The sequence below is a fragment of the Pithys albifrons genome, chromosome 2 (genome assembly GCF_047495875.1).
Source record: "Pithys albifrons albifrons isolate INPA30051 chromosome 2, PitAlb_v1, whole genome shotgun sequence".
Taxonomy (NCBI): Eukaryota; Metazoa; Chordata; class Aves; order Passeriformes; family Thamnophilidae; genus Pithys; species Pithys albifrons.
In genome coordinates, this window is record NC_092459.1 from 85,101,234 (window position 1) to 85,334,776 (window position 233,543).

Consider the following 233,543-nt stretch of genomic DNA (forward strand, 5'->3'; position numbering starts at 1 on the left):
AGAGTGCCAGTAGGTCACCTCTCTATCAGGCCACAGAAGGTCTAAATTCCTTGCTGATTTTCTGTATGTGAGGGCCAGGGCATGCTCCAGCCTGAGCAATGATCTGAGCCTGCCTGAAGCTCTCCTGAGCTCCACACTTGGGAATCTGCTGCCACATGGTGGCATACACTCTCTCTGCCTGGCCCTAGGAATCATTCCTTGGCTTCCAAGAGGTAGTACATGTGGGAAGAGCACTTTCTGAGCTCTGCATTGTAACCAGCCCACCAAATTTCCAGGGATCCATTCTGGAGCTGCTAGAAGCTTTTTCAAGAGTAGTGTTTCCAATTTGTAGTTACTCAAAAGTATCAGGGATGCTGGCAAGAATTCTGAGAGGATCTTAGATGCTTTGGGCTCAGCAGGTAGGATTTGTAAATGAAAGATTGTTACCAACCCTGATGGCACTAGAAGATATTTTCACAAAGCAGGCCAAGGTCTGCATCCATCTCCTTGAAATTCTGCTTTACAGCAGATGCAAGGGCAGCATTAGACAGGAAAAGAAACTGTAGAGATCATTCCTATTCCTGAGAGACTGAAAAGCAGAAGGGTGGTTGTCACAGGAGACAGTGGAGAGCATTGCTCTCTCTGGCTGTATGCAGCACTGCCAGTTTTCCACACTGTGTTTCACTCCTTGAGGGCATAGGTTTCTTTGTGCTGGGTCAGGCAGCTGTGTGCTGCTTAGAGAGGATGCATTTGCAATGCAGCTGCTCAAAACAAGGCTAACTGCTTCCTTCCAGAAGGATGGTGGCACCTGTGGGTGGAAAATACATGGGCAGAGCCCTGGGGCCATCTTTGCTTTAGAGGCTGTGAGGCAGCATACTCAGAGTCTGTTGTTCCTATTGTACAGCTGTGTACAGTGCTGGAGCTGGCAGCTTTAGGCGGCAGGTTTGGCTGGTTGGCTGGGAAATGCAAGGAGCCATCCAGCCAAAGAAGGAGAGTGGCAGGACAACAGACCAGCCCAAAAGTTCACTTAGGTAGGACCAGTTAGTTTGCAAAGGATTACAGGGAACTGGGTCCAAACCAACAATGCCTGGTCTGGAGACAGAAAGGGTGACACCTGATACTGATAGGTGCCCTTCATGTCAAGACAAAGTTGAAGTCTATCTAGCAGCAGCTCTTGGAAAAACATAGATTCTGTGAAGATGGCAAGTTATCATGGACCTTCTTCCTACCCCATCACAGCCCATGCCCAGTAGTAAATGTTGCACCTCTTTCCTCTTCCAGCTCTGCCCTCACTGTGGTCCTCCGATGGTGAGAATAATGCAGGGAGTAACACAAGATGGACATGGTGACATCAATAGCAGTAAAGTGTGAGAAAAAAAGGATGGGAAGGTGTGACCCCTAGGGAGGGAAGCAGAATGGGGAGGGGGAAAGGAATAAGGGTGCTGTGGGCAACATACTAGGAAACTCTGTGTCATGGTGGGATCTCTGCGTTGGCAGGACACTGGTGCCCAGAGGCACTAAGTACTCAGGCTTGCAGAGCAGGATTTGGAGGGACCATCTCTCCAGCAAGCCAAGTAGATGTCTCCAGGACACATCACAGAGCTTCCCCATCTTTTGCCTCTGCTGTTCCTCAGCTGCCCAAGCTGTAGGGGAGAAAGGGGTGGAAAAGAAAGGGGATTTTGTAAATTTTGGACAAAATAAGCAACAAGGCTGCTGCAAGCTCAGCCACTATCATTCCATAGGGTTTGGCGTCCTGTGGCAGTTTGTGCAGATAGGAGGGAGGCTCTGAGATTATGAGTATCCAGCTGTGGTGCACACAGGCCCTCAGGAAGAGCCCTGAATCCATGCCATGGTCTGTGTGGCTGAGATCAAGCCCACCCATTGTTGGTTGTGCCTCTCCTCCTCTCCTTGTGGAGATGGGCTAGTCTTCTGACCCAGATCCTCTCTCCTCATTACTGCTTTCTGTGCTTGCTTGCTGCATCTTGTTTCATGGAAAAGGATTCATCATGTGGGGCAGCAGCCACGTCTGTGCCCTGGGGGATCCTGCTCTGCCTTTGAGACCTCAGATATCAGGGTAACCAGTCTGGGTGATTAACAGCATTGGAAGGTGCTGTAGAACTGCTAGGGTTGATTACCTGTGCCACAGCAGAGGCAGTGGTTGAACACATCAAAGGATGTCTCCCTTTCATCTCACTGCTTTGAGCAGACGGCTCTGAAGCATCTCTTCCAAGGACAATATGGGGAAGAACTCTAATAACCTTACAGTGTGGAGTCTTGCCAGCGCTCCCAGTGGCCGCTCTGGCGGCAGCTAAAGGGGCGCCTTCTCCGCTTCCACCCTAATTGCCCTTAATTGGCTCCTGCCTGCTGGCAGCAGAATGATAAGGGCTCTCCAAGGATCACTGCACCAGAGTGACAACGTTTGGAGAAGGATTGTCGGTCTCTGCCTTGCCCCACCTCCCTCCCACTCTCCTCCACCCAGCAGAGCAATACAATAACTTTTCCAAGAATGAGATTTTTCTGTCCATACATGACTCTTTCTTTCCAGGCCCTGCTCTGGAGGGGGCTTTGCCAGGCAGCCAGGGCAGGGAACCAGGGCAGGGTCAGTGTCCTGAACCTGGAGGGGTGTGGGGGGAAGCCTGAGCTGATGAGGGATATAAGCATTTTCCCTTCAAACAGCACTGCAACCATCATGCCCAAGAGCATGTGAGGGTGCACTGAGCCCTGCTGCATGCCAGGGCTGCCTAGGCAGCAGACCAGAGCTTTGAGATCCCCCGTGAAGAACAAGCGTACCTGGGGATTAAGCCCACAAAATCCTGCTTTCCCCAGGGAGAGGTGCCACTGTCCCAGGGCAGACAGGTAGGAGTGGGGGTCTACCCCAGTGTGATCTACTGGCTATGGGCTACACCGGGGGCCTGTCCTGGAGCAAGAGGAGCAAGGAGGGCTCCTCTCTATCCCTGTTCCATGTCCCAGTGCTGGGTAAGGGCACATGACACAGAGGGCCCCCACTGCCCCCCTTCCCTGGGAAGGGTTCTCCAGGACACGCTGGCCCTCAGCATGTCTGGCTCCAGTTTCCTGTGGCAGACCTCCCTGTGCTTTCCCCTCTCCACCTGACACCCGCACAAGCAATTCTCTTGTGTCAACAGGAGGGTGGGAAGCCACAACACGAAAAGCACCTTGTAGCCCTGACCAGGCATGTCCCTATCAGACTGCTTCCCCGCTTCTGCTCCCAGCCAGGACAAACCCCTGCTGCAGCAGTAAAATATAGCCAACCATCATCCTGGTCCCTCATCGTTACCCACATCCCAGCCTGGGCCAGCCTCTGCAGGCAGCAGGCATCACGTGAGCAACATGCTCCACAGAAAGCTGGCAAGGGCACAGAAGGGCAAACACAAAACAAATACAATTCTGATGGAGGGAGCTGCGATGTCTTTGCCACTGAGGTTGTTTTTAATCTGTTTATCTTGGCAGCAGAGTGGCGGGCTATTTTTGGATGCCTGCTTCACCTCTCAACAGAGATGGGCTGGCATAGGCTTGTCCCTTCTTTTGCCTGGCACCCTCAGACCTCCCATTGTCTCTGAGGTTTGCCCCAGTATGGTCACCACTGTATGCTTCCTCACATTTGGAGGAACTTTTTAAGCAGGGGATGTGAACTCAGGCACAGCCTCATCAGTCCTTATTAGATAAACTCCTCTCATCCTTTCCTTCTATCAGTGGTGACACAGCTGCTTGGGCAAAACACACACTTGTGCTTGCTATTCTCCTTTGGGATGGTGGCATTTGTCCCACCCCAGGCCTGGCACTCTGCATACAAGTTCTGACTCTGTTACTGGCTTTCTGCTTGCTGCTGTCAGGTTCCTTTGCCCACTTAGAAGAGCAAGGCCATATTTTCCTACTCTGTAGAGATGCTGGGACAAGTAATTGGGACAGGGTGACTGAAAACTCAACACAGCCCTCACAGGACCTTTCCTCTGTGGATGTGTGAAGGACATGACAAGTTTCACTGAGGTGCAAAGTTGGCAAAGGTGGTCTGGTAAAGTGGGGCTCTAGGCAAGTGCTGGGAGACAACAGGAGTGCATGGAAGTACAGCAGCTGTGTGTTGGAATCAGTGAAAGCACAGACTGAAATGGCAATGGAAAGCAAGCCATCAGGCTGTCTGAGTCTTGACTATGTAGAAGAAAATCAGTTTGTAAAAGAATATCACTGGCACAGTGTTTGGCTCTGACAGAATTATCCACAGGAACCCGCACAAATGACTGGCCTCATTAGTGACCCACAGCCACAAGCATGGCTTGAGACATGCTGGGCTCACATAAAGAAATCAGCACTATCCACAATGTCCCTGCAGTACCAGAGAAAAGGCCTTGGAGGAGTTTCCCAAGAAGATCAACAAATTCAGGGATTTCCTTTTGTTAACAAAGCACAAACCTTCTGCTGAAGGAAGATTTTCTACATTCAGATATGATTTTGCAGAGCCAAAGGTGTGTGTAGGTCAGGAGATTCTCCTCTACGAATGAGGAAAGAAGAAAAGCAGTGCTGGCATGTGTGAGATTTGGACTCAAAGAGGATGGACATGTCTTTTCTTACAGGAAGCAACTGACTGAAAAGGGGAAACCGCTTACTTGGGCTGGTTAGTAAGGTTCAGCAGAAAATGAGGTGGAGCACATTGTGATATGTGACAACCACCACCCAGTCAGGCCTGTAGCCTCACTGTTCACCATCTACATAGACAAGGTAGTAGAGGGGGCTGGTAATGCTAGAGGATGCCAGATCAAGAGCGAAGAGCTTAAGGAGATCCATGGAGTAAAGAACCAAGGGGCAAACACCAAAAACTTGGGTGAGGGAAAGAAGCACCTCCATGCTGAGAACAGAGAGCTATACCCAGTAGCACCTATAAGTGCTGGTGTGCATGTAAGACCTCTATGGCAGCACAAGGCAGTGTGTCTGAGAAAACACTGTCATTCCAATTTCTAAACAAGTTAAGAATAAAACAGGCAATGTCACTAAGCAGCTCCTGCAGACACGCACCAGGGGAGGTGACAGCAGCCTGTGGCTGGCTATGGGGGCCAGCACTGTAAGTGTGACTTGATGGGGAGGACATGCTCATGGAATGAGTCCTGCTGGTGCACTGAGGCTGCTGGCACAACATGTGTTGCTGGCAAGAGGTCTTGCCAAGGCAAGTCGCCTTTGACATCTATAGACATGTTGGATGTGAGCAGACATTCTTGTAGTGAGTAAAGGTGATACCATGTGATACAGCCAGAAAGGCACATTCACCATGAGAGGGTCCAGGAGGAAAATCATGCTCTTGGCCCTTTCTCTTAGTAACAGGTAGAGAGTCACTATGAACAGAAGAATGATTGGGAAGTCTAGGGCAGTGACCATGAGAGCTTGGAGCCTGCGTGGATGAGGGACGAGTTTGCTGTTCCCAGTCAGAGACACGGAACAGGACAGAGTTTTTGGAAAGGAAACAAATGGAAGACAAGAAGCAAGAAAGAAAGCAATCAAACAGAGAAATAGGGTACCAAATGTGCTGTTGCCACGAGCAGTAGTCACAGGTTAATGAAATCAAAACTCATAGATCTCCCTCAAACCTGGAGTCAGAATCCAACAGCTTGACTTCTGCTCTAGACCACCTACAAAAGAGAGATGGAAAAAAATGCATCAGAGGGCTTTGCACAGCACTAAGGCCAAAAGTCTGGCATAGTATCTTTGACTTTCTTGGGTCATGACAATACAGGAGTAGGTTTCCCTGGTATTAGTGCAAGCAGCTCAGGCTGAAAAAGCTGTGGATTAGAAAGCTGTGGGAAAAGGATTTGGCATAAGGTGGAAAAAAGCCCAGGATTTGAAGGAACAGTGGGGAGGGGGACATCATCTTGGACACCACAGGGAACATTAACAAACATGAATGCAAGCAACTGTTGCACACTGCTGTTGTCTGGAAGGGTCCTGATGTTTTTATCTTAATTCTCCATCTACCCTTTAAGCTGTCCACAGCAGACAACATGTAGGGCTTGCAAGCTTCATCTGACAGTGTTTCTGCTGCAGAGCTCCTCATCACCAGCCATCACTATGCTTACTACCATCTCCTGACAGGCTCACCACCTACACCAAAGGCTGGGCCAGGCCACCCAGCCCAATGTATCACAGCGGGGCCCTGAGATGACACAGGGAAGGAGGGGAAGTAATGATTTAGTCCATGTTGGGAGAGGCCCAGGGGTCCCAACCCCATCCAGCAGCAGAAATCTTCTGCTTTGGGCAGCAGGAAACAGAAAAAAGATACAATCCTAGTCACAGAAGTTGCTGAGTGCGCTGCCTCCCCATGGGGGACATGCTCTCTGCCTGGCACAGAGATGGAGACCATCCATTCCTCCTTTGTGGCACAAAACAAAGAACAGAGGGAGGGAAGGAAGTGACTTCTCTGGAAGCAATTGTGGTGGTGGGATAAGCACCCATCTCCTTCCAGACAGACAGAGCAGTGATGCCCCTGTCCCTTCTCCCCTATTGCCTCCCATTCACTGCGAGTATCCTCTCTTTCTGGGCCCCTGCCTCTCCTTATGCAACAGGGCAAGAGAGAAAAAGAGAAGCAAAAAGAATGAAAGAGCAAGGGAGGGAAGAAGCTGATTGGGGCACTGGCTGGCAGGCAGACAAGGAGTGCGTCAGGGGCGGCAGGGAGCCCGGGACATGCAGCCGCTGCCAGGGCCTTCTGGGCTGCGGGCATGTACGTGCGGCCAGCAACGTGCGAGCTGGTGTGTGCCGGGGCCGGACACACGCACGGCTGTTCCAAACACCCAGGCTGACAGCCACCATACCCCTCAGCTGGGGCTCTGGGGCTCCCTGCACGCAGCCCTCATCAGCTGACAGGCAGCAGGGCAGCTGGTGGGTGATGGGCTGCTTGTCCCTGGCCAGCCCTAGCGGGGGCTGAACCTACCTCAAAGGCAGCACGTGCCACCAGGCATATCCCCAGCCTCTGCCATCCAGGTGATCATGAGTAGGCAGGTGTGCATTTCTATCTCACCAGCTGCTTGCCAATTTCAACCCAAGAGAGAGAAATTGTGACCTCCACTGTCCCAAGGCAACATGCCTCCTCCCACTGGCTCATGTGCGATGCCATGCTGGGGATCACGCTGCTGCTACTCCCTTCTTCTTGGGTCAGCAGTTTCAGACCAGTTCCTAGCCCAGCACTGCATTAGCTAAGTCTTAGTCTTCTCATGTCCTATAAATGAATGAGGTTTCCAGATATTTTGGAGACGGGAGGTGTGCTGAACTCATGAGTCAGCAGCTGTCAGTAACAGTTACACACATGTGGGTGACACTGCTGGGGTAGGAAAGTCCCTGGAATATCACACACCGGACAACAGGCACGTAGTGACTTGGTTACTCAAACCCATCCTTGTCACGACTAAGAATACACCAACACTACAATCAAGGTGCCCTTATGTTCCAGAAAGCACGTAGTACTTCTGCTCTCTGGGAAGGCAGCAGAAGGGTAGCTGTGTAGGGATAGACCTGCAGCAGCTTCTGTGGGTCACAACTCCTCTGTCAATTGTGTCAGCTGTGTTTCTTTGCCATTTACATCTGCATTTGCACACTTTTAGTATAGCCAACCCAAATAAATGCTCCTCAGAGGAAAGAAATTTCAACAATTGAGATCCTATGAGAAAGAGATCATCCTTCAGCACACAAATCAAATGGGAAATGGGAGCATATGGGTTTAGGGATGGGGGATGACTGATGCCTTTTCAGGTTGCTGAGATTGCTCCATGGCAGCAGGTTACTTCCCTTGTTGGGTGTCACTTGCAGACCAGCCCAGTGGGCCATTGCTACAAAGTCTCAGCTCTTTTCATGGGAAGCATGAAAAAGGGCTGCAGGCAGGAAGAGACAAATGTCATGGGGAGGCAGGAACGCCAGCTTCTGAGCTCACATCACTTGTGCTTGTAAATATTTTAGCCATTTCACATTTATTCATTGTAGCAGGCCATTATCCAGCCTCTGGCTAACAGAGTCCAAAAGCATTTAAGAGCATTAAGTGTGTAAGCAGGCCTGACACATAACTGCTGGGTGAAGGCAGCACTTTTCATCTTCATATCCTTACAGCAAGTTGCTAGCCCAGTCCTGAGGCCCTGGATCTGCAAGGTGTGACAAGGTCCCATTGGACTTCATTTCAGACCACTGAGCACAGTGCTGGGGTGAGATGACAACCTTTCTGCCACCAGGGAAGCAAGCAGGTCGCTAGGAGAGAGAAATAAGAGGGGCCAAGAAGTAGCAGAGGCAGGGGGGCGGGGGGGGGGGGGGGGGGGGGTTGCGGAGGAAGCTGGGATGAGTAGAAAGCAGGTATGGAAAGCGAAAGAAGGGATAGGGTCAGTTAAGGGAATGGGTAGAAAGGAAAAGACAAGTTAAGAAATACGTGGAAAGTACTACAGGCAAATGATTACTCAAAGGGTATTGCAGGACTTGTTTAAACTGAGAATTACCTGGGACATAGACTGCTTCCATGGTTGCCCTACCTCTAGGCCTGGATCTCAAATGAGCAACAAATTAACAGATGTGTGAATTTGAAACAGATCTTAGAAGGCTGATGGAAGGGTGGGAATTACCAGCATTCAGAAAACTGAGGAGACATCCAGACCTAGAGGAGCAAAAATACAAAGAAGCTGGGAAATGCAAAAGCAGCCAGGTCTCTGCACTGAAATCCCTAACACATGGGGAAAAAGCAAAGGAAATTATGAAGCCAAGCTGGCACATGGGGAAACAGTCTGGCCCCACCATTTACCACCAGCACTGCTTCAGAGGAGCTTAGCACTGAAGTACACTATTTGGGAAATGTTGCTCTGGAAATAGTCTACTCAGTGTGAGATCATTCATTCTTCTTAGCTGGAAACCTGACCCTGTTGCCAAACTTATTTTCCAGGCTAGAAGCTGATGTTCATGGAAAATTCTGGCCCCAAGGTCCAAACAGAGATCCTGAGCTTGTCAGTGCCAGTGCTCAGCACTCCATCCGGCTGCATAGCTGTCTCAGAAGTGTCTCTGGCCATGCTGCAGCTGGGTCGGTGGCTCAGTTGAGGAAGACAAGCACAGCCAGCATGACGCAATGGTGAGTCACACTTCCACACACTTCACCAGCTACCAGGCAGCTATGGAGTGGGTAGCTTTGGGTTGGCATGGAGTGCTCACTGGATGGTCTTCAAAGAGATTTTACAGGGGCAAAAGCCTGGTAATAAGTGGCAAGGTCTAAGAGGGCTCAAATACATGGTTTTAATATTAGGTCCCCCAGCTGCTATTAGAGGGAGTTAATTCCTCCTGGATCTCTGGCAGCAGGAGAAGACATGCTTTTAGAAGACTTTTCTGGCTCCAAGCATCACATGAATGAGTGTGGATATGTCAAACACTTTCAGTAATGGCTTTTGTCATAATGGCTTTTGTCACAGTCATGACTCTGCCAAATCACCACCCTACGTCTGAGGCTTTGGGCAACTTCCACCACACCATCCAGAGAACTGAGCCATTCCATTGGCAGGGCATCTCCCCTCAACCCAGCTTTGCCCTACCTGCTGTCCATGCTGCTTCAGCAGCTTTTTTATAAGCAGTTGGCCCCAATCCAAAGAAAACAGCAGCAGTGGTGCCAAGTCATTGCAAGTGTCTGTGGGAAAGCCAGGCCTGCCATGGATGAGCAGTCTTCATGGAGCTTGGGGGAAGTCTGGGCACACTTCAGGCCTTGTGCCTAATATTTTCTGTGACACCCAGATAATATTTGTGTGCAGCTGGCAGGTGCTCATTTAATTTTGGCTAGGGAGGACTTTGAATGTGTGATGTAGGTGTGAATTATACCATGTTTCAGGAACTGTGGAGCACTGAGAGATAGCCAAGGGTGCACACATCTATCTTCCCTCCAGCTGAGGTTGCAATCTGCAAAGTCTTCGTCTCCCTCCCTTGACTGCCTTGCTAAAAGCACTGGCCTCGGGGGACAGGACAGCCCCAGGAGCTCCCAGTTACATCCATTTCAGGCAGCCCAGGGAGAATCAAGGCACAATGCTTCTGAGGAGGAGATGAATTTGGAAGGTCAGGGGCACATATTTGGGACACTGGAGTGAACTGAAATGCCAGGTGACCGGATGGAAGGGAGGAGATGGAAGAGTCCCTGCTCTGACTGGCAGTGAATAAACCATTAGCTAGGCTGCCTACAAAGGCTGCTGCCTGTGGGCAGACGTGATTGCAGGCACAGCCTCGGCTCCCATGCTTGTGGGAACCTGGCGGAAACCCTCCCGGTTTCCCCTGGTCCCAGCTCAGCTGCGCTGGGAGATTTGCATTGGCAGCAGGGTGTCGGGGAAGCTCACCCGCCCCTTGCCCGTATGCTGCCAGCGTCCTGCCAGTGCCGACAGCCTTTCGCCTCTGTGAACTTTTTGTCTCCTGTGTGAAAGGGGAGTGTTTTTCAAAGGAATCATTTAAACAATTTAAATGCATCTTAATCAGAAGTGGGCAAATGGCAAAAAGAGCCATATCCTTGGCTCAGAAGCACATCTTTGTCCATACACTCCTCTCTCACCTATAGACACATCTCCCTTCTATCACAGGTCCCTGGGCAGCTCAGCTGGATGAGTCCCTCGATCCATCCTGGCAGCTTGCAGTATGCCCACAGACCACTGCTGCCCTCAACCCAGCTGCAGGTTACGCACCATTGAGTCAGTGTCTCCTCCATCCCGTCTCCCAGCCTCCCACTGCTCTCCCAGCCCCAGGACCCTGCCCCCATTCTGCCCCTTCCCTGGTGCCCCTTGCTCCTGACCCTGGTGTCACCTATAGCTGCAACAGCTATTCAGCATATATCCCTTACTAAATGAAGAATCCTCTGTAAAGTGACAAAAAAAGCCCTGGCTGTACAATGTGCCCAGAGTGAAAAGGGAAGGTTGTTAACACCACTTGGAAAAGGGCTTGCATTTTACAACAAATACAGCCAAGTTTCAAGCTTTTGCTAATTGGTCTATTAGCTGTATGAGCAGAGAAAGCCTCTCACCATCCAGTCTCACTCCACTCCCACACTTCAGCCCCGTCACCTCAGGAATCCCCTGCCCCATCTCCGTGGTCCGGTGCTACGTAGGCATCACACCAGCGGGTGCCTGGCCACTTGCCTGCGCCTGCATGGAAGAGCCAGACAGAGATGGTTCCTCGCCACCAACTTTCTCTAAGGGACAAAAGCTGCTTAAAAAACAGAGCCAAAGCCCCAGGTGCTGCCAGGATGTGGAAGGAGAGGGCACCCTGCAGTAATCCACAGACCTGCACGTCTGCCGGATAGACATCCCTGGCCCAGTGTTGTTGGCAGGAGCCACTGGGAATAGCCCTGTGAAGAGGATCTTGGGGAGGAGCCATCCCCCTGCCAAGGTGCACATCTCCTGGTCATGCTCCAGTGCCAGCAGAGCTGTTAGCCCAGGGAAGATGTCGCTCCCTGGGGTATATTCAAGCATGGAGCAAGCAAAACCATCATTATTCCCCCTGGCACATTGTCCTAGTTCAGCAAGCTGGAACCAGTTTATCACTGTGTGAGAGTGACCAAAGCTGTGTATTCTAAACCCTCTGTGTTATTTCTCATGAACTATTAACAATGGACCATTTGCAGCAGCTGCCCAGGGCATGCCTGACCCCTCAGGATACAAGCTGGGTGTTAAAGAAGCTTATGAGATAGGATCTGTGATAACTTCCCTCCGTGGAGTTGTTAGCACCTTCACACTCAGCCTGAGGGGGCGTGTCTGCTAATGGGGGAGCAACAATTCTAAAAATACCCCATGACTCACAGAGTTAATCACCCATTGTGGAACTCCCTGCCCTGGGGGAGGTACTGGGTGATCCCACCTGAACCCGAGGGTATATAATCTTTGGGTTTGGGGACTTCTGGAACCACTTGTCAAATCCAGAGGAGGACCAGAACCTTGACAGGACTGTGACCACCACTCTCAACCAGACTGCGACCATCATCTGCACCAACAGGTTTTTCTTTTCCTTCTTTTTACTTTGGACTCAAGGGAACCACGTGAGGCTCAGCACAGGGGTCAATGAACACCATTCTGTTTGTGCCCCAGGGTGCTAAGTTATACTTCTGGGTTTTGTGGGTTAAAACCAATTTCTCTTTGTATCATTGCATGTATTGTAATCTTTTTATTAAACTGTAACTCTGACTTATAATCTCTTTTGTGTTAGGTTCACTTCTCCTGCTGGTTTACCTTTAAACCAGCACACACACGAACCCACACACTTCTGCACCCCCAGCCTTTCAGCACTTGTCTGGCAATCCAACCAGGCAGTCCAGAAGAGAGAGGCTACCAGTACTTCAGCAGCAGCTGGGGAGCATCTATCTGTCCATCCATCTGTCCATCCATTCATCCATCTGCCCAGAGAATGGGTTAAACAGTTTGTGCCCCACCCCTTGAGGCCAGCCTGGGCTTCCAGGCATGGAAGGGAGAGGCTTACAGCTGGGGATCATTACCGGGCAGCCATAAGGAGGGTGGAGGCACTTCCTCCCACACTGATCAGAGCAGCTTTGCAACTGTGTGCCCTGGAGCCAAAGGATGAGGTCCAGGGCTTGTTTACCATCTTCTGTGAAACAGGGGGTTCTGTCCACACCAAGGAGAGAATGCCAGTGGATCCCATCATGAAGCAATATGTTACATGTTCCCAAGGGAGAGGGGACCACTTGATGACCACCCAGTCTGCTTTGGCTGACCTCTCCAAATCAGAGGCCCTGATTTGGCTGGCCTGCCTTGGGATTATTTATTAATCTAATAATCTCCCTACTAGGGGGCAAGAGGGGATACTCGGTTCCCTAACCTTGTACTAAGGGTCTCATGCTAACAGACCCTGCTGACAAGTTATGGGAACAGATACACCTCTGCTGTCTGAGAACATGGTGCTGTAGCAGCAAAAGGTCTGATTCATTCCTACCTCACGCAGGACTTGCAGGAATCAAGGAAAAAGAACAGGCAGCCTTTCTGACTTGAACACAGTGCAAAATCTCCAGATGTTGAGCACTCTCTCCTCAGACAGACTGTCCAAAAGACTTGGAGAAATTTAGCAAAATCCTAATGAATGAACTAATAGCAGAGGAACTAAGCAGCAGCCATTTTGTCCTCGGGATGGCATGTTGCCTAGCCATCCACAAACGAATGGTAACTCACATGCCAAGGGATGCCGGAAGCACAGCCTTTTCCCTTGGAAGGATGGGGAGCTCCACATGAAAAATGGATGACTCACTCTCCTGAGCACCACAGTCAGACAGGGATGGGAGGAGGTTGTGGTACGCCTCCAAGCTCAGCTCCCAGAACAAATTTGCCAGATACAAAAATGAGATGTTATGAGACGTTTGGCTGTTTTCCCTGCTTCATGCCCTCAAGTGGCAAAGCTGTGCTGGCTGGTAGAAAACTGTTGTGTAGACACAATCTACTTGTTTTCCAATGAAAGCTGGGAATGTTTGGAGGGCCAGTTGTAGCTTCTGAAGGTTGATTGGATGGTCATGTACCTCCTCATCCAGCAGAACTGAACCAAATGTGAGGGGAAGTTTCGTCTTGGTTGGGCAGAACATCCAGAGAAAGTGTTCCAAGATCTAAGTTGTGTTATCCACTGTGACCCCATTCTCTTCCTTTCCAAACATGGGATATTTTGCAATCTCTGCAGGATGGCCTTATCAAACACTCTTGAGCTGAAATATGAAGTCTTGGAGGAAGCTATTCCCCTCGGTTTCATCCTGCACGTTGCAGAAGGGCGATGCAGCCAAGGAGTTTGGAAGAATTATTTATTAATGGTTCATGAGATCACTGAGGTCACTCATCCAGGAAATCACCAAGAAGCAAAAAACAGATCATTGCCACCAGGTCCTTGAAAATCATATAAACCTGTGGGGAATGTCTCTGCTCCACAACTCATCTTCTCTTGACAGATGTTTATATCCCAGTGGCCTCTCTCATGTCAGTGGTGTAATCCAGACAACGATCAGCCCGTTCATTGCAAATGCCTCCATTAGTGCGTGCAGTGGTTTGGCTTTTCTGTGTCAGCAAGGCTTAGGGTCTAGATTTTCCATGCAAACTTCACACAGGCTCTGTGAACACACATCCCCTCTGGCAAAGGCACCCATTGCTCAAGTCAGCCCTCACAGTGCACTTGAGTTTGAAGAGGCAGTTTGTACGCTTCAGCAACAGGCTCAATCAGCACAACCATGAGAGGATTCCCCATGTAGACAATGGCACTAAGTCTGCATGAAAAGGAAGGTAGCTCAGTTCTGCTCTAGACAGCCTTCTGCAGAGGTCTGGCATGGCTCTGAAGAACTCCTGCGGGTTCACATTCCCACTGACTTCCTGGAGGACCTGCCAGCTTCAATGTGCTCTCCTCCTGAAAAGCTGCTTCAAGGTCTAGTGGAGACTGGGTCCTCTTTCTCCTGCTGTCATGAAAGTTCATTCAAGGACTGATGTTTAGTCCACACTTGCAACTTACCCTCGATTGGTGGTTTCACTTCAGCCACAAAAAAGGGTAGGCTTCCTCTACCTCTTCTCTAAATCTTTACTTGTTATCTAACCAGAGCCAGATGAGGGATCCATTCAAGAAGTCTTCCCAGTTGATTCTTGTAGACGGGAATGATGTAATATGCCTTTCTTGCTGACTCTCAGTTCTGCAAAGTTAGGAGCCTCCACTGTGCAACTAAGCCACTGTATTTCCCATCAGGAAGTGATAGCAGCCTGCTGTCCTCCATCAGGTGAAGGGCATATCTGTTCAAATAAGAGGTTAAGCATCATTTGGGCAACAGACAACTTGCTGGTGTTGTGCCATGTGTCCTGCAAGGCTATCCACTTTTTGAAACAGGCAGTCCAGTGTGGTGTCTAGACAACATGGCAATGTGAGGAGAATCACTGTTCATCGATTTTCAGTGATGCCCTTGTCAACCTGCAAAGATCAGGTTAGCCTTATTGTGTAATGGTGCATGATCTCAAACTGGGTCCTGAGACACTGTCTAGATATATCTCTACCCAGGAGGGATACCACTATCTAACTAGACCTGACAAGGATTTGTTGCATCTTGGTTTTGGAAACTTCTAGAGGAGATTGTGTAGTTGGAGTTGGTGGGTCCAGCCGGAAGATGGTCACTAGTGGTGCCCCCCAAGGTTCAATACTTGGCCCAGTATTGTTTAACTCATTCATCGATGACTTGGATGAAGGGACAGATGCCTTCTCAGCAAGTGCACCAACAACACAAAGCTGGGAGGAGTGGCCGATACTCCAGAGGGCTGTGCAGCCCTTCAGAAGGACCTCAACAGGTTGGAGAGATGGACAAAGAACTGCCTGAAATTCGACAAAGACAAATGCAGGGTCCTGCAGCTGGGAAAGAGTAACCCCCTGCTCCAGTACAGGCTGGGGACTGACCTGCTGGAAAGCAGCTCTGCAGAGAAGGACCTGGGGGATCTGGTGGACAACAAGCCATCCATGAGCCAGCAATATGTCCTTATGGACAAGAAGGCCAATGGTATCCTGAGGTGCATTAGGAAGAGCATTTCAAGAAGGTCAAGGGAGGTGATTCTACCCCTCTACTCAGCCCTAGTGAGGCCACATTGGGAGCGTGTGTCCAGTTGTGGGCTCCTCAGTACAAGAAAGACACAGAGCTCTTGGAGTGGGTCCAGTCAGCGGACTAAAAAGATGATGAGGGGACAGAAGCACCTCTCTTACAAGGACAAGCTGAAGGAGTAGGACCTGTTCAGCCTTGAGATGACTGAAAGGGTACCTCATCAATGTAAGTAAGTATCTGAAGGGAGAGTGCCAAGAGGATGGATCCAGGCTCTTCTTGGTGGTGCTGAGCAATAGGACAAGAGGCAACAGGCAGAAAATGACGCACAGGAAGTTCCACCTGAACATGAGAAAGAACCCCTTTAATGTGTGGGTTGCCCAGAGAGGTTGTGAAGTCTCCTTCCTTGAGATACCAAAGAATTGTCTGGATGCAATCCTTTGCCATGTGCTCTAGGATAATCCTGCTCGAGCAGGGAGGTTGGACCAGATGACCCACTGTAGTCCTTTCAAACCTTACCCATTCTGACTGTGTGATTGTGTGGACCCTGCAAGATACTCTGTCTGAAGAAGGCAGGAACCCTTAAGGGCTTAAGGAGCTGAAAAGTCTTTCTGGATGTCTAATATTATGTCTTCTGGAGATGGAGAACAACCCATTCAGTTTCTTTTTCAGGCACATTTTACAAATCTGAAGGTTGTCATGTTTTCCCTTCTTTCCTCATATAAGCAGACTAAACAGATGAAGCTCTCTCAACCTATACTCATAGGTCACAGTTACAAGTCTGCTGATCATCTTTCAGTGATTCTAATAGTTGCAAGTTTTTCTTGAACTGTATTGCCCAAACTGGATATATGTAGAAAGTATGAGGTTTTCCTAATAACTGCGTAAAGTGGAATGATTGCAGCATGCATGGTGCTTATGGCACTTTTGTTTATATGGCCTAGTAGCAACGTTTGTTTTTCTTCACATCTATGTGGCATTGACTCACTCAGTAATGACATCCATTACCTCAATGACACCAATGCTGTTTTCTGAAGGCCTCGTTGCCCCCTTCTATATACATGCAGCAAATTATCCTGCTATGTGTGGCTTGCATTTGCCCTTATGAATTGCATTCTTCTATATACATTTCACCAGTGTCATACTCTGCCTGAACTCACATCCTGATCTCCAAAGTGCCTGAAACCACCACAGGGCTGATCAATGTCAGCAAAAAAATCCTGACATGAGCTGTCACTGTGCACTCGCAGCCCAGAAAGCCAACCAAATCCTGGCCTGCATCAAATGCAGGGTGGCCAGCAGATCGAAGGAGGTGAGTTACTCTTGTGAGACCCTACCTGCAGTACTGTGTACAGTTCTGGTGCTTCCAACAAAAGGAGGATATGGAATTGTAGGAGCAAGTCCAGAGGAGGACCACAAAGTTGGTAAGAGGACAGGAGGACCTTCCCCATGAATACAGGCTGAGAAAGTTGGGGCTGTTCCATCCAGAGAAGGTTGCCTGAAGACCTCATAGCAACCTTCAAGTATTTGAATGGGGCCAACAAGGAAGGCAAAGAGGGACTCTTCAACAGAAACTGTAATGACAGGACAAAGAATAATGGGTACAAATTGAAAGACTGGAAATTTAGGTTAGATATTAGGAAGAAATTCTTTACTGTGAGGGTGGTGAGACACTGGAACAGGCTACCCAGGGAGATTGTGGATACTCCAACACTGGCAGTGTTCAAAGCCAGGTTGGATAAGGCTTGAGCAACCTGGTCTAGTGGGAGGTATCCCTGCCCATGGCAGGGGAGGTTGGTCCTACATGACCTTTACAGTCCATTCAAAACGCTTAACATTCTGTGATTCTGTGAAATGTAATACACATCTTTTAAACCAACACCCAGGCTGATCATGAAAGTAGATCACAGCATTAGAGCCAGGACACATCTCTTTATCTCCTCCAACCCTGCTGTAGAATGAAACGATGCTGTTGTCAAATCCAATTCTCTTACCCATTACTCCACTGTCTTGGTAGCCTTACAAACAGGGTTTCGGCACCAGGGCACTTGCTGGTGCTGAAGGCAGCCTGATAGTTCTAATGTCCCATGGCTCCATTTCCTTTACTCCTTTAAAAACAGGTACTATCCTTCTGCCTTTTTTCCCTAGTCATCTGGAATCTCACCCCTTCTTCTTAAGATAATTACTACCACATTTAAGACAGTTTCAGCCAGGATTTCTGCAGGGTAAGATAATCTGAAAGGAAGGGAAACACATACCTGAGGTCATTGAGAAAAGGATGAGGGAACTCATGACTCTGCCCCATCAGGGGGGCGTATGACTCCAACCTCTCTGCCTGGCTCAGCGCACCCGCAGGTGCAAGTCCAGCACCTCCTGCAGGATGAGGAACATACGTGAGTCTTCAGACAGCATCTGGCCTGTTCACATAGCAGGGAGCTTTTGTTAACATCAGGAGGTTGGCCAATGAAGGGAAATTTTACAATTACACCACACAGTTCTGTTGACTCAAAAGGAAGAGTTAGCTTCAAAGCAAAGCAGGCTCCATGTAGTCAGGCTCACGTAGTCCAGCCAGCTGCACAATGAGGCATTTCAGTGGAAGGCTGTGAGTCTACTGGATGGATGCAAGACATTCACACGGGGCAGACAGCAGCTCTCACTAGGCAGCTGGCAAACGGGCAGCTCCCAGGAGCCAGAGAGCACCCTGGGAAAGGGGCAGGCAGAGCAGGGAACAAAGGCTGCCAAGTGGGTGTGGGTGCGATGCTGATCAGCATCCTCTCCATCAGGCAGGAGCTGGCAGCTGCTTCTGGTACCCTGGATGAACGGGCCACCGAATTCCCAGGCCCCTTGAGGTATGTGACAGCAGTTTCCCAAAGTGCAGTTTTGCGCATCAGTGAAAGAGCTGCCCCAGTGTTGCCCCCCTTCCCCAACTGCACTATTTTTCATTTCTTTCCCTAGACAGGATCGGCTCGATTCTTTGGGGAACCTTTTTGCCCTGTCCTTACCTTTAGCCATGAATGAATTTATTCTTTGCCCTGCTTTTTGGTCCAGCAGTTTTCCCAGCCGAGCACTGAGCAAGGCAGGCTGAGGGAAACAGTACACCCAGCTCTCACTCATTTCTCCCCTGCCTGCTGAAGAGCCAGGCAGCCCTGCACACGATCAATTACAGGGGACGGAAATGCCCCGTGCCTGATATCCGGTGGGGCTGAGTGATGACAGCCCACTAATCATTTCCAGAATTTGTGATTGGAATTAAAGAGCTGGGTTTTCCTTCAGTGAACGTGGGCAAAGCAGCTGGGGGAAGGGAGCTGCCTGTTTGGGTAGGGAAAAGACAAAGCATTGCAGAACCTTGTTGTGCCACTGTAGCAATTCAAGCACTGACAGCTGAGAGGTGATTTATGAGCTTAGGGGACAGCCATAGATGTCCTGTAGGACATCTCATGGTAGTGAGCGGTTACAGCTTTGCCAGACACCAATCTTCCCTTCCACCCATCACACACAGCACCTCCACTTCCAGCATCTGTGGGGTCCCTCCCCAACTTCTGAAGTGCTTGGGAGAGAGTAAGTCCTGCCTCCACTCTGCCAGCCCTACCAGGCGATCAATGCTGCCTGTTCACCTGCTTTCCCAACAAGCACCTGCATGCTCCTTCCCTTCTCTCCCACTTGTGCCTGGGAGAGGCTTCCCACACACCTCCTCCAAACCTCTTTCTCCACTGTGGTCCTGTAGAGCATAGGGAGACTGGCCACTTGCTTTATCCCAGTTTGAACTTGCCTCACTGAGTTCCTTGGCATTCTCCACATTCTTGGTGTCTGATGCCAGGGTTGTTGCTTGGTTTCCTGCTCTGGGGGATGTTCATCCTTGGAAGGAGCCATCTTTTGTAGCTTTGCATCTCAGCAGAACCCAGAAGCACCCAAGGAATTCTGCTTCCACAAAGAGTACTTGGTCAAAGGTGATTCTACTTGTTCAAAAGTCAGCTCCTGCCCTCCAAACACAAGGTGTGGCCCAGTGGTGCAGGACACCAAAGGCAAAAAAGCCTTTCATCATTACTTATGTCACCATAAGACAAGCACTCCAGAAGAGAAGCAAGGCTGTGCTTGCTGACCTGGCTCATTGACATGAAGCCTCTCTTTCAAAAGCAGCCTCAAGAGGGTCTCTGGGATACTGCCCTTTCTAAGAAGAGACCAGAACTTTTCCCTTTGGAATAAGGCATTGCCTAAATTTTCTCTCATGCTCCTTTTAGGGGCTTCTCACATCTTCGCCTGAAGCTACAGCTCTGGTCTATATAGTAAGGAAAACCCTCATGGTCTTCCCATATATCCCCGTCCTGGGCCCCAGCTATGAAACTCTTCTGAAAGGAGGCTCATGGCAAAGTCCTGTGGAGACAAGCTGGAGAGAGCTATGCAAAGGAAAGCCAGCAAGAGGGTGGGATGCCTGGAGGGCTGCAAAGAAACTTTTAAGTAATTGTGTCAGGGGAAGAAAAGATTGGGCTGTGGAATTGAAATTAATGAGCTGTCTGCAGGGCATGTGCAGGATAGACTGGAAGCCTTGGGAGCCTCCTGGAAGAGGGCGGCCAGCTCCTGCAAGAGCGACATCATATACCCTTGTGTCAGTGCTACACACAGAGCTTTGGTAGCAAGCCCATGTACCAAAGCTCTGTGTGTAGCCTCAATGCCTGACTTCCAGACAAGAATTTTACAGAGATTACTTTCTCTCAATGTCAAAACACTACAGATGTAACATCTTTCCAGAATTCAGGTGGCCACTTTTTCCCAGCTGCCACAGGTAGGACTGGGACATCCTTTAGCAAAGGTCATCAGTAGGGGAAACTCCTTCCCTGTGTAGCCTGACAAAGCCTGGGTTTGACAGCCTTCTGCAGACTCCCTCTGCCTCAGCCGGGTGAGGAGGATATTTGCAGAGAGCCTGGGATGAAATCACAGTCACAGAGGTCTCTTACTCCTCTTTGCAGCCTCAGAGCTGAGCTCAGTGCCCTTCTTGGATCCACTTTATGAGCGTTGCTGTTTGATGTGAAATCTCCATCCAGAGCTCAGGGCTTGAGACAGATACAATTAACAATTTTCATGGAGTAACCAAGATAAAAGAAGGAGTCAGTTGGATGCCAGGCCAAGCCCTGCCCAGGATCATGCCAACACACACATTTGTGAGAACAAACATGTAACAAGAGGAGGAATTAATTAGGCAGGCTCACTTATCACCACTCTCCCTCCCTGCCTCTCAGGGAGGCTCCCTTCCTGTCTCAGTGCCAGGCTGCACGTACAAAAGCAGGGCTCTGACTAAGGCTTGCCTAGAGATCCCAGGCAGCACACTGCCATCTCCACATCCTATCCCTCCACAAGGCTGAGTGCTCCCTCCCAAGCCTGGTGGGCAGAGCAGAAGAAGAGGTCTCAGGTCTTAAGGAGAAAACTAGGACAGTGTTAAAATCTTGGGAAATGAAAAACCAGACTTGGATGTAAAATAATCCAAAGACAGAAAGTTTGTAACCAGCTCAGGGACAGCAGCTCGTGGAAGGACAGGGACTGAGCTCCAAGGGATGTCATGGTGCAAGACCTGCACTGACACAGCAATTTCTGTGTGCAGTGAGCTCTAGGAGCAGCAGCAGGACAGGGTTTCAAACATGAGTAAAGTGGACACTTACTTAAAGGAAGGAAATGGTCCAGATGACAAACCAACCAGGCAGGTAGAGAAAAAAGCCACCACCTCCTCTCCTGAACCACTGCTGTAGCCCTTGCATATCACAGGCTCTTGCAAGAGGAATCAGCAGCATTGCCTATGGGAGGGTTTCACGCCACCTGCCCAGCTCAGAACAACAGAAATCGTGGAGCTCCTTAACATGTTGTCTATTAAAACACAGCAGTCTAAAAGAAACTCAATTTGTGAACAAGTTCTAAAATACCCTGCCCACCATGTGTCTCTTGCCCTCCAGTGACATTTGTGTGTGTACTCAGAAGAGCCAGAGCAGGCAGCCCTGACGGTGTGCAGTACAAAGCATGGAGATCAGGCACAGGGACTGAGACAAGCTGGTGAGCTACCCAGTGAAAAAAATTCCCTGTAAGAACTTACAGCAAATTTCTTGACTCCAGTAGCATCTTCCTCAAATATACGACAGGGTACTGATGGAGAGGAAGGGCTCTTGGGCTCATAGGATGTTTGTCCCAGAGAGCATATGTGCTGTCCTTGCAAATGGCACAGCATGCTGTGAAGGACTCTCTACCAGTCACGAAGGATGTACCCAACCTAGCATTAAATCCAGCTGGCTTGAGTGCCAAGAGCAACAAAGCTCTGGTCCCACAGACTTCAATGAGTCATTTACCCCCAGCATGGAGCCTGGCCCATGTCCTTGTAGTGACTAACTATTGGCACTGAAGCATCTATCTATGTTCTATACCTGCACAGCTGCTATCCTTTCCAACAGAAAAGTCATCCCACACACAAATAGGCTTCAGGCTTTGCCACCAGTGCTGTCCTGCACAGGTCCTACCCTCTGTTCCCTGCCCTTGCCTTGGCTGACGGGCAGCATAACTGGGTTGTGGGTGTCTCAGTTCTCTCTTCCCTGGTGCTGTGGCCAGTCATAGAATCATAGGATTGTAGTCTGTGGGAACAATGACTCTGCCCCAAGACAACGATGGCAGAAGTCCTCACAGTGCAGTATGTACAAGTAGTGATGCTGAATGCCACCCTCAGTTCATGGCCCACAACACCTCTCCTTTCTAGGTCCCTGGCATTTTGCTTTCCTTGTCAGGTTAGACTATGCCAAGTGTTAGGTATTTAAAAAGACTCAGTCAGTACAAGGTTTCCTTGGCCTTCCCTGTCCCACTGGCTGATGCGCATGTCACACAATCAATACACACAGTGTATTTGTATCTGGCCCCAGGTCCTGAGCAGGGTGAGCAAAGGACTCTTCCAGGGTTTGTCTGGTGGTTTCACCCTCATTGGTCCACTGGGAAATAATAATCCACTGGAAAAGTGAAAGAACAAGTAGCCCTGTGTCCCCTCTGTGAGCAAACTAACCCCAAAGACACCAGCCAGACTGGACTGGTGTGATACAGGGAACCCCAGCAGCCCTTCCTGCTGGGACAGCAGCAGCACAAGAGATCTCAGCCATGCCATGGCTCCCAAAAACCTCGATCTTCCTCGCCCCTGCCTCCCAATGCCCTTACCACTGTCCCTGCTCCCTCACTCCCTGCCCCTGCCGGGAGAGCCCAGCTGTGCTCACTGTGGGATTCAGTCACTTCCTGACATTTAGCACTGTGCAGTGTGACTGGGAGCAGATGTACATGAGCAATCAGAGAAGTGTGGAAGATCTAACACTGCATCCTACAGGACACGGAGCGCGCGTAGGGCAAGGGAAGGGGCGGAGGGAAGGGGAGGGGGAAAGAAAAAAAAAGGGGAGGGGGGGGGAGAGAAGGAAAAAAGAGAAAAAAATCCACAAAACCAAACCACAGACGGCTCAATACTTTCCATGTGGTGCCGCTAAGGAGGAAATCGCCTCCATTTGCTACGTGCAGAGCCTGGTGTCTGCATAGCGGCCGGGAAAAGAAGGGAGCCTATTTCCCAGGTGGAGGGAGAGGAGGGGCTACCGAAGGAGCTGCACCCGGTGGAAGGTGCTTCCCACACCCACGCGGGACGGGGTCGGTGGGACGAGGGGGTCCCGCCGGCGGTGGAGGCTGTGCTGCAGGGGCGCCGGATCGGGTGCTGCCTGGGGATCCCCGCTGCGCTGCTCCACATCAGTGCTGTTCCGCCAGGGAAGGCAGCCCTGGGGCAGAGTGCAGGGGCTGCCCGGGGGTCCCTCTCTTTTTCACCCTCTCCCAGAGCCAGGGGCTGCGGGAGACCGGCTCCTTACCCGGCATCCAGTCTTGCCGCTTGATCTGGGGTGCCAGCTATGACCTGAGGTACCATGTGTGCTTTCTCACAGCTCAGAACGGGGCCAGGGGAGGTGAGGACAAATCTCCCAACCCCCTACCTCTCTTTGAACAGTGTGGGTGAGACGAAGGCTGCAATGTTCCCCTCCCTTCCAGTGACTGCCCACTGGCCCCTACGCCCACCAGAGTGCTGCCAGCCTGTAGGGGCAGCTGCCTGGTGCTGTGCTCTGTCCTGTCCCTGGACCTCCTGCCCAGCCCAGCTACCTCTGGGGGCTCTTGCCCCATTCTTTGTCCCAGCTGACAGCCATCTCTGATGGGGCAGGAAAAGGGGAAGGATGCTCCTACCCAAGGTCCCTATCCAAGGCACACCCAGATTGCTGCTTGTGGATAATGGTAGAGAATGCAGCACCTGAGGGAAACTGAAGCCTCCCTGGAATTTCAAATTGCTGAGCACCTTAGAGGATAGGGGTCCCCTCTCTCCCACCACTCCTTCCTCACTTTCAACATCCTATCCAACACACACTTCTTCACTCACAGACTTGTTTCTGGGCCAGTGCTATGAGGTCCCTACCCCACAGCACAGCTAGACATGCTGCAAGAAATCAAAGCCTACCCCTCCTTGCCTGCCCCCAGCACCAGAGTGGGGCCACTCCTTGTGCAAGCCTTCCTAGGGCAGGAACAGCCTTGGGCTAAGGGATGGCACAGTGCTACCTCAAGTGCTTAGATCAGGAGGCAAAGTTCCTGATCAGAGGTCTGCCCCAATCACACCTGGGCTTTGCAAGCCAGGGAAAGTCCATGGGCTCCAAGATGAGCAAGGTCAGGTTGAGGGCAGGATTTAGCCTGAGGACCAGAGCACAAGAGGTCCTTCCTCCACAGCCCTGGGCACCTTAGTGAAAAGCAAGGAGGTCTTTGCTGTGGCCACACTTCTCTCATGTCCAAGCCCCTGTCTGACACAGCCCACAGAGCACAGGGCTTGACATCTTATTGGGAAACTCGCATCCAAATCATTTCTCCAGCTGTGAACAGGAACGACCAGAAAAACTCAGAAAATACCTTCTGCTGCCTGCAGCAAGCACCTCAGCTGTAAAATGTAAAGTCAGCCTGGTTTTGCTCCAGGCTGTTTAAACACCAGCCCAGACCCTTTGAGTGCCTTCCCTGTTGCTGTATCTGCAGACTCACAGCTGCTGAGGAAGTTACAGCGCTCCTGGCCCCTCTCTGGGAAGCCACTGCTCTGTCCTGATTTGACCCGTGTCCCTGGGGCCTTGCCTAATCTCGTTTGCACAGGTGTCCCACAGGTGGGGAACCCTTGGAGTTCACAGATCTGCATCCATGCCAGCTAAAGCACAATCAAGCTTTAGGCCATTGCTGTTCCCTGGAAAAAGACAAGATTAACAGGGCCAAGTGAGAGGGAATCAAAACTGCCCTTTCAGAAACTGTCTGCTAAAGGAAAGTCTCAGGACAGGGCTCAATATTTTGATGGCTATGAGGTCTTTGTCATATCCATCAACCATAAAACACAGAGAAGCAAGACAGTGTGTAGTACAACCCATACCATTTTGGCTGGTCCACCCCTTTTCCCACAGTCCCTCTCGTCCTTAGAAGACTGCATGTGATGGGTGCCATGACCCATTGCAGATTTTTGTAGGGCACACTAGGGTACAGATCATTTGGCAAAGCTTTCTGTGATATGCAGAGGAAAGCTTCAGACCAAGATACCCAAGTCTCCAGCACTCCACCAGAGAGAGGGGGATGCCACTCAAGCTCTCAGAAATATCTCTTGGTTCACCTCCTGACCTACAAGACCCTCTGGCAGTTATGCTGTAGGATGCCACAGGAATCAGGATCTTGGGCCCAATATACCCTGAGGCCCTCCCCAACTTTTTGCAAAGAGCAGAACTTACCTCCAAACACCTCCTGACATGTGGTACTCTCCTCACTGGGATGTCTCATGGTTCCCCTGCAAAGTGTCACAGCTGGAGACTTCTGTGCACCTTCTGCAATGAAGAAGGCTGTCAGGTGAAGCGTTGTGAGGCTGTGTGTCCTATCTCGGCAGCTGCCAGCTAGCTCCCACTGCAGGGGCTGTCCAGCTCTGCATTCACCATCTCTGTGCTCTATGGGCTGTACACTGATGAAAAGCTGATGGTGCTTATTGAGGAAGCTCCAGTCCATCTACCTCTTGCAAGGATGGATGACCCCCTCACCATGTGGAGAGCTTGAAAGCAGCCCCAGCAGAACTGGGTGCAAAGCCATGAGACAGTGGCTTGGTTTTTCTTGGGAATTAACATGGTGCCCAAAGAAGCTATCAGTTCTCCAGCAAAGTTGGGGGACTTCTAACAGAAACCCCAGTCCATCTTCCAGGAAAGTGTGGGGAGGTGACATCTCCTGCTTGCTGGTAGTGAAGGCACAGTGGGGATGATGGCACAATATGCTGCCTGGGGGAAAACACCAGCTTCTACTAGGCATCTCTCCCTCTGTTGCTTTATTAATTTATTTTTCATTTTCCCTCCCTCCTCTTCTTCCTCCTCCTTCCTTCCCCCTAATCTGTGAACAAGACTCCCAAAGTTAGAATAGAGAAGAAAACCAGCACAGCTGCAAATTCAATCAGCGGCGTGCTGGCAGGCAGGCACGCACAGCTGGGAGAGGAGAGCACACTCTCATACACACAAGGCAGCACCAAATTGAGCATGTGGAAGAAGGCCAGCAGAGGCCAGTGACTCACATCCCTGGCCTCCATCAGCTTCAGATCAAGAAACATCAGTAGATGACTGAGGCTGGCAGGAGGTACCACAATGCTGGAGCTATGCTGAGCCCTCGCAGGCTACCTGAGAACAGGATGGGCAAACTGTCCTGACCTCAGAGGCTGCTCAACAAATCCTCATGGCAGATGTAAAGTGACACATTATCTTCTGTGGCTCTGAGTCTAAATATTTATTTCCTCATCCAGGTCCTGAGATGTCCCTCCTTCCTTCTTCCTTTGTCAAAAGTGTCCATATCACCAGTGCCAAGTAGTACTTAAATGGGAGACAGTGTCTGGTGCCACAGACCCAGCAGACCCAGAACAGAAAGTACCATTTGCTATGAGTTGAGCACCAACGAGATGTAAAGAGCCCTTCCCATGGCAGAGGTGGAGAGCAAGGAGTGTGTTGTGAAAATTGCAGCTGAACCATGAGCCCCTGTTCTCGGGGTATTCTCTCCCCTCCCCAAACACCCCAGCAGCACAGTGGGGCCTGGGATGGCTGCCAGATTCTCCTTGTTTAGAGGCTATTTAGTGTCCCAGAGAGGAAAAACAATGCTTGTGGGAAACTGTAAGCAGAGCAAAACCAGCACCTCTGAGGACATGGAGCACCTTTGCAAAGGGCAGTACTGCTTCCCACTCCTGCCTACACCCACAGCAGCACCACCATGGCACGGCCAGCTTCCTTGTCTGTGATGGCAGTGACCCATGTCAGGGCACAGCAGCAGGACAGGAGAGAGAGGATGGAAAAGGGTCTTGCACTGATGGAGCATCCATATCCACCGCCCAGTGCACAGACTTCAAGTTTCTTGCATCCCCTGCAACACCTCCACTGCTGCAGTGCAGCCCTTTGCCATTTGCTATGGCCCAGCTATACATCCCTGTGCTAGTCTTTTTGCAGTACAAGTTCCTCCCAGTCCCTGGCAGCATCAGTTCTGTTTGCAATGCTGACTCCCCAGCTTGACAGAGTACAGACACACCACACAGCACCAGGAGAGAAGCCAGTGAAGCACCATTTCATCACGCTGCAGAAAAATGGGAGAGGATACTGTACAGCCCTGAGCAGTGGTACAGCTTCATCCAGCTCTGCCTGCCCCTGGAGCCCTCCATCTTCTGCCATTTCCCCTTGCACAGCCACACTTCCCAGCACACTGGTCTATGATGCCTGGTTCCCCTCTCCCTTTCCCCTCTTCGCTTTGCTGTGAGGGCCACAAAGCCTCCTGCTGATGCAGGATGTGTTGCAGGATACACCACCATTCAAAACTGTCATGAGGTGTAAGTGTGAGGTAGCTGGAAAGCATTGGTATAAGCTGAGCAACTCTCCTGTACGTAAGCAACCATACCCTGTCCACCTCAAGTTCCACCTCCAAACCAAGGTTGGAGCCTGGATACCATTCACAGGTTGAAGATTGGACACTGCCATTCTGGCTTGGGAGAGAAAGAAAGTAAAGGCAAAAAAGGATGCAAGTTTTGGATTCCTTCACCCTGACCAAACATGATCTCTGCTCCAGCAACTCTATCAAAGCAGAAGCATAAGGCATTGCAGGTAGGTCTGCTCCTGCCCAGCACTGTGAACCTGAGGTCGCTCTTCCCGTGCCAAGTGCTGTTATTCAGCTGGTTTTAACTTGGCCATGCTAAAACTGTTTGGGTTGAACTTCATCTTGCTGGTTAGCTGCCTAATGCTGAACTATCTAAGCAAATACAGTTATAAAATATATCATTTCAGCCAAAATGATTAATCTACTTCCAAGAACATTGTAAGGGGAAATGCTTTGGTTTCTCTTGCTTTTGTTACAGAGAAATCTGATGACCTTTTCTTTGAAGAGCTCTTGAAGCTGTATGTTTTTGGCATGCGAACTTGACGTCTGGCAAACCGAGAAGCAGGGAAGGCCTTTGGTTTAGTCCAGATGCACCCTTTGCAGCTGCCAAACTTAGCCAAGTCTTTGAAATATTCCGTTTCATATGTGCTCCCTTAAGGCAGTCTTATACTGCTTACCACCTAAATTCCCTGAAACTTTTCCCCTTTCAGGATGCACTCCAGCCAGGGACTGAGCAGGACTTCCAGATAAGCAAAGCTGTGGATTGCTGCAATCCAAATCACAAGTCCAGACCATCCCTGAGATTAGGCAGCTCCTGCCCTCTCACACTTCCCATCCTTGCTCAGGCAGAATGAGCAATGTGTGCATAGACAGGTGGGAAAAGGGGCTTACCGGACCAAGAGACATAAACACAGGAACTGCTGGGAGGAGGGAGGATTTGGCATGGGACTTTGACTGAAGGGAAACTGGACTGGATCCAGGAGAGAAAAGGAAGGTGAATCTCCATGAGAACTTTGCATGAAGAAGTGCAACCAGCTGAGATCGTGGCACTGTGATGCCAAGGGACTTGCAAGTCTGCAGCACTGGAGAAAGCCGGGGTATGCCAGAAACTGGAAGAAATGAGGAGTGGGGCAGGAGGAGGGGAGCCACCAGCTGCTGAGTATTACCAGTAGTAAGTGTGGTAAGTGCCTCTGCTAACCAAGAGGCCTTGGGCAGTGTTGCACGCAGAGGTGACAGCCAAAAGGTGCACAAGGAGCATCAAGACCTGACTTCAGGAATGTCAGGACAAGACCACGTCTGCAAAAAGGTTTCTTTAACATGAGGCATGGAGGGGTAGCAGCATGTCATGGAAATATACTGTGTATGCTCATCCTTATAAGGGGTGAATATGTCCTGTACCATGATGCACTGCTAGAGGAAATAAGCAGAGGCCTTCCAAAAGTCTCCTAAAGGTGTGCAGGCTCCACACTTGGGAGACAAAGAAGGGAATTCATTAAAAAATAATGAACTGTAAATCAAGACATTGCTTCCAAATAGGGAGGGGCGTATCCTGCTTGGTGTAGTGCAAATGAAACCCTCCAATGTGTCTGAGGCTCCGAATAGCACCATTTGTTTATTTATTTTCATTGTGATGCTCTGGTTTAGCTTGGAACCAGCTGCACTGAAGTCTTTGCAGCTCTGAGGTCTCCAACCTCAGCTGTAGCCCAAATAAGGGCAGAAGGTTTGGAGACTATCCAGGCAAACATTTGAAGCTTGTGAGCCTTGTTTTGCACTAGCTTTAGGAGCCCCCTTTGCACTCATACTTCATTAGCTCTAAGCACCAGTGCAAACAGTCTCTCTACAGACATTAGCCTTTCATGGGACCACCATTGTCCATGGATGAGCAGTCAACACTACCAAGTCTCTCCTTTTGCTTCGTTTTCCCCTTAAGGAGGAAAATTTTCCTACCACTGTCTTAAAAATAAACAAATGCCAAAACAACACACAGGGAAAAAAGTGCTTACCCTCACAAAGCTGCCAAGCCTTTTCATTTTTCTCCCAGAATCCCACAGGAAGCCCAGGTCAAACCCTGTCACTTTTTCTCAGGAAACACCTCTCCTCTTCCTGGTCTCATACCTAGGCAAAAGCAGAAAGTCTGCATTCAAGCTGTGTCAGCAGCAAGGGGGTGGCTCATCCATCTTCCAGCCAGGGTGCCAGCCAGTCACTCACCTGCCAAGGAAATGAGGGCACATAAAGCCGAAGAATGGAGAAAGCAGTGGTCCATGTTATTCCAAGTGTGTCACTTTACTAGGAGATATCTTCCTCTGCAGATGGGATCATAGATCCTGGCAAGCACGATGGACAGAGCTGGACTTCAAGCTGCGGGGAAAACCGAGATGGAGAGTGTTTGTGCATGCGAAAGCCATCGGGAAAGGGAGCAGCTCTCCACTGAAAGGCTTCCTATAACAGGGTGACTGGGGGGATATCTCTTGTACCTTTCTCTTTGTATTAGAGTATCCTGAGTTGGAAGTGACCTACAAGATCATCGAGTCCAAATTGTAATACTGAAGTATTGACCATTGAATCTTTTATTCTGTAGTAACAGGGATCTTTTTAACACAAACCCGAACTCCTGAAAGCCAGGCAGTCTCACCAAATGCCCTCCCTTCCTAAAGCCTTCACCCCAAAGAACCAGGGCTGCCTGCTGGTCCCCAAGTCCTGCCCTGCCAGGCTCTGCCCTGCCCTGCCCAACTCTCCCCAGCCACGGAAGCTCCCTTTCAGCACCATGGTCACACTACCACATTTTGTTAGCAGGGCATTGTGGCCCAAAGTGGGATTAGTAGTCCAACCAGGGTGCTGGCCCTGCAAAAGGATGAGAGGTTCATGAGCTACCTGGACTGCAGCTCCCAGAACACAGAGCAGCATCAAGAAATTGTGTGTGACTTTTTTTGACAGGAGCTGAGCAGCTGGAGAAAGAGCAATTCCTGATCAGCTTTGCATTTTAACCTCTCTCTCTAGAGGAAGGCCAGGCAGGCATCTGAACTGGAGTAGTCCTCAGAAAATGTACAGCACAAGTGGCTTCACAGAATCCTTTGGCATTGGAAGGAGGACCAGTGAGATCTGGCTGCTGAAGTCCTGCCCTTAACTTCTCCTCCACAGGCTGGTTCCTGCCAGTTGTTCCTCTGTCTCTTTACCATAGCATTTTCAGCTTTGGCCAAGCCTAAAGATGAGCCCTTCCAGCTTCAAAACTGGGAGCCTGCTGAGGGGATCTAGACCTCAGCAGAGATCGTTTGCCTCACAAATTGATCTGAGAGCTCCTCCGAGGGGCAATGGCACCAAAAAAGACAAAAAAAACCACTTTCTCTCCCCCCACATCTGCAGGTGTCTGCAGAGATGTGAGACCTGTAGTGCTCAGCAACCTTGGGCATCTGCTCCACTTTCTGTCGGAGACACAGCCAGGACACTTCCCTGAGCTCAAGCAGCTCCCACGCAGTGGGCCAGCGCTCATTGCCAGGGGATGTGTGTGCAGAGCCAGACGGAGGTAGAATGCAAGCCGACTTTCTCTGAGACAGCCAGGGCCAACTCCAGAGAAAAAGGCAAAGAAAGGCTTTGCTGTCAGAGTCAGGGTTTACAACCAGTCATAAATGGCCTCGGTCCCTAAAGTTCCCATGGTGACAGTCCTGGTGGGAACAGAGATGTCTCCTCTGCTTAGTCCCCACCAGCCCTTCCCAGGTCAGTGTGTGCAGCTGCCTGGAGCAGCCTGGGTGAGCTCCTCCAGCTCCAGTATCCCTGAGATGGGGAACAAAGTGTGGTCCCAACTACAGGGGAGCAGCAGCAGGGCACCTTGCATAGCATCCCTCTGGGGCCAGGCTGCAAATGGGGCTTGATTCTTCTCCTTCAGCCAAGTATAGGGTTTGGTATTCACCTCCCTCCACTCAGACTCCAAAAGGCAAAAGATGGGAGGCAGCAATGGATGGACCAGTTCTCCATGGGACACAGGGACAGAGCACTTTTCACTGATGCCAAAAACAAGCTTTCTGGAGAGAAAGACTGCTTGCAACACACAGGCTTTGCCATAAACTCCTTTTCATTTCACTAGTTAGTTATCTTTGCTGGTGCCTAGCCAACTTGACTTTAAAACTCTTCCCAGCACATGATATTCTCGTTCTTGTTTTATCAACTTGCTTACTTAATGCATTCAGATGGGGGAAGGCCCACTGCAGATGCATCAGTGTGCAGAGCAGATCTAGGTTTGCTTCCTGGGAAGGCTTCCCTTTGACCTGCTATAAGGCTGTGGGCTTGGTTCTTCTGTCCTAGAGACTCCTGTGCATTAAAAAATAATATTGTTTTTTTCCCTTCTCTTGCTGTGCCTTCCATGCTGTTAGAGAAAATTCTTGTGGAAATAGATGTATGGACCACATCCCACCATGGGAGCTACTCTAGACTCCCTCCAAGTGTGACTGGTCCCACCAGACTACCCGCGGTGTGGACACCACTGCCAGAGCTGATTACCCCAGGCTCCTCATATAGCTGATGGGAAGAAAAAGCATCTTTACTTGATCGAACTATCCTGTTTCATTTTCTACTTGAGGATGAAAAATCTGATGCCCCGTAAGTTCTTCTGGCTACTCATGAGACCCAGGACATAGTGGTCACATGAGATGTCTCCACTGAGAGCCTGGGACGTGGTCAGACATGTGCTGGCCATGGCAGCTGCAGTTTGGAGGCACAGATGGTGTGATTCCAGTGAAAGAGTTGACAGTCATCTTTCTGTGCCTAATTCCTGTTAAGGTAGAAGGCCTTGCCCTGACTGGTTATGGCATCACCATGCAACAAACGTGAGTCACTGCTGTAACAGACTGAATTTACAACTCCTTGCTTGCTGAGTTTAAAACAGAGGAAGGCAGCTTAAGCAAACGGAAGGGCCTAAGCATGTGAAAAATGTTCTCTTTTCAAAACTGCCATTACCCAATTGAAAATCTTTGTATTTGGGCTGCAAGTCTATGCCAAGTCTCTGTCTGAGGCTCAGTTCAAACACTCAGGCTATATAATCCCTTCCAGTCTGGACTCATAATGGAAACACCAACAGACCGTTAAGCACAGCGGTATTGCCAGGTTTTACTATAATTAAACACACACAGGAAAAGGTATAAATAACCAGGTTAAATTAAGGCAGGGGGCTGTCATTGAAGGGATCTCCGGGAAAGCCTGCAGCCTGGTTTTGTCTCACTGGTTCATGGGTGGTCGACTTGGGGCTTGGGATTTGTGCCTGGCCCAGGTACGCCCTCTCTAGCAGATGCTATGTATTAAAGAAAAGTCAGCTGGCCATGATCACCTGCACAGCATAATGTTCCAGCCCTCAGGTCTGCGCTCCTCCCTTGAGGCAAACTCCTTTCTGTAAGACAAGCTAACCCTTGAGGGTGAGGGGGAAAATGGGAGTCTTGCTGCCTTGAGCCACACAACTTTTCTGCGTTTATGTGCCCTGTTAGGGGCCCATGTTTGTTGTTTGCTACTTTGTCCTCAATTTCACAACAACCGGATTAAGTGGCTGGAAGAAATGAAGATGCAGAAGACATAGATAGAAAAGGTTAAAAATATAGCAAAGAAAGAGTGGCAGAGAAGGCAGAGACTTATTTCTGGGACATTGGTTCCTGTGGACCACCTGGTCCATAGTCTGGGGGTCCTCCAAAGAAAGCACCTCTCTGCAGCACTCAGGCACTGCAAAGCAGGGACATGGCAGGTCTCACTCTCTCCTCTCTGCAGGTTGTCACCACTTTCACATCCCAGCTGTCTGGCAAGAAACCCTCCTGCATGCAGATGCTGGGGAAAGGAGGGACACCCCCAAAGAGGATACTGCCTTAGGTGTGCTAGCAGACAAATAAAGCTAGAAAATAGGCAGATTCACAAGAGAAACATTCCAAAGCCAGCTTTCTTCCTTGTGGTGATGTGTGCAAGAAGTAACAGCACAGGAATGCTGCAGGACTCTTAGGGAAGGCAGTGCAGCTGCAGGATGCATCAGTGCCACTGCACAGTTCCATCTTTGCTTGGGGCAGTGGTGGCAGCTTCTGAGCTTTTCAGCAGGATTAACTGCACGCACACATCCCTCATGGTTTTCCTCTTGTGACTCTAAGCTCAATTCAACAGAGTTTTCTGGGCCAACTCTTCTAAATTTGTACCAGTATCCAGGGAGCTTTAGTAAATAGCACAGTAAATATTTGTTTTCGATATTTGTCTTTTAAAGACAATGAGGCAGCAGCCACGCACAAGAACACAGCCACGCGTACAACCTCAGGCAATCACGGAGCACACCACACATCCAAAAACCGAGGCTCGTTTTTCTATCTAAAGAAACAACTTCACTAGGTTTAATGTAAAAAAGACCCCCCTCCACTGAAACCAGATCCACACGTGCTCCGGCACATACACATATTTGTGTACACTCATATATTTTTCTGACCAGAGGCATCAAGCAACAAATGTTGCACTTTCCAAAAAAAGAAAAAGCTCATTTCCAGCCTGAAAGACTGACTCTGACCTCAGCCTGTGCTTCCCCAGCTGAGCTAAGAACACTCCCCACCCCCAAAATATGGAGGCAGCTCAGAATGGAAATGTTAAAGAGCCGTAATTCCAGAGGATGTGAATGGCTAATTCTGTACATTCAAATGAAACAGAGGGGAAATATACTGAATGGAGCCCATGTATAAGATCATATGAAATGTAAAAAGACTTGTTGTTCAGCACACACACTGCCTCTTCAATCTAGTTCTGTTTAAATGCCCATTCTTTTCGTTTGGCATCTCCTTGTCCCTCGATGGCTGAATCAAAAGAGGAATGAAATAATGACACAAAGATTTTTAAAAACTCAGCTCCAGCTGCAGCAGGGAGAAGCCTGAAGCGAAACGTGAGAGCGTACAGCTCTTTGTTAAGGTTTCCTTGGCTATAGAATATGGTATATGAAACGCCTGGCGGATCCCATTTGGTCCTATGGAGGGAGAGCTCTTAAGGTGGCTCTCTTGGGTTTGGGGAGGATTGCAGGAAGACTTCCCCACATTTGTAGGCAGCAAACGTCCCACCTGCAGAGACCCCAGGGCCTGGATGGCACTCCCTCCAAACACCCCGGGGGCCCAGGGCACTCTCTCGTCAGACAGTGGGTGGTCCAGCCTTTTTTTGTCTTTTTCTTCATTGTAGCTGCCACTTTACATTGGGAAACCAAACTCGGCATTTCTTGTTGGGAGATGGTTCCAATTTACATAGATTTCTAGCAAATAAATATGTTTTATTCTGTGCTTCTGAGGTATTTTGTCCATGCCCATCAGCAGCTGGCAAAGCAACACACATAAGCAGCTACAAGGTATTGGTGCCAGCAGAGAGCAAACAATGGTCCCTGGCCACAGCCTTTCCTAAACTCTGCATTTGGAATTTGGTGGAAGAATTGATGTCCTGATGACTGCAGGGACCCCAGAGTCGCAATCCCAGCAGAACTGGGGCAGAGCTGGGGCAAGGCTGCCTGTCACCTCCTGATCTCCAGCACCCACAGGAAAGTTTGGCAGGTCTTTGCACCAGATGCCCCCACTGCAGCCTCCTTGCATATGCCTTTTAGGAGAGGGCATCACCCAGAGCATTGACTTCTGGGAAGGAAAACCACCATTGGCTCAGCTCCCTGGCTGAGCAGAAACCAGGGAGAGAAAGTGTGGTGCAGAGGAAGAGGCTCACGAGGATGGGGCCAGCTCTCCCCACCACCACCCAGTCACTTGGTCATTGCCGTGAACAGCAACACCGAAAGATATCCAGTAAGTGCTCCGCTGACTGGCTCACTACAGCTGAGCAACCTTGAGCCATATTGTTTAATCTAAACAAACGTTCGATGAACATCAACACTAATTCATTTTCCGTGGGCTGAACAATTTTCCTCTCCAAGTCTCTTCCAGCAGCTGTGGCTGATTTCTGCTTGTGCCTAGCATGTCTTCCCTAGGACCCCCCACCTTCATGGTAACCACAGTGGTTCTCAGTATATGCACTCACAGATGCCAGCCTTTGGGACATGCTGGGAGTGAGCTCTTTCCAGGGGTTCCCTGTGGGAAAACTCAGTGGTGCTAGCATGCCCTGAGTTAGCACAAGCATTGAAGGCCCCGTACACAACCTGTGCCACCTGGATAGTCATGAAAATTAGTTATTGGCACTGAAGGATTTTCTGTATTGTTTGTTCCTTCGGAAGTGGAGTCCTTGTGTGTTGCGCCTACACCACCTCACAGCTGCTGGGCATCCACTACAGGGCCAGCATAAGTGGAGTGCCAAGCCTAGAAAGGCAGCAGGATACTTTTCTTCTGCAAGAAGAATAGGTCTGCCCCACTCAGCTCTTTGCCTGGCAGGAGATTCCTTGCAAAGCAGCAAGGAGACGTTTCCAAAAGCATCAGGTAATTTCATTGCCCTTGGCTATCTTGGCTAAATCCCAGAGAGGAGGGGTGCCACCACCACCACTCCCTGCTGCCAGGGCTGTGCTCCAGCCACATCAGAAGACATGTCACCTGCCTGTCCTCAGGGCTGGTAAGGAGGAGCACATTCCTCCATGGCCACTGAAGCCACCTCATGACACTTGCACGCATGGCTTCCAGGAGGCTGGCACAGTGCAGGGGAGGACAGCCAGAGTGGCCATGTGATCCCCTCGCTGCTATTCCTGGTGCCTGACAAGGCTGGAGGACTGTCACACGGAGTGAGAATCACCCGGCTGCAGTGTACAAGCCAGGTGAATCCAGCTGTGGTGACAGCAAATTCCTAATTAGTTCATTGCATCAGACGGCCAAACACTCAGTCATTACTCAAGGATGGCCTACGTGCCGGCCAGGACGTACTCCTCTGATCCCTGCTTCCCAAAACGGGACTGGGAGAGCCAGACTAGCTCACCCTGGAAAAGCAACATGGTGTGTGGTGCGCCCAGCAGGACAACCAGCTCCAGGTCCCGCAAACCACATGGGGAAAAACCAGCAAGACAAAGCACCAGGCAGACAGCAAATAGCCAGCGTGTGACTGTCCTACATGGTGATGTCTAATACTGCCCCATGCATGGATGTGGAGTAGGTCTCTCTTACCCACAGGCACCCAGCCACAGGATGGTGGGGTGCATACTGGCTCCCCCATCCTGCTCCCCTGCCCCTGGGGCTGTATGAAGCAGGTATGACCCACTTCTTCCTGACCTGCACTCACTCACTGAGGATGGAGATCTGGGCACATGTTTGGAAACCCTGAACACAGTGGTACCAGGGCAAGCTCCTGTGCACTGGCTGGCAGGTTTGCAGAGAGGTGCTCTCCCCGTGAGCTCAGCTGGACACTGTGAGAGCCAGACAGCAGGTCAGAGAGACCTGCCACACACCCACTCCCGGCAGCACCAGAGGGCAGTGGCACTGCTGTCTCAGAGGTAGTGTAGGCAGGTTTGGCAGGGATTTATGTATCTTGGAGTTGCTTCCCCCGTGGCGGTAGCTGGAACAGATTTTGAATACTTAGCTGGTTTAATATGAAAACAAAAATCCCTGGATTGACAGCATGTCCAAGCAAGGGACTATTCAAGTGCCTGGCAGCCAAGAAGCAAGAGCTAATGCTGGTCACAGATGGAGGTGAAAAACTGCAGGCCCAGTCAAGCAGGTGGACTCTGCTCCATGGTTGCTCTGGAGTTTAGATGTTCTTCTTTGCTCGGGCCAGGCTAATATGGGGAGTGGCAAGGTGCGCCCTAGTCTTTTCCTGGTCTTGAACTCCATCAAGGCCTGTGCTTCCAGTGGCTTGGAGGTGCCTCAAAGTGCAAAATCAGGCAGGGACCTCTTGCCAACCACAAGGTGGAAACACTCATGTCACTGCAGGCTCCTCCTGCATCCCCTTCCAGCCCCAGGGGCACCTCACTCCACTGTCAGGAGAGTCCCTCTCTTGCCTGCCCTCTGGATGAAGGATCCTGCAGGATCCAGGATGCCACTGAATAATGGACTCCTTTAGAGTGGCATGCAGTAACCCCCTCCCTGCACACAGCAATCCTACCTAATTGGTTCAGGCAAGGGGCAATGAAGAGCCATGTCCTGCTGAAAACACTGAGGGGTTTATGTCAGGCAGGTGGGATCATCCAGCCTGGAGTGGGACCAATGGATCTGAACTGGTGCCCAAACAGTTCCAAAGCCACCACCAGATCTGCATGATACCACCCCTGGGGCACAGCCGGCCTCACTGTGGGGGTCAGTGCTGCAGCACTATCCTTGTCCATCCCGTAAGTCATGTGGGCACTGCTGAGAAATGGGGTCCAGCTGCTGCAAGCACCATGCTGAGGCTTTCTGTGGGATCCCTGGTCCACACTGCAGGACAGCTCTGCTCCTGTACAGTGGCATAGGGGTGGCACATGGGTAGGTATCCCCACCAGGAACTGGGTCAGTGTACTATTCAGAAAAGTCGTATTAGACCTTCACTCCTGGAGAAGCACCGCTCTTGGAGGTCTCTTCCAAAGATCCCCCTGAGTAGCTCTGAAGCTCCAACACTCCCCAGAAGGAAACCTCATCAATGCAGGCAGACAAAGCTACCTCTAGGGGAAATTTTATTTCCCATGTGGCAGAATGGGCAGTGGAGATAGGAAAGCAATGATTACCCCAGTCCACTGCCTCCTGGGAACAGCAAGGGCTATTCCACGCTGACATACAGGCGTGACTGGTGGGGGGAAGAGGGAAGGCTTTGGAGCTGAGCACAGTCACTTCTGCTGCTCAGTCATCCGTCCCACAGCTGTGCCAGAGATGCTATTGTCCTGGTTCCTACAGTGGGAAATCCTGGATCCATCTGGAAACAACCAACACATGCAATCCCAGGTGAGCCTCAGAGGCCCCAGCAACAAACAAAACAAAAACCAAAACAACAAAACTAAACAAACACACCTCCCACAAACAAAAAACCTACATACACACACACACCAAAAAAAAAAAAAGTGCTTTTCCTCTCCTTATCTCAAAGCACCAAGCAGACCTCACTCACAGCTTGTCTGCTACAAAATGGCAAGGAGTTAACGAGATTGTTCTGGTTTTCCGCACCGAAGGGCACCTCTGATGCAAAAGGTGGGTCACTTGAGAGCAGGATGGGGGACTGTGAACATCCCCCTAGGGCACAAAGAAGCTGCAGAAGAGGATGCTCCGGCACTGCCCTGAGAGGCCGGGCATAGAAACGGACAGCAGGGAGAAAGGACTTGGTTGACAGCAGGAGGCGGCTGTGCCCGCCAAAGTCCAGCCTGCCCCCAGCACCCCGACCCTGCGGTTGCCGAGAGCACTCCGAAGGGCGCGTAGAGAGCACCGCTGCTGGGGGGGCACTCTGGGCTCCGAAGTCACGGCGGGAGCCTGGCGTAGAACTTATGGGGGGCGGCTCGGGGGTCGGCCCGGGGGGCTGCCGGGGACCCCGGGGCGGGGGTGGCGGCGCCCGGGCCCATCTCGCCGAGGACACCTTAACGGCGGTGCCCGCGGGCGCCTCCCGCCGCCCGCCCCGCTCGGCTCCCGCCGCTCCGCGCGGGGAAGCAGCTGACTCGGGGCGGCTGCCAGCGCTGCTGGCTGCTGGATCCGGCCGCGGCAACGTGCAGCCCGACATGTAAACCCGGGCAGGCCTATGCTAATGGCGGGGGGGACGGAGGTGGAGGCCGGAGCACAGCCAGAAAATTCCGCCCTCCCCGCGCTTCTCCATCACCACCTCCCCGCATCCATCTGCCTCCCCTCCTCCTCCTCTTCCATTCATAAAATCCGGGCGGCACTGCCACCTACTGTAGCGTACGGCGGCCGCCCCGCGGGCAGCCCCCAGCCCGACCCTGCCCGCGGGCCCTCGGCCCAGCAGCGCCCCCAAAGCCCGCATGAGACTTCCCAAGGGGCAGAACGGCAATCCCTTAAAGCCAACCCGGGGTCTCTCGGTCTAGCCCCTCACCCCAGCCTCAGGTGAGCTACAGCTGTATTTGGGGGACTCTGCTCAGCACTGTCGGGGTGAGCAGAGCCGGGAGCTGAGCAGTCAGCCCCGCCGCCACCCACCAAGCTGCTGCAATCAGGAGGTGGCAAAGACAGCAGTCGCCTACCTATGTTGTCAGGCTTCCCACCCTCAGGGAAACCCCCAGCTCGTGTTTTCTAGCACCTCCTTAAAACCGCAAAGCCCTCTCTAGGCACGGGAGAGATAGGGGAGCTAAAAATCCAGCTTCTCCTGTAACAAATCACAGGCATGAGGCTTTAAAAAAGAGTAGCACATACCCGCCAGGAGAAGGGTGACTTAGCTGTCAGCCATAGTCCCTCTCAGGAAGAAACCCTCCCAGGGCGAAGAAATCCCCTTTAGGAGGAGACGCTGAGGGTCAGGCCTTTTCCCTCAGCAATCTCTTTCCAGTTCCCTGCTGGAGAGGGCCCAGACTCCCACCACTCTCTCCTTACAGTGTTCTATTCTCCCTCCTCAGCACACAATGGGGCAATCCCTTATTGGGTCTTATTCCACATCCATTACTAGCACCCACAGGAATAAAGTCTTGTGCCTTGCCACATCGGGGGACTCTCCTCAGTCCCCCATACCTATTCTTTCCTTTCTTTTCCTACCTCCCTTCCTCCCTCCCTAGCACAGGATAGTTATCCCCAGGCAACAAAGCTGGCAACCCCACACCCCAGTGGGAAACAAGCATCCTTGCAGGACAGCAGGGGCTGAACCTCCAGACTCATAGCTGGGTGAGCAGGAGCAGCAGGCTCCCTGGCCCTCTATCCCCGCCTTGCAGCATCTCAGCTCCTACCACTCTCCCTCTTTGTTCACCAGAGTCCCCCCTGCCACGACTAAAGCCCCAGTGGTGTTGCAGAAGGGGACGGGGTGAATTTGGACAGGCCAAAAAGAACAACTTGCAGGTAGGTCAGCATGTGCAACACCTGTGTAGGTGGAAGACCTTGTACTTGAAGCTGAATGGGAAACACTGAGCATCTCTACAGGGAAGAGAAAGAGGGAGGGAGAGAAAGAGGGAGGGAGGGAGAGAGGGAGGGGAAAAAAATCTTGTGAGTGCAGCGTTTGCAAAATGAGCTGCTGGTAAATAGCTGGAGGATAGACAGTGTCTCTGTACGTGAGGCGCAGCACGGAGAGCTGCACCTGAGCGAGGCTGGGCCACTGCTGCTCCAGCATCACACGTCACTTACTGATACATCCTCCCCAGCCTGCTCCCTCTCTGCACCAGCTCCCCCGCCTCCACCACGAAAAAGCAATGGGAAAAATTGGTTCCCCCTCCACACCCGGTGCAGCCACAAAGCAAAGAGCTGGGAGAAGCACAACTGAACTTGATTCAAGGTCCAGCTGGTGCCTGCCCTGGTTCCAAGGTCATTCAGCAGCACGAACCTCCTGATCCTGTTTTCCTGCTAGGGTTGCACACTCCCTTGAGCTCAGGGTTTCCCCATGCCCTGCTCAGACGCTTTCTTCGCCAAGCAATGGCAGCCCTGTTTGCCAGCACTCCCTGCTCACTAGTGCTGCTATTCAAAACCCTTTGTTCCTCTCGCTCGGAAGCCTTCCTTTGCATTTCGCGGCCATCAGCGGAGGCCCAGCACAACTCATGTCACCTGGGGTGCTCCAGGTGGAAGACCACCAGCCCTCCTTCCCCACTGTGAAAGGCAAAATTCACACAGCACCTGGAAGAAGTACCTCCCTCCCTACGTGGGAAAGGAAAAGAAACCATCCTTCCCCTGGAGAGAGGTGCGCTCAGGTGTGTCTATAATAGCGAGCCGTGCCACTTTTTTGCAGTTTTACGAGGCGTGCTTCCCAGGCCCGCCGGGATCGCCGGTCCCCCGGGCGACAGCCGGCGGTCCCGCAGCCCGGCTCCATGGGAAGGCATCCCAGCACCCGCCTGACACCCTGTGGCCACCGCCCGCCTTGCAGGGACACGGAGTGGAGCGGGATGGGGTTGGGGACCGAGACTGGGAGGAGGCGGCGTGGGAGAGGGCACACAGGGTCTGTTAGCAGAGCAAAGCTGACAGCAGTGGGGAGGAACCACAGACTGGGCGCATACCTGACTCCTGCCACCTGAAATCCAGGGACAAAATGCTTTATACTTTAATAAAGCAGCACACACGTGTCCTAGAAGTTTCCATTGGTGCCCATGGATTTAGCCCAGCATGACCATAAGGAAAAGAATTTCAATTTACTGCTAGCTGATGCCACAGGCTCATATGAGTGCACAAGACCTTTCACTCTATGGCAGCATATGATAGTGGGGGGCTGCTATAATAATGCTTCAACCCATGAGAGGCCCCAAAGAACATCCCATACACGATGGGATCCCATATCCCCTAAGAACCCCCATAGTGGTTTCAAGCCCCTCAGAGAGTCCTCCTAATCACACAGCAGGGCCTTTTCCCTGCCTCTCCCTGGCTTTACTTAGCTCCTGCCAGAAGGCTGAATTTGCACTTCCCAAAGCACAAGGGTTGGGGTCTCTATAGGAGCTGGAGTAAAACCTGGTCATCAGCACCCCACCAACCCCACAGAGTGCCCACTTGTCGCACCCACCTGTGAGGTGTGAGGGTCAGAGTGACCACGTATGGCATATGTTCCACACAGGTTAGGATGGGGATGTGCCCATGTAAGAGTTGAAACACCCTGGCAGTTCAAGTGCTCAGAGCTAACCCAGCAGCATGTCTAAGGCACCACCAACTATGACATAGTAGGATCCCACATCAGTGAAGTTCCAGAAACTAGGGGTGGAGTTGGCACTCACCCTTCCCAGGGAAGTAGGAGGAATGGTTCCATGTGGGGCCCCAGGGGAGTTAGAGACCCCTGAAGTCTGCCCTAATCCCTGGGAAAGCTGCCAGAACTCCAGGAGCAGGGGGATGTGAATGTTTTTTGCTTGAGAGCTAAGCCACCTTGGAGCAGGCAGCCCTTGCTCCAGGTAATCACCTAGGTACCTGTAACCTTGGTAGAAAAGCTTGTCTCAATTTAGAAGGAAATCCTTTGGATACTCTTACTGACCTGTCTTGGTTCTTCTCCATTTATGAACCCCAAAGAATGTTCCACCCTTACACCAATCAGGACCTTGGAGGACTCCTCCAAAGCCCTACCAAGCCCTGTGCATGCCCACCAGCTTGTTGGTTTACCTGCAGGTACATCAGACATGCACGGGGAGCTGGTGACCCCCAATCCTATGGTACTGGTCACAGCATTCATTCATGGCCTCCTTTGGGCATCCACAGCTCTGCATACCTCTGCAGGGAGAAAGACTGTGTCTCATTGCCTGGCTTTCTTGGGGCAGAGCTCACCCTCGCTGAGAGCCCATTGGCAGTGGGGCAGTGAGACCATCAGCTGCTTTCTCTGCTCTGACTTTCCCTGGCTGCAGTTCAGTAAGATTTTGATGTGATACTCTGCCCCTGCACGTCCCTCTGGCTGAGTTACGTCTGGACTCAACAGCTTTGCCAGGAAAGTGGGAAGGGGCAGGATGAGTTGTTCACGTCTCAGCAGCCTTACCATGGGGCTAGTGCTCCTGGCAATGCTTATAGTGTCCTGAAAGCCCCGTGCAAACTGGAGGACTCCCTCCCCCCAAACTCTAAGCATTTGCTGTTCTCTGATACCAATCCCTTTCCTGGCAGAGAAGGAAGATTTCTGTGCCCTGCTTATGGATGTTTAGGGCCACAGGAGCCCCACGTTAGCTCTCTGTCTCTGCCAGAAAAGAAAGCTAAAAGCTCAGCAGGGCCCTACACCAGGTGGGTTAGTGTAGCATGGTGGGGAACCACCACAGCCACCACCACCTCCTGGACCTGGAATGACCATGAGGTGTGATGTCCCTCCAGTTGAGCCACAAACGGTGCTGTGTTCTCAGCTCTGGTGGCAGAGTGGATCCATCAGTGCTAAGAAAACCAGAAAATACTTGTGAAGGGGAGTAGGGTTTGAGGAGGAACTTGGCAAGGGGTTTCTTCCTCATATAGAGACTAGGAGGCTTGGAAGAGGGCCAAGCCCAGGTGTCCATCCTAAAAGGCCTCTCTCAGCCTGGCCTTCTGGCTAGAGCCTAGTCCATCCTGGGCAGTTGTGATCCTCCTGCCTTTCTCTGATGATGCTCTGGAAAAAGGCTCCCGGACACCAAGCCACACGATTTTAAATCACCAGGAATGTGTTTCCATTCAAACACCCACCAGGCCTGTTTTCTGCTTCTGGGACAGCCATGAAAAACAATGTCCAGGCCCTGCATGCTGTGCCTGCCTGGAGGAGTCAGAGATGGAGCAGGCTCCAGCCCAGCACAGAGGCAGGTGCCATGACCACAAGCGGCACCACATTCCAGTCCCAAGAAGGATGTGTCCTGCCACCTCCCTGCCTCAGCTGGCAGCAGCCTGGCCATGTCAAACCACAATTACATTTCAGGTAAAGCAGGGAGTATTTCTACCCTGCACTGCCAGTCGCTGAGAAGAGCCGTATTTGCTGATCAACAACAGCAAGACAGAGGAGCATGGCAGAAGGATGGGTGGCACATCATGGAAGTGGGGAAGTTATGCTGCTGGACCCTGGCAATGCCTGGCAAGACAGCAAGGAAAGGGTCGAGAGCGACTACGTGATGCTTTGCAGAGAGAACTGATCTTATTAATAAAAGCTGCTTCTTCCCAAGTCCTTGATAATCTCTCCTGCTGCAGATTATTTACAGCTGTGGAATTTAATACTCCAATGAACAAAGCTCTCTGAAGCAGTGAGGGAGTGAGCAGACTGTTAACCCTTTTGCGTGGCACCAGGGGCTTTCAGCTTGGGTTTGGTGTCTCAATGCAGCTGAGCCACAAGCTGCACAGCCCCACCAGATCTCAGCACTTGTGAGTCCAGCACCCAAGCCAGGCTGAGACCTGGCAGAAAGTCAACTCAAAGCCCATTCAAATGCCTGGATTCTCTTAATTAAGCAGGCAGTCCAGTGAGCAGTGCTCAGAGGCAGAGCCTGGGCAGGGCTGGGGACTGTGTTGTCAGCGAAGTGATGCTGCATTACACCACCAGGTAAGCACTTGACCTAACAGATATTGGGTCAACAAATTCAGCCCCCAGGCTGAGGAGATTGTCAGCTCCAACTAAGTTATCCACCCCTCACATTCAGTGTCAGGTGTGTGTGAAGCTGAGTCAGCTAAGCCCTGGGAGCCTTGCTCCAGGTCTGTGACACAAGGGGGGACACAACTGCAGCACAGCACTCCTGCTGCCCTCCCTGGGACCAGAAAGCCCAAGGCTAAAGTATATGCTTTAATATGCTTTGCAATGTAACCGCTTCCTCAGCTTGTCTTGAAATTTAGTGCATCTCAGGAGGGGGCTATAAGAAATGTCAGACTTGTCTTATTGCTCAAATGATCCCTTAGACATAGGTGATTTAGAGTGGGAGGAAATGGGGTGGGCTTGAGGCATTGCCTGGTGAAAGCAGAGGTGAGAGGGACGCACAGGAAGAATTGGTAAATCATATGGGCTTGTCCTCCCACCAGTGCCCGAACCTAGTTTGAGTGTGTTCATTGCTGAATGGGATGGGCACAAGAAAGCAACTAGGGTAAAGGGTGGGCTTCGGGATGTAGAAAGAGGCAAACACAAGGCCTCACTCATGAGCTGCCCTAGTTACCTCAGCCGGGACCAGTTTATTACTGTGTGGGTGTAACCAAAACTGGGTATTCTACACCCTCTGTGCAATTTCTGATGGACTGTTAATAATGGATCATTTGCAGCAGCTGCCTGGGGCACACTTGTCACCTCAGGCTACAAGCTGGGTGTCAAAGAACCCTGTGAGGCACAGGAATGTTTCTGTCCTCACACCAGTGACTCAGCTGTGATAACTCCCATCTGGGGAGGCATTAACACCTTAACACCCAGCCTGAGGGGTCATGTCTGCTAATGGAGCATTAGAGACTGGCACAATAGGCAGCTGCAATGACCTAGACCATCAAAAATTCCAAAAATATCCTATGACTCACAGAGTTAAATCACCCATTGTGAAACTCCCTGCCTGGGAGAGGTACTGGACATTCCTACCTGAAGCTGAGCATAGATAATCTCTGGGGTTTGGGACTTCTGGTACCACTCGTTGGATCCAGAGGAGGACCAGAACCTCAACAGGACTGTGACTGCCACTCTCAACAAGACTGCAACCATCATCCTCACCAACAGGTTTTCCTTTCCTTTTACTTAGTACTCAGGGGGACCATTTGGCACTCAGCACAGGGGCTAACGAATACCTTCTGTTTGTGCCCCAAGGTGCTGGGCTATATATCAGGTTTTTGTGGGTTAAAACTAAATTTTCTCTGTCTCATTGTATGTATTATAATCTTTTTAAGTAAATTGTAACTCTGACTTGTAGTCTCTCTTGAGTTTGGTTCATTTCTCCCACCAGTTTACCTTTAAACCAGCACATGAGCTAAAATCCACTGACCACCTCATAACAAAGTGGAAGATTTTGGAGCCATAAATGCAGCTTGGTTTTGATTACACCTCTCTTAACATGCCTGTACTTCAGACATTCCCCAAGGACCACACAAATCCTTGGTCCAGTTCTGCATAGTGTGCTTTAAAAGGTCACAGTAACATCCCCACCATAAATGACATAACTACAATCCCCAGACACAATAAACAGCCCTTATCCACCCCACCTAGTCCATGTAGGAAAAAGAAGAGCTATGGCAGAATTCAGGTGGGATCTATTGCCCTTTCAGTCAGTAAAAGGCTGGCTGCTGAAGTGCAGAAAACACAGAGCTCATGCACCAGCTCACAAGTTCTTTGCGGTGGTAGTCCCTTTATTTCTCAGCAACACCTGGCATTTCCACAGCGCCAGAGCAGCCTATACCTGCCCTAAGGCCACAGTGTCTGCCTCCCAGGTTGTGCAGCCCTTTTGCCCTTGACTTGAAACTCTTTCCCTACAGTCCCTCTCTCTCCTGTGTAATGGTATCTGCCAAGGATCATTCAGGGCTCTTCACCATCCTTCAGCCACCCCATACAGGAGGAGCTGAAGGTTGAAGAGTTCAGCCCAGGCTCAGGTGGCCCAAAATTTGCACAGGACAGCCCATTAACTCTGTACTTCCCCATTCTTAAAAGTCTTAAGGTTTGCTCAACTTCCTGCAGAAACAGAAGATACTCCCTGCCAGCCACTGCTCTGCATTGGCAGAGCCTTTTCCATCAAGTTTGCCCACAGGCAATGCAGGCTGGCAAAGAGGAGACACCAGCAGTGAAGGAAGCCTGGGCCCTAGGGTAGGAGGACAGATCCTGCCCTGCAGAGCTCAACAGAGGCTTGTAGACCCTCTCCCACAGGCAGGAGACCAGCCTGAGTTCCCTCTCCCTCCAGCTTCAGTGACTGAGCTATCAAGCCTTCCAGGGGGAACTGCCTCCACAGGTCTGGATCTGATGCTCCAGAGGTCCCTGTGTCCTCAGCTCACCCCACTGCAGGTGAGGCTTCATGGGGACCCATCCCTCCTCCACAAGGCAAGGCTGAGGCAAAGTGTTGGACTCATGAAACCAGTTAAACCAATTATTTACTGCTGTTAACATTTTGACACAGATTGGAAGCTTCCTAGACCTGTCTAGGGCCTCCTGAAGAAGGGTCAAGAGCCAAGCATAAGGCTCAGAAAACAAGGGCAAAGACAACGTCTGCCATCCTACCGGCTCCTCTCCTTACTTTATCTGCCCCTCCAAGCAATGAGTTTGGTGTCTCTAGTGAACTGAAGCCTTTCTCACCCTTCTTCAGACATACACAGTGGATCTTGGGCCTTGGTTTTGAAGAGGAAAGTAAATGTGATTATGTGGCTGGGCAGCATGCAACCATTTTCTTTGCTCCAGTTATGCATGAATGCAAAAGCCCAAAAGCTCATCCTGCAGAAGTAATAGCCCTTCCTGCACTGGAGATGGGTACCACATTCTCAAGCCTTCTGTGCATCCCAAACAGTTTGGACCAGATCATGGGTAAAAATGTGAAAGTCCAGACAAAACAACAGCTTGAAGCATGATGGTAAGAAATGTGCTCTAGCTTGTTCAGATTTGCTATCCCTAGTGAACCAAGAATGAGTGGTCTGCTGTTGTCAATGCCATCAGGGAGCTAGCTTCTACTGGGCCAGCAGCATGGGTTGGGCATCACTCACCCCACTGTACCTCCCCATATCCTGTCCTAGCATAAAGTGCCTGTTTGAGTGAGCAGGACCAGGTCTGGCAGAACCAGGATGTTAGGAAACACCTGAACTCTTCCTACATCCTGAATGCAGGCAGTGGAACATGTTCATCAGTGGTAGATGCTACCACTAATGCTTGCTCTCAATCCACAGAACATTCCTCATTTCAGAGCCAAGAATGGACCACCATGATTTTCAATTGCTGCACCATACTGTCCCAGAAATGTGAGGAGGTTTATTTTTACCTTATCCAGGGTCAGCCTCTGGTCTTACAAGCTAGAACAACAAATTCTTTAATCCTGTAATATGGGAAACTACATTGGGATTCCATGGTCACAAGTGGGGTCCATTAGAGGAAGAGATTTGGTTCAGAGACTGGGCCACATAGCCAGAGTTGTGAGCTATGTGATGGCCCTATTTGGCTGGGGTGGGTGTCACAGGATGACATTACCATACCAGGGAGGTTCCAGCTCTCAAGGGCAGGTCAGTCACCATTCACATTCATACTGGGGAGTTAAAGAAGACCATTGCTGAAGACGAAAATTTCCTTGGGATAGTCCAACCCTGGCTCATTCCTCTTCCTGCCCTGCTCTGGTAGATCCTGGCAGAAAGAGTGGCTTCAGAGAAGGAAGGCCCTGAATGCAGCTTCACATTTCCCCACACTCCACAGGCAGACTGGGCTACAGCTGCTGTAGGTTGCCATTGGAAGTACCTTCGTACCCAGGACAGGATGTCTGCCGAGCCCTTTCCAGAGCTGCAGTACTTCATCAGCTGGGACACTGGCCAAGCTCACCCCACCATGCCTACAGACAAACAGAGGGCTAATCCCACTGTTAAGGAGCTGTGGGACCACCACATTCTGGCCTTGGCCCTGGGGAATACTCACCAGTGCCTGCCCCCTCCACACCCATAACCATAGCTATGAAGAGGAGCTCATTTGAGCTACAGAGCAAGCAGTCTGGAGTAAGGCCTTATACCAAAAGACCTTGGATGTGCTTCACAGCCTCTGCCTTAGTCCATGTTGTACCTTGGGGCTTGCATGTTTATTTTTAAAGAACCACACCACATTCATGGAGTTTATAGCCTTCAGACACTTTCAAATCAAGCTCATATTTCAGAGGCCCAAGTGATAGCCTGCCTTTGGTGTCTGTGCCACAATGACTGGGCACATCACTTCCTAAACTTTTGGGGAGGGTATGTGTACTATTCACACTGAGCACACTCACTCTAGCCAGCATGGAGGTGAGCATCCAGGTTCACTTTGAGCTCTGTTAAGCAGTGAAGCCCTGGAGCAATGAATTCTATGGAGCAACTTGTGCTTTGGGTGAGAGAAAAAATGAAAAAAAAGGCTAATTTTATTTCCTCCAACAGCCTGTTTGATTGAATGTTGCTTCTGCTGCACTCTCAGAGAGGGTGAATGGATGTGGCCTGATGTGCTTTCTCCATATCCTTCTTTTTATCCTTCTGTCATGAGCCCTCATTAATCTTCCTTCTCTCCAGGCTAGACACTCCTGGGCTTTCCAATTCTATTTTCTTGTTAGAGGGTGAATCTGCAACAAGCCTAGGAAAATTTCCATCCTCTGCCCTGGACAGCTTCTGAGATATGCTGACCAGCTTGGCATGCTCACTTGAGGCTCCACCACTGCAACAGCATTAAGACTAGATTCAGTGTCATTCACTGCCCCATTTCTTATGTTGGAGACTGGGAGAGACTAATCAGAAAATGAGTTGACAAGGCTGCTGTCAGTGCTAACTCGTTAGCTCAAGGGAGAGCCCTTTGAGCAGCGACCACACAAGTTTCAAGCCCTGGGCTCTGCCCTGGTAGCAGTGTCAGCCCCAGCCCTGTTTCTTCACTTAGCAGCTCTTTGCTCCCTCTAGGCCCTCTGAGTCTCCCAGTACAATGTCTAGCCCACAGTCTCCCTGATGGACACTCTCCCACTGCCCTTGTCTATCTTTAACAGTAGCTGCAGGATATAAACAAGCAAGACCCCAGGTCCAGCTGTTTCCCTGTCCTCTTTTCTTTCCCTGGTTCACGCTGATCCTAAACAGCACAGCCAAGTCCAGATGAGAAGCAGACAGCTAAAAAGTGACAGGCCTCAGTTGTCTCATCAGAAGGGGTTGGCAGCGTCCTGCTGGTGCCTATGTGAGTGTGAGCGGCTGGGTGGAAAATGTTGCTCAGTCTGCATATCTGAGGCTTGGCATGCCTTTGCCTCAGGGAAGGAGATTTGGCATCTGCCTCTAGGTGAAAGGCCCTGGCAAAGGGTGGCAATGCATTTTGAGGGGTTGCTTTGCATCAGGAGAGTGGCCCAGCTCGGGGCTTCCCAAGATAGCCAAGTTGTGCTGCTCTGCTCCCCATTCCTGCTGCATTTTGCAGACCCCTGTAATTCATCAGCCGGCATCCCACAATGGGGCAAGGCATCATGTCCCTCCTCTGCCCAACATAAGCAGCTACCAGCCCCACAGGAGTCACAGTGCAGCTTGCATGCCCATGTTCCCAGTAATTTTCCTAGCCCAGCTCACACTCTTTCATGAGGTTTTTCATAACAGGGACCCAGATGTGACCCTGATGCCCCTGGTCACTCAACAACCCTTCAGAGACAGGGCTCAACCTCAGTCAGAGCCCCTAGCTCTCACTAGATATTTCCCAGGCGACCAAATCAGGCTCAGCCATCCCAAAGTCTCCATCTTCCTCCTTGCCAGCCACGGCTCCGCTACCCTGCTGTGGGCCAGAGGCTGGGGAACGTGCTGACGAAGGGAGATTTTGTCTCGCCCTGTCAGTCAGGCTTAGGGGCCCGCTGAGCCGCGGGGGCCATGGGGGCAGGCTGCTGGGCACACCATCACGCCCACATTGCCATCTAGCCTCCTGTTCTGGGATGTGCAGCTCACTGCCCTCAGCTCTGCCAACCAAGCGATGCTCACTTTAAACCGAAGTCCTGTCTCTGGCTGCATCACCCCCAGTTTGGCTGAGGTTTCAGCCATCTCCCCCTCCTCCCACCCATCAAAATTACTAGTTGCCTCCCCTAGCTCTGGTGTCCATCCACACCGCTGGCATGGGGCCACGAGATGGGGCCATCTGTCTCCCAGCCTCAGTCTCCAAGCAGATGGAAGACATCAGCTGCTTGCTGCATCCCTCCACAATAATCTGTCTCACCTGCTTCCTTTCAGGGACACCTCTTCTCATGTTCAGTTAATCCCCAGTGCTCACTTGTCTCTTTTCAGACCTGAGCCCTCACACAGAGTGCCTCATCACAATTCTTTTCTGGGCAAGCATCTCCCAAAAGGTCATTTCTCCCCACCCATGCAGGATGCCCTAAAAAAAGACCCCTCTTCCTCAACTCTCATAGAGGAATGTCTGGACACAAAGTCCCCACCATCACCAGATGAATAGGCACCCTCCTGGGAGCTTCAGTGGATACAAACCCAGGAATGGACACTAATTCAGGGATTCAGTCGGAGCTGACCAGGGAGGCACATTTGAAATGGGGCAAAAAGACCCTGGGGCCATTTTGGCTTTGGCTTCCCCTTCCCTCTGCAGTGGCTGCTCCCCCAGATGAGAGAATTCCTTCTGCTCAGATGAGAGAATTCCTTCTAACCATGTCTCATGCTGAGAAATGTTTCCATTTACCATATAAAATTATGTCAGTGGCAGAAGAATAAACATAAACAGGGAGCAGGGGAATGACCTTCTGGTGGCAGCTGAGATAGGCAGCGGTTTGGTTTTTCCTCCCTCTTCTGAGGGAACCATCCCACCTGCCTGCAACCATCCTTTAAGAAAAGGACATGCAGGAAGAACTGCTACACAGAGGAAATCACATCTGCTTTCCCGGTAGGATGGATGCACAAGTATCCAAGGGGAGAGCTCAGCCTCAGGCAGGTCCCAAAGAAGGATGCCACAAGCCAGAGCACAGGACACTCAAGAGCTGCTACCAGGACACCACTGCCTCACTGCTCAGAAGGCTTTGGCACATCTGAAGTAGAGCCTGGAAGTTGAGAACAAACAGGTATCAACCCCTGGGCTAAAACAAAAGAGAGGACCGGGAACTGAGGAGCCTTGAGCAGGGCCTGCTTAAAGGAAGAGAGAGCCCGGAGAACCCACACCAGCCCGAGCTGCTGGCCAGGCCCATCCATCTGCCCCTGCCTGCATGGGCTCTGCAGCCAGAGCAGCCCTAGAGCAGTCAGGGGCTGACCATCCCACAGCCATGGTGAGGCCAAAGTCAGGGGGACAGGAGGGAGCAGGCTAAGGGCTCATCCACAAGACTGACCCTTTCCCCTCAGAGAGATACTGCCACAAGCAGTGCCTGGAATCTGCCAAGCACAGAGCTGTCACCATAGGCCAAGGATTTCTGCTGAGGCTGTGTTCCTCATCAGGGAAGACAGGTAAAAACTGCAGGAGATGCGCTACAGGATATGCTTAGCTTAGCTGTCTGCATGTCTGTTTATTATGCTCTGAGTTAAGGATTTAGTTCCACATATCAGTTTACTTAGAACTAAAGCATCACTTCACATTTTAATCTCAAGTATGCTGCATTGTCTTACCAACTTCCTCTTCTGCCCTCTCCCCATGACCTCTTTCTCAGCAAAATGCTGGAAAGTTATTAGCAAATATTCTGTGAAATGTTTAATATCTAAACAGCAGGATCTGTGCATCCTATGAGAGATTCATAGCCCTTATGATCAGGACAAGAAAAGCAAGGATTGTTTGCAGGCCCCCAGGTCCTACTGGTAGATGCTTGGAGGCTGGAGTTGTTGCCAAGCAAAAATCTCATAGTAAAGCATCCCTTTAGATGAGTTATAAACCAGGCTAGCTCCAGCTGAGGTATTCCAGCTTGGTATGGACCCCACTTGCACTCTGCTCACAGAATTTGCACGGAAACAGAATACCCCATACAAGTGCAATTTGAAACTCTGTTTTCCAGCCCTGTGTTAGTGGAAGTCACCTTCTTATTCTGTTCTCAAAAGCATTTACATTGAGAAAGGCTGAGCTCCTTCTGTCTGCAAGAAGGCCATGACAGACCTGTCAATTTGCTTATGATTTGTTTATTAACAATTACAAAAGTATTTGTTTATGTGTTTATCAGAGTTGGAGGAGTTTCAAAGGCTGCAGGTTTTCTAAAGCAAGAGTGTAGAACTGTTGAGTGGCATAAACACTTCCTCTAAAAATGCATAAAATCATATACCCTTTTGCTACTCAAAATACTTCACCCTGCTACTGGGATGAGCTTTGAAAAAGCCAACAACCAACCTGAAGTGGGCTGTGAAGATTTATCCACTCATGGCAGGGCACAATGCTGCCTGTCCCACCTCTTAGACAAACTCCAAAAGATTCAGCACACTGCAGCCCTGCACAAAACATTTGCTGGTGCCAGTGTTTATCCAAAAAAAAAAAAAAAAAGAGCACCAGGAGCATCCCATGCTGACCCAGGAACAAATTTAACCAGGGCAAAAACGGTGGTGGACAATGTCCAAGACATGAGGCTGTGCCATGCTCCTGTGACACAGAAGCAAACCCCACACAAGGGACGGAGGCCAGTCATGGCTTATCGCTGTGATTGGCATGCAGTTTGTTCACTGTCCCACTTAGAAAAATAGCATAAACATCTCTGAGAATGGACAGTTCTCCTGGAAGCTGACTGCACTCAGATAGAATGGAAACACTGACTTCAGGCAAGCATCTGTTCTGCTGCTATGTCAGTGGGCAGACACCTATGGAGGAGGCAGGCTCAGGGCTTAAAGGCAAAGCTCAGAAGGCTCAGAGGACTTGGAGCAGCTCACAGGGAAATTTTACTAAGTGCCATAACTTAAAAGATTAATACTGAAATTAAACCTATAATATCATCTTTTGTGCATTATCTGGAATAATGGAGTTCAAGTGGATCCAGGACTCACCTTTTCCATGGGCGATGTGGATTTCACAGCGGGAAGCACGTGGCAGATATATCTGCAAGGAATAGCTGGAGTGTGGAATAGGTCAGCACTGCATTCTTTAGAACTTCACACTGGTGCAACACAGTGCAAAGGTAAGCAGCTTTCCCAGCACAACAGGAAGGGGAGGCAGAAGGGCAAGGCACAGCCAGCCACCACAAGCCACCAGACCTGTGAGGAGTCAGCTTGATGGCCTGAAGCTGGCCAGACTCCTGTTGACTGCACCCTCTGCATCCCCTTCCCCAGCAACGCTCTACCTTGGAGTGCTGTGCACCAATGTGCATTTACCAGCAAGAAGCAAGAAGTTTCTCTCCTCAGCTCCATAGAAAGGCAGCTGTTTGGCTCCTGCATCACAGCTGGCCCCGAAAGCAACAGAGTAGCATTTGCCCCACTGTGGTGCCTGAGCTTAGGAAGCTGGACAGCAGCCAGTCCCACCAACTGACATCACAGACAATGTCTGACAACAGTTCCAAAAAGGAGCTTCTTTCTGTAGACCTTTCAATCTGAACCCAGCCCTTCTATTAATCAATGAACACAATTTTTGGAGGTTGGTCAGGCAGAGAACATGAGCTGCATCTCAAACCCACCCCATTCAGCTCCCCTTCCTACCACTGCTACCTGATCTCTGGCATGTCCTGTTTAGCCACACACCACCATGCTCTCCTGATTCTGATTCCTCCTGAATACTTTTCTTAGGAAGAGACACAAAAACTAATCTTATTGAATGTGCTCAAGGCATTAATAGTTCATTATGTATCTTTCCTGCACTATTTCTTGTGAATCCATTTTGTAGACCCCAGTGTCACTGGGCCAGAGACTGAGCTTTGTGTCTTGCTGCTGGGGAACTGGAAGAGGCAGAAATGGAGAAAAGAGAGCATAAGCAGTACAGAACAAGGATTTTCATGTTTTCATTTTAATGATGACAGACCAAATTAACACCATAGGAGCAGTAAGCATGAAGGACCATTTCCCAAACACACTTCAGATGTTCTGTGAAATTAATCAACCTCCTTTTGGAGAAAAAGAAAATATTTCAACATTTAAACTAGTTGCCTGTAGTTCTTAAACAGGAGGAGAGACTCTTGATGAACCTCTACTTTTTCAGGTTTGGCTAGTTTCTAAAAATGGAATCATCTACTGTATGAAAGGATACAATAGTATTGCTGAAGAACTCTCTTAGCTTTTATACAAAGTTGCGGGCAATGGCCAATACTTTGGAGAACTCTCCTTCTCTCTGTCGCAGGATATAGGGTATTGGTGTTTTTATCCTAGTCCCAACTGGATTTCCATTATCTTCTATGAGTACCACATTGTTGGAATCAAATCTAGGTGTCATGGTGGGGCCAGGCATCTTGTGCCCTACAATTAAAGCCTTCTTCTTTTCTCCTTTGATAGCCAGGAGGATCGTATCTCCTACTTTGCCGACTCCAGTCTTGTTATACACATGGATACATTTTGGTGGCCGGTGGTAGGATGTATTCCCCAAGGCACTGTTGTCCACCACTCGCACGCGGGTGAGTTTCTGTATTGCTCGGCACGCTCCAGTGATACTAGCAAAAGACAGGAAAGAATGAGACAGATCTCCTCAATAATCGTTGGGGACCAAGGGCAAACTCGGCACAGAATCTTGTCACAAACCACTCAGAAGGCGCCAGCAACAAATATATACCATATGGGTGACACACTGACTGCATTCAATGTGCTCTTTGAAAGCCGGATGGTACTTTGGGCTTTGCACACTCTTCACTAAATGTCAAACATAAAACGACCGTTCTCCTCTAAAGCACAACTAAAAGATGGCGTGAAGTGTGGCTTGCATTTCATGGGCTTTTTAGCGACTGCAGATTACTCAACTTCAATTTACAAGCAAAACATTGTGCTTGCTTCTGTTACAACCAGCCTGCAGGAAGCTAAGACTCAATTCAGGCTCTTTCAATCTTGTACACATTCCCCAGCAATAAGGACTTTTATCACTAATCTTCTTTTCAGTGAAGTCTATGAGGGTCTCCCTTTTTATTCTGCTCTCAAAAAGACCTCTGAGGTCCTGCTGCAATTGTGCTACACTGTCACCAATTAGAATCTAAGAGATCACCACCTTCCCCATGTGGGAGGAATGCAGAAAGATACAGTTTCTTCTGTATCTGTTTGCTCTATGGGATTATCAGGAGCAAGGAACAACAGAAATAAACTGCACAACACCAAGTTGTCAGATCTCACTGAGAATACGCTTGGGAACAGCAGGAATAAACTCCCTTAGAGAAACCACTATTCTTTTATTCAGTGAGCTCAAACTCAAGTGATTTGCTGTTTCTCTTCAAAGGACACCCAAACACAGACCACTGGAAGAGTGGGAAGATCCTTTCTACTGCAGAACTGCTTTGCATTAAGGTACTAGAAACAGACTTGCCACGCTGCAGCAACGCCAGCCAGCTGTCAGCTGAACTACTCAGTAGACAGCATATGGACTCAACCTAACCATTCACCTTGTTTTTCAGAGCAGAAGCTTGTACGGGAAAGACCAATAGGGAACATCAACCCTTCTGGAAGATGAAGAGCACGTGGGCCTGTATTTGCAAAGCTGCCGAGGAGACAAGCAAGACATCCCCCGCACACCAAACATGGTGTGGATGGACATCAGTTGAAGCAAATATTTTTACATGCAGTGAGGGAAGGCCAGGTGGGTCAGTCTGTGTTAGTCTAACTGCTCCACAGGTCAAGTTCTGCCTTTCAAGATCTACTTTCCGCAGCAGAAACCTACCCCTGCTTTCCTCTCTCTCTCTCAGAAATCACTCACCTCTGTAAGCAGCCACCCTCTCCCATACCAACTCCTGACAGGGACTGTGGTGCACCACACTCTATCTGCTCTGCCCACCATCTGTAGCTGCACAGAGGGGGAGACAGAAAGGAGGCTGGAAATGGAGAAGAGCATTGTCACAGGAAGGAGAAGGGAAAACCTAGGTGGGACTGAGTGTATAACACAGGAGTAGCAAACAGCTACAAAGAAAGTCAGTGCTCTCATACAGCCCATTTACAAAGAAAGCCAGAAAGACTTGGATACCTCCTTGAGATACAGCTCCTAGGACTATCATACAATATTGTCTTAATCCCCTCTCTAGACCACAGTCACGGGAATGACTATTCTCATCCTTTAAACTGAAGCTCTGATCCTTCAAAGAGTTATATGCTAGAGATTCCCCATACCAGCCGAGTGCACTGTGGGATTAGGCTCTAAGCTTTTTACAAGGCACTGTAAAATATGAAGTCCATAAATTTAAGAAGCTTTAAATGCCTTGCCCCTGGAACAAGAAACTAAGGAAAAATAACAAGATAGACACTGTTAAAGTATGAGAAAGTAATTTTTCAGATTTTGTTCTACATAATTGAAATTATATACTCTTGAATAATTTTAAGCATGTAATTGGCTCTGCATCAGCAAGGACTGACTACTGCTTTTTGCACTTGCATAAGAAACAGAGGCACTTTCAACTTCTGCTTGCAGGCCCACGTATCACTCTCAAAAGACCTAAAAGTCTCCCTACACACACATGGAAATGCAGAATTCAGACTGCCAGGAACCTGCAAAAGTAGTGTTTGGGCTCACTTTTCAACCTGTGAAGGAACATTTGAATTACAAATACTGTATGTTATGCTTGACCTACTTAACAGCATCTCTTTTAATCAAGAAATGCTCTGAGGAAAACAAAGGAAAATCTGAAAATTACCTGAACTGTCGCTGGATCACCACACTGCTTAGATGGGTTAAGGATAAACCCAGTTGTCTATTCAAGAGAGCCATTTGGATTCTGGTAACAAACCTGCATAAGAAACAATAGAATTATGAACTCCAGAAAATGGACAGAATTTGGTTTGCTTCCTTTCCTTTCCATGAATCACCCACCAGGGCCTCAGCACTTATTTAGACACTGTAATCCACAACATAGAGAGTGGTAGCAGCACCCCAAAAAGCAGATCTACAACTCCTGCCTGAATTCAGGAGGCAACATAATTCAGACACATACACTACAAAGCTGGATTCAGTATCACTGCATTGCAGTTTCCTACACACAAAGGTAAGGGCATTGTGAATCATGTAACAAGAAGCAGGTTTAGAATTGCAGATGTAAACTGGCTTAGTGGCTGCAGTGTCCAGTAAAAGCCATCACAATTACTGTAAATGCTACCAGAGTTACCTATAAAACCAAGCAAAAATTCCAAGATACTCTTCAGGCTTGGCATCAGAGCTTCAAAAAACAATCTGCCAGACGGGAAGCAAGCCAGAACTCCGCTGGTGGGGACATGGTCCCTCTTAGCATACAAAGGTGTTCAGCAGGCTGTGTTTAGAGACCACAACCTCACTGCTGCCCATCTTGCCCTGTTAATACTGCCAAGAGGAAACAGTTACCTGTAACTTTGCAGTGCTCATTCAACCCAGAGTGAAACACCATCCCGACTGCAGCAGAGTTGGGTTACAAGACTAACCTCTGACTATCACATCCTGACTACACCTGACTACATCTACAGCAGCTCCCTAACCTCATTCTGTCAGACTGAAAGGGACCAGCTTGCAAGCACAGTCACAAAGGCTTATCTGAACTCGGATCACTTTCCCAGACATCATTAGGAAGCGCTGACCCAGACGGTTATGCTGGCAGATCCAAGTGAAGGGAGAAAACACAGACCTAGAGCTAGTCCTCTTTCAGGCCAGCTCAGGTACAGCTAAGACTTTCCACCTGACTGTAACTACTGTCATATGACACTGCTTGCTGTGACCTTGGCAATGTAATCAACACATGCTCTGCTTCTCTCCTTTCTAAACCAAACATTAAAATTCCATTGATCTCATATCTCTCTTTGCCAGTTCTGATGAGTTTGGGGTCAAAATATAGCACTGCATTATAAAGCCCCTTTCCTGACTTTTATTTTAAAAACAAAGCTGACTTCTTTAGGGAGTAAAAATAACCAGAGCCTTCTGACAGACAATGCCACAGCTCTTCTTATGACAACCAAGTAAAGCAGAGTCTAAATCTTCACTCCCTCTTTTACTGTTTTTGACTCCAGTGTGTTTTCTTACTTGGCAGTTGTTCTACAGAGCAAGCATTACCTAAGAGCAAGATGAGAAGCATGGCAGATGTGCACCACAGCAGATCAGAGCAGTGTTCCCTGAGAACAGCATATGACGTGTGGCAAACCATCTCACCTGTCATACAGGCAGGTTTGGAAGAGTACAGCAACAGTCAAAGCTTAGATTTACCAACCAAGGCCACTTTTCTGTGGGGCTAAGATCACCAAATGAGTTCAGAGCTTCCCTGCACCATCCCCTCTCTGAAATGAAGACCATGTTTATGCCACAGCTCCTTGTATAGCTGTGTGATTCTAATGACAGCAAGGCCCTGTGGTATTTACAGCACTGCTGGCAACCAAGGTCCAATACTTGGGCCTTGCTGCTGCTTGGATTTCTCAACTATGTTGACTTGCTCTAAGCCCACAGTCTGCTCGTGCCTTGTTTTGCACTAGGGTGTACTGTCTTCCTGTATGAAATTAAAATCCAGCAGGCAAATCTGCTCCTACTTCGTCCAGAATCACGCTGAGCCTTTGGATCCCCCTACAAAACCCAAACAAGCAGCAGCAAGCTGGGCTCCCTGATGTCCTTGATGGATGCTTCTTGGGGAGTCAGCTGCCACTGTCACCCCATCTCTATTTTCCTGGCAGGCATGGTGGCCTCAGTGGCTGGAGAGGATGAGTCTGCTCATCCTCACCACTATGTAAGATCAATAGGAGAGGTCTGCTGGCAAGGCAGACAGAGGCACATGGTCTGCCTGCTGTCAAAGGGAAGCAACATCAGGACCAGCCTAAAGTGCTGCCTAAACTCTGAACTCACTCCTCACTCCTGGGTGGAGTCACTGTTTTTTCTACCCTATGGCAGCAGTCAAGATTTGAAGTTACAAAAATACCAGCAGAAGCATCATCAGCATTAAGTGTCCAAGAACTGTTTATTTTTCCAGATGACTCAGTACCCCTTCCTTAGCTAAGAATTAATCTTCGGCACATTAGGATGTGTCACAAGCTAAGAAACTTTTCATGATTGATTATTTGGTATGAAGCATCCTGTTAGGAACTGAGTAAACAGGGGGGACGTTTCCAATTACCAGGAAGGTTCAGGATGGAGGGAAGAGAAAAATGCATCTGTAGCATGGAGTACGGCACTCAAGGGTGCAAGTGGGTACACAAAGAATGAGTCACAACTTCAGCTACTGTAACATGTCAGTTTCCTTTTTAGAAACCAACAGCCAATAGTTTACGTCTGTCTCCAGGTGCTCTTCAACCAGACCCAGTACCAGTTTGCTCCCCCTGTGGCTGTGAACTTGGTCTCCCCTGCACTCACAGTTTTCGCCTCTGTGGAGTGACTAATTACTAAACAACTAAACTCCAAAGGGCACAGAAGCCATTCACTTGGTCACACCCGGTGCTGCCACACAAACATTTTGTGTTGGTGCCAAAATTAAAGAGCCTCTATAAATCGATGGCAGCCATTGACCCCAGAGCCCCTGGCACTTTCCTCCTTCCCAGTGCACATGTTGCCTCACACCAGTAGGCCTTAAAAAGTCTCGGAGGCTGCACTTAGCACAGGCACGGGGAATGCATGTGACCCACGATTTCTTCTGAAGGTGGCTCTCCCCAGGCCATCAGGTTTCAGTGCTCAGAGGTGCATGAGAAGAGTAAGCCCATAACCTTCAAGCACTGGAAAATTTGCAGGAATTCCCAGAAGTCTGCTGTCAGTATTGCCCAACTGATATAGGACTGCAGCCCACAATACCATGGACACACAAAACACCACCACGGCTTAGTACTTAGTCCCTAATACACTTCCAGACCAAGGATTTATCTTGGAAGGGACTTTCAGAGGTCATCTAGTCCAATCTCCTGCTCAAGCAGGATTAATTTCCAAGTTCTTCATGCTAGGCAAGAGCAGTATTTAAATGGACACTATCCTAAAATGAGAGGCCTAACTCTAAGACAACTGTTGATAGAACGTTGACCATTCACAGCTGCACCAAAACAGCGATAAAGAACTGTGCAGAGAAATGTCTCTCCCAGTTCCTACCCCGCTGCAGTGGCTCTATCTCATGTCCAGCCTATTCTTAAAACCAGCATCACAGAGACACTTTGCCCCTCTCCATATATCTGTTAAAAGTTAGCACTGACAGACCAGAATTCAGAGTAAGAGTCACAAAAGGGTGAAGAATTTGTTAATCAAATATTGACTAAAATGACCCAATTTCTACTTGACTGAAAAGTCCAAGCACAGAATAACCTGCTGCAGCAAACACTCTCTTCTCAAGGGCTCTTCAGCCCTACCCCATTCAATGCAACTGACATCAAATTCCAACTCCACACAACAAAGAACTCTTTACCAGTTATAAACCTTTTGAAGTTATTTATCCACTGCACCATTTTCAAGTGCTAAAGCTATCACTTTCACTGTTCTTCCTTGATATTGAAGAACTAACTTATATGTACTGCAATCTTGACTGGTTTTTGAGTGGAGAAATTCTGGAAAATTTTATCCCAGCTAATAGAATTGGGCCATGTACAGTATTTTCATCAAATGATGCAAACACATGAGTAGACCACCTCAGGTAACTGATACGAAACAATGACATCTTCCAGATAGGAAGGACAGGATTACATACTCACTTTGAATGAACATCAGGGCACTCAGTACAAAGACAAGAAGCCCTCCTAAAACTCATTTCCAGCATCTCCTTTATTCTGGCTTTAGCACTTAAATAAATCAGCCACTGTTTTCAGCTAGATCAGTTCCCTAATCCAACTCAACCCGTGGCCACATGAATACTCATTCAAGAGAATGTGGCAAAACACAGGACTGGGACTTCTCCTTTCGCTGCCAATCCAAGCTTATGTGGTGACAGTTCCTCCAAAGAAACACCAGGAGATTTGGACGAGAAAAAGTTCTCTTTCATTTTGGCAAAAACACTGATGTGCTTCACAAGAATGTCTGCATGAACCTGCACTACTAACACAGCCATGGGAGCACTGAAAAGGTCTGTGTCTGAGCACTCAAGAGGCCAGTGCAACAACTCTGACCAAGTTCTTATCAGTGGCATATATCCCAGAAATCATTCTTCCCCTGCCTGCATTCCAGAGTGAATGTATTTTAAAGAGTGCTGTTATCTAGCAATCCAGAATTAATTTCCTTTTTAATCACAAGTTTTGGAACCAACACCTGCTCCCTACATTCCCAAAACCTGTAGTTCCATAACCATTCAGCTATTTCTTTTCCTTCTTTCTGCTAGTAACTCATCCACACACAGGCCACATGGAAAAGCAATGGATGTTGCAAAGCAAATGCTGAGACCTACTACCCAAAACCTGCTGTCAAACACACAAAATAAAGGAGGGAAAAATATTCTCCACTTTAATAGTAGTAGCCTGATCTGCTCAGTCAAACAGTGGGGACCAACACCACCTTTATCCTTCTAAAAGACTTAAAACAGACATGCTCCAGGCACCATAAAGATTTGAACTGCATCTGTCATCCATCATTAAAACACAGGAAACAAACCCAAGACAGTACACGCAATGCAAATACCTAAACCCCTACTCTGCCACTGCAGGTTTATTTATAGACTGCCTGCCAGGGGGAACTACAAGAGCCAAGTGTGAATTACAGGACTCAATCCATTCACAGCTCTCCTCATAAAGGAAACAATGTGATTAAGGACTGTGTGTTAAAAATACACAAGATATTCATTACCAAGACAAAATTGGTTTTACATTAATGAGAGACAAGAAGGTGAGGATTCACAGAGGAATTAAGTCTTTTTAACTCTGTTTATGAATAGGATTAGCTACTAAACAGGATATTTATTGATCTAGGTTACCAACAGAAACTCACTACAGGTACACATGTTAACAATTTTGAAGCAAAACATACCAACTTCATTTTCCAGACCACAATCAGTAATGGCGGATAACAAAAATCTTAATACTTTTAAAAGAAAACTTCCTTTTGATGTTTTAAGTATCCGAAGTCCCAACTCTAAAGTACTGATGGCACTTCTTTAATTCAAACACCTAAAACAATTCTATATATTCATATTCACGGCCCTGAACTAAAATAGGGAGGGTTTATTCCCAGTACACCAGCAGAAAATTAAGCTATCAAGAAGACAACAGCCTGTGTGAGGTCAAAGGAAATGAGCAGCAGAGCAGGTTATGGGTTAGCCCCAGAGAGTCTGCTCTGATCTGTGGAGCTTGAAGTGAAGCCCAAAAAGGTCCCTCTCTTTCTCTGCCTTTGGGATTACATGCGAGTTCAGAGAACTGCCCACAGTCCCCATAAGTTAACACTGCTATTGCCTTTCAGATATATCTTTACTGGTTTTAGAAGTACTGAGGTCTCAAGAATAGGACAATGGTGGAAAGCCACAAAGCTCAGATTCTGTTCCCAGTCCCAACGTGGTGACCAGGTCCCAACTAGCACGGTGCCATCACAACCCAGACAGTAGTAACCACACTGGGGGGAGCTGTGGCAAGGAGAATGACACTAACTAGAAGCATGAGGTGAGGAGCTGTGGCTCAATTATAAAAAAAAAAGGTCAGGAACCACTGACCCAGGCTAGTTAATCACAGAACAAAGAGCGATAGTGGCTTTGGGCCTTCCTGGAAAAGCTACACCAGAAAAGCATGCCTAAGGGCAGAATTCAGGCTTAACAGGAACCTGACTTGGAGACAAAGGCCTGCTGGCATCGCAAGGCAGCACAGAGCGACCTGCAGCTTTGCTAGCATAAGCCTCACTTCCAACTCATAAACTTCCCTTAACTCGGTTTCTCTCCTTTCAAACAAGACCCCCCCAGGTAAACCTGGGGAACTCTTGAATCAGACAAGTGAGCACAGCTCAGATGAACATCTGTGTCCTGCTGCTAAAGAGGCTGGCTGCTGGTCTGCTTTAACTACAGAGTAAGTTATTCACACTTTTAAGGAATCTGTCATACTGTCTTGCCCCCAGATTGCCTCCCCTTACTCACACGACCTCCAAAGGAGCTTTCTGGAGAATAATCAGCCAAGCACAGACTAGTGCCCACACTTCCCGAGTCTGCATGACACAACTCGAGTAAATGCCACACTTGTCAGGACACAAGAATTTCAGTCTAACTTTGCTGCATGACTATTCGTACCCACACAAGCCTAACCCCAGCAAAGCAGCCCCAAATGAATTCTGAGCAAAGAAACTCTCTGAAGGACAAAAGTGCAGCAGTTTCAGAATGGTGTTTTTCTCCTCTCCCAGGACATCTTGCTGGGGCATGGACTGCAGCACAAAGGGAGCACACGGTGCTGCTCAGTCACGCCATCTGCATGCAGTGTGCAAGCGACACAGAAGCTCCAGGCTCACATAGCCCCGGCCCCGACTCCTTTCGCACGGTGTCACCACCCAGCGCTGCGCCGCGTGCCACCCAAACCTGCCCCGTGTGCCTTTGGGGTCAGCGTTTTTCAGTATCTTTAGAGCAGCAGCCCACGCCAAGAGTTTACACATCTCACGTGCACAGCGCATCAGGGACACCTGCAAGCGGCTCCCTGCGAGGGCCTGGACCCGGGGGCAGGGAGGCCCGGCCAGCCCCGGCATCGCAGGGCCCACAGGCGAGCACGGCCGCAGCACAGCCCCAGCGTCCGAACCCGGGTCGAGAGGGGCTGTCCTGCCCCGAGTGGCGCGATCATGGGGCGGGTGAGGGCCTGGTGCCAGCGCCGGGGGAAGGCCAGCACGCCGGGAGCAGGCTGGCCGAGTAGCGGGGCAAGGCCGGGCCCTCCTTTCCCCCGAATATGGGGCTGTGCAGTACCGCGCTGCGCTGCGCTCCCACCGTCCCGTCCCGTCCCGGCCCGTCCCGTCCCGGGGTCGGCGCCGCGAATCTCCGACTGCAGCAGCGCGGGCCCTAACGCCAAGCGCAACACCCCGCGCGCATGCGCGACGCTGCAGCCCCGCCCGCCACGGCCCTTCAGGCGCGGCACAGCTGCGGTCCCGCCCCCGCCGGGGCCCCGCCCCTGCCGAGCGCAGCCGAGCCGAGCCGAGCCGAGCCGAGCCGAGCCGAGCCGAGCCGAGCCCAGTCTAACGCAGCCGGGCGGTCGCCGCTCGCTGCCGAGCGCTGCGGAGGGCGGTGTGGTACCGCAGCGCCCGGCCCGGGGGGAGCCCGTCCGCGCCTGACACCAGGTAAGGAGCCGCCGGTAAGCGAGCGGGCATATGCGGGGCGCGGCGGCCGCGGCTCCCGTAGGCCCGGCAGGTTCTTGCCGGCGGGGGACGAGGAGGGGCGGCGTCGGCGCCGAGGGCAGGCCGGGACGGCTGCGCGGCCGATGCGGCGGGGGCGGCGGGGCTGGGGGTGCCGCTGCCATCTTGGGGCGGAGCGGGGCGGGGGGCGCGCCCGGCGCGGTGTCCCTGCAGCGGCCTGGCCTCCCGCGCCCCCGGGGCCGCTTTCCACCTCCCAGGCGCCCGTCCTTTGTCGTCCCTTGGGTTGGCTGCTCTGGGTACCGTGGTTCTTGCGCCCCGGGGTTCGTCGGCCCCGTTCCCGCGGAGCGGTACCAGCCCCGTCTCCGGCGCTCGCCGCTTTTGTGCGGGCTGGGGCTCGGGGAGCTGCCTGTGCCCTCCCGCCCTGCCGCGCCTCCAGCCGCCGCTGCGATGGCGAGCAGCAGGGAGGCAGCAGGGATGTTCCAAGGCTTGGGGTAGCGAGCAGGTTTGTGATACCGCCCTACTTCTCCTACCATGGAATGCTTGGCTGAGGGTTATCGGATAGGGCTCGTGCCCGTGGCCGGGTAGCCCGGCAGTTGCTTTCTGCTTTGCTCTTGCGTCGGTTGCTAGTCTCTCCATATCAGCAAACCGTGTTTTTTCCTCCTGTCCTAGAGTGCAACCTGTATGTAGCTACCTGCGGAGAAGGCATCATTCCAAAAATCTGCAGTGTGGCTGCAGTCAGCCCGGTGTCCGTAGCAGGTTTGGTAGCTCTCAGCTGGACGGAGACTGTTTTGACGTTCTGGGCACCTCCCTCCCTTGCTCTCCCCTCGATAGTAGGAGTTAGAAACAAAAGGCCTATCAGTGTGTGCTCAGGGTGGATAATTTAGTTGTACATAGTCCTCGAGGTGTCCCTTCTCCCCTGGATTTGTTTGTTGCTGTGAAAGTGCCCTGGTTCATCGTGTAATCCTCTGGAGTAAGCATTTGTGGAAAGCCACAGGCTGGGGGGCGGGAGCATCCCATTAGGGGCAGTCCCGTTAGCAAAGCCACTAAAGCATTGTGTGGGAAAGGTATTCCTTGGATGAGCCTGCAGATGCCCCACCTGAGTGTGGGACAGAGCCTCTGCAAGTGCATTGCAGGCACCAGTACCCTTCCTCTCCAAACACTTGTGCTGTACAGTCCCTAATAGCTTTTCATTTTCTTAATGCTTCTGAGAGAGCAGAAAGCTGACCACTCAGCTGGTAACTGACTCCGGGAGGACTCTGTTAGACCAGAAATAGCAAAGCATTAAGGATGGTACTTCAAATTGCTGCAATTAGCTCGTGTCTACCTAGGAAAGGCCTTTTTTTCATCTCGAGCCTTTTAGTAGTAAGAATACGCTATCTTTATGGGGAGAGAAATCCATTCTGCAGTCTTTGCCTGGATACCATAAGAGCAAAATAAACATGAAAGAAGATGCCTTTGAGGGGGTTGGGAAGAGGCTCTAGTTTGGCTCATAAGTATGTTTTGTTGCACTAAGTTTGCTCTATTTTTGTCTGTTCCTGTCTTCAATAACCTTGGAAGGAACTGAAGCTACTGTGTTTTCTGAGGGTGTCGGTTTTCTTGTCAAGAAGGTATTGCCATGAGGCTTTGCAATGCTCCATTTTCTTGCCCTTTGACCAGAGTGCAGTGCAACTATCCTGAATTGTCCTGAAGCCATGAGTTGAGCCAAGAAAAGAAAAATAATAAGTGTGCTTTTCTTCTTGTTTGGGGGTTTAATTTTTTTTCTTTATGAGTTTGTAAAATATCCTTGCTTATATTTTTTTAGCATTCTGCAGTAGTAAAGTGGGCTCGGAACTTGCTTGAAGGGCTTTTTAATTACTGTTTTTGTAAAAAAAAAAAAAGATTCTTCATGAAATTATTTCATTCTTCAAGAAAATCCCAGGTAGTGTGAGGTTTGCAATAAAAGCTTGAGAGCTGGCAGTGCCAAAGCCCTGCTTTTTGTCTGTTGCTAATTACACTTTCTGAGCCTCTGGCCCCAGTGAGCCCTGCAATTTATTGCTCTGACACCCTCCTGTCCACACGGAGGTGCAACACCAGCCTGCATCCTTTCTCTAAGTGCCCCATCTCCATCCTGGCAGCCGGGTGAGGCTGCATGCTGAAGTCCTAAGGACTGCAAAGCAGCACCTCCTGCTCCCAGGAAAGACGGCTGGAACCTGCGTGGTCTGCCATGAAGCGTGTGCAGCTGTGGGGTGCCGAATTCCTGAGGGAGGAGGGCCTGGGTGTAGGGTACTCGCTGTGCACTGCTAATTGCAGGCAGTGCTGGTTATGGATCCTGTGCATGATTTGCATATCAAAGCATCTGAGAGCTCTGCCATGGGTAGGGATGGGCCAGGATGATAAGGATTGCTAGAAGCAGGGGCTGGATCTTCCCCAGGGTTTTTTGTGGTGCACAAATGAAACAAGGTGATGGGAATGTTTGGAAAATGGAGTTTGTCTCCATGTCCTTGAATGACAGCACTGTAAAGGCTTTTTTAGTCTCGTAGCTGCTTTGCAGGGAGTGAGAACCAAGCAATTCTTGGTGGCAGGCTACTACTCCTTTCCTGCTCCTCCTTCCACCAAGAGCTTGCTGGGCAGGCCACAGTGTTGAGCCTGGGAGCCATCCCCCTCACCTGGCGGCTCCTGCAGCAAGCGGCCAGTGTGCCAAGCCTGCTGCCTCTTCTCCATGCTGCCTTTCACACAAGGAGGCAGAGGCCCCACTTGGAGCTTTGAAGCAAAGGAGCAGGTTTGCTACTGGCTGTACTGGCTCTGCAGGGTCCCAGGCCTTGCCTGATGGCTCAGGAGCCACAGAGGAAGGGACAGGGAGCAACAGAGCCCCAAATGGGCCATGACTTCTGAGATGCTGTATGAGTCTGGTCTCAACACAGCAGTTTGCTGTTCCTCCTCGTTCTGGAAATGAACCTGGGGAGCTTGCAGCTTGCTTGCAGGCTGAGCTGGAAACTGAAATGCAGATTTCCAGGAAGGGAGAGAGGTGGGAGGGAGTCCCTGCATCCATCTGCTGCTTTGATCATAGCAAGTGTGTTGCTGGTCCTGATATTCTAGCCCTGAAGAACCACACTGTGGGGCAGTTGGCCTCTCTGAAGGTAGCTCTGAAGGTAGCTCTGTGTTCATTGTTGGAGTGCCTGCTGCCTGGAACTGCAGCCCTCAGCCTCTTTCCCGTGCCCTGTGCTGCTCAGCCTCTTGCTGGGAAAGACTCCTCGCCTCTCTATCCATATGGACAGTTGATTTGTGCAGGAACTACCTTGAGCATGGCCTTCTTGGGAGGCAGCTCTCTACCTGCAGGCTTCATCATGCCAGCAGCCCTCTGGCTTGTTCACGGTTATGACTTAGGGGGCAGGCCTGAAACATTGCCCTGAAAGTTGGTTAAAAGGAGAAAAGCTAAAATCAAGGAATGAAAAAGAAACACACATGTATGTACACACTCTGCAAGAGAGAGAGGGTGAGATTTGTGAAGTCAGTACCAACCTTGTAGAGCAAAGGCTTGCGGTATGAAATCGCTTTTCTCTGATCCTGCAGGCCTGTGGTTGGCACTGCCTTCTTACTTCATGTCCTTCCAGTGTGGAGCTGGGTGTCTGCCCTCTGCTCCAAATACAGATTAGCTGCAGGAATCCCAAGACTCACTTGCTAAGTGTGAGATGCAGAACATTTTCCTCCGTGTTTCTCTACACAGCACCCCTGCAGTTAAATGCCTCCCTGACATCCGATCCCGTCAGATCTCGGAAGCTAAGCAGGGTCAGCCCCGGATTAGTACTTGGATGGGAGACCTCCTGGGAAATGCCGGGTGCTGTAGGTTCTAGTCCTGAGGACTTCACTGGCACTGTCCAAGCTCGCTCGGCCGTGGCAGATGAACCTCAGGACTTAAACGGTTGGGGCCAGTTCTGCGCACGCTGAGCCTCACCTAAAATCCACTGCGCAGGCTGGAAGCCCTGCCCAAATCTTTGTTCGCGAAGCTGAGCCACACACTTGCTGCCCATTACAGAGTTATCTTTGTATGTTCCCTGTATGTTCCCAGCACATAATTCCTAAGCAATGCTGGAAAGGCTTCTGTTCTTCCCGGGCTTTTGCATGTTGATGTTCCCTACATGCCATTCTTCCTCTTCTGTTTTCAAGTCCTTTCCTCCCCTCCTCCATAAACTCATACTGGGGAGTGGAAAACCTTTCCCAGTATCCCAGTGCTCTTCTCAGGCCAAAGTCTTAGAGTGGCTACTCAGCTTATATGGGCATAGCCCACTGCATCTTTTGTGCAAAGCCTCCTGTTCTTGATGTGCTTTTGTCTAATTGTTGATGCCAGCATCCTCTGCCCCTATGGTTATTGTGCTGGGAAGAGAGAGGTCTTGTTTTATGCGTGCTGTTTTTCCCCAGAGAAACAAGCAGTTGGTAGTACGGGTCTGGCTTAAAGCAAGGTTTTGAAGATTCCCATTTGTGTTGCCTATTTGTGCTATTACATTAAAGAAAAGGACTGCATCTCTTTAAAGGGACTCTATTCGAAAGGTGGCACATTGCATCAGCACAGGAGAAGGTCACAGGCAGGATTCATGCTGCCTGCTTTCAGTATGTTCTGCAGTTGCTTTTGTGAACCACCACGTCCATACTACCTGTGAGCAGCAAGCTGAAAAACCTCCCTGTCTTTCTCTGTCTGAAAGAGTGGCTACACCTTTCCTGTGTGTCCATTCCCTCTCATTCCCTAGAAGAACTGTATGCCCCCAGAGCTACTCATATCCCTTTCTTGGATGTGCTCATCCCCTCTGCATCCCTGTAATTCTGTGTGCAGAGCAGTTGCTTGCTTTGACACCCTCTTGGCTTTCCCCTTGGGATATTCTCAGTGGTTTCTGTGCAGGTCTCTGTTCCCAGCCCAGTGCAGAGCATGGCCCTGCAGACACCCCAGCTGCCACCAGTGAGCAATGTATTCACAGACTATTCTGAGTTGGAAGGTACCCACAATGATCATCGAGTCCAACTCTTAAGTCAAGGGCCCACATAGGGGATTGAACCCATGATCTTGGCATTATTACAACCAAGTTTTAAAATGTGACCTCTGGCTCTGCTTTTGCCAGTTAAACAGTGGCTTTTAGAAGGCTCTATTGCAGGTCCCTTCAAAGCTGGGGGATGAAACAACCTTGGCATGATCTTCTGCTTAGAGGAAACTCAGATGGCAGCAGGCCTTGTCTTCTGCTTGAAGTGATTATCAACATTTGATACCTTCTGGTGAAGGGTAGAGAGCACCTGGCAGTGACATGGGTTGGAAACAGTCTCTGCAGATGGCCTTAGGATACTTGGGCTCTCGAGCCAAAAATTTAGTGCCTTTGGGTCCCAAGGAAGATCTTAAAAGGGATTCATCCCTTTGCTCACTGTTCTTATGGTCTGTACTCCCTCTATGTGAAATCCTTGAGCTCTGGAGGCCCTCAGGTGATGCTGATAAAGCTGACATCTTCTCCCAAATGACTGTCTATGCAAGTTGTGATTTTGTTTTGCTGGACTCTAAGTCTTGAGGCATGAACCTGGAGATGAATTATTGTTGTGTGTCTGCTGAACTGCAGTAGGGACTTGCTATTATTCACAATGCAGAAAAGGCAGCTTGAGTTGGCATCAGTCACAAAGTTATAAATCCGGGAGGAAGGAACTGGGCTTGCAGTGAATGTGAAACACAGTGTGAACTCCCAGCTATGGCAGAAGGAGCTGATGCAGCTGTTGGATAGAAGGAAGAATTAGCTCCTGGCTCTGTGGAAAAGAGGAACAAATAAAATGTGACAGTAAGAACTTTGTCTTCACCTTGCAAAGAAGACCAGGAGTGATGAGTTCATTTTAAAAAGTACATTCAAGCAAAAATCAGAACAGGTGACAAGACTATTTTGCTAAATTAGATGTGTTCACATGGGCAAAGCCATAGGAAATTTCCCTGAAAGTACTTGTAGACTAAGGCAACTTTTGCATGGTGGGCAGCCACCTGAGAGAACATCTAGTAAAGGGAGATTCTGAGGTTTGATCCCTTGAAATACAGGGGAAAAGAATGGGAGTATATCCAGCCTGTTTAAGTATTCTGGCATAAACAGTTAAGTAGTTAGTGTTTATTCTGTTAAGGAGATGGGAGAATATACTGATTAAAAATCCATTAGCATCCATTGGAACGTCCTGCATCAAGTCAGCCGACGCCCTTGCCTGGGAGGATGGGCCTCCCTTGTGGCTGAGCGGGTCGAGGGATGTAAATAGATCTTGAATTAAGTCAGACTGTGTCACTGCCCCAGGTGTCAGCCTTGTAAACAAAGGAGGAAGGGGTAGGAGAGGGGAAGCATCCTCTGTGTAGACGTTCAACTACTTGCAAAGCTGTACTCAGAAGGAATCCTATCTGATAAGAAGAACCTGGCTAGGCAGGGCAGGGGAAGATGTTGGTATTGCCACAGTTTGGGAGTAGGATGAGTTAGTGCTGGGGAGCAGAAAAATACGAGGAAAGCCTTGTGCCAGGCCACGTGAGGAGTGACCTCTAAGGTGCAGGATGCAATTAGCGCTCCCCTTGACACCGTGAGGTGTTGCTGAAGGGCCAGGCTCAGATGTAACGCAACTCTTGGGGAGGGATGTGCGCAAACAAGAGAGCATCCAGCAAACCAACAGAAATGATTAAGGTCTTTAGAAATATGGTGGGGGAGGAAGGATGAGGAGAACTAGGGCTGTGTAGCCTGAAAAAGAAAAGGTGAAACAGGGAACTTCATGGTCTTGAAGAATATACAGCAATGTACTTTTCTAGAAAACTGTAGTTTAGATGAAGACAGGGCAGGAAGTCACTTTACCTGTAATGAGGGAGTTCAGACTTCATGGTTTTCTATAGTATCAGTTGGGATAGTGAAGCAGAAATTGAGGCTATCTTAGAAAGCTTTTGGTGGGGTTGGATTGTGTGTGTTAGTTTTGGAACAATTAGTTAAAAGTCTCTAGATATGGATGACTTGCAACTGCTTGTGCCTCAAGCGAAGAATCTTGTCAGATGACTGATTAAGAACCCTTCAAGCTTGGCAGTTGTATGAGGTGTTTCACACCTGGAAAGGCAACAGTGAATGAGACTTTACAGCTGCAGGCCGTTTTGAGGAGTCTGATACTAAAATATGCTGTCTAAAGCCATTGTCAGTGCCCGGAAAAGGCTGCTGAAAAACTGAAAAGAATGCCGAAAAGAGTTACAAGATAATCTGAGGGCTGGAGAGATAGCTTTGTTCTGAGAATCATAAGGAGATCAATCTGTTTCTCTAATCAAGGAAAAGATTAAGGTGAGACTTGGTTATCCTGCATAAGCATAACATATCTTATGAGTATCGTTAGCTTGGAAGGGTAGAAATGACAGACTATGAACAGTGGTAAAAAGCCCCATGTTGAGATGCTAATACTGTAGTCACCTTCAGGGTCCTGCAGCCAGCTCTGCCTTCTCCTCTTGCACTTGTGGAGGTCCCTGTCTTTGCTTGTTACTGTTTTAGTGCACCTCTGTTCTTTGGGTTTCTTGTTCTTTTTGCTTGCTGCTCCTGTCGTGGTATCTGTCTAAGGCCTTTCCTTGTGACCCTTTTACCTTATGAGGAGACAACTCAAGTGAAAGAAAGCCCTCACTTGGGCCCAGCTAATGTAGGGCGATGCCATGACAAATCCACGCCCACTGTTTGTGTGTGTGCCTCTGGAATTGTTCCCTGCCTCTCCTTGCCCGACCTGTCATCTGCCTCCAAGTGATTTATAGCATCCCTTCTCCTGTGGTGCCCAGCTGCTTTGCCAAACAGGTACCCGAGAGCAGCCAGCACCTAACCCCTCTCCAAACCCAGCACCCTGTCTGGTGAAAATGATGAATGAAACCAAACATCACCCTTGCCTCTGGTTCCTGCCAGCCTATAATGCAGTGCTCTGTCAGTTGGGGGTGCTGGTTTATTTAGAGTCATTATGGCTGTTTGCAGTCCATGAGATGACATTTCTTCCCTAGTCCAGTGAACAAACCTCAAGAGGGAGTCTGGGTGAGATGCCGCAGCAGATGGTTCACTAAAATCTTGCTACATCTACAATTTCCCTTTCACCCACTGACGCTGTAATGCTGTTAAAAATAAAAATGATCCAGTGTGCCTGACAGGATGTATCTCTTCTGCTGCTTAGTGCTCCTGGAATCTCACGCTCTCTGTCTTCATGTTTTATTACCGCCTGGGGTAGGAGGGGAATTTCAAAGGTAGTAGATAGCTTCTGACTATGGTTGCAAGTCAGGGGAAAGCAAATGCTTTGATGTGCTTTAAGGAAGGAGGGAAAAAACACCAGCATTTCAACTTCTTTATTTTGTTTTTTTTATTGCTTTGTTCCATTTGGTGAGAGCAGAGCTTTGGTTTTTAGGGAATAACCCCAGAAAGCCTCTGTGTTTTCCTCTGGAGAGTCGAGTGCTACAGGATGGAACAGCTGGAGTTGTTCCAGAAGAGTCTTGTGGAGTAGGAGCCATAGCTCAGCTTTCCTTTGGTAAGTATGAGGTGAGGAGCTCACGTTTGGAAATAAAAGGCATGGAAAACATGGAATGGTGGCAGTATTTGAGCATGGTCTGGGCCGTGTCTCTAGGGTGCTTTAGGTGCCTCCTTCTAAACACCTGCAGGTTCTGTCCTGCTTGATGTGTAGGGCTACCTGTTTTCATTGCTCTGCTGATACATTATTTTATCAAAAAGTGCTCCTGCTTCTGAAGTGTGATTTTATTCCACCACCTCAAAACACTGAGAAGCCGTTCTGCCAGTATAACTGCACCTCCATCAGCAGACCTATGCCTGTGGAGACATGTTGATTGCTTGGGTCTTTGTGTCTGACACAGCTGTGCTTGCAGATGTCTCAGGAGTTGTCTGGGTATGAAAGATCAAATAGGATCTCTAGATGGAGCTTGGAAATCTAGGGAAGAGAAGAGGTGGGGCAATCAAAGCAGGGGAGGTGTGCGGTTTTATTGAGCCTGTTTTCAAAATACATGATGTCTGAGTAGGAAAGTACTGCTGGAAATGTGTGGCTGGTGAACAGAGAACAAAGCAGACTTCACACAGCTTGGAAGACAGGGGGCTTTGCTATTTGAACTTTAGCATGTATACTGTTCTCATGTTGGTTCCACTGTATTTCTTGGAGCAAGAAAAGGGATTTTTGAACCCATTCAGTGAAGGTAGACCCAACCCATCCAAGCAGTGGTGCAGGTGGAGCTGCATGCTGTGGATGAATGGGTGCATGGACTGGGAACTCCCAGCCTAGTCCTGAAAAGCTACTGCAGGGTGGCAAGTCTTTCTGGGCCAGAGCAAAGATGCCTACCAGCTCTTCCCTCTGCTTCCCCTCCCTTGCCCGTGGCTGTTTCCATCCTGTCAGTCATCCTGATCAACCTCTAATTGCTTCCCAGCCCACTCTAACATTTCAGAGCATCCGTTGTCTTGGAACGTATATTTCTGATTGTGTAGCCTGCCCTTCCTACAAGCTCCGCCTTGCTCACCTGGCTCTGGAGGCTCCAAGCAGAGCTCTGGGGCAACACTCTCATACTACCACAGCACTGGGACTTGGCAGCCTTGATATTCCTCCTCTGCCTTCGTATTTAGATGGGTATACATTTTCATACTCTTTTTCCGTGCAGGAGCCGTGTGTCAGGCAGATTTCAGCATCAAGGAGGGTTTGAAACTCAATTATGGTTGGAGAGTGGTTTGAGTTTGGGGTTTTTTTGTTTCTTGGCATGTTATTTTATCTGACTCTATTTCTTAAGGTGTGTGCTTTGGGGATGGTGGGGCAGGAACAGCTGTCCCATCCCTTGGTAAGCGAGAAGGCAAGAACATCCAGGAGGAGGGCCTGCTGGTGCATGAAATCATAGAATGCTTACAAGTTGGAAAGGACACATCGGGATGCTAGAGTCCAACTCCTGGCCCTGTACAGGACACCCCAAGAATCACACTCTGTGTCTTAGAATGTTGTCCAAACACTTCCTGAACTCAGATGGGCTTGGTGCTGTGGGGGAGGAACCTCCTGCTTTTTCCCAGCATTGTGGTACCAAAGCAAATACCAAAGGGAATAGCCAAGATGTGGCTTCTACTCTTCTAATCCGATGGCTGTGGGTGTCAGAGGGAAAGAAGAATGGTCATGGATATGTGCTGTCCCTGTTGGGATCCTCCAAAGGGCTGGGGACTAGTCTGGTGCTAATGTAAACTTGAACCCTACCTCTCCAGGTATGTATATGTATGTATGGCCAAACTTCGCGAACGCAGATTTGGGCAGGGCTCTCCCCACGTGGGTGTGCCCTTCCAGCCTGCACAGTGGATGTTTTAGGTGAGGCACAGCGTGCACAGAACTGGCCCCACCATTTCAGTCCTGAGGTCCATCTGGCACGGCCGAGCGAGCTTGGACAGTGACAGTGAAGTCCTTGGGACTGTCACAGCACCCGATACTAACTGGGGTTGACCCTGCTGAGCATCTGAGATGGGATGGGATGGGATGGGATGGCAGGGAGGCATTGAACTGCCAGGGGACAGTCCCCACTGAGACTCAAACTCAGGTCCTTGCGATTCAGAGTCCGGAGTGCTCACCATTACACCACGGGACTGCCCTACCTCTCCAGGTAGGAAAGAGCTAAAGGAGAAAGTGTGACAGTGGAGACAAGCAGCAGGAAGCAGGAGGAGATGTATAATAGCTGCATAAGGTGTAGAATGAGGAGTCCATGAATGGGGAGCAGCCACTGGGAGCATTGAGCAAAGCACCTGGCAACCCCACTGCTCCTCAGGGGTACCAGAAGGTGGATGCTGCCTGCCGGCAAAAGAGGCCATTCCATGACTGGCAGGGGGTCTTGTGACTCAGACCATGGGTGAATGGGGAATGTTTTATTCTTCTCATTCTTTAAGTCAAGCTTTCTGCTAGGTGCTACTGCCCCCTCCCTGAAGGGCTGGGAGTTTACCTGGTCCTGAAGTGCTGACCTACAATAGAAGATTAAACTAGCAGTGGCAAAACTTTGTAAGGTGCACTGCTGCCTGCCTGGACGTCTCCCTGGCTGCTCAGAGATGACTGAGCTGTCAGAGGCAGCGTGAAGGTTGTGCTCTTGCAGTTACCCTGGCAAGCAGCTGGGAAACCATCCAAAACCATCTTTGGGTATAATCCTGTGGCTACTTACAAGACTTACAAGGTTTCTCATCCAGGAGAGGGGTAAAATCCAAAAGCCCCTGCAGAAGAAGTGGTAGCAGGGCAGTGACAGTCCCCTCCCGCTTCCCTGGGCCTTACCAATGGGAGCATAAGTCCATAGCTCCAAGACATATCCTTAAGTCCTAGTAACTCAACAGGGATTTCAGCTGACTGTAGGTGGGAGTGCAGGCAGCAAGAAATACTTGTGTGCTGCTAGTGTATCTCATCTGAAAAGTGGAATGTCTTTCCAATGCCTGGAAAATAACTACGTGACCTCCCCTGGAAGAGGCTGTATGTGATTCTGATGGACAGAGGCAGGGAGCAGCACGCCTGCAGTCATGCAGCTGCTCGGGATCGGATGCAGAGCACAGACAGGTTCTCCTGCATCATGGATCCACTCTTCTTCACTGCTGTTCTCTAAAGCAGAGTGCTGACACCTCACCCTCGGGGTAGTGGGAATGCCAGAGGCAGGTTGGATTCGTCGTCATGAGCAGTGGGGAGTGAGTCAGTGCTGGGGATGGGTGAATCGGTGCTGGGAGGAGTGAGTGGGTTGGGGCATATGTGGGGATGACCAGGAGCTGCCACATGGATGTGTGGGAAGCTGGGAGAGAGTGGGGGCACAGTAGTGGGTACTGAGGTGCCCCAAGAGGTTGAATAGAGCAAAGGATCATCCTAGGCATGGGTAGTGCTGCCTGGTGCCTTCACCCTGGGCAGAGCATGGAGTGCAGAAGCCTGCATCATCATTGAGCCCATGGCTTGTTGGTGAGAAGGAGCCATGCTAAAGGGATGGCACATGAGGACAAGCTGAGTGGATGGCTTATAGCCAAAGCTTGTTATGCAGTTGACCAGCAGTTCCTGAGCCCTATATGTATGCCCTCCGGGCATGCCTCTTGGCTGAACATGCACCAGAGCTCAGCTGAGGCTTTCTGGTAAAGCCCCTGACACCAATACTCCTTTGTCCATTAGGAAAAGTTAAAAACTCAGAAACTGATCCAGCCCCTTAATGTGCATTTGCATCCTAGTCAGCCCATTTGGGGCTGGTAAGTGCAAAGGCACAGAAGATAGATCCAGGAAATGACAGAGGGGAACAGAGCCAGGAGGTCCATTATAAGGTTGGTAGGGTGGAAGAGGTGTCGGCTATTTGAGGGCAGAAATGCAATAAGTTTCTCAAAGATAGAGAGGAAAATGTGGGTCTCTAAAAATTAGCCTGGAATCAGGAGATGGCTGGATGCAGCTGGGAGGGAAAAATGGAGTATGTGGTGATGGCTCTGGTAGGAGCCAGGGATTGGCACCAATTGTTTCACCTGTATGGGCTTCAGGACTGGTTTGCCACGATAGGGACGTGCTGTTAAATAACATGTGGTATTTGTTCTCAGTCACCCAGGAAGGGGTATGGCTTGGACACTGGAGAGTCTGCAAAATTTAAGAAGCCTTAGGAGACACTCATTTCTTGCTTTCTCTTGCTCAGGAACATACTTTTGGACAGTATCCTGAACTTGAGACAGCGCCTTGGGGAGCTGGGGTTGTAATCCCTCTTCTCCCCCATCACACTTTGAAACCCATAGCAAACTTTGTAGTGCTCATTTCTGCCCGTTGCTGAAGGCTGGCATCACTAATGCCTCACCAGTCAGAGGTCTTTGCTTTATACAGCCCTGCTAATCTTACTCTTTGATGCCGTGAGTGCATTTCTGAAAAATCAGAAACCCTTTCGGCATCACTTTCCAGGGACATGGAGCAGATGGAATGACAGAGTGACCACCCAGGGCAGAGATGGACGAGGGTGGGCAGTGGGGACTGCCACCCCACTCACCTGTCAGAAGACCACTGGCTGGCAGGGTCACAGTTCCCCTGGAGATGGTCACTGCCTGAAGAAGCCCTGTCAAAGCACTTCAGCAATCAGCAGTTCTTTGAGCTGCTGGAAGAGGGTCCCAGGAGCTGTCATGAGGTTTTCAGAGTCTTATTGTTAGATCAGTGCTTCAACACCTGCAGACACTTGGTGTCCAGGGCAAGCTGTAAGGGGATGCTGGCACACTCCTTTGTGCTGGATCTGATCTCATTCTTTCACATAGGAAGATATTCCTAGAGCTTAAAGGTCTAATGTTAAAAAAGGTTAAGTGTGCCCTTGAGTCTCCAGGCGATGGTGAGGGAGCTGCAGGTGATCAGCAACTCTGCAGCACCGAGCCCTTAGTAACCCTCCCACAGTCCTCTCATCTTCCCATGACAGAAGAAAGTTCCCTTGCTCATGCTCCCTTGAGTCATCTCGTCCTCCGCTTCCAAGGAGAGAGTGCTTGGTGTTGGTAAACAGTATGTTATAAATAGGCAACTGATGCTATATTGGAAGGAGTTTTCTGTGCTGGTGAGAACAGGCTTAGTAGGACTGGACCTGGAAGCTCTGAGCTCAGCTCAGGTGTGCAGGGACACTGGTGACCCCTCATCAAGGGTCTGCTGTGGGTATGGCTGAGGGGATGCTTCCTGACCTCCAGCTTTGTTTCCCTGGCCCTGGGGAACCATCCAGTTTTCCACCCCTACCAGACCTACTGGGCCTCTTGCTGCAAGGATGTTGAGGTGTTTGAGCATGTCCAGAGAAGGATGATGGACCTGGTGAAGGGTCAAGAGCACAAATCATGAAGAGTGGCTGAGAGAGCTGGAGGTGCTTACACTGGAGAAAAAGAGGTTCAGGAAGACACTTGAACCTTCCTGAAAGGAGTTTGTAGCCAGGTAGGGGCTAGTCTCTTTTCCCAAGTAACAAGTGATAGGACAAGGGGAATTGTCCTCCAGTTGTACCAAAGGAGTTTTAGGTTAGATATTGGGAAGAATTTCTTCATTGAAAGAGCGGTCAGGCTTTGGAACAAGCTGCCCAGGAATATGGTGGAATCCTCATCCGTGAAGTATTCATAGAACATGTGAATGTGCCACCTGGTTTAATGGTGAACACAGCATTGCTGGATTAATGGTTGGACTGCATGATCTTGGAGGTGTTTTCCAACCTTAATGATTCTATGAATCTGTGACGTGTGGATGGGATGTTGGAGAGAAGTCTGGAAAGCAAGTAGGATTCAGGAGGAAGGAGTGATATGCACATGGCTGTGTCGGGCTACGGTTGTCCTTGAGGGTCTGCAGGTCATGTAGGGATGAACGTACTGCGACTGGCAAGCAGAGGCATAAAACGTGGGGCTTGGTAGATGTCAGCTTCGTCCTGTTGAGATGGTCCCTGACTCAGCAGAAGGTGTATAACCAACATCTGTGTAGATGAGCAGGTAACTGCCCTGGGATGCTTTGCAGTGCTCACTGGGTTGTCAGGTGGAAGGCACCAAACTAGGCATCTCTCTTTGCTGCCAAGTTGCACACACCCATCCGCTATGCCTGTGCCACTTGGGAGAGCAAGTGTTGACCCTAAAACGCTGCTGGGGCTGTGGATTTCTGATGAGCTGCAGGAGATGAGTCATAGGCACCCACACACGCCCTGTGTGTCTGCATGAGGTGGAGCCCGGCAGAGCCGCATGTGGCAGAGCTGATCTCAGAGTTCCTGTCATTGACTGAGAGCACATGTGTCCCTGCCACCAGACCTGGCAGTCAGTCCCCAGCAGCCATGCCTGGTGGCTGGCACCACTGCTTCAATGGGGGCCTGATTTCAGTATGTGGGAATTCTCGGAGTCTTTGACTGGAATGCTGATGGAGTGGTGTAAGCAGAGGGCAGGATGCCAGTTGTGAAATTCCGGCCTCCTCACTCACTTACAGGGCTAGGGCAGGATTGCTGTGGCAAGCCTTGGCCATAAACAGGTGGGCAGGGCAGCAGCAGCGAGGCTGGCTGCCTGAGACAAGAAGCTGGAAAAGGAGGTACTGTTCTCCTGCATTCCTGTACTTTCTCTTTTCAGGCCCTGGAGTGGGCTGTCAGGTTTGCTCTTGGGGCAGCTGGGCAGCTTGTCCTCCGAAGGCTGGCTTGGGAGGTATGTTCAAAGCCCCAGCTGCTTGGGTGGAGATGGGATTTACCCTCTGCAGGAGGCTGTGGTTCAAGGAACAGCTGTGAGTTGGCCTGACTGGGTGATTTTAGGCAGGAGAAAACTGGCTTTGCAGACTTCCCCCCGTTAAAGGGAGGGTGACTGGGGGAAGGAGTAGATGGGCTTGCCTGGGAACTCTCAGGAGGGGGTTGGTGGTGGTGGTGACTTGTAAAGGGCAGACTGAATCTAAAAGCTCCCCAGTTTGAGGAGTGGAGGCTTTGCTTGGTGTGCTGTTCAAGTAAGCAGCATTGTCTGGCCTTATACATTGTCCAGGTTGTGTTTTAAGCCATGTAAACCCATTTCTGCCTAGGGCTTTCCTGTGAATTATTGGGCTAGCTCCTCTGGGCTGATTGGGATATGTTGAAAGAGCCAGGCAAAAGGCATCCCAGAAATACCCTGACTGGTGAGTGAAATGAGGCAGTGTGGCTGCACTTTATCCATTGATAAAAAGCAGAATGCTCTGTAAGAGGCTCCTGTCTCATCTGAAGTGTGTAGCATGTCTTTCCATACCTTGATCTGAAAAAGAAATGTTAGGAAGCCTCTGCTACATAATGCATTAATGGATTTTGCCTCTGCTTTTGGTATCTGTAGCTCACCTGCCACAGTAAAAGTGCATACAACTGGATCATACAACTGCTTGGGGTACCTCTGAGGGAACTTGAGTGCTTTAGGGCAGGAGACCTTTTGAAAATACCCTATAACAAAAATGGAGGTACAAAAACTGTGTTGATTGTATTTGCCAAGAGCCATGCAAGCCCTGATGCTGATGATCAGTTGCAAGTCTGACAACAAGGTTCAAATGTGTTCTACTATGTCAAAACGGGATAACTATCATGTTTTAATATTTGTTGATATGAATGGAAAAGCTGAAGTTAACCATGTAACAGTTGACACTTGTCAAACTACTTGGTTTATTTAAAAAGTAAAAAAAAAGCTTTCTTTCTCCTCTGTGAACAGTTTGGGCACTATGGGAAGCAGCTGTGCCGGAAGGAAATGGGAAACAAGAGGACAAGGTAGGATGACAGTGTATTAGGGTTTAAATATTTGCCCACGATGCAACTGAAAGAGAACCCTTTGGCCTCTCAGGCTAAGAACGCAAAGGAGTTGTGGTGCAGAGCAAGGAGACCACAGTACCATTCTCTCTCTGGCTTTAGCCATATCTGTGCTTCGAATGTTTGGGTACAGTATGGCTAAAAAGATGCTGATCACACAGAGGCATCAGCTGTGGAAACAGAGGCTGTAAAGGAGTGCTTGGAAAAATTACAGGTATACAGAGTTTAGCCTGAGGAGAGTGGAGGCAGGTAAGATGTCTCATGATGGCATGGGATCTTCAATCCCCTTCATGAGAAGGGAGAGCAGTGTTTTTGTAGGAGCAGCAAGAAGCAGAAATAATGAAATCTGGAAGCAGAGTTGGAAGGAATAGCATGGCTTTCCAACCTGCCAAAGCCATGTCCTCTGTAAGGGAAGAAAACTTTTGGTCTAGGATCATTTATTTAAGCAGTTGCTATGATGTGTGTGGCAGGAACCTATTTCTCATCATCAAAGAAAAATTCCGATTAAGCTACTTGGTCTTTGCTGCCCCTACCCTGAGACACTGCCAGGGCTGGGTTGATAATGGGTTACATAGTCAGAGTTCAGAGAACGGTCTTGAAAAGATCCGGTCCTTGAAGCACAGCACAGTGCTCAAGTCTGTCCCTTTTTGGGTAAACACTTTAATTTAGTCATGTACTTAAGTTACAATGAGTTCAGTGAAAGTGTTCCAATAGAAGTATGTACTTTAGAGCTTTCCTGGGCAGGGGTCATTTCTTTTCCATGAAGATCCTTTAAGTAACCTCTTAAAAAGCATTATTCTGTACAGCTGCCAAAGATAGATTTGCATTTGGAGAAATACTAAATGTTAATCTCATCTGGGATATTAATTAGTAATTTATCTCAGAGGGCCGTAATCTACTAATTGCTTTTATGCTTTTGCTCCTGTCATGTGTTTGAGAAGGCCAGGCAAACTTCATGGCTATAAGGAAAATTCTGGAGTAACTGCTTGTTACTGTGTTGTATCAGAGGTCTCAGCCACTGCCTTGGGTGGCTTGTCTTTGTATGCAATACATGTGCTATGTTGTCTTGATCATCAAATGGGGTATGGGGCAGCATGTTCACACATGTGAGCCACCAAAAAACAGTTCTGTTTTTTCAAGGTACCGTAATTGCCTTTGTGGTCTGCTGGGCCCATGTCTAGGTTTGAAGGGGAAAAACCAAAATGTTTTACCCACAAGCAGGGGAGGGGCCTCCTCCACGATAATCACACCACTCTTTATCAAATTTAAGAAAAGGAATTTTAATACAAGAAGGATAACTGCTATATATATATATATATGTAAACAGACTAGTGCAACCCACTTCCCCAACACCACAAGAGAAAGAAAAAAAACAAAACAACAACAAAACCCAGCAGGTTTTCCTCCGGGAGAAAAGGTTATACTTAAGTGTCCATGTCACAGCCCGGCTGGCTGCAGAGTGAGTTTCAGTCCCTCTCCAGCGAGACAAACGAGCAGTGGGCTTTCAGATGGACTCAGTCTCTTCCCCCTGTGTTCCCCGTCCAAGAAGCAGAAAGGTACGAGCAACCAGAAGCAAATCCAAGGCAGGCAGCAGCAGCAGCGTGGCACGAAAAGTAGTCCGGAGTAGGCAGCAACGAGACAGCCAGGAAAAAACCCAGCAGTAACCAGCAGGGCAGCCTGCCTCCTTGGAGCCCCCACTCCCGCGTTCCGCTGAGCCAAGACTGGGAAGAATATCCAAAAAAAAAAAACCAAAAGAGACAAACCTGCCCCCACCCGAGCCATCAACAGTTAACTGCTTCTTTTGTTAACCGCTGGCCTGGGCAGTTAAGTGGCAGGGGAGAGAATTTACATAATAATCCCAAACTACAACAGCCCATTTTTATTTGGATGTCCTGCCCGTCCTGCCCATCTGTGTGATGCTGCACTTCCCATCCACCTATACAGCCAGATGTCCTTTCCATAGAAAATGAACAGCCAGGAATGTGGTTCCTTGGTGGAAATCTCTGGCATGCTTTAGTGCATCCTGCCAATGTTGTGCTGTTTGCTGGTACCTGGGGAAGGTTTAGGGCTGTACAAGGTGACCTTCAAATTTCAAGACTTCACACAAGGTCAGAGATTAGATTCATCTCAGGCTTTGGGACACCCAGACCCACCATGCTGTTTTCTTTGGGCGTTTGAAGTCATCTTGGAAGCACACAGAGGTCTTTAGGAGGGAAAGGTGGTCTCGGGAAACATGGCCAGAATAAGGGTGTGTCTTGGCTTCCACTGACACATAAGGATCAAGGCTGAAGGCTTAACCTGGCAGTGGAGGTGGTGGGATGGGAATAGCACAGCTTTTCTGTGCATGTCCCTCTCAAGACTGCTGCTACAACTCCCATCAGGCTGTTCCCCACTGATTTGCACTCTGTTTAGGGGAGTGCTTTCCGCAGAAAGCAGCCTTCAGTTGTGCAGGCTAACTTAGAATAGCTCCAGGCTGTGATGTTTAGCTGCTCCTGGGTGTTCTCCAGAGTCAAATCCATGGAAAGCCCACTTCTGTTTTCCTTTCAGGGCCAGCAGGTATCCATCTGGTCTTAGTTCTTCTGTGTGATGCTGCTCTGTCTGGGCTGAAGGGCCATTCATGGCTTCACCTTCAGCAGTCTTTGGTGCACAGTTTTTGGTGTGATCCACATTGGTTTTGAGGTGACCTCCCAGCCATCTGCTTCATATTGAGTCAGGATTTTGGTGGTCTTGGTAGACGTGAGCACCCTGGCTTGGGCTGGGACTGTGAGCAAGAGTAACTCAGGTTACCAACTGCAAGTCTTTAGTGGACTCTCAATAGTCTTGGTATTTGCTCTTGTGGAGGTGTGCTCCATGGATAAATAGTGACTCAGAGCAGCTTCATCCAGTTAAAGTACTCTTTTGTTGTTTGTCCTAACGTTGAAATAGAGTCTGGATGACCTGAGGCTTGCACTGCTGTCTTGCCAAAAATTCAGTGCCCTCCTCCAAGCCCAAGCAGCCACTTTATTTTGCACACCTTTATCTGCGGGTCTGTGAGTCGGCCTGCTTGCCTTGAAGTACCACTTCAGTGTTCCTGGTCTCTGCTGGATGCTGATGTCTCTGTGCCCTGCGTCAAACCGGTGCTTTGTTCCCCGTGTTCCCAAGCCAGGCCTAGCTCCTCTTGCCAAGCCCCATGGGATGGAGAGAAACCATTGAAAAGAAGAGCTTGGTCAGCATCTCTCAAGTGCTGGTAGCTGGCTGAGAGCCTAGCATACCCAGTCTGGTGCATGCCAGTGGCTCCTGCCTGCAGACCTGAGCCCCAGCAGTCAAAAGCAGGCAGAGTTGCCCTAAAAACTCAAACAGAGACAGATGTTCAACCCTCGTTTTTCCCGGCACGTAAAGGTTATTGGGCAGCTGTCTCTAGATTAGATCTCTCTGGCAGTATCAGAACAAATATCCTGCAGAAGAACTGGAACATCTCTGGGCCTTGATGTGCCAGTGAGGTCCAGCAGATCTCTCTGCAGCATGGGTGAGGGCTTTGGAACAAGGACGGTCTCAAGGCTCTATTTAATGTCCATCTTGCTCTGGTGTGACCTTTGTTATTTATTCAGGGCCCAGCAGGAGCTCCAAATTGGTCTCCAGCAACATCTGTCTAGCTGCTGGGACAGAGTGCTTAACGGGAACTGTGTGCTGTAGAGCCTCAAGGTTTTTCCAGTGTCACAATGTCCTAGTTTGGACATACTTGTGGTCAAGGTTGCCATGCTGCACTTTGTTGTACTGGGTGCTGTGCCAGCCCTGTGTGTACTGTTCTGGTGCTGTGGCATGGGTTGGGCTGTTCTGCTGTTGCTGGTGCTCTGACCCCTGTTTGTGATTTCCCCAGCAGATGCAGAAAGCAAATTCCTGGATGTTCTCCTACAACTGTCTTAGCTTGCTGACTGCATCCAGACCTCTTGCTGTGAGAGCCCTTTGCTGATGTCTGCTGTTCTTGAGGAACAATTGAAGACTTTCCTCCTCCTACTGTGGCTGCCAAATCGCTTTACAACTCAGTCTGAAGTTGTAAAGGGAGCTCGGTTCTGCTTGCTGCAGGGCTGTGATTGCCTTGACCTTTGGTGCTTGGCTGTGCTGTGGGTCCTTTTTACACCACGGCTGCAATGCAAGCATTACCTTAGGAGTGCTGTAAGAAAGGTGAGAAAAGGTTAGAACATCCCCAGCCTGCAAATTGCAAACACTTGAAGCTCCAATCTGCTAAAGGACCCTGGAAAAGAGTCAACTTTATTTGTTACAGGAAGGCTGCAAGTACCAGGATATGGAGTAGATGTTCCTGTTGTTGTAGGAGCAACACTGAGGCTGCTCCTGCTGGAAGTCATGCAGCACCCTGGCAGCTTGTCTGTCGCTCAGTGGCCACAAGGGAAGGGGTTTCCCTCTAGGCATCCTGGTTTGCATCTTGGGTGTTTGCTGCTGGATGAGCGAGTCACGCTGGTGGGCCCTTCCCTCCTAGTGCCCAGTTTCCTCACCTCATGTGAAGGAGGGATTTTCTATATGCCATGCACGCACTTTGCCACTGGTCTGAATTGATGCAAAGATTGAATTTTTGCATGTCCCTATAGAGCAGTTGCTAAAAGAAGGGACATGAAGCTTTTCTGAAGTACCATCCAAGAGAGGAAATGCCTTAACCCTGTGCATGCTGAGTGTAGAGTTGTTGGTGCTTAGGGCAGAAGGACTGGGCAAGACAGAGGCTTACCCCCAGTAACCACTGAGTGCTCAAGCAACTTACTGCTACAAAGCAGGGATGCTACTGGGGCTGATCCAGTAGCGTGTCCTGCCAGCACCTGTTGAGGAACCAGCTGTGGAGCCCTGAGAGGTGGCCTGGACTACTCTGAGAGGTACTCCTTGCCACTACTTGGTGTCTGCATCACCAAAGGGTTTCCCTGGTGGGAAGTGCTGATCATGCTGCCTAGGTCAGTGATTGTGATCGTGAGCAGCGAACCAAATTCTTCTGTCTTTGAATGCTATGCTGCAAGGAGGTAAAGACTTCTCTCATGCATAAGTGAGGAGAGGAGAACAGTCAATGTGACCTTGAGAGACTAGCTAAAAACCTGGTTTTATGAGAGGCTCACACATGTTTTGCCCAAGAGGAAAACCTGGGTGCAGATGAGAATACCCAGTCTGTGACTGGTCAGAGACAGATACAAGGCCTAAGGGAAAACAAGTATGTTAATACTCCCTTATGCACAAGAGGATTAAGATCAGAGATAAGAAGCTTTAAGATGAGGAGAGGTTACTGATAAACAAAGGAAAAACGAATAAGAGGTGCAGAGCTCCTGCTAAAAATGTTTGCATTTGCAAAAGGGGCAAGATGACATTTGTTCACTTGAGAAATGGGGGAGACATGGAAAAATTCAGAGTAAATAAGAGATTACCAGGGGGACTGATTAATGTTTCAGCCAAGCCAGGAGTCATGCACCTGAACAACTCTCCTAACAGTGCTTGAAAGCTAGAGTGATACTTCTGCAATAAAGATCCGGTATGAATATCACTCTCATTTAAAAAATGAAGTGTGGGAGCGCCAGCCTAGGACAGGCCCAGAGATATTTTGAAAGGAAAGTGCAAACCATGTGCAGGTAGTGTAACTGAGGATAATAGACATGCAGGAAATAAAGAAGGCAACCCCTGAGGAACAGCCTTTGTGCTACTAGAATCCATAAACTAGAAGCTGAACGCCGCTGATGTCAAGAGATTGTCAAGTCTCCATCCTTGAGTTTGCCAGAAATCCACTGGGAGTTGGTGGAGTTGCTACTGCTGGGGTGCTGAGGGATAAGTGAGGAAACCCTGTTTTCTGGGACTTAATCCCGACTATATGACTTGGTTGCCAAATGTCCTGTCCACTGCTCTGCAGAATATACAGTGTGAAGTCCAGCACCTTGTCAGTCTTTACCACTCAAATTATTTATCACATTAGCTGGACCACTGGCAGCATATGCCTACAGGAAACAAGGGAAGCCAAACAGTAAGCACTATTTCTTTATAAAGTACAAGCTGGCAGACAATCTTGATTTCCTTCTGAAAGATTTACAGGCCAGGAGCTTGAAGGGAAGGTAACAGGTAGATATATTTGGAACTAAAGTGTTTGATTTGGTGACTCATAAAATCTAACACTCAAAATTTAATGTGAATCGCAGTGGCTGTGACTGTTGTGCAGACTGAGAGCTGATTGATGTAGAGAACTGTTTGATAGGTTTGGGCTTTTCTCTTGATGACGGAGGAAGAGATGGGTCCTTACCATGGACTAGAATGGAACCCTCCTTATGGGACATCACTGGGAGTGTCTGTGGCATCAGGACTCCATAGTGTTTGTCAGTAGGGAGACAAGATGGAACTGGGCACCTCTTCTTTGTGGTACAGAAGTGCCAGATGCCATGGCTGTGCTGGTTCCTTGTTGGCCAGTGGAGGCAGTCAGGTTGCTTTCTTGGCAGCAGAGCTGCAGCACACTGCTCTGTGCATGCCACTGTTCACCAGACCTCCCTGAAGGGGAAGGGGATGCCATCAACCCTTCCCTGATGGCCAGGCAGGGATAGACACCCTTTGCCCAGGAGCACCCAGTCCAGAGCGATGTGAAAATTGAGGCAGGAGGACAGCTGTATGAACATGAGAGCAAAAGGCAGAGCTGGACACCAAATTGCCCTTAGGCTGAGGACAGATTAGAGCCAGCTGAGATGAGAAGTGCATACTAGGGTGTCAAGCCATGGTTACAGCCCTTCTTGGCATGGTATGTTATGTTCAGGGCACCATGAGACTTGAAAGCACTACCAGCAGATTGGAGGGAGTTCCTGTAAAAAAGGTATAAAAAAGACCCAGCTGTTTGGAGCTAAATCTGTATTGCCTGGGAAGGTAGACAGTTTCCAGTGGGCAAAGGGAGCTTGAAGGGTTTTGCTGGTGTTTAAAGGCAAAGGCAAGGCTTTGTGATTGATTATCATGTGTGATTTTGAAAGAAACAGAGTTGTGAAATGGACGATTCCCTGACCTTCATGAAAGTTAGCAACCAAAATTTCTTTGTATTGAAAATCACGAATGAGAAAATAAACTCCATGGGACAAAAAGTGTTACGTGGCCTGGTCAAAGGATGACTATCAAGGGGAAGATGTGGAAATAAAATGGCTTGGTTTCACCTGAAGTTTGAAGATTTTCTTGATGCTTGGATTCCCTAGCTTGTGGATTGTTTTTTCCCAGGGAAGGGAGTTCTTTGAACATCTCTGTTTCAAGTCTTTGAAACAAAGGAGCATCCCAGTGCCAAGCCCCAGGAAATAAGCAGGGTGTCTCCAAAATATCTATGTCCCTTCAGGATCACGCTCTTATCAGGTTCAGGACAAAATGTCAAGAGGAGGAGAAACTCAAACCTAGGTTTTTCATGAACCCAAATACTCTCTGCTGTTAGAGTCTACTACAATCCACACCAGGGACCATCCCAGCAGAGTAAGTTGTGTGGTCTGCAGTGCTTACATTTGTGCTGGGAGCAGGACCAGAGGGTTCCTGAGCAGCGGGATGTGCACAACCAGCAGTGTGCCACTGCTGCAAAACGGCTCTCCAAGCGGCGTGGGGCTGGCTGTGACAGCGATGGTACCTGCCAACAGCAGGGCTGGGAGCTGATATGCACAAAAGAAAGGAGTAATGCTCTTTGATGGTAGATGCTTGAGGCTTGGTACAAAGCCACGTGGATGGACTTTGTACCCTGAGCAAGGGTGCATTTGGTTTTTGCTTTGAAGAAGCCCAGCCTGCCAGATCAAAGCTTTGGAGTCTTGATGTCTAGTTGGCTAGCTCATACAGACTGTGAAGTGTGCAGGGAGCTCTCTGTGTTGACTGAAGGAGATGGAAAGGAGGCAGAGATGTAAAGCTTTGGCAGGCCCTGCTCCTTCCTGGTGATACAGGACTGATCCCTATTGTATGCTTGTCAGTGTTTTGCCCAGACTGTGTGGAAATGCACCAGCAGCACATTTGCTTCTTCGTGCTTCTTCCCTTGGCCTGCAGATAGTGTTCCTCCTTGCTGTACCCAGCATGTCAGCACTTCTCCAGCCCTCAGCTGCCTGGAAGCCCCGTGCCAAGTCTGAAGCATGGCACAGGGCAGCTTTCCCATCACTCTGCAGGAAGAGTGCTATTTTCCCCTTTTCTTATCTGCTGTACTCTTAGAAAGGCTTTCAGCTAATTTGCAAGCTCCCTTCTCCTGAGGATATTCCCTGCTTGCTTGCCAGGAGTCAGTCTTCTGTGGTCGATTGTGTCTGCAAGCAGTTTGCACAGAGTTCTGTTGGATTGTGCCATTGAGGTGCAGGTAACTGAAGTGGCTGTTTGGGGGATGAAAAGGCTCCATCAGCCTTGGGTACCAGCTGCTGCATGAGGGTCCCCAAGTGCCCAGTGCAGACAGATCTCTGCTCCCCTGGCAGGCAGGGGCTCAGGGTGGCACATCCTCCAGACTCAGGTCGCTGGGATCACAGTATGGGAGACCAAGGGAACCCCAGAGGAGCAGGTCTGCAAGGTACAGGCCATGCTCGCAGCACTCTCTGGGGCTGAGAACCAAAACACAGCTCACCTCCCTTATGCCGTGCCCAGAGATTTAGGTTTGGGTTGCTTTTTTTTTTTGATCTGGAAATCTCTTGTATTGTAACCCCAGACGTGCTTATATCCGGCTGCCTATCTCTGTGTCCCTGGCCTGTTGTGAGACAAATGTGTCTCTACCAGAGCACAGTCTCGCTTTCCTAACTACAGATGAAGTTATTAACATTTACCAGTGAGAAAGTACATGAACGTGGATTTTGTGCTTACGTCATTCTGGCTACAAGCACAGGCATATGCTTCCCCTGTACTCTGCATTGGTGAGGCCACACTTTGAGTACTGTGTTCAGTTCTGGGCCCCTCAGTTCAGAAAGGATATTGAGGTGCTGGAGCGGGTCCAGAGAAGAGCAACAAGGCTGGTGAAGTGACTGGAGCACAAGTCCTATGGGGAGAGGCTGAGGGAGCTGGGGTTGTTTAGCCTGGAGAAGAGGAGGCTCAGAGGTGACCTCATCACTCTCTATAACTACCTGAAGGGAAGTTGTAGCCAGGTGGGGGTTGGTCTCTTCTCCCAGGCACTCAGCAATAGGACAAGGGGGCACGGGCTTAAGCTCTGGGAGGGGAAATTTAAGTTGGATATCAGAAAAAAATTCTTTCCAGAGAGAGTAATCAGGCATTGGAATGGACTGCCCAGATAGGTGGTGGATTCACCATCCCTAGAGATTTTTAAACACAAATTGGACGTGGTGCTGGGTGCCATGATCTAGTAAATGGACTAGAGTTGGACCAAGGGTTGGACTCGATGATCTTGGAGGTCTTTTCCAACCCAATCAATTCTATGATTCTATGATTCTTTATTGATTTGTATTTTTCTGCAAGTGTTTCTGAGGTCACCTCCTCATGTCTGGCTGACATCAGTGGTGTGGTTGGAAGAACATGGATAGACAGACATCTGCCCATGTCAGTGCATCTGTCTGCCAGTGAGCTGGCTCCCCAGCTTATGTGTGTCACCCCCTGCCCAGACTGCAGGATGACTCCATAAGCATCCTGATGTGTGCTCTGCAGGCCAAGTCACAGCAGTGAAGGACCAAGGCATGTAATCCTGGCCTTCCCAGCCTCATTCTGCCTTCTTTCCTCTTTCACTTTGCAGTGACTGGATGGGAGCATGGAGGCTTGCTTGGCTGCTGTGTGGGTGCTCATCCAAGAGGAAAACCCGGTGAGCTGAGCTGACCTGCAGGCCAAGGACAAAGGCACAGAGGAGGAGAGGCCTTGCCCTGCTGAGGCCACCAAGGCCTTGAGAGCAGCAGTTCCTAGGGCTGTGTTTGCACAGGGCTTAGCAGATGGGAGCTGGAGCTGCAGCACCTGGTGGGATGGGCTCCAGGGTCTTTAGCTAGGAAGCAGAATGTCTCTGCTCCTGACATGTGTGGGTAGAAACAAGGGACAGTGTGGGCATGCTAGTCCTGATGGGGATGTAGGGGCTATGGTGTGGGGCAGGGAGTAGGCTTCTCTAGCAACGAGGAGGGGATGAAGTCCTATATTGCTGAATAAGAGCCGAAAATGCCTTTTGGCAAGTCTGTCTTTGCTGTTCATGCTGTTTTGAGGAAGTCAGCATCAAAAATGTGCAGAGTGCAGGAAGAGAAGACTCTGGTGCTCACATGGGACCTAGTTTGATGTCCTGCTCTTGCTGTGTCTTTGGCCCCAATATCTGCTGTGGTGAGAAGCCAAGCCTATGGTCAGGAGAGGACTTGGACACCTGGAGCTGCCTCGCACCAATCCAGCTGCACAGCAGTTTCCCGCTAACGCCCTGCACCTTGGCTCTTGATGCTTGGGAGCTCATGCTGATGTTAGCATCTCAACCCAGTCTGAGCCAAGCTTGCCCTGATCTACAGCCTTTGAGGGGAAGGAGGAACCGGGAAAAGCACCTTTAACCATGTCCCAGGGCAGCACCGTTTGTGTGGCCACAGGGGCTCCCTTATTTGTGGTGGCAGCATAAGGTGTAAGGAAACATACAGTGTCCTTCCCTAGAGGCAGTCAGGGATATCTCAACAGAAAGCTTTGCAAAGCCAACTCTGTGCCTTTGGTAGAGGCAGGGTATCATGTGTGTATTTGGGGAGGGGAGCAGCTCTTGCTAGAGGAATCCCCATCTCCTCTCATAGGGCTGGAGGGGATTTCCTCTCATAATTGGGAAGTATACTGCTGCATCACAAGGCTGCACTTGCCGCCTTTCCTCCCTGCCTGGGCTTTACATAAAACACTGCATCCAACACCAGCTGCCTCCAGGACCAGCCCTGCATCTTGCTGGTTGAGAGTGGGGGCAGAGAGTCTCCTGAAGCGAGCATCTGAGACCAAAGTGCAAACTGAATTCAAGGACAGAGGTATTGCCTGGCTCATGGGTTGCACTGTGCCTGGGAAATCCAGCCAGTCTCCTGCTCAGCTGAGAGACTCTTGAGAAAGGCATTTGGTGAAGGGTACTAGGCAGGCACTGTTGATCAAGACTTCAGAGTTGGTTACCGTAGTATCTTTCTTGGTTGTCTAATTGGTGTTGAAATCACAGAATAACCCTGGTGAGTCTGATATAAAGTGATGTGATGGCAGGTCACCTCTAGCCTGCTGCTGGATGTTCATGCAGCTGAGGAAGCTGGAAGGGCAGAAGTGATTTGAACATTTCCTGTGAGCTTTTCCAGCCTCCATGGGGAGCCCCTTGTGCTTACCAGCCAAGGTGGGAGGTTGCACACCTAAGGATGGTTCTGACTGCTGCTGTGCCACCTGACTGGGCTGCTGAAAAGGCCATGTAAGCCTTGGGCATATGCTAAATCTTTCCCATTATACTAGGTGTTCTGGCTGGGTTAGTGGAGAGGCTAGGAAGGTTTATGTCCAGTCCATCTTCTAGGCTTCAGGGAAAAATATATTTCTGTGACTTGCCTCTGTGAAATGTGGCTTAAATACCCATAGCTTGAAAAATTTGTCTTCAACATGTAATGGTTTATATAAATAATGTTTAAGATAGGGTTGTGGGCAATGTGAGCATATGAGCTTTGTTTCTTTTAAGAAAGAGAGCCAGAAAATGCGACTATAAAACATGCAGGAATGAAGTAAATAGCTTGGTGTCTGCGGAGGAAAGTTGTAGTTCCCCAATCTGTTGCAAGTCTTTCAGTACTGCAGTAAAATAATAAGTAGTATTCGGCAAACTCTAACTTGCTTGGGTATTCAGGAACCCTCTGAAATTTCTTGCAAAAGACTATTCAGAAAACTGTCCACTGGAGGAGAAAATGTAGAGTTCTAGATCAAAAACTGGCTGAGATTCCAAGAAAAAAAGTCAAGGAGTCAATGAGCGATTTCAGTGTGGCAAGAGCAGAGGGATGAGATTCTTCGCTGTTAATGATCCAGAAAAGGTAATGGGCAGCAAGGTACCCAAAGTCTGCCAATACCCTGGAGTCATTCAGATTTGTCAAGATGAAACAACTCTAAAGTGGCACCACGTGAAGCGCAGTGGTGTGAGAAGATGAGAAGCATGCAGCCAGGTGTACTGGAAGGAATGATTTGCTCTGGGACATGGCCTGTTCTAATTTATTGTGACTACTCAGGGTAGCAGGACTGCAGGCCAGTTGCAGAGATGCTTTTTCTCAGTAAGCAGAAATGCCATCAGAGAAGTAAATGATGCATAGCCACACAAGGAGTAACGTAAGGAGAGATGCTGAGAGCATCATGATGCCATTCAGGCAGTCAAGGGCATTTTCCCTACCCAGGATAGTGTATGCTGTTCTGGTCACCTTTCAGTAGGGTCAGAAGAGAGGATATTTTGGGGATATGTGGTGAGAGTGGTTAGAGCTAGAAGACATCTTGTGTCTTGGGAAGGACAGGGCACTTAGAGTGAGCTTTGTTGGTCTAGAAAAAGCAAATGCTTTTCTTCTTTGCTTTTTCTCACTATGCAAGGCTGAAGGCTGTGGTGTTGCATTGGGACAATAGTCTTTTACTCAACATCTGGAACTCATTCCTGCAAGATACTATTTCCAGCCTAAGAGTTTACAAGATTCCTAAGAAGAGGATTGAGAGGTATTCCTCTTTTCAAGAAGTCCATCTAGGCTTTACTTACAGAGGGGTGTAACCATTCATGCTCCAAACTGTGTGAATTTCCTTTGAGTCTTATCCCATCGTTTTTTCCTATCCCTCCACTGAAGCTTCCAAATCTCTCATTCAGACATGGTGAATTATCCTCCCTGGCTTCCCAGTTTGTTCCCAACTTTGATCTCATGCCTTGGGTTTTTTCTCCTGCTTTTCTACTCCCTTGTTCTGCTCTGGGCAGTCCCGCTCCAGCTCTGTACCTGTGAATGATCTGTTAACAGGCTGCTTTGTGATCCTTCCAGTGTGCCTGACCCCCTCTCAGTGCTTGTACCCAGGTGGGGTTTTGCTTCTCAGTCTGCCCTTTGCCATCGGTGCTTCAGCTGGTTTGTAGCTGTGCATCCCAGCTGAGCTGGGAGGGATCACATTGAAGCCAAGATCTCTAGGTCACCGCAGCAAATAGTTTTGTGGTCATTATCCAGCTAGCATTGTGCTGTGATGCTGATAAATCTCTGCAGCAAGGCAAGGGATTGCCAGGATGTACCCGTGAGCCAGAGGCAAGAGTCCTACACCCTCTCTGCTAATGTCACCATCCAATGCAGAGGTTGAAGGGCAGGCCTGGTGGGACAAGAGGCTGAAATCAGCACAGGGGGGTGGTGGTAGCTTTCTCATCCTTTGGGCAAGTGACAGCTCTTTTGCCCAGCCCACCGGGATGGCATTTCTGGGCAGGAAATCCCTGAGCATTGCACAGAAGTGATACTGTGCTATCCAGCCTTTGTGCATGGTTCATAGTAGTAGTGAAGGATTTGGGGTGATTTATGTGTGTGCTAGATAAGAGGAATGCTGGATAAGAGGAATGGCTTAGGGATCAGCAGCCTTGAGTAGATCTTCCTGTTATCTCTGTTCCTTCTGCAGCTAATGGGATTTTCTCTCCCCTGTTCCACAAAGTGGTTGTGTTTCTGCTATCAGCCTGTCCTTTTTTGAGACCATCTCAATGATGCTCAGTTTGCATTTATCCATTGCTAGCATGGTCTTCTTTGTGTTTCCCATGGAGCTGCTCTGCACAGGAGGAGGATCTCCCCATATTCAGGGAGTGATGCTGACCTGCATGCCACTGTGGGTCTTGTAACAGTTTGGAGAGGGCACTGAAATAAATGAAATGTTTGACCAGATAAATAGTAGAGCCTAAGCCTCCTCTCTGCCCTGTGTTGTTGCATCTAAATGCATCCAAGTCAGAGGAAGGAAAGAAGACAAGCAGGGCATGTGACCAGCCCCTGATGGGTACCCTGGGAGCTTGAGGCTGAGGCCCTCAGTAAGTAGAGGGTGATGATTCAGCCTAATAAAGTTAATGGCTTTATGCAACTAGGCAAAGGAAATTGTGGAATCATGATGCAGCAACTGTCCCACAGCAGTTTGTGTTCATTATCCAGACATGACTTTTTGCCCCTACCACCCCACCCTTTCATTCTTTCCTGTACGTAAGTGTTCTCCCTGCTGAGGAGGGGGAACTGAGACACTTTGTTCTCAGGAAGAACAGTAGTCTTTGGGAAAGAGGTGCACCTAAATGGTGTGAGGGTGGGCAAACAAGAAAGGGAGCTCTGGGACTGTGCATGGTGGGACTGCAAATGCTGAAGGACCTGGGTTCTTCTAACACTCCTGAACTCAGTAGGCTTCTCCAGATGACCTTGTCTGTCAACACTGCTCCCAGGAAAGTCCCATAGCACAGAGGAGTCTGAGCTAGTGGGCAAAGTTGACTCCTAATTCCAGCAGGGCTACATTGTCATCCAACTGGCATTGGAAAGTGTGTCTAACCAGCTCTTTCTCTCCTTTCCCCAGGGAAGACGATGAAGCTGTAGAGATGCTTCCCTACGTCATTGCCACCCTGGGCTCAACAGGGGCCACCTGCAAAGCCTCCACATGCAACAACAACAACAGCACCAAGGACTATTGCTACAGTGCACGCATCCGCAGCACTGTCCTGCAGGGACTGCCCTTTGGCGGGGTGCCCACTGTCCTAGCCCTTGACTTTATGTGCTTTCTCGTAAGTCGACCTGCTGTTGCTTCAGTACCTTCTCCTCTTATTAACCAAGAATGGGAGACTGTGATCATAGAATCATAGAATCATAGAATCGATTGGGTTGGAAAAGACCTCCGAGATCAAATCCAACCCTTGGTCCAACTCCCGTCCCTTTACTAGATCATGGCACTCAGTGCCACGTCCAATCTCAGTTTAAAAACCTCCAGGGAAGGTGAATCCACCACCTCTCTGGGCAGCCCATTCCAATGCCTGATTCCTCTCTCTGGAAAGAATTTTTTTCTGATCTCCAGCTTCAATTTCCCCTGGCAGAGCTTGAGCCCCTGCCCCCTTGTCCTATTGCTGAGTGCCTGGGAGAAGAGACCAGCCCCCACCTGGCTAGAACTTCCCTTCAGGAAGTTACAGAGAGTGATAAGGTCACCTCTGAGCCTTCTCTTCTCCAGGCTAAACAACCCCAGCTCCCTCAGCCTCTCCCCATAGGACTTGTGCTCCAGTCCCTTCCCCAGCCTTGTTGCTCTTCTCTGGACCTGCTCCAGCACCTCAATATCTTTCCTGAACTGAGGGGCCCAGAACTGAACACAGTACTCAAGGTGTGGCCTCACCAATGCAGAGTACAGATGGTTAGAGTTGAGGGCCCCAAATGCCATCACTGACTTTGCTTCTGGATGACTTTCTGGCCCTGATTGTGTCCCCTATCCACTGTGGAATTACCCACTATTGACATAACTCAAATACCACACACTGAGACCCATGGAAGGGTGTTGCAGCCCTAAGAATGTGGGTCGGTCGTACGTCCCAAAACTCCCTCTTACGGTGCCAAGTCCCTGCAGCTTTACCCATCCAAAGGCTCTGCTTGTTCCTTCTTAGAAACTATGGGACCACAAATGCTGTAGCTGTAATTTCAACTCCTAGAGACTTCAGGCCTTTTGATCCTTTGGGGGTAGTTACTGTGTGTTGCATCCTGTACCTTTGCCTCCTGCAACCATCTAGATAGTCTGATATGACAGTCCTGAGAAACTTGTGCTGTCCTGTGGTCTCAGTGTGCTGTTAGCTGAGGACTCTGTCCCTTCCCTATTCCTGTGGCTCTGCATACAGTGGCCAAGAACAGATTTGGGCAATGCCTTTTCTCACAGCTTTCTCCTTTGGTCTCTTCAAGGTGCTGTTGTTTGTCTTTTCAATTTTGCGTAAAGTTGCTTGGGACTATGGACGCCTGGCCCTGGTGACCGATGCTGACAGGTATGCATGGGAAAGGGGCAGGAAAATAAGGTATGAGTGGTACCCTTCTTTTCTGCGAGGCAGAAGGGCTAAGTCCCATTGTGTGTGTGCCTGAGCAGCTGGGGAGGAAAAGCAAGTGTGCCAGTTGCATCCCCTGAGCTCTGGAACAGGAAAAGATCCCTGCTTACTGGCTTTTTTCTTACAGCATCCTTCTCCCAATACACAGAGTGGTCTCTGCTGGCTCCATATCGCCTATGTCCCTGCAGTGACAGAGGTGTGCAAGTGGCCCTTACAGAGGAACAGCAAATGGAGGGAGGATAGAGGTCACAGGAAGGATGAGGGCTGTCACAGTGAAGGCTTTGTTAAGCCGCTGAAGGTGTCTTTGTGGCTCTGCTGGATGCAGTTCTTGCTAAGAGCACTAGAAAGTATGCTGCGTTTCCAGGTGCAGTACTGCTGTGCTGACATGAGTTTAGGTCACATCCCAAGTGCTGATGAATGGGTCTGGGTGTGGATCCTTCCTTCACAATGCATTTGTGGGCTCCAGTGTCTGTCAGCAAAAGCCAGGGCCCAGTGTGGCTGGCAGCTCCCCAACAGACTGAGATGCAGTTCTAGGCTTTGCTGTCAGCAGCAGGAAGGACAATGATTATTTTCTTCCAGTCCAGAACCAAGGAACTTCCCCTGATTAAGCTACAGGAGTTATGCAGGTAGTTCACCTCTCTCCGGGGGAGAGATTTGCTGTGCCTCTGGTGCTTTGTCACATCCTGGAGGCAAAGTGTTGCTTCTGAAGGGTGGCTGTGATAGGTTCTTTTTCCCTTTGAACTGCTGCTTGGACTTACTATGCCCAAAGGCTCAGATGGGGCTGAGCTCTAGCCTCTTTGGTTCCTTTGGCAATACAGGTTCAAATCAGCTGCTCTTGAGCAGTCCCTGCACAACACTGGAAAGAGTAAGAGTTTTTTCCTTCTAACACTGAACTGGGAACTCTCCTGGTTTAGATAAGCAGTCCTTACTAGGGTCAGATAAGCAGCTGTGTCCCTGTGGCTCCTCTGTCCTTCCTTTCCTGGCCTGGCTGGGGAAATCAGCCATGCAGAGGCCGTGCAGGGGTAACAAGGAGAAAGGAGTAACCTTATGAAACCTCATGGGGAAGAGGGCAACAGCTTCTCAGGATTAAGCAGTCTGGACCCAGGTGCTGGCTGATAGCTACGGGGGCTGCACTGCTCTGGCCTCCTGTGGGGACAGGGCTGGACTTTGTTGGAGGCAGTGCTTGAGTGCCTTGAGTGTAAGGGAATGGGAGCAGTGGCTTTAGGCAGGAAGACAGAGGGGTACCAGCTGTTTGGAGAGGGAGAGCTGGTAAGCACAAGGAGAGGGATGGCATGACTGTGGTGAGGGCTGTGGATCAACAGGACTGGGATCCCAGGGAGAAGCCACTGCTACTTGGCCCATCCATGGGGTGGGATGAGAATTTTGACACGATGGGATGCAAGTGTGTTGTTTGCCTGAGTGCGAAGGAGAGACATGGAAAGGGAGCTCAGATGGCAGCCAGGCAGTCCCGACAGTGTCTCCTACCTGCACCCCTCCCACTCCTCAGGTGCCCAGGCCACCTTCCCAGTGCAGCCAGCTTCCCTTTAGCTGGCAGCAAAGCACGCTGTGCCTGGGTCAGTGGGCCGTCTGGATCCAGAAGTGTTACTGAGCTCTGGAAAGGAAGATCTTCTCCAGCCTGACCACTGGCAGGTTTCTCTTCCTCAGGGTGAAATGGAATCATGTTGGGTGCATAGCTCCCTACGAAAGAGAAGACCCACCACCTACTCCCATGTTGTAACCTTTCCCTTTCTGTTTCTGTGCCCCCAGGCGCCGACGCTGGGAGACGGAAAGAGAGGAGCGGGAATAGTATGTTGTTTTCTCAGGGTCTCATTTCTTCTCTGTTTCTTGCTCACAACCTTTCTCTTTCTCCTTTTTTCTTGCAGTTTTTTGTCTTGCTTCTGAACTAATCTAAATGGCTGGAAGTTTGGGCATGGATTTGTGCCTCTTGGTGGATTTCTGCTCTTCTCTTTCCCTCCCCTTTGTGTCATCCACTACCACAGCTGAATGCACCCAGGTTTTCCCCTAGTAACCCTTAAATGCTCCCTGAAGGCAGCAGTGCCAAGGAGCTCCTAGTCCTGGCCAGGGCAGAGGGTGCCATATCACACACCCTGCTCTATCTGCTTGTGTCCAGCTATCCTGCCTTATGGTGGAAGAAAACAAACCTGATTGCCTGAGCTCACAGCATGCTCAGGTCACCCAGGTGCAAGGGAGGCTCCTTTGCCTCGTCCCTGTTGTGCCAGAGTGCCACAATGGCTGTTTCATGCCAGCTGCAAGGGTAGGCAGGTACACAGAAAGAATCTGGCAAGCCTTCTCCGTCTTTTTACCCCATGAGGATCCTGGCACCGGGGCAATTGTTGGCCCTTGTCCCTTGCCACCTTCCCCCATGCCCAGCAAGGCAGCAACCTTGATTTTCTTTCTCCCTCTGTAGAAGAAAATTCCTGCCTGAGCGCTGCTGAGAGCATCCTTCAGCAACTCGGCCCACCACTGTGCATTAAGCCCTGCCATGGACTGTCCCTCCCAGCTTTTATCTCTTTCTTGCTGCTTTTTTTGCCTGAGAAAAGAGCATTGCCCACACCTTGCCAACTGGCTGGGTGGTACATGCTGCAGAGGAGATGATCAGCTGGCAGTGCAGAGCCTGCAATGGTTGCTCCAGCCATGCAGATTTGTGTCTGAGGCCAGGGCAGCAAGCAGCCTCACTTCTCACTTGGAAAGCCTCAGCATTTGCAAAGCAGGGGCCTTCTGCTGCCTTCAAGAGGGTACAAGAATGCTCCTGTTTTTGCCGCTGCTTCTTGCCCTCAGGAGCAGAGCAGTTGAAGTTGTAAAAACAGAACTGGTGGTAGCTGTGGTACATGGCACAGAGGGGACATCTCACTCATGCTTGAGTGCCTAACTTGGTGATTGGCCCTGCTTCAGGTGTGTCTGGCAACTTTTCACTGCTAACACCTTATGGGAGGAGTAAGGCAAAACCACCATGCTCTGAGGCTTTTTGGGGGCCGCTTCAGTTATCATCGTGAGTGTTTGTCTCTCTCCAGGGAACTGCTTCTTCCTGCTGCTGTTCTTCATCTGGGCTTGCTGGAACAATCTGCAGACACACACGCTACATACATGAACCCCAAACCTACTGCTTGAGCTGGGATAGTGTTGGTAGCCAGAAGCTTTCAAAAGCCTATGGAGCTCAGTGAGGAAGCCTCATTCTGGCTGTGCTCCTCCAAGACTGATGGCACCTTCCCATCCTAGCTTTTCCGTGCTGGGGTGCAGTGTCAGGTGGTGGATTAGGAACATACGTAAGTCACCTGATGCTCCCAGGCCTTGAATGTACAAAATCGCTCTTCATAGGGAAGGGCATCCTCCTCTGATGTATTCCCTTTTCATGAGAACCAGCAAGTACCCTTGTCCTGTCACTTGCCTAAGCTTGCAGTAGCCTTGAACAGTCTTAATTGGTGACTCAGTCTGCACTTGGAGGTCACAGCAACCCACCTGCGCCTCTGTGTTTGAGGGAAGTGATCACAGAGCCCTGTGGGGCTTGCCACCTATGCAGCCACCTTCAGCCTCACACCACAGCAGGCCCTTTCCATGGCATGCCTGGCTTCACGTCTCAGAGCCTGTGATTCTCTTGGCCTGAGGTTATTCATGCCTCAGACCCTGTCCTTCTCTTTCCCTTGCAGGGCCTGCACCAAACTCAGAACATTGTCCAGGGTCCCATGTTAATCTTGTAATTTAGGGCAGTCTTGCTTCTACCCACTTGCATTGTTTTGCTTTGCTTTAAAAAGTCTCAATCCAAGTGCAGGTGCTGTTGGAGCTCCCTCTTCAGCTTTCCATTTTCAACAAGGTTTTGCATCCTCTGTCTTCTCAGCACTGGAAGTCATCGTGATTGTCTCAGCATCCCCCTGCATGGAGCTGAGTTATCCTGGTTAGCTCATAACATTGCACTCCTCTCAATTGTTCCCTCCAGTACTGCTTCTGCTCTGCCCTGTGCTTTTTGAGTACTGAGAAGCCAAAAGCACACAGTGTCATCTTGCTGGGTTCTCCTTGGAGCTGCACACAGTAGAAATTTGCCTTCACTCCATGTGCCCAGCTGCAAGGCCTCTAAATTTAAAGGGCTGAAGTCTGAAAGCTGGGTTGAAGCTCACTCTGTCCCTCCAGCAGAGCAGGATGTTGGGCTGCACAGCCAGATGGCTGCACACCACTGTGTAATCTGCACTGCTGAAGTCCCCTGACCTTCAGCTAATCTCCTTTTTCCCCTCTCTCTATTACTTCCAGCTAGGGACTGAGCAGGTGCTGCTCTGCTCTGAGGGAGGCCACGAGTCCCATCTATCCTCTTTCCTTCAGCTGGTTTACACGGGTCTCTGCTTGTTCTCTTTCCCATAGTGTTGCCTATCTCATCCCTAGCACTTGTCTCTCAGCAGCTGCTTCTCCATGTTCTTGTCCATCTGATCCTCCTTGAACCTGTACTGATTACAGGGAGACCATATTTTCATTTGATTTTTTTGCTTTCTAGCCTTTCTAGCCTTTGCTTTCTAGCTTTTTCTAGCCTTCACATCAGCCATATCTCTTCTGGCACCTCTGAGGTCCCAGCCTGCTGTTGTCATCCTGCAAATGCTGTTCAATTTAGGTCTCTGGATCATTTTCTTGCCTCCTTTTTTGCCAGCTGCCCTCTGCCTTCATTTGCAATGGGGGCGATTGTCACATTGGATGCTTCTGCTGCTGGTTCTTCATCTAGATCTCTGCCTGTGCCCAGAGTAAAGTGGTCTGGGATATTCACCCCTTTTGCTTTCCTGTTCTTAAGCATGCAGGCATTTGCTTCTAGCTCTCTGCCCTGCTCCTACTCCAGGGATTTCCAGGCAGGAGGCTCAGCTGTGAGGCTGTGGAGCAGGTTGTCCTGGGTTTGGCTCTAGGCAGCTTTATTCTTCCTCCTGCACTGAAGCACTAAAGGGGAGGAGGACTGGTGTAGCAGGATGCAGCCCACCAGACTCCCACCCTTACTTTTCCTGAAGGCAAGTGAGGCCCTCCAGGATAGGATGCTCTGCCAGTGCTTCGCTGGCCATGCCAGAGCCAGAGGGGCTATGGCACCCTCCAGTGCTCACTTCCTCTCCTTTGTATAAACCCTGTGCTAAACAGACCTCCTCTCTCCTCTGTGGCAGCTTTTACCAGCCTCTCCTCGCAAGGGCTGCCAGATAACATGGGTGCCTCTCAGAAGGTGCCGAAAAAGTAGATCCATGTCCAGGCCCATGGGGCTTGCCAGGCTCAGCATGGCATCTGAGGAGGGATCTCTCTTTACTGCCACCTCTGCTCTCTGATCTTGCCTCTTTCCATCTCACTTGGTGCAAACTGATCTGAATTAACCTCTTGTCTCCTGGGTGCTCTTGGTTCCTGGCCAAGCTGCCTCTTCGCATCTTCTAACTTTCTCTCTCATCTCCCACTTATCATTTTAGCGTAGCCTCCGCCCTGCATTCTGACAACCATGACCGCTACGAGCGCCTCACCTCCGTCTCCAGCTCTGTGGAATTTGACCAGAGGGACAATGTGAGTAGCAGCAGGAGTCAAATGCTTTGCCTTTGAGTGGCCATGAGCCCACAGCTTGGCTGAGCAAAGGGCTCTTCAGAAGAAACACTTTTTGCTCATTCCTGGGCATAAGTCCCACACCTTGTAGTGTGTGACTGTGGTGTAGAGCTCAAGGAAACATAACTATGCAGCTTCTAGATGTTTGCTTAAATTAATAGGCTGTACATCCCTGTGGCATCTGTCCAGCCGATAATCTCAGCATTACAAACAATACTTACTTGCCAGCTCCTCCTCACACTGTGGTCTACCTCTACTGCTCTTTTCCTCAGCAAGGGGAGGCACAGTTCAGTAGGATAACAGGGGTGTGATGGATGGGGGGTATAGCTCCTCCGGTTGTCCTTTGAAGAGCACTGCCTTGGCCCAGCCTGCTTTCCCAGTCCCTGCAGAGCTTTTCTTGTCCAAGAGGATGGCTAAAGTACCCATATGGTAAATTTTCTGGGTGTCCCTAGGCAGTGAAGAGCTTCCATGTTAACCAGGAGCCTATGAGTTGCCTGGGAGTTTGAGCTACTGGTTGATAGGGGATAGTCACATGGCATAGTCCAACCTGTGTTGTACTCCATGGAGTAGCACTGTCACCTCCTTCACCTTGGCCCGTCTGTGGCTCTTCACATCTGAGTGCTTATGGTCAACCCCCCCAAGCCAGGTCAGTGGAGGTGCAAGGACACCAGCCTGGTCCCTGGAGCCTTTGAAGGAGGGAGCTGGGATAAGAGAACACAAAGTGATGTGAGACTGTCCTTTCTTCTTCCTGTGCAGGGTTTCTGCTCCTGGCTGACAGCCATCTTCAGGATAAAGTAAGTGCCCCAGGACCTGTGTAAGGGACCCACATGGGGAAGGAAGGGCAGTGTGGGGTTGTTGAGATGCCTAGTGTGGTACTGCTTCTTGAAGTCACTGCCCTTGCTGCAGCCCTCTCTTTGAAGAGCACAAGCAAAGTGTGTCCTCTGGAAAGGACAAGCAAAGATGAGATTAGGTGAGGAGTCCTAAATCTAAAATAAGGTCACAGTGAGAGACAGAAAAGCACCCAGCCCAAGGCTCCCCTGCCTCAGTCCCATCTAGGAAATAGTGTTCACTTCTCTGCAGAGGTGCTACTCTCTGGGACTCCTGTGCTAGGGGCACTGCTGTCTGAAGAACAGTTGTGAGGAGGGAACTAGAGGATGCAGGGAGATGCCCTCAGCATGATGATGCTCAGAAGTAGTCTCCCAGGCACTTCTTGGCTTCAGAGTGCTGTGGGATAGTGTCAGCCATCCTATATCTTAGCAGAGAAGGCAATGTCCACCTGAAGAGTGTAAGGTGAGGTTTGCGTGTGTCCAGCTACCTGTCCTGAGGCACAGAGGACAGGGGCATGGGGAGTGGGGCTGAGTAAGTATCACATAGGCAGGTTTCTGCCCAGGCTAGTTCAGGGCTGGGTGCTGGGCTCGTTACCTTGGAGCCTGGTTAGAGCTCTGTAAGTCAGAACCAGAGGTGCTGTGTGGGCTCAGATGAGAGCAGCAGTCCTTTTACTCAGCACTTGAGGGAATGTAGCAAATTGCTTGACAGCCTTTCTCTTCCTGGCAGGGATGATGAAATACGGGACAAATGTGGGGTTGATGCAGTGCACTACCTGTCCTTCCAGAGGCACATCATCGGGCTGCTGGTGGTCGTGGGTGTGCTCTCCGTGGGCATTGTGTTACCTGTCAACTTCTCAGGGGACCTGCTAGGTGAGAGCAAGGAGCCTTGTCTGGGGTGGGGGACCTGCTTTCAACACCATGTTCCAGACCACTGTGTAGCAGTGGAGGACACAGACAAACCATGATTGCTACCTCACTTTGAGTGTAGTGAGGGTCATTCTGGGCAGTCTGGGTCTTGAGGTGTTCTGCAGGTGAGATACCTGCCATAGCTCACCATAGTGGTGCTCTGTGCCCCTCCATATAACTGAATTTGCTTGTGTCTGCCTCTTTCTCCCTAGAAAACAACGCCTACAGCTTTGGGAGGACAACTATCGCTAACCTAAATTCTAGGTATGTATAGACAGGAGTAGGATGCATAATTGAGGCCCTCAAGGGGTGTTTTGTAAATGTTTGCTTGCTGCAGAGCCTTACCTCATTGAAGGTTGCATTTCTGCCCTTGCCATGAGGCTACTGTTTCTGCCCCAATTTCTAGGCTGAGCTCCTGGAATTTGATTGTAAGGTGTACGTGTGTGTGTGTGTGCTGTGCTGATTAAACTGCTCACGGCCCCAGTGCCTTCAGGGCCTGACCAGGCATACACAGACTTGAAGTGGCAATCTTGCACTGACCTTTGTGGTCTCCCTTGTGACAGGAATCACCTGCTGTGGCTGCACACCATCTTTGCCTTTCTGTACCTGCTGCTGACAGTGATCAGCATGCGCCGACACACCTCCAAGATGCGCTACAAAGAGGATGACTTGGTGAGCAGGATCTGATCACTCTTCCAGGCGGATTTTCCTATGCCCTCTGGTCAAATCAGGTAGCCTTTGAGAGGGTTCTGACACCTCACTTCCCACAGAAATTTGAGGCTGTCAGGTTTTGGCTGTTCTTTTCTTCTGCCTGGCCAAAGGCAAATTTTCTCCAGAGCAGCAGCTCTGACTGCCTTTGGGCAAACAGGAGAGGCCTGCACTGGGTAGATATGTGAAAAGACCCCATTCTTCCTCAGGAGTGTTCCAGCTGCTTTTGCCTTCTTCATTTCATAAGGGTAGCCCTGTTTCTGTTTAGGCAGTTGCAGTGTAAGTCCCTGGCCTGTCAATCTGCTGTGTGCCAGTGGACTAGTAGAAGCTTAGAAGAGGGGGAAGTCCTGGTTGCCAGGAGTGGTGGGGCTGCCCTTTTTCATCACTGACTCAGGTCTTGGGAGGGGGTTTGTTGCAATCTGATCTTTAACACCATCCACACCTACCTGCCTCTTTCTTTCTTTCCTTCCTTTCCTTCCTTCCTTTGTTTTCTTTCTTCCAGGTTAAGCGAACTCTCTTCATTAATGGGATCTCAAAATACGCTGAGCCAGAGAAGATCAAGAAGCATTTTGAGTGAGTCTCACTGTGTCCCTAAAGACTGCTCTGTAAGAGGGAGTAGAATAGAGTTTTACCTGGAATGGCAATAATACATTGAGAGCAGAGAGCTAGGCAAAATCAGAGAATGCCTTTTACTGTGAATGGCCTCTTACTGTAATTTTTCTGTTAACTTTTTATATGAATGTGCAGTGTCCTTGGTTTTGTCCCTTGGGATATGCCCAGCTATCTCTTGCAGAGCCATAGCAGGTCAGTGTGGTAAGCAGTGGATAGGGCATGTCCTGAGATATGGCCATGTTCAACAATGAGGTTCAGGCAGGAGGTGCTCAAACAGTGCCTATGAGATGTTGTGCTGATGACCTAATCACAGTGCTTGAAGAAGGTATATACTTTTAACAAAAAAAATTAAATTCCTCTTCTGTCAGAACCTCAGTGAACACACTGTGAGGGCCATTTTTAGAAGCATCATGGGTAGAAGAGAAATGCCTTTACCCTTTGGGAACCATTCTGCCTCTTTCTGACTCCAAGCCTGTGAAGGCAGAGAGGGAGTGTAGCGTCAGAGAGGCTCTTTGCTGCTACAGGGAAAAGTCCAGAGAGGCTCCTTGTGCCAAAGCCCCAAAGATGTAGCATTTGCCCCATGTGTTGCTTCTGCTATAAGGTACAGAACCTGCAGGCTCCCCTGCAAACTCTGGATATGTGTCATGACACTCAGCCCAGGACACTCTTCTTAGGGCAGGAGAGAAATCCTGGATGTGTGGGGTTTGCTTGAGGGGTACGGTCTTTGGTGCCAAGTGTGATGAACTGGTGCTTCCCATCCACAGGGAGGCCTACACCAACTGCACTGTCCTGGAGGCCCGTCCCTGCTATGATGTGGCCCGGCTGATGTTCCTTGATGCGGAGAGGTAACCCCTAGTTTGGAAAAGACAGAGTGGGCCAGTGTTGCTGGTTCCCTCACAAGTCTGGTGCCACAGGAGCTCTTCTGAGCCTTTCCTCCCTTCCCTCTCTTCTGCTCTCCTGTTTCAGGAAGAAAGCTGAGCGTGGGCGAATCTACTTCACCAACCTGAAGAGCAAGACCAGCCACACAAGCATGATCAACCCCAAGCCCTGTGGCCACCTATGCTGCTGTGTCATCAAGGGCTGTGAGGAGGTAGGGGAGAGCTAGAGATATTGGACAGGTTTAGCCCATGGTGGCTTTGGTTCCCCACATCAACTCTCCTCTGACCTCTGTCCTCTTACTCAGGTGGAGGCCATCGAGTACTATACCAAGCTGGAGGAGAAGCTCAAAGATGATTACAAGCGGGAGAAGGAGAAGGTGAATGAAAAGCCTCTGGGGATGGCCTTTGTCACCTTTCACAACGAGACTATCACAGCCATGTGAGTGCAAAGGGTCTTGCCCTCCCCAAGAAGGTGACCTGTCCCAGCTGTTGCCTTAACGCAGAAGAATGCCAGCACTAAGGCATCGCCTAGACCTGTGCGTGCCAGCTCTTTGCATCAGCGTCTCACTCTTTCTCTTCTCCAGAATCCTCAAAGATTTCAATGCTTGTAAGTGTCAAGGCTGTGCATGTCGTGGGGAGCCCAGGGCCTCCTCCTGCAGTGAGTCCCTTCATGTCTCCAACTGGACCGTCAGCTATGCCCCTGACCCACAGAACATCTACTGGTGAGCAGCTCTGTAGGGCTGACTTGGGAGCGGGAAAGCCTTGGACTGGCACCCCAAGTGCTGTTCCCACAGGCTGGGCTGCAGTGTGCACGTGAAGCCCCAAACCTGCTATTCTACCCTGTGCAGCCATCCTGATGCCCTCCTTCTCCCTCCCAGGGAACACCTCTCTGTCCAGGGCTTTGTATGGTGGATCCGCTGCTTTGTGATCAATGTGATCCTCTTCATCCTTCTCTTCTTCCTTACCACCCCTGCTATCATCATCACCACTATGGACAAATTCAATGTCACCAAGCCCGTGGAGTACCTCAATGTAAGGACTTCGGAGATGGGTTCAGAATGGGTGGCATGGGAACCACATCAATGCACAACATCCCCTGCAAGACTGATAGGGAGAGAGATTGTCAGCATTCCCCGGGTACTGTCAGCCTGACCATGAGGGAGATGCTGAGCCTGGCCAAGGATGCAGTGGCATCCACAGTGCTGGGGACCTGGCATCAGCAAAGGCAACTGTACCTGTGGCTGGCACAAGAGCTTCTGCACCATGTAACACTGATTTCTTCTCTTTTCTTGTTGCAGAATCCAATCATCACCCAGTTCTTCCCCACTTTGCTGCTGTGGTCTTTCTCTGCTCTTCTGCCCACCATTGTATACTACTCTGCCTTCTTCGAAGCACACTGGACCAGGTAAGGACAGCCACCACCTGTTCTGAGTCATACCAGCAAGCTGCCTGGCTGTTAGACACCTCTCACTGATGTAGAGCTCCTGGCTGCATCCTTCTTCAACTTCTCTTCTGTGATTCTGTCTTCTACTTGAAGCATAGTGTTATGTTGCACCTCTTGGACACCTGGGGACTGCTATGGACAGCTATTCTGCCAGTCTTTAGCTGCTGTTGTGCAGCACAATTGTCTGAGCAGAGCTTTACATAGGTCTGCAAGAAGAAAAAGAAAGCTGGGAAGAATTGGGGCTGGTCACTGTGAGAAATGCTAGTAGAGAAGGAAGTCTTGGCTCAGGTGAGCAGGCAGGGGTGCTGTGCCTGTACCCACGTGTAAGTCATAGCTTTTCTAAGGCAAAATTGTTTCAGCTGCTTCAGCTTCTGGCCACAGGGAATATATTTGAAGTGCAGAGCACTAGGGGTGCTGCTTGTGAGGTATATTCCTCACAGGACATGCAATGTAAGCTTTGTTTTCTGCTCTATGTTGCAGAGACTGGTGGGGAGGTTGTCATCAGCTCTGAGGATTGCAGGTCAAGGGAGATGGTTGCAGAGCCTATGAGACAAGGGGGAAGGAAGTGGGACTCTGTAACAGATTTCAAACATACTGGAGGGAAAGGGGACTTATTCATGTACCAGTGGTGGACAGGATGGGATTCAGATTAGAGAGTGGGAAGCGCTCACTGATTAAAAAGCCATGGGAGCACAGCTCATGGGGCTGGCAGGGTGACAGTGAAAGGTTAACAGCCTCCTCTCTGCCCTCAGGTCTGGAGAGAATAGGACAACCATGCACAAGTGTTACACCTTCCTCATCTTCATGGTCTTGCTGCTGCCATCGCTGGGCCTGAGCAGGTAGGGCTGATGGGAAGGGAGGCCAAGTGTACAGATTTGGAGCATGGGGAGGGTTGAGATGCACCCTTTCTTGTTCCCCTGTATCTACTATATATATTTACTACATCCTTTCCTCGCTGCACTGGTGCCCTGGCCACCATCCCCTTGGAAAACTGGTGTTTTGTTCTGGTTGAGGGGCACAGGCCAGACCATACATGACTGGGTCTCTAGGACCTTACTGACTCAATCTGCAGATGCATTGACATGTGCCATGGTGTTACAAATAATGCAGCAAAAGCTGTCATGGTTGGTGGATGCATGTAAAAAGTCTACTCAGCATCTGCTGGCACTACCCATCTCTGTGCTCAGTGTGCACTCTCAATTTTGCACAAAACTAGTGAATTCCCCATTTAAGCCAGAACTTGACTAAGTTGCACTGCTTGGCTGAGTGGAACAGTGTGTGTGCAGCACTGCCCATCTGCCTGGATGTAAGCCCCAAATTTTCCTTCAGAGTTTATAGAATTATATGGGAAACACTGATGTATCACTTGCCGTTGGTGTGGACTTCCAGCACTGAACAGGGGCCAAGCAGGGGAACAGCATGAGGAAGAAAAAACTGGGGAGTGGGACAGGGTACCCTCACTGCAGTAGTTTGTGCCTTACATATTGGAGGTGTAAAGCCCCGGGTCAAGCCACACAATGCCTGGGCCATTTACTTATATTCAGACTCCAAGAGACTTCACTCAACCAAACTCTTGTAGAGGCTTTAGTTCTTTAATACCTTGAATTTGTGTAAAGAAAATGCACTACACACATTTCCCAAGAGACTTTTTTTATTTTAATGAGAAAATAGGCTTTTTGGCAAAAGGCTTATAGGAGTAACATACAACCAAGGAGAAGCATTTCACTAAAGCACCCAGCACATGACAATCACAGCTTAAGTAAAATACAATCCATCGGTTTTAAATTACCCACAAGAGATTGAGGAAAGAGTAAAGAAAGGAAAGAGATTAAGAGAAGAAACAGGAATAAAGAGAGAGGTTAGAATAAGAAAATTGTATAGCTACCACCAAGAGGTCACATCACAATGGCAGGTCCCAAGAGAGAGGCAAGATAGAGCCCCCCCATGCTCCTTTATTTACATGGTCTGTCCAGCAAGCCTACCCTTCTCAGGCAAGACATCCAGTCCACTGACCACTCAGTGCCTTCCCAGCCAGAGTGAGGGGTGTCCAGTCAATCAGAGGTCCCAGGGAGTGTGGTGTAGGTGGGCCTTTAGATTGACAGGCTCTTGCACGTGGCTCCTGATGCCATGTGCATTCCAGGTGGCAATTAGGCCATAGGCCTTGTGGCTCCCAGTATTGTAGGCCTGTCCCTTACACACACACACACGTTGATTAATTTGACCCAGTTAAACAATCCAGGGAGATACAAATCCAGACTCTCACAGTGGGGTGGGGGATCTTTAAGATCCCGTACAACCCACACCATTCTGTGATTCTATGATCTACACCTCACCCAAATTCAGGATTTCGGATACAATCCATCAGTGGTGATGTCAGGCAGCTGCTTAGAATAGGAAAACCCTCTGATAGAGACAGAAAAGTAGTCCTCCATCCCACTGGGTGACTAAAGCAAAATTTCCAGAACAGATTAAAAATGCCTTGTTGCATGTAACCTTACAATTTAGGCAAGTAAATGCTCTTGAAAGATTTAATTTTGACCATTAGACTGCCCTTCCTTCTGATGAGTCGATCAACCTGCTGTTGCCTCTGGAGCTCTCTGTTCCACCAGTGCCAGAGTATGGTTTTATATCAAAAAATCAGAATTGAGGAAAATGAGATTGTTTCTCCTAAGGGATTTTTTTAATCTCTTGTTGGAGGTTACTTTGTACCTAACCACCTTTTGTCAGTCTCCTGTTCCTTGCATGGATGTTGTGCTCAAAACAGAGGAGAAAAGAAAATACTGACAGGACTGGGGCAAAGGGATAAGAATATATGAGTGGGAAGATTTACATACATCCCTTTTTGAGTGCTACACTGTTTTGTTTTGTTTTCCAATGTCTGATTTACATAATTGCTGGTGACACATCCTGAGAGGGAACAAAATAGTCTGTGGTCAGAGCTTTCAGGCCTTCTAGAGCAGGTTCTACATATTTGCCAGGTACATGTCTGTCTATTGCTGATTTTGATGGTCCCTCTTTTCTTTTTGCCCTCCTCCCCCATAGCTTGGATGTGTTTTTCCGCTGGTTGTTTGACAAAAAGTTCCTCGCTGAAGCTGCTGTGCGATTTGAGTAAGTGGAGTTGAGCAGAAAGACTTTCTTTACAATGGGGAATGGTTCTTCTTGGCATCCAAAGGTACTGGGAGCTCCCAGCTGCTCCCCTGCTAGGAGGAAACACCTCCTGCAGCCTGCTCTTGCTGCACCTTCCCAGGTGTGTGTTCCTGCCGGACAATGGGGCTTTCTTTGTCAACTATGTCATCGCTTCTGCCTTCATCGGGAATGCCATGGACCTGCTGCGCATCCCTGGTTTGCTCATGTACATGATACGCCTCTGCCTGGCTCGCTCGGCAGCCGAGCGGAGGAACGTCAAACGAGTATGTAGCAGGGCTGAGGGGATGGGTGGCCCTACTCAGGGATGGGAGTGCTGCAGTGGGACGCTGATGGGGCTCGCCCAATGGTGTGTGTAGAACTGGGTGTGTTGTGCACACCCACTGAGCTCCCAGGGTCCTGCTGATGGGTCTTCATTCCCTCCTGCAGCACCAGGCCTACGAGTTCCAGTTTGGGGCTGCTTACGCCTGGATGATGTGTGTCTTCACTGTGGTCATGACATACAGCATCACCTGCCCCATCATCGTCCCTTTTGGTAAATGATACTCCTCTCCCTCCCTTTGTCAGAGATGGAGAGGAGGCAAGAAGGCTGATGTGGGGGAGATACTCCCTCTCAGTCTAGGACAGAGGCTGATTCTCCACTCTGCTGGCATCCTTTACTTTCTCCCAGGGCTCATGTACATGCTGCTTAAGCACCTGGTGGACCGATACAACTTGTATTATGCTTACCTGCCTGCCAAGCTGGACAAGAAGATCCATTCAGGGGCTGTGAATCAGGTAGTGGCAGCTCCCATCCTCTGCCTCTTCTGGCTTCTTTTCTTCTCCACCATGCGCACAGGTGAGCACTGAACTGGGATTCCAGCCCTTGGCCTCCTACAGAGTTGATTCCCTGGTCAGGCTCTGGTCCTGGCAGCCCTCAGCAACAGAACACGGTCACAGTCCCTCTGACACCACCACTTTGGTTTTCCTTTGTCCCAGGGTTCCTGGCCCCCACTTCCATGTTCACATTTGTGGTTCTCGTGATCACCATTGTGATCTGTCTGTGTCATGTCTGCTTCGGGCACTTCAAATACCTCAGCGCTCACAACTACAAGGTGAGGTGGAATGCTGGGTATGGGAACCTCCTCCTTGGGAGCACAGATCACTAACAAAACAGCAGGGTCTCTGAGTGGGTCCCAGCCTGCTCTTCAGCACAGCCTTTCAACCTTGGCTTCACAGAGGGGACAGTGCCAAGGCTGTCCCTGCTGCCTGTGTGCCGCCCCTGCAGGGGGATAGCAAGCGTGTTGCCCTGGCAGTCTCTCAGTTTCTCCTCTCCTCTCCAGATTGACCACACAGAAGTGGATGCCATGGACAACAGGCAGAACGGGAGACCTGCCACCAATCTGCCAGCTCCTAAATCTGCTGTGAGTTACTGTCCCCATCTCCATGCCCCGACACACTCCTTATCTGGATTTGGAAAGGGGGAGGTAACTCCCTGTCCAAGTACCTCACTCCTCACTTCTCATTTTTCTGAGTCAGCACCTGGATCCAGTGAGGGTGGGAGACAAGTGTTGGGCACTGTGCCCCTCACCTCCTCTGGGTGATGAAGTGTAAACCCCACACACACACTCCTTTCCCGCTGCTCCTCAGATGCTGTGCCTTTACTTTCTACCTCTCTCTCGGCTGTGACAGTGAATCCAGCCGGGTCAGTCTCCCTTCTTGTTCTGCATCTTTGCACGCTTGCACGCCAGCAGACTGTCACCCACCAGGCTGGTCCTAGTGCCAACTCAAAGGCATCTCCTTGGGCGTTGCCTTAAAGGCAGTGGAAGCGCTTTGGAGAATTTTCTCTCCCCTGCCCAACTCTCCAAGATCCCAGAGTCAGATTTCTGAACTTCTCTTTGGCTCACTGGCTCATTCCAACTGCTTCCTTCCACAAGGTTTTTGTAGTTGAGGTCTATACAGAGCTGCAGAGATGGGGTAAAGCAGACCCTCCTGCTTCCTCGGGAGAGCAGGGCTGAGGTATGCACAGGTAATCCAGGCTCCTTCCTAGTCTCCATATATCTAAGGGCAGCAACATCTCACCCAAAGGAGAATCCCCTGTAGGAGGCAGGCAGAGCCTCAGAGGGACACATCTCCTGGCAAAAAAGGGAGTGCAGTCTCCCAGTCTGTATGGGCTCCAAAGAGCCTGAGAAGCCATATTCTTTCCTAGCCCAGGCTCCCTGTCTCAGAATGCTGGGGTTTGGCACATCCAGTGTTGCAGAGCCAAGTCAGCCCCATTCTTAACCCCTTTCTTGATACATCCCATAGAGTCTGAACCCTTTCTCACCCCCTCAGCATATTCCCATGCTCAGCCTCATGCATGATGCTTGGTGTGTTGTGCTCTGCTGCCAGGAGAAGCTCTCCAGACTCACATGTGTGTTTCTGCTCTCTCCCCACTCCCTGCCTGCCCCACGTCTGGCCCTGACAGAAGTACATCGCCCAAGTGCTTCAGGACTCGTCACCGGAGGGCGAAGCAACAGAGTCAGAGGAGCAGGGATCGGAGCAGGGATCTCAGGATGAGGAGCTCATCAATGCTGATGGCATGAACGACACAGATTTCCAGTCGTGTGAGGACAGCCTGATAGAGAATGAGATCCATCAATAGGGATCTCAAAGGGTGGGAGGGGAAGGAGGCGCAGGAACAGGGCAGGCTGTGTGCATGGAGACCTGGGGAGAGGCACACAAGGGTGCTGACTGCTGCCCTTTCCCACCTGCCTGCCCCCCAGGGACACTGCCTTCACTGAGGGCAGGGGCCCTGCTGCAAGCTCTCCGTCTCCCTGCCCCTCCACCCCTGCGCCGGCCCGACTGCTCAGCAGGCATGCTCCTTACTAGCTACCTTCTTCAACACATCCCCAGACGCCCGAATTCCGGGGGCTGAGGAGAAGGGGGACTGTGACCCCCACAGTGCTGCCCTGGACCTGCAGGGAGGAGGAATGCTGGGTGCTTTGTGGGAAAGGGGAAAATTTGGGGTCTTCTCAGCAGGCCACTCTTGTCACTTGTCATCTTGGTGAAAAACACTAATAACTTATTAGATTTGCAGGAAAGTGATAAAAACTTTAATGAGTGTATTGGAAATCCCATCTAGGGAAGTGGGTGGCTTTTGTTGCACCTTGTCTCTGTGCCTGTGTGTGCCCTTTCTTAACCCCTCACAGTATCCACTTGGTGAGGCACGCCAGAAGCTGGTCCAGGCACAGGGGTGATGACAAACTTCCCCCTCACCACAAGGCTGTGACAGCCTGGCTTTGTGGTCAAGGGTGGCATCACCCAGAGAAGGGGCACAGGGTTGGCGTGAGCTAGGCTGCCCTGCCAGAATGAGGGGTGCTGAGGGCATTTCTTGTGGGCAGAAGGAGGCGCAGGCAGCCTCTCCCCCAGGTCCTGCCCCCTCCTCCCCCAGGGGCACAGGCGGGGGATTGCAGCATCACGTTAAGTGGCATTTTTCTTTGCACATTTTACTCCCCTTTCAAAGAAATCAACCTGACCCCCATGTGGTACTGCAGCCCCCCTTTGCTGCCCTGTGTCTGCACAGCAGGGTCAGGCTTGTGGTCGGGGGCTGTGATGGGGGTCTCCTGGGTGCTAGGGAGAGGGGAGAAAGGGTCTCAGGCTGCAGGCCCTTGACACACTGCAAGGTCAGTGCTGCCTGGGTGTGATAGGGCCCCATGGGCTGCCTTCCCTGAGCTGCTGCAGGGTCTTCCCCCAGCTGAGATGGTCAAAGAGGGAGGGAGCCCTCTCTAACCAAGACCACCATCTTCAGGAGCACAAAAGCCTCCATAGGGCTGTGCTTACTTTCTGCACCTGCCCTGACTGGTGTAGGCTCCCCTGCCATAACTCAGCCTGAAAGAGGGGAGCTGTTCCTCTCCTACCTCTGCCCTTGCCTCATCCCTGTTGATAGCTGTGTCCCAGAGGCAGGCAGGGAACAGGATAGATGGAGAGGTGGACTGGAGCCTCAGGCACCTGCAGGGAGAACACTGACCCTGTTTAAAGGCTCTTTGTGAGGTCAGGGTCAGTTGCCCTCAATTGCTTCCCCTTCCCCTTGTGTAAAATGTAAAGGAAAATAATAAATCCCCCTGCTATTTAGCTATATTTATTTCCCTCAACCCTGCCGCCATCCTGTTTGGTGCTCATTGCGGACACTATCACCCTCCCTTTGCCTGTCATCTGTGGGTGCTGCACCGGCTAGCTGGGGTGTGCCCCCCAGGGCTTGATGGGGCTGGGTGAAAGAGGACAGTCATTTACCTTTTCAATCACCTATGCTGGCCCTGGAGCTCCAAGCACTTTAACAGACCTGAACAAGAGAAATGTCATCCCTGCCCACCTCAGCTGCTGGGAAGGGTGGTCACATCCCATGGCTTTCTTCTCTCCTTGCTCCCCACTAAAGGAGGGGAGCCAGACACACAGAGAGCAGGTGGGGCTGCTCCAGGGAGGATGTAGCTGACTTTCCTGTATGCCTCCTCAATAAGAATCCCAGGCCTGGAGGAAAGGGGGGGATGGAGGGGAGGAAATGTGGGTCTTCAGTGCATGGGGAGGGCAGGCCACCCCAGCTCCCAGGGCTGGGCTGCAGCTGCAGCGCACGTGGGTGCAAAGGAGCAGGATGAGAGTCGCCTATCCCCTCCAGCTATTGGCAGGAATGAAATGAGCATGTGAGCTGATTAGTCCTGGTCCACGCTGGGGCAGGGGGTAGATGTTGATCCTGCTTCCCTATTCTTGCACCCACCTACTGCCCTTGCCGCTGGTCCAACGGGTGGGCTGGGATGCTCTGGTCTCTCTAGGTATGGCCATGGCCTGGGGCTGCTTCTGCAGCTGTCAGGGCTCTGCCCATGCTGAGCTGTGTGTTCTGAGTGGCACTGTCTGTGTAGAGATGTGTATAATACCCTGTATATATTTGTGTACAAAAGACAAAAGGAAAAAAAAGGAGCTGTTGTTCTTGCAGTCTTTTCTTTGTGGAACGGGTCGGGGACTGGGACCTGGGAGAAGAGGACCCCAGCTGCAGCAGGGCTGCAGGAGCATGCATGTTGCAAAAGGAGGAGTGGGGGCTCATGTGTGAGCACAAGCCCTGCCCTGCTGTCAGGAATCCAGCCGTGCCTCACAGGCTCTCCTGGTACAAGGGAGCTTTTCCTCTGGCATCAGAGGCTTTGCTGCAAAAACCAGGTGGATGGGGAGCTGCATGCACTGAGAGGCTGGGATGGGGGAAGATGATTCGGGAATGGTGTGTGTGATAGGGGAGTTTTGCTCGTAGCCTTAATAGCAAATGTTAGCCCATCTCTACAGTCCCAATAGCAAGTTAGGTGTCCACTCCTGCCATACTCGTTCAGAAATTTGGACACCTGGTTTGGGTAAACAGCTAAAGCCTTTGGAAAAGGGTGAAGGGCGCTAGACCTCTGGAGTGCAGCTTGGCTGGGAGCACTTACCTGACATGTGATGCTGCTTGTAGGTCAGCCAGCCCCTGAATTCTGGGGCAGGTGGCAAGTAGCCAGCCCCCAGGATGCTCCCTGCTGCTCTCTGTGCAGTCTGTATCTGTGTGCTTCCCAGACGGCTGCTCCACGCTCATTACATTGTGTACTGTGGCTGTTGCTCGGAGAACAGCACAACAGCACGATGGGAAGGAGAGGCCTGGCCCTGGCTGCTGAGAGATGGATGAGTGACCCCACCTCCATTCCCACCTTGCTGTGTTTAAGCTGTGTAGCTTCATGTCCCAGGGCCACAGCATCAGCAGAGGATAAAAAACTTCTTCTGGCAGGCCACATCCAAAGGATAGGGAAGAGGAAAGGCCTGAAAACAAAGAGAACTGAAGACTGAAAGATGAACCATGCCTGCTGCCAAAGTCCCTGCAGCCATTGCTGCAAAGGGAAGGTTGAGGGAAGAAAACAATGAAATTGCACAGGTATTTGTGCAGGTGTTTTACAGAAACTTCCTGAGCATAGGTCGTGGGACAGCCTTTGTGACAGGATTATGTAGGAGCTGTCTCCTGCCCCAGGACAGTCAGCTGTGAAAGGGGGTTTGAGGGCCACTGAGGGTTAATAAGACACGAGATGAACAAGAGAACGGGGTCACAACAAGGACGGGCACTGTCCTGTGTGGATCTGAGCTGGCAGAGCAGTCAGTGGTGGTCAAGGACAGTGAAAAAGCTGGACTCGGGCACAAGTCCAAAGCAGTAACAAGTCCAGGCAGTACAAGCCTCTTGCTCCTCCTCTGAAAACGCAGTGGTGCCTGCAGCTCTGCAGAGTGTGATGGTGACCCCAGCAGGGAATCCCCTATGTCTCCAGCCTGCAGGCACTGCCACAGCTGCCTTTGGCTGAGGAAAAGATGGAGTAGCCCCTGCAACAACCCAGAGCAGGATACCCCAAGGCCTTCTCTACACCAGACTGGGCAGAATAAGCTGCCCTGTGCCAGGCTTTCCTAGGTAAGGATGGACCAGGCCAGCTCTCGTGGGTGCTAGCCAGGGCCGCAGTGGTCCCTTGAGGGTGTGGCAGCAAGACCACATTACAGCTGACTTTAAATGTCCTAGTCGCCGTTCCCTCAGGCAAGGGACACAGCTCCTATACCCACGTGCAACCTGCTCCCTACTTAGCAAGGATTTACCCCCTGGAGCAAGGTGCTTTGAGTTAGGAAGCAGGTCCCTTGTGAAGTCTGGGCTCCTGCGGGCTCAATGCCAGCTGCTGCAGTGAGGCTGTACAGGCACAGCCTCCCCAGCTGCCAGCAGGCACCAGGGAAGGAGAAGGAGCCCCAAGGCTGGTGACAGCTGTGCGGATCATTCTGTTCAGCCCTGGCAACAGAAGGATGGCAGTACAGAGGTTCTTTCCTTGGGCTGGGGATGAGCTGAGCTGGTCATGCCAGGCCAAGCCATGCTGTGCTGAACCACACCAGGCCAAGCTGTGCCAGTCCAAGCTGAGCCATGCTAAGCCATGTTGCACCACACAGGGCTGTGCGGTGCTGTGCCAAGCCCTCCTGTGGTCATGCCCGCTGATAATAGCACCACCCCGCATTGCTGCACCATGAGTCATGGAGGGCAAGCAGGGGCAGCCCCAATGCGGGAAGCCCCAGGACAGTGGGACCTGCCTGGGGGTGGGGAGGAGGGGGCTACTGGCACCCAGCAATAAGGGGCAGTTGGTGGGATGGGTACCAGCCATGACTGCCAGGGCTTGCAGGGAAGCCAGGGCAACTGGCAGCAGGGTTGCCAGAGACGAGTTCCTGAGCTTGCAGGAGCGAGGTGGTATAGACACAGCCTTCCCAGACATGAGGGAAGAAGGCACCCCACAGTGTGTGACAGTCATTGGGACCACCGTACTCAGCCATGGCACCAGAAGGTTAACAACCCCTGGGACAAAGTGCAGGAGACAGCTTCACCCAACTAAGCTGGGTTGCCAGCAGTGTGAGGCAGTCACCCTCAAACCCACTCCTAAAGCAAAGTTGCTTCCTCTTCTTCCAGCCGCGGTTTCTGTGTGTACCGAACCCTTTATCTGAACAAAGAAGCGCGCCCATCCCAGCGGTTCCCCCCTCCATCCCCGGGAGCTGGGAGACGGTAACAACAGACGGAACCGCACCAGCAGCCCCGATAAAACCCTCCCAACGTCTGTGAGCTGTCACTGCTCCTTTAATTCCCCCTCCACCGCCCTCCCGGCTTTGCTCGCACATCCTGCCCACCGAAACTCCACCTTCCGCGGGGCCGCACCGAGCCGGGCTGGGCTGGGCTGGGCTGGGCCGAGCCGAAGCAGCCAGGGCGGTGGCGGCGACGGCTTTCGTAAGTCCATCCCCCCCCATTCCCATCCTCACCCTTAGCCGACCCCCAGCATGGGCTTAAGTACCGGGGGCCTTCCCCACCGCCGAGCGGGCAGGGCTCCTCCGAACGCCCCTTCAGAAATGGAACCCTGCCCGGCGGCGGGCTTCTCCCTCCTCCCCGGGTTGTTTCCTCTGTTCTCTAAGCTTCTCCAGGCCTGCCTATCCCATCCCCTTTCTGTCTGCGGGGAGTTTTGCATTAGATAACGTATCCGCAGAGACACGGAGGCTTCCCAATCAGGGCGCGCAGGAAACTGGGTACCGCAGCCACCCCAGGATGCACTGCCCATCTCGTCAAAGGGATGCGGAAACTTAAAGGGAAGCTTGTGGGAAATGAGGATCCTTGACATCCAGAGGTCTGGAAAGGGCCTGAGAGCTGCTTGAGCCATGTGGGACCCTTTGGGTGGCAGTGGCTCCTTGCCCGGAGCTGAGTATGCGGCAGAATACTGTGTGTCAGTGCTGGCTTCGAGGAAGTGATCTCCCCACTTGATTTGCAAGAACAGCTGACAAAACAGAGATCTGCATAGATTTTTGGCTGGACTTCAGCAATGATTCCACCTAGGGGTTTTGCAGTATGTGCTAAAGTGCATGAGGTATCAGAGACCCTGCGTGTCTTTCTGCTCCCACCTGGGAGGCATCAGGGGTGCCTCCAATACTGGAAAGCATCATATTATAGTTGAATGTCACCTGTTGTGGAAAACTGCCCTGGGGGCTTGGCTTATCTCATCACACCCCTTCCTCCTCCATGGAGGACCTGCAGTGTCCGTCAGCATCATCCTGGGGAGGTGTCAGCAGCCGGTCCCACCGCTTAAGGCCCCACGTGGTTCCTCTCCCATTCTGGGATCTGAAATGCTTTTCCTTGCTCTGCGCTTGCGTGACCTCCGTCTGCCACTGAGTACAGCCTTCTGACTATTTTGAGCCACAGATCTAAGAATATCTCATACGGTGCCCGTGTCTGCACACAGCTCCCTATGTCCGCAGCCATGGCCAGTACTGGTAGGTAGAGTGGGAGAGGGTATGGTAGTCTGGCAGGGCCTGCAGGCAGGGAAAGTTCCCTGGCCCTCGGCAGGCTGTGGTGTGAGTGCCGGGGAGGTGATGAGGTGGGAACTGGAGGTAGTGCGGGTGGCTGCACTTGGGTTTTCTCCTCCTGCAGCCCTCCCTGGTTTTTGGGCAGCAGCTGGGACTGGAGGAGCCATCCCACCAGCTCTGCAGGCAGCGAGTTTCTTGCTGCTGGGAGAGACTGCCGGGGTGTTTGGCTTCAGAGCAGGAGTTGTAGGGAGTAGCAACATAGATTTGGGGTCACTGTAGAGAAGGGGTGGCACTACCTTGGAGGAGGATAGCAGGTTTAGAGCATCCCAGGGCAGGCGGAATAATGGCGAAGACTAGATTTTTCTTCTGAAAATCTTCCAGCTATGGCAGCCCCATGAGTTAGCAGCCAGAGTTATGCCCTATGCATGTGCCAAGTGCTTTTTGCTGTTCCCTACCTTCACTTAGCTATCATAGCATTTCAGGACAAGGAAAGCCACCTCTTCAGAGCCAGGCTGCCCTGCACTCTGCTCCCCTGGGACAGGGTGCTAGGGAGGCAGCAGGCCATTGCTGGCATCCAAGCTGGCTGCTCTGAGTGGGTTGCTGGCTCCTGGGTTATTTACCCAAGGACTGCTCTACTCCCTCACAGGGAGAAACCTCTGAAGTATTCAGCACCAGCCCTGCCAAGCAGGAGCTGAGATGGCTGGGGAGTAGGGCATGGTGAACTGCAGATGCTGGTGGGCTCATGGTGGTGGCACCTGCCCCATGGCCCTGCTGCAGGTGACACTGATTGCATGGGGGCTTGGACCAGATGGCCCCCAGAGGCCCCTTCCATCCTGGGCAGTGCAGTGGGTGGGGACACCAGCAGGTCTCACGGTGCCTGGACAGGGCTGATGACAGCTGGGCACTGGGAGGGGAGTTGGGACTTGCCCACCATAGGGAGCGCAGTGGGTCAGGGCTTGGGGCCAGACATGCCTAGCAGCTGTGTCCTGCTGGTTGGAAGCGCCTGGCCGTGAGCTGCTGGTTAAACCCCCTGGAGGAAGGCATGAACAGGGACTGGTGCGGTGTGGGGGCTCTGCGATGTCTGCCTTGCCCCGGTCTCCTGGTGCCGGAGTGTCCCACTGCACCCCGCATCCCTTCCCAGTGTCTCAGCCGGCTGCTCCACTGGCTGTCGGCGAGCCTTGAATCATCCTGCTTGCGTGTGCCGAGAGGGGCTGTCCCGCCTCTTCCTTCTCTATTCTCCTCTGGCCCCATAGAGAGAGCTGTCTGTGTCCCGTTGGGTTCCTGCCTGCCCGGCCCTATTGACTCAGTGCTCAGGCAGCCGGGGCGGGTTCCCAAGGAGAGGGAGAGGCGCCCGGGGCTGGGTGAAGCTGCGGTCGCCCGCTGACGCCCTTCTGGGTGAGGAGGAGCCAGGACGAGGGAAGGACCCGGAAAGCTGCGCCGGGAGGAGAAGCTGATGGGTGCGGAAAGGGCCTAAAATTCCTCCGGGCTCAGCCTTTTGGGCTCAGCAGCGGGGACGGAACAGAACGGGAAATCCGTGACCTCACTTCTGGTGGGCTGCCTCCTTCGAGCCCTCTACGCTGCTCTGCTTCCTCGGTTCCTGCTAAAGACAGCAGGACTGTGATAGCTGGGCTGGAGGACAGGGCTCCGAACAGGGCTGCTGTGGGGAATGGGGTTAAGGGAGATTCCCCTGGTGCGTGTGCCCACCCTGGGTTGCTCTGTGTGCCACTGGGCTTGCTGACATGGGGCAGTGGTGATGAAGAATATCCCTGCTGTGAGGCTGGTGGGGAACTGGGGATCCAGTCTTTAAGCCTTGCTCTGTGAGATGACTGCCATCCCCAGGGGAGTGCAAGGTACCAGGCGCAAACTCAGGCTGGCCATGCTCGTTGTGTTGCAGGGAGTGGAGCTGAAGTCAGTGCTGCTGGTGCCTGGCCATGATGCCCTTTGGAGGGATGGCTGCCCGTCTACAGAGAGACCGCCTGAGAGCCGAGGGGGTTGGCCAGCACAACAACGCCATCAAGTACCTCAACCAGGACTACGAGGCCCTCAAGCAGCAGTGCATTGAGAGTGGCACCCTCTTCAGAGATCCCCAGTTCCCAGCTGGCCCCACTGCCCTTGGATTCAAGGAGTTGGGGCCACACTCCAGCAAGACGCGAGGGGTGGAATGGAAGCGTCCATCAGTAAGTGCTGGGCTGGCTTCTCAGGCTGGGCTGGGATTGCTTCTCTGCATGTCTGCACTGATGTGATGTGCTGAGCTGCAGCCTAGCCCTGGCTGGCTCCCCTTCATGCTCACAGTGCCTGGAGTGCTGCATAGCTTCCCTTCCCAAAGGCCGGAAGCAATGCCCCATGGGTGTCTGCTCAGAAAAACATTGTGCCTGGCAGGCCCAGCTTCCTCTGGGCAGCAAACTGTGGGCTTCAAAATATGTGAGTTGTGTTGTTTCGTTAGGGGTCATGACATAGATGTGTCGCCCTCAGTGACTGGGGCTTTTGATGGTATATATCCCCTGGTGCCATGAGTGCAAGGAATGTCATTAGTTTATCCCCTGGTGCCATGAGTGCAAGGAATGTCATTAGTTTATCCAGCCTTGTCTTCCCACGGCCAAAGCAGAACATCTTGCCTTGCCTCACCACGATGGCCTTGGGATGGCAGTCAAGGAGCCTTCCCTAGCAGAGGGCATGTGGGGTGCATCTCGCAAGGACCATATACCATTTTTCCTGAGTCAGAGCTACAGTGGGTGCCAGCACTGCTGAAGCCCAGGCCGTGCCAAACTCCAGCACCAGCATCTGATTCTGTCCTTGTGCAGGAATTAGTGGACGACCCTCAATTCATCGTTGGCGGTGCAACCCGGACAGACATCTGCCAGGGGGCTCTGGGTGAGTGTTGGAGCTCTGTCCCTGGACCTTGGTCTGGGAGAGTACTGACTGGGGAGGGTTGGGTGGTTTGCCCTTTCCATTTAATGCAGTGGAAAATGGAAGGTGGGGGACATCAGCTGGATGACAGTAACAAATTGAGGTGAGGATGTGCTGGTAATAATAAAGTGGTTGCAAAACAATGCAGTATGGCAGAAGAGAATCAAGGGGAGAGCTATTGAGTGCAAGTAATTTCTCACAGGGGTGTCTCCCAAGGCAAAGGTACTGAGACAATGTGAGAACTGTTAAGGGGCTGGATAGACTGGCAGAGTGGTCATTGGAAACAGATCTTAGTACCATCAAGAGTGTCTCCCTGATTGGAATCAAATAGGGCACTTCATTGGGAATATCATATACCTTAGCACACATAGCATGTGTTTCAGGGCTGACCACATTTAATGCATCCAGTAATGAGGACAAACTTGAGGTGGTAACTGGAGCACATAACAGCCCAGAGCACTGTGGTGGTGTTCAATTGGTCATTAAAAAATTTGAAATACCATTTTGTCAAACCACAACCTAGTTAGAGGTTATCCAGGCTCAAGGCTAAGGTGTGAAAGGCTTCAAAGGCAAAAGAGAAAGGAGAAGCAAGGCAAAGAATTTAAAGGTCAGTGCTGGCCTGGAGCAGAACTTGTTAAGAGAACTTGGAAGGAAAAAGGCAGTGGCACTGCTTGCAATTGAGAAGCTGAGGCAGCAGCATTAACCCTCTTGCTTGATAAAATGGCTTTTTAAATGTAAAGTGTAATTCCAGTGCAGAACTTGCTGTCTGAGATATGGAGGGCAGTAATATGAATGAGTTCCAGGAGGATCTAAATATATGGCTGCAGAAAGGTGCTGACTGTGTGTGGTGGTCTGGACATAGGCTCCATGTGAGGGAAGATTGTTCCATGTTGCCTTGAGCCAATATTTTTTCTGAGGGCAGGCTAGACAAGCCTGGATCCCTGAGCTCTGTTTGTTGGACCCTCTCTGGTTTTCCCATGTACTTTTTTATCTAGGGAACCCTGAACATTTGTAGGGAGAGCACAACAATGGGCTCCTAAATGTCTGTTGTCTACTCTCCCAGCTAGAGAGGTGATTGGTGCTCACAATGGCTTTCTCTCCTTCCCCAGGTGACTGCTGGCTGCTGGCTGCCATTGGCTCCCTCACGCTCAATGAGGAGCTCTTGCACCGTGTGGTGCCCCATGGACAGAGTTTCCAGGAGGACTATGCTGGCATCTTCCACTTCCAGGTGGGCTGGGGGCTCCTGGGCCTCCACAGCTGGTGGGCTGGAGTGGAAGGGAGGGTGGTGGATTGACAGCATCCCTCTGGGGTAGGGATGAGCAAGCCATGTGATGCTCTGAGCTCATCCAGCTCTCTCCTCACCCCCCAGATCTGGCAGTTCGGTGAGTGGGTGGATGTGGTGGTGGATGACCAGCTGCCCACCAAGGATGGGGAGCTCCTGTTTGTCCACTCAGCGGAGTGCACTGAGTTCTGGAGTGCTCTGCTGGAGAAGGCCTATGCCAAGTGGGTACACCTGTGTGGGCATGTGGGCAGGGGGGGGACAGGGCACCTCACTGTGTGGGGTGGAGGGAAGGGAATCTCTTCTATTGCTGGTCCTGCTTGTGCTGGGTGCCTGCTGAGCAGCAATGTGCTAGGTCCTTGTCTCTTACATGCCCCTCTCACCACCTGGCACTCAGGCTGAATGGCTGCTATGAGTCACTCTCAGGGGGCAGCACCACCGAGGGCTTTGAGGACTTCACGGGCGGTGTGGCAGAGATGTATGACCTGAAGCGACCACCACGCAACATGGGCCACATCATCCGCAAGGCGCTGGAGAGGGGGTCCCTGCTGGGCTGCTCCATCGATGTAAGTGGTGCGCTAGGATGAGCCAGGGCTCTGACACAGCAGTGGCCAAAGTGGGGCCTCACAGCCTAGGGTTGTATCAGCAGTTCCCTCGCTGAGAGGTTACTTTTTCGCCCTCTTAGCAGATGCTGTAGCCCAGTTGCTGTGAATGGGCTCTTTTGGATGAAGCAGGAATGTCCATCTCAAGTGCGGGACAAGGGTCTGCCTATAACTCTGGTTATGTCTTGCCTCAGCACATTACCTGGAGCAGCGTTTTTCATCTGCTCCCTCTCATGAAATCCTTTTCTTGCTTTCTGAACTTTGGGCAATTCCCTGATGGATCTTCAGGATCCTTTGGCAGGGAAACTTTCATTGTCCTCAGCCAGCAGCCTTTGAGCACAGGGAGCTGATACCTGCTACTTCTCTTGGCTGGAACAGTACAAAGCAAGGGGAATTCTCCACACAGTGGAGGAAAGAGGTAGGGATAAGACTGCATTAATGTAATCCTATTGACTTGAGCTTTGCACATTCTCCTCAGATCACAAGCGCCTTTGATATGGAAGCAGTGACCTTCAAGAAGCTGGTGAAGGGCCATGCCTATTCTGTTACAGCCTTCAGAGACGTGAGTTAGCTAGATTAGACTTTAATACCAATAACATAGCCTGGCCAGTGCATGGGCTCAACCTCCCCTGTCTGGTGTCTGGCAGGTGAACTACCGGGGTCAGCAGGAACAGCTCATCCGCATCAGGAACCCCTGGGGTCAGGTGGAGTGGACTGGAGCCTGGAGTGATGGGTAAGCAGGACAGAAGGGACATCAGTCTCCCCACTGGCAGGCCAGTGAGCCCTGTGCATGGAGCAGTTGAGCTCATGGCACTGCTGAGGGGAAGTTCGCAGCATGCAGTACCCTTTGCATTAGAAAGGGGAGAAGCTGGGGGTCAGCTCCAAAATGCTCTAAATTCACCTTGAGGAGTCCTCATCTAATTGCCTCTCTCCTGCTATTGTAGCTCCTCTGAATGGGACAACATTGACCCTGGTGACAGGGAAGAGCTGCAGCTGAAGATGGAGGATGGAGAGTTCTGGTGAGTGCTGGAGCAAAGTGCTGCTCTATTTCAGCAGCCAGCCTGGGAAGAAGCAGAGGAGCTGGGGAAAGATCTCATGGTCATGCTTCACCTGAAGCACATGACCTGCCTTTATGAGCTGGCTTTCCATCACTGGAGAGCTTGCCAGCATTTTCTCATCTGATCTGGTTAATATTTTTCCTCCCTTCAAGGAAATTCAGCCCACCTAAATGCAAAATAAACATCTAGGAAGAGTAAACACCCCTTCTTTCCCAAACCTATCAGAGGGCTTTAAATAAGCTATCACTTAAAAGATCTTACTGTCACTTAATTCTCCCACAATGTTGGCTGGGTCCAGAGCTGCTTGTGCTCTCCTCCCTCCCCACAGCAGTGCCCTGGCCTCAGCCCCTACCTGCCTCCTACAGGATGTCTTTCCGGGACTTCATGAGGGAGTTCTCCAGGCTAGAGATCTGCAACCTGACCCCTGATGCCCTCACCAAGGACGAGCTCAGCAGATGGCACACGCAGGTGTTCGAGGGCACGTGGCGCCGGGGAAGCACTGCTGGGGGCTGCAGGAATCACCCAGGTACCTCTGGCCTCCACATCTCTGCTCTGGCAGCGTGAGGAAGCCAAGTGTCTCATCCACACATCCTCCTCCTCTCAGCCACATTCTGGATCAACCCCCAGTTTAAGATCAAGTTGCTGGAAGAAGATGACGACCCTGGCGATGACGAGGTGGCCTGCAGCTTCCTGGTGGCTCTGATGCAGAAGCATCGGCGGCGGGAGCGCCGGGTGGGAGGAGACATGCACACCATCGGCTTTGCTGTCTATGAGGTAACTCCTGCCCACCCTGATGCCACTCCCTTAGGACAGGCTCAGACCTGCCAGTCCCACCTCGATCCCAGTCCTCAAGAAACCTTTGCTACCTGCCTTGGCCAGTCTGTGGGTGAATGTCCCCTATCCTGTGCTCCCTGCATCTGTAAGGGATTCTGATTTTTCCCCCGTTTCTCTCCTCTTTGCAGGTTCCTGAGGAGGTATGTCCTGAGCTGCTGGAGCCTACTTCCTCTTGGAGGAGAGCCCAAGAGTGGACAGGAATGGGTTGATGCACCCACTGGCATGGGAGCTCCCACAGCACTGGCAGTGTCTAGGTGCTAGTGGGTGCTGGGCACCTCCATGTGGGAGGGAGGAATGGCTCCTACTGGGATGGGCAGGGCAGGGATGTCTTGCCTTTTGGGGGCTGGCATTGCTCCGGTTGCTCCCCGTGAGCGCTCTCCATTGGGAAGCTGAGGTCTGCAAGCACATTCCTTCCCCCAGTACCAGGGCACCCAGAATGTACACTTGAAGAAGGACTTCTTCCTGCGAAACCAGTCACGGGCACGGTCTGAGACCTTCATCAACCTGCGGGAGGTGAGCAACCAGATCCGTCTGCCCCCCGGAGAGTACATCGTTGTGCCCTCCACCTTTGAGCCGCATAAGGAGGCTGACTTCGTCCTGCGGGTCTTCACTGAGAAGCAGTCTGACACGGAGTGAGTCCTTCCCTGGGAGGGCACACCCTGTGTCTGTGAGCAGGGGCATGTTTCCCTACCACAGGCAGGCTGCTGGCTGGGGACCCTGCTCATCACTTTGTTTTTCTCCTTTCTGCTCCAGGGAGCTGGATGAGGAGATCTCAGCAGATCTGGCAGATGAGGTAGGAGCCACCACTTTGGTTCAGCTGGTGCTGAGGCTCCAGGGCTTGGGAGGGGGAGCTGCAGGCAAGAGGTGGCTCTCTGACTTTGGGACATTATTGTGGCTAGAGAGGGGCTGGCATGGTCTGGGCGATGGCCATGGGGTAATTAGCAAAGATGAGAAGAACAAAGAAGAGCTTCCTTTCCAGTTGGGGTTTGCTGAGCCTGGAAGGCAGGGTTTGACCACTAACCTCTTCTTTCTGGCCTGCGTCACTCCAGGAGGAAATAACTGAGGATGACATAGAGGACAGCTTCAAGAATATGTTCCAGCAGCTGGCAGGGGAGGTGGGTATGGCTGTTCCAAGCTCTGGGAGGTCCTGGCCTGGGGAGGGGATGGGATGAGATCCCTAGCCATGGGAGTTCAGCCCAGTCCATGCTTGCTCAGTCCCATCTCTGCCATGGCTCAGCCCAGCTGCCCCCAGGGGGTGGTGTGACATGGGCAGATTTGCGGGAAGAGGCATCCATCTGTGACCCAAACTCTTCTGGGGATGCAAGAACTGTTATGGCACTCTCATGTTTTGTGACTAGAGCAGAGATGTTTAGGCAGGAGAGGGGCAATTACCACAAGTGAGGTGGAGAGCAAGGCAGAGGTGATGCTAACTCTGCTTCTGCTTCAGGACATGGAAATCAGTGTGTTTGAGCTCCGGACTATTCTGAACAGAGTAATCGCTAGACGTAAGCACTGCCTTTCCCGCCCCTTGCTCCCTGCGGCCCAGGTCTGCTCAGCAGGTGGGGTTTTGATTCACGTGCTCAACCTCCTTCTTCCTTCTCAGACAAAGATCTGAAGACAGATGGGTTCAGCATGGACTCCTGCCGCAACATGGTCAACCTGATGGATGTATCCTCTTGGTGCTGTGGGCACAGGCCAGCTTCCCTGGTACTCAGCGTGCTGGCAGCAAATCTTCTCCATGGGAGCTGGGGCTTGGCTCTCCAGCCATGCTGAGGCTGTTCAACTGGGGGAAGAAAGGAAGGGGTCCTTATAGCTTCAGGGCCACTTGCCATCTACCCCCTGCTTTAGCAGCAGGTTTTTTGGAAAGGGTCATCGGTTTCACTGCTTGCTTGGGCCCTCGGTCTGCCACTAGCCCAGCCCAGTCTCACTCCTGCCTTCTACTTTCCCTTCCAGGAGGAATCTCCCTGTGCTTCCCTTCACATGGGCTCCCCAACCTGACATGCTGTCATGCCACCCAGACTTCGAGGCACTCCTGAAAGGAAATGAGGAGTGTTGGGCTTCTTTCCCATAAACTGTTTTGTCTAGCTGTTGAGGATGAGAGCTATAAAGTGACAGGAGACAATGCCTGTGTTCTGCTTGCACAAGGACATGCAGCTGAGGGGTTGGGCGAGGGGGGAGGAGTACCTCTGGGCCGTTATCCATACTGGCCCTACATTTCTTTTTGCTGCAGGCCAGCCCAGTTTTGCTTTACTCTGAGGACAGCACAGTGATGTGCTTCCTATAGCAGCAGCACAGCTGCTCACGAGGCGTGGCATGACAGCTAGTTCAAACATTGCTCTTTCCCTGTTGGGTTGCAGGCTTTGATCTTGCAGGACAGAGAGGGGAATTTGGGGGGAAAATTGGGCAGGTCAAGTGTGGCCAGACTTTTCTCACCTCAAGTGGCTGGAATCTGGTGGCTTTATCTTTGCACTGCTCCCTTTGTCCCTTTGCTAGCTGCTTTCTCCTTGACCCTCTGCCTCGTAGAAAGACGGCAGTGCCCGCCTCGGGCTGGTGGAGTTCCAGATCCTGTGGAACAAGATCCGGAGTTGGCTGGTGAGGACGAGTGGGGGCATGGTGCACTGCACAGGGGTAGCACCCCTCCTGGGACTGCAGGGTGAGGGGCCAGGGGCCAGGCTGGAGGCCACAGGAGAGCCTGACCTTCATGTCCTCTCTGATGTTTTTGCAGACGATCTTCCGCCAGCATGACCTGGATAAGTCTGGCACCATGAGCTCCTATGAGATGCGCATGGCTCTGGAGTCAGCTGGTAGGTCGGGGGAAGCACAGGGATTGGCTGGGGTCTGGGTAGGGCGCTTTTGCTGTCATGATCCTGTCCCAAGTAACCAGAAGAGTGTAACCAGCCTATATTTCATGCTTGGAACCAACCTGTTGTAGTGAGATGTGGCACCAGGCTCTCCCTATCCCAGCTGTGCCAAGTGTTTGAGCCTCAGAGATAGAGACCCTGCCCTCTTCTAACCTGCAGAATCCCATCCTGGCAAAGCATAGGTCTGGGGTGAATCAGTGAGCTAACCAGTCATACCCTCTTCTGGTTGAGGTTGAACATTGTTCCTTTCCTTGGGTGGGTTGGTGGTCCCTTTGTGTGGGTACATGGACTTTGACAGTTACATCCTCCTGTTCTGCCTTGCTGAGGTGCTGACTGCTCTCTGCCTTGCAGGTTTCAAGCTGAACAACAAGCTGCATCAGGTGGTGGTGGCCCGCTATGCGGACGACAACATGGGTGTGGACTTTGACAATTTTGTCTGCTGCCTTGTGAAGCTGGAGGCCATGTTCAGTGAGTGATGGCCCTGGGACAGGGATGGCAGGAACAGAGGATGTGTTGCTCACCTTGCTCTTTTGTCTCTGTAGGGTTCTTCCGCAGCATGGACCCTGATGGCACTGGGACTGCTGTCATGAACCTCGCTGAGGTGAGAGCTCAGCCCAGTGCAAGGTGGGGTGGGAGACAAAGGGACAAATCATTAGGGTGAATGGGGCACCTGGGGTGGGTAGGAAAAAGCCCTCTCGCCTCCTGGGTAGCAAAAGAACACATAAAAGGTGAAGATAAGAAAACAGGATTGCTGCAGGCCCTGTGTTTCTTGGAGAGCTCTTAAAGTTGATACATGAGGGCATGCCAGAAATGCACCAGCCCCTGCTTACCCCTTCTCCCTCTCCTTCCCAGTGGCTGCTGCTGACGATGTGCGGCTAGGAACCACAACAGACGTTCTGCAGCTGGGACACCCCAATGGGCCAGGCCCCCACCGAGTGCCTCCCCTTGCATCCATGGACACAGGATACTCTTCCCTCCTTGCTCCATTCCGTGCTGAGCCACTAACCCTGCCTCCTAGGAAGCCTCACACCACTTTCTCCAGTGGGCCAGGGGTCAAGGCAAGCAGGGAATTCCCTTCTCCTCTTCTGGACTGGGCTTCTTTCTACTCCCCCCTCCTCTCTCCCACCCCAGAACAGGAGGAAGGCAAGTACTATGGCGTACCTGTGAATGCCTGCACAGTGGCAGGCTGGGGACCAGCTGTGGAGCTGGGAGAGGCAGGAGCTGCACAGAGATCAGGGAAAGGACACTCCAATTGCTTGCTCTAGTGCCGTCCCATCCCCTCTAGCACACGTTGCCTACCCCTGCACCTACACATCAGCAGGTACTGCCCTGCTCAGGCAGCAGGTTCCTGGGAGAGCCAGCATGGCCTTCTGGGAGGAGGAATGGCCATACTTGATTTCTTGAAGCCTTGGCACTGTAATTATCACCACTAAGCATGACCAAAGCGTGGAGTCCACTGGCTCTTTCTGTGTGGCCTTCAACACATCCCTCCCACCTCCATGCACCTGCCTATGCCCATCACGGGGTCAAGCCCTACAACTCAATCACTGAATGTTTCAGGGCTCCCGCACCATGTGAACATGTGCCACCCTATAATGCAGCAGCAGAAGCTCCTCTTTTCCATATGGTCACAGCAGCTTGTCCTCCCCTCCCATTCCTGGGAGCTCCTGAGACATCTGCTGCACTTGGTCATGGCCCACAGGGCTGGACGGTACAGTACCTAAGAGGCAATGCCTTCCTCCAGAGAGGAGGGGTGGTATTTTGGGGGGGGATGTTCTTCTGCACACAGCTGGGTTTTCTATCCCAATCCATCATTCTCCCACACTGTTACAATCTCCTCTTCCCCTGGGCTCCTTTGCCCAGTGTGGATGGACTCCAGTGCCAACATATTTGCACTTCTTTGTGCTACTCACTCCCCCTCACCTTCTTCTGGGGCAATGGGGTGGCTCCAGCTTGGTGGTGGGCATGGGCCCATCCTTTGTCCTGTAGAGACAGGCAGGCATTTAGCTTCCCCAGACCCCTGTCGTCACTGGAGGATGTGCCTGCAGCAATAACCACTGCTGCCTGCCCAGCAGCTCTGCTTCCTCACTCCGCTCACTGTGTACTCCAGGAATAAACAGATCTGTTAGACGTGTGGTCCAGGCAGTGACTTGGGGGTCATGTCCTCCCTCTGCTCGCCATGGTCTGGGCTAGGGGGGATGAGATGAGAATCAAGCCCAGGTGATGCTTCTTGCCCAGCCTGGGGCACAGGTGGAGAAGAACCACTAGGTGCGGGTCTCACTGTGGGGATGGGGGAATTCATATCTCCGAGAACTTTATAAAACTCCCCTCTTCCTTTGTATGGGTGTCTTAACCCTGACACATGGGGCAGCACCATGTAAGAGAAATGGAAGGGAGCAAAGCTCTTAAAGTGCCCTGGGGAGGCTGATGAGGGGAAAGAGGATCCACTTCAATAGGATGGAGATAGCCACGGAACTGGGAATGGAAAGCAGCCTGGAACTCTGGACCCTGGAGAAGGACTGAAGGAGGTAATGTGACGCTGGGTAGGGTCTGTGGGAGGTGGATGTTTTCCCCTTCTTCCTTTGAGGCCATGCCACTTCTAGTTGGAAGCAAAAGCCTTCCACAAACAACAGTGGAGGGCCGTGTGACCCAAAGCAGGATATGTTGCCAGTGCATCCTGGCCCTTGCTTACAGCCCAGAAGGACATCACAGCCCAGGTGGCCTCAGGGGTGTTCAGCATTTGAAAGAGGAGTAACCTTGCATACCTTATGCATCCCAGCATCTCAATATCCCTAACATGGGTGCCCTTTGGACCACTCCAGCTCTCTGGGACCAGTGGAGCAGCACTCAGCTCTGGGGCAAGCCAACCTGATTCAGAGTACAGATAGTGTGATGGCAGGAGGAAACAACCCCCCAGCTGCCTCGCAAAGCTGCCTTCTCTTCCAGAGGCTCCCCAGGGCTGATGGAGATGGGTTGCTTGCACTTGTCTCATGACTACCTGTGAGCTTAGCTGCCCCTCCTAGGGTGGGAGTACCTTAGGGCTTGCCAGGCTAGGCTTCCTGCTCCTCCATGCAATTCCAAAGCCCCTGCAAAACAAGGGCCCAGGTGGGGATGGAGCACAGGGGCAGGCATGAAGAGCTGTCACTGCTGTCCCAGCTGCACAACCTTGTCACACACACACAGACCCAATTGTAGGGCATGGTGACACTCTGGCTTTGGGATGACAGGTGCCTCTGGCATAGCCTTACCAGAAGCCCCCTCCATCCCTCTGAGTGCCAGCTGGAAGATCCCTTTCCTCACAGCCCAGCAGCTGGCAGGCCAGTATGGGCAGGGGGGCAGCAGGCAGGGGTGCTTCCCCAGCTGCCAGCAAATGCCATGAAAAGTAGCCTGGCTCATCCTCCTCCTTGCAAAGCGGACAAGGAGGACACCCAACAGAGTCTTTAAATGCTGGTGTGAGGTTGAGGAGCAAGGGGGCCAGATGCGACCAAAACTGCGTTTACCTTTGGGTTTGTCCTGTGATGGCACTAGCCAGTGAGAGCCAGCCCAGCCTGCTCCTGCCTTTCCCACACCTATCCTATAGGTCTGCACTGAGTGGGAGTACATAAGGTGCACTGGCAGCACCCATGGGTGCACAGCACCACTGCTCCTGTTCCCCAACATCGCGGCCTTTTTTGTACCCCATGCTCCTACCTCCCACAGCCCAGAGCTGCCTACCCATCCTAGGGTTTCCCCTTCTCCCACCAGCTGCTCATGTCCATCCCCCAGACATGGAAGTGGGGCCCAGGACAGCAACCCATCCCCACCTGGCCCCACCAGCTGCCTTAGCAGCTGGGCTCTGGCTCAGTCTTCCCCTTGGCTATGCTTTGCTTTGCTCCAGGCCCACGGCTGCAGGAATGTCATTCCTGTGGGCACAAGGGGCCTTTGTGCAAGCGGAGACAGAGTGTGGGGGGCCCAGCCCAGCATCCCAAGTCAGGCCTGGGGAGAACCACAGCTGAAGAAGGCATGTGGGTGGGCAGCAGCTGACACTGGCATGGCCCCACGACTGCCCCCCCAAGCTTGGTGGTGTCCCCACTGCTGCAAGGCCTGCCAGGGAGGGAAGCCCTAACCCCATCCTCCTTGTCCGTCTGACACCATCAGCATCCTGCAGCCCCCACCAGCCCAGGAAGTAGCACCAAAACCAGTACAGAGCTGGCATCACCTTGGCTAGCCTTGCCATCTGTGCCAGAGGATGCAATGGGCTCCACCACCCTACAAGGGGAGCAGGAGGGCTGGGCCAGGGGCCAGGGGTACCAGGCAGCAGCTGCTGGATTCTGCCTTTTTCAACAGCTGCTGTCTGAGTGCCAGTAGCAGGGAGTGTGCATAGGCTGGGGCTTTCCAGGGCCTGTCCACAGTGCATTAAAACAAACTATTTATAGCACTTGCATCCCTCCTCAGCAGGAATGGCCTGCATTCCTCCTGCATGGGGCTGAGTGCTTGGGTGCCACCAGTGTTCCACCACACTCCCAGAAGGGTGAGGTCTCCTCAAAGAAAAGACTCTGGGCCACCTCTCATCTTCCTCCCCCACCATTTCTGTGAGCTCCCAGTGCTATATGCCGAGAGCAAGATTTGCAGCAAATCTCGTACACCTTGTGAAAAGGTACCCGAGGGCCATGCCCTTCTTCTGAGCATCTCTGCTAAATCCTTTGGAGACTTAATCATGCAACAGCCTCTTTAAGCACTGGCAAATGTCAATGGTTGCTCTGTCCCTCTGAGGTGGTAGTAGAGTCTTGCCCTCTTATGAAGCAGGGGTGCTGTTCTGAGTACTGGTAGGTTGCCCATGGGATAAAGGCCAGAGACCTGGTCCACTTCCAAAGCCAATGCCAGCTTTGCCTGTTGTCTGATGGGGCAGAGGATTGCTCAGAAGACAGTTCCTCCACTGACATGAAGCACCGACCAAGAGTTGTACCAGGAAATAGCACAGCTGCGTCCAGCCCAAAGGCTGGCATGTCCCACACCCAGGACCCTCCAGCTGTGCCTCCTATGAGGTGGTGTCCCAATGGGCCATCCACTCCCAGAGGAAACAGAGGCATCAGCAGGCAGGGATCTGCCCAGAGGATGGGCTGTGGGCTGTGAACTCATCCCTGCTCAGCAGCTAGAAGGAAGTGACTGGGCTTTGAGCAAGCCAAATCTCCAGGGCTTTGTGATGGTAGGGAGGAGAAAAAGTATGGCTCTGCACAGTATGGCCACCGCCCCGAGCACAAACCCCTGTGTGGGCTGCTTCCAGGCCTGCTCTCTCATTGCCAGTGCTGCTCCATCCAAAGGCTCCCCAGAAACTTAAACTGCCCTTGCAATGCCCAGAGGCATCTCCTGCTCCTTGTTTGCTGATGTCCAGCTGCTAGCTGATCATCTGAGAGAAGTGCTATGGAGGGGTATACAGTCCCCGTTTGGGCTCAGGAAGTGGATCTCAGCCTTTCCCAGCAATTAATAGGGGCTACTTGGTTGTTCAATTGGTATGATAAAGAAAATTGATTCCTAAAAGGAAGCAGCCTTGACAGGACAAAACAGAAGCCAACCATCAGGTGAGGAATTTTGAGCCTCCAGTGGAGAGGGATGAAGGATAGATAAGAAAGGGTTGAGAGACAGAGCAGTGACTGCAGGATCAAGAAGTCTTCTGTGGATCAGAGAAGTTACAGCACAGCTCTACATGCCTTGGCCCAGGAAACACACAGGCACAGGGCTCTGCTGCTCTAAATCTTGCATTTTCTCTCAATGTTGCATTCTCTTCCCAGCTCCATGCCTGACTTGATAGAGGAGCAGGTTTATATCCCTTCACCTCTCTGGGCTGTACTTTTGCCCAACTGTGAATGGAGGCTAAGGACCCTGACCTTCCAGATGGGAAAAGTGACTTGGCAAGATCTCTACATTTTTAGCAAGAGACAAAAATGTGCCTTTTTATGAGTCCCATGAGCAATCAAGTGCTGTCCCCCCCCTTCTGCCCAGTGCTGGAATGTTGCAAGCATCTGTCTCTGAAAGCAGGGTGAGTCTCATATGCTCCCTCCCTGGGAAGGAACAGGTTTTTGCAGAGGCCACACATAGAAGCCCCTTTGTTCCCAACATTTTCCATCCCCTCCCTTGAGTATCTCTGTGTTACACTCACATGTAACTTAACACTCAGAGGCAATGCCCCCAGGAATGTGCTGCAACACCTCTGCTGCAATATCTCTGCCCCTGACCAGCACCTCCCTTTCCCCATGGGACTGGAAGACAGGATTCCCCCAGCAAGGATGATAGGAAGGTCAGTTCCCCCATCTCAGGTAGGGCTTTACCCCCCAGGGGAATAAGATCTCCACTCTTCTCCATCACTGTGTTTACTAACACTGACCTGGAATGCTGCACTTTTCATCCCAGTGGTCCCCAGACTGCTCAGAAGTACGACACTGCAAGGGCCCACTGCACAGAGAGAGGATACTCCCACTGGGGCTGTACAGCTGGGAAAATTGAGGCACCAAGGAAGGCAGTGACTTACCCAGGATCAGCCACAGCCTAGTGAACCCAAAAGTCCGAAGAGCAGGCCAAGCTGCCTCCACTACCTCCCTGATTAAAGGGGAGAAGCTCCCCCCCAGGGAAACATAAACCCTGACACAGCTGCAGCAAAGCTTTGGCTCCTGCTACCTTCGTCCAAGCTCTTCCCACTCCCTGTCACAGCACTGGTATGGGGCTGGTGGCAGCACAAGGCAGAGCAGTGCGCCTGTGCCAGGGCCCTCTGGCCACGGCAGACTCGGAGCCTAGGAGCCTCTGAGAGGCCAGTCCCAAGGGACTGACGTCAGCCCTGGTCCTTGAAGTTCTGGGGCCATCAGGGAGCTGTTTCTGGTTTCAGCACATGGTGTCCCTGTGCTGAGGCACAGCCAGCCTGCTTTCCTCATCGATAGCTGGCTCCCTGAGAGAAATCTGTAGGGCTGGGAAAGGTCACCCTGGCTGAACCAACCACCCTTGGATGGGACTCACTGGGAAAGGGATAGCTTACAGCAGGCAGGTCAGGAAACAGAGCAGTAGCTTTCAGTCCTTCATGTCTGTTCATTCTCCTAAATTCTTTTTGAGTGAAATCCAGGACTAGGGCCTTGGCAGGGTTTTTGAAGGGAACAACAAGCGGAGGAAATGAAGACAGACAGCCATCGTGAACAAAACAAAGGTTAGGCACAGGAGGGAAGTGGAAGGGCAGACCTTCCTGCCTGCAGCCCTCACCCTGGCTAGCTTGTGCTCCCCTGGCTGCTTGCCTCAAGCTAACTCAGCTTGGGAACACAGCTGGAAAGCGCAGGACACTGCTTACCATCCTGCTCTGGAGCCCCACATGGAGACAGATCACAGCTCTTTCTCAAGAGAATACCCATCTACTCCTCAGCACATTGTGCCTTGGGCCATCCCTTGTCCACTCTACTTGTTGGCCCACCCAGACTGCATCTGTGGCCTGCATTCCTGGCCTTTGTGGGAGCAGGGTGGCAATTGCTGGCACTGGCAGGGAATGACAGGCAAGCATGTTTTGGACTCAACTGCCTGACCAGGAGCTTCAGCAAAGACCTGTAGTTCCATCCTGCCAGCCCTCATTTCTGTAGTGGGCCAATGTTGGTCCTCCCTTGCCCCCCTTCTTTCCTTGTCACTGCCACCCCGACAAATGGGGTCTTGGCTGAGGAGTATCGCTTACAGGGAGCATGTGTCTGGCCTGGGAGGAGGGGGCATTTAAATGGACAGCTGTTTTTTCTTGGTTTTGCCCCTTGCTCTGAAGCTGTTCCTGCCATTTGGGCTGGTGGCAGTTCCATGTTCAGTAGCTGAGCAGTCCAGGCTTCTCTGGGAGAAAAGCCTCTGAGGTGTCCCCGAGCAAGAAGGATCCCAAGGAGGGTAAGAGTGACCAGGACCTCGAGCCTGCCCCAAGCAGCACCCCGCTCTCAGAGAGGGGCGAATCCCAAAGCATCCTGCTCGCCTCAGAATTTCCAAAACGTGAGGAGCTGCCGCGCACTCCCCACTCCGCGAAGTCAGCTCGGGGGTGTGACGGTGTGCTCGCAGTCCCGGGGGGCAGCATGCCCACCCCGCCGCTGGCCGCCCCGCTGCTGCACGCCCTGCTCGCCCGCCTGCTGCCGCTGGCCCGCCGGCGCCTGCTGCCGCCGCTCCGCCGCCTGGGGCGCCGGCTGCGCTCCCGGGAGAGCCGCCAGGCACTGCTCACCTGCCTGCTCTGCCTCCTCAACCTGCGCAGGAAGGCGGACGATTGAAACCGGCCGGGCGCGGGCAGGGACGGGACGGGACGGGACGGGACCGCGCGGGCAGGGCAGCGCAGGGCGCGGCGGCTCCCCCCGCCTCCGCGACCCGCCGCGGGAGGAGGGACCGGGCAGGGGAGGGGACGCGTCCCAGGCGGGGCGGAGGGTCCTCCCCGGGCAGCCGAGGCCGGACGGCCGCCCGTGCCTCACCGCTCCGGCCATGGGAGCTGGGCCGCCCCCCGCCCCGCTGCCCCCCGCCGCGGGGCTGCCCCGCTGCTGAGCGCCGCCACAGCCGCCCGCCCCCGGCAAGAAGCCGGCACCGCCCGGGCGATCACCATCACCCGCTCTCCCAGGCGGCGGGGGCTCCGCACGGCCCCTTCGCTCCACGGTGCCCGAGCCGGAGCCCCCACTGCCCGCAGGCAGCAGCAGGGAGGGCGAGGATGTCGGGCAGCACGGCGAGGAAGGTGCAGCCCTTCACCATCAGCACCAGACTCTCGCTGCCCAAGTGTGCCGCCGACTTCGCCGGGGCCGCCTGCCCCGGCATCGCCCTCGCCTCCGCGCTGGACAGCCACCGCGGGCTCCGTCGCAGCATCAACGAGCGCATCTCCCTCTACTTGGCCCACGCCCGGGCCGGCCCCGCCGCCCCCGCGGAGCAGCCCCGCAGCCTCAGCCCTGGCGAGGACGGGGTCATCGACGAAGACCAGCTGAACCGCAACTCCCTAGCCCGCTCCATTAAGAAGATCACACTGTCCACCTGGTACGGTGAGGCTGGCGCGGGGGACATAGGCGGATGCGGGGACCCTGCCCGGGTGGGCAACGAGAGGAACCACAACAACAACAACAGCAGAACAGGGAAAGCTCAATTCAAGGTAAGCGATCCCAGCACCCTGTGCCCTGCTCTCTCTCCCTTTTCCCTGAAGGTCCCCATTTCTGTCTGCGAAGGGATGTGGTTGCCTTGTCCCCGTGCCGTCAAGGCATCACTCGCAGCCAGCTCCTGGAGTAGTTGTTTTTCCTTCCATGTGTCCCAGACACACTTCTCTGTACCATCAGACTGGAAGACAGGAAGTCTTTGTCTGTGAGCAGAGATGAACTTTGCCCAGGACTAAGATGAGCCAGAAAAGCCCTGACCCAGAGCCTGGCTATGTAGGGTTCAGCGCTTAGGATGCCTGTGATGATTGCCTGTGTTGGGGGGAGCTGGGAACTCGCTCTCCCGTTTACAAGAGGGGAAGTGGAGGCTACGGGAAGGGAAGTGACTCATGAAGGGCCACACAGCCAGGCAAAGCTGGGACAAGGCTAGGAACAGAACCCAGGGCGCCCGGCATCCCGCCCTCCAAGTCTAAGCACTAAGCAGGCACAGAGGTACAAATCCATCAGTGCCAGAGTCCGGGAGACCCCCTGCGTGGCTGGGATGAGGCGGAAGGCAGCTCGGAGACCTCACCGTTGCTGGCAAGAGCAAGTAGTAACTCCTTGGGATTTAACCCTGACCTGCAACAGCTGGTTTCCCGGCAGGATAAAGCTAGGGAGAGCTGCACAGCCCACTGCCAAAATCCTCGTCTTCATTGCCAATAAAGGCCAGGCACAGCCTCACGAGAGCTGCTGCTTCCTCCAGCACACACGCAGCTCCTCGCTGGGCAGCTGGAGTCTGCGCAGCCCAAGTGGCATCGGCATGAAAGCTCCCCTCTTTCATATAAGGCAGAGACACGTGCTAGGCTTGGTCGTGTGGGACTCTCTGCAGGCTGCCAGGATCGGCCCCTCCTCCCTGTCCAGCATGGGTGTGTGGAGCTGGAAGAGGGGGGGCAGGCTGCAAGATGGAGTTCTGGGGGGGAGAGAGGGAGCCGGGGTGCAGAGGAAAATATGTGGGGTGGCAGCCAGAGCAGAGGATGATGTCTCCTACACAGGGCACAGTAGTGCTTTCCAAAGTGTATCCCCTGGCCCACATCTCTGCCCTTTGCTCCTGCCCTGTAGAATTAAGGGTCTTCTCCAGGATGAGCACAGTGCAACCCAGGAGGGTCTGGCCTCGTTCTTCTTGTTTGTGGGAAGTCACTGGCACCTCCTCTTCTATGGCAATGCGGCAGGCATGTGTGCTGTGTTAATTTTATTTTTAGAGAGGAAAAGAAGCATTTACAGAGGAGGCAGCTGAGGCTGCTTGCACTCATTTCACATGTGGCTTTCCTCCTATCATGAAGCCTGAGGTCCTACTGGAGAGCATTTAGCATGGCACTACACAGATGCTGAGACAGGCACAGCTCCTCCTCTGAGCCTTTGGTTGCTGAGAGAGTTTGTTGTTTTGCCGGATGAAGGTCCCAGCTCCAGCCAGAGGGACCAAAGCGGGGGTAGTCCCAGTGGAGCAGTTCTGCGGGAAGGATGAAGTCATCCTTTTGCTGGCAGCTCTGTTTTCCTGCGGCTGATGGCTTGTGAGACAGGGACTTTAAATAAAGCTCCCATGTCACCTGCAGGGTTGTCTCCCACAGCTGAGCCGTGGCAGCCAGCATGGGACACTACTGCCTAGAAGAGGGCCTTCCTAGGGTCTTATGCCCCGCAAACACTTGACATTTAGCTCCCTGTAATTCCTTAGATATGCATCCAAACCTCTCAGCCCCATGACTGGGAATGGGGGTGCCTTCCCCTTCTGGTATCCTTTGCTGAGTTCTCACTGTGCCTGCTGAGCTATGATTCAGCCTCATACCCTGCCTGCTCTTCCTGCTTAGGATGGGATGCTGTGGCATAAAGCAATGAACTGTCCTTTTCAACCACCAGCCAGGTTTTGCAGGCCCCTGGAAAGGTCCAGTGGTGCTGTTCTCCAAGGGGTTGTAGGCTTTGTTAGGATGTTTGTGGTGTTCTGAGCCTTTCTGGTGGCAGCAGCTCTAATGTTGGGGGCTGCCATCCATGCTGGGATCCTTCTGCAGTCCTGCAGAGATGGTCGGAAGCCACATTTTGTGCAAGGAGGGTTCTGATTTGCCTGGGTTTGTTCCCCTTCGGACAGTGTCCCCAGTTTGCAGTGGCCTGAGCAGTGGTAGACTGGCTCTGGCTTTGGCTGATCCAGCATCCTGTTTGCTGCCATCTCAGAGAAGGGGGTGTTGGAGCAGCACACATTGCCCACCACCTGTGTTGCCCTGTGCATGCTTGGACAGCTGTTAAGACACAGACAGAAAGGTGGTCCCAGAGAGGGAGTGGAAGGAGATTCCTAAATTCGCCTGCTATATCCAACAGCCCAAGAAAAGATCCATCTGTAGAGGATGAGACTTAATGCCCTTGGGCATGGTCCAAACAGTCCCACGCACCTCTCCTCCTGGGTCTGGCCTCCATTAAGGATAAGGTAATGCAGAGTTCATCCTAGACCTCCTCTCTCTGCCTGGCTGCAGTTCCTGGACTTCCTTCTGCCTCTCCTGCTTCCACCCTCACCACTGTCCTCTGGGAGCCCTTCCCTGCAAGCCAGCTTTCCCCTTAACTCTTGTCTCACGGCTAGGCTGAGGTCAGGGTTTGGCAGCTGAGAGGATTCAGGTTCATCATGATGATAAAGTCAATGTCCTCCTGTGCCCTCGTGTCTCTGCCCTACTGTCCTGGAGGAGGCCAGGGGAGTCTCGCTCTGAGAATCTTTAGATGACTGTGATAACTGAATGGGTTTCTGCTAGCTTTGGAGTCAATTCAAGGGGGAGAGTGGGAGGTAGAATGGAAAAGGTGCTGGGCAAAGCAAGCTTAGGACATCTTGCCACTTGCTGAACACGTGATGGGAGTTGTGGCTGCTGTTCAGAAGAGCCTGGCCTAGATGCCTTAGGAGGGGGGGGGCAAAAGCCCACACAAGCAGTGTCTGGGTACTGCCAGAAGCCTCCTCTGGCCTCGGGCAGGGGGAGGTGGGTGCATGGTTCTCCATCCCTTTGGCTTCTGGAATGGTTGAGCACTACCAGGCCCACAGCTGTGCCTTCCCATCTCTAGGTCTTCCTCAGGAAGGACGTGGATGCAGAGGATGAGCATCAGAAGCCTCAGAGTCTTCAGGCCAGTGTTTTCTCCTCTCCGATGGACAGATGTTCTCCCTTCTATGCAGTATGTCCCTCTGCCCTCACCATTTAGGGGGGCCTGATGTACAGCTTGGAGCTGAGCCATATGACTGGTTGCTGGTGGTGTGCCCAGGTGTGGATGGAGCCTTGCCTCTTTCAATGAATGAGGGGACAAGCTGGGCATTATGGGGCAAGGGGTCAGTCCCCTGGCCAGCACCCAAAGGTTTTATGGCTTCCAAGGAAGCCAGATTATGGGCTCCTCCAGCTCTGTGCAAGTCAAGAGACTAAAGATCTCAGAATTGCAGGAGGGCCTGAGAATCTGTGTTGCTATTTAAAAAAAAAAAAAAAAAAAAGGACAGAGGATTTCTGTAGTTTTTGTGGTTAGGCAGAACAGGCTTTGAAAAGTGACTTTCATGCTGTCAGCAGGGCAGCACATGCCAGAGTGCTTAGAGAGCCTGAAACAGTTGCTTGAACTCCACTGCTCTGCAGACTCCTGGGAAATTGTGCCCTGGGGGGCTTGGGGGCAGCTGAGACACTATGGGTCTGTGCACATCCAGCCCTCTCGGGGTGGGAGAGCTGTCCCAGACTGACCCCAGGAGCAGTGTCTGCCTGGTGAGAGGAGGCAACAAGCCCTGCACCTTTGGATTCCTCCTGAAGATGTCCGTTTCCTGTTTGCCACCAGTTAATGTGCTGCCAGATCCCTATCCCTGGGCAGAAGGGTGGGAAGTGAGTGCCCGGGTGATGGTGCCATCCCCTGGGCTGTGTGCAGCTGAGCCCAGGGCTGAGCTTGGAGGAGGGCCAGCACTTTCACTGGCTGACTTTCTATGTTACCCCTGGCAGAGCTGAAACCCTGTCAGGGTTTCATCAGCGTCAGCTGCCCACAAGGCCGAGCCCCAAGGGAGATGCTGTGCTTTTTGCCTCCTTTACTCACTGGAGATCTTGGGTACCATCAAAGGAGTGATGGGTCTTATTAGGGACCTGCCCCATGGCCCCTCCATCGCATCCCATGGCAGCATCCCCAGGCGTGACACCAAATGAAGCTGCAGACATGAATGTTCCTGAAAGGGATGTGCGGCCTCAGGCTGGAGGAGCAGCAAGTGCTGCATCCACCTCCAGTGTAGGTGTGGGGACCAGCCCAGATGCTGGATTGACCCAGGACTGAGGGACAGCCCAGCAGGGCCCTGGTGGGGTTGCAAAAGCTACCAGTGTGGCCTTGGTAGAGAGAAACAGTACCTTGGTGTGCTGGGGGAGAACCCCAAATATGTCGGTAAAGAAGTGGGAATCAAGGACAAGGCATGCTTACATACTTTGTTTTCAAAATGCTCCTGGGAGGTGATGGGGAGGGCTTTCTCGGGCAGCACACTGGCATCCCCCTTGCCCCACTGCCTCTGTTTGTCCCAGCTGGCAGGATCCCCAGTGTCGTCACCTCAGAAAGAGAACTCTAAGGGCAAGGAATCCACTGCAGCACCAAGATGCAGTAGGCAAAGCAGAATGAGAGCAGCCCTCTTCCTTGATGCAAGTCCTCTGGTAGCCCAGTTCAACCGGGAGATGCTGCAGGTGAGGCGAGCTGGGGTCCTTGCCAAGAGGCTGCATAGGGAGTGGAATGGGGGACCACCGGTAGCCTTTCATGAGAGCTGTGGGGTGGGGTGCTCAGCAGGGAGGGTTCAACTCCCGCCCCGAGCAAAGCCATGGTTGCGGCATGAGATCATGTTTGGCTGCCTCTCCCTGGCTGTCAGTCCCAGGGAGAGGGGGTCAGCCCACACCAGGGCCCTGCTTCCTCTCCATGAGCACATGCTCCTCCCACCCCCCCATCCTCCTTCTTCTCCTCTCAGCCCTTGTCTCTCTCCAGCAGTGTGGGAATGGAGATGGTGAGGGGGGCTGCTTCCATGCCGTGGTGGGAAGAGTGCATGGAGGTTTGCAGTGGGGAGCAGTGTGCAGGGAGAAGAGATGCATTGTGCAGGGATGTTTCATGCAGAGTAGCCTGCTCAAGAGAGGCCCAACTTCTCCTGCTGAGCTGAAGCAGATGCTGAAAAGAAGTGGGATGCTCGCCTTCAGACCCCCATTGCCCTGGCTGCCAGCCTGAGTGCCTTTGCTGGCCTGTTGGTTCTCAGAGAAAATGGATTGACAGCTGAAAGGGTGCACTCCTGTCCCTGTCACAGCTAGGGAGGGTTTGGGCTTGGGTCCCCAAAGCCATATCGTTGAGGCTCTGGTGGAGGCACCCAGCCGTGTGGCTCTTCCTACACTGCAGGCAGAGGGCTGGGTGCGAGGCAAGCTGCAGGACCTGAGAGATGGCTGTGACCTCCAGGACTGGGAGGAAGTGGCTCAGACCTTGCAGCGGGACATGAAGGATTTTGAGAACACACTGATAAAGCTCAACGAGGTGAGACTAGGCTGTGGCACAGTTCCCATTCCTCACAGCAGCTGTGTCCCTGGGTCTCTGCAGTGGAGAGACCCTGGGAACCCCTGATGCTGAATGGGTTCCTTGGCCCCACAGATGGGCGAGCAGCTGATATGGCAGGCAAGCCCCAGTGCGGAGGCAGTGCAGAGGCAGCTGCTGGCCCTGCAGGACCAGTGGCAGCTCCTGAAGCAGACAGCTGCCAGCCAGAGCAAAGCCCTGGGGGGGCTGCGGAGTCTGCAGGACTTCAATAGGAAAGCTGAGCAGCTGGAGGCATGGATCAAGCACAAGGTGTGAGGGTGGGAAACATGGTCTGAGGAAGGGGACAACCTAGCTGTACCCCTGGCTTATCACACCCTCCCCTGGCCCAGGAAGAAAAGCCCTGTCTGACAGCCCTTCTGCAGGAAAGCCCAGACAAGATCCAGCTCACCCGCCGCATTCTTGACTTGAAGCAGGTGAGAGGCTGCTGGGGTGCTGCCAATATGTCAGGGACCCCAAACCTCATGAGGCTGGAGCATGGCACAGGTCTCTGAGGAGGGATGCTGATGTCTTTCTCTCTGCTCGGGCCAGGACGAGCAGCACTTCCAGAGTCTGCACAAGGAGCTGAACAGCCTGGCCCAGAAGCTGGAGAAACAAGGCAAAAGTGAAAGCAGGAACATCTCAGCCCGGCGCAAGCATCTCAACAAAATGTGAGCAAAGGACGCATGGGCTGAGCAGGACCAAGCCGGGCATGAGGAGCTGGCAGGCTGGGAAGCAGGACCCTCCCAAAACCTGCTCGACCAGCTCTGCACAGCTGTCCAGATAGACATGGACTGCCCTTCACCATTCCTCTTCCATCTATGCAGGTGGATGCGGCTGCAGGGGACCCTGAAGGAACACCATGAGGTTCTGCAGTTGGCCCTGGAGGTGTCTGCCTTCTTCCAGCAAGCGGATCTCCTGCTCAGGGCCATCCATGCAAAGGTACCCCAACAGGAGCCAAGTTCACCCTGGTATGCAGGGCTGTTGCATGGCCTGAAGTAAACTTGGTGGGCAGCACCATGCCCTTGTCCCCTGTGTGAGGGCTGCTGCAGTCCCAGCACTCTCAGCCTCGGTCTTGGAGAGAGAGCTGGGGGATGGAGCCTGGTATAAGAAAGAGAGCCAGAGTAGCAAGTGCAGTTTTGCACAGTTCCTTCCTGCTGGTGCTGAGAGCAGAGAGCGTCCTGTCCTACTCCCACTGCTGACTGCAGCCTCTTCTTACAGCAGAGCAGCATCTGTGGCACAGGAAAGCCAGGGGAGAGTGAGCCATGCCAGGATCGGGATGTCAGGGACATAGCCAGCCAAGTGATGGTAAGCACAAGGCTCTGCCTCATCCTGTGAGGCCTGGGGAGCATCTCAACAGAGGGGGGATGTGTGCCCTCCCAGGTCAGCTCTGCCACCAGCAGAGCTGAGGGGCTCTATGGGCACCCCATAGCTGTGTGGGTGGCTGAGGCTCTATGATGGATGGGGGAGCTTCCACAGGGGCAGCAGAGGACTGGGCTTGGCATTCACTGCCTCTCCTGCCCCCACAGAGCTGGTGGTGGTTCATTCCTTATGAGCCCCACTTCCATCACTCCCCAGCTGCTCTCTCTTCTCCAGATGCTGGATGTGACAGTGTCCCAGCTCCTAAACCTACAGCCCAGCCTAGCAGCCCGTGTCACCTCAAAGCACCGAGATGTCAAGGAGAGCTGGGCACAGCTCCAGCAGGTGCTGAGGTAAGAGCATAGCAGGCAGAAGCCCGATGCCTGCAACCCTGACCCCCCAGCACTGGAGCCAGAGGCTTGGGAAAGACATGGGTTAGCCCCTGTCAGACTGTCTCTGGGGCACCAGCTCCACTCAAGGTCTCTCTTCATCCTCTGCTCCACTGGGCCTCCCTTGCCTCCCTTTCCCAGGTCAGAGAAGGCTCCAGCACTGGCAAGCAGTTCCCTGGGGGACAAAGCTGTGTGTCTGAATGTTGAGCCCCAAGGAGATAATAGCAGCCATGGGGCTATGGGAAAGGAAGCAGGAGCCAAATGGACAAGAGGACTTCGGAGCATGGTAAGCAGTGTCTTCCTCCAGATGTCTCCTGCACCTCCACTTTGAGAAGACAAGGGAGCCTGTGGGAAAGGGGTTCAGGTGTTGGGAAAAGCCCAAGCTGAACATGCTGGATCTGGTACCACCACTTACAGGAGGTGGTAAGTGCCAGGCCCAGGGCAAAGCGGTGCATGCTTTGGGCTGGACAAGAAGGAATGGAAGCCTCTGTGCCACAGGTGCCCAGAGATGTGCTGGGGAAGATTGTGGAGCACAAGAGAGCAGAGGAGAGCAGCCCTGGCTCCTCAGTAGGCCAGCACTCTCATGGAGAAGTCAACAAAAGGTACCAGCTTGTGGAAGTGGCTGTGGGAGTTGCATGGAATCAGAGGGAACAAGGATGGGGGTCCACTGTCAGGGGGGGACTTGCAGTCCTGACTGTACCTCTTCTCTCTCTGCAGAAGGAGGAGAGAGACAGAGACGAAGACTGAGTGGGGAATGCAGCAGCTGGAGGCTCAAGTGCAGGATGTCTGCCAGGTGGTGAACACAGTCATGTCTCCCCAAGAGTTCCCATTGCCCACCCCAGTCAGGGGAGACTGTTGGGGGAGGACTCACTTCCCTGACCCCCTCTTGCTGCTTGTGGGCAGGCATGCTTGTGCACACACACCTGTCCCTGATCTGGGCACTAAACCAGCATGTCTCCCTGCTCCTCAGCAGACTCTGTCCCTATGCAATGAGAGTATGGGTCCTGGAGTCTCCCTGTGTCCAGTGGAGAGCCTGAAAGCAGCCCAAATACAGCAGGAGCCCCTGGATCCCAGCTTCAGTGCCAGAGCTGTGCTGGTGAGCCTCCTCAGGTGTGAGGTGGGGTGGTGACATCAGGTGGGGCTCATCCTAACCGCTCTCCCTACCTCCCAGGAGGGCCCAGCACCCAGGAGGCCCCCAGGGAGCCCACAGGTGGAGGCCATGCTGCAGGAACTGAGCAGATTGTGGGAGGACCTGCAGAGGAAGCACCAGGAGAATGGTGTTGTGCTTCAAGAAATCGATAAAGTACGTGGAGGGAGGGCTGGAGTGGGCATGGGGCATGCTCCAATTGCAGCAACTTGCTGGGGATCAGCAAGTGAGGGTGGTGCGCATGGGGACAGTAGTTGTAGTGCTGGCGCTGACATCTCTGGCTGGCCTTGCAGCCTACACACTGCTTCAGTTCTGTTGCCCAAGCTGCCAGTGCCCCAGGTACCTGCAGTGGGGTGCCTGCATGGCTCCTGCCTCCCCTGGGTGGCTCAGAGCTTGGCTGATGGGCTCCCTACTCTCCCTGAAGGCACTGAGGCTGGTGGGGGAGCTGGACCAGGCTGAGCGGTGGCTGCAAGCTGTGGCTGGGTCCCTCTCGGAACCAGCCACCATGAGAAGCCCAGCGGATCTGCGCCAGGACCTTGAAGAGATGGGCCAGCTGGAGAAGCAGCTCCAGCTTTGTGGCCTCAAGCTGCAGGCACTGCGGGAAGAAGCAGCAGGCGAGTCGCCCACTGAGCAGGAGGGGTCAAGGAAAATGCAGAGGAAAGTGGAGATGGTGGAGGAGAAGTGAGTCATGGGGGAAGGTGCCTCTTCTCTCTTCCCTGGGTTTGGTGGGGAGGAGGATGCTCACCTTGAGGATGTGCAAGGAGACATCTCAGGAGGTGTGGGGAGGAGGATGCTCTTCCTAAGGAGGTGTAGAGGCTGCCAGCACCTCTGATGGGTATCTCTCCCCACAGGCTGGCACATGTGCAGGCAGCTCTGAGGCACCGGGCAGCAGACCTGCGGGACTCCCTGGTGCTGTCTGAATTCCTGCAGGATCTACAAGAGGAGGAGGTGCAAAGCCAACAGAGATCTGCAGCGGTGAGCAGCATGGCCAGACAACCCTTGGAATCACACAGCACTTGGGACTGGACCAAGGGCTAGTCTGTGGCTGGCAAGGGGACCCTATTGTGTGTTCCCCTCAAGCCTAGCTGCCTGGAGTGTTGCTCCCCATCTCTCTTACGCCTGGTGTTTCTGCTTCCTTCAGCCAGGGAGCAGGTGTTGTGGCTCACAGGGGTCTTTTCCCCTGCTCTCAACCCAGGCTGAGCAGCCTTTGAGCAGTGAGGACATGAGCCGCCCCTTGGGAGAGCTGCAGGAGGCTGTGGAGATGCTGAATGATGCAGCGAAGGAGCGGGAACGGGTCATGGAGGTGGCAGCAGAGACAGAGCGCCTGGAGCATCTGGTAGGGAATTGAGGCAGTGGGTCTGGGGATGCAGCCGGGTGGTCGACCTGCAGCTAGACATGCTAGCTTGTTAGGACAGGGCGTACACCTCAGCTGTTCCCAGTGGGACACAAGGGCATTGGGATGCATGGAGACTGCTCTATGCAAGGATGGTATCCCTGTCTCTCCTGAGACTGCCACCTGCCCTTTTGCAGTTGCATGGCAGGGCACCCTCCAGGCTGTGGTGGACTGGGGCTGTGTAGTAACTGGTGACACAGTGGCTCCCAGACTGAGGCTAATCTCCCTCTGTATCCCCTGCTACCCATCCAGGTGGCAGAGGTATCCCCGGGGCTGAAGGCCCTTCGATGCAGAGCCAAGGTGCTGGCTCACGACATTGCCCAAGCAGAGAGTGACTTCATCACAGTGAAGAGTGAGAAGGACCTCCAAGGGCTGCAGGGCTTGGTGAGCCGCCAGCAGGAGATGGAGGTGAGTCAGAGGAGCACTGTGGCAGGGTGGTGTCCCAGCTGACTGGGGCCATCCCAGTGAGGCACGGACCTCTAGGGGCCCAGGTGTCGTAAGCCTTGGCACACTGTGGCGGACTAGGGTGGAATTTTCCAGTGAAGCTGAGCCCTGCCCTGCTCTGCTCCCCTCTGCTAGTGCAGGCCAGGCAAGGGGAGAGAGCTTGCATCAGCTGTCATGTACCAGCACCCAGCTGCCAGCACTTCACTTATCTTTCTGCTGGTGGGGAAACGACTCATGAAAGCAGGACAGGGAAGCCAGACAGTTCTCTCCTCTGCCCATCCTCCCCACGAAGAGTAGCTCTGCCCACTCTCTGCAGCCTGCGTGGCAACGTCCTCCCCTCCGTCCCTTCGTCCTCCCCTCTGTCCCTTCGTCCTCCCCTCTGTCCCTTCGTCCTCCCCTCTGTCCCTTCGTCCTCCCCTCTGTCCCTTCGTCCTCCCCTCTGTCCCTTCGTCCTCCCCTCTGTCCCTGCATCCCAGAATGCAGAGGAGTCCAGCCTGAGTGTAGAGGGGTTGGATGCATCCTGAAACTTTTGTGCATTGTGATCTTTAGCATGCAGTGTCAGAGACCCTGCAGGGGCAGTTGGAGGAGCTGGAGAGGGCAGCTGCCCGCTTGCAAGAGTTGTGCCCTGCTCAGGGGTGCCCTGCCATCCGGGAGGTGCAGGAGACGCTGTGGGCCTGGGCAGGGCTGCAAGAGCTGCTGCAAGAGACCCGGGCCCGAATGCAGCAGGCCAGCCAGCTGCGGCACTTCTTCAAGGATTATTTAGCCATGATGTAAGTGGCAGTGAGCCATCGGGGTTGCTTCTGCAGTGGCTGAGGGGGAGCTGGTGAGAGCATGGCATTGCTGGAGCATGGGCAATGCCGGCAAGTATGTGGGCATGCTGGAGCTGCAGCCAGGCATGACCATGGGGAGCCTAGAATGAAGGTCTGCACCAGGGCTGCCTGCTGTTGAGGTGCCCTGCCCCAACATCCTTGCCACTATCCTACTGAGCTGCTTCCAGTCATTCCTGAGAATGGGAATGGCTTCCCTGGGGTCTGTAGAGCTGAGGAGGGGCTGGGTTGTTCCTCAACTTGTCTTTCACATGCCCACAGCTCCTGGACAGAGGACACACGGGCTCAGATCTTCTCTGAAAGCCCTCGCAGCCCCAGCCTCCCAGAGACTCCATGTGAGGAATTGGAGAGGAGGATTGAAGAGAAGCTCAAGGAGTTTGAGGCACTGGCAGCATTGGGGCAGCAGCTGGTGTCTGAGGAGCACTACCTGAGTGCAACAGTAAGGACAGGGGAAATAGGGTCAGGGGAAACTCTCAGCATACTCTCCAGATCCTCTGGGGACAGTCCCTGAAGGAAAGAGCAAAGTGTGTGGGCACAGAGGCCCAGCAATTGGGATGGGGCCAACTATGTATCCCTGGGGCTGCTGAGGGCAGGAAGGAGTTTCATCCATCAGTGAATGCTGAGACCTGGGAGCTGATGTGACTTTGACTGTATCCCACTTCCAAAGCCCTCCCAAATTGCTCTGTAGTGAGGTATCCTGCTAGGACCAGTGTCTCTAGGCCAAGGGTCCTTGCAGGGTGTCCAGCATCTCTCGTCCTCTCAGATAAAGGAGCGCTTGGAGGAGCTGCAGAGCATGCTGGGCTGGGTGCTGGTGCGCTGGCGAGCACAGAGGCACCAGCAGGACCTGGGGAGCAAGCAGGAGGACAAGCAGGAGGACAGGAGGGACCCAGAGAACCCCTCAAGCACGTCCCTCACCATCCAAGTGAGTACCCAGACATGTGGAGACTGTCAGGAAGCATGACCAACCTCAAGGCTGAGGGTAGCAGAGGCACGGGATGGAATGGGCGGTGCAGAGCTGGGGGAGGGATGTGTGCCAATACCTCCGGGAGTCTCTAGGGTTCAGGCGGGGCAAAGGCTGTCCTGAGAAAGTGCCTGGTTCCAGCAGCCTTCCTTCACATTTCCACTCTTGCCTTGCTCTCCAGGAGCCGCATACCTCATGTGCACTGGCCCATCTGGAAGACATCCACAGCCCAGTGGAGTTCATGCCCTGCTCCCTCCTTAAGCCTGTGCAAAGATCAGAGTCACGTCTGCCAGGGGAAACAGCCATCTCCCCACAAGTATCACCCCTCTCAGATGCTCCATCAGGAGTGGAGCAGAGCTGGAGGGAGCCCAGCAGCAAAATACCTCATGGTGTGGGACCCTCCAAGGAGCCTGTCACCTTGGATCTGGCCGAGACCTCCATGCTGCTGCTTCCACCACGGGGCCCCACTGGTCTCGGGGGAACAGTCAACCTTATCCTCAGCATCGGCAAGAAGGGCGAGAAGAAGAAGGCTCAGCCGCTGGCCAGCAGCAAGCAGCCAGGGGAGGAGGCACTGCGGACGGTATGTGTGGGATGGCAGGTGGCTTTGGCAGAACCATGGGTAAGCACCCAGCACTGCTCCCAGGGCTGGACACTGCCACACAGCCAGGGCAGCTCTCCAGAACTGTGCCCCTGTGCCAGCTGGGAGGCTGTGAGGGCTGTGGGGTAACCCCAGTGCTCCAGGCCATTTCTAAGTGAGCTATTGGGGCTGTGTCAATCTAAGGAGAGGAGCTTTTGACCTGCCAATGCTGAGTGATGCCTGAGGGCTGAGAACCAGCTTGTACCACCCACTTTGCCTGTGCTCTCCTGCTGCAACTCCTTGCCCACACTGCCCTCAACTCTCTCTGTGTCTCTCTCTCCCCTTGCTCAGCTCCCTGCCACTAAACCTTCAGGCTGTAAAACCTTTTGGAAGCGTTGCCAGGGGCTTTTAGGAAACACTTGGGGTAGTTTAAAGCGAAAGAAAAAGCCACCTCATCAGCCGGTGGAAGAGGTAATGTTCCAGGGAAGGCTGCATGCTGGGGAGAGTGGCTGCATGGCATGAACCTGCCTGCTACCAACCCTCCTGGCCATGCTGCGGTGCCCTGTTGGCAGTGGTCTCTCGGGAGAGGCAAAACCCGTACAGTGCTGTGGGCTCCAGAGTTTGGGTGTTAGGGCATGTGAGGAGGGAGCTCAGACAGGGCTGGCTGCAGTTTGGCCCCCTGTGTAAGTGGTTTTGGTGGCCATGGAAGAGCTGGTAGCTGTGGAAGAACCTCCCTGCTCCATTGCTATGGGGCAGCAGCACTTCCTTGTGCAGCCAACTGAAGGGGGTAAGGGTGGATGGGGCTGTGTGATGTGCATGTTTTGCTGGGGGTGGGTTTCACTCCAGGTTGCATGGCTTGTAACACTGGAGCTGGGAGCCTGGTGATTTGTTCAGGCTCACATCTGTTTGTTGCTCCAGAGCCTATGTGAAGGTCTGTGTATAAGCAACTCCAAGGATAGCCAGGCTGGGTAGCCTAGGAGAGAGGGCAGGAGGACAGAGGACAGAGGGCATTGAGGCAATGGACTGCCAGGAGGGATTTGGTAACTGGCTCCTTCTAGTCTAAGGGTATGAGAGGACACTACTCCAGCTCCTGCAGACTCTTACAGCTGTGGAAACACAGGAGAGGGGCTACAGGGAAGGGGAGGGAGGGATCTGCGCTGTTCTCCTGTCCTTGCATTTGCTGCTCTGCTGCCTGGGGCATGCAAGAGTGGCAGGGATGGGCAGCAGTGACAGCTGTCTCAGTAGCCACCCAAAAGCGATTGCTTGGAGGTCAGTAGTGCCAGGGAAAAGCTGTTTGGCACAGTCAGCCCTGGCTGTACCATACCTGGGGGACTCCTTCATGGGCAGAGGTTCCCCTGCCTGCCTCTACCCTGCCTGTGTCAAGGTGGGAGCAGCGCTCAGGGCACTGAGGTGAAGCTGCTCCCAGCTCTGCATGTGCTGCTGGTGAGCATTTTCATCTGCCTGGCCTCCCAGCTCCCTGCTTTCCCAGGTGCAGAATGGGAAGGGAGCAGTTGGCACAAGGTGGCAGAGGCTCCAGCCATGGGGATCACCCCTCTCTCCTCTGTTTCCCCAGGCACAGGTGGAGGCCAGGAAAACCTCCAGCACAAAGAGGCCACCCACTGTTGTCCACCGCCCTCCAGCATCCAGTGGTGGAACACGAGCTGTCTCCCACACCCTGCCTAAGGCTGGGACTGGCTCCCTCTTCAACAGTCTGCAGCGGCGGGAGCAGGCAAGGGTAGAGCAGGCCCAGATGCTGACACTTCAGGGCATCATGGGCGACAACTCCTTGCGGCCCACACCTGAGGAGCGCCATGGCCCCAGCAACACATGGCCTCAGAAGTGTGGTCGGAGGAAGGTGGGGCTGGGGGCAGTTGCTGCTCGACCCCAGCTTGGGGAGCTGCTGCTCTATGTCAGGAACCCACTGGTGCAGGACATTGATGCTGAATGTGAGGCAGCCCCCCAGGATCCCTGCCTCTCTGACCCAAAAACCACATGCGCCCACCTTTCTCTGGGCTCAGTTCTCAGCCTGGAGCTGCCCCGGGACGCAGTGGTCCTGAAGTGCCACAGAGCAGCTGCAGCATGGCAGCAGGAGACAGAGGGGCAGGAGCAGAGGCAGAGTGGGGGAGTGAGGCCATGGGAGCCCACAGGCACACTTGGGGTGGGATGGCAGGAGGAGATAGATACAGATGGGCGCAGTCCCCATGGGACCAGTGAGAGGTTGGAGACATCCCCCAAGAGTGAGCGAGGAACGTGGTTTGAGGAGGTGAGCTTCAACCCCAGCTACAGCCAGCACAGGGCATACCATGCTGGGGAGGAGCACCAGAGCCTGCAGCACTCTGGCAGCACTGGTAAAGACCTCCTGGACTTGAGGCTGAGCCAGCCATCCCATGTCGGCATGCAACATAAGTGGGTCAGTCGCGATGGGGATGAGCTGGCCAGCCAGCTTGGACAGGATGGCAGTCCCAGTGCCACTGATAGGGCCAGGCATCGCAAAGCCACTTGGCTGGAACTTGGATCATCCCCTGCCAGCATCCCAGGCAGGGCAGGAGCCATCCCTGCCACTGCCTATACACAGCAGCCAGCCAGCAACAGCCAGCTCAGAAGGTCCTCAGCTTCCCCCACTGCTCCTACCCACCTTTCTGTCTTCGAGTGGGCACTGGAGTCTCCACAGCCTCACAGCCCTGTGCTGGGCACTGAAGAAGTTTGTCACCCTGCCCACGGGCAATTTGAGGAAGAGGAGGAGGAGCTGCAGGCCATCTGGGATGGGGCAGATGAGCGACGGGCACAGACCCCACCAAGAGGCAGCTGTGCCAGCCACCGGACAGGAAGCAGGGCAGGCAGCTTGCCCAGCCCCAGCACCACTGTTGGTGGGCCCCTCATCCTCTCATCAGCCAGCAACATGCTAGTGGCCAAATTCACCCTTCCCACCACTGCCCAGCTGCTCCACAGTCCGTTGGGAGAGAAGAGCCCCAGAGTGGTGCACAGTGGCAGTGTCAGCCCCAGTGCGCTCATGGTTTTCCCCCACGTGGAGGAGCTGGTGTCGGCAACCCCCTTGGATGGCTCCAGCACCTGGGATCGGCAGAGGCATGGGGAAGAGGAGAAAAAGAGCAGCAAGGTAAGAACCACAGGCTAGGGACTCTCCCTCAGGGTTGGGTAGGGGGTTGGGGAACACCCCAGGCAGCAGCTGGGTTACCCACTCCAGCAAATGTAACATATGTCTGGGGACTCCCTGACTCCAGTGGTCCCTTTGCTCCAGCTGGTGAGGAAGAGCCAGGGGCTGGTTTTGGGGACCCTGCAGCATGCACCCTGCTGCCAACCTTTAGCCTTGGCACGGCGGCACTTCACCCCAAAAGCTGACAAAGAGCCCCACCACTGCCCAGGCTGGGAAATTGTTCCTGTCATCCCACTCTCACCTCAGCATTGCCCACCAAGGACAGATCAGATAGACCTTATGTGCCTGAAGGCTGAGCTGGCACTACCAGCCCCAGCGCAGCTTCACTCACTCTGTCCCCTTGCAGGTCGTTCCCAGTAAAATGGAGTTTCAGATGATGGAGGGGACGCTGGAAAGGAAACACATATTGCAGGCAGGAGGGAGAAAGGTACAAGCATGACTGTGTGGCTCCTTCGGAATAGGGGTGCATGGCAAGGGATGTCCAGGTTTTGGGGCAGGAGTGAAGCCAGTTCCTGGAACTACCATGGTAGTGCTTCTGGCCATGCTGGGAGGGCAGAGCCCCAGAAGGCCTGGGTTGCATTTTGGGTGGCAGGAGGCTACCTGTCTTCTCCCAGACCTGTTGGCATCACAGCTGTCCCCTGCTTGTGTCCCACAGGCCAGCTGCCGAGCCTGGGGCCTCTTCCACGCTGTACTGATGAGACAGACACTGTGTTTCTACCAGGACTGCAGGGACAGCCTCAAGGTGTGGTGAGGGAGATCAGAGCAACATGAGAGGGTGTTGGCAGCAGCATATCGTTACCCCCATGGCCAGGAAAGACAGAGCCTTCTAACCCTGCTGTTGCTCTTGCTTTCCCTCCTGCTGCAGAGCTCCGTGGTGGCCCTTCCCCTGAACCTCTCTGGGGCGATCTGCACCCCAGATGCCGAGTACACCAAGAAGACCAACTGCTTCAGGCTTCAGTGAGTCCCCAACCCAGGGCAGTGGGGTTTTATAGCCCTCCCCAGTATGTCCCTGCTGGGGCAGACACCCCCAGCCAGGGCCAGCTCAGTCTAGTGCTTAGATGAGGATTTCCTTATTTATTTCTTACCTACTTTTCTTTTTTCCCAGTCTGGCGGGGGCTGTGGTATCTGCACCCCATGTCTGTCTCCTTGCTGACTTGTTCTCTCCCTCTCTCTGAAGGCTGCAGGATGGCTCTGAGTACCTCCTGAGGGCCCCCTCCCAGCCCCTCATGAACGAATGGGTCTCAAAGCTGCAGCAAAACTCAGGTGAGCAGCCCTTGCTGGCAGAGCAGAGGCCCACAGACCACAGCTCTGTGTGGTTACCGTGTTTGTACAGCCCCTGCAGGAGAGGTCAGAAGAGAAGCAACACGACATTGTCTGATTTATGCATCCTTCTAACCTGCCTTGGGAACAGCAGCTCTCTGCTAGGCAGGATTTGGAGGCTTTGTTTTCACAGCACATACAGAGTTATAAATCAAGAATAGCTCAACTGACGTCAGTGGTGCCTCAGCAGCAAAAAGTCTGTGTTAGTAAAATTATAATTGTACCTTGGTCTTCCTCCATCTACTCTGTGGGGCCTGGAAATGCCTTGCTTGCCCTTCAGGCAAGGAGACCTAGAATACTGAGGTATTCCTGGTGCTGTACCGATACCTGACGAGGTTCAAGCCCTGCCATGAAATCCTAGGCTGGTTGGCAGGACCAAGAGCAGGCACTACAGCAGGAGGTTGGAGGAGCCAGCCAATGCAGCATGGGCACCTGAAGCAGAGACTGGCTCTATAGGACATTCCTGTGCACTGCCAGCACCCAGCAGGATGTTTGCTGTGCCCTCAGGTTTCCCCGAAGTGGATTACTTCCAGGCAGCGGCACAGCATGTCAAAGCCACTGGCAGTACTGGGAGGTGAGTAGCCAGGAGCTGATTTAGCTGGCTCTCACTGCAACTCCCACATTTGCCAACATGTGCTGCTCCAGCAGTATGTCAGTGGGCCAGACTGGCTTGCTAAATCTCTGCTGCTTTCAGTTCCATTAAGGTCCCCAGCTCTGGGAGCTCCCACCTCCAGGGACATCATCAGGTCACGACCACCAGGAGCCAAGAGATCATGGTGTTACCTCACCCAAACACCCGGCTGCAGAGGTCTTTGGGCAGCCAGGATGGCCCAGCTGATGGGACTGTGGCAGCAGAAGGTGACTTTCCTGTTTAGCTGGGTTCTCACTCTCCCCCAACTCCTCTCCCCAGCCCAGAGAGGTACAAGGGAGCCAGCTGGGGGAGTCTGAAGGCTGTCAGTCAGTCTTGAACTTGGTGGTATCTGGGCTAGGAGTCCCAGGGCATGGGACTTGGGGAAAGAACCAGTTACTTCCTTTCACTTCCTGGGATAATGAGGTAATAAATTTCCCTGTCCTCCATGGGGGCTGACATGGGGGTGTCCTGTGGAGGCCTTGCCTTGTGACATGTCTCCTTTCTGCTCCAGAGAATGCTCAGGGGGCTGGGCAGAAGGAGCAGCAGTGGTCACCCAGAGGTTCACCCGGGCTGTGGGACAACATCTGCCAAGAAGACGACTATGGGCTGGTGGCCAACAAGAGGAGGTCCTACTCCTTCACCTCAGGTATGGCCCTGGTTTTGCTGTCACTGCCAGGAGATGGCACCACTGCCTCTGTCCCCACACACAGACAAGGGCAGATGTGATGCTTCTCCAGCACCCACTTGGTCTTACATACTTGTGCCCTGGGCTGCAGCCCTCCACTTGGAGAGGGCTCTCAGGGGCTGACAGGGCCTGCTGGCACCCTGCCCTCCCTGCTGACTGCTCCTTCTTGCAGCGACCTACCAGAAGATCACCCCTGTGGCCATGCCCAAGGAGGCAATGGAGGCCGGGAGCAACTACTCAGTTACACTGTATATAGGGGAGCAAGTGCCAGCCATGCCCCGGGCACGCTGTCACTCCTTTGTGGCCCGAACAGGAAGCCCCCGGGACACACTAGGGGAGAAGATGATGAGCCCACTTCGCCCCAAGAATAAATCTGTCTTCAAGAAGTTCTTCGGGAAGAAAGAGTGAGCCCCAGCCACAGGGGAAAAGGGCCCTAGCCTGCCTTTTATCTTCCTCTTTGAGTACCATCCTGGCGCACAGTCTCTGCTCCCAGCACCAGTTCACAGCTCGCTGCCTCTCCACAGGGGCGAGGCTGTAGCAAACGGCTCCACTTCAGCCAGCCCAGGGGCTCCACCATGCCCCAGCCACCACAACCCCTGGCTTCAGTCTGGTGCTGAGCACCCCTTCTACCCAGTGCATTCTTGGGGTCCTGCTGGCTCCCCAGGCATCCTGCCAACACACAGCCCAAGCAGAGGGGTGGATGATTGTTTTTATTAAAAAATAAATAGACGCTTAGTCTGAGAGCTTGTTCATCCAGCAGCACCCATCAATGCAGGAAGAAAGGGGCTCTGCACCGTGGTCCTTGCTAAGGAGTGAGGGGAGCTTCAGATGAGAAGGGCCCTGCAGTGGGGTTCAGTCTTGCTTGGGGGGAAGCCTAAGCCATCTGGTGCTTCTCACAAGTATGCTTTGTCCTGTGATTTGTCTGTGCCTGCACCCAGCCCAGCTAATCCCACAGGGCACCTGGGCCCCTTTTCCCTGCCATGGGAGCTCAGCAGGGAAATCACTACCTACAAAGTAAATCCTCCTGCCTGCACAGCCCTGCCAGGCCTTCCTCGCGCAGAATGGCTGCCAGCCCAGGTCACAGCAGGTGTATGCTGTGTGGCATAGAGGTGGCCAGGGAAGTGTGTCTGGACTCCCAGGGCTTCCTGCAGCCCAGATATTTTTGAAGTAACTTCACCAGGCCATGCTGGTTTCAGCTGCCCCAGTTCCTGCCTGTACTGGGAAGGGGAAAGAGCAGCTGGTACAACCCGCCTTGAGCATGTACCAACCCTGAGGGGAGAAGAGGAACTTTCCAGGGATGTGGGTAGCAGGGCCTCTCCCTGGCAGGCTGCAAGGCTCGGCTGTGCACACCACTCGCCTCCTCAAACACATTGTGGGGCTTAAAATAGAAGTTCTGGCTGCAGCCCAGCTCTGCAGTAAGGGCTGCGAGAAGAGAAATGCTCCCGCTTCTCTGTCTCCCTCACACAGTGTTCCTGGGGCTGGGGACAGGCAGTGAGGTGGAAGTGGGCATACCAGTATCATCAGTAGAGGGGCTTTCTCCATGTTCCCAGAGAGGTGTTGCTGTGTGGGCAGGGATGTGCTTTCTGTGCTCCCCCTGTGCATTCCCACCTTCCACTTGGCTCCATCACTCTTGCCTCTGACACCTGTTTTCCTCCAGCACCAAAGCTCAGCTGCCTGCACTTCCTTAATGGGAAGAGACCAGTGGGATGGGAGGGGACCAGGCCTGGCCAGGGCAGAGAAGAGGCCAAGGCTCAGCATTCTGGCTCTGTCCACACATACCAGGAGAGCAGCTGGTGGGCTGGTGCCAGTTCATTCCTGAGCAGCTGAGGGGCCCGGCAGCGGGGGCAGTGGGTGCAGGGTGCTCTACTGAAGGCCCCCATGCTGGCCCCAGGGGGTTGATGCTGACCCATGGTGGGGTGGGATCTCAGCAAGTGTCCTGCCATGATCCAAGTCCAGCACAGCAACATGGACTGACTTGTGTCACCAGAGAGATGACCCCATCCCTGGGATGATGCTGGCACTCACAGCACTGCTCTTGGTGCTCCCCTTGTGGGCTGTGTTGCTCCCCCAGAGTGGCTGTCCACTCACAGCCTCCCCTCTCTCCTTCCCCAAGCTGGCACTTGGCCCCACAGCTGACGAATCCCACTTGTAGTTCCTGTGGCAGAAGCCAATTTCCCCCCCCTGCTAATCTGCCCGTGCATGCAGCCTCCACCTGCTGAGCCAGCAGAAGCCGTGCTCAGCCAGCCCCAGCCAGCCCCAGGGCTCTGAAACCCACTCCAGCTGCAGAGCCTGTGGGGTGGCAAAGCCTCCACAACCTGGTTCTGCTGCTCTGGGAAACTCTGACCCTGCTTGGCTCCAGGCAGTGAGGAGGCTGCAGGTACCAGGAAAGCTGAGCCATCGAGGTAAGGGCAGCATGCAGGTGGGGAGGTGAGCAGAGCAAGAACTGTGCCTTGTTTCCCGGGGGAGCAGGAAGGGGTCTGGCTCTAATCCCCTCCACTGAGCCAAGGTCTTGTGCCCCATTTTGGCTGCTTGCTGCAAGGTCACCCTGCAGCCTGTGCCTCATGAGCTCTGTAGCCATCACACACTACCTCATTCCCCCATCCTGGGACGATGGAGGTTTGGGACTGAAGCTTTCTAGTCCCATAGCTGCAAGGAAGGTTCGGAGCCTGGCGCTGGTGCACGGGAGAGCAAAAGGGGGAGCAGCAGTGGTGGGACTGACGGCCAGCACCCTGCCCTCCTTGCCTGGGCAAATTGGCAGCACGCCGATGCCCCTCTCCCGAGGCAGGGACCCCCGGGGCAGGAGGGCCAGCCGCCTGCTCCAGGAGGAGGGGAAGCACTGGAAAAAGCCGTAGCACCGCGCAACCCTGTGCCGGGGCTGCGGCAGCGGGGCGAACGCCGCAGCATCCTTCTCGCTGGTGCGGACGCTGCAGCTGAGGCAGCGGGACAGAACGGGTTGAAAGGGGTGAGGACTCCAGGCTGCAGTGCCCCGAAGCTGAGGGCTGTCCCAGCCCGCCCGCGAGGTGCCCTTGGAGCGGCGGGCAGCGCTAGGACCCGGTGTGCCGCGGCCAGCAGTGCTGGCACCGGGTGTTGCGGGACGGGACCGGCGCCGCGGGAAGGAGCCGGCAGCGCCTGGGGAAACATGTAAGCGACGTGGCGGTGCCCTGGCTGCCACGGGAGGGGTGAGTGTTAGGGCGGACCGGGGCCCCCGGCAGCAGCGGCGGCACCTCGCGGGGAAGCCCTGGCACCCGTCCCGCTGCCGTGCGGGACAGCCGGGGCTGCAGGGGTGGCAGGCTGACCGAGCGCAGCTCCGCCCCCGGCACGCTCGGCCCGGCTCCTGCCGGTGCTGAGTCCTGCTGCCTTCCCTTCCCCTCCTGCTGCGGGCAGGGGTCCCGTCCCGGGATGACAATGGCATGGGGCAGCAAACGCCTTCTCTACTCTCCATACCCCTGCAAAGGCAGCGGGGGATGGTGTTTGGTTACTCGGCCCGTGGGGATGTCACTGCAGGGCTGACACGGCCATTGCTTACGGGCCCGGCACCTTCCTGTGTCAGTCCCAGCCTTCCGTGAGCACTGGCTTCCTCCCTGCCCCGCCAGTCACGTATGTTCCTGTATGGCCCCGGGGGTGCCTGCACCACAGGGAACACCACCAGCGAGCCCTTCACATTCCTGGAGGCCCTGGGGCTGTGCCACGGCCTGCCTCCCTGCCAGGGCTTCTTCTGCAGCCCCATCCACCTCTCAGAGGCCCTATGTCCCAGCAGCTGGGCACTCTCCCATGACCCTTTCTATTTGTAGGCTGACCGCTGGGAGCTTGCTCTCCGCCCTTGCACCTTTCCCTATGCAGCTCCTTTCTCCCCAGGCACCATTCCCTGGCTGCCCTCGGCGTGATTTGGCTTGGTACAGAGGTCCTGGCTGGCCTCAGAGTCCGAGGCATGGCCCCAGGCTTGTTTGTAGAACCCTGACCTCTCGTGCAGGGAGAGATGAGGGTGCAGGCAGAGTAGGATTCGTGGTATGACCCTTGACCCCACATCTGTGGTGCCTCTCAAGGTCAGGGTGCTGTTCTGCTGCCCCAGTAAAGGTCTTAATGCAAGAGATGAGAAAATAGGATCCCCATTACTGCTTGTTGTCCTTATTCCTCCAGTGCCGTGGTGCTGTCTGGGAAGGCAAGTAGAAGCTGCAATGGATGGGGAAATGTAGGGAGCAAGGGAAACTGGCACAGCTGGGTGGTAGGAGATAGTGAAACTCATCTGTTGTGGTCCTCAGGCTTCTGCAGGAAGATGATGTTGGATGCAGTGGAGGAGCACAGCCATGAGCTGCTGCTGGCCTGCTTGCACTGCACCAGCTATCCCATGCACAGACATACAACAAAGCCCCCACTCCCTGCCAGGGGTGGCCAGAGCATCCCTGAATGCAAGCTGGATGGCACTGGAAGCAGCAGGATGGGAGATACAGGCAGCAGGGGCAGAACAATCTGTCCTGCATCAGAGAGGGCAGCCCTGCCCCAAGCTATCATCAGCAACAAGCCACTCCAGGATTCTCTGGGAAGCTAGGCTTTTGTGGAGCTCTTTTCCTTCTTGAGAAGCCCGGATTTTTGCAGGAAGCCAAGCAATACCATGGCTGCAGATGCAAAGCAGGGCCAGCAGCAGCACTGCTGGACACTGCACATCAGCTCAAATCTGCCATGAAGCTTCCCAGCTCTTCAGTCCCAGGACACAGCACTAGCAAAAACCAGGTCAGACTTTTCCACCTGCTTGCACCCTCTGGAGATGTCAGATCCTGTGGAGACAGTTGAGCAAACAGGGAGTAGGTGATGTCTGCAGCCACTCCTCAGAGAAGGGCCTTTGTGGGAAGCCAGTCACCATGGTAGTGAGGGCTGTCTTTTGTCTTGGGTCTGGGCAGTTGGGTTAGAAGAGCAGGCTGTTTCCCCAGAGACTGAGTCCCTATCAGCTGAGTATGGATTCACAAAGTCAGCCTGAGGCCATGAGCTCCTAGGAAGGTAATGACAGGAGCCCCTCTTGCCCTGAGGCACTTGGCCCATGGCACAAAGGTGCTCCTGGATGCCTCATAGCTGAGGACCAAGGGGAGAAGCTGGCAAGCTGCCTTTGAGAAGTATGCTATGCTGACAAGGTACACTTCATGCCTTTCCCCATCCCTGTGAGATCCAGGGTTCTCAAAGGACCAGCCAGAACCTCTCTCTGTGGCCAACAGTTTAGCAGCCAAGCACAGCCCCACATGACACATATTCTGTTCAGAGTGACTGTCACTGGGTTGCGTCTTCATGTCATCCATCCTGACCCTGAAATCTGCTTCCTAACAGTATTCCTGCCCTTCTGCATGGTATGTTACCTACAGACAAACTGCTCCACTCCTTTAAACCACCTTCAAAAAAACAGTTTGAGCTTCTGCCCTCGGACTTCCCTGCTTACCCCCAGATTTCCTGGCTGCTGCTTGTCCCCCCACGGGTTAGCACAGCACACACAACAAGCCCACGCTTTGGGGTGCCTTGTACCACTGCACACTTGGCTCCCAGTGCTGGTGATGCCTGTGCCTGTGAATTGTCCCTACTGCAGCTCACTGCCTCCTCCTCCTCACACTGAGCCCAGCGCTCAGGCCTGTGTCTGCCCTTCCCTGGCCCCCAGCCTGAGGGGTGGCATGAGATACTTCCCCACACAGAATCCCGGACCCTCTCCCACCAGCCACCAGCTCCCCACTGCTGTGTGAACACCACTCCTGCACTTCCCGCTGCCCCCTCCGCTTTCCCACACTCGCTCCCTCATTCCGCGGAGCCGATTAAGGCCGTAGGCCGGCTAATTCCTTCCCCATGGGCTCCCCGTGCTGCCCGGTCACGGGAAGGAGGGGAAGGGGCCGCGGCTGCGCTCCGGGGACGCCGCCAGGGGGCAGCACCGGCTCGCGCGCCCCCTGCCGCCGCGTTTGGGGGTCCCCGCAGAGCGCTCGGGGGTCGCGCAGCTCTGCAGCGAGCACAGCGAGGGGCAGAAGCGACAGCCGCACCCCGGGGACAGCCAGACTCTGCCGGGCTCCCCCAGCAGCGTGGGCACGGGGCACTGCGGGCTCCCAGCAGGGTATCCCAGCCTCAGCGTGAGTGGTGCAGGACCCCCCGAGGGGTTCCTCCTCCCTGGTCCGTGTTAAGACGATCCTCTGCCCACGGGTGGACAGAGGTTTTCCAGAGGAGTTGAGGAAGGGAGGGCCGTCCCAGTGGTACTCCTGTGATCCACGACAGATGGGCTGCTGGTCATGGGTTCAGCTTGCCCTTCTTTTGATGTCCCATGGTTGCGCTCTGCCGAGTGGCCTGGGAACCGTGTCTCGGCTTGGGAACCCGCGAAAACATGACTGGCAAGGAGAGGAAATGATGAACGGCTGGTACTGTTGCAAGCTGTGGGAAAGGGTTCTCCTGGAGACCTCCCTGGGGGATGTTTGGGAGCATTCAGCCACAGCTTTGCCGTTGATTCGCCCAAGGGGGAAAGCATGACAGGATGGGCTTAGTCTCCAGACAGGATTTAGTCAGCCCTGCCAGACGTTTGCACAGAGCGGAATTCCTCCACGCCAGCCAGCAACTGTTGGGCCAGGAACAGACACAGCGCTGGCATGGCCGTGAGAGCTCTTGGGCCTGTGTTTAGAGCCCTCACCTCTGCAGGTGGCCATGTGCCATGGTCCCTGTGGTGCCAGTGGCCTCAGAGCCTTTCCAGGGAGCAGGCTAGCAGGGACAGCAGGAAGGAACCTTGGCTTTGCCCTGCCATATAGGATGGGCAGCCTCCAGCTGCAGCAGCACTCCCTGAGAGCCAAAGTATGACTCTTCCTGCTGCCACCAATCTGCCTTGAGAAGGCTGTTGGGGAGCCATGGCTTCAGGCTGTCCTTTGAGGCTGGGATTCACCCATTCTCCAGAAAGTCTTCTTCTGCCTTTTAGATGAGATCCAGAGAGCTGCTAGGCACCTTCCTCCACTGGGGTGTGGATGGGCTTTGCAGAGAGGGAGAAACAGGACCACACAGTGGCTGCCGTCCATCTTCCTTTTGCCAGGTTCCCCCATTCCCAGCAGCCCACAGCTCCCCTGTGGTGTTTTACGAGTGTGGCTGAGTGCCAGCCAGCTCCTTCTTTAATGGCTGTGCTCCACGTGGGAGACTGGTGCTGCCAGCTAAGGAGCAGGATGTGCCCCCGGCACCGCTTCAGTGGGCCAGATGACCTTGACTATAGTGTGGCTCTCTCTGCCTGTGCCAGCTCCATCCTCTGCCAAGGAGACCTGGTGTGACACCATGACAGGGTGACATTGGGTGCTTGGAGTGGCCCATTCCTCAGGACAATCATTTCTGAATGCCACAGAGTGTTCCTGCCTGTCTCCTCTAATATGGGTGGAAGCATGGACTGTGTGTCTTGAGTTTACCCAGGCCTCAGCTCAGGCCCTGGCAGGTGGAAACTGCGTGCTGTGGGGTAACATTTTACCCTTTGCTGGTGGCTGCACAGCTGTCACTCAGTAACTAGCCACAAAGCAGCTCTGCAGCTAATTGGTGTCGTTAGGCAGTATTTACTGCCTTAATGCTTGTAGGTCTAAGCAAATGGGTAGCTGGGCCTCAGGAGAGGGCAGGAGCAGTGCAGGGAGGGAGACAGAGGGATGAGGATGGAAGGGAGAGGGATTGCTCTGTGGAGGATTGCACGCAGGACGTGATAGGGATGGGAAACCTTTAGCAGTGGCTTAGGCAGGGTGGTTTGTGTGCCCCTAGCCTCCCAGCTGGGACAGCCCTGTGTCCCAGAAATGCTGCTGCTCCTCTGGGCACCAGGATGCCCCTCACCTTCAGCGGCCTGAGAGGATGCTGAAATTTAACTGGACCCCACTGTCCATGCCAGGCCTCAGGAGCCCTGTGGGCACCCCAGGCCCCTTGCTGAGCTGTGCTGCATCAGGGGACAATGAGTTTTGTTTCTGCCTGCCCAGCTGGAAAACACCCATTGCCCTGCCACTTCCACCAGGCTGGAGGCATGCTGGATGGAGGCCCTTCCTTGTCAGGTCTCCAGACGGTTTGCTCACCAGAGCTGTGAGTGCTTTAGGCGTAGCAGTGTCACCACATTGCATCGCAGAGCTACCAGTATGGGGGGGTGCTTAGCTTGGGGAGGTGGTGGAGCTGACTGGCAGCAGGTGCCTCCTCCCTCTCCCCTGCCTCTCCTTACAGGTTTTTTCTCTGTGCCTCCCCCTCTCCTGGCAGCGGGTTCTTGCTCCCTTCAGTCTGCTAGTGAAGAAATTACAGGCCTGACTTTATCCCAGCAGGTCAGGTTGCACGAGGAAGCAGAGTGACAACAGGGCACTAGAGGTCTGCATTGCGCCCTGCAATCGGTGACGTGCCAGCTGGATATCTGTGCCACAGGCAGAGCTCAGGAGGGTATTGCAGCCCACATTTTCTCCACCTCATCCCAGCCAGGTTCAGGCCATCAGGTGAGCATCACCTCTGCCCTGACACCTCAGCCCAAAACATGGGGGGTTACCATCAGGAGTCCTGCAAGCAACAACCAGAGAACATCTGACCCAAAAAAGGTCTGCCAGCAGCCCTTCAGCCAGGACCATGCTCTGGGGTCAGCCAGGACCAGCAAGGGAACAAAACTAAAATGGTCCCTGAGCCATTCGATGATCTTGGCAACAGGCTGAGATGCTTTTATGACTATCAAAGAATACAGGGTCACTGTAGTCTCATTATAACTCTATTCACAGGAGCTTGTAGTGTTTTTCCCCTCATGGGCTAGAAGGTTAATAACCTGCTGGCACTTCACAGAGGTCCAGCATCCTCTGTGTTTCCCTCCATTTGACTGATTAAAATGCCCCCTTCTTCCCCTTTCCCAATATGGCTGTGCTCTGCTGCCTTGTCACACGTGCAGAGAATCAGATACAGCTGCTAATTTGCTTGCCACTCCACTCCTGCCTGCCTGCTCTGCCTTTTAAACACACTGACTCTCTGTTCCTCTGCTCCGTGGCACCGAGGCTCTCTGAACTGAGCTGTCCATGCCTTTCTCTGAAATGGTGTGGGCAGCACCCAATGTAGGGAAACGCTGCAGCTGCAGGTCATGCATGTAAAGAGGAGCGTGTTTTGCAATGCAAAGGGGAGCTGGATAGCATGTAGTCCCTGACCTCAGCCCTGCTGCAGGCTGCTGGCTTCACCATGCCTCAGTTTCCCTTGCCTCTAGCACAGGCACTTTAGAGGGAAAAGGAGATCTCACTGCAGAGGAGGGCTGGTGGGTTAATTAATGTATGGTTGCAAAGTGCTTGCAAATCTCCAAGGAAAACGATCAACGTGGGTGCCAAGTGTAAAGGATTCTGGAAACGCTAAGTGCCTGCAAATGCTGGCTAGCTCTTCAGGGCCTAAAGCTCAAATGTTGCCCAAGAGGCACCAAAAATATTCCTTCAGCTCATGTGATGCATTATCCACTGCCTGGAATAAATCTCCCTTTTTGCTATTGCTTTCCAAACCAGCCGTTTGTTTGTTTTCCCATTTTGGATTTCATAGCTTTAGCTAAAGCAGGGAATTGCTACAAGGGGTGGGGGGAAAAAAGCAGCTTTTGTGAAAGGTTTGGCAGCAAGTATCTTTGAAGTGAGAGCACTTCGCCTGTTTGTTCTGCCTGTTACAAACTAGCTGTGAGCAGAGAGTACAAATTGGGCTCCAGGTGATGGTGACACACTAGCCTGCAGCGCACATTTGAGGTTTCAGAAGAAAACTCAAAGGCTGGGCAGCTTGAGCCCCATCAACATGTCCTGGGAAGCATGTTCATGGGACTCCCAGCCTTATATAAGGGAGAGACTTTGCTGGCTGCCGTCCTCCCTGAAAGCAGGGCTTTGCCTTCTCCCTTTGCTCTGGGGAGCGCAGCAATCTGCCAATAGCAGCAGTGTGTTTTGGCACCATGCTGCTGTTTTGGAGATGGAGAAACTGGGAATGCAGCAAGCCTCAGGGTCCCACTCGAGGCTCCTTTTTCTCTTTTTCCCAAATTACAGAGGGGAGAAACATCTAGCTCTGTGGGTTGTACAGTAGTGGGCCCACTACCAGTGCTGGGCAAAGCACAGCTGTGTCCAGCTTTAGAGCAGAAACTGTTTTCGTAGCTGTTTGCTTCTTCTAGGAGGTTTGTTTTTGTACACGCAGTGGTGAAGATGATAACATGAGTCACTTGTGAGCAGAGGACTTTGCAAAGGCACTGCACTCCATCAAGATGAAGCAGGGCAGCTTGGCCCTGCAGCAAGGACCCGTGTTTGTGGGGCAATAAATAAGTTGTCACCGGCTTTGCGATCTGTTACCTTCCTTTGCAGAGGAGGTGTCTCCCCCCGCGACTACTTGCTGCCATTGGCATTACTCAGCCCAAGGACCTGCAGCGCTTATGAGAGCAGACATGCTTCTTGAGAGGCTGAAGTGCCTCTCCTGAGAAGAGAACCTGGAGTGAAATGTCTACTGTCCTGCATCAGCCACAGTGGGATTTTAAAGGACACTCATGCTCTTCCAGCCTTAGCCTTCCTCATCCCCTGGTGTCTTGCTCACTCCAGGTCTCCTGTTTGCCCGAAAGAAGACATCATTAGACCCCGACCTGCAAGCTGGTGGTGGGTGGGTACGCAGGTCTGTGCAGAGAAGCAGCCAGCGGCCTGATCTGTACTTAGGAGCTGGAAGCTGCCTTCGTGCCTCCCCTTGGGTCCATCTGCTCGCCTCCTGTCTGCCTGTGGGTCATTGGTGGCTGGGACTCTGTTCATGCTAATGGATTTCAAACCCCCTGTCTCCAGTGAGAGACATCTCTGTTGAGAGATGATTCCAGTGCTTGAGGGAGTGGCTTTGCAGACAGAATCAGAGCTGTGAATTAGAGAACATTTAATCCTGTACTTTGGTGATGGTAAGTGTTATGCATCCTGCTGCTGAAAGCCTGGGGTGAGGCAGAGACTACACCCAGTCTGTCCTGAAGCGGAGACTTCCTGGAATAACCACTCAAAGGTAAATTTTGTGGTGTTTCTCCTCCCAACAATGGAGTCTGAGGCTATAATGATGCTGAGAGCCTTGTCCTGGCTTCTGAAAGCACAGTGGCAGTTTGGCTGGGCACTGCCAGTCTGGACCCTTTGCTCAAGTTCCTGGAGGAATTTATTTTCTCAGCTTTTAGTCTGACCTAAAGTTGGAGCTTATATAGAAAAATAAAATTGTAAAGATGCTCAAATTTTAGCTCATGCTGCCAAGCAGCGAGTGTGGACATCCTGAGGAGAAACATGGGGCCTGAGCTGCCATGGCATCAATGTCCCAGGTACTGCCAAGGTGACTTAAGGGGCTCTGGGGGTGACAGTGTGGCCCATCTCAAAGCTGGAGAGGACGTGATGTGAGATGCCAAAGGAGGCAGCCTTGCTTTTATATTTTGTTTGTTTTTTGCAGAGGAGACAGGAAAGACCAGGTGAGGCAAGGTGGGTAGAGGAGAGGTTTTGTCTCTGTTGCAGCTTAAGTAGAAGTCTTTCCAGATCAGAGTGGCTTAGGGAAAATGGGCTGAGGAAAGGCAGGCCCTTGGGTCCATCACTGCCTGGGAGATGCAGAAGGAGCTTTAATTGGAGATGAGAGCTTTTAAATTTAATTTTCTCTGATATGAATCTTACATTTAAGAAAAGAGCCTCCTGTTTTACTATCAGACAACATTGTTTCCTGCTCACTTCATGTTTTCAGTGCACCCTGTTATCTGACCTCAGAAGCCCTCGACAAATATCTACCAGGAGCACAGAGGGATGGATAGATCCAGCTGCAGAGTCTATTACCAAGCAGACCAGTGAAGAGGTCTCTTCCTGAGGGTGACCCTCCACAGTGTCATGGTTGTAGCTCAGAAAGCACTGGTAGCTGTCTCAGCCCTGTTCCCATTGACTTTTTCTTGGGCCTTAAGGACTTTTTGCTTACATGGCAATGTTTCGCAGGTCTATCTTAAAATACAAGCTTGGTGCTTGCATTCTGCAGGGAGATGTGTTAGAGATCATCATGCTGAAAGATCGTGAGGATGGGAATCTGCCAAAGCTTTTGGGAGTGTTTTAACTTCTGGTTTTAATTTCTACACCCAAAGTGATCACCATCTGCAGAGAATTTTCCAAGGTTGTTTATTAATGGAACAAATGTTTTCATGGTCAGGGCCTTTCATGCTGCAGGGACTTCCTGGTGCCATTGCCTGTGGCCACGCAGCATAGGTGAATGGAGAGAGCAAGGAGGGTCCTGTGCTTCCAGAGGAGGAACCTTTAAACACCCAGCTAACATAAAAAAAGATTTCTGCAGATGTTTTAACTGCACAGATATGAGGTTGAATTCAGGTGCACTCCCTTTTGCTGGAGGACAAAGTACCCTGAGGACTCTTGCAGTCTGCACTTAAGCTAAATAACAGGCTTTTATCACAGCAGAGTAGGTATCTATTCTGGAGAGATAGGAGCCTGGAGACGGCAGTCTGAAAAAACACATGCCTGCCCTTTGGATACTGCGTACACACGGTACTTAGATCCTGTGAATTTTTTAAATGTAAGAGGGCTCTACACTTTGCCTGCCACCCTGGGCAGTAGCACCACGATTACACAGTGCAAAAAGCAGTCATTTAATCCTACTTGTGACTTATAGAAACGCAAATGGTTTGGGTTGGAAGGAGCCTTAGTGATCATGCAGTTCCAATTCCGCTGCCATAGGCACTAGATCATTAATTCAAGACAGTTTTACATATATATATATGTGTGTGTGTGTGTGTATAGGTGTATATACACATATATATTTATATACATGTGTGCATGTATGTGTGCATATATATATACACATCCATGTATATATATATATAAATATGTATATATATTACACCCTTTAGTGGTGACTGCAGAAGAGAGCGTTTTTGTCTGGAGTAGAACTCAGCATGAGAGACAAGTGAGGGATCTAGTGAACAGGGCCAGTTCACACTCATTTCAGAGCCATGATTCAATGCATAGCTCCTTTTATAGTTATTTACTAATGTGTAGATATAGACCCAAATCCGCCGCTGGGTACAGCTCTGGAGTTAAACGGCGGGGTTTGCCCTCCCTCCGCCAAGAAGCTGCCGACCCGCGGGCCAGTGGGTTTCCCGCCAGCTGCGGGGCGTGGAGATGCGGTAGGCGCGGAAAGGGGGGGGAGCCAGGGGCGGGCAAGGCCGGGAGAAGGGGCGGCAGCAGGACGCGGGGCGGTGCGGACAGCGCGGCGCAGGTGGGTCCGTGCTGAGGTGCGCTCGGCTGCCCGCGCAGGGGTCGCGGTTCCTCTTGCCCGTCCTCTCCCGGCGCCGAGAGGGGACAGGGAGGGGGCGGGAGGCGGAAAACCCGCCGCCTCTCCCACGCGCGGACCGCGTGGCACTGAAGGCGGCAAAACAGCGGGGAGGAGTTTCCAGAGCGGGAGGGAGGAGGAAGTTTCCCATCCACACCGCGGAGAGAAGGCACTGGAGCCGGGGGGCAGCGGTGGGCGCCCGCGTTACAGGTATTGGCTCAAAGTTGCCGAGCTTTTGGCCATCCCGGCTCCCTCCGAGGCTCCTCGCGGCGTTTCAAGGCTGCCAGGTGCGTGGGTTCCTCTCCGGCAGCCCTTGGAGGGAGCCAGCGGGTGTTCCAAGCTCAGGACCCGGCGCCACAGAGTGGGGAGGGGCGGCGTGCGAGTCGCGGCTCGGCTTGGGGGTGTGCGGTTATGATGCATAGATGCTGCTTTTTGGGACGGGGGGCTTTCTTCCTTGCTACCTTGAACCGCAACGCCAAATCCCCTTCATAGTTACTGCCGCGGGGAGCGCATGTGGCTTTGGGGATGCTAAGTGGAGCGGCCAAGCATGTGGCTCTAGGGATGCGGAGTGCGGTGATGCTCAGATACTTGGGATGCAGGACTTATACAAGGGGTTTGTGCAGCGGTCCTCCGGCTTCAGAGATGCACATCCCTGCCAAGCTCTCTCCCATGTTCACGACAGTGTTTACCAGCACGCCGCAGTCGCCGGGTGTTGTAAGGACCCGCTGGCAGGTGCGTGGGCAGGGTGCCCTGTGCTGCTGGGTGAGAAGCAGGGCAGAGCCCCCTTGGGTGGCAGAAAAACTTCTGGGCCAGGTTTACTCCAGTTCCTGCTTAAGAAATGCTCCCGGTTGGCTCTCGGATGCTGTGGAAGATTTCAGTGAGTTTCTTTCCGTTCCTGAGCAAACGGTCGGTGTTGATGGAGAGCTTGGTCCAGGCAGGAGTGCCAAGAGCTCCTGTAGAACCCTTTTGTGCTGTTTTCCCCACCCCTGTAGTTAAATCTAAGCCTCACACTCGTGCTAGGTGCTAATACTGGCAGACCAACACAGTCCCTGCCTTTACTCACAGCACTCCTGTCTGCCTCTCGGGAATGGGCTGTGGAACTGTGGGCTGTGTGGGAAGGCAACAGCGGCCAAGCCCTAGAGCTGTGGGATCGCAGACAAGTAAGCCTGTATCCTTGATCCCCAAGACTAGGGGCTGCAAGAGGAATTTGTGCAGCTGTTGGCCACAGCTGGATGTGCTTCCCGGCTGCTCCAAAGCAGGAAGCAGCCAACTGGCCCCTCAGTTGCCTGTTGTGAGCAGACACAATTGAGAGACTTCTGTGACTGCCGACACAGGAAATCCCACTCCCTTTCTGCACCTCATCCCAGCTTGGTGGCATTGTTTCTGCTCATCAGCCTTGGCTGAACAGCCTCAGGCTCCTCCAAGCCTGCCTTCACTACAAAGCTATCTCAGGATGTGAATATGCAGGGATGCTTTTCTCTCAGGTTCACTGGTTGTCTGAGTGCAGCTTGTGGGCCATTGATAGTGTCAGTCCTGTGTTCCCTCCTTCTGCTCCTGCCATTGCCTTTCATTCCTGGAAAAGACAGGTAGGCTTGCTCTCAGCTCACCAAAAAAGTCTTCACAGAGCAAAGACACTTTCTGTTCAGCACCAAGGGCTTTACCATTGGACTCAGAAGATGGTTTCCTGTGTGACTGTTCCTTTGCAGCTAGCACAGACAAGAGGTGGGACCTATGCAGTGCCAGGTACCTGGAGTGAAGAGGATGAAGAAGTTCACTTCAGCCTGAATCAGCAAATGTAGGGCCAGCACACAGGGCAGTATGGCACCTCCGTCCTGCAGTTGTTCCTTTTCTCCTTTCCTCGCCGAGCTGTGTACTGGCATCAATTCTCCAGCATGGCATCCCTCTTCTCATCATCTTGGGCTGGGAGGTATTATTGAGCCTCTTCCTCTTTGAAGATGAGCCATGAGCTTTGTTCTTGCCCTGGCCTGACCTGTCTCATTCCTTGTGGTCTGGGGATAAGCCAGGGGACAGAGGAAAAGGCACCCGTTCATCCATTCCTGTGCTACACCTTGCTCACTCTGCTCAGCTTCATTCCCAGCTCCCCTTGCAGAGGCAGGGCTTGAGTACCAGCTCATCGGGACAGAGGGAGCCCAGGACCACCTGCATGCCCTGTCCAGGTGGGAAGGCACCAGCCATTGGCTTTGGAAAGCCAGTGGACAGCTTCTGATACTTTTTCTGGGACACATGTAGATCTTGGTTGTTTTTGTTCAGTGTAACATCCTAAGGAAGCTGCAAATCCCACTCTCATCAGCAAAGTGCTGTTTGCTTGTGGTCCTTGCCAGCTCTGTACTGACCCCACAGAGTAAACCTCGCTTACTTCCCTGCACCTTCCTGAGCCTCCCCAGGTCGAAGCTCTGTCCTGAGGCACCTGCCAGCCCAGCTCTGTGCTGCTGGGGCTGCAGGACTGCCAGCTTGCAAAGTATGCTAACTCATACTCAGCTGCCAGCAAGCTGAGGCACAGAGTGAGCAACAGGCATGTGCAGATGGGCAGGAGTCAGGGTTTTACCAGCCGCACAGCTATTAGGATTTGATAAGGCAGTGCAGTAAAAGCTAATTGTTTCCTAGGTTAACAGTATGCAAGATGTGGGAAGGGTAAAGAAGTATGCAGAGTAGGGGCAGACTCTGAGTGGGTTTGGTTACATTGAGATGTGTGGTCCAACAGGACCTACAGTGCCCAGCTGAGGCTGCAGCACAGTACTGCCCCAATCTCCCACTCCAGAATCTCTAGACCTGGTTGGGGGCCTGTACATGGGCTCTGGCATCCCCATTTGGGAGCAGAGCCATGATGCTGCATGAGAAACATGTTCAAGAATTGTTGCTCCTGGGAGGCAAGAAAAACTGTTCTATAGGAATAGCACTAACAGCCCTTTGTATCTTTATTGCTGATGGTGATAGTGTGAAGAACATCACTGTTTTGACTTTTTGATTTTGCTCTGGCTTGGAGCAGGCTTTTCCCTGGTCTCCCTGATCCCAGAGAAAGGGGAGGCTCAGATCTCTGGGTATATGTGGCTGTCATGCACCAACTGTGATACAAATTGGTGAGCCTGGCATTCTGGGTGCAGTGCTCAAGGCTGTCTTTCAGTCTCCTTGTTAAGATGTGGATCAGCATGGTGAGGATTCATCTCCAGGAGACCTGCTTTCCTTGGGGCCAAAGTCGGAGCAGAGACCTTTTGCCTGCCTGCTGGCTCCCACAAAAGAAATCAACAGGAAATCAGGCAGATTTCCGTAGAGCCTTCTTGCCTTCTTCCCACCACACGACTGCCAGTGAGATTTGCTTTAGTTCAGTTAATTTAGGACTTGTTTGATAGGAAGGCACCTTGCTGTGAAATTTCCAGTTGGAAATTCATGGAGTGAGCAGACCAGGAAGCTGCTGAGGGAGGAGGCAGGCAGGGGCAGGAGGTGAAGAGCAGGGCTGGGAGTGATGCATCTGGGTGTGGAGCAGCAGGAGGACTGGAGGGCCACGCAATCAGCCTCCTGCCTAGTAAGCAGCCAACTCCAGCCACATACTGAGGCTCAGTCATGGCAGCAGGACTGTCATCAGCCTTGCTGTGATGAGGGCAAGCCATCAACCTGAATGTGTACCAGCACCCCCAGAATAACACTGAAATGGCACCAGCCTCTTGCAAGTCTGCTGGAGAGAGGGGCATCCTACCTGGGCCAGCCTGCTTGGCTTCTCCCACTGCTGCCCAGGCTGCAGCTCTGAACATGGTCCTCACCCCTGCCTGGTTCATCATGCCCAGCACAGCCCCCCACTTAACACCATGCAGGAACAGGGAGCCAATTTACACCTGCAGCTGAGGGCTGGCTCACCTGGCTCAAGACAGTTAGGGCTTTGGAGTTTTACTACAGGTTTAACTCATAGACATGGCAAAAGCTCATGAGAGGAGCTCTCCTGTTTTAGTCTTGGGGATAACCCCTGGAGAACAGCTCAGGAAGGCAGGAGGAACTGGTGGCACATCTTGCTTCTCAATTCTGGCCAGGGCTCAGGGTTGAAAGTGATGCCAGCCTTATCTGCCTTTCCTGCTCTGCCCGCAACAGGCGTTGTCTTTTTGTGGTCTCAGGACCAAGTTGGAGGCAATTCCATTTTTTTATCCTCCCTCCGTGCTTTACCCTCAGCTCCCTGATGGTATTTGCTCAGGACTGGATCTCTGCCCTCACAGGGAGCCCACCACCGCAGGATGCACACAGCCCATCAGGGTCTGTAGATGTTGGGCTGTGGCTGAGGACTGCAGGGGTGGGTGGATCTCTGTGGCATCCTGAGGAGAGCAGGAGCATTATCCATTAACCACAGGAGGAGGCAGACCAACGGCAACACAATGAAGCTATTATGAAGCAACCCACCCTACCCTTCAGCTTCTCCTTCCCCTCTTCACACCCACTGCTCTGGCTACATAAGGCTGGTATGTCTGTGTGGTAAACCACATCAGGACATTGATCTGCCAGAGTGTTCCTGGATGAGGCTGTTACCCTGGAGGCAGTGGGTGCGGAGTGCCCAGGTGATGCAGGGCAGAATCCATGCCTTGGTGGGGGTGGGTGAGGGAGCTGCTGAATAGCTCCACATCCCCTGCCTGGGGTCTGCACCTGGGCTTCCTCCAAAAGTGGAGCCTTCAACCAGAGCCAATCCCAACATCAATAAATAGCCTGGCTTTTGATGTAGAAACATAGGTTGTCTGCTACCAGCTATCCCTCCCTTCCTTTCCCTTGGCTGAGGGGGATGCAGTGTGTCAGCAGGGATTGCTTCAGTGGGGCTCAGCTTCTGGGCTCTCTGTCACCCAGCATCACTGTGGAAGCACATTGGCATCCCAGCACGGTAAGACACCCAGGCAAACCCTGACAGGACACCCTGCTGGATGGCCAGCTCACCTCAACAGAGGCTACAGTAACCTTGGGACTCCCAGCAGGACATCTAGAGCTGCCCTCATCTCTGCTCCCCACATTAATCTGAGGGAAACTGGAAGGCTCTCGGAATCTGCAGGCCAGTGCCAGTGGCTGCAAAGTGCCGTTTCGACATGAGCAGAGCACTCAGTGGCTCTCATTCAGAGTTCTTCATGCTTCCTTGAGGCAGCCCTGGGGGTGTTCATGGTCCCCGACAGGCTAGGATATCATGGCTGTGGCATGCTGGGTGGTGGCTGGTTGCACAGATGTAGCAGCATAGGCTGGAATTTGGAGGGGATGTGACTTGCTCTTTCCCAGCTTGTGGTCAAGCTCGTTACTGTCGGTTGTGTGGGAGACTGTTTTGACGGGATTTGGGCAGACACAGCAGTGAGCTCCCCACCTCCTGTTTGTTCTCCCTGCCTGATCCTACTTGCATAAAGATTTTCCTGTTTGCCACGGTTTAGTCAAGGCCATTGCCAAGGGTGGGAGGTTTGGGCTCTGACTTAGTCTCTCCAAAGGAGGTGTCCGCCTTGAATCTTGCTTTGACTACACATGTGAGACCTTAGTCCTGCCAAGCTGTTTGGGAAAGCTGAGTTATTCAGGGAGGAGTGAAAAGGGTGTCAGAGATGGCACTTCCTCCCTGGGTGTTTATTCCAAGTTCTTTGCTTGCTCCGTGCCACTGATGGCATGCTGCCTCCTCGGCTTTCCATTCCTTGGACCACAGACTGTGTGCTGCCCACACAGCTCTTCTGTGTCTGCCACAGAGCAGGGATATGACAAACCCAGCTCTCAGCAGGCACCATTTTCCTCTCAGCCCCATTTAAAAGCAGCTGGAAAATGTACAGGCACGTGTAGCTCCTCAAGTCCCTCCAACTTCTGGGACTTGTAGGGACAGCTTTGCCCCACTGTTAGTAGATAGCTACAGCTTTGGAAGTGACTGGATTTGACATCCATCCCTTCTTCCTCCATTTGTTTCTGAGGATTGTGGGGTAAAGAGGGGTTTTGAGGTGAGGGAGTGACAGGCACTCCTGTCTCCTGAAGCAGAGCCATTGTATCCATTGTGAAATAGCTGCATTTAGCAGCTGAAGCCAGTTTGGAGTTTGCAAGATGCTGTGGCTGTCCAGGCAGTGAGCAGGATCTTGGCAGGACAGGCAGCTGGCAGAGAGACTTCATGGGACTGTGATGGATCCCAAAAATCTGTTTCTATGCTTACCATCCCTTTTCTTGGTAGGGCTGCAGACATTTCGTGCCAAAAGCAATGGTCAGCCAGGGTCCCTGCTCTGAGCTGGCCTACAAGTGAAAGGCCATTTTGGTTTGCAGGGACCCAAAATAGCCCATATATTTCTGTCCTGGCCACCGGGCACAGCTGACATGCAGAGGATGGAGCCAACCTCAATTCACTGAAGGCCAGTGGTGGTTGGTCGCTGTGTGTCTGCCCCAGCTTCTGCCAGGGGGCTGCTGCTCAGCTGAATTGCCCCTCCAGATTTTGGGAGCTGGGGAGGTGGTGACACCAGGGGAAAATTGTGTTGTTTTGGCTCTGGTTTCGCTTCTCTGTCCTCCACTAAATGGGAAGCAGCTGTGCAGCCTGGACCAGCCTCTGAAAAACTGAGAGGGGGCAAAATGGTCTCTGCCCTTGAGCCAGCCCCCCAGCAGGGCTGGCAACCTGCTGCAGGCCTTCTGCTGAATTGTCTGGGTGCAGGGGCAATACTTGCTTCATCCACCCCAGGGGGATGCTCTCCCCTCCTCTCTGGGGGCATCTCTCTTTGGATTTGGGCAGCTCTTGCCTCTTGAGGGTCCTGTCAGCTCTGCACCTGTGCATCTGGCTCCATACAGGAGGGATCCAGAGCTGGAAGGACAGCCTCTCTCCCAGCACGAGAAGGTGCTATGGGGTGCAGGAGGTGGCAGCAAGGCAGGGGGATGCTGCAGGCAGGTGCTCTTACTTCTGGTTGGCAGCCAGCTTTTCCTGTCCTTCCAGACACATCCCTGTCTTGGGGATGAACGAGTGGGCCTTGGACTCAGACTCTCCTGGGGGAAAGGAGCACCAATAAAGTACAGAGTGGGATTTGGTATAGGAGAGTGGTTGAGCTGAGCCCTCCGAGCGTCCTCTGTCAGGGGCTCTGTGCATGGAGGGGCTCCATGCATAGCTTGGGGAAGAATTTACAGGGACTTTTGAACTTGCCAGTGATTTCACAGCCCCTCCTACCTTGCCCCTCACTGCAGGACTGTTTTGAGGACCTCCTGGCTGGAATGTAAGCTGTTCTCATCCTTTTCCAGACCCTCAACTGCAGGTTTCTCCACGCTCAGCTCCCTTATGTTATTCCTGACCTGACCCCTTCCTGGGTCTGAGCTCAGTCCTCAGGAACACAAAGCAATGAAGGAGGAATCATCTCTCTATGTCCCAGCACCAGTGGCTGGTGGCCTACCCAGGCAGTGACCTCGAGGTAGCCATGTGTTGCTGATAGATAAAACCCTCCCAAGCCCAGGAGAAGGTAGGGTGTGCAGAAACATTATTACCTGTCTTTCCACAGTCCATGGGATTCTATCCCCTGAGTTTCTCTGCTTGCATTCACTAAGTCCTTATTTTTAGAATTCTCTGGCTATGATTTGCTCTTGTCCTGTTTTGTTGTGTGCTTCCTCTTTACATATCTTACCTTCACTCCTTTCAGCTGCAGACATGGAGGGGAAATGGGGACATGGTCCTGTAGGCTCAGCCCATCCCTCTGATTGCTTTGCTGCTTGAGGTGTGGCTGACCGAGATACCATCTGGGCACGCAAAGGCAGGGATTCCTTCTGAGCAAGCCCTAGTGTGACTGGGGAAAAAGTACTATAGCAAAAGAGGTGCATCAGGCAGCCATGCCTCAGGGGATCTTACCACCTAACTGGGTGGAAGTAAGGAGTTTCATCTGCCTGTGGGAGAGCCAGGCTGCAGGCAGGCAGGAGCCAGAACAGTGCCTTGTGCTGTGGCACGTTTGGGATTGCTTTTGTCTCTTGTGCATGGCTGTCCTGGCATGGCGTGTGCCTGTGCCACCACTGAATCAAGCCTCTGGCCTCCTCCATGCAAGGAGGACCCGCTCCCAGCTTGGGTCTGCCTCTGGCTGCTCCTTGTGCTCCCAAATGATTTTTACATTAAAGGTGTCCAGTTGTTCTCCACAGGGGTCCTGTAATGTTTTCTCCATTTGGAAATGGAAACTTGGCTTCCTCCCATTGTCCTTCTTCCCGCTGCAGCCCTCAGATCGATCCGAGGGAAGCACTCCTTCCCGCAGCACCCCCTCCCTGCGGCCCCGAGGCAGCACCTCCACTGGCCACTGATGCCCCTGAGTCCCTTGGACAAGTCCTGTGGACATGGGCTGTGAGGGTCTGCCAGCTGCAGAGGGTGCAGGGAGAGGATGAAGCTCTGGGTGAGGCATTCCCAAGCTCTCCCCAAACCCATGGTGGTCCCACAGGAAACCATGGACAGGTGTCATGAGCTTGGTGTGAGATTCTGTGTATGCCCATAGTGGGTCACCCTCTGCCCTTCCCCATCTCCCTGCATCTTCTGGAGGTGCTGAAAGCTGCCTGGAAGCACTGTCCGGGTTCTGGAGGTTTCTGCAGTTGCATTGAGTGGAACCCTGAGCAAATCCCTCCCTCTGCCCTTGGGACAAAGCGTCTTTATTTTTCTAAGTTTCCAAAAACTGGAATCTGAACCTAGCCCTGGAAAAACGTGCCTACTTTCACAGCCTCCAAAGAAGCAGGTCAGGGTTGTGGCTTGGAAGAGATGGTCTTTTTCCCTGGGAAGAGTGGCCTGAGTTGGTGCCATCAGGGAAACCACCTTCTCAGCAGAGCCCCTGTGAATCCTGTCTCTGCAAACAGGTTCCTGAGATCAGCTTATCTCTCCTCTGACGCCTGCTCAAAAATTATGTCCCTCCCTTAGCTCCTGCCCGCCCCACACCCCCTTCCTGCCTCAGGCACTGTATCTCCTCCTGCACCCCAAAACCACCAGCCTTGGACCAGGCAACTGCTCCAATATTTGCAGGGCTTTTCCTGTCTCTCCCAAGGCTGCATCATCCCTGCAGTCCTGTGGCCTGAAGTGACAAGGAGAAAAGGGCTTCGACCACCCTGCCCTTCTGGTAAGCTTGCTGGGACATTTCAATGTCCCCCTGCAGCATTCGATGGAATGCTGGGCAGGAGAACCCGTCTCTGCTCCAGGGGGTTGTATGGGTGCCTGGAGGGTTTTTTCTGGCCAGGGATGAAGCTGTACCTGGATTTGGGCACTCATCATGTGCTGAGGAGGGAGGTGTGGGGGGTATTATGAGCCTGCCATTGCTAAGGCCCCCTCAATGGTGTTTGGCCAGTGATATGTGAGAGCTGGAAACCCACTCAGCAGTCCTGGTGAGGATCTGGATGCCTAGGCTTCATGGAACTCAGTAATGGTTGGAAGAGTCCCAGCTGTGTCACCTGGGGTAGTTTTTGGGCTGGCTTTGCCCCATCACTGCCCTTTCCTTGGTGGGAAGCCCTCTGAGGACAGTACTGGAGTTCCACTGGACCCTAGGGAATTTGCTGCCTGACCAGATCTCTTTACCTGCCAGGGGCAAGGGCCCCCAGGGAGCCTCTCAGGGCTCCTTGAACTCTCCAGATAAGGGACTTTGGGTCTGGCTGGTGTGTGCAGTTCAAAACACACCATTTCAAAACACACCGCAGGGCTGCCCCCTGCGCCACCTGGCAGCCGAGATAACAGCGGTGCTGGGAGTGAGGTCAGTATCCACGGCTTCTGCTCTGCAGAGTGTTTGCGTGGTGGCTGCTAGTGCTGCAAGCCCGAAGGCAGACGAGGTCTAGAGCTGCCTCTCCTTTTGTCCCTGGAGGAGTGAAGGCAACCAGGTGAAGCAGGTCAGAAACATTGCCCAGGGACCTTCGCTCTGCGGGGTGAGGGCACTGCACAAGGTGCCTTTCAAGAGGGTTTTTTTTGTCAGCCAAGCCCTGGCAATGCAGATGAATTTGTCTGCAGACAGCAAGGTAAGGGAGAAAGCAGAAATACCCCCCTTCTGCTCACCTGCTAAGCCCCCTCCTCAGGATGCAGGCACAGAGCAGTGCTGTGGGAACAGAGGGCACTACAAGGCTGTTTGCTGAGAGGCAGAAAGGAGAAGAAGAAGAATAGGAAGTGCTATCAGGTCATGGAAACTGCTCACAAAGCACCCCAAGAGTAGGAAACCTGCAGCAGGCCATTGGAGGGATTGGAGATCAGAGGAAGAGAGGCCATAGCAGAAAAGCCTTTGCCTCTCTGGCAAAGCTTTTGGTTTGAAGCTTTTGCCTCTTTGTTTGCTTCACAAGAGCCTGAGCAGTTTCTTCCACCTTCTTTTGAGGGGGCTCTGCAGAATATTTGCAGAGGAAAGGTTATAAAAGAAAGGGAAAAAGCAACTAGTGGCTTGGGCCACGCAGTGTCCCCCTGAAGAAAAGGGAGGGTGAAGCAGCTGGTTGTCACGTGTGGCCTCTAGTCATTCTCAACTGCCCCAGCCCTCAGGGACTGGGAGGGGCAAAAGATGTGACGTTCATTTCTAAGAAGGGCAGGAGGGAATTTCAGGGAATAGCTGACCTCTAAATCTGCTGTGTGTCCTGAGAGTCTGTGCAGGGACAGGGACCATGGGCAAGTGGGGAATCGCCTGCCAAGGGGTCTCCAGGATTGTAGCAGCACTTCCTAGGGGCTCTGGGCTCATAGTGCCCACGCTGCTTCCCAAGACGAGTGCAAATCAGCTTTCAGCCCAGATTTTAAGGGAACTTGCTGGTCAAGAGAGGAGGTCCTCACATGGCTCCATAATTAGTAAGAAAACAGGAAGGACGGTGTAGGAGTCAGCAGTCAATTTTTGCCGTGAAAAGAGATCTCTAGGTTTGTCCCATGTTTTTTCAACACACTCGTGAGTGACCTGGAAAAGGGAATGAGCAATAAGATGACAGAGTTTTGCTGAGGTGATTAGATTACTCAGGTTCACTGGGACAAGTGTCAGCTAGGAAAGAGTACTGACAATTACAACAGCAGGCAGTAGGCAGATGAAATTCAGTTTAGATAAATATCAAGTGATAGACAAGGCAGAGAGGGAGGGAGAGAGGAGGCCCCAAATCCACAAACAAGATTATGTACTAAGCTGGCCATTCACAGCAAGGCCTGGAGCTATTTCAGTTATCTGGATGTGCATAAAAACACACATCAAATCATCTTTGTGAGTGACAAAATAGAAACAAAGTGGGAAATCCTTGTGCCACTCTTCAAATTGGTGTCTCACCCCTGCCAGTCCCTGTATGTCCCAGCACCAGCATCTCTAGAAGAGTTGAGGAGAACCAGGGGAAGGTTTGGAGGAAAGCAATAAGGAGGACTGAAGGCGTGGAGCCATGCCTGGATGACTAAGTGAGCTAGAATTTCTGTTTGGAAAATGTGCTGTTGGGTGGATACAATCCAGGTCTGTAAAACCGCCACTTCAATGTTCATCCACCCTTTGATGTCGAGGGCAAAGGAGCCCTGGACAAGGTCCTGTGTGCGAGAAGAGCTGCTGCCCCCTCTCAGAAGCTCCCAAGTTAAAGGGGGAAGCAGGATTTCACAGAAGTGAAACCCACTGTGGGCTACAATGCACATGAACGGCATGTCCATTCCAGCTCAGAGGCTGGGGAACAGTTCAGGAGTTACTCTATGCGTGTGTCACTTTTACCTTTTCCTGGCATCTGCTTTTTCCTCTGTTGGAGACAAGCCTTTGAGCCAGATAGGCCTCTGCTTTGATCCAAGGTACCCGCCTGCCCTTATTTTAGGAGGGCTTCCATTTATCTCAGCACCACGGTAATGGTGCATAACTGCACACAGTCATTCATCTTGTGAAATACAAGCATGTGCCTCACAGCTGGTGGCTGAAGGTGGAAGCGGGCAGAACGCTGCCCAGGAGGCTGATTCCTTGGACACTGGCACAAGGTAGGAGAATCCATGAGCAGCATGGTCAGAGTTCATTTCACGAAACGGGCAGCCTTGGAGTGTTTCCCATCCTTCAGCAGATTCGTGGCCTCCAGAGCTTCATGTGACTTACATCCCTGTGCTGAGCTTGTTCTGTGCCCGCAGATAAACTTTGAGGGTCCTCCGAATCAGTCTTCCTTCCGGGAGTGGGTAAACAGATGTACCAGTGGGTAAGCAGATGTAGAGGATGGGGTGAAGGCTGGTGAGGCAACTGGTCCTGTCGTGTCTTGGCCATGCTTGGAGGAAGTACTGACCTTATTGCTGCAATGGTGTCAGGAGGACATGAGGTGCTTGCCATTGAGTGTGCTGGCAACCCTTTGGCTAGGGACAGCAAGGACACTGCTACGCTTGGTGTGGTGTAAAGGGCTTTTTAAAGAGCTGGTGTTTCTGGGTATAAACCCATAGCATGCCTACATGGCACCATGGAATTGCTCTTGAATGGGAAGCCAAGCATGCACTGTGCTCACCTTCAGCGAAGGCAGCAGGAACAGGGGAAAAGGGGATGCATGGAAGGGGAGAGATGGGTAAGTCCAAATCTGGGTGACAAACGTCTGCCTGCAGGTGTGGCTGTCCTGCAGTGCAGGTTTTTCTGCTGTGGTTAGGCGGTTTTGGTGACAGCTGGCTCTGCTGTCAGCTCCCAAGGCTTGCCTGGTAATGGGACTGCGCGTGGCCCAATACCGCAGGTGTCAGCATCTGTCATGGCCTTTGTGTGTAATGAATGGGCAATTAAAATTGTGCCATCTCTTGTTTGTACCTGCTTAGAGGTGCTAGTCTGTGGTTTGTTAAACCCACTCCTTGTGATCTTTTTCCTTCCACTTACACATTGCTTTTGTGGGGATAAGACAAACTGCTGTATGCCCAGGATCAAAAGGGATGTCCTTACACCAAGGCCCCACATTACTCCTCCCTTTCCCTGTCCTTTAGAATGTGCAACCACCAAGCTGGTGGCTTGGCTAAACACTAGCAGACTCCTCTGGGAGGTGGTTAGAGCTGCACTGCACCAGCTGGAGAGGTGGCATCTGTTCCCATGTCCCATAGGGGAGGGCTGCTCTCCCCCAGTGGGAGTGAGGCTTCCACCTGTTGCTGGTGTTGGTTCATGTGTCCTTTTCTGTTTCAGAGTTGTTTGTAACAGCCAGTGGCTGGAAGTGTTTCCTGCTGTAATGACTGCTGACCCGTGCACCCTTTGGCAGGCACTGTCTCTTTGTGGAAAAAATTAGGAGGCACTTAGCAAAGTGAGATGGAAAACAAACAGAGCAGAGTAGGGCTGGCAGTGCCTGCCAAGGAGGCTGGGCTCCCGACGCAGGGATGTGGGCACGCTCTGGGCGGAAGCAGGAGGTGGTGGGAAAGCAACAGCATGCCAGAATGCCCTGCTCCTGCGCCCCCCGAGTCCTGCTCCCAGCTCCCACTGTCTCCTCCTCAACGCCCCCAGCTCCTGCCATCTCCTTCACAGCACACTTCCCTTCCTCTCTTCTCTGGATGCCTGGGCAGTGTGTGGTACCACACACGGGCTGTGTGCCAGCTGTGGTACCTGATACCTCTTCTCCTTTTTCATGGATGCCGCTAGACCCCCAGGGCTCCAGCCCTGGTGACTTGAGCCTAGGCCTGGCACTCACCCCTGACAGCGGGGGGGGGGGGAGGGGTGTGTTTGGAAACAGGGGAAGACTACCTTCAAATACTCTGAACACGAGGCTTGCCCTGGCTCTGTCCTCTCTCCCCAGGTATGTCAGTGGGATCAGTCCCTGTTTCTTGGGACACCAATGTGACCTGGTGGGGATTGGAAGGAGGGCCAAGGGCATGACTGGGCAAGGGGCAGCATGTTGTGGGCTTGCTGAGGACATACTGGGGGCACTGGGTTTCTCCTGCCTGTTTTGGGTTGAGATCTTTGCCTGGAGAGAAGCAGTGGCCTTAGTGGGGTTTCTGTGTGCGAAGCGGTAGCTGTTGTGCTTGCAGATTACTCCGCTAGTTCCAGGTTAGGGCTCGAGGTGTCTCTTCCCCAGAAGTACTGGCAGGCTGCCGTGAGGGGATTTTGGGATGTTTTTTCTGGAAGCTTGGATGGCTCACTTGGACAAGGCAGGAGCTGTCATGCCCCCAGGCTGTCTGTGTGGAAAGGGAGGGGAGCGGTGCTGCAGATGGCTCCGACATTAACAGGGTGGCACCTGCTGCGTTGGCAGGGCTCTGATCCCATGCAGGCATATTGTTGTCCTGCTCTGGCTTTCCCAAGCATCCAAGGGGCTTCCCAAATTTCTCTCCGCATCCTGCCGGCTATGTTTTGGTTCCATAATAACTCAGGCTCCCCAGCCTGCAGGACTCCATGGTGGGAGGAGGCGATCTGTGCCCAGAACCACACGGGCACCTGTGCCAGGGGACGGGCTGCGCTGTGCAGGGGCTGGCAGGGACTACAGATTCCAGCATGCTGCTGGCTGCCTCCTCCTCCTCCTCCGCCCCACCTGGCAGGGCGCAGGCAGGGATGCTGCAGGCGGCGGCAGAGCGGGCAGCCGGGGGGCATGTCCCGGGAGGCCCGGCGACACAGCGCTGGCAGCCCCACTACAGGTGAAGCCCTGGGAGGAGTGCGGGAGCACCCCGTGCTGCGCCACCCGGACTGGAAAAGCACAAGGCAGGCCTGCGGCTTCTCCAGGGCCGATAATCCCGCTCTGCCCTGGGGAGAGGGGGGACTGGGGAGGGAAGGTGCCTTCTCGGAGCTCTGGAGACTGCATCGGCCGGTAGAGTGATACCTGAGTGGTGCAGGTGCTCAGCAGGTGGTGATGGGAAAAAGGAGTGGTGGGCGCCTGGGAGGGGACAGCAGTGCCAGGAACGCCCTTGGCTTTTCAAGGTGACTCAGGAAAGGGCTGCGAAAGCCCCAGGAAAGCGGAATTGAAAATGGGGGATTTGCTTGGTTCAGGTCGGAGAGGCTGCTGAATTAAATGTGTCTTTTGTGTTGCCAAGCCTCGGGCATTGGAGGAAGGTGGGAAGGGCAGGGGGGACAGATACAGCCCACTGTGCACATGTTTCTCTCACAGCCCCAGGATTGGGGGCATAGAGCTGCAGGCTCTTAAATCCCTTAAGAGCCTGCTGTGAGCAGCTGGGCAGCCAGCATGAGCAGCCTGGACATCTCAGGAAAGCAGTTTCGTTTTGGAGGGAAGGCTTGGTGTGCCCAACCAGCAGAATAAGGCTATGTATCACAGCCTCTCGGCTGAAGGAATCTGAGTTGCAGGTTTCTGAAACTGTTGTGCTGTGCTCTCATCACTTGCTGGGTTGGTGTTTGGCTCCCAGTACTGTGGAGCACTTAGCCAGCAGCATGGATTGGGGTTAAAACCAGCACTGCCCCTGCCTGGCTTGTGTCCCTCACTCCCATAAAAGCTTCTGTTTGTTTTCCAGACGGAGAGCAGTGACAAGACTTGCTGGGACCTGTGCTGACTCTTGCCACACAAGATGACAGCAAGGGACGGGCCTCAAGATAGGTAATGGCAGGTTCTGATGTAGGTATGGGAGCACATCCAGGATACCAGGAGGTGTGGGAGGACAAGGGAACCCAGCATTTGGGGGGACCCCCTCTCCTGCATGCTCATTGTCTTACTGAGCTGTCCCTTTTCTCTCAGCTTTTCTATAGCAAATAGGCTGTAAACAGTCCCTTGTGCCGGGATATGCCTGGGAAGCCTGACTCCCTCCCAGATCTGGTGCCACATGCTAGGGCGTATCTGGGTGCCACATGCTAGGGCGTAGCCAATCTCCCCCTGCCTTCCAACCCTCCTGGTTAGGGCGTCCCGTGGTCCCTCTGCAGTGCCACATCTCTTCCAGCAGCCCAGGCTAGTAGGGGCAGAAAAATAAACATCATCCTCCCTTTTCCTCCTGATGCCTCCTGCTGTGGAGTCAGGGACAGTCAGAAGTGATGCCTCTCCCCTGCCCTGCCCAGCATCTCCTCCAGACCTCTCTGTTGTCTCCACAGGTACAAGGCTGTCTGGCTGATCTTCTTTATCCTGGGCCTGGGAACACTGCTGCCGTGGAATTTCTTTATGACTGCCAGGGAGGTGAGGGTTTCCCTCTTGCTGTTGTCCATTACACTAATTTTCCCCTGTCGTGCTGAAGGACCATGGTGCAGGTGTGTCAGCAAGGCACAGCATAGAGCTTCTGTGTTTGCACACAGAGAACACAAGCATGTGTGACCTGGGTGGGATGAGTGGCACTGAGGCAGCAGCAGGGATGAGCACAGTTCTGGAGGAAGGATGAGGGTGGTCTGGGTGTGTATAGGGGGAGGCCTTGCAGAATCTCAGCCTCACCAGGCTCTTTCCCTTATAGTATTTCATCAGCCGCCTTAAGGACCCAGAGGACATGAGCCACATCAGGAACCAGACCTCCAAACCCTCCTACCTGCAGTCCGTGTTTGACAACTTCATGACTCTCTGTGCCATGGTGCCCCTCCTCATCTTCACCTGCCTCAATTCCTTCATCCACCAGCGGTGAGCCTTGCCCTATTCTTGCCCCTGCCAGCCTCCACAGGACTGCCCAGCCCTGGCCTGTCCTCCTGCCCCAGCACTCAGACAGGCCGCAGCCCATTCAGTCAGGTCAAAGGCAAAACACCTGTCTCCTGTCCTAGGGTTTAGCCGGGATTCCTACAGGATAGTTTGGTCCCAGCCTCACAGGCTTTTGGAGGGCTGGGTTTTCCTCACTGAGACCCTCTTTTATAGGATTTCCCAGCAGATCCGCATCTCAGGCAGCCTGGTGGCCATTGGGCTCGTGTTTTTAGTCACTGCAATCATGGTGAAAGTCCCCATGGAGCCTCTTCCCTTCTTCATCTTTACTATGATCAGCATTGTCTTCATCAACTGTGAGTGAAGCAGGGCAGGGAAGGAAGGGGGCACAGCCCCATGGCTCATGCTGATCCCTCTGGGAGAAAGGCATGAACCTCTGCGTGGAAGAGCCAAGGAGGGGGGGGACTTGCCTTGCCTTGCAGGGCAGAGACCTTGGCTCCCTGCAGAAGTTTAATCCATCCTTGCCATTGGTTTCTCATTTCTGCATATCTTTCCCCTTCACAGCTTTTGGCGCTATTCTCCAGGGCAGCGTCTTTGGGCTGGCAGGGCTCCTGCCTGCCAGCTACACAGCCCCCATCATGAGTGGGCAAGGCTTGGCGGGCACCTTTGCTGCTTTGGCGATGATCTTCAGCATAGCCAGTGAGTAATCCCTGTCCTGCAGGTGATGCGGTGTTCCCAGAGCACTGCTGTCACAGGATGTGCTGGGGTCATGCTGCAGGGTTGCGTGGGACACAGCAGCAGGGCCTCACTCCTCTCAGCCCTCATCATCATCTTCATTTTTCCCCCATCTCTCTCCTCCTGTGCCTTCAGTTGGCGCCCAGCAACCTGAGAGCTTCATCGGTTACTTCACCACGGCCTGTGTGGCGATCGTACTGGCAATCTTCTCCTACATCATGCTGCCTCGCATGGTGAGACTGTTGTCCTGGTGGGGAAGGGTGTGGGGACATGAGACCTTTGGACCTCCCAGGACAAGGACTGTGGCCCACTAGTATCCCAGCCTTGGCTCCTACCAGCCCCCACCTCCTCTGTCAGGCCAAGCTCTCCTGTGTCCTGAGAGAGCACTCCAAGATACTTCTCACCTCAAATATCCCAGTAAGAATACAATACAGATAGTGGAGTGTCTGAGTCCGTAGGAGAGCAGGAAAGCATCATTATTGGACATAAGTGAAAGGAATAGTTTGCCCATATTGCTGTTGCCACACAGACCCTGCAAGCCTTGTTTCTGCGTGCATGAATGAGTCCTCCACGCTGTCTCTCTGCAGGATTTCTTTCGATACTACTCCATGAAGGACAAGACAGAGTACCGTGTGTACAATGCAGAGCTGGAGACCAAGAGAGACCTGATTAAGAAAGGTAAGGGGCTGAGAGGAGGAAAAGAAAGGGAAAAGAAAAAGAGCTGAAAGAAAGAACTGAATTAGATCTCAGCTTTCTGGGGTCTGCTATGACTTACATATGTCTCTCCATGCAGACGAGAATGGAATGGAGCAGAATAACTCAAAGATCATCCCTATCCACAACCCTGATGAGAAGCCCTCTGTTGTTGCTATTTTTAAGAAGGTCTGTGTGTTGCCAGCAAGCCCTGCCCTGTCCTTCCTTTCAGGATGGGCAAAGGTGTAGGAAAGCATGAGGAGAGGAGATCAGCCCTGCACTGGTCTCTTGCCTTGTGTTTGGTACGAGCATCTTTCTCTCATCTGCCTAGCTCTGGGTCATGGCTCTTTGTGTCTGCTTCGTCTTCACTGTCACCATTGGCGTCTTTCCTGCCATCACAGCTAAGGTGTCCACTGTCCTCGGAGAGGGAAACAGATGGGGTAAGTGTGCCAGGGATGGGGTGAAATAGGAGAAAACTGAGGACAAGGTAAGTGGGCTTGAAGTAGTAAGTATGTGTGGTGGGATGACCCTGGCCAGATGCCAGGTGCCCACCAAAGCCGCTTCAAAACTCTCTACAGCTGGACAGGGGAGAGAAAATATGATGAGAGACTCCTGGATTGAGATAAGGACAGTGAGGGATTACTCACCAATTACTGTCACAGGAAAAACAGACTCAGCTTGGGGAAAATTAATTTAGTTTATTACCAATCAAATCAGAACAGGATAATGAGAAATAAAAAACCCAAAATCTTAAAACACCTTCCACCCCTCCCCTCCCTTCTTTTCTTCCAAGGCTTAACTATAGTCACGATTTCTTTGCCTCCTTCACCTGCAGCAGTGCAGGGAGACAGGGAATGAGGATTGTGGTCAATTCATGACACATTTTCTCTGCCGCTGCTTCCTCCTCAGGGGGAAGACACCTCCCAGTCTTCCCTTGCTCCACCATGGGGATCCTACCATGAGAGAGTCTTCCATGAACTCCAATATGAGTCCCATGGGCTATAGTTCTTTATGAACTGCTCCAATCTGGGGCCTTTCAAAGGCATGGAGTCCTTCAGGAAGAGACTGCTCCAGTGTGGGTCTGCTGCAGGATCACAAGTCCTGCCAGCAAATCTGCATCAGCATGGGGTCTTCCACAGGCCGCAGTTGGATATTTGCTCTACTATGGACCTCCATGGGCTACAGGGGGCTAGCTTACCTCACTGTGGTGTGCACCAAGGGCTGCATGGGAATTTCTTCTCTGACACCTGGAGTGCCTTCTCCCCTTCCTTTTCCACTAGCTGTGGTGTCTGCAGAACTGTTTTGCTCACACATTCTCACTTCTCTCTCTGACTGCAATTGCAAATGTTGGGTTTTTTTCCCCTTCTTAAATATGTTATTCCATAGGCACTACCACTGTTATCGATGGGCTTAGCCTTGGCCAGCAGTGGGTCTTGGAGCCAGTTGGCATTGGCTCTGTCAGACATGGGGGAAGCTTCTGGCCACTTCTGACAAGCTGCCCTTGTAGCTCCCATGCTACCAAAAACCTTGCCACATAAACCCAATACAGTATGCCTGAAGGGAAGAGGAAACCACTGGGCATGGTGGTTTGGATGCAAACACCAACCTGGCTGTGAGACCATTTCAGGCCTTAGTGGGAAATTGAGAAGACATAGACCTGAAAGAGTTTCCATGCAATTGGCATGAGGGGTGCAGGTGGCATGCTGGGCTTGTCACTGACGTTCTCCCCTTTCTGCAGGTCTCTACTTCATTCCTGTCTCCTGCTTCCTGCTCTTTAATGTCTTTGACTGGACGGGACGGAGTCTCACTGCCCTCTTCACGTGGGTAAGTATGGGGCAGGGAGCAAATGCCCAGGCAGTCTCTGTTCTCAGGTCCCTCAGCCATGGCTTTCACTGGGGCTGCCATCTGTGGCTTGGAGCAGGAAGGAGGTGCAAACCTGACTCCTGCTTTAAGTCCTAAGCAGAGATTTATGGGTCAGAGCCGAGAACCACAGTGTTGTTATGTCCTCCCACCTCTCTTTCAGCATGGCTTGGATGAAGTTGCCTCCTCCATTTCAGCCTCTTTGTAAACAAACCTTCACTCCAGCTATGCAAACAGCGAGACAGGATGGCGACAGGGGAACAGGGTGAAAGACAGGGCAGCCCAAAATAAAACCTTTGGCCTCAGCACAGGACACAGCTCTTTTAAAGACCCTTGTCATGGGAGCAGGGCAGAGCCATGCCATGTGGGTCACAGAGCTGTCCCCTGCCACATCCCTTGCTTTCATCTCCCCAGGCTGGGCGAGGAAGGGGGCTGTCCTGTCTGAGTCTCTTCCTGCCCCTTCACTCACCCTCCAAGCACCGTTTCCCCCATATTGTTCAGGCTGTTTGTTTAGAGAAGCTCTCCAGGACCATGTGCCATGGGATCTGCCCAGGCCTGACCTCCCCACAGCCTGGAGCTGCTTCTTCCCTGGCCATCACTGCTGGCTGCCCTCGGCCTTGGCCATGAGCCGCCTTGCCTGGCGTCCAGGCCACAGCCTCCATAGTGGGATGACCCAGCAGGAGACATTTCCAAAACAAGGCTGTGTGGAAAGTCTGACTGCATGTGGTTTGGGCCTCATTTCCCTGGTTGGGGCCCCGCTCACTCCTTTTCTCCTCAAACAAGAGAGGCATCTATTTTCATCAGTTTGCCCCAGGGATACAGCAGCTGGCCTAACCTCAGCTTCCTCCTGTGCTCCTGAAGTGTTCTGTGGCCACGCCAGTCCAGCAGCTTCCAAAGCATTTGGGGGTCTCTCCTGACCTCAGAGCAGTGAGTCCTGTCATCTGCAACCCTGATACCTCACTGAGAGGACCCCAGACAGAACTAGGCACATCTCGTGCCAAGGGCTGCCTTGGTCCCAGCTACAGGGACAACACAGCAGGAAGGTGTCTCTTTGTGCCAGCCTCAGTTGTCCAAGAACTCTGGTAGGATCTGAGGAGACTGTAACTTGGTCCAGGACCTTCCCACCACATTCCAAAACCGCCCCAGCATAATCCCTTTCCCAGATTGCTGGATCTTGCTCTGCTTGGCTGGGAGATGGCGTAGGAGGCTGAAGAGCTGGTTAAGGCCCAGTTTGCCAGCACTTAGGTGCCAGAGGGGATTTACCTCAGCCAGCCTTGTCCTGCACGATTGTTCACTGCATGAGTATGTGCGAGGCTCTCCTGCCTGCGTGCCCAGCAAGGGCTTAGCAATCATCCCCAAGTCCAGCTCAGTATTTTAGCTCTAGTGCTGCTGCTCTCCAAGCCATCTGAGACAGGGCTTTCAGACCTAGTAGAAGTTCCTTAACACAGAAGGTGGTGATGCCAAGGTTTGTTGCAGCAGAGGAAGTCTCTCAGCAACTTTTCCATCTCAGTGTCTCCTTTGCAGCCCTGACACAGTAGGGACAGGCTCTGTATAGCCCCTGCTGGCATGCCATGGTATGGGGAATGCCCAGCTCTCTGCTGCTCAGCCACGGTATGGGGAATGCCCAGTTCTCTGCTGCTCAGCCACCTGTGTTTTTCTCCCAGCCCGGGAAGGATAGCTGCCTCCTGCCAGTGATGGTGGTCCTCCGTGTCATCTTTGTCCCTCTTTTCATGCTGTGCAATGTGCAACCCCGTCACTACCTGCCTGTGGTGTTCTCTCATGATGCCTGGTACATCGTCTTCATGATCATCTTCTCCATCTCCAATGGCTACCTGGCCAGCCTCTGCATGTGCTTCGGGCCCAAGTGAGTAGGAGCTGGGGATGAGGGAAGGGTTGATTACACCCCCAGATGACAGTCCTGGCATCTGGAGAAGGGACTGCAGGCACAGAATGGAATTGGCACTACTCCCGTTGTCCCATCTCCCAGGCTTGTGCCTCCATATCTTAGAGGGATGAGGAAGCTATTTGGGCTCTTCATTTTCTCCACTTGCCACTCAGGGAAAGGGACCAGATGCGGTGGGGATCTGGAGGGGAGCAAAGTGTGGCATAGCAGGGTTAGCAACCCTGCCCAGTACAGGTGGCATGAGGAGCGCAGCTGGGGCTCATCCAGGTGGGATGCAGTGCACGGGGACAGGAGCCAGAGAGGGGTATTCCTGGTGACAGGAGCTTCAGGTTGCCTGCCTGATGTGCTTCTTTGTAAGTCCACAGTGTAGAGACAGGCTCTTGGAGCCAAGGTGGATTTGCTTTTGCTGTTCCTCTGCTGCAGAGGAGCCTCTCATCTCCACTGAACAGGAGGGCATGGGGCATGCATCCTGAGAATGGATCTGACACCTGTATCTCCCCTAGGAAAGTGCTTGTGCATGAAGCAGAGACAGCTGGAGCCGTCATGGCATTTTTCCTGTCGCTGGGCTTGGCCCTAGGAGCTGCCATCTCCTTCCTGTTCCGAATTCTCATCTAGCAGAGGCACACAGAGGGTGCAGGGACACCAAGAGATGGCTCCGCATCCTCCTCCGAGGCCCTGGACACCTCAGCACTGTGGGAAAGTAACACCTCATGCCTGTCCCTGCCAAATCACACTGCCACAGCAGACATTACACCCAGGGACGGTTCCACTCCTGCAGGGTTGGCCTGGCTCCTGCCACGCTCGGTTGTGTGATGCCTTCAGGCCTACGTGCCTTCTCCTTCCCCATGCTGTGTGTGTTGTAAGACCCCCGGGATCTGAAAGAGGTCCAGCTGCCTCCCACACTGCATAACTTCCCTGACTCAAGGCCAAAAGCCATTTTTAGCCTTTTCTCTCTGACGGAGTGGAAGGCTGGTATCCAGTGTTACTGTTTCTCTTGTCCTTGTCCCCAAGGCACCAAGGGACTTGCTCTCCTATCCTCTCTTCCAGGGTGCCTGGAAACACCCCATACCCCCTGTCCTGCTGGTAAGACTTGTGAGTAGAGAAAAGAGCCCCAGCCTGCCTCGCTATCCCTGCTCTCCGCTAGACGCACATCCCCTGTGCAGTGGTATCCCAGGGGCATAGACATCTGTGTCCTGCCCACATAAAAACCCAATACCATGGCCAGGCTGAGGAAGGAGGAGATCTCCACACCCCACCGTCTCCCCTTCTCCTTGGCTCCGTTCCCTTTTGCTTTTTTTGGTGATTCTGACATTGATTTTTTTCAGCCTCTTGGTTGTGTGACAGGAGATCCCACTGTGGGCTGCAAAAAGAGGCAGCAACTCCCTTCCCACCAAGGCTAAAGGGGGAGGCCTCACCTCTCCCTTGGCTTTCCTGTCCCTTGTCTGTGTAAGTGTGTCTGTACAGTTGCCATTTTCTATAAAAAGACCAAAACGCTCCTTAGGGTTTGTGTGTGTCTCCATCGCCACAGGGAAGAGGGGCTGTGGAGGTGCAAGGGCTTAGGGGTGAGCAGCACCAGCATTTCCTGAGCATCCTGGGGTGCTCTGTAGCCAGAATCAGATGTGGAACTGGTGTGTGCATCGCCTGCACAGACAGGCCCAGCTACAAGGACACAGCCAGCATGGGAGATCATTGAACTAACAGAATTACTGAATGGTTTGTGTTGGAAGGGACCTTAAAGATCATCAAGTTCCAGGGACAGGCGATTTGCGGAATAAAGACTCTATATCCAATAAGGTTATAGAGAGGTTAAGTTTATTCAAGGCTGGGGTGCATGAGGGATGGCTCCTCCAAAAACATGCACACCTGGTCGAGTTAACAACTTGTTTATATGCAAGTAAGTTATACATATTCATTCTTCATGCATAAACAATATTTTCTTAGAAAAGGCAGGGTTATTATAGTGAGTTCTAAGAACTGATTTCCATCTTCTCCGCCCCATGCACCTCCTTCTTGCGCCTGCACCTTTCCTCTTGGTAATTAGGGGCAGGGGTCTTCTGGTGGTCTTTGGGGATGAAGTTCATAGTCTTCACATGTCCTTTTTACTTTTGGCTTAAAACTGCCCCAGACCGGATCTGCTGACAACTGTAACTGGTCTAATTGGCGAATTTCTCTGATTATCCTGTTCTTTTGACATATCTTCTGATTTATCTTTGTTTCATATGGTGTCCAGTCTATTTTAGTTAGTACAAGAAATCCCTAAGGCCCCTTAGTTCAGAAGCTTCAAGGACAGGTCCTACACATCTGTACCTTATGATTTTTGCCATATGGTAAGCTACTTTATATAAAGTGATTTTTATAATAACTATTAAGCAAATTCTATGATAGATGTATTGATTAATAACATCAATCAATAAGGATAAGTCCCTCCAATCACAGGGGCACCTTTCACTAGACCAGGTAGCTCAGAACTCCATCCAGCCTTGCCTTGAACACCTCCAGGGATGGGGCATGCACAACTTTGCTGGACAACCTGTTCCAGTGCCTCACCACTTTCACAGTAAACAATTTTTTCCCTAATATCTAATCTAAACCTACTCAAAGTTTAAATCCATTCTCCCTGTCCTGTCACTACATGTCCTTATAAAAAGTCCTTCTCTGTCCCTTCAGGTATTGGAAGGCCGCAATTACATCACTCCAAAGCCTTCTCTTCTCCAGGCTGAACACTTCCAATTCTCTCAGCCTTTCCTTGTAGGAGAGGGGCTCCATCTCTCTAATTATCTTGGTATTCCTCCTCTGGACTCAGTCCAACAGGTCCAGGTCCTTCCTGTGCAGGGACCCCAGAGATGGATGCAGTGCTCCAGGTAAGGTCTCATGAGAGAGGAGCAGAGGGGCAGAATCACTTTCCTTAACCTGCTGGCTATGCTGGCTTTGATGCAGCCCAGGACACAGTTGGCTTTCTGGGCTGCAAGTCCACATTGCTGGCTCATGTTCAGCCTCTCGTCGACCAGTACCCCCAGGGATGCTGCCCTCAGGGTACACCAAGGGACCACTGGCACCTCTGGTAAGAAGATTCCCCTGCACGTTCTGGTGTGCAGTGACCTGCAGCACACCCACCTGGGAGCTTTCCTTGCACCTGTGAACAGCCAGAGTGCCACCTCCTGCTCCTGGCGGGGAACTACACCAGCCTGACAGCAGACCATCCCCTCCATCTGGCCCACATAATTCACAGCCGTCAGCTCCTTGGCACCTCCAGGTACCACAACCGGGCTCAGATCCCCTCATCCTACCCACACATCTTCCTTCGCTGGTCAGGCCCATGTGCCACAGCCTCAAAACAGAATCACGGAATCACAGGATGGGTCAGGTTGGAATGGACCACAGTGAGTCACCTCCCTGCTCAGTCAGGGTCACCCTAGAGCAAATTGCACAGGATTGCATCCAGATGGTTCCCGAGTATCTCCAGTGAGGGAGACTCCACAGCCTCTCTGGACAATCTGTTCCTGTGCTTGATCACCTTCACAATGAAGGAGTTTCTCCTCATGTTCAGGTGGAACTTCCTGCGCATCAGTTTCTGCCCGTTGCCTCTTGTCCTATTGCTTGGCACCACTAAAAAGAGCCTAGCTCCATCCTCTTGGCACCCTTCTTTCAAATATTTATATATATACAGTGATCAGGTCCCCTCTCCCTCAGTCGTCTCCTCTGGAGGCTGAACAGGCCCAGCTCCGTCAGTCTCTCCTCACAAGAGGGGCCCTTGAGTACCCTCATCTTTGTTGCCCTCCGCTTGTACCAAGGAGCCCAGAACTGAACACAGGACTCCAGATACAGTGATAAGACTTATCCTTTCACTTCCCTTAGACACTAGAAAAACAGACTATCCAAATTAGTTTGCAACGAGGACACGGCGCTGCCATGTGCTCCACCCCTGACACTTCCCGTCCCCTCCATCTTGTCCCCTCCCTCCTCATGCGCTAGGCCCCTAGTACACTGAGCCCCAGGACAGCGGAGCCACATGGCCCGCGGCCTGGCGGGGAGGTGCTGGATGAAGCCGGGGCACTGCGAGCGCCGTTCTCTGCCTAGACCCGAAGCCGAGGACGGCACCGCCGTGCCCTCTGCGGAACGCTCTGGAAGTGCCCCTGCACCGTTCAGCACCGGCGCCTGCGTTCGGCGCGCAAAGTAGTCCCTCCCTAGGTTTCCCGCCGTCCCTCTCGCGGCGCTCAGAGGGCCGCGGACGGCGGCACCGGGACCCTCCAAGCGCCGCGGCGAGGGGCGGGGGGGAGCCCCGGCCGGGATTCCGCACGGCAGCGCCACGAAGCTGAGCACTGCGCCCCCGCCCCCACCATGGCCGCCGATAAAGGGCAATGCAGATGCCGCCCATACTCCATGCACCTGCGGCGCGCTGACAGGGGTCCCTTTAAGGCGGAAGGATATGGTGTGCGGTGGCTACTCCGCTCCGCGACCATAAAGTGAGGCCGGCGGAAGCTGCGCTCTTTTAGCCGGTCCGTGAGGCCAGAGACGGTGAGGGCAGAGCGGCGCGGGGGGAACCGGGCCCGGTGCCGCCGCCCTCCCCCTGGTGCTAATGGCCTGTGCTTGCCTTGCAGATGCCCGAGAAAGTGCAGCATGAGGAGGAAGATGCGGAGACCTTCGCCTTCCAGGCGGAGATCGCCCAGCTCATGTCGCTCATCATCAACACCTTCTATTCCAACAAGGAAATCTTCCTGAGGGAGCTCATCTCCAATGCCTCCGACGTGAGCCCGGGCGGGGGGTGGGCTCCTTCCTCTGCTGGGGGGCTCGGGGAGCGGGCTGGTGCCCTGCCGGGGGGTGTCCAGTGAGAGGCCGGGTCCTGGGTGTCCTGCGAGGCCATGGCGACCATCCCCCTCTCCTCTAGGCCCTGGATAAGATCCGCTATGAGAGCCTGACGGACCCCTCAAAGCTGGACAGTGGGAAGGATCTCAAGATTGACATCATCCCCAATCCCCGGGACCGCACGTTGATCCTGGTGGACACTGGCATTGGAATGACAAAAGCGGATCTCATCAACAATCTGGGCACTATCGCCAAATCTGGGACCAAAGCCTTCATGGAAGCCCTGCAGGTGGGTTGCCTTTAGTTGCATGGGTTCCCTGAGGCCTGGGCCACAGGCTTGCGCTGGTGTACGGATACAAAGGAATAAATAAATAATGAAAAGGCCTTGCTACCTTGTTTGCTGTGGGAGCTGTTTGCCTACCCGAGTGTGCTTCTCTACCTTTCCAGCAGCAGGGAGGAGCTGTGGGTAGGGCTGGCTGCCTGTTGGCACTTGCTTGTTTTTTTCTCTGTGCTGACCCAGTTCTTCGCTGCTGTGACTTAGTGGCAGACATTTCCTATCACTTCAGTGGGCTTACTAGTTGCTGTCTGTTTTCACAGGCTGGTGCAGACATCTCCATGATTGGACAGTTCGGTGTGGGTTTCTATTCTGCCTATCTGGTGGCAGAGAAGGTGGTTGTCATTACCAAGCACAATGACGATGAGCAGTATGCTTGGGAGTCATCAGCTGGGGGCTCCTTCACTGTCCGAACTGACCATGGTACGTATTGTACAAAAAAACCATACATTTTTCTGCCAGAAGCACCCCTTTTCCTGGTGCTCCCTAGAGCTGTGCTGCATTGTCAGTTACACTGGTTGTTTTTGATATCCTGTAACAAATTTGCTGATGACACCAAGTTGGGAGGGAGTCTCGACCTCCTGGAAGGCAGGAGGGCTCTGCAGAGGGACCTGGATAGATTTGAGAGATGGGCTGATTCCAGTGGGATGAGGTTTAACAAGGCCAAGTTCTGGGTCCTGCAGTTTGGCCACAACAACCCCCTGCAGTGCTACAGGCTGGGCACAGAGTGGCTGGAGAGCAGCCAGGCAGAAAGGGACCTGGGGATACCAATTGTCAGGAAGCTCATCACGAGCCAACAGTGTGGCCAAGAAGGCCAATGGGATCCTGTCCTGTATCAAAAATAGTGTGGCCAGCAGGACCAGGGCAGTGATCCTTCCCCTGTACTCTGCATTGGTGAGGCCACTCCTTGAGTACTGTGTTCAGTTCTGGGCCCCTCAGTTCAGGAAAGTTATTGAGGGGCTGGAGCAGGTCCAGAGAAGAGCAACAAGACTGGTGAAGGGACCGGAGCACAAGCCCTATGGGGAGAGGCTGAGGGAGCTGGGGTTGTTTAGCCTGGAGAAGAGGAGGCTCAGAGGTGACCTCAGCACTGTCTAGAACTACCTGAAGAGAAGTTTTGCCAGGTGGGGGTTGGTCCCTTTTTCCAGGCACTCAGCAATAGGGCAAGGGGGCAGGGGCTCAAGCTCTGCCAGGGGAAGTTTAAGTTGGAGATCAGAAAAAAATTCTTTCCAGAGAGACTAACCAGGCATTGGAATGGCCTGACAAGAGAGGTGGTGGATTCCCCATCCTAGGAGGTTTTTAAACTGAGATTGGGCGTGGCACTGAGTGCCATGATCTAGTAAACAGGCTGGAGTGGACCAAGGGTTGGACTTGATGATCTCGGAGGTCTTTTCCAACCCAATCGATTCTATGATTCTGTGATTTAGGCTGAAGGACCTGGTCGCACTTACTCTCTGCCCTTGAATGCTATGTGCTGAAGTGCTAACGTTTCTCTCCCCACACTGCAGGTGAACCCATTGGACGTGGCACCAAAGTGATCCTGTACTTGAAGGAGGACCAGACAGAGTACTTGGAGGAGCGTCGTGTCAAAGAAGTGGTGAAGAAGCACTCCCAGTTCATTGGCTACCCTATCACACTCTATGTATGTAAGGAAAGGACTGTGGGGACCCACTGGAAAGCTGGAGGCAGGGGTGGGTGATGTTGGGAACAGAAGCCCAGAGTACACTCTCTTGTTCCCTTCTGCAGTTCTTGGCTGGTGGGTATTAAGCAGTGGTGCTTCCAGTTTCTGTGAGCAGTGGTGATTTGAGGCTGGGGGGTTTTTGGAGGTGAAGGAGGTGGGTATGCAGCCATGCTTTTGGCCTTTGATCTGTACAGCTGGAGGTCAATTAACCAGCCACAGAGGAAGGAGGGTTTCTTGCTGCTTGTGTCATCCTCACAGATGGAGCTTTGGGTTGCTCAAGGAGGGACTTGGGGGGGTTGGTTCCAAGAGAAGCTTTGGTTTCAGATGTTGGATTTGTTGGCCCTTGGAGGACACCCATTTTTCTCATCAGGAGCAAAAGGAATTCTGGTAACACTTGAGGCTAAAGCTGAGTATTTCTTGTCCCTTTCTCCACAGCTAGAGAAGGAACGTGACAAAGAGATCAGTGATGACGAGGCAGAGGAAGAGAAAGATGAGAAGGAAGAGTCAGTGTCCAAAAATGAGGAGAAACCCAAAATTGAGGATGTGGGCTCTGATGATGAGGAGGAGGGAGACAAAGGCAAGAAGAAAAAGATGAAGAAAATCAAGGAGAAATACATTGATCAGGAGGAGCTGAACAAGACCAAACCAATTTGGACCCGCAACCCTGATGACATCACCCAGGAGGAGTATGGCGAGTTCTACAAAAGCCTCACCAATGACTGGGAGGACCATTTGGCAGTCAAGGTGAGTGCTGGACTACCCTGGCTTCTGGGGAGAGGCAGAGGGTCCTGTTCCAGCCCATACTGAGAGCCACCACATGGTTGTGCCTCTGTGGTACTGAGGGCTGCCAGGCCACTTGGTGATGTGGCAGCCTGCACTGTGACTACCATGCAGGTGGAGGGGTTGGTAGTGCTTGCGAGCAGGACAGGAGGATGTTGGGCCTCAGAAGCATGACTCCTCTGTTCAAGCCTGCTGAATCCAGAGAACCTTGGCACCTAGGAGACAGTGGGGCTGAGAAGGGGGAAGCACAGGTCACTTGGGTGCTAGAGACCCTGCTATACCCCCTGCCAGCCTCAGTGCTGAGGAACAGCAGTTCAGCCTCTCTACAGTGGGTGCTGGGGGAAGGGCTAGAAGTGAAGCACCCCAGCACCTGTTTCTTTCCTGGCTCCACAGCACTTCTCCGTGGAAGGGCAGCTGGAGTTCAGGGCCCTGCTTTTCATCCCACGCCGTGCCCCTTTTGACCTATTTGAGAACAAGAAGAAGAAGAACAACATTAAGCTGTATGTGAGACGTGTCTTCATCATGGACAGCTGTGATGAGCTCATCCCTGAGTACCTGAGTAAGAGCCTCCTGGTGTGGAGCTGGGACCCCCACTGCTGGTGTGGTACTGCTCCCAGTATAGAGGTGTTGGATGAGGCACTAGCTGGTGTGGGTGCACAGCAGTCAGTGTTTTAGCACTTTCTCTCCTGTGTTGAAGCTCAGAATCCTTAACCTGATATGCGTTTTAATTTCTCTTACTCAGACTTCATCCGGGGTGTTGTGGACTCAGAGGACCTGCCTCTGAACATCTCTCGTGAGATGCTTCAACAGAGCAAGATCCTCAAGGTGATCCGCAAAAACATTGTGAAGAAATGCTTGGAGCTCTTCTCTGAGCTGGCAGAGGACAAAGAGAACTACAAGAAATTTTATGATGCCTTTTCCAAGAATCTAAAGGTGAGCTAGGCATGCTGCACCTGGAGGAGGGAGGGGCCTGTGACCCATTTGCCTAAGGAGCAGTCTTGTCCCTGTGCCATGTCTCCTCTGCATAGATGTTGGGATAAAGGGAGGGGGTTTTGTGAGTGCCTCAGAGAGTCTTTGTCGGCAGCTGTCCCCTCCTGGTGCCCCAAGCCGAACATTGAAATGATCAGGAGATGGGCTGAGATGGGTGTACGTCAGGGGTGGGGGCCTAGTGCATCCAGGTCTCATCCTGGAGTCTTCATGGATCTTTTCTGCCCCCAGCTGGGCATCCATGAGGACTCAACCAACCGAAAGCGCCTTTCAGAGCTGCTGCGTTACCACACGTCCCATTCAGGTGATGAAGTGACTTCGCTTTCAGAGTATGTGTCTCATATGAAGGAAAACCAGAAGAGTATCTACTACATCACAGGTGAGCCAGAGCTCCTGTAAGCCCTAATGAGGTGGAGGGAGGTTACCTGCCTACTAGTGCTAACTTAAAACTTTTCCTGCTGTCTTTAGCAGTCCATCCCTAGGAGTTGGGGAAAGGCCACAAGGCCTAGAGCCCTGGATGCTGCCAGTTTCACATTAGAGGTTCCAAGTGACTGATGGTATTTGTTCTGCTGTAACCAGCTCTTACATCCCGGTGACATTTGATTTCAACTTTCCACAAACACAGGGGAGAGTAAGGAGCAGGTTGCCAACTCAGCCTTTGTGGAGCGTGTGCGGAAGCGTGGCTTTGAGGTCGTGTACATGACAGAGCCCATTGACGAGTACTGTGTGCAGCAGCTCAAGGAGTTTGATGGCAAGACCCTGGTATCAGTAACCAAAGAAGGGCTGGAGCTGCCTGAGGATGAGGAGGAGAAAAAGAAGATGGAGGAGAGCAAGGCCAAGTTTGAGAATCTCTGCAAACTTATGAAGGAGATCTTGGACAAGAAGGTGGAGAAGGTGAGATGGCCAGGGAGCTCAGCCCTGGCTGAAGGGAGGGGATCCTCCATGCTGCAGGCAAGGGCCCCAGCTCAATGCATGCCTCTCATCTCCTGCAGAGGAGCCGCTAAAGGAGACTGGAGGTCCCAGCATGCACCATCTTGCTCTAAGCAGCCAGGCTGCAGGCGAGGGGCACTGACCCAAATACGTGCATTGATGGGAGAGGGTAAGTGTGGGAAACATACAATGGGTGCTCAAAATGCAGGCCGAGCTGTCCATACTACTCAGTGTAGCAGTCCTGGAACTGCTTGGAAGATCTCTGCTTGTTTTGGGGTGTCCCCAGGTGAACTTGGGACAAAGACTTTGGGCTATCGTATATGCTGTGGCTGGGGCCCACTCTGAGCATATGGGGACCTTGCTCAGCTAACCCTTGACTACATTTGCAGGTCACTGTCTCAAACCGGCTGGTCTCGTCTCCCTGCTGTATCGTCACCAGCACCTATGGTTGGACAGCCAACATGGAGCGCATCATGAAGGCTCAGGCGCTGCGGGACAACTCTACCATGGGATATATGATGGCCAAGAAGCACCTGGAGATCAACCCTGACCACCCAATTGTGGAAACCCTCCGCCAGAAGGCTGATGCTGACAAGAATGACAAAGCTGTCAAAGATCTGGTGGTACTGCTCTTCGAGACGGCTCTGCTGTCCTCTGGTTTCTCCCTGGAAGATCCCCAGACTCACTCCAACCGCATCTACAGGATGATCAAACTGGGGCTTGGTAAGTATCCATGCAGCTTCTCAGGGCTGGAGCAGGTCCTGACAGCAGGTTAACTGGTCAGGCTAGTGTGTAACTGTCTTGTGGCCAAGAGAGGCCAGTAAGTGAGACATACTGGTGTTATGTGTGGAACTGGCTGCATACATGAGGTGGCCAGGGACAAATGGAAGCATGGAACAAAGTACTTTAGGATGACTCATGGCTCTTAAATGGACTGTCCTGTCTTCCACAAGCCCTGGAGCCACCACCAGGCTGTTCAGATCACAAGCTGAGGCTTTTTATCTCTTCAGAGTGAATGTCAAAAAGTCTTGTGGGTGACGTGACCCATCTGGTATAACAGCTTGTGCTTGCACCCAGCCTTTTTCTTCTATTCGCTATTTAGCTACAAATGTAAATTAGGAAGTACTGTGGCTTGGCACAACTAAGGTAGTAACTCCTTTACTGCCTCTTCTCAGTAGGAGTAGGGTCTTGCATTACTCAAGCTGTGCAGGTACATGGTCTGTATAGTAATACAACTTTCTGTTCAGAGTATGCTGAAATACCTGCAGTGTTGGAAATTAAGTAGCTTTAGAGTCTTGCAACTGCTTTAGTTGACTGGATTTATTGTGTTTGTCCCAAAAGAAATGCTTATGTTGTAAACCACATTCACATCACTATTTTGTGGTGTTGAGTGACAAGTCCTTTGTTGTTAACCTCTGCTGGCTAAGGAGTGTCCTCCAACGGCATAGGTAGTATCTATACACTCGTGCAGATGTTACTGGGAATATGATAGAGGATTAGTGCTGTTGTTGACAATAATTTAATAATGGGGACTTGTGTTCTATTGGTTTTCAGCATGGAGGAGACTGAGGGGTGATCTCATTGCAGTCTGCAGTTTCCCCCCAAGGGGAAGAAGAGGGGTAGACACTCATCTCTTCTCTGGTGACCAGGGATAGGACCTGAGGGAACACCATGAATCTGTGTCAGGGAAGATTGAGGTTAGATACAAGGAAAAGGTTTTTCACCCAGAGGGTGGTTGGGCACTGGAATAGGCTCCCCAGGAAAGTGGTCACAGCAACAAACTTGCCAGAGTTCAAGAATCGTTTGGACAATACCCTTAGATGTGTGATGTGATTCTTGGGGCTGTCCTAGGCAGGGCTAGGAGCTGGACTTTGATGATCCTTGTGGGTCCCTTCCAATTCAGGATATTCTGTCATTCTGTAAACTACTGAATGCTAATAGGCCTATTCTTCCTCAGGCTGTGGGCAGGAGACATGTTTGCTCTGGGAGAGGCTGTACTTCTGGGATCAGGTGTCACTTGGAGGCCTTATCTCTTTGTTTTTCCCCCTTCTCTCCCAGGCATTGATGAAGATGAGGTGACTGTAGAGGAGCCCAGTGCAGCTGTACCTGAGGAAATCCCACCTCTGGAGGGAGATGAAGATGCATCTCGCATGGAAGAGGTAGACTGGAAAAAGAGGAAGGCTCTTCCCTCACCTACCAGACCTCTGCCCTATATCATGTCTGCTTAGAAGAGGGTCTGCTCCCACCAGCTGCTACTGACTCCTTGGTGGTGTGTATTTTTTTGGCTATGTTTCATTGGGGTTGTTTTTGGCAGGGTGCAGGAGGGCATGATTTCCTGTTTGTTTGTAGTGAGTGATTCAGATAGCCCAAGGCCTGTCGTATGTCTTTCTGCTTGTGTAGAAACAGCTACTCATGTGGGGAGTGGAGGTGAGGAGGCATCAGGCTTCCACTCTCACCCCTGCTGGGGTGCCCCATGTTACCATTAGGCATTAAACACTGCCTTTATTCCATTGGGGTGGGAGAGCCCTTCCTCTGAGCTGCTTCCTCCCTGAGCTTCCAGGGTAGGATATTGTATTTTGGTTGGTTTTTGTTTGATTATTTTTCTGTTACTTTGTTCTACTGCAATTAAAGAATCAATGATTTACACGCTGGAGTTCTTTGTCTTTCATGCCTGCTGTGCAGGAAAGGGTCTCAGCTTGTGCCTCAGGGTATTGGGCTGCTGGTCCCTCCAGTGCCCTGACTGGTTTTCAGAGCCCTGCTTTGGGTGATCTCTACCCCTTCCATGCCCCGGCAAGATGAAATGTTTGGGAGGAACACATGACCTACTGTGCAGGTGGGGTCATCTCCAATGGGCAGTAGTTCTCCACCTCGAGAGCTGCATGTCCCCACAGCCTGGGAGCAAACTTTTCCAGTCTGCAGGGGTCAGCTGGGTGAGCTGATCCTGGGCTGCTGCTGGCTGGTGTGATCTGAGCATCCCTGGGGCAGGAGCCCTCTGCCTGTTCCACTGCAGTGTGGAGCAGGGCATGGAGTGACAACTCCACACTGTACTCAAGCTGCCTCATTAGCTCTTAAGCCAAAAGATTCTAGACTCCTTTCCTACCACCTCCAGCCTGCCCTTTTTGGCTTTCTGCAGCCCTTGGGTATTTGGCAGTATCAGGCCACCCCTTGGCTTTTGCCTGTTTTCCAGATGACAGAGCAGCCTGGGATGTGGCCTCTGATCGAGCTGTCCCTTGCACTGAGCTCATTTTGTGAGCAGGGTTTGTCACGGAAAAGTGACACCAACATAAAGTTCTCTTCTGACTGTATGCCAGCTGCCACAGGCAGAAAATGGAGCATCCATCTTCAGCAGGGAGGCAGAGCCTACTGGAATCCCTTGCTGTACACGAAGACACTGTAGAACACAATGCTGGCAGTGTGGCAGCTGTATGGGTGCAGACTCCTAGGGCAGTGCTGGAGCTGAGCTAGCAAATTGTTTAAAAGTAAGATTTCTCTCCGGATAGGAAGATTCTGACAAATATGGAATTAGTAAAGTAATTTCTCTTAATGTTTTGGGGCATTTTTCCCCAATAATGTTTTCTTTAAATTTACATTTAAATTAGAAGTTATCCTGTTGCATCCCATTCCTAACCTGGCAGACTGTGGGGTTTTTAGTTTGGGGTTTTGGTTTTGGGGTTTTTTTTGTTTTTTTGTTTGTTTGGGGCTTTGGTTGGTTGGTTGGCTGGTTGTTTTATGGAAGGAAACAGAAACCCACCTCGTTCCATTTCCAGTCTCTCAGCTGAGATGGTGGCAGCAGACATTTGGGGAGATTTGTAGGGCAAGATGAAAAGCTGTGAGCTTGCACAGGCATTTCCAAAAATTCAAAGCTAGAAAAGGAGGAACACAGGTAAAACTGCTGGAGAGCCAAGTGCTCTGAAGTCAGGTCTGGTATCCCTGCAGGCTCAGCTAACTCACTACTGTCCCTAGTCTCCTCTGTTTCTCTTGTAACCCTCACCTGAGTCTCCCCTTTCCCTGGTAGGCCACAGTCTGTTCTCTGAACCCAGACTCACCATAGGCCTACAGGCAAAGTTTTTCACCAAGCTTCCCACATGTACCAGTAGGATGGACCACCCACACCTCAAGCCCCTCCCATCTCTGGTGTGGGGCCTCAGGTTGGTGCAGCCACACCACACAAAGTGCTACAGCGCTGGTGGCCCCAGCTGGCAGGTGCTCAGCAGGTCTCTGCATCACCTCTGTAGCTACACCCACCAGGACTGCACAACCTGCACCACGCAGGGAACACAGGAACTAAACCAGGCTCAGGCTAACAGCTCCTCCACCTGCCCACCAGCATAAGCAACATTCCAAACTTGGCAATGCTTCCCAGTCGGGTATGCAAAGATCTCCTGTCAGGCCTTGCAGCTTTGGGTCCAGCCCTTGTTGATACGTGCCCTGGCAAAGGCAGAGAGAGGCACCTGTGTTTGGAAACACAGCTTTGCTATCGCAGAGTGACTAGGGACAGAGGAAGGGTTGAAAGTCTGTCCCCTCCTTTCAAGCATGTGGAAAAAAAACACCAAACAAGTACAAAAACCCCCACATCTATGCCCATGGCACTATATGCAGCATATTTTTAATTTAGTAAAATAAAAAGAGAAAACAGTTGCCTTGCAAAAGTACCAAAACCTGCTGATTTGTCAGCCAGGTTGTGTTGAGGAGAAAAGGACTGACCAGTAAAACCCAGGCTCCTGGGGAAGAACAGCTTTCACTGCTCCATCATCCCCTGCTGCCTGGGGAGCAGGTGCCCACTCATTCCATCCCCTGCTGCCTGTGGAGCAGGAACAAGGCACCGCAAGAAGGCTCTGCCCCATATCCCAGCCTTCCAGGCACAGCAGGGCTCTGGCCCGGCCCTGGGAAAATCAGGGCCAATGCCTCCAGTTGGCAGGAAAAGAGGGGCTGTTTGTGCTTCTCTGAATGGCAACTGCAAAGCCCAGAAACTGTGGCACTGAGGCACCCCAAGGCGGTGCTGGGGCTTCTGGGCAGTGCAGCCTTTGGCCTATAACAGCAGCACATGTAACCAAAAAGCAACCTAAAAGAACTCAGCAAGCCTTGGAAACCATACTGGCCAGCTTCAGGCTCTGCATAAAAATCAGGGCTGAGGGAAGCAAAGAAAAGCATCTTGGAGCAGGCGCAAAGAGCTGATAAACTGGGAAGTACTGGATTTCACTGCAGAGTGCCCTCCCAGGGCAGATGCCAGGCTAGGAGTCATTCCCTTAGGCTGTGCCTGTACTACCCAGGAGGCCCTCCTGGGATGGAGGCTGAGAGCTCCCCACCCTTGGGATGGGCTCAGCTTGGGACTTGCCTCACCACGAGGTGTTTCAAAAAGAAACCTAGTGTTTGCTTGCCCTGTCCTCCTGCTCTGTAGTACTAACAGAAATTGAGGAGCATTAGCCAGAGGCAAGACAGTGCCAAGGAAAGGAGTTCCCTTGTTCAGCAGTGACTTTAGGGAGAAGCCACAAGACAGAGGTGGGACAGGTGTACCACCAGCCCCATGCTGGTGTGCCCCCAGGCCTATGCCTTGGCTGTATGTCTTTGACCTATTAAGGCAAATGGAAGGGTTTAGAGCTGCAGCAGCCCAAAGCATTTCCTGGGCTTGTTCCAGCCCCTTCCCCAGGAAAAGCAGGTGGAAAACTGAGTCACCAGTCCTGCCTCTTCATACCCTACCCTGCTCCTCAGTGAGTTCTGAAAAATCAAGTAAGTACCCTTGACCAGAGGCAGGACAGTGGCTATGGCTTAAATGCCATGGCCCCAGCTTCCTTAGACCTTTTGTACAGGGGTCTCTCCTGGTGGGAGCTTCTTACTGCGCTTCTTCATGCGGCTGCGTGCGTAGACACGGAGAAAGAGGGCCATGAAGACAACAGCTATGCCCAGTCCACCCACCACAGTGACAGTGTGCCCATAGATGAGGCAGGAGAGGAGGATGGCAAAGGCCTGTCGGAGTGTCATGATGATGGTGAAGACAGCTGCCCCAAACTGGTTGATGGTGTAGAAGATGAAGAGCTGGCCGCAGGCAGAGCACACAGAGAGCAGCACGGCGTGGGCTGTGAACTCCGAGTGGCGAGCCATGAAGCCTACTGACTCCAGCAAGGCCCCCTGCTCCAAGAGCGAGCCCACTGTGAAAAGGCAGGAGAAAACGTTGACGCCAAACATCATCTGCACAGGAGACATCTTGTAGGTAAAGAGAGCGTCCTGCCAGTTGGAGGTGAAGCTGTCGAAGATGATGTAGCCAGCCAGGAGGACTATGCCAGAGAAAGTTGTGACAGTGGACACGTGCCTGTGTGGAGCACTAGAGAGCAGGAACATGCTGACCCCCACAGAGATGAGGGCAGCAGTCAGGTACTCCCAGTACTCATAACTCTTGCGTGACACCAGTTTGCCCATCATCATCACCGGGATCACTTTGGAGGCCTTGGCCAGCACTTGGGTGGGAAAGCTGATGTATTTCAGTGCCTCATACTGGCACCAGCTGCTGAGGATATTGGAGAGGGAGGCAAAGGAGTATTTGTACATAGGAGCCCCGTGGCGTGGCTGCTTGGTCAGGGCGCAGTACAGACCGGCCACTGTGAAGGCCAGGATGCGGTTCATGAACACTAGGAACTGGGAGTCCTTGAACTTCTCACCAGGGTCCGTTTCAGTGGCACCATACGTTCTGGTCATCACACGTTCCTGGAGGACGCCCCACGTGAGGTAGGAGGCCTGCAAAGCAGGAGTAGCAGAGGGAGAGTCGGGATCTGCAACAGCAGCTGCCAGCAACCACAGGAAGAACAGACCCCAGGAGATCCTTGCTTTCCCCAGTTTTGCCTCATCCTCTGCACAGCAATACTTCCCTGAGACACGTGGGAGAGGGGGACACCCTCCACTCCACCCCTCTGAGGGAACCTGCTGTCCCATGTGGTTACAACCAGGAACATCCTGTTCCAAACAGAACCTGCTCAGTGTACAGAGGGGAAAAGCTCGCAATGCAAACATCCCAGCAGAGAGCAAGCAGTTATCCTTTAAGCTGCTTTAAATCCTGTGGAACCAGACTGACAGAATCAGGGAATGTTACTGATAGAGAGCTCTGCTTTTGGTGCCAGCTCCCTGCGGCAGGTCCTGGCAGCTTTCCCAGTGGCTCTGCATTGGTTTTCATTTCCAGCTCCCTAGGCCTGGCTTTTCCAACCAAATCAATTCTAATTTCAAACCCAGCAAACACAAGTGTCCACCAGGGATAACCATTCTTCTGGCTGTCACCTCTGATACTTCTGGTGCAACAATACCAAGCCCCTCACAAAAGTAATGCAGACTTCCTCTCACCACACATTTCCTGAGAAACTAAGACACAGAGATGGAAGGACTTGGTGACCCACAGCAAGCCTGAATGGGCTGGGAGAGTAGGCCAGAGAGTATCTTCTGCTGACTGTGGGACACCTACGTTTTTCTGTCTCAATGCCCACATTACTATTTTCAGTCCTCACACACCCAAAAAGCTGCCCTTCTTAATGATGCTCAGGCTGTAGCTGAGACTTAGGGAAACTAAGATTTAAAATTCCCGTTTATCTGTAGCTGAAATCAGTATATTCTCTCCAGTACTCAAACTCAAGGCAGGATGCATCAGTTCCAGACAGTGACCCAGAGGACATGCTGGGAGATAAGAGGACTCAAACTATCTGCTGATCTGACATCAGGGCCAGAACAAAGGCAGCTCTAACAATCTGCTGAATCATGAAATTTCACAGTTTTCCCTATCCATGAATGTAGAGGACTGTAGTCAGATAGACAGGATGCACCAACCCTGATGACACCAGCTAAATGGACCTCCACAGTCCTTAGATGTGGACTATCCTGATTGAGAAGCTGTGCCCTAGCCTCCAACTGTGCCCTGATCAAGGACAGCACTGCATCCTTGGTTTTCAAAGAACTGATGGTCGCAAACCCATGCCACCTCCTCCTTCCAGAGTGGGATAGCCACACACACATGCACAGGACCCTTACCTGAAGACCAGCAGCACAGAAGAGCAGCTTGAAGACCTGTCGGGCTGTGGAGGACTCTGTGGGCTCTGCTCGGGGTGGCAGGGACCCATCCTCCTGGTGTACAGACTTCACCTCGGAGCCAAACACGCATGATTTGATGACAGGGAAGCAAATGCCTCGACCTGAACAGGGGAAGAGAACGCAGAGATGCAATGATCCTTGTGGGTCCCTTCCAACTCAGCATATTCTGCAATTCTGTAATTATTCACAGCCAGAGCATCAAAAGCTGCACCAACTTAAGAGATAAGGCCCCCCCTTCTTACCGGCCTCCAGATCTGCTGGCATGGGGGCCTCAGAGAAATTTGTTTCAGGGCAGCATGTAGATAGCACTGCGGGGCAGCTCTATGGGCAGGTCAAGCCTGGTCTGACAGCAAGTTGGGGAAACCACTTGAACAGGGTAGAACTGAGGGGATGCAGAGAGCTCAGAGGGAGGCAGGATGTAGAAGGGAAGCTCCTGCCCTTACCTGTCTCCAAGTAGTTCCTTCTCTTGAAGTACTGGATGAGGAGGAATCCTGGCACCACAATACTCGCGTAGCCAGCAGTATTAACAAAGAAACGGAAGAGCCAGAAGTCTCCCAAGGAGTCCTGCAGGGCAGGGGGAATCTCTTCACCAGTAGCCATTGCAGGGAGGGAAGCCAGCACAAGGGGAAGGCAAAATCTGCAGACAGAGGAAGAGGCAGGTGGTAAGCTACTGGTACATGGCCAGCTCAGCTCTGCATGCCTGTAACACCTCTCAGCCAACAGGCAGCACCCAGACCCCACTGAAGGACCACAGTGATGCTGGCAGCATATAAAGTAGGAAAAGCCCTCTGGAGTTGAAAAGGACAGGCTAGACATCTCTGTTTGCTTCTGTTAAAGGCGTTTGCTTTGGAACACGTGGACTTAGAACCTTGGATTCCCAGGATTAGAGAAAACAGTGCTGTGACCATCTGCTTTTGACAACACAATCCAAATGCAAGGAGCACTTCACACCTCACCCTTTACAGGTTAAACTTTAGCAGGCTCTTGGGTGGCAAAAGAAAAGATTACTGAATGGAAAAATCAACTCCTATCTAGCAGCTCATGTTTCAAGCCTTTGGCTATGTGCAGCCCTCGTCTGGGAACAAACAGTTCAGAACTTTCCCCTCCAGTTGCACCAGGTGAATGGAGGAGAGGCAGAGGTTTGGCCAGCCTCCCCCACCTCTCCATGGAGCCCCAGAAGGCAGCATGCCAAGGCATTCCCCACAGCTCAGAGGAAATTACCAGGGTTCACCCACTTAGCAGAACAGCCAGAAAGCAAGCCTGAAAAGGAATTTTCCTAGCAGCTGGCTGGTTGGAATTTTACCAGGACTATCCAGTAATGTATAGCTGGTACTCTTCAACTACAGCCATAGGAAGTGACCTAGCTAGCTGTAAAACAGCTTTAATAGTCCTTGAAGGAGTTCTTCCCTCCACTGTCCCCTCCCTCACAGGGGCAAACCTGCAATATTCAGAGGCACCAGGTACTCAACAGAATGAGCAACCAGTTAAGAACTTCCTACACCCAAGGCCACTTGCATCCTGCCATCACACACCAAGCTACAGCTTCCTGCATCAAGATAGGTCTCCCTGGTCCATGCTCCATCCCTGCCAAGTTTCCCCTGTGGAGAAAGCCTTCCAATTGCCTTGGGGGCCAGATAAGTGTGCTGGCTACATTAATACACACCAGAAAAACCTCTAAGCTCCTGTGACTGAAAGGGATAGAGATGTTTTCCCCCAGAAACAAGTGACTCAGAGGAATTTAGGTCCAGTTTAGGGGCATACCTGGCTTAAATATTGTATAGCTGTGACCTTTGGTAGACCTCATACAAAACTCAGAGATTTACAAACTTAAGAGCTTTAAAGGCAAGGAAGTCCCCTGCCATTTCATGAGTGAGCCCTCCCCTCCAACTTCTTGACCCTTTGGGAAAGACCACAGGGGCTTTTCTTATCCTCAGTTGCTGTGACCAGGCCCTTCGAGTCCTACAACCTGACCTAAGCTGAGGCTGTGTTTCACCCAGAAATCTCCCTCCTGTGACTTAAAAGGACACAGAAATTCCCAGCCCAGGGAGAAGTGCAAACAGCTGGGGGTGGATTTCTGTGCCTGCTTACTATTCCCCTCCCACTTTCCCTCCTAGAAAAGACAATGTGGCACATTTATCCCATCTCTCCTGCTGTAGGGGCACCATTGCAGGCTGTACAGGTGCTGTGGGATGCAAGAACAGGGTTTAGTACTGGCACCTGAGGCTGAAGCCGCCCACGTGCTCCTGGGTTTGCCTGTATTAAGTAACCCTGGCTGATGGCAGGGTGCAGAAGTGCTGATGGCTTTTGCAGACGTCAGATACAAACGACAGGGTCGGTTGCTACACTCACGGGCCACGTCTCCAGCTCGACAGGGACCGCAGGCTCCGTCAGCACGACTGTTCCCGCCGGTGCCCGCAGCGCTGCCGTGGGAGGAGAATCAGCTCCGCTCTCTCACAGCGACCGTGAAGAGGAGGCTGTGGAGGGACAATGGCTCTCTCTATGCCTGCGCTAGCAATTCCCAGGCCCCGAGAGCTGACTCAGTGCAGCGGGCCTTGCCCTCCCCGACGAGGCTAGGAAGGAACAGGGACGCCAGTGTTACAGGTAGAGAGCGGGGGGGCCGAGCAGGAGGCATGAAAGGAGCCTCAGTGTGGGACCTGCCGAACAGTCCGGAATCGGGGCAACAAGACCGGCCACTGCTCGCCTGGGCACAGCAAGGGCAGCCCTCTAAGGCACCGCTTCGGAGCTGGGCTGGCACCCAGCCCTCTGCCTGGGATGCAAGACTTGGGTCCCAGGAACGAAAAGGATCCATGCCTACAACGCTGCTACTCTTGAGCGCGTCTCAAGCGCATGGAAGCGCTGAAGTCAAATCCAAGCCTGGAGCTGAGAAGTCCATGGCCCCTGCAAACAGCTCGGGAGGGATGTCGTGCCTGCTCCCTGTCCCTGTTCCCCGCACGCAGCCGGGCCGCAGGGACCGCCTGCCATTGTCCTCCCAGGACTGACCGCGGCCTCTGCCCAGGGGCCACGAGCTGGGGCACCGGGGTCCTGCCCCCGCCGGCCCCGGGGCAACTCCACGCTCCAGGCCGCGGCGGCACCGGGGGATCCCGGCAGGGGAGCCCAGCAGGGACCTGGCTTGGCGTTTCAGGCCTCTCTGCCCCGAGGCTCCGGCAGCTTGTGCCCAGGGGCCGGCCCCGCGAGACAGGCAGCGCCCGTAGCCCCGGAGCCGCCTCCCGCGCGGCGGCCACGTTCGCAGCGAGCGGGTGGGCAGCGCGGCAGGGCCCGACCCCGCGCCCGCCGAGCGGGGCAGCTGCCGCCCGCGGCCCGGCCCGCCCTCCGCGCCCACCTCGGACCGACCTCGCCCACCCACCTGCAGGCCGTCCCCGGCTCCGGCTCCGGCCCGGCCCCGGTCCCGGCCGGCTCCGCTCGGCTCCGCTCCGGCGGCGGCGGAACCCCCGCCCGCTTCGGCGGGCTCGCTCGCGCCCCACAGCGGCCCCTGCCGCTCCGGAGGGGCCGCGGCTGCAGGAGCGGAGAGGGCACCGGGATCACAGAGCCAGTCATTCAGGTTGGAAAAGAATTCTGAGGTCACCGAGTCCAGCGTGTGCCGAAGAGCATAGAATCACAGAATCGATTGGGCTGGAAAAGACCTCCGACATCATCAAGTCCAACCCTTGGTCCAACTCCAGTCCGTATACCAGATCATGGCACTCAGTGCCACGTCCAATCTCAGTTTAAAAGCCACCAGGGATGGTGAATCCACCCCCTCTCTTGTCAGGCCATTCCAATGCCTGATTACTCTCTCTGGAAAGAATTTTTTTCTGATATCCAGCTTCAATTTCCCCTGGCAGAGCTTGAGCCCCTGCCCCCTTGTCCTATTGCTGAGTGCCTGGGAGAAGAGACCAACCCCCACCTGGCTAGAACTTCCCTTCGGCTAGTTATAGAGAGTGATGATGTCCACCAGACCATGGCGCCGAGTACCACATCCAGTCTTTCTTTGAACATCTTCAAATGTTTACAATGGACAGTATCCAATGTCACATCACTCCTTCCGAGGAGGTATTCTTTCTCATGTTCAACCTAAACATCCCCTGGTGCAGCTTGAGGCTATGTCCTCTTATCCTATTGCTTGTTACCTGGAAAAAGAGACCAAACATGATGTGGCTACAACTTCCTTTCAGGTAGTTGCACAGCATGATAAGGTGACCCTTGAGACTCTTTTTCGCCAGATTAAACAATTCCATCTCCCTCAGCTCCTCCTCATAGGACTTGTGCTCCAGACCTTTCATCAGCTACACTGTCCTTCTCTGGACATGCTCCAGCATCTGTGTCCTTTTTGAAAGTGAGAGGCCAAGAACTGAACACAGCACTCGAGGTACAGCCTCACAAGTGCACGTGGACGATCACTGCCCTAGTTTGAATGGCCATACTATTCTGATTCAAGCCAGACACCCTTAAAACTGACCTGTGGCACCCCTCTGGCTCTGCCCTGTGGCTCAGGGCCACCCTCTCCCAGCTGCTAGGCCTGCCCTGAGTACATGTCACAGCTGCCACCAGTGGCAGGCACTGCCCAGGCACTGCAGGGCAGGGTGGGGGTCATGTCCACCCCAGTCCCTGCATGCAGCCCCGGGTATGACTGCAGGGTTGGCTGCAGCCATCAGATGGCCACCCAATAACGTTTTACAAAACATCTTTTTAGAACAAATGATTTTATTTCATAATAACAAAAAGTGCAGATCACTTGTTTCTGCGTTTTTCCTTTGATTCCACCTGCAGACCTGGCACCACTATCCCACTCTGCCCTGCAGCACCTGTCATTCCTGCTTTTGGCAACCTGGCAGTGCCTCATGTCCCCTGTGAAGGTGGTACTGAAGCAGCCACACAGGTTTGCAGCAGGGTTGAGGCCCTGCCAGAAGGTGAGAGGCAAAGATTCAAAAGAAACACAATCTGGCCCAGGGCTGCTGAAGAGACCAGGTAAGCTCCAGAGAACGCTGTGGGGGGTGCCTGTGCTGCTTTCCTGGCAGCATTCTCTTAAAAGAAGGGCATAAGAAGAAAAACGCTCACTCCAGAGCATCCTGGGCAATTGCGCCATCCAGGATTCGTCCAAAACAATAGCAGCTGCTCCCAGGCAACAAGTGGGGAATTTCCCTGGCTGAGGTGGGGTCAGGTGGACTCAATACCTCCATTCCCACAGCACCTTTGGCTGCTGGTTTCCTAACGCTCCTCTGGCTGGAGAGTGGGCAGGGAAGGGTGGTGCACTGAACAACTGAAAGGATATGAAGACAACACTGCCATCTCCTCTGCTTTCAGCCTGGTGGAATCTAAAACCCATGGAAGACCCATGCCTTAAGTTTTTTAATACCCTTCTAAGCCAGGATCTTTTTTTCCTCTTTACAAAAGAGGAAACCACATCACAGTAAAGCAACAAGATGTCAGGCACAACAGCAGAAGCAGTCATCCATAACTTGGTCTTCCAGCATCTCTACGCTCCTTCTTCAGCCCTGCAGCCAGATGCTCGGCAGCACAGCATGGGAATAGAGCACCAGGCTGGGATCCCCCAGTCTCAGCCCTGAGCACTAGAAAGGCTCTGCAAGTGAGGAAGCCCCTATGCTCCTACTCACCTTCTGTGGTGCAAAGGACCAGAGGAAGCAGGCAGACTGGGGAAAGCCCTGCAGCCCTTGTGTCCTGGGCCCCTGGTGTAATGCTCAGCCTCCTGATGCTACAGGTGTGCAGATCACGTGAGACCTCAGGTGCCCACAGCAACAACAAATGTTTATTAGAGTGAGTGTAGACTCTCCTCACCCCACACTTATTCTGATGATGTTTGAGGGTACCAGAGGATGTTCCATCCATCCTACAAAGTGAAAACAAGTCCTCTCCTGCTCCTTCCCTGTGTATGCTGGAGATCCCCACAAGTCAGACCCATGGCCAGGAAGGGAAATTCAGTCCTGCTGCAGTACACAAGATACTAAAAGAAAAGCCTCTCCTGTGTAGTGCTCATAATGACACTTTCTTCCATCTGGGAAGGCAGCCTGAGGCCAAAAAAACTTTTCCAAAGAGCAGAGGGGCAGGGGGATAAGTCTCCCAAAGTGACTGCTCCTACGGAACTGCAGGCAGGCAAGGTTCCAGCAGGCAGCAGGGCAGCAGCACGGAGCAAGGAGGCAGCCCGATGGGCCAAAGGAATCCAGCCACTCATTCAGAGCACACAACAGGCTTCCCTGAGATCTTCAGGTCATCGAAGGGCAGCAAGGCGAGCAGCTGCAAAGGCCAAGGGTACAGATATGTAAGGATCCATGGTTGTGTCTCCACTGAGCTGGGGTAGGGGCCCAAACCTTCCCCCCACCCAGTCCTTCCCTTGGGAAGCGCAAAGAAACCCTGTCTGGGCTTTTCCTAAGGCATGAGGCAAAAGGCCTCCACACGTCCCCCGAGCCAATGCCTGTATCCTACAGGGAAGGATGGGAACAGCTAGAAACTCCTCCTAGGAGCTTCCCCCAAATTATCTGACTCCTGAACCCCGTGACAAGCTGTCAGAGCCACAGGCCTGCCTCCACAGAGACTCACATCGTCATTGCCATCAGCCAGGTCCTGAGCTGTCTCATTCTCCATGTTCCTCAGCAGGGTGTCAGCTCCGGACTGTGAGAGGATGGCAGCAATGGCAGCATCCTTGCGGCCCACGGCCAAGTGGAGTGGGGTGCACCCGTTGTACATCTGGGCATCCACATACGCCCCATTGCGCAGCAGGAACTGGACAGCCTTGCGGTTGTGGCACTCCACAGCCAGGTGCAAGGGGGTCTTCCCGCTTGTACCCTCCTGCAACCCGCAGATCACAAGGGTGTGGGTGTGGGGTCCCCTCAGTCGAGCGCCATAGCACCCACCCACACCCCACTGACAGGGTGCAGAGGGGGCAATCCCCAACCTGACTGCTGTTACAGCTCCCAACAGCCCCTCAAGGACCTTTACTCTCTGCTCCCTCAAAATTCAGTGCCTCCAAGCCTCACAACAGTGCCTGCCCCAAGGCTGAAGAACTGCCCAAGAGAGAGACACACTGGCCTAGTCTTACCAAAACATCACACCATGCCTAGTCTTACCTGAACATCAATGTTGGCACCACTCTCCAGCAGCAGAGACATCATCGGGATGTTCCCCTTCAAGGTGCTGATGTGCAGACAGGACAAGCCTGTGATGGAGAGGCAGAAGCGAGAGCTAGTCAGTCTGGACCACCCCATGGCACACCAATCCTGGCCCCACACCTGCTCTTCTGTGCGCCAGGATCCCTGCATACACAACTCACAGTCTCTGCCCCAGCCTGGCCACCAGCTCTGTACTGGGCTGTCCCCAAGTCTCACCTTGCCAGTTCTGGAGCTGCAGGTCCTGGTGATGCCTGTGGGGCTGAGCCGTGCCCTCCGGTGGAGCTGTGCCCTCCAGCAGCTGCTGGGCACACTGCAGGTGCTGCTGCTCACAGGCTAAGTGCAGCGGGGTGTTACCATTGCGGTCCTGCAGCCCAGGGTTCACTCCCTTGTGGATCAGTGCCTGGATCACGTGGGGCTGCTCTAAGTAGACAGCAAGGTGGAGCGGGGTCTGGAGAGAAATTAGTAAAGAGAAGGATGTCCTGCAGGATATCAGATGCGATGAGCCACACCAGAATACAAGAGCCAGCCTGGCCACACAGGAGACCACCATCCCTGTCCTGAGGTTACATGTGGCTGACACTGGGAGGGTGCAAATGGTTTGCTGTCCCTCTGCACCTCAGCTTAGAGATCATCCATGAGGACAAATCTCACTCACCCACCCGCTGGGGCTGTCTGCAATGTCCTGGGGCCTTGTAAAGGACTTTTTCAGCTCACAGTGCTGGAAGCTGTCCCACCTCTCTCTCAGGGTGTCTCTGCTACCCTTCTTCCCCTCCCTGCAAAGGGGCTGCTCACATGGGAACAGGTGGGGGATCCTGGGGATAGGGCAGATAGATGGGGCACCTATCCAGGGAACAGCCTGTGACACTTCTCTTCCTCCCGTCTTCTGCCTGTCACAACTGCATACCTGGAAAAGATCATTTTGGATCTCCAGCACCTCCCTTGGTAGCTGAGCAATGCAGCAGAGTGCCACAGCTGGGACACAGTGAATAATGGCCAGATGAACCAACCTACAGAGGGGATAAACACGATAGTGGAGAATAAAAACAAAAAATTAGTCCTGAGTGCCATGTTCAGGAGCAGAGATCCTTCACTGCTGCAGAAAGCAATAATCTCCCTGCCCCTTCCCACCAGCTCAGAGTTCCTCCAACCTGTCTTCTCCCTGGGGAAGCTCAGCAGAAGGTCAATGCAGCAACACAGCCTGAGGCTCCCCAGGGCAGTCCTTCATCCTGACCCCAATGAGAAACAGACCCTCCTGTCCCTGCTAAGCAACACAGAGTGCTCCCTAGGACCTAACAGCATGTGTGGAACTGCCACTGCCCAAAGCCAGGCCTCCAACTGGTGCAGGTCCAAAGAGCCTGGGATGTGTTTCCCAGAGCTCAGGGGACAGGTTTGGCAGCTGTGGAGGGAGGTCTACTGCAGCTGCCTGGGAAATTCCAGTTCTCTACTGCCAGCTATGCATTGTACTTCTGCTTTCCCCTCCATGAAGGCAAGCAGCCAGAGCTGGGCAGGAGCTTGATGCTGGTCCAAGCTCACCTGCATGGCACAACCCTTGCATGGTCCACACCAATTTCCTCTTCTCTTCCCCACATCCTTTCCTTCCAGCACTGTTGTGTCAGGGCTGGCACGCAGCCTGCCAGCACAGAGGGACATCAGAGATGCAGCTGTCAGAGCTTGGTGGCCAGCAGGGAGCCCTAGTCCTCAGGACTGTGACTCCCACAGCCATGGGGTGGCCAGGGAGCCTAGAGTCCTCCAGCCCCAAGAAGAGGTTTTATTTCCAGTCAGCCCCTACACAGTCAGAACAGAAGTGAGAGCACAATGGAGGCAGAGCTGAAAGGGAATTTCCAGTCTCCTTCCACCAACCTGCTGTGCTTCCGGGCCCCCTGCACTGAGGGACCATTCTCCCACCACAGAGCTGCCCCACTGGGCCAAAACCCTGGTCACAGTGGGCAGCATCAAGGAACAGGCAGCAGCTCCTGCTCTGCAGAGCATGGCAGGCATGAGCTGGGCCTCCTGCCACCTCCTCACTGCTGTGCTGGAGGCCCTAGTGGCCTCTGGCAGGGATCAGCTCCAACCTAAAGGTTGGGCTCTAGCAAGCTCCTGCCACCCATGCTGCTTTGGTTGAGGCAGACAAGGCTAAGGGACGGAGGGTGAGAGCTCTGCCAGCCTTGGAAAGACACCCCACTTGCTGGACAGCCCAGCTTTGGGAAACCATTTGTGATGCAGGGGATAGAGAGCATCCCTCCACAGGCAGGAGAGCAACACTTGGCCCCAAACCATTGCAAAAAAGAAGAGGGGTTGGGGCTGTCTTCTCACCAGTTGCAGCAAGGATATGACTGTGCTGAGCTCAGGGGCCAGTCCCCAAAAATGTCCTTTATTCATCTCCTCCCAAGTGCTGCTCAAAGGTCAAGCCAGCACCTGGGACCCTAGGCACCTCCAGCTGAGCCCCAGTTTTGAAGGCAAAACAAGGTCAGTTCCTCTCCACCCTGCTGCCAGGAGAGAGGCTGTGCCTCACAGGAGAGGCTTTGTCCCCGGGGAAGCTTCAGGTCATGCAGCAGCAGGGAATTCCCCACTGGAAGGAGGGGCCACCCACATTTGCCTCTGCACAGCCGGGGGGGGCACCATCACCACCAGAGCTCCCAGGACAGGGGGTGGGGCTGCAAGAAGCAGCCATGCAGCACCACAGGCAATCACCCTGGGTGGACCATTGGGCAGAGGCACAGCCATGGGGCCAAGCTGCAAGAATACCTCTCCCCTCATCAGGCTTTTGCTGACCCTATCATGGGTTTGATCCAAGCAGGGAGACTCCCTGCTCGGTTTTGCATCAGGCCCCCAGACACCTATGCTGACGTGTCCTCTACCGATTCACAGGGACAGCCCCTATTTCTCCAAACCTGCTCCCAGGCACCACATGCAGGAGCAAGCCACAGGATATGCCTTTTTCAGGTATGGCAGAGATAACACTGCTCAGACAGGGGACTTTCCAAGGCAATACAGCTTGAACTTTAAACCACTGCTGCTTTCACTTTCCAGAGCCACTCTGGGCTCCCAGGGGAGAGAGCACTGCCCAGGGTTGTGTCCCACAGAAGCCAGCCCTTGTACCCCAGGAATCCCCCTGGCCCCTCTGCCACTACCCACACCACACCACACTGTCACATGGGGACAAGTGGGGCAGTCACCCTGGGGAGGTGGAAACCCCCAGGCAGCCCTCCACCACTGGTACCTCACTCTTCCTTGCACGCCTTTGCAGTTCAACAAGGCAGTGGAGCTGCTCGGGTCTGGGCAGTCACTGAGCAAGCTTGGGCATCCATGATGCAGAGCTGATGGGGGTGACCAACCCCACATGGCCAGAGCTCAGGCTTTCATCTTGCAGTTGAGATGTACCTGCTTTGTAGGACTGCTTTCCCCCCTCTCCCATCCTTCTCCACCGGGGTGCAGCCTCCTCCTGTGCTCTCATTTCTGCATTTGTTCCCGCCTTTCCTCATTGCCAGCCCTCAACTTCCTGAAATGGCTGCAAGAACCGTGAGCTACTCAGGGGAATCATGGCAGGGCCAGCGGGCTGGGATGAGCCCACCAAGAGCATGTGTGCACTGAGGCACTTGGTGCCATGGGCAGTGATACCAACCAGCAATTGGGATTGTCTTCTGCTAACTCAGGAAACCTCCTACACTCAGGAGACCTGAGGCACAGGCATCATGCCAATCTCCCATTTCTTTTGGCTGAGGCTACAAGCACTACTCTCTCTGTGCCATGGCAGCTGCAGACGGGTTGCTGCTCTGTGCTGACATGGAGTGTGCACAGCTGAGCCCCAGAACCAGGGCATGGTGACGGAGAGATACCTGCTCACTGCAGGACACTGCTCCTCACCCAGACTTTGCCAGAACAAGCCCTCCACCCTGCCATGCTCAGACCCTTGCCCTTCCCTGGCCTGCCTGCACACCTCTCCTGTGCCTTCCTCTGCTTGCCTCCTCCCTACCTCACCATGCTCCTGCCTGCAAGTTTTCCTTGCTGCAGCCAGGGTAGTGGGTGCCCAGAGGGAACTTTCAGAAAGGGCAACAGGGAGTTTTGGAAAGGGCAAGGGTTGGAGGAGCTGTGGGCAGGGGAAACATGGCAGGAGTACAGAGTGCCGCGTTCATTCTCAGCTTTTCCACTTGCTCACCAGCATGAAAGGACTCAGTGCTCTGAATCACTAAGGTCCCATGGGCACAGGACATTCCTGGCACGAAGTGATCTAGCTGTCATTAGAGAGATAACAACCCTGGAGCAGAGCGATTGGGGCTATCCCTGGGGATGTCCCTTGGTCTGAACATGCCAAGCCCACAGTGGTCCTAGTTTAGGCACAGTGCTGTCCATCTCCAGCTTCTGCGTCACCTCAAGCATCCAGTAGGAAAGTTTACACACATGAGCATTGGAGGCAGGAGAACAGGGTAAGGCGGATATCCAGCTCTGACACACAAGCAGAACTGATAAAGTCCCACCAGTTCTCTGGCTATCCTTTTCCACCTCTCTAGAAAAGGGTCTGACCATGCAGATCCCCCATCTGTAGAGCAAGACACATTGTCCTCAAAGCAGCCGCTCCCTTCACCATTTCACACCAGAACCACCTAAGACATGGGATAAAGCATTCAGTTGAATTTGTTTTGACAAATTGTTCTCTCTCTCTAGATAAGGTCCCAGTCTGCAGAAACAGCTCACTCCCGGCATCTTATTTTGGCTGAGTGGAGCATTAGGAAATCATGCAAACAATTCACATGAGAAACTTGTTCAGGGGAGGAAATGGCCCCAGCAGCAAAAGAGAGGAGAGCGAGGGAGGAGGAAAACAGCAGGGGGAATTCCACGCTTACCCTACTCTCCTGTTCCAGGCCTGTAACCTGCACTGCTAACCGCTTCCTCAGCCATCAGTATGAACCTCTGCCAGCAGGCTTAGCCAGCACAGCTCCATCCTGTCCTGCAGCCCTGAGCCAGCCCAGCCGGGCTCCCTTCCTCCCCACATATCGAAGAGATAGTGCCCTGTTCCATAAAGCTATTCCAGTTGCCCTCTGGCAGCTCCAAACAAACAGTGGATCCCATCTGGCTGCGGACTTATCCCCACATCCTGTATTCCCACCCTGGGTCTCCTTTCTGCAGGTTTTTTCTCCACTTCCCTTGGAAAGGCACAGCTTGAATTTCCATGGAGAGGGGATGGGACAGGACTAGAAGGAGGTTGTGTCTAGTGGGATGCAAAGCCCCTTCAGCAACAGTGGGTTCAGCACATTCTTAATCTCTAGTCTGGGCAGCAGCTTCTTCCCAGACTGCTGCTCCTGGAGCCAGAGGGAGGGGTGGCAACCAACACATGAGCAGAGGAGACAGCCTCATCTTTCTTGGGGTGCTTTGCAAAAGGTCTAGTCTGGGTGCTTGTGAATGAGGGGTGCTGGAGGCTGACTGTGGGAAGCAGTACTGTGAGAGAGCTGTGGACATCTCATTTTTCAGTGAGGTGGGGAGGAAAGGGAGGAAGGTAGGGAGATGAAGGTGCCCCGACAGCACCTCTGGCCTCACACCCTCTACACTGCACCCACACATTTGAGAATTTTGCTCCATTTCTGAGCAGATGGTGGGTCTGGGATTACAGAAGCACTAAACACCAGATGCACGTGGACTGCTCCCTGCAAAACAAGGGGTCTGTCCCGCTCTACCAGTGCATGGATGGGCCAAGCCAGAAGGCAAGTCAACCCATCCTAGCAGGTGCCAATCAGTCTGGGAAAGGACAAACAATTGCAGAAGCAGCAGCAAACATCCCAAAAGGTCCACTGACCACAGTAAATCCATTTCAAACAGAACAAACTCCCACTCTCACTCATTAGGAGACAAATACATTCTACAGTTTCTGTACACACAGGGATATCTAGAGGTCAGAACAGCCTCTTACAAGAGGACAGTGCCTGGACTTTGCCAGAGCCTGTACAACACACTCAAACAATCATTTACAGCCCTGCACATATCCTCACTGCTTCACAATTTTCTCTTAATGAGGCACAAGCTGTGGGTCTACAAGACCTCAGCCCCCCCGCTTCAGCTCTGTATCTGCCCCAGTCAGAGGGGCTTCCCAACTCTGTGACACAGAGAACATCCTACTCAGCTCACCGAGAGGCGCCCTGTAACCACTCTCACAACTCAGACCCTACAGCCTCTCATCCTACACAGTCACATCCGATTCCTCATTTATTCACATTACACTAAAAAAACCAAACCCAAACCAAGAAAAATTATACATTTCTTTGTGTAATTTAGCTGAGCTCAACCCCTTCCCAGCAGCGTCCAAGCCTGCCTCCTGCAGAGTGCAAGGACTTTAAATCCTCCCCATCTTGGCTGATCTGTTACAGCCAGGCATCAGGCTTCTGCATCCCAGGACATGGAAATTTCCAGCCATTCCTTCCCTTCTCCTGTGCTGAAGTTCCCTCTGTCTCTCCCTAGCTCCAAGGCAAACCTGGGCAGGCGGAAAGTCTGAAGAAATTTCCTCCAAGCCAGGCTGAAGTAATTCAAACAGAGAAAAAAAACCTCTTCTTGCATGCACAATCTGAGAAGGCTGCAAGGACCTACCCACTTTACACCCAGGCTGTATGTGTGTGACCCCTGCAGCAGCCAGCATCCCAAAGGAACTTGTGCAGAGCTTCCTGCCCTTGCTTGGAGGGACATCAAGCCCTCCACTGTTTACCAAACTCTTGATCACACACAGAGGAAGAACCCAGAGTCCAGGGACAGGGTAGCTGGACACAGGAAGTTCTCTTCTTCCCGCTAGACCCATGATAGGACTCACCTTCTCTGCCACACAATGGCAGAATGCTATGGAGCACCCGGGAATGGACTTGAGTCCTGGCAATCAGGGAAGGAAGTTTCCAAAGCCCCTCTGGTAAAACCAAGAGCATTCCCACCTCCCATTAACTATGGCCATCCCACTGCTGGGCAGCCTTCAACAGCCCAGCCCACCAAAGCAGCAGGACTCCCAGCCTGACCAGCAACCACATGTGCTCTCTGCATCGGACTTCTTTAATCCCAAGTCTCTCCAGTACTCTGCTTCTTTTTCCTTCTTTCACAGTGATCTCCCCTTGCTATCACACACAACATTTCCCCAGGTACACACATTGGGATGCAGGGCTACAGGGGTTCAGCAACACCCCTGGTCAGCAGGGCAAGCACTGAGCAAGCAGCCATGCTGGAATGGACAGCCTGCATAGGGACAACCTCTACATTGGGGAAGAACTCTGGCACAGGGCCTCAGGAGTTGGGAGGGTTATGACTGGCACATGCTGGTGTATAGTTAGAAGTGATTCCTCAAGATAGGCCTTCATGTTCAACACTACCCAAGCATGCGAGGGCTCAGCAGAGAAGGTCACTTTGCTACCAAAGAGAGGAGAAGAGCTCAGACACCACCTCCCATGGGGCTCCAATTTTACTTGATTGACTATCCCCAAACCCTTGATAAGGCATCTAAGCCTGCGAGTCACTGGCACGTGATTTCTTATCAGCAGATGGGGCAGCACTTGTCTCTAGTGGAAGGAGGAAGTCAAGCTTCCTCTGCTCCCCTCCCTCCCTGAAACATGCACCCAACCAAAACCACTCAGTCCCATTTTCCATCTGAAGGAGGCAAAGTCTCTCTCCTGTGACTGAGCTGGGGTCCCCCGACCTTCACCTCCGCAGAGGGACTGCACTGCTTTGCATACAGAGCCCCATGCAGAAGACAGTCACCCTCCTGTGGGGGTGCAGCCCCCAGCCGCTCCATCACTCTGGTATCAGGTACCAATGGCATGAATTGGCATGTGGCCCAAGGACCAGTATGGGCACAAAGGAAAACATGTTTTCTTAAGATAGTCCTAGAGGAAACACTGCTTAATTTTGCACTCATGAATCAACTCTGCCTCGTCAGAGCTGGCAGAGGCCGACATAAGCCCAAGCAAACAGGGAGGTCTTCCCTTGTGCTGGAACACAACAGGTCCCATCACACCCCGTTCCACCTCAAAGCCACCACAGCCACACCTTCCCCAGGATGCTGGACTTGTGTATCTACCTGTTGTGGCTGAGAAAGAGGGACTTTCTTTAGCAAATCCTAACAAAGATTAAGGTGCTACGGTGACTGGGTCACAGCTGCCTGCAGCCTGAGCTAGCCACGTCTACAGCTGGAAAGCCCCTCTCTTCACTTCCATGCAGAGCAGTCCCATTGGGACCCAATTCAGCAGAAAAGGAGCTTGTTTATACAAAAGAGATGGATACTTGGAGGAGTACTGGGTCACAAGAAAAAGATGGATGCTTGGAGGAGACCATTTGAGCTTGAGTGCACAGGGTTTAGTCTCTATCTGGCCACAGAATAAGCAGGATACATATCACTGCCCTAAGTGCTCCCACCATCTTCTGCCTGCCACCCCACTCCTCATCCTTGACCTCTCCTGCCCTGACAGCTCAACCACTCTCTTTTCAGAACTGATGCGCCAGTGACCAGTTACTGCAGCTCTGACTTCCCTGAGGAGGAGGGGCTGCCAGTGGTACTGAGGAGATGTGGAATGGATAACATTTGGGCAAGTAATTCTTGGAAGACAGCACCCACACATTTCACTAGCCACTACACCCCCATCTTCCCTGTTGGCCATTTCCTTCCTGCCAAAGCAAGACTCCTGCTAATTTTGAGCAAAGAAAGAGCCAGTTTTAGCCACATTGCTTCATCCTGCCTGGGATGACACTCCTCTCCTGTAGAGGCAGGCAGGGAGGTATCCAAGGAGGATCCTGTTGATACTCCAACCACCCAAGCACGTGCTTCTCACCTCTGCTTTCACCTCCTGTATTTCCTCCATAAGTGCCAGGCAGACAAACACAGGGACACCTTGGGATGGCAGAGGTGGGTAACCCTGAGTGAACTATGGACAATGAAGATTTTTGTCAGATGGAGAGCCAAGACTTTTGTCAGCTCCTTTTGTGCAAGCCTAGTGCTCCTCTGCCCTCTGGACTAGCCAGAGTACCTGGGGAAACAGGAACCAGTTGGCCAAACCCCCTGAACTTTCTGTATTTTCAGAATTAAAATTACAGTTAAGTGTTGTGGCCCAAGTCTTCTGAAATATAATGACAGTATGATTTTAATTCTCTGCCTGGAGCTGTTTTGTGGCAGACATTAAAAAAGGCACACAAGGAAATGCACTGCTGACAGAGATGAAAAGAAGAAAAGAAGTTGATGAGTTTGTCTGGCTGGATGAAAGGGATGTAGCCTGTGGCCATCTGATCCCTTTCTCTGGAGACCTTCTGTCACTGGATGAGCAATTGCTCCACAGACTTTACTATCAGCCCTGACTTGTTTTCATATACAAACCCACTGGCAGTTCAATGAATCTCTGGGTGCTCACAGCCCCCATTTGCATCGACCCAAGTGGCGGATGTTCAGCACTTCTAAATATAAATGCCACCTACCTCTGCCACAGGGTCAGGAGGAAAGACAAGAATAGTGGAGGCACAAATCCACAGCCTCACCATTCTAACCATAAGAATAGTTTGTGGTTTTTCCCACCAGTGGAAGTAGATTCCAGGAAAGCAGGCTCCTGTGCAGACATGGCCAGCCCAGAGCTGTACCACCAGGAGACCTTTTGCTCCCACCCTCACTCTTTACAGATTTCCTGTTCTGAACTGCACTGTCAGAGAAAACAAGAGTAACAGCAACTGTTTTGGGGACCTCTCCAAGAGCCTCTCCTGCCCACAGTAACCAAGACACCACTGATTAACGTTTCCCTCGTTAATAAGATGTTTGCATTGGGTCTCTCCAAGCAAGTCTGACAGGCAAAGGGCTCAGCTCCCAAACAACACAGTCCCAAGCAGTAAGAGCATCTCTAGGCAGCAGCATCTATGGGGTTCACTAAAAATATTGAGTGAGGCGCCCTGGGCACACCATGATGGACAAGCCCAGGGGGCTTTCTGAAGCATTACTTCCACAGTTCAGATTAAAAGACCCCTGGCTCTCTCAGTGGGCACTTTGGCTCTAGCATTACAACTGGGAAAATTGGTGTAGCTGCTTCATGCTGAGGAGCCCCAGAACCAGTCTGTAGATAGGACAGGACTAGAAAGTCTGGCTGAGGAACATGGGAGGCTGTGTTTATTCTAGCCTTGCCTGACATGAGACTTACAGCCAATCCTTAGAGCAGATCGCACAGTAAGCATTAATGAACTAATTAGCAGAAGCACAGACTCCTTCCTAACCAGGAAGTAAACACTCAGGCTGTCTCCCAGCTCATCTTCAGCTTCAATCCAGATGTGCTCTACCAGACAAGGCCAGTGGCTTCTTGCTGCTACCACTTCTGAAGACATTTGTTTGCTCATGTCAGTGCCTCTCAGTTTCTCTTCCTCTTCCACCATTACTCAGTATTAAACTCAAGTCTGGGTTTGGGGCAAAGCTTTGCCTTCAACTGTGAGAATGTTTCGCTCATGCTCTGTGTGTACACTCATGATGAAAACCTTCCATCGAGGGAATGTACAACAAGAAAAAACAGTGTGATTAGCTGAAGGCAATTACCAGAAGTCAAACCAAATAGGTCTGGCGTGATGCCTTTGTATTTGAGAGGGCATTACGGATGTGGGCAGCCCCCCCCCCCCCCCCCCCATTAAGAGAAGCACTTGTCTTCGTCACAGAGGCTCAGGAGGGCAGCCCCATATCGAAGTGTGCGTCACAACTGTGCCAAAAGCTGCAGCTCTGTGGGCAGGTTAGCAAAGTAAGGCGATTCCCACCATAGTTCTTAGGTTGCTCAGTTGAACAGTGCCTAACAGCCTAACACAACCATCCCAAGGTCTTGCCCTGCATAGTCAACCTTGTTTCAGGTCTTGCTTATGTGCCATCTCACGCAGCCAAGCCTCCCCCACTGGGGAGGAAGGATTGCATTCTCTGGAGAAGAGACAGTGGGGGCGCTTGATTTGCTCCCCCCCCCCCCCCCCCCCCCCCCCCTTTCTGTGTGCTGGCAGCCCCGTAGCAAGCAGAACCTGGCTTCCTATGGAGGTCCATTCTGTGCCATGTAGCCTGGGCTACATTTTTTTCTGCTCACTCTGCTGGACCTGGCTCAGATGGCCCTGAGGCAGGTGAGGTAGTCACCCACCCAAACCTACACCCGGGTGCCTAGCATCCATGCACAGCACAGCAGGGTGGGAGGCGCTCCGGACAGGGGCCTGGGGAGTGCCTCACAGCCCGGCTGCACGGATGCTTCTCGGGAGAGGGATGGGGAGCACGGCGGATTCAGCCTGGCTTATGTTTAGGCTCTCTGCGAGAAGCCAGGCCCCGGCGCTGGCGGGGCCGGCGCTCGCAGCTCCCCGGGGGTCACTCACGTGTCTCCGTCCTCCGAAAGGTAGGTGAGCGCCTGCAGCTGCTGCCGGCTGAGCCCCTCGGCCGGTGGCGGCGGATCCTCGGGACGGCTCCCCGGAACCGCCGGCAGCTCGGACAGAGCCTCAGGAAGGGCGCCGGAGCCGTAGGTGGAATCCAGCCGCTCCTCGGCTGGGGCAGTCTCGGCGAGGGTCTCGGGGGCGGCGGGAGGGACCTCGGGGGCCGCGGGGGTCTCCCTGCCGCCCGGCAGCGAGCGCAGCGACTCGATGCCCGAGTCGCACTGCCCGTCCTCTCCCTCCCAGCCCGCCACTTCCTTGCGGCACTCGCCGCCCGCCGCCCGCGACATGGCTCAGCGCCCGCCGTCCGCTTGCCCCGGCCCGGGTCCCGGCCCCGGTCCCGGCGCCGGGGGGCTCATGGCCGGAAAGCCAGCGAGTGGCGCCCGGCGCAGAGTCCAAGGCGCGGCGGCTCCGCCTCCGCCGCCTCCTCCTTCTCCTCCTTCTGCCCCTACCCGCACTGAGTCAGCCGCGCCCGGCCCCGCCTGCCCGGGATTCCCCTCGCCGCCTCCCCGCCGCGGAACAACGAGGAGCTGCCTCTCCCAGCCCGCTTTGTACGTGGAGGGCGCAGAAGCACCACGAGAGAGAAAACCCAGCCGTGGGCGCGGAACGCGAGGAACGGCAGCACGGGGAGCGCAGGGGAGCGAGGTGGCCACGCTACTCTTACCGACGCCGGGCAGTACGTGCCGGTGTATTCTGGCCCTACCTCCTCCCCTGCCCAGTTGGTTAGGGTTCTTTAAATAGCAGACAGGTTTGCCAGGGGTGGGAGAGGGACTTGTCAAACCAGGTGGTGCGTGGGGTGAGGATGCTGTTGGCGTGTGCAGGTGCTGACTGATCCGCAGGCTCTGTGGGAATCGATATGGTGGATGTCACTTACTGGTAGCAGAGATAGGTGTGAAAAAGAAGTTTGCTTTTCGCACATATATGGATTAAACCATTTCACCCACCAAGACATCTCATCTGTCCTTCCTATAGAAGCAAAGGGAAAGGTGAAGTCACTGCAGCTGGCTGTACAAGCCTCTTGGTTCCAGCCCATTCCCACCACCTTTCTGTGTTGCAAATAGAAAGCCCAAAGCCCAGAGTGGCTGCCCAGGCTCACACAAGAGCAGCCAAGACACAGAGATCAAAGATGAAAATAGTCAAACGAAGGCCCAGGTCACTTGCCTGTGAATAAGTGACCAGCCTGCATTTCAGAGCTCTCCTTCCAATGCCTGCTGCATCAGAGCTGCTCATGAAAAATGCCTCTGACCAGGCAGAGAGAAAGGTTTGGGAGTATGGGGGCAGTACGAGAGAGGCAGGTATGTCTCTTTTGGCATCAATAGCTTCCAGTCATAAGTTTTCCTCCCACGCTCAAGATCTGTTTCAGTGTCTCCAGTTGTGTCCCTGGCACTACCTACCTGCAAGACTACAATTACTAAGGGAAAGGAGCTTCTCCCACATCTATCAGCTCTGTCCAACACTGGGTGGGGATCTGGGCCATATATCTATGCCACTCCCTCTCACACCCTGGTGGTGGCTGCATCCCACCTCTACCTGTAGCTGTTGTTCCTGACCACCACACAGAATCTCTATTCTTTCACCTTTCCATACTCAACTGCTACTAGGTTACCCATCAATTACCTTCCAAATTTCCTTTGCCATTTTTTTTCTAGTAACATAGTAGATGTTATTAGAGATGCAGCTTCATTATGTTATGGTTCCTTGTACACTTTTTTATGAATAAAATGAAGTATTGGGAGAAATCTACTTTGGTCAAATCAACACAAACCTGTGCGGTGGTGCATAAAGATTTCATTTTTCTATGAACCTATTGCTGCTTACCTTTGCATCAAGCAAAGCACGTTCCAGTTGGGGCATAGTGTGGATCCTGATTCCAGGGTTGGCACGTGTCCAGGAGCGGTTCAGCCAAATAGAAAGCACCGAGCTTAAACTAATAAACCCTGGATCAGCTCTGCAGGAAGGCAATTTGAGATGAATCACTGGGGACTCTACAGTCCAGTCCACTGCAAACTTTCTATACCTCTGGCTACCATGCAACCCGTGGAAGTGGCCTTCCTCTCCTGCTGATGTGAATTCAGCTGGAGCTAGAGATCTTGCAGCTTCCGTAAGGTGAGCCTTGAATTTTTTTTAGGTAACTAGTGCTCTGCTGGGACTATGTTGCAATGTTTGCGGCAGCTGAGCTGTGGAGATCAGGCACTCCCATTTGCATCAGCTATGCCACCCAGGCATCCATGGCCACTCACTCTCTGCTCTGACCTTTCAACTACACGCACTAATACCCAGCTCAGGCACCATCTCCCAACCCCCCTCTTCTGGCTGGGTGTGCTTCTCTTAACCCTTTGGACAATTTGACTGGAAAGCCTGAAAGAGGAACTTAGCCACTTTGCCCCATTATTTGCCTTCTGTCACTCACTCAGCAAGGCTCGGGCTCCGTTTCATACTGTCTTCCTAACAGAGAGCTTTTTTGCCTGCCCGTGTGAGTTTTGGACTTTGATTATTTTCAGAGGCTTTAAATACAGAAAGATATACATATAGAAATACACATGCATATATATATAATATCTATATATAATGTATTGGCAGGAAATGGTAGAGAAATTAAAATACTTAAATACAGTATGAGGCCAATCTTGATGTTCTGATTTGCTTTTGAGTGGTTTAAAGCCGAAACTCTAATTCTCGGCTCTCTCCAGTCCCCCTTAAGATGTGGCACTTAAAATGATTAAAACTACAGAGAAAAGCTGCTCCCACTAGAGGTCAGTGTCATCACACGCTGCTCAGGGCAGCCAGCGCTACTCAAAATAACGTCTCTGGCAAGCAATCGGCTCAGAAAGGCTTCCCCATCACACTGCACTGCCTGGAGCACCAGGACAGAGTCTGGATATGGGAAGGAATCCCTAGGCGACCCTCAGGTACTGTCCCTAATAATGTCCAGTTCCCAAATACAGCCCTCTGATTTATTAAGTGAAGCCCAGGTCTCTGCACTTAACTTCTTGACTCCAAGCTCTGCCCACCTCAGCTGCATCCCAGCTTGGCACCAGGATCTTTTCTGTTCTTTGAGCTGTTAACTGGGTAAGTTAGATACAGCTGCAAGAGATGGAGAAAGGGAGATTATGACCAGTCTGTGTCTGGTATGAGGGAAAATAATGGTACTTTAATATTCAGCTGTAGTCCTCTGCCATGTTTTAGCAAAGTAAATTGTTAGCAGTTATTATGACAATAATTTGCCTTTTTAGCCACCAGCACGCTTGCAGCAAGCGTGGGTAGTGCCCTTCTCAAATCTTCGTTCACGAAGCCTAGCCGTGAATTTGCACCAGGCAATATGACTGGTGCTTCTGTCCACTGCACAGCTTTTGTCCCACAAGAGCACTGGGCTACCCTGTTCTCTAGGGATGTAGCCCTTTTCCCTTGTCCCCAGAATTAGAAATGCCGAGCCCGTAAGAAAGGTGCTAGATCCCCATCTGAGGAAGTTCCCACTGCATTTTCCTCACCAGAAATATCGCTGGAAACCCCAAGCAGCAACCCAGACCTCTGCCTTGGGCTTCAGCTGAGAGGGCTCAGCCCTGGGAGATGGGCTTTTCAGTGGAAGCAGAGGCCCAGGTAGAGCAAGGAGAGCTGAAGGAAAGACAGCAAACAGACTCTGCTCTGACTGTGGTTCTTTGTATCTGAGAGCAAATCAGCTCTGTAGTGCACCAAACTGGGTCACATCACTTTCTGGTCTAGCAAAGGGGGAACATAACTTTTAAAGATTCAATGCCCATTAGCAAGGCCAAGCTTTCCAACAAAGTAGTGCAAAGCAGGTCCTCCTCAGGTACCCATTTTCTGGGATAGTCAGCCCAGAAAGTACTCGCTACCCTCTCCTGGTAAGTCTGGCTGAAGTCACAGGATCACTTTGAATCTCTCCAGGGATGCTGCTCCATGCACCTAGTTCTTTTTCAGTAAGGGATTATTTGCAGTCAGAGTTTTTCTCCTTGCAGTCCATGCTGGGTGTCTCTTGTCCTTCCGCTGCGCACTCCTGTAATGCAGGGGAGCCACCGTGCCAATGTGGTGACACAAACCAGAGCAGATCAGGTTTGCCTGCACGTGGTGGGTGGTCAGCAAGTTGCCCAGATAACCCCCTTCCTGAGAAGACTCCCACAGTGGACAGGGCAGTTTCTACCTCCTTCTGTTGTCTGTATATGTGTGTATGAAGTTGGACAAGGAGGACTAATTAATTCTTTGAATGGGGATCACACAGAACTCATCCTGCTCTCAGCCACATCATTCACTCCCTCAAACAAAATGTGATTGATACAAAGATACACTAAAAATCCTTGACCTTACAAAATGAATTAACAAAACTTCCAGATATTTTAACAAAATTTCATTCTAAATTATATCCTTCTTGTGTAACTCCTATCAGCTTGGTGCCTGCTGCAGCAAGGCTCTGTCCTTGCATCTGGGCAAATATATGGCTGATAGGCCTTGCTATGTATTTATGTGTGTGTGTGCTCAGAGCTCTCCCAAAGGAGATGGCAGATGTGGTTATGAATGGGGAGGGGCTGGCAGATGGTCTTGGAGAACTAATAATAAAACCATGCTTAAATAAATGGTGAAACTATGCCCTAGGTGAGAAATCTTGTCACCTGGGGCTCTCTTTATAGCTAGTGAAGAGACAGACTCACTTCCAGAGGGTGGCTCTGATAACTTCTGTCTGGCTACACCACTTTAATGAAGAACACTCCTCCCTCTCCATGGAATAGCTGTGGAAGGCAGTGCTCCATCACCAGGCTATCATTTATTCATGAATCTCTAAGCACAGTTCATGTGGCACAGACAATCCAAGACAAAACAAAATCCTCAACTCACCCAACCATCCCTCAGTTCACCTTGCCAGAGAGCACAGGACAGATGCTGACAGTACTGCATCTCAGGCTTCAGCATCACACCTGTGGGCTGTTAGAAGGGAGAATAGATTAAGGTTTGGGGTTTTTTTAATTGATTGATTAATTTGATTGATTGATAAATTGATTCTGCTTGAGTTGCTTCCCACGTCACCTCAGCCCCTCACCACAGCCCTGCAACCCCACTAGCCCAGTCCTTGCCTCCTAGCAGTGCTCTGAGTGGCTATTCTGCTTGTCCTTAGCAAGCTGCACAATGCTGCCAGAGGTGTTACTAATCAAGCTTGCCTCTGCTCTCTGGAGAGTTAACTCTCCCAGCTGCCAGACTGAATTAGAGCTTGTGTCTCTCCACACTTGCATCAGAGTGATTTGGGAACAGGCCTGGTGAAGCCACACCACTGAAACTAAGTGAGGAACACAGGGAGGGCTAAGAGAGAGGAGTGAGAAGGGTGGCTGGCTCAGGGTGGCAAGGAGGAGAGATAGGTGAGTGAGCTGTTTAAATATTCAGGTGCTGAGCAGGAGCAGGTGGCCATCCCATGGGAGAGAGGAGCTCTGACACCATGAATAAGTGATGAGGAAGTCTGTGTTGCCCAGGTGATGAGCACACAGGAAACAGGATTGCAGCCATTTCCCAGGACCTTAGCCTCACTGACAGACCCAGCCTCAGCCTAAGCAATGGCCCCTAAGCAATATGGATAGTCATGTCTTTTAGCCCCTTCCCTAGGACAGCCTCATTTCCCCTGCCTGCCTGCCCAGGTCTACAAGAAGAGCTGGGTGGAGAAGGGTTGCTTTGCCAAGTCAGGGTATGTCAACTCCAACCTCTCAGTGTAGGGAAGGCAAATTGCAACAGAAACCTACTTTCCACTTTTAGGAAGGTGACTTCTAGGCCCATAACTAGGGATAGAATAAATTCTTGGAGCCATTATTTTCTGTGGTTTATTCCTTTTTGGGGGTGATGGGCCAAAAATCTAAAGCAGAACAAAACATTTGCCAAAAGAGGATTTGGCTCAGTTTCCAGGTATTTGGGGTGGTTGCTGCTGGTCTGGAGTTATATTGGACAAAATGTTCTGAGGACTGTCA

General features: G+C 52.4%; 8 protein-coding genes, 1 long non-coding RNA gene and 1 pseudogene across 30 annotated transcripts; 6 read left to right on the forward strand and 4 right to left on the reverse strand.

Annotated features, from left to right (window-relative positions):
* Positions 1-17,773: 17,773 nt before the first annotated feature.
* LOC139668429 (uncharacterized) lies at positions 17,774-53,953 on the reverse strand. The gene is made up of 5 exons (XR_011697056.1): positions 53,380-53,953; positions 29,642-29,791; positions 29,437-29,548; positions 25,282-25,374; positions 17,774-17,878 (listed from the first exon to the last, which is right to left on the reverse strand). It is a non-coding gene; the product is annotated as an uncharacterized lncRNA (long non-coding RNA).
* Positions 53,954-54,310: 357 nt separating this feature from the next.
* Positions 54,311-64,171, reverse strand: MRPL14 (mitochondrial ribosomal protein L14). Its single transcript, XM_071576263.1, has 3 exons — positions 63,995-64,171; positions 57,138-57,230; positions 54,311-54,965 (listed from the first exon to the last, which is right to left on the reverse strand). The coding sequence occupies exons 1-3, from the start codon at positions 64,147-64,149 to the stop codon at positions 54,599-54,601; spliced, it is 615 nt and encodes a 204-aa protein (XP_071432364.1). The 5' UTR covers positions 64,150-64,171; the 3' UTR covers positions 54,311-54,598.
* A 303-nt stretch (positions 64,172-64,474) lies between these two features.
* TMEM63B (transmembrane protein 63B) lies at positions 64,475-115,766 on the forward strand. Of its 3 annotated transcripts, XM_071576287.1 has the most exons (25): positions 64,475-64,636; positions 73,007-73,141; positions 95,256-95,460; positions 96,611-96,690; positions 98,515-98,553; positions 102,180-102,270; positions 103,063-103,100; positions 103,861-104,003; positions 104,252-104,303; positions 104,603-104,711; positions 105,250-105,320; positions 106,124-106,204; positions 106,326-106,449; positions 106,543-106,676; positions 106,822-106,959; positions 107,116-107,269; positions 107,536-107,642; positions 108,434-108,520; positions 110,724-110,789; positions 110,929-111,091; positions 111,255-111,360; positions 111,496-111,663; positions 111,804-111,919; positions 112,148-112,228; positions 113,272-115,766. In XM_071576287.1, the coding sequence occupies exons 3-25, from the start codon at positions 95,278-95,280 to the stop codon at positions 113,446-113,448; spliced, it is 2,508 nt and encodes an 835-aa protein (XP_071432388.1). In that variant the 5' UTR covers positions 64,475-64,636; positions 73,007-73,141; positions 95,256-95,277; the 3' UTR covers positions 113,449-115,766. The 3 variants fall into 3 exon arrangements, with proteins under 3 accessions (XP_071432388.1, XP_071432379.1, XP_071432397.1); XM_071576278.1 differs by lacking the exon at positions 73,007-73,141 and having other exon boundaries at positions 64,476-64,636; XM_071576296.1 differs by lacking the exons at positions 73,007-73,141; positions 98,515-98,553 and having other exon boundaries at positions 64,476-64,636.
* On the forward strand, positions 68,359-68,476 carry LOC139669119 (5S ribosomal RNA; annotated as a pseudogene).
* Positions 115,767-118,468: 2,702 nt separating the features above from the next.
* On the forward strand, positions 118,469-131,313 carry CAPN11 (calpain 11). Of its 4 annotated transcripts, none has more exons than XM_071576310.1 (22): positions 118,469-118,578; positions 121,537-121,819; positions 122,444-122,513; positions 123,659-123,777; positions 123,919-124,052; positions 124,226-124,394; positions 124,909-124,992; positions 125,078-125,163; positions 125,375-125,449; positions 125,854-126,014; positions 126,093-126,262; positions 126,451-126,462; positions 126,743-126,954; positions 127,076-127,115; positions 127,372-127,437; positions 127,770-127,827; positions 127,926-127,990; positions 128,846-128,914; positions 129,048-129,126; positions 129,535-129,651; positions 129,726-129,784; positions 130,036-131,313. In XM_071576310.1, the coding sequence occupies exons 2-22, from the start codon at positions 121,574-121,576 to the stop codon at positions 130,060-130,062; spliced, it is 2,118 nt and encodes a 705-aa protein (XP_071432411.1). In that variant the 5' UTR covers positions 118,469-118,578; positions 121,537-121,573; the 3' UTR covers positions 130,063-131,313. The 4 variants fall into 4 exon arrangements, with proteins under 4 accessions (XP_071432411.1, XP_071432430.1, XP_071432421.1 ...); XM_071576329.1 differs by lacking the exon at positions 118,469-118,578 and adding an exon at positions 119,510-119,609; XM_071576320.1 differs by lacking the exon at positions 118,469-118,578 and adding an exon at positions 120,935-121,099.
* Positions 131,314-137,234: 5,921 nt separating this feature from the next.
* Positions 137,235-157,450, forward strand: LOC139684951 (spectrin beta chain, non-erythrocytic 2-like). The gene is made up of 33 exons (XM_071581388.1): positions 137,235-137,366; positions 137,408-138,277; positions 141,342-141,449; positions 142,805-142,960; positions 143,652-143,783; positions 143,898-144,089; positions 144,170-144,253; positions 144,369-144,487; positions 144,644-144,758; positions 145,038-145,124; positions 145,413-145,528; positions 145,706-145,850; positions 146,063-146,166; positions 146,282-146,357; positions 146,535-146,660; positions 146,736-146,867; positions 147,136-147,392; positions 147,563-147,686; positions 147,853-148,047; positions 148,357-148,512; positions 149,098-149,318; positions 149,637-149,814; positions 150,139-150,297; positions 150,518-150,916; positions 152,487-154,028; positions 154,432-154,512; positions 154,741-154,827; positions 154,951-155,042; positions 155,263-155,348; positions 155,913-155,979; positions 156,100-156,263; positions 156,548-156,682; positions 156,894-157,450. Exons 1-33 carry the CDS (start codon positions 137,235-137,237, stop codon positions 157,127-157,129), a joined length of 6,873 nt encoding a protein of 2,290 aa, XP_071437489.1. The 3' UTR covers positions 157,130-157,450.
* Positions 157,451-158,993: 1,543 nt separating this feature from the next.
* On the forward strand, positions 158,994-193,018 carry SLC29A1 (solute carrier family 29 member 1 (Augustine blood group)). 13 transcript variants are annotated; one of them, XM_071576454.1, is made up of 14 exons: positions 164,986-165,153; positions 167,008-167,674; positions 185,241-185,323; positions 185,809-185,890; positions 186,159-186,319; positions 186,548-186,687; positions 186,896-187,030; positions 187,202-187,299; positions 187,654-187,744; positions 187,860-187,948; positions 188,091-188,199; positions 189,498-189,583; positions 191,284-191,483; positions 192,026-193,018. In XM_071576454.1, exons 3-14 carry the CDS (start codon positions 185,295-185,297, stop codon positions 192,135-192,137), a joined length of 1,332 nt encoding a protein of 443 aa, XP_071432555.1. In that variant the 5' UTR covers positions 164,986-165,153; positions 167,008-167,674; positions 185,241-185,294; the 3' UTR covers positions 192,138-193,018. The 13 variants fall into 13 exon arrangements, with proteins under 13 accessions (XP_071432561.1, XP_071432612.1, XP_071432555.1 ...); XM_071576460.1 differs by lacking the exons at positions 164,986-165,153; positions 167,008-167,674 and adding an exon at positions 158,994-159,123; XM_071576511.1 differs by lacking the exons at positions 164,986-165,153; positions 167,008-167,674 and adding an exon at positions 159,879-159,900.
* A 2,907-nt stretch (positions 193,019-195,925) lies between these two features.
* On the forward strand, positions 195,926-203,680 carry HSP90AB1 (heat shock protein 90 alpha family class B member 1). 2 transcript variants are annotated; one of them, XM_071576350.1, is made up of 12 exons: positions 195,927-196,037; positions 196,121-196,267; positions 196,408-196,614; positions 196,923-197,082; positions 198,165-198,298; positions 198,773-199,081; positions 199,511-199,676; positions 199,860-200,050; positions 200,336-200,483; positions 200,730-200,998; positions 201,424-201,757; positions 203,093-203,680. In XM_071576350.1, the coding sequence occupies exons 2-12, from the start codon at positions 196,121-196,123 to the stop codon at positions 203,260-203,262; spliced, it is 2,235 nt and encodes a 744-aa protein (XP_071432451.1). In that variant the 5' UTR covers positions 195,927-196,037; the 3' UTR covers positions 203,263-203,680. The 2 variants fall into 2 exon arrangements, with proteins under 2 accessions (XP_071432460.1, XP_071432451.1); XM_071576359.1 differs by lacking the exons at positions 201,424-201,757; positions 203,093-203,680 and adding an exon at positions 201,097-201,381 and having other exon boundaries at positions 195,926-196,037.
* Positions 203,681-205,623: 1,943 nt separating this feature from the next.
* SLC35B2 (solute carrier family 35 member B2) lies at positions 205,624-212,867 on the reverse strand. 4 transcript variants are annotated; one of them, XM_071576391.1, is made up of 5 exons: positions 212,463-212,552; positions 211,448-211,572; positions 209,542-209,735; positions 209,039-209,199; positions 205,624-207,763 (listed from the first exon to the last, which is right to left on the reverse strand). In XM_071576391.1, exons 3-5 carry the CDS (start codon positions 209,696-209,698, stop codon positions 206,825-206,827), a joined length of 1,257 nt encoding a protein of 418 aa, XP_071432492.1. In that variant the 5' UTR covers positions 209,699-209,735; positions 211,448-211,572; positions 212,463-212,552; the 3' UTR covers positions 205,624-206,824. The 4 variants fall into 4 exon arrangements, with proteins under 4 accessions (XP_071432492.1, XP_071432483.1, XP_071432499.1 ...); XM_071576382.1 differs by having other exon boundaries at positions 211,316-211,572; XM_071576398.1 differs by having other exon boundaries at positions 211,316-211,668; positions 212,463-212,546.
* A 1,973-nt stretch (positions 212,868-214,840) lies between these two features.
* NFKBIE (NFKB inhibitor epsilon) lies at positions 214,841-228,040 on the reverse strand. The gene is made up of 6 exons (XM_071576525.1): positions 227,536-228,040; positions 217,124-217,226; positions 216,436-216,667; positions 216,178-216,266; positions 215,651-215,899; positions 214,841-215,347 (listed from the first exon to the last, which is right to left on the reverse strand). The coding sequence occupies exons 1-6, from the start codon at positions 227,874-227,876 to the stop codon at positions 215,282-215,284; spliced, it is 1,080 nt and encodes a 359-aa protein (XP_071432626.1). The 5' UTR covers positions 227,877-228,040; the 3' UTR covers positions 214,841-215,281.
* Positions 228,041-233,543: the final 5,503 nt, after the last annotated feature.

Excerpts from the sequence above, each read along its gene's own strand:
- TMEM63B (XM_071576287.1), top strand. The coding sequence starts at position 95,278 with ATGCTTCCCTACGTCATTGCCACCCTGGGCTCAACAGGGGCCACCTGC. Across the intron at positions 96,691-98,514 it reads CTGGTGACCGATGCTGACAG|GCGCCGACGCTGGGAGACGG; the intron begins GTATGCATGGGA and ends CTGTGCCCCCAG. Across the intron at positions 108,521-110,723 it reads CCATCGCTGGGCCTGAGCAG|CTTGGATGTGTTTTTCCGCT; the intron begins GTAGGGCTGATG and ends CCTCCCCCATAG.
- SLC35B2 (XM_071576374.1), bottom strand. The coding sequence starts at position 212,653 with ATGACTGGCTCTGTGATCCCGGTGCCCTCTCCGCTCCTGCAGCCGCGG. Across the intron at positions 209,736-212,462 it reads GAGCCGGGGACGGCCTGCAG|ATTTTGCCTTCCCCTTGTGC; the intron begins GTGGGTGGGCGA and ends CTCTGTCTGCAG. Across the intron at positions 207,764-209,038 it reads TCTGTGCTGCTGGTCTTCAG|GCCTCCTACCTCACGTGGGG; the intron begins GTAAGGGTCCTG and ends CCTGCTTTGCAG.
- LOC139684951 (XM_071581388.1), top strand. The coding sequence starts at position 137,235 with ATGCCCACCCCGCCGCTGGCCGCCCCGCTGCTGCACGCCCTGCTCGCC. Across the intron at positions 149,319-149,636 it reads AAGGATTATTTAGCCATGAT|CTCCTGGACAGAGGACACAC; the intron begins GTAAGTGGCAGT and ends ACATGCCCACAG. Across the intron at positions 150,298-150,517 it reads GCACGTCCCTCACCATCCAA|GAGCCGCATACCTCATGTGC; the intron begins GTGAGTACCCAG and ends CTTGCTCTCCAG.
- HSP90AB1 (XM_071576350.1), top strand. The coding sequence starts at position 196,121 with ATGCCCGAGAAAGTGCAGCATGAGGAGGAAGATGCGGAGACCTTCGCC. Across the intron at positions 198,299-198,772 it reads GCTACCCTATCACACTCTAT|CTAGAGAAGGAACGTGACAA; the intron begins GTATGTAAGGAA and ends CTTTCTCCACAG. Across the intron at positions 200,051-200,335 it reads CCTTTTCCAAGAATCTAAAG|CTGGGCATCCATGAGGACTC; the intron begins GTGAGCTAGGCA and ends TTCTGCCCCCAG.
- SLC29A1 (XM_071576460.1), top strand. The coding sequence starts at position 185,295 with ATGACAGCAAGGGACGGGCCTCAAGATAG. Across the intron at positions 185,324-185,808 it reads AGGGACGGGCCTCAAGATAG|GTACAAGGCTGTCTGGCTGA; the intron begins GTAATGGCAGGT and ends TTGTCTCCACAG. Across the intron at positions 187,031-187,201 it reads GATGATCTTCAGCATAGCCA|TTGGCGCCCAGCAACCTGAG; the intron begins GTGAGTAATCCC and ends CTGTGCCTTCAG.
- CAPN11 (XM_071576310.1), top strand. The coding sequence starts at position 121,574 with ATGATGCCCTTTGGAGGGATGGCTGCCCGTCTACAGAGAGACCGCCTG. Across the intron at positions 125,450-125,853 it reads ATGGAGGATGGAGAGTTCTG|GATGTCTTTCCGGGACTTCA; the intron begins GTGAGTGCTGGA and ends TGCCTCCTACAG. Across the intron at positions 129,652-129,725 it reads GAAGCTGGAGGCCATGTTCA|GGTTCTTCCGCAGCATGGAC; the intron begins GTGAGTGATGGC and ends TTGTCTCTGTAG.
- MRPL14 (XM_071576263.1), bottom strand. The coding sequence starts at position 64,149 with ATGATCGCGCCACTCGGGGCAGGACAGCCCCTCTCGACCCGGGTTCGG. Across the intron at positions 57,231-63,994 it reads TCGCAGGGAGCCGCTTGCAG|GTTTGTTACCAGAATCCAAA; the intron begins GTGTCCCTGATG and ends TTTCTTATGCAG. Across the intron at positions 54,966-57,137 it reads GTGATCCAGCGACAGTTCAG|TATCACTGGAGCGTGCCGAG; the intron begins GTAATTTTCAGA and ends GTCTTTTGCTAG.
- NFKBIE (XM_071576525.1), bottom strand. The coding sequence starts at position 227,876 with ATGTCGCGGGCGGCGGGCGGCGAGTGCCGCAAGGAAGTGGCGGGCTGG. Across the intron at positions 216,267-216,435 it reads GCAGCTCCAGAACTGGCAAG|GCTTGTCCTGTCTGCACATC; the intron begins GTGAGACTTGGG and ends TCTCCATCACAG. Across the intron at positions 215,348-215,650 it reads TGGCTGATGGCAATGACGAT|CTGCTCGCCTTGCTGCCCTT; the intron begins GTGAGTCTCTGT and ends TGGCCTTTGCAG.